The sequence below is a fragment of the Mesoplodon mirus genome (genome assembly GCF_964341445.2).
Source record: "Mesoplodon mirus genome assembly, chromosome: 8".
Lineage (NCBI taxonomy): Eukaryota > Metazoa > Chordata > Mammalia > Artiodactyla > Ziphiidae > Mesoplodon > Mesoplodon mirus.
Genome location: NC_138984.1, coordinates 70,951,445 through 71,239,802, shown reverse-complemented (window position 1 = coordinate 71,239,802; position 288,358 = coordinate 70,951,445). Strand labels below are relative to the sequence as shown.

Here is a 288,358-nt window from a genome sequence, read left to right as displayed (position 1 = left end):
TAAGATCTTTTCTATATGTTGACAAATTCAATTTGTAAAATAACCTACAAAGTAGATACTCTTTTCTCCCCATTTTAGAGATGAGCACAGAGCAGATGAGTAATTGGTCCCAGGTCACATAGCTATTAAGTAGTGTAGTCAGGATTGGATTAGAACCCATGAAGCCTGGTTCAAAGGTCCAATTCCATTTATATTGATCTGTACTCATTGATTTTGACTTTATAATAGTTTTCCCTTCAAATAATTAATGAGTTGTCCTTTTTTTAAAAAATTCTTAATTTAAATAAAATTTTATTTATGTCTGACTCTTACCAATTTTTTCTTAGAGACTCAGTAGCAGAACCAAAACATGATCGCTAAGACTTGTATTCCTTAAGTGTTAACTTGATATCACAAATGAAATCACCAGAATGTAGGCAGCCACCTCTGTTCAAAAGACAGATCTACTGAACTTAATAAAATATGTTTCTGTATTATCATCATCTTCTTGTTAAATATCAAATTATCTTTAATTTTATAAAACCAATTGTAGGCAAATAATAGCTTAACTTCAAATTATAATGTTAAGAAAAGGAAAAAAAAGAAAGCAGAATATTATGATACAGATATTTCAGCAAAACAAATTATTTATATAACACTGTCTCTTCTATGTCTCAATTAAGTGCCCCACTTATGATGTGTGTGATTAGATATTTAAGCAATGAAAACTGATTATGGAAATGCAGTGCTTCCCCATACCTGTCAGAATGTAACCATTCAAGATTCATAGGCAATATCTGAGTTTATATCTTTATTCTATATTTAAATTTTTTGGAGTTTTGCTTAATTCATCCCATATTTGCTTTTTCCCCACCTTAGCACAGAGTTATAGTGAGAGCTAAGAGCACCTTGAGCAGCTGATGATAGAATAGCTCAAGCTGCTTTTTGATCTCTGATTAGTATAGGATCCCTGGATGAGAAATTAAATTAGATTTAGACTAAAAGAAATTGTATTCTAGGTAAATAAAAGCTTACACTATACCACAATATTGCAACCTGTCTATACCTTGGAAAACAGAAGAACTAGAAACAATTCCAAATGACCAATAAGTTGAGAATTTACCATTTGTTAGTTAAAATTACCAAAGAATTGTACTTTGTACTCAAGAGTCTTTGTGCTAAATATAGTAGCTGTGAATATCAAATATCAAATCAAGTAAAGATGCATTGCTTATTTATATTTGGACCCATCAACTGGCACAGGATTACATGTGATCCATCATCATTTAAAACCATTGTTTTATTATATAAGTTTCAGGTTTACAGCATTAAAATTCAACATCTGTATGCACTACAAAATGATCACCACCACAAGTCCAGTTACCAAACCATTTTAAGTGTTAGATAATCAATAGTATTTTTATCATATTGAAATGCAACATCCGTCTAATTCTAAAAAGGGGCAGTCATACACCTGTAAGTGTTTAAACTGATAGTGTTTACTGGTCTATAATGAGGCTGTGCAAATAGAAAAAGTGTCACCTGTGATAAATAATAAATTCATATTAGTTGAAATATAAGAAAAAATTCTATGCTGGTGAGAATGATTAAATTTGAAATACTGGGGTGACTATGAAATGTGAATTCTCTATCCACTTTTGCAACCCATATTATCCCTAATTTTGACTCTTTGTCTAACTGGGAAAATTAGAGCTTCTATCATTTTTTAAATTTCTGGCAGTTTTCAATAGGACAAATATGAGAATTTCACAGCAATTTAAGTACATACCACCAATGTTTATAAAAACAAAAAATTAAAACTCAATTCAGAAAAATCTGTTTTTTAGATACTCTTTGACAGAATCCAGGTTTTTGTTTTTGTCCACAAGCCAACCAATTAGAAATAATTACATGATGATCTTAGAGATAATTGGATTCCTCCTTGGAACATTGTTATTCTTTTTTCATATTTCTTAGTTATAAGCTCCATGCCTCCAGGATTTTTAAAACTCGGTATTTTAATGATCATGGATTAAAACCACAGCTATTTGGCACACAGAGAAGGTTTAATGCATTGCAGGAGGTACCATCAGCAAGAACAACATGGGTGAGCTTCATTAAAGTACTTTTGCCACCCTTTGCCTGTAAAACTCAAGCTATTCTTAAACATTAGGCCTAATGTAGGTTGCTTTCTAGAAGTGGAATTCTTTACAAAATTTCACAATGCAAGTTTCTGCCCTGGGCATGTCAATGGATTTAAAACAAACAAGCAAAAGAAATAGGAACAACAACAACGAAAAAAAACCTCTTATTGGTTTAAACATTCTAATATTCTTCCTGTCTATATTTTCCATTTTTCATAAACATATGTTGCTGCATTTAAATGGAGACAAATTATATTTTTAAAAAACGTGTTACTAAATTATGTGCTTTTGTCCTGCAGCATGTGTTCGATCCAAGCTTCATACAATTTTTCAGTTTTAGCTTACATCTGGTATTTTACATTTGATAATCCCATTTTGCCATAATTAAGTCTGGTTTTAGAGATGCTTAAAAAGTTGAGTGATAGCACTAGATAATAAATAGATTGGACCCAAGTGATTTTTTTTTTTTTTTTTTTTGCGGTATGCGGGCCTCTCACTGTTGTGGCCTCCCCCGTTGCGGAGCACAGGCTCCGGACGCGCAGGCCCAGCGGCCATGGCTCACGGGCCCAGCCGCTCCGCGGCATATGGGATCCTCCCAGACCGGGGCACGAACCCGTATCCCCTGCATCGGCAGGCGGACTCTCAACCACTGCGCCACCAGGGAGGCCCGACCCAAGTGATTTTTGATAAACTTTTAGATTGATCTGGTTCTTGAAGTCAGATTGAGTCTTGCATGTTCATCAGACTGAAATTATCCTGAATTTACCACATAAGCTTTCTATATGGTATAGATTCTCACAGCATTAAAGAAGCAGGTTGTTCTTTAATGTACATTTTCTGATAAAGTTTTGGATGGGTGCTTAATGTAGTATATGGGAAAAAAAAGTAAGGAAATAGAAAATCAGAGAAAGAAGATTAATTGTGTCAATTCACCTTTATATCTACCTTTATATAGAGTTCACGGAGCATGAAATGAGGGGGTTTCTGATTTGTCCTTGTGGATACCTGCTGGAAAGCATTGTGTGTTCAAGGATTGATTTTTGAATTTGCAGTAAAGAGGTTAAAAAGGAAGAATTGAAATAAAATGGTAGCATGAGACACTTAGATAAAATTTAAAGAAGAATTTTGCAATCATATTTAAGTAAGTTTTTAACTTTGTAAAGCTGAAAGGTAAATTACTAATCCACATCTCTCCCAGCCTAACCAAAAGAAGATGGGACTGCAGAGTATTAGAAAATCTATTGCCAAGAACAAGTGGGGTTTGGAAGCAGTCTGTCGTCCTATGCTCTAGAACAAAGATCCTACAGCGTAACAGAACCGAGATGCAATGGGAAGCATAGGCCTCAGGTTAGTAGATTCTGTATAAAGTTCCTTGGTTCAAATATCATAATCTGTATGCTGGTCAAAGAACAAGAGTGCTTCCACATTTTTTCTCTTGTCATTTACCTTATTTCTTAGTGTGGGACCGTATTCTGATATTTTTCATCTTTATTGGGACATCCTGTAATCAACACAAACTTAAATTTGGTTCTAAATAATGCTGTCCAAATGCTGAAATGATACAACATTTTCCCTTTGCCCAACCCTGAACTCTTACCTATAAAAGTCCTTCCTCTAAATGCCTGAAGCCAACCTGTTTGGAATTTTTGGTTTCTTTTTTGTTTTTAGATTCTCTTATCCTTTTGGATCTTAGTTTCCTTCCAGAACAGAAAAGATCACCTGCCGCACTCTGGTGTTTCTCCTTTTCCTTTTGCTTACTTTTCCCTCAAGCCACCATTCCCCTGTGGATTTTCAGTACTCTGTGTCTGACACCAGCCTACCTACAGTGAGAAACAGTAATTATGAAATCTTATTGTGATTATTTTCTTTTCCTGGGAGGTTATTAAAGGATAGTGATCTTACATTTGTGCCTTCTCATCAATAAAAAAGTAACAAGCCTCTACTGGTCAGTTCTTTATGAAGAATAAAATAGTATGCTTTTTTTTATTCTTAGTCTCCCTAAGCAAGATAAAGTAGTAAGCTAACAATAACTGGATACCCAACACTACTCTTAAGTGTAAGATAATAGTGAGAATTAAGTCCCCTCTCTGGGGTAAGCTGGTAAGAAGGAATAGGGGAAAAGAATACTGTATAATTACTGATTTGCCATCCCAGGAACACTAACTATAGTACATATATTACCTGTTTACACGATACCTTGAGGCCTGACCCAACCTTTTTGACTTTTCCTAGAAGAGTGGTATTGGAAAATTTCCAGTGCCATCTAGACATAATTGAAAGAGTCCAGATGTTGAATCCAACACTACCATATTCATTTTTTTTAATTTTTATTGGAGTATATTAGTTGCTTTACAATGTTGTGACAGTTTCTGCTGTACAGCAAAGTGAATCAGCTATACATATACATATATCCCCTATTTTTTAAATTTCCTTTCCATTTAGGTCACCACAGATCATGGAGTAGAGTTCCTTGTGCTATACAGTAGGTTCTCATTTAGTCATCTATTTTATACATGGTAGTGTGTATATGTCAATCCCAATCTCCCAATTCCTCCCACCCTCCCAAAGGTATGGTAGCCATACCTTTGTCCTCTACATCTGTGTCCCTATTTCTACTTTGCAAATAAGTTCATCTGTATCATTTTTCTAGATTCCACATATAAGTGATATTATACAATATTTGTTTTTCTCTTTCTGGCTTACTTCACTCTGTATGACAGTGTCTAGGTCCATCCACACCTCTGCAAATGGCACAATTTCATTCCTTTTTATGGCTGAGTAATATTCCATTATATATATATATATATATATATATATATATATATATATACCACATCTTCTTTATCCATTCCTCTGTTGATGGACATTTATGTTCCTTCCATGTCTTGGCTATTGTAAATAGTACTGCAGTGAGCATTGGGGTGCATGTATCTTTTTGAATTATGGTTTCCTAAAGGTTTCCTATGGTTTCCCAAGAGTGGGATTGCTGGGTCATATGCCAGTTCTGTTTTTAGTTTTTTAAGGAACTTCCGTATTGTTCTCCATAGTGACTGTACCAATTTACATTCTCACCAACAACGTAGGGGGTTCCCTTTTCTCCACACCATTGCCAGCATATATTGTTTATAGATTTTTTGATGATGGCCATTCTGACCAGTGTGAGGTGATACCTCATTGTAGTTTTGATTTGCATTTCTCTAATAATTAGTGATGTTGATCATCTTTTCATGTGTTTGTTGACCACTGTATGTCTTCTTTGGAGAATTGTCTATTTAGGTCTTCCATCCATTTTTGGATTGCATTGTTTGCTTTTTTTGATATTGAGATGCATGAGCTGTTTGTATATTTTGGAGATTAATCCCTTGTCAGTTGCTTCGTTTGCAAATATTTTCTCCCATTCTGAGGGTTGTCTTTTTGTTTTGTTTATGGCTTCTTTTGCTGTGCAAAAGTTTTTAAGAGTAATTAGGTCCTATTGTTTTATTTTTGTTTTTATTTTCATTACTCTAGGAGGTGGGTCAAAAAAGATCTTGCTGCGATTTATGTCAGAGTGTTTTGCCTATGTTTTCCTCTAAGAGTTTTATAGTGTCTAGCCTTACATTTAGGTCTTTAATCCATTTTGAGTTTATTTTTGTGTATGGTATTAAGGAGTGTTCTAATACATGTAGCTGTCCAATTTTCCCAGCACTACTTATTGAAGAGACTGTCTTTTCTCCATTGTATATTCTTGCCTACTTTGTCATAGATTAGGTGACCACAGGTGTGTGGGTTTATCTCTGGGCTGTCTGTTGTGTTCCATTGATCTATATTTCTGTTTTTGTGCCAGTACCATACTGACTCGATTACTCTAGCTTTATAGTATAGTCTGAAATCAGGGAGCCTTGTTCCTCCAGCTCCATTTTTCTTTCTCAAGATTGTTTTGGCTATTTTGGGTCTTTGTGTTTCCATACAAATTGTAAAATTTTTTTTCTAATTCTGTGAAAAATGTCCTTGGTTATTTGCTAGAGATTGCTTTGAATCTGTAGATTGCTTTGGGTAGTGTAGTCATTTGCACAATATTGATTCTTCCAATCCAAGAACATGGTATATCTTTCTATCTCTTTGTGTCATCTTTGATTTCTTTCATCAGTATCTTATAATTTTCTCAATAGAGCCCTTTCTCCTCCTTAGTTAGGTTTATTCCTAGGTATTTTTTTTCTTTTTGTTGCCATGGTGAATGGGATTGTTTTCTTAGTTTCTCTTTCTGATCTTTCATTGTTAGTGTATAGGAATGCAAGAGATTTCTGTGCATTAATTTTGTATCCTGCAACTTTACCAAATTCGTTGATTAGCCCTAGTAGTTTTCTGGTGGCCTCTTTAGGATTTTCTGTGTATAGTACCTATATTCATTTAGAAGAATATGGGACCATAGAGACAGCTGAGCAAAGTTACAATTTTCATGAATTTCTTTTGTAGGTGGCAGACTGTGCAAATGCTCTGCCCTCTTTTCAGCCACAAAAACCTTCTTAAAAGTACACAGAGGAATAAGTTCATAACAGCAAAGAGAGTGAATAGGAGTGACTATTATAGAATAGGATTTTTTTAAACTTCTAGAAAATATAAACCAGAAGCTACTGCATGGATGCTAAAGAGGTGGGGCCATGTGACTGTTGGTGAGAACACAGCAGAGGATCGAGGTTCTAAAATTAGCATGTATATGCAGTGAAATGAAGGTCTGTCTGTGAATTAACTGGATTACTCAGGGACAGTGACATTAGAATGAAATTGAACTTGAGCATGCTAGTGATGAACAATATTTGCCTAACCAAAATATTAAAGTTATCCTCACATTTCAGAGCCAAAGTATAGACATAGATTTAACTGTGATCAAGGCTATAATGTAACATTAATTACCTTGACAATGTAAGCTTAAAAAGAATAAAGACAGTATATGGAAAGGGGGAAGAAAAGAGAAAGAATTTTAGAGACACTATCTTTCTCCTATTCAAAACAAAGATGTCAATAAATACTTTAAAGTGACTAAAAGAATACATAAAAATGCAATTATAATATTTAAAGTTAAGTAAGCAATAAGTAGGAATAAAATAATAATATAACTATCAAACACTGAGAAGATGAGAGGGCAAAGAAAAAGGAGGTAAAATGAGATAAATCATTAGCTTTATAAGATGCAGTCAAGAAGTATTGCCTGAAGTGATGAAATAAAAAATTAACATAAAAATGGTTCTGAAGAACCTAGGGGCAGGACAGGAATAAAGACGCAGACATGGAGAATGGACTTGAGGACACCGGGAGGGAGAAGGGTAAGCTGGGACGAAGTGAGAGAGTGGCATGGACATATATATACTACCAAATGTAAAATAGATAGCTAGTGGGAAGCAGCCACATAGCACAGAGAGATCAGCTCAGTGCTTTGTGACCACCTAGAGAAGTGGGATAGGGAGGGTGAGAGGGAGACACAAGAGGGAGGAGATATGGGGATATATGTATATGTATAGCTGATTCACTTTGTTATACAGCAGAAACTAACACACCATTGTAAAGCAATTATACTCCAATAAAGATATTAAAAAATTAACATAAAACAACATTATCTATAAATATGGAAGAAATCACTGAAAGAAACTAAAACACAAAGACTATTAGAATGTTGCCTCAGGATAGGTGCACTGCAGTTGGAAAAGGTGGCCTTAAAGACATGATCTTAACCACAAACTCTTCTAGAATATTTGGTTGATATTCATTACATTTATTATGACACACTAACAAAATAAGATTTATTTAACTCCTAGTTTAGGCTTAACTCTAACTTTTATTCTTCCTAAGCCACAGTTTTCTCAGGTCAAAATGAGATAATGAAGGTAAACTACTTAGCATGATGTCTCTTATCTAAAAAGTAAAACATTTTTCATTAATATGGTTCTTCCCTTTATTAACATCATTTTCATTTTCTTGGGTGGCAGGGTGGTTGGTAGAGAGGAAGAAAATAAGTAATAAACAATGTGGTTATATATTCACATTATCATAACTAGTAAACCAGAACTCACTACTAGAAATAAATCCCAGATATTGGAAACCTGAGAACAGGAAAGTTCCTGCTATCTTGTGTAAGACTTGTGTAAGAATCTACACGACTCTACTCTATAAGCAGGCTGTTCTTGGATTTCTCTCTCTATCATTGACACCATCACAGAGTTTTGAGTTGTCCTAGGCAGATATATGAGCTGGAAGTAAGCATTAACAGAGTGGTTGTGAGGGGTTACCACACCTCCATTACTGTCTAACTTGTTAAGCATGGAGAGGACTCAAGCCATTCTGATTCATTTAATATAATTTTTATGCAACCTACTAACATGAAATGTTATTTTCAATACTGCTTCAAATTTTTATTTGAAGTGCTTTCCATTTATTAGAAAAAAGAACTTCCGGTTTTTTAATGCATTGTTGTATTTAAGTGTAGGAGGTTTTGATTGGAGATGACATTAATTATAAGTAAGGCTAATTTAACAGATGGATAATAATGAGATACACTGAATCACCAACTGAGAGAAAAATACACACTTGAAGAATAATGATAACTATTCACTGGTAATTTGTAGGTTATGTATCTAATATTTTAAATAATCAGATTTAGAATACTAGTATCTTTATTAGGTAGTGTATCTTTATTTGGTAGTTATATATATATATATGTGTGTATAAAATGTGAGTTATGTTTATAGAGTAGCCCCCCCTTATCTGTGGTTTTGCTTTCGTGGTTTCAGTTATCTGTGGTCAATTATGGTCTGAAAATATCAATTGGAAAATTCCAGAAATAAACAATTTGTAAGTTTTAAATTGAAGGCCAGGCCTTTCTGGATAGCATGATAAGATCTCATGCTGTCCTGCTCCTTCTGCCTGGGACCTGAATCATCCCTTTGCCCAGTGCATCCTGCCCATTAGTCACTTAGTAGTCATCTCGGTTATCAGGTCAACTATTCTGATATCTCAGTGCTTGTGTTCAAGGAACCCTTATTTTCCTTAATAATGACCCCAAAGCACAAAAGTAGTAGTGCTGGCAATTCAGATATGCTAAAGAAAGCAATATAGTGCTTCCTTTAAGTGAAAAGATGAAAGTTCTCTACTTGAAAAGGAAAGGAAAATAATCATATGCTGAGGTGGCTAAGATCTATGAAAAGAACAAATCTATCTGTGAAATTGTGAAGAAGAAAAAAGAAATTCATGCTAGAAGATGGTGGAGTAAGAAAATCCTAGGCTTGCCTCCTCCCACAGACACACCAAATTTACAACTACATGTAAAGCAATTATCTGTGAGAATAAGCTGAAGACTAGCAGAAAAGATTTTTTGAAACTGAGAGTAAAAAGAAAAAGCCACATTGAGATGTTTAGGAGCAGTGGAAACATGGTCTCACTGGGACCCACACCCCTGGTGCTATGAACCACAGGCAGGAGGGGTGCATAGCCTCAAAGGTCCTCCCTGGACAGTGAGGGCTCTGAATCTGACATCAGGCTCCCCAGCTTGGGGACCTGCACTGCGGAAGTGAACCCCCATATGTCTGACTTTGAAAACCAGCAGGGCTTACATCTGGGAGACCTGGAGGGCTGTAGGAAATGATGAATTTGCCCTTGAAGTTCGCATGCAAAAACTCACTTGCTCCAACCCCCAGTACAGAAGCAGCAGATAACAAAGTGCCTGGGTCATATGTGAAGGTGCACACATATAATGGAAAATTTTCAGCCTGAAAAGGGAAGGAAATTCTGATACATGCTACAACATGAATGAATCCTGTTGACATTAAATAGTAAGACACTATACTAAGTGATATAAGTCATTCAGAAAAGGACAAATATCATATGATTCCACTTTATAAGGTGCTTAGAATAGCCAAATTCACAGAGATGATTCAAGTAGAACAATGATGGTTAGGGGCTGGGGAAAGGAGAGTGACACTTTATTGTTTAATGATTATGAAGTTTCAGTTTGGGAAGATGAAACGTACTGAAGATGGATGGTGGTGATAGTTGCACAACAATGTGAATGTGCTTAATGTCACTGAATTATACTCTTAAATTTTTAAAATGGTATATTGTACGTTATATATGGTTATGCATAATTAATTTACCATAATTTGAAAAATTAAATGAAAAATTGAAAAACCTGTTTAGAGGGTATCTAAACATGTATCAAATCAAAGGAATTTTTCTGAGATGATTATTTCTTAAAATATGACATTTTAATTATGGAGAGGGATTTGCTATTGGTCAAAACAATCATCAATATTGTAGTTCGCACAAAATGGAAAATATGTTGCACATACAAAAAGGAGTTGAGAATGACTTTCTCAGAAGCTATTCTTATTTTTAAATGTTTTGCATTTATTGGCATATAAGTCATTAAAACTGTGGAAGAAACACTCCAAATGCGGAGTCCAAAAAATAAATTTTAGATAGAAAGGCATAGCAAATGCATAATCTAGTATAGACAATTATAACTCTCAGAAGTCCAAATTTCTAGAATGAATGTTTGTATCTTTTCTCTCTGCTGGGATTCAGCCTGAGGCCCTGAAGGACATTAAAACTTTTTTTCCTTTCTGAACACTCCTCTGTTTTATAATCAAAAAATATTTATTCTGCTATATAGCATTTATTTTAAAACTTTTCTAACATATATCTGGATAAAACAAAGCTACCTTTCTTTTCTAGTACATTATGACATCTCTCAAAACAAATGATCAAACTTATAAACTTGCTCATCTAAACAACAGTGAACCATGTTTTTGTGAAATTGACTTTATTGAGGTATAAATTACATTATACAAATTGAATCCATTTTGAGTTGACAGTTCAAGAGTTTTGTCAAATGCATACCCTTTTAACCACTAACATAAGCAAGATATAGGAGATTTCTATCCCCCCAAATCTTTCCCCAACCCTGCCCAATTAATTCTAACCCCCTTCTGTGGCCCTGGCAACCACTGATCTCCTTTTTATAACCATAAATGAAATTGTATAACATGTTCTGTTTGGTTTTGAGCTCCTAAAAGTAGAGAACTTTCTGGAAGAAGAAGAGATGTGGCAGAAGGGGAAGTCAGGGATATTTGAAGTACCAGAAGGACTTGACTTGCTGTTCTGAGGATGGAGGGGCTCAACATTACATCAATGCAGATGACTTTAAAGAGCTGAGAGAGGCCCCTAGCTGTCAGAGGGCAAGGGAACGAGTATGTCAGCCCTACAGCCACAAGAAACTGAACTGTGCCAATGACATGAATGAGCTTAGAAGATTCTCCCTCAGACAAGAAGAGCCCAGGGAGCCAACACTTTGATTTTCTCCTTGTGTGGCCAAGAGCAGAGGAATCAGTAACGCTCACCTAGGCTTCTAACCTACACATCTATAAGCTAACATGAGTGTTTAAGCCACAAAGTTTGTGGTAATTTGTCACAGCAACAGTAGAAAACAAGTTCAACATGTAAAGCAAAAAGAAGAGAAATAATGATAATTGTAGGAATAATTAAAATAGGAAAGGGCAAAAAAAAGAAATAACAAAAAATGGAAAAACAAGCTTCTTTGAAAACACTCATGAAAGAGAAAAAATTAAAGTGAGACTGACTTAGAAAACAAGAAACCTACATAATTTTAGAAACATGAAAATAAAATGCTAAAAACTTAGACTAATAGATATCTAGATTTATTCAAAATTATTATATTTAAGAAGGTGGTTTGGGCATAAGTTTAGAAAAACAAATAATTAGCACACAATAGAGTCAAAAATAGACACAAACTTATACAGTGACATGTTTTATGACCAAAGAAGTACCACAATTTAGTGGAGAAACAATACTCTTTATGAAAAAATGGTGCTCAATTATATATCTATTCAAAAAAGAAAACAGAGCAAAACTTTGACCATTATCTCAAACCATGAATAAAATTTAATTAGAGATGTATCTTAGGCCTAAATGTTGATAATAAAACAGTAGCTTGCTAGAAGAAACCCTAGGGCAATAACCTTGGGATAGTAATGATTTTTTAAACAAGACACAGGAAGTAGTAACCATAAAAGAAAAAATTTTAAATAGCCTCTGTTCATCAAATGATAATAATAAGAGAATAAGAAGGAAAATCAGACTTGCAATAATATATTTGAATAAAATATATCCATAAAATTATCCAGCATGCATGGAAAAATATGTGCAACATCATTAGTCATCAAGGAAGTTCAAAGTAAAACCAGGAGATCATTATACCCCATCACAAAAGCTATAATTAAAAGGGCTAATGATACCAGGTGTATGCCAAGAAAGAACATCTAGAACTCTTGTACATTTCTGGCAGGAGTTTAAATTGATATAAACACTAGAAAATTGAGTGTATATATAGATTAAAATTTATTATCATACACTTATGACTAGTGTATATGTCATTCTTCAATAAAAAGTTAAAAAGTAATGCTTGAGACAGACATAGTTATACGTAGTTATAAGAAAGTATTATAAACTACATTACAAAAATAAATTTGAAAAATAAAGAATTACTTCCTTAATCTAAATTGTGCATTTTTAAATCTGAATCAAGAGGATATTTTTGTCAATGCAATTAATTAACAAAAGAAATTTAAGAGGTTTAAGGATTGAAAGAAAAAAAACCTGTCATTATTCATAGATGCTAGATTTTTAAACAGAAAAATTCAAAAACAAAAAAAATCATGAAAATTCATGGGAAATTCAGCAATATCATCAGTTATAAAATTTATATAAAATTAATACATTTCATATACCAGGAACAAGTTAACATAATTTTTAAAATCCTACTCTAAATACCTAAATTACTATAACATATCTATAAATAAGGAAATCAAATGTCCAACATCTAAATGTATAAATTAATAAAGCTTTATTAAAAGGCATGAAAGAAAGTAAAGAATGAGAAATACAACATTTTATGGAAAAATTCAACACTTTGGAGATAATAATTCTCCCCAAATTACTCATAAATTTAACGTAGCTCCAAAAAAATACCAGTAGGGTTTTTCATAAAACTTACCAAGCTATCTAAAAGGTATATAAAGAAATGCAAGAGTAGCCAAGACAATTTTAAAAAGTAATAAGTAACAGGAACTTGTTCATTATATTTCAAAATTTATCAACTAATTAAAACAATGTGGTTTCAGAGTAGTGTTAGCCAAGTATATAGTTGTGCTACAAAATAGAGAGACTAGTAAAAGACACACAAAAAATTCATGGCAATGCGGCATAAACACACCTCTGAATATTTTGGAAGGTGATTTTGGCAGAATGCTATGCATCAGCAAGGAAAGGACACACTCTTCCTATAAATGATGCTAGGGCAACTGGTTCTCCATATGGAGAATGATAAATTAGATACCTACCTCATACCATACTCAAAAATAAGTTCCAGATGGGTTAAATACTTATACATAAAAAGCAAAACATTGCAACATTTACAAGAAAATAAGTAAAAGCATCTTTGTGACATCAATGCAGAAAGATTTTTTTTAAAAAGAGGACAAAATTATCCCTATAAAGTTAAAGGAAATCTACAGTCTGAGAAAAATATTTGCAATGCATATAACTAATGTAATTTTGGTAGTCATTCTCCTTGTGGAAACACAACATGTACACAAGGAGAGCTGTAAAGAACGTTAGGTGCAGCATTGTTTGAAACAGTGAAAAGAAGTGAAACTTGGAAATAATATAAACACATATATATTGATACATATATGTGTATATACACGTATGTACACATATGTATACATTTTCATGGTGTCAACTTTACAGTTTTTTTTAAGACATTGCATTTTCCACTTAGAATAGACTGCTTAAGATGCAATGTTATTTGTTACAAATTTGGGTCCTTCAGTGTTTTATTGTGTTAAATCTATGCTAAGGTTGACTTAACTCTTCAGTGATGGGCCCAGTGGAGGCCACACCGGATGGAAGAACTCCACCACTGGGGAAGTCCCCTGGCCTGCCTCCTGTCCTCTGGAGTTTGGTAATGATGGAATTGCAGACTTTCCAGCTCTTTCTGCAACTGTTCAGATTCTTCCTTCTCTGGAGTCTGATTCTTTTCAAGCCAGTTGATGATTTCATTACACTTATCAAGAATTTTTGTTTGTCCTCGTTGTTGATCTTGTCTTGAAGTTTTTCATCTTCAACAGCTGCTTTCATGCATAAGATTCAAGCAAATTCTTGGAAAACAATTTTTCCTGCTGCTTTTAATCTTTAGCTTTGTACTTCTCAGCTTCCTGGACCATATCCTTGGTATCTTTCTTTCTTTTATATGTATACATGTATATATATATATATATATATATATATATATATATATATATATACATGTATATATATATATATATATATACATGTATATGTATTCTACTTGTTGAAGTACATATAGGATAAACACACACACATACATATGCATATATATATTAATTGATATATATATATATTTATGATATAGCCATAAACTGTAAGACTATTTGAATTAACTTATCTGATTTTTATAATACTCATGATCTAAAGGAATACTTACTAAATACATAGCAAAAGGGCAACAGAACTGTGGAGAAAAAAATAGATTTAAAATTTATGCATAATGTTCTACTTTCATGAAAAAATTGAAGCAAAATTATATATTAACATTTGACAAATATTAGTGGGGCATACATGGATTCAGTTATATTTTATTCTGTATTTTATTACTATTGTGTTATTAATTTTCAAAGTATCAAAATAAGAATACTTTTTGTCAGGCTGCATCTCATAATTGATGTCCCTTTACCTATTTAATTTGATAGATTCTATTTGAATCAACAACTACATATAAAGGGTCTATTCTGTGCAACTTTATTTGCAAAGAGTAAGCATTACATATAAAATATTATCTTCATTCTCAAGCAATACTACATCATTATAAGTGATAAATGTCATGAACTATGAAATATAAATGTATGACATGAAATGCAATGATATATGAATATGAAACATAAATGTAATAGGGCAGAAGAAACTGACACAAATGAAGGCAATATAAATGTGCACAAATTTGTAATCTCAAATAAGCCTCAAAAATCAAAGAATTTGAAAAGACCAAGCAAGTGCATTACAAGAAAAGGAAACTAGATAAGTCAGCAAAGTGAACATTACTAGAGTCTATTTAACGACCAGCTTCATTTAAAAGGAACAGATTTTGTATTCTGGAGCAAAGTGAGAGATAACCAGGGATTTAAAAGATGGTATTAGACGTTCATGGGCCTTGAAACTTGTCAGAGACATTAGTAGTTGATGTGTATATATTTCCTAGTTTCAAGAAATTTAATCTCTCTTTATAATTAGACTTTATTTGATTGGTCCCACAACGGGGGTGGTTCCAGAGAGGCTGAATTCTGGTATCAACTTACTGTTGTCCAGCAGCTTCATCGTCAGATACAGGCTAGTTCACAATGAGAACGAGGATGATGCTTCTACCTTTTAATAATATAAATCCTGCCTAACTTTCTATTCCCCCAATCTGTTTCCCATTAGAAATACAGATCTGTATCTCAGTGGAAGTTTAATAATTTCCTGATTAAAGGAGCCAGAGATTATTCCAAAACAGTACAACGTGGTTGAGTTGGTCAGAGTGTTTCACCTCCTGATCTTTCCTTTTCCCTGGACTTTTATGAGTTTATATCTGATTTGGACATTCCCTAGGCCTTCAGAAGTTCTCCCACATAGTCTTCCCTAATTCCCTCACTCGCCACCCTCTTGCTGGTTTATACTAAGAATGAATTTTTTTCTTTTCATATAACTATGACTCTATATCTTCCAAGGACAGTTATAGATGCTTTTACTCTGAAACCAGACTGCCTGGGTTGGAATATGAGTTCTGTTAGTATCCATACAACCTCTGGCAATTTACTACATTCTTAGATTCTCAGTTTCCTCGTTATAATAAAAGATCTATCTCATAGGGTTTTTTTCTGAATATTAAGTAAATTAATACCTGTTAAGCACTTATAATAGAGCCTGGCACATGGTAAGTGCTCAGAATAATTAACTGTTTGCTGTTTTTCCATCTGATATTTCTTTTACATTTCTAACCTCCTCTTATTTGTTTGCTCAACCTGATCTGAATATTTATGTATAGTATGCCTGCAGATTAACGCAAAGGTAATTTTTTATTAAATTTGGTTTCAGAATATCCATTTCTTAAATAAGCATTTTGTTCCTTAAATTTTAGAGTAAAAGTTGTTAGAAAGCTCTCTACTCTTTGTGTTGCACTAATTGAAAAGGGATTCTAAAATTAGAAAGCACTGCATAATGAACTGTAAGAATTCTAATAATGAAATAATGCAAATATTGACTTACAAATTTAAATAGTAAAAATATAGAGCATTGGGCTTCCCTGGTGGCGCAGTGGTTGAGAGTCTGCCTAACGATGTAGGGGACACGGGTCCGAGCCCTGGTCTGGGAGGATCCCACATGCCACGGAGCAACTGAGCCCGTGAGCCACAACTACTGGGCCTGCGCGTCTGGAGCCTGTGCTCCACAGCGAGAGGCCGCGACAGTGAGAGGCCCGCGCACCGCGATGAAGAGTGGCCCCTGCTGGCCGCAACTGGAGAAAGCCCTCGCACAGAAACGAAGACCCAACACAGTCAAAAATAAATAAATAAATAAATAAATAAATAAATAAATAAATAAATAAATAAATTTTAAATATATATATAGAGAGAGCATTACCACCTCCAAAGCATTTATTATACCACTGATTTTTCATCATATTATTTTAAGCCTTGACAATAATCAAATGTCTTCAGTTATAATGATATATGTCATATTGTGAGTTCCCAAAGGATGGAAAATACACTATCTCATTTTAGAATTCTCTGCCCTCTGAAATGCTATTGGGGATTGGCCATAATCATAAGAAACAAAGAAGGCTATACAAAATCTATTAATCAGAAACACCTATCCAAATTTTATAAGCACTATGGTTATTTTAATTTAATGCATTTTAAGTCGTGTTTCTTGGAGTATAATTTACATAAAGTAAATATCACCTTTTTTTAAGCATGTCGTTCAATGAGTTTTGCCAAATGAATATACTACTGAAACCACATCATAGTCAAGATACATTTTCATCACCTCAAACTTCCATCATGAATTTTGTACTCATTCCCTCCACCTATCCCAAATCCCTGGAAATCACTGATCTAATTTCTGTCTGTATAGTTCTGTCTTTTCCAAAATGTCTTATAAATGCCATCATAAAGTATGTAGCATTATAAATGATTTATTTCACTTAGCCTAATGCTTTAGTGATTCATCCATATTGTTGCATATATCAGTAATTCATTCCTTTTGATTACTGAGAAGTATTCCATTGTATAGAAAAACAACATTTGTTTATCCATTGCATGTTGGTAGTCATTTGGATTGTTGCCAGTTTTGGCAATTATGAGTGAAACTGCTATAACTACTTGTGTACAGGTCTTAATGTAGATATATGTTTCCATTTCTCTTGGGTAAATACCTAGAAGTGGCATTGTTGGTTCATATGTTGTGTATAGTTAAATTTATAAGAAACTGCCAAACTGTTTTTCAACGTGCTGTACCATACTGTTTTCCCAAAACAATGTAGGAGAGTTCCAGTTGCTCTGAATCTTCACCGGGATTTGGAATTATTAGTTTTTCTAAATTTAAACATTACAGCAGATGTGTAGAAGTATCTAATCATGAGTTTAATTTGCATTTCCTTCATGACTAATTATGCTGATCATCCTTTCATGAGTTTATTTCCTATTCATATATGCTCTTTTTTTCACATCTTTAGTTCTGTAATTTGTTGGGGGTGTTTTCATTTTTATTATTGAGTTGTAAGAGCGCTTCATATAGTTTGGATAAAAGTCCTTTAACAGATATGTGTTTTGCAAGTATTTTCTGCCATTCCACTGGCAGAAAATATTTTTTACGGTGTTTTCTGAAGAGCAGACATTTTAAATTTTGATAAAGTTTAATTTATTAGCTTTTTCTTTATGGTTCATGTTCTTTTTGTTCTAAGAAATATTTGCCTAACCTAAGGTACAAAAACTGTTACAGTTTTATATTTTACCTTTAGATCTATGTCTTCAAGTTAATTTTGTATATAATGTGATGTAAAAGTAAAAATTTACTTTTTGCATATGGAAGTTCATTTATTACAGCACCCTTTGTTCAAAAGACTATTCTTTATCCCTTTGAATTAATTTGACCCCATTGTCAAAAATCAATAAACATATATGTGAGTATATTTCTGGACTCTGTTATATGTTTCACTGATACATATGTCTTTCCTTTTCTAAAACAACACTGCCTTGAATTCTCTTAGCTTTTGTTTTTCTGAAATGTTTTCACTTACAGCAAGTCTTGGGATTTAATATTCTGTGTTCTCCAATTTATTTGTTAGTTTTTAAATTTGGTTTGGCCGTTCTGGTGTTTTCCATATAAATTTTATAATTGAGTGGTCAGTTTCTACAAAAAAAAATTCCGGAAATTGGTTGAGATTGCACTGATTCTATAGATCATTTTGGAATGATGACATAAATCACAGCAAGATCCTCTTTGACCCACCTCCTAGAGAAATGGAAATAAAAACAAAAATAAACAAATGGGACCTAATGAAACTTAAAAGTTTTTGCACAGCAAAGGAAACCATAAATAAGACGAAAAGACAACCCTCAGAATGGGAGAAAGTATTTGCAAATGAAGCAACTGACAAAGGATTAACCTCCAAAATTAACAAGCAGCTCATGCAGCTCAATATCAAAAAAACAAACAACCCAATCCAAAAATAGGCAGAAGACCTAAATAGACATTTCTCCAAAGAAGATATACAGATTGCCAGCAAACACATGAAAGAATGCTCAACATCACTAATCATTAGAGAATTGCAAATCAAAACTACAATGAGATATCACCTCACACCAGTCAGAATGACTATCACCAAAAAATCCACAAACCATAAATGCCGGAGAGGGTGTGGAGAAAAGGGAACCCTCTTGCAGTGTTGGTGGGAATGTAAATTGATACAACCATTATGGAGAACAGTATGGAGGTTCCTTAAAAAACTAAATTAGAACTACCATATGACCCAGCAATCCCACTACTGGGCATATATCCTGAGAAAACCATAATTTCAAAAGAGTCATGTACCACAATGTTCATTGCAGCTATATTTACAATAGTCAGGACATGGAAGCAACCTAAGTACCCATCAACAGATGAATGGATAAAGAAGATGTGGCACATATATACAATGGAATATTACTCAGCCATAAAAAGAAATGAAATTGAGTTATTTGTAGTGAGGTGGATCGACCTAGAGTCTGTCATACAGGGTGAAGTAAGTCAGAAAGAGAATAACAACTACCACATGCTAACACATATATATGGAATCTAAAAAAAAAAAAGTTCTGAAGAACCTAGGAGCAGGACAGGAATAAAGACGTTGAGGTAGAGAATGGACTTGAGGACATGGGGAGTGGGAAGTTTTAACTGAGACAAAGTGAGAGCGTGGCATGGACATATATATACTACCAAATGTAAAATAGATAGTGGGAAGCAGCCACATAGCACAGGTAGATCAGCTCGGTGCTTTGTGACCACCTAGAGGGGTGGGATAGGGAGGGTGGGAGGGAGGGAGATGCAAGAGGGAAGAGATATGGGGATATATGTATATGTATAGCTGATTGATTTTGTTATAAAGCAGAAACTAACACACCATTGTATAGCAACTATACTCCAATAAAGATGTTACCAAAAAAAGAGATAAAAATAATGCCTCATAAAATAAAGATTGAGTTCAGTAGAAATATCCTACTATATATTAGTGTCAATAATTACATATTTGGTCCTTCACAATATACATTTTTTGTCCATCTAAATATAAACATTTGGCTAATCTATATTTCTGAGGTCTGGGGGTATTATAATTTTATTTTCTGGCCCATATGACTCCACACTATTTTCAACTAAATGAGAAAATTACCTAAACTGTTCTGAAAACTTAGATATGATTATGATTATGTTTTTATTAATACTTTTGTTTTGATTGAGGATGCTAGAGTTTTAAATCTAAATGTCATAAAGAAAATAGAAGGACAAAATTATGAAAAAAATATGAACAGATATTTCACTGAAGAGACTATAAGTTGGCAAAAAGAACATGAAAAAAGTTTGACATCATTAGCCATTAGGGAATGAAACCCTCAATAAGATATCACTACACTCCTATCAGGATGACTAAAATTTTAAAAATAATGAGAAAAACAAATGCTGGCAAGGATAAATAGTGACAAAAACAAATGCTGGTGGGAAATTCTAGATAACTTATACACTACCGATAGACATGTAAAAGAATACAGATAGTCTGGAACACTGTTTAGCAGTTTCTTAAGAACTAAACATGCAACTACTGTAACTGTGTTACATTTACACATGGAATATCATTTAACAATAAAAAAATAACAAACTTTTGATACATGCAGAGAGTTGAATAAATTTCCAAACAACTCTGGATGAGAAACCCAACCCCCAAAGTTTACATATTCTATATTTCTATTGCTATAACATTTTTGTGATAACAAAATTATGGAACTGGAGAACAGATTAGTAGTCACCAAGAGTCAGGGACAGAGTGGACATATAAGGATGTGGTGTAGCTCTGAAAGGTCAGCATGAGGAATCCTTGTGGTGATGGAAATGTTCTGCATCTCAACTATGTCAATGAAATCTATCTTATGCACTTGAAAATACAGTAGTAACATCCATTTATTGAAACAATATATGTATATTTCAAGTATAAATTGAACAAGTGTAAATCTTATTGATCTGCAAAGACATTTGCCACGTGGATTTTTTACAATGTTTTTGTAAAGAGAGATGTTACTGTGTTATATTATATTCCTAATAACCATTCAGTTTTTGCATTTATTTTTCCCAACTACTATTACTAATATCAATGTTTCTTTGATGAATATTCCTATCCATATTTATTCATGCTTTCTTCCATATTTTTTGTGAGATATATTCCCACAGGAAAATTGCTTAGGGGCTAAGTATGTTCCAATTTTTGAAATATATTGCAAAATTGCCATCCAGTAAAGTTTGTCATAGAACCTTCCCATCAAAACTATGTGAATGTTTCCATGTATCCAGTATTAGTAGACCTTGAGGAATGGCCACTAGCCAGGAAACTCACTTTGACAAACCCAGTGTAAAATTGCTAGCCATTATTGTGATAGAGACTAAGGGTATTCAAGTGGTGAGAACTTTTTCAAGTTTGAATAACACAGAGTGAAGCAGAAAGATGGAAAGAGGGAAGTTGCACTGCTTAAACACCTAAGAAGGAATTCAAGCCAAAATGGTGTAAAGTTAATGTAGTTTATGGATGGGTTGCTTTCTGCAAACAACAAATAATTACATTGCTTCAGATAAGTTAATATAATAAAAAAATCATCTGTGTGTTATTGTCTCAAATTAGCAATGTGTTACATATTTTCAGCCTATAGTTTTGGGGAACATAGTTCTGATGAGTTTAATTTTAGTGCCAAGTGATTCAGCCACCAGTTTACGTTGGCCATGTCTCAATTCATTCCTCCTAGAGCTATCTACATGTAGCCGTGGGGCTTATGTCCTGCTTTGCTCCACATTAGATCCGAGGTATTTTCTGAAAACAAAGAGATTTTGAAAGGGACAGACTTACTGTAGCTCAGCAAATCCCAGTGAAGACAGAAAGACACCAACAGAAGCTCACTAGCTTCAAAAAATATCATCAAGAAAAAGGCTTTAATTCTTCAAATGTAGTAGACAACTTATTGATAAACAATCTAGAGTTTGTTATTCTTTATTTTGGACGGATATAGCAGGTTTAGTGGCTCAATCACATACAAATTATTTAGATAATCCTAGAAAATAAATTTTAAACATAGAAGTTGCCTTTATATCATTACGCTTCGAAAAATAGTTTCATGGAATAGAGGGTGACATGTAGCTCACAAAGTTGTAAACACAGTCAGGTAGCCCTGGAATGTAATCCTGACTGAAACTATCCTTTTGCAGCTATGACATTAACAATCTATCACCTCTTTAATCTTTCTTTTCCTTATCTATAAAAGTCAAAAGAAAACCTTCCTTGCAGGGTTTCTGTGGTAATTATAGATAATGTTATATATAGTGCCTGACACAAAAAAGCTAATCAATAACTATTATTTACAGTGTCTATCATAAAGTTGGTCCTTACAGGTGATATCATTTAACAAGCTGAATTATTATTATGTACTGCATTATCTGTGTCTGCCCACTAAACTGTAAGTTCCCTGAGTACAGAAACCATGTCTTATCTCTGTGCCCTATTATCTAACACATGGTTGTTACTCTGTAAATGTTTCCTGGGATCAAGGGGAAAATGCCTCAAATTCCTAAAACCACCTAATGTCAGGTGCAGGGATTACCATAATCAATTTAAGGACATGAATAAAATGTTTCTATGAGTAAGGTAGCCCATATAGATTTTATGTAATTCGATTTACCATTAGTATAATATTTTTATAAAGCCAATCGATGTTTCCAAAAAAAAACAAAGTTCAATTTTTATCACCCATTCTTATATGTAATTATTAATATCTTGGAGCCTTACAGCCAGGGTTTGATAAATGTTTCCGAATTTAGTTGCATATGTGTAGCCAACTCTACCCCAACACTTTAATAATTTCCTGAACTACTATTAATGTATCATGAAGAAGCTAAACTGTATATTAAAAATCGTAAAAGGAACATATTTTAAAACTCTCTATATTACAAGATAATGGAGAAAAATGATTGAGTATTGAGAATCACAGGTGAGAAATCAACCTTGACCTCCTTGTATTTCTCTCTGATGATGACCTAATGTAGATGCAATACTGTTGACTAGCGAACTGATGCCAGTTGTAGTTACTTCATATGAACATGCCTAAATGCTATGAGTCTCTTTGCTTACTATTTTTTATTATATATTTATTATATTATATATGGTACATGTTATAACATAATACATTATTTGTTGCATTAATATTATATAATATTAAACTATTTTATATAATGCCAATTAAGTATACATTTTTCTCATTTCTATTGTATACTGTCTACTATTCATTTGCCTAAATAATCAGCACAGATCCACAAAGTATGAAAGTTTTGAGAACTTTCTGACCCTCGTTTACTTTTTTATGAGTTTTAATTTACTCATCGCTTCTTCTATCACTTTATTCCTAACTTTTCACAGTATATGTGTGTACCTATTTGTATAATCTCTAGCCTATCTGACCCCGCTCTCCACCTCCAGTAAAGTCTCTGCTCTTCATGAAGCAGGGCTCTCACAGTGCTGTCTTACAGACCTAAATCCTAAATGTGCCATATGGTTTATACTTCCAAGGTTCTGCTATAAAGATATATTTCAATGTGATGATTAGTGTCATAACCTGTATTAATATGTTCTTAGGTAGAAATGGCAGGTGACAGTCCTCCTTGTGTACGTCATTCCTATGCAGTTTTGAAGTGACCTTGTAGAGTAAAGGTCATCCACATTGCCGAGCGTTTCAGGCTACAAGGCAAGTGAAGTTAGAACCTCATGTCAGTTTCACCATCTATTCAACAGCATTTAACCAGAAACACAGAAGCGGTTCTTTCCTCATATTTCCACATTCACAGCACCCAGGCAATCATGAAGTTGAGACCATTCTCCCACTTACGTATTTCTTAAATCCCTTGTCTTCTATCCCACTAGCTTCCCTCTAACCAAGGAACTCATCATCATATTTTGCCTGAACACCCAATAGCTGCCTCACTGGTTCCTGGTACCTGAGTCCTTCTGTAATCACGTTGGTCAGGGAGACATCATGTAAATCACATCATTTTCACGCCCTTGTTCAAAATTCTTCAATGGTTCTCTTCACCTGAAAGAGAAATTTTCATGTTTACTACATGGCATGCAGGGCCTTTGTCATTTGGCCCCCTTGCCCACCACTACCACCCCCAAGCTTTATGCTACAGGAATTTATAATTCTTTGCAGTCTCCAAAGCACAATTCCCATTTGCAGCATCACCTTTGCATTTGCTGTTCTTTTCTCAGAAAGACTCAACCTGACTTACTTATGGAAAAAATCTTACTCTTCTTTCAAGTCTTAGGTTACTGTTGCCTGTTCTGTGACACTCTATGTTGCTCTTACAAATCAACCTAATATCTTCTTCGATTATTTTCCCACCTCTTCTCATACATTATTCTCATTATTATTAGTGTTTTTATAATTTTTAATTTGCATACCTATCTAATAAACTGCATACTTTTTTGAGGACGGGGATTAATTATTGTCATCACTGTGTTCCTAGACACTAGTATAGTCATAGTACATATTAGGAGCTCAATAAATATTTGTTGAGTATATGAGTGCATGAAGGCCCTGGACTACCACTCACATCCTAACTGCATGTACTAATGGCTAGCTCATTGCCTAATCAACCCATATGATATTTTTCAATACCCAGGGATCCAAGGGAAAAGTTAAAGTAGAAAAAGAGAAACATGGTCACTGTTAGTGACTAAATCATATTGCTGTACTATAGAAACAATATTATCTAATATTTATCATTCAACATTTTCTAATATATAATATTTATAATATTTAATATTGTCTAATGCTTTCTATTCTGGGAAAGTTTCTAAAATATTTACATTCACATAGGTTAACTCAATTAATCTATAAGTGCTATAATTAGCTCCATTATATAGATGGGGACTTGAGGGAATATTTTGTAGTTTGCCCGAGATCTTACAGAAGGTAAATGAAGAAGCAAGGATTCAAATCCAGGCAATGTAGCTTTAGAGATCTATCCCAACCACGTCACTATATCACTTTATAATTGGATGTAGTGTCACAAGATTTGGAGTCAGCTTGTTTCTAGGCCTGTCTGATGAACATTTGGTGAGTCCACTAGGAGTTATTTGCAAGACAGATTTTTTTTTAACCTAAAAAAAGAATTAGAGAAAAGATTTCTGTGCTGAAGATAGCATAGTGCTGTCTTGGATAATAATTCCCTGGCAGGGGCAAAGAACCTGTGCCTGAGGGCTTAAGGAGAGACAAACTCTAGGCTGAAAATTTAAAAAAAAAACTGTTTTTACACCAGGCACAAGGCATAAAGAGCTCTCAGATCTCCAGATGAGAAATCATGTGGGATTAACATTTATCTCACTTCTGCATAGAGCACAGCATGGATCTGGCCTGTAGTGCTATAGGACTGGGCTTCTAAAACTTTAATGCACTTGGATACACCTGTGGCATTGTTAACATACAGGGAAAGTTAGTCACAAAATAACATGCAAAACAATATACAAACCCCAAATTATCTGCTTGAGTCTTTGAGTTGATTTTGATTTCCAGTGTTATTCATAAACAACTGTGGGAAGTGGAAAGTTTTCCTTAAATCGTAAGTAAAATTTTGACAGTTTATATTTTCATGGCAATTTTGAACTACAAGTTGTGACCTCTGATAAACTAATCCTGACTTGAACCCCTCTCTCCATGAGCACTTGCTTTCTGCTTTACAACACTAACCTAGACAGGCAACTAAATCACTTTTGCTCATTTTTTCCGCAACTGTTGCATCCAAAGATTTTAATGCATGGGAAATTTTAGTGAAGATTTTGAGTGGTGAAAAACTTTTATATGTCAGAAAAGCTTGCATGTCCTGTTATCCTTAAAAGTTCTTTGGCCTCATCATAAGTGGGCATTTTTCTCTGGCCACCCTTCCCCAGAAACCCAGCCTTATGTGTCTTGTTGCCGGACTATTTCCCTTCCCACACTCCAATTTCTCCCTGCTTACAGCAAATTCCAAATTCCTTATTAGTGTTTTATGAATAACAGTATGGTTATTACTTTTTTTTTGTACAGAACAAGGCATCAAAGGCCTAGACTTCCCCTCCCAGGGCAGAAAATCAAAGTACCCTTCCCAAATTAGAAACAATAAACAAATTTTTAAAAATTCCTCCTTCATGGATTCTCTTGTGGCAATAGTTAAAATAAATTTTTTACCCAAATAATAAAGAATATGCATTCTTTATTAATTGTCAAATGTATGCATAGTACAAGTCCATGTGTGTCACTAAGGTTTGCAAAGAAGAATTCCGCTGGCTCTCATTATTTACAAAGAAATTGTCTCTCACCAAGGCTTTAAAATCAGTTTATTTTGTTTTTTAATTGATTGATCTTAGCATTTTAAATAAAAATATAATTATTATATTTTATATATACTATCACGTATATTTAATTTACTTGAATAAAATAATGTAACCACATACCAAATTGCTTTTATTTTCAGACAGTATTTTTCTTTTTTTCTTCAGTTTTGTTTTATTCCTCCTTATTCTTCTTCTTCACCCTATATTTGAGCCCTTATTTTCACCCTACTTCTTAATGAATGTCTTCCGGTATTATTCATTGGAATGGAATGGAAACATAAATATAATAGAACCATATACTCATATACATATGCAGAAGAAGGGAGAACAGTCATCTTCTCATTCAGATATATCCAGGGAATACCTCTGTATAATCTCATATAGCTATAATTAAATCATTTTAGTGACTTTTATATTCGACATTAAAATTTATAAATGAGCAGAAAAGTGAAAATCTATTGAATGACCCTTTTCCAAAAGCAATGAATTCATTCCCAAGTAATCAGCAAGAGCAATCAGTAAAACCAGACCTTTTAAAAACTTAAAACTAGTTCATAAAAGCCAACATGTAAATCATTAAGATAACTACAGAATTGTGTCTTAAAGGATCTCACCATACTTTGTGGTCTAACAACCAAAAATTAAAACTGTTGGTAACTGCTAAATTTAGTAGTTGAAGGCAATTATGTTTTCTCTTGGACAGAAGCATTGATTTACAGACCAAAGTGTTTACAACTATGTTGTGAATTATATATTTGGAAGACTCATCATGCTTTTCTCTTCTTCTTCTTCTTTTTTTTTTTTTTTGCGGTACACGGACCTCTCACTGTTGTGGCCTCTCCCGTTGCGGAGCACAGGCTCCGGACATGCAGGCTCAGCAGCCATGGCTCACGGGCCCAGCCGCTCCGCAGCATGTGGGATCTTCCCGGACCGGGGCACGAACCCGTGTCCCCTGCATCGGCAGGCGGACCCCCAACCACTGTGCCACCAGGGAAGCCCTTCTCTTCTTTTTTATTGACATTACAAGGTGAAGCTAATCTTTCTTTTGCTAATCAAAAATCATAAATACTCTTCTTACAGTTACAGCATTATTACAACGTCATAATGAGTCACAGGCATCATAAATTGAATGCAGAATGGTTTAATAAAAAAAGTCCTCTGCATGCTAGCCATTATTAATAAGTCAGTAGGCACAGTGCCAATTAACCTCCATGACCTAAATGGAAAAGGAATACAGGTTACTTTTGGCTGTTAGAACAATGGAAAAGACTATGCTAACATGTCAGTCCATAGGATGATTATAGGAGGGGAAAAGGAAGATTTTTTTAAAAAACATATCAAATTTGCCAGAGTCAAATCACAATTAACACATGTGTTTGTATGAAACTGTTTAAATAATGGCCATCTCATGAGCAGGAAAAAAATGTTTCTGTTCCCTCTTTCACAGCAGTAATTCAATATTAGGAGAATAATACAGAAATTCACCATGGTTAGGAAAAAACTGTCTGATTTTATATCTCAGTGCCTATTTCTGAAATCTCCTGATATCAAATTTTTGCACAGAGCATGTCAGTGTTCTGTGTGTTGGGATGCTGGAAAGTAAACTGCACTGCAACAGAGGTCTTTACCAGAATCTCTTGTTCTAAATCTCAGCTTGTCTTTAGCTTTCTTTTCACAGTAGGAAAAAACACTAATAGTGCTATCTTTGCCTCAGAGGACAGATGAGACACACTAATCATTTGCTATTTATCCCTTGGGTTTCTTGCTAATAGATGCTCTGTATTGCTGATACCCTAACCTATGGTAACATCTTTCATTTCAAAGATGGAGTCAACAATAATAGTCTGGAGATAATAAGAGATATGAGGACAGGAAGTAATGTAGAATAGGTGTAGTGAACAATATGTGTTTGTATGTAATAATTATGACCCTGGGCAATTATACAGAAGATGTACATCCAATGAAAGTTAGGTAAATTTGCAAGGCAAACAAACATGAGGTTAATAAAGCTATTTAATCACACCAAATTTACATCTGACCTTTGTCATTTATCCAAAGCAATATAGTAAAATGCTCTAATCACTATTTCTGTTTTATATTCAGTTCTGGTTATGCAACTTAATATATTTCTTATACTGTATTTTCATGTCTGACAGAGTACACATTTTTCTCAGTTTATTGACATTGTGGTATTCCATATGGTTTCTCCTCATTTTTTTGGTTGCTTGGGACAGTCTTTTTGCTTGTTTGTTTTTTTACTTTCATGCAGTACACTGTATTGTGTTCCTTGCTAAAAGATTTTTAAAAAAGCTTTTTTCCTTCGTATATATTTCCAGGGTGTAGACTCAAACATAAAAATGCACAGTCTAAGTTGATTTTTGGTTTTATAACTCATTAATTCATTGTTATAGTTTAATAAGAATTTATTTCAATTTTAAAATTATTTTAATTTGCATTTCTTCCAATAGTAGAAAGATTATCTGTGTTCATGTGATGATTTAGTTAGTAAATTCATCACATGAACACAGATACATAACCCTGTATGCCTGTGTTAAATTATTCATCCACTTTGAAAACTTGCTAATTTTAAAGTTACAATAATCTAGACAGTCTGGTCATATCATAAGAATAGAGAAGTAGATCAATAGAATGGGTTTGATAATACAAAAGTAAACCCTTACATTTGTGGTACATTGATTTTTCACGAAGGTGTCAAAGCATTTGGAAGGGAAAAGATGAACTTTTCAACAAAACGTCCTGGGACAATAAGATATACACATGCAGATATTTATATGTATCTCACACCATACACAAGCATTAGCTTAAAATGCGTGACAGATTTAAATGCAAGAGCTAAAACTATAAATATTTCATAAGAAAACAGAAGAAAATGTTCTTGACTTTGATTAGTCAAAGATTTCTAAGATGTGATGCTAAAAGCATGATCCATAAAAAAAATACGATAAATTGGACTTCATAAAAATTAAAAACTTTATTTCTAAGGACACCATTAAGAAAATGAAAAACAAGAGGGAAAATAATTATAATTCAGATATGGTAAAACTATTTGTATCTTATATATACAATTACAATTTTGACCCAATAAAAATTAACAAAATCTTGAAATTGATATTTCATCAAAGAAAATATATACTTAGCCACTAAGCACTATGAGAAAATGCTCAATGTCATTAGTTATTAGGGAAATGTAAGTTAAACCACAGTAAAATATCACTTTATGACCTCTAGGATAATATATACTCAAACAGACAGTAGTAAGTGTGGTAAGGATATGAAGAAATGGGAACCCTCATACCTTGCTAGTGGAACTGTCAAATGGTGGACCCAATTTGAAAAACTGGTAATTCTCAAAATATTGAGCATAAATTTACACACAAGCCAGCAAATTCACTTCTGGGATTCTTCCCAAAAGAAATGAAAACACAGGACCACAAAAAGATTTGTATGAGAATGTTTATTGCAGTATTATTCATAATACAGTAGCCAAAAACTGGAAGCAGCCTAAATGTTCATCAACAGAGTGATGGATAAACACAAGGTGATATAGCTGTACAATGGAATATTATTAAACAGCAATAGAAAAGAAGAAACTACTGATGTACCATGCAACAACATGGATGACCTTCTAAAATATTATGCTAAGTGGGTGAATTCAGACACAAAAGACTATATTTTTTATGATTCTATATATATGAAATGTTCAGAAAGAGACAAATCTGTAAGAGACAGAAAGGAGATTAGTGATCGCCTGCAGGCGGGGTTTGGAAAAAATAGTGACTGTAAAGGGGAGATCTTTGAGGAAAATGGAAAGATTCTAAAATTGGATTAAGTGACTCTTGCACAACTTTGTGGATTTACTAAAAGTCATTGCTTGAATGTTTAGAATGAGTGAATTTCATGTAAAATGCACTTAAACCAAAAGGGTTAAAAACCAAATTTCATGTGAACCCCAAACCATTATCATTGAATTCAGTGCAGAAACACAAAGTGTTTTGTGTGATATCATGAGTTAGTGATTGTAGCATAATAATGACTATGCATGACTTAAATGAATCATGCCTGTCTTAAATGAATCATGCATGTCTTAAATGAATCACGCATGTCTCTGTACTTTTTAGAGGTTAATACCTGTATATGACTTTGCTCTCCAAAAATTCTGTACCTATTAAAACTTTGTTTTCTGTCTATGTTTACTAATACTCGCTTGAGGCTTATTTCAAGAAATATATTTTGGTGGCCTGGCAAGTTGGATTCGGAAGTGGAAGGAGAAACTGAAAATTTGGAGATAGGCCACAGTCAGTTCACTGAGGACTGTGTTACCATGGAAAGGAATTTGAATTAATATGTCTATAAAGAATTTTAACTGCTAGAGCTACTCTTTCATTGAACATCAGTTTTATGTATCCTTTTCTTCCTATCATATATCTCCAAGGTAATAATTTAAAAGGACATAGAAAAAGAAATTACAATTATTGGAAGTTACCAAGAAAGATCTGCTTATAATATGTATATCTGGGAAATACCACATAAAATACATTTGTATTTCTGTATGACATTGGACTGACTTCTTTAGAATACCCATTAGTACATTCAGAGTGATGCATCTTCTCAAGAGATGTATTGTTATCTATTTGGTGGTTTAGACTTTGGCTTTGAAAAATCAGATAAAGGTCCAATGAAATATACTGGAAAAAAATTGATGCATACTAATCTGAGTTATCAAAATATAGAGAGAATTGTCCATTATGGGTAGTATTATTTATAGCCCCCTTTCTTTTATCTTCTGTGCATATTTTTTAAGGGGGCAGTTCTTAGATGTCTTATCTTCCAGGTATCACCTTTCCAACTTGGTATATTACATATAAATGGTAGTTATCTATAAACCCTATCTACCTACCTATCTATCTATCTATATACTGTGCTTTTAGAACAACAAGAGGCCTACCCACATATACTTGTGTGTGTTTTTTTAATTATTGTGATTGCTTTGCCTTAAGATCTTGGTGTTGACAGAAAATGTCCTACTAAAAATGAAATGTGTTACATAAAGTATTTGGTCTTTGGCAAGCAATAACTCTTTACCATTGAATAGTGTATTTGTTTATCAGAAGGCCATAGTTAAAGATACAGAGAGACAGTAAACTTAAAGGACAGCATCAGCTCGAAGGGACCACAATTTGATAACCCCCATCTTCCTTTTATGGTGTCCAAAGTTGAAATACACTTATAAACCCAATCTGTTTCTAAGTTGCAATAAACACCGTAAAGATTGTAGCTTGGATCAATGGAAGGGTCTATTAAAACAAAATGCAAGATTTTTGCCTGTCCCCTCCTAATCACAAGGATATCACTTCTGGGGAAAGATAGGGGAAATTTCTTTTATTAAAATAGTGGCAAAGTTAAAAATGTTGTTTGAGATGTAGTATTAAGATTATGCTGATCACTAAAGCAATCTGGAGTGTCTCATTCTGTATTCTCTGAAATTGCTTAACATTTAAATAAATTATTTCAAGACAGTTTGATAGAGTTTATTAGAGAAACCATCCATCCATGGAGTTTTCTTTGTCTTAAGACTTTAATTTACTGGGACTTCCCTGGTGGTCCAGTTGGTAAGACTCTGCACTCCCAATACAGGGGGCCTGGGAACTAGATCTCACATGCATGCTGCAACTATGAGTTCACATGCCACAACTAAGAGTCTGCATGCCACAACTAAGAGTCCACATGCCAAAACTAAGAAGTCTGCATGCCGCAACTAAAGATCCCATGTGCTGCAACGAAGATCCCTTGTGCCACAACTAACACCCAGCACAGCCCACTCAAATAAATATTAAAAAGACTTTAATTTACTGATTCATTTTCTATAATGATTATAGATTTATAATTTCTGTATATTTCTATGTCAATTTTGGCAACTGAAATATTTTCTAGAAAAAATTTCCATTTCCTCTAAATCTTCAAAGGCATCAGAATAATGGTTCATAATTTCCTTTTTTTATCTTTTTATTAACTGCAGCATCTGTAGTGATACTCACCTCTTTATTCCTGATATTGTTTTGGTACCTACTTTTCCTTCTTGATCAATTTTGTGAGAGGTTGTCAAATTTTTAAATTTGCTAATAATCACTAATTTTTATTTGCTTTATGATTCATTAATTTTTGCTATTGTCTTGATTATTTTATTCACCTTATTTTCTTTGCTTTTATTTTGTTCTTTTTAAATAGCTAACATCTTGAGAGATATTCTTAGCTCATTAATTTTAATTACTTTCCTCTTCTAATATTTTCATGTACTTAAGGTATTAAAATCTCTTTTGCTTTAACTGCATTCTTAAATATAATCTAATCCTCATTACAATTTCTTCTTTGAACCATGGACAATTTGAAGTGTTTTCTTAATTTTTAAACATATAAAAACTTCTGGTTTATATATGATAATCTCAATAGATGCAGAAAAGGCCTTTGACAAAATTCAACACCAATTTATAATAAAAACTCTCCAGAAAGTGGCACAGAGGGAACTAACCTCAACATAATAAAGGCCATATATGACAAACCCACAGCCAACATCGTTCTCAATGGTGAAAAATTGAAAGCATTTCCATTAAGATCAGGAACAAGACAAGTTTGCCCAATCTCACCACTAGTATTCAATATAGTTTTGGAACTTTTAGCCACAGCAATCAGAGATGAAAAGAAATAAAAGCATTCCAAATAGGAAAAGAAGAAGTAAAACTGTCATTGTTTGCAGATGACATGATGCTACTATACATAGAGAATCCTAAAATGTCATGAGAAAACTACTAGAGCTAATCAATGAATTTGGTAAGTAGCAGGATACAAAATTAATGCACAGAAATCTCTTGCATTCCCATACAATAATGATGAAAAATCTGAAACATAAATTAAGGAAACACTCCTATTTACCATTGTAACATAAAGAATAAAATACCTAGGAATAAATCTACCTAAGGAGACAAAAAACCATATGCAGAAAACTATAAGAGACTGATGAAAGAAATTAAAGATGATACAAACAGATGGAGAAATATACCATGTTCTTGGATTGAAAGAATCAACAGTGTGAAAATGACTATAGTACCCAAAGCAATCTACAGATTCAATGCACTCCCTATCAAACTACCAATGATATTTTTCACAGAACTAGAACAAAAAATTTCACAATTTGTATGGAAACAAAAAAGACCCCGAATAGCAAAAGCAATCTTGAGAAAGAAAAACAGAGCTAGCAGAATCAGGCTCCCTGACTTCAGACTATATTACAAAGCTACTGTAATCAAGACAGTATCATACTGGCACAAAAATAGAAATGTAGATCAATGGAACAGGATAGAAAGCCCAGAGATAAACCCACACACATATGGTGACCTTATCTTTGATAAAGGAGGCAAGAATATACATGGAGAAAAGATAGCCTCTTCAATAAATGGTGCTGGGAAAACTGGACACTTCCCAGTAAAAGAATGAAATTTGGACACTTCCAAACACCATACAGAAAAATAAACTCAAAATGGATTAAAGACCTAAATGTAAGGTCAGACACCATAAAACTCTTAGAGGGGGCCTCCCTGGTGGCGCGGTGGTTGAGAGTCCGCCTGCCGATGCAGGGGATACGGGTTCGTGCCCCGGTCTGGGAGGATCCCATATGCCGCGGAGCGGCTGGGCCCGTGAGCCATGGCCGCTGGGCCTGCGCATCCGGAGCCTGTGCTCCGCAACGGGAGAGGCCACAACAGTGAGAGGCCCGCATACTGCAAAAAGAAAAAAAAAAAAAAAACTCTTAGAGGAAAACATAGGCAGAACACTCTATTACATAAATCACAACAAGATCCTTTTTGACCAACCTCCTAGTGAAATGGAAATAAAAACAAAAATCAACAAATGGGACCTAATGAACCTTAAATGTTTTGCACAGCAAAGGAAGCCATAAACAAAACGAAAAGAGAACCCTCAGAATGGGAGAAAATATTTGCAAACGAAGCAGCTGACAAAGGATTGATCTCCATATTATACAAGCAGCTCAAGCAGTTCAATATCAAAAAAAACAAACAACCCAATGCAAAAATGGGCAGAATATCTAAATAAACATGTCCCCAAGAAAGATATACAGATTGAAAACAAACCCATCAAAGGATGCTCAATGTCACTAATCATTAGAGAAATGCAAATCAAAACTACAATGAGGTATCACCTTACACCGGTCAGAATGACTATCATCAAAAAATCTACAAACCATAAACGCTGGAGAGGGTGTGGAGAAAAGGGAACCCTCTTGCACTGTTGGTGGGAATGTTAATTGATATAACCACTCTGGAGAACAGTATGGAGGTTCCTTAAAAAACTACAAATAGAATTACCATATGACCCAACAATCCCACTACTGGGCATATACCCTGAGAAAACCATAACTCAAAAAGAGTCATGTACCACAGTGTTTATTGCAGTACTATTTACAATAGCCAGGACATGGAAGCAACCTAAGTGTCCATTGACAGATGAGTGGATAAAGAAGATGTGGCACATATATACAATGGAACATTACTCAGCCATTAAAAAATAACAAAATTAAGTTATTTGTAGTGAGGTGGATGGACATAGAATCTGTCATACAGAGTGAAGTAAGTCAGAAAGAGAAAAAGAAATACTGTATGCTAACACATATATATGGAATCTAAAAAAAAAAGAAATGGTTCTGAAGAACCTAGGGGCAGGACAGGAATAAAGACGTAGAGGTAGAGAATGGACTTGAACATATGAGGAGGGGGAAGGGTAAGCTAGGACGAAGTGAGAGAGTGGCATGGACATATACACTACCAAATATAAAATAGATAGCTAGTAGGAAGTAGCTGCATAGCATAGGGAGATCAGCTCGGTGTTTTGTGACTACCTGGAAGGAGGGTGGGAGGGAGACACAAGAGGGAGAAGATATGGGGATATAAGTATGCATATAGCTGATTCACTTTGTTATACAGCAGAAACTAACACAACAATGTAAAACAATTATATTCCAATAAAGATGTTAAAAAAAAATAAGTTCAGTGGGCATGTATCTAAAACTTTCTGAGTATGGTTGGAACAGTAATTGCACACCCAGTACCATAGTTCTGGAAGAGAATGTGATGTAATTCAATACCAATATGTCCTCACTGGAATAGGAGTAACTTCTATCTGGAAGATGAATATGGAAAAAAAAATGGTTCTACACTTTGGCAAATAAGGGGTCACCTGTTTCCTGAAAAGAATTAATGACAATCAAGTCACAGTATAGGGCAATCTATTCAAACCATTCAGTTTGTTTACTTGGAGGCCTGCGGCAGACTAGAGTCACTGAATTTTCTGCATTAGAACTAGTTTCCTCTTCTAGACTCAACTAAAATTATTCTATGACCCGAGTGTCTCATTCACAGATAAATACAAAAATAGTCCTCCTCTTGTCTTAAAAAATTATGAGTATTTTATAATTCTCCTACAACTTGCGTATTTATTTTGAAATCATTTATATATGTGAATGCAAATAGCTAAAATAAGTATTGTAGTCTCTTTCCTCCCTCTGAAACAAAGAGTATTATTTCTACATTTCAAACTTTCTGGGAATGTGTATAAATATATGTACACCAAAATATATCAGGTCATTTATTATTTTGAAACTATGATCTAGTTATTTTTAATGCACTGAATAGGTATGAATTCTAACACTAATTAAAGCAAGTACTTGGAATAGTAATCAGAGATTCAGATTTTTTAAACTACTTTGAGATGGAGTTTGGCTGAATTGCTTTCTTATCTTCAGGCTTCTCACTATTGTTTCCCTTTCGGTTTTTGCCAAGTCAGCTGCCAGTAAACATACTGAATACTCAGATAGCTCAGGAATGAATTTCTTCCAATAAAGCACACTAAGTTGAGGAATTATTCTGAAAGAAAATTAAAGTTAAACCTTTAATTAAAATTAAAGCTATCTTAGTATGGCAAAAAAAAATGTCTGCCATGCTTATTTCACTTTTCACTAGATATAAATTAAACCAGGGTTATACGGTGAAACCAAGTGGAAGTTGGCATTTGTCTAACCCAACCAAGATACTCAGAGAATACACTGTATCTGTGCCCATTATTCCAGATATTGATTAGGGTGGTCAATTCAATTCAATTTTATTGAAATTTCAAATGATCTATATGATTTGGGGGACCCCAAGATATATACCATTGATTGGCTTTGTTTTTATTTCTCTTTCCCTAGATGTGGTAAAAGCTATAAATTAAAATTGTAAAGCAGCAACTCTGTTTTGTATCTTATCAAAGCTCACATTGTTCCAGGGATGTGATCTACACTGGTGAGTCACTATGCTGAATCCCGAGGTTGAATGAAAGGGTCAATGCACGAGCATTTATTTCTTTGAGTGATGTCTAATAACAATCAAGATTTTATTTCTCTGCAAATAATTATCAGAAAAAGACATTTTGTTGCATAAATTTTAAATTCTAGCGATTTAACCAGTGAATCTTTAATTATTAAGTTTTAAATAATTGAAAGTCTATATTATTCCAGATGACTCAAACTTATGTGCCAACACTAGATATTGCTTTTTTTGAAATTCCATCTTGGATAAGAGATGAAAGGAGTTCTTCCTCTAAAACACATAGCTGATACAAAAATGACTTCTTGATTAGCAAGCTGCCAATATTAAAACTGTTATATTGTTTTAATATTTGCTTCTTCAGAGTTTGCATTTTACCATCTTTCTTTAAATCAAGTTAATGCTCTTAAATGTATCTAGTGAATGAAAGAGAGAAAATACACTTTCAAATAACACTTTCCTTTGGGGACCAGTTCAGGTAATTTGGAGGGCTTGATTGCAATGGTTGAGGAAAGAGACAATGCTGTGAAAGTATAATGAGAGTTAAAATGATCTGAAATTGTTGGTTGTTCTTTGGGGAATTTTTAGCGTTTTCCTTTTCAGATAAGGGGAATCACATAAAATGATTTTCTTTTTTCCCCCTACTTGCCAGGAGTGAAATATTACATTCAGTTACAGTATTTAAATTAACTTTACAGTAAGAATATGTTTTTTTGTTTTTTTTCTCATCTTTCTGTGTATTCAGTCTTACTTATATTATCCTATAACATTTTGTAAGCCTCATAAATTCTGAGGAATGTAAGCTGTAAATAAGGTATAATGAAAAATATATTGGTTCCAATGAAATAAAAATTGTGGAGTTTATTTATCCCTTGTGTATATTGGAAGAATGAACTTTTAAAAATACATATCTGTGATACTATACATAGAGAATCCTAAAGATGCTACCAGAAAACTACTAGAGCTAATCAATGAATTTGGTAAAGTAGCAGGATACAAAATTAATGCACAGAAATCTCTGGCATTCCTGTACACTAATGATGAAAAATCTGAAAATGAAATCAAGAAAACACTCCCATTTACCATTGCAACTAAAAGAATAAAATATCTAGGAATCAACCCACCTAAGGAGACAAAAGACCTGTATGCTGAAAAGTATAAGACACTGATGAAAGAAATTAAAGATGATACAAATAGATGGAGAGATATACCATGCTCCTGGATTGGAAGAATCAATATTGTGAAAATGACTCTACTACCCAAAGCAATCTACAGATTCAATGCAATCCCTATCAAACTACCACTGGCATTTTTCACAGAACTAGAACAAAAAATTTCAAAATTTGTTTGGAAAAACAAAAGACCCCGAATAGCCAAAGCAATCTTGAGAATGAAAAACGGAGCTGGAGGAATCAGGCTCCCTGACTTCAGACTATACTACAAAGCTACAGTAATCAAGACAGTGTGGTACTGGCACAAAAACAGAAAGATACATCAATGGAACAGGATAGAAAGCCCAGAGATAAACCCACGTACATATGGTCAACTTATCTTTGATAAAGGAGGCAGGAATGTACAGTGGAGAAAGGACAGCCTCTTCAATAAGTGGTGCTGGGAAAACTGGACAGGGACATGTAAAAGTATGAGATTAGATCATTCCCTAACACCATACACAAAAATAAGCTCAAAATGGATTAAAGACCTAAATGTAAGGCCAGAAACTATCAAACTCTTAGAGGAAAACATAGGCAGAACACTCTATGACATAAATCACAGCAAGATCCTTTTGGACCCACCTCCTAGAGAAATGGAAATAAAAACAAAGATAAACAAATGGGACCTAATGAAACTTCAAAGCTTTTGCACAGCAAAGGAAACCATAAAGAAGACCAAAAGACAACCCTCAGAATGGGAGAAAATATTTGCAAATGAAGCAACTGACAAAGGATTAATCTCCAAAATTTATAAACAGCTCATGCAGCTCAATAGCAAAAAAACAAACAACCCAGTCCAAAAATGGGCAGAAGACTTAAATAGGCATTTCTCCAAAGAAGATATACAGACTGCCAACAAGCACATGAAAGAATGCTCAACATCATTAATCATTAGAGAAATGCAAATCAAAACTACAATGAGATATCATCTCACACCAGTCAGAATGGCCATCATCAAGAAATCTAGAAACAATAAATGCTGGAGAGGGTGTGGAGAAAAGGGAACACTCTTGCACTGCTGGTGGGAATGTGAATTTGTACAGCCACTATGGAGAACAGTATGGAGGTTCCTTAGAAAACTAAAAATAGAACTACCATATGATCCAGCAATCCCACTACTAGGCATATACCCTGAGAAAACCATAATTCAAAAAGAGACATGTACCAAAATGTTCATCGCAGCTCTATTCACAATAGCCCGGAGCTGGAAACAACCTAAGTGTCCATCATCGGATGAATGGATAAAGAAGATGTGGCACATATATACAATGGAATATTACTCAGCCATAAAAAGAAACGAAACTGAGCTATTTGTAATGAGGTGGATAGACCTAGAGTCTGTCATACAGAGTGAAGTAAGTCAGAAAGAGAAAGACAAATACCGTATGCTAACACATATATATGGAATTAAAAAAAAATGTCATGAAGAACCTAGGGGTAAAACGGGAATAAAGACACAGACCTACTTGAGAATGGACTTGAGGATATGGGGAGGGGGAAGAGTAAGCTGTGACAAAACGAAAGAGAGGCATGGACATATATACACTACCAAACGTAAGGTAGATAGATAGTGGGAAGCAGCCGCAGAGCACAGGGAGATCAGCTCGGTGCTTTGTGACCACCTGGAGGGGTGGGATGGGGAGGGTGGGAGGGAGGGAGATGCATGAAGGAAGGGATGTGGAAACAGATGTATATGTATGACTGATTCACTTTGTTATAAAGTAGAAACTAATAAAAAAAATAAAAAAAATAAAAAATAAAAATACATATCTGATTCCATTGTCCTTTCAAATCCTTTAAGTTGTCTTCCACATAAAACCCAACTATTTTTTGAGGGCTATAATATCCTTTATGAATGGGTCCCTACTTACCTTTCTGATTATCTCCTATATTAATGTACCCCATGACTTAATGTACCCCATCATCATACCCCATGATCTAGTCTTTCTGAGCTACTTATATTTGCAACATATGTTTTCCAAACTCTATGAATCTATAATACTGCTTCCTTTACTTCTCCTTTTCATTATCTATGTAATTTCTCCAAATCTCTGAAAATACAATCCCAGTAACCCTTACTGCGACATGCTTTTCAAGATCCTTCCACCCTCTTTAACCCCACCCCAATCCCACACCTGATATGAGTTGGATCACTTTCTTCCTCAGTGTGCCCATAGTATCCTTTGCAGTTATGCTTCAAAACATTCAGAACACTGTATTTTCATTAACAGTCATTTCTAACAAGTTTGAAAAACTTTTATTACCTTCTATAACTCTAGTGTATATCATAACACCTACAACATAGTAGGCACACAAAATTGACCAAGCAAGTGTTTATTGATTTGAATCTTTTAAGATGATGGGTCTCTGTGGACGTGACAACCCTGCAGTTAATTTCAAGCTGGACGAGTGCCCAGAAAGTTCATGTCAATGGACAACAGGTGGTACAGATTCTGCATATGGTAAAATTGATTCCATCATCCTCAAGGAAGAGCTCCCTTATATAAAAGGCATGCTTGACAATTTGGAAAATATTAATATAGGGTATTGGGAAAAGAAACAAGATAAAATATATAACCAGGGACTAAAAAATAACTTATGGATTCAGAATACATTATTGGTATAAATACTGGTCATTCGCAGTTAGTGCTCCATTCCAACTGTACCAACAATTTGATTCTCATCCAAGAGGGAAACTACCCACTTCAAGACTAATTGTAATGTATACTTCTCCATGCAAACTTTTTTTTGTCCTCCAACTAGGTCATCAATAATTATTTTATCCACTAACTAGCCTAAGATTTATCATTAATCTTACTTTCTTTAAGAAACTGTATATTTTATCACAGAATAGATCTCAATTTACCAAATATCTGCCACTTAATGTTTTCTTTACTGTTAAATATCAACTCTGTAAGTCATCAAGAATGGAAAGTGTCTGACATTAAACATGAGTCAACTTAGTCAAAAAAACACAGGTGGATCAGAGAGTTCATTCACATGTCCAAATCTAGATATTTTAAGTAAAATTCTGAATAATGTGAAATACAAATCTCAGAATGTAATGTAATATAGTTTCATACTATAAATTCTATATACAGGGAAAGTGAGAGCCAGTGAAGTCAAACCTATACAAAAATACAAGTCTATAATATAATTAATTGTCTTATTCTGTTAGAGGAAACACTGACTGAAACTGCCTGCCCTGGCCAGGCAAAGACTGTAACAATTTGCATGAGTTATGTTATGACAGAGATCGAACTAACAAGGACTAACAAGCCACCACCAACCAGAAGAATACAGGAAAGGTCAAAAGGAGAAAGGAGACGCTAGTCCACATGTCCTACCAACATCCCAGAATCCTCCTCGCTGGAATCCATCTTGGCTGAGTGATTGCATAAGCCACCAGAAGGTACCCTGAGTCAGAATGATTAGCCAGAGACAACCTGGAAACTAATCCCATCACCATTAAACCCGAGACTGCAAGCCACACAGCAAAGCAGTTCTCCTGAGTTCCCTTACCCTGCTGCTCTCTGCCTGGGTGCTCCTTCCCAATAATGTTTCTTGCTTTGTCAACACGTGTGTCTCCTCAGATAATTCATTTCCGAGTGTTAGACAAGAGCCCACTCTGGAGCCCTGGAAGGGGTCCCCCTTCCTGCAACAATTCTGTGCACAATTTTCCTTTTAATACAAATAGCTTATGAAACCAAGAAGTCTCTTCATCAGTGTAAGAGGTAGAAGAGATAAAAGTTGATTATAAAAACCAATCATTTATTTAGGAAGCTTTAATAAAAAAGGAAACTATATATCTCATAGACTTTACAAGTCTTTATCACTGTAAGTCCATATCATTATAATAATGGAATACTGGGTAGAAGACACGTTATCAACTTTGATTTACAAAAATAAAACTTCATCTAAGTGACATTTTCTGATTTCCCCTTGTCATTCAGTCAGCCACTGAAACATAAACCTTGATCAAAATACCAACTCCCATGGGCCCATCCAATGTCTCTGCATACAGTTCATTGTTCTTTTGGTTTAAACACAATGGAATCTATTTTCTAAAATTAATTTCTAAAAAAAAATAAAATAAAATTAATTTCTAGGTCACAAGCTTTCATACATTTTAAGTGTCTATGTGGCACATATTTTTCTGCCAACAAATACTGACACTAGCTTTTAGGTTATGTACTGAAATTTAAATCCACCTTTGATATTTTTTAAGACCAAAGCATAGGACGCTAACCAAGAAAAGTAGACTTGATGTACAAGCTTAGATTCAGGACATTGAAGTTATGGACGTTATTTTCAATCTATTTAATGAAACATTGCTTTGTTTTGTTTTATTTTGTTTGTTTTTTCCACTTCTGTGAAGAACTGGAAAATAAAGCCTGGTCAGACATTTGCTCACAACTAGGACAAAAATAAATTCCTAAGAGAATAATTAAATAATGTCTTGTTAAATATGTTTCTTCACAAGGAAGGACGTCATTAATGAAAATAAATGCTGCCCCTATTTTTAAATATACTTAGATATGGGGAAAAATATTTTGTTGAAACTACATTCTTTTTATATAAAAGGGGATAAGTAAGAAAGATAAGTGAGATAGAATAACAGTCCCCAATGAAATCCACATCATAATCTCTGGAACCTGTGAATATGTTACATTGCTTGGCAAAAGAGACTGGCATATGTGATTACGTTAAGGACAGATATGGGAAGATTATTTTAGATTATTTATGTGAGCCCAGTGTAATCACAATGGTCCTTAAAAGTGGAGGCAGAAGGTAGAAGAGTCAGAAGATATGACTATGAAAGAAAGGCACAAAGAGATGGAACATTCTCGGCTTTGATGATGCAAGGAGAGGGCAATGAGCCAAAGAATATGGATGACCTCTAGAAACTGAAAATATCAAGGAAATGAATTCTCTTCTAGAGCTTCCAGATAGAATTGCAGCCCTGGTAAGGTGTTGATTTTTAGCCCAGTGAGACTCATGTCAAACTTCTATCTACAGGCTGTGGGATTATACATTCATGTTATGTATGCTGCAAATTTATGGTAATTGATTATAACAGTGATAGAAAACTAATACACTTAAGCTGGCCTGTCTTCTCAAAATGGTAGATTAAATATAAGCATTTACTACTGCTACTTCCTGAAACTATTGAAACAATAGTAGAGGAATTTTAAAGACATAGCAGGGCAAAAAGGTCAGGAAAGGAGATAGTAGCAAGAAGAACTCTTGAAAGTCTGTTTAAAAAGCAGACTTTCCTTTGTTTTAATCAACTCAACTGGTCCTCAGAACAATGGTGGCCAGGTACCTCCTCTGTAGGAAGGTGATTAAAAGAGTCTTATCTGGGCAATGTCATTGACCTTAAAGAAGAAGCCTAAAGATACTATCAATAACTTCCATAAATAGTCCAACCATGTCACTGAAAAGTGAAGACTACGTATGCTTGGACATACTGCATACAATTGCACAGAGCCTCAATAATCTTTTTAGTTGCCTCCATAGAAAATAAATTCAAAATCATATGTATTAAAAGATATTAGAAACAGAATAAAGGTAGAAGAAACATTTAAAACACACTATCAAAACTTTGAGAGAGCTAAAATCCTTCACTTATGACACAAGAAAAAACCCGTTAAAAAAGGAAACCATTAGAGAACAACAACAACAAAAAGTTCTTGAAAATTAAGACTACTCTATAAGAAATGAACATCTTGGAAGATAAATGAAATCAAATAGATGGATATAAATGAAAGTCATAGGCGATAAAATTAAGAAAATCTCCAAGAAAATAGAGAAAAGCTACAAAGGGATAAATAAAAGAGGAAATATGAGAATATTAGAAAATCATTCCAAGAGTTCTGACATCCAAATAATGAAAATTCCAGAAAGAAGGACAGAGGAACATGGAAGGGAGTAAATAAAGGAAAAAAACAAACTTAAGAAAATTTTCCTGATTGACATGAGTTTCCAGATTGAAAGCACATGGCAAAAGATTAAAATGGGGTGGAACAACTCCTACAGAACACCCACTGAACGCTGGCAGAAGACCTCAGACCTCCCAAAAGGCAAGAAACTCCCAACATACCTGGGTAGGGCAAAGTGGAGAGATTCCTGCACAGAGGATCAGTGCCAACCAGCACTCACCAGCCCGTGAGGCTTGTCTGCTCTCCTGCCGGGTCAAGCGGGGCTGGGAGCTGAGGCTCGGGCTTCGGTTGGAGCACAGGCAGAGGATTGGGGCTGGCAGCGTGAACACAGCCTGAAGGGCCTAATGAGCCAGAGCTAGCCAGGAGGGAGTCCGGGAAAAAGTTTGGACCTACTGAACAGGCAAGAGACTTTTTCTTCCCTCTTTGTTTCCTGGTGTGCGAGGAGAGGGGATCAAGAGCACTGCTTAAGGGAGCTCCAGAGACGGGCGCGAGCCGCAGCTGATAGCGCAGACCCCAGAGACGGTTGTGGGACACTGGGGCTGCTACTGCCGCCGCCAAGAGGCCTGTGTGTGAACGCAGGTCGCTGTCCATGCCCCCCTTCTGGGGAGCCTGTGCAGCCCACCACTGCCGGGGTCCCAGGATCCAGGGACGGCTTCCCCGTGAGAGAACAGGGCATGCGTCGGGCTGATGCAACGTCACGCCAGCCTCTGCAGCCACAGGCTCACCCTGCCTCCATGCCCCTCCCTCCTCCCTGGCCTGAGTGAGCCAGAGTCCCCGAAGCGGCTGCTCCTTTAACCCTGTCCTGTCTGAGCAAGCCTACATGCGGAGTGGGGCCAAATATAAGCTGAGACCCAGGAGCTGTGAGAACAAAGAAGAGAAAGGGAAATCTCTCCCAGCAGCCTCAGAAGCAGCGGATTAAAGCTCCGCAATCAACTTGATGTACGCTGCATCTGTGGAATACATGAATAGACAACGAATCATCCCAAATTGAGGAGCTGTGTGGATGAAAGGTTCTTGGTGCTGCAGCCAGGAGTCAGTGCTGTGCCTCTGAGGTGGGAGAGCCAATTTCAGGACACTGGTCCACAAGAGACCTCCCAGCTCCACATAATATCAAACAGCGAAAATCTTCCAGAGATCTCCTTCTCAACACCAGCACCCAGCTTCACCCAACGATCAGCAAGCTACAGTGCTGGACACCCTATGCCAAACAACTAGCAAGACAGGAACACAATGCCACCCATTAGCAGAGAGGCTGCCTAAAATCATAATAAGTCCACAGAAACCCCAAAACACACCACAAGACATGGAACTGCCCACCAGAAACACAAGATCCAGCCTCATCCACCAGAACACAGGCACCAGTCCCCTCCACCAGGAAGCCTACACAACCCACTGAAACTACCTTAGCCACTGGGGACAGACACCGAAAACAACAGGAACTGTGAACCTGCAGCCTGCGAAAAGGAGACCCCAAACACACTAAGATAAGCAAAATGAGAAGACAGAAAAACACAGCAGGTGAAGGAGCAAGATAAAAACCCACCAGACCTAACAAATGAAGAGGAAATAGGCAGTCTACCTGAAAAAGAATTCAGAATAATGATAGTAAAGATGATCCAAAATCTTGGAAATAGAATAGACAAAATGCAAGAAACAGTTAACAAGGACCTAGAGAACTAAAGATGAAACAAGCAATGATGAACAACAGAATAAATGAAATGAAAAATACTCTAGATGGGATCAATAGCAGAATAACTGAGGCAGAAGAACAGATAAGTGATGTGGAAGATAAAATAGTGGAAATAACTACTGCAGAGCAGAAGAAAGAAAAAAGAATGAAAAGAACTGAGGACAGTCTCAGAGACCTCTAGGACAACATTAAACACACCAACATTCGAATTATAGGTGTTCCAGAAGAAGAGAAAAAGAGGGGAATGAAAAAATATTTGAAGAAATTATAGTTGAAAACTTCCCTAATATGGGAAAGGAAATAGTTAATCAAGTCCAGGAGGCACAGAGAGTCCCATACAGGATAAATCCAAGGAGAAATACGCCAAGACACATATTAATCAAACTATCAAAAATTAAATACAAAGAAAACATATTAAAAGCAGCAAGGGAAAAACAACAAATAAGACACAAGGGAATCTCCATAAGGTTAACAGCTGATCTTTAGGCAGAAACTCTGCAAGCCAGAAGGGACTGGTAGGACATATTTAAAGTGATGAAGGAGCAAAACCTGCAACCAAGATTACTCTACCCAGCAAGGATCTCATCAGATTTGATGGAGAAATTAAAACGTTGACAGACAAGCAAAAGCTGAGAGAGTTCAGCACCACCAAACCAGCTTTACAACACATGTTAAAGGAACTTCTCTAGGCAAGAAACACAACAGAAGGAAAAGACCTACAATAATGAGCCCAAAACAATTAAGAAAATGGGAATAGGAACATACATATCGATAATTACCTTAAATGTAAATGGACTAAATGCTCCCACCAAAAGACACAGATTGGCTGAATGGATACAAAAACAAGACCCATGTATATGCTGTCTACAAGAGACCCACTTCAGACCTAGAGACACATATGGACTGAAAGTAAAGGGATGGAAAAAGATATTCCATGCAAATAGGAAACAAAAGAAAGCTGGAGTAGCAATTCTCATGTCAGACAAAATAGTCTTTAAAATAGAGACTACTAGAAGAGCCAAAGAAGGACACTACATAATGATCAAGGGATCAATCCAAGAAGAAGATATAACAATTCTAAATATTTATGCAGCCAACATAGGAGCACCTCAATACATAAGGCAAATACTAACAGCCATAAAAGGGGAAATCGACAGTAACACATTCATAGTAAGGGACTTTAACACCCCACTTTCACCAATGGACAGATCATCCAAAATGAAAATAAATAAGGAAACACAAGCTTTAAATGATACATTAAACAAAGTGGACTTAATTGATATTTATAGGACATTCCATCCAAAAACAACAGAATACACATTTTTCTCAAGTGCTCATGGAACATTCTCCAGGATAGATCGTATATTGGGTCACAAATCAAGCCTTGGTAAATTTAAGAAAATTGAAATTGTATCAAATATCTTTTCAAACCACAATGCTATGAGACTAGATAACAATTACAGGAAAAGACCTGTAAAAACTACAAACACATGGAGGCTAAACAATACACTACTTAATAACGAAGTGATCACTGAAGGAATCAAAGACAAAATCAAAAAAAACCTAGAAACAAATGACAATGGAGACACGATGACCCAAAACCTATGGGATGCAGCAAAAGCAGTTCTAAGAGGGAAGTTTATAGCAATACAATCCCACCTTAAGAAACAGGAAACATCTGGAATACACAACCTAACCTTGCACCTAAAGCAATTAGAGAAAGAAGAACAAAAACACCCCCAAAGTTAGCAGAAGGAAAGGAATCATAAAAATCACATCAGAAATAAATGAAAAAGAAATGAAGGAAATGATAGCAAAGATCAATAAAACTAAAAGCTGGTTCTTTGAGAAAATAAACAAAATTGATAAACCATTAACCAGACTCATCAAGAAAAAAAGGGAGAAGACTCAAATCAATAGAATTAGAAATGAAAAAGGAGAAGTAGCAACTGACACTGCAGAAATACAAAACATCATGAGACATTACTACAAGCAACTTTATGTCAATAAAATGGACAACCTGGAAGAAATGGACAAATTCTTAGAAATGCACAACCCACCAAGACTGAAACAGGAAGAAACAGAAAATATGAACAGACCAATCACAAGCACTGAAATTGAAACTGTGATAAAAAAATCTTCCAACAAACAAAAGCCCAGGACCAGATGGCTTCACAGGCAAATTCTATCAAACATTTAGAGAAGAGCTAACACCTATCCTTCTCAAACTCTTCCAAAATATAGCAGGGGGAGGAACACTCCCAAACTCATTCTACAAGGCCACCATCACCTTGATACCAAAACCAGACAAGGATGTCACAAAGAAAGAAAATTACAGGCCAATATCACTGATGAACATAGATGCAAAAATCCTCAACAAAATACTAGCAAACAGAATCCAACAGCACATTAAAAGGATCATACACCATGATCAAGTGGGGTTTATTCCAGGAATGCAAGGATTCTTCAATATATGCAAATCAATCAACGTGATACACCATATTAACAAACTGAAGGAGAAAAACCATATGATCATCTCAATAGATGCAGAGAAAGCTTTTGACAAAATTCAACACCCATTTATGATAAAAACCCTGCAGAAAGTAGACATAGAGGGAACTTTCCTCAACATAATAAAAGTCATATATGACAAAACCTCAGCCAACATCATCCTCAATGGTGAAAAACTGAAACCATTTCCACTAAGATCAGGAACAAGACAAGGTTGCCCACTCTCACCACTCTTATTCAACATAGTTTTGGAAGTTTTAGCCACAGCAATCAAAGAAGAAAAGGAAATAAAAGGCATCCAAATTGGAAAAGAAGAAGTAAAACTGTGACTGTTTGCAGATGACATGGTACTATACATAGAGAATCCTAAAATGCTACCAGAAAACTACTAGAGCTCATCAATGAATTTGATAAAGTAGCAGGACACAAAATTAATGCACAGAAATCTCTGGCATTCCTATATACCAATGATGTAAAATCTGAAAGTGAAATCAAGAAAACACTACCATTTACCACTGCAACAAAAAGAATAAAATATCTAGGAATAAACCTACCTAAGGAGACAAAAGACATGTATGCAGAAAAGTATAAGACACTGATGAAAGAAATTAAAGATGATACAAATAGATGGAGAGATATACCATGTTCTTGGATTGGAAGAATCAACACTGTGAAAATGATTATACTATCCAAAGCAATCTACAGATACAATGCAATCCCTATCAAACTACCACTGGCATTTTTCACAGAACTAGAACAAAAAATTTCACAATTTGTATGGAAACACAAAAGACCCTGAATAGCCAAGCAATCTTGAGAACGAAAAATGGAGCAGGAGGAACCAGGCCCCCTGGCTTCAGACTATACTACAAAGCTACAGTAATCAAGACAGTATGGTACTGGCACAAAAACAGAAAGATAGATCAATCGAACAGCATAGAAAGTCCAGAGACAAAGCTACGCACATATGGTCACCTTATCTTTGATAAAGGAGGCAGGAATGTACAGTGGAGAAAGGACAGCCTCTTCAATAAGTGGTGCTGGGAAAACTGGACAGGGACATGTAAAAGTATGAGATTAGATCACTCCCTAACACCATACACAAAAATAAGCTCAAAATGGATTAAAGACCTAAATGTAAGGCCAGAAACTATCAAACTCTTAGAGGAAAACATAAGCAGAACACTCTATGACATAAATCACAGCAAGATCCTTTTTGACCCACCTCCTAGAGAAATAGAAATAAAGACAAAAATAAACACATGGGACCTAATGAAACTTAAAAGCTTTTGCACAGCAAAGGAAACCATAAACAGCACTAAAAGACAACCTTCAGAATGGGAGAAAATATTGGCAAATGAAGCAACTGACAAAGGACTAATCTCCAAGATTTATAAGCAGCTCATGCAGCTCAATATCAAAAAAACAAACAATCCAATCCAAAAATGGGCAGAAGACCTAAATAGACATTTCTCCACAGAAGATATACACACTGCCAATATACACATGAAAGAATGCTCAACATCTTTAATCATTAGAGAAATGCAAATCAAAACTACAATGAAATATCATCTCACACCAGTCAGAATGGCCATCATCAAGAAATTTAGAAACAATAAATGCTGGAGAGGGTGTGGAGAAAAGGGAACACTCTTGCACTGCTGGTGGGAATGTGAATTGGTACAGCCACTATGGAGAACAGTATGGAGGTTCCTTAAAAAACTAAAAATAGAACTACCATATGATCCAGCAATCCCACTACTAGGCATATACCCTGAGAAAACCATAATTCAAAAAGAGTCATGTACCAAAATGTTCATTGCAGCCTTATTTACAATAGCCCAGAGATGGAAACAACCTAAGTGTACATCATCAGATGAATGAGTAAAGAAGATGTGGCACATATATACAATGGAATATTACTCAGCCATAAAAAGAAGCGAAATTGAGCTATTTGTAATGAGGTGGATAGACCTAGAGTCTGTCATACAGAGTGAAGTAAGTCAGAAAGAGAAAGACAAATACCATATGCTAACACATATATATGGAATTTAAGAAGAAAAAAAATGTCATGAAGAACCTAGGGGTAAGACATGAATAAAGACACAGACCTACTTGAGAATGGACTTGAGGATATGGGGAGGGGGAAGACAAAGCGAAAGAGAGGCACGGACATATATACACTCCCAAACTTAAGGTAAATAGCTAGTGGGAAGCAGCCGCATAGCACAGGGAGATCAGCTTGGTGCTTTGTGACCACCTGGAGGGGTGGGACAGGGAGGGTGGGAGGGAGACACAAGAGGGAGGGGATATGGGAGCATATGTATATATATAACTGATTCACTTTGTTATAAAGCAGAAACTAATACACCATTGTTAAGCAATTATACTCCAATAAAGATGTAAATACTGAAAAAAAAAAAAAAAAACACCAAATCTCCACAGGGCTTAGATTTGAAAAAAATGACTTTACAGATCTAGAATAAACTGTTTTGAATCAAAAAAAAAAAACAATTAAAATGGATGCACACTTAGGCAGAAATTTTGAAATTTTAGACCACGGAAGATTAGCATATCCTATAAGCTTTAAGGGGAGAAATCAGTTTTATATAAGGGATTAAAACTTAATGGCATCAGACATCTCAATAGCAACACTGGAAAATAGGAGAAAAAGGAACAATGTTGCTGAAATTCATAAGGAATGCCATTTCTACAGTAGACCAGACTCTTAATATTAATTATTAGGGAAGAATTAATTTATTTAAAGAAATTAAGGTTTCAAAAAGTTTACTACCAGGTTTTTTTTCCCCCCCTGAGAAACTCCTGGAAAATGTGCTTTATCAAAACCAAGGATTAGGGACTTCCCTGGTGGTCCAGTGGTTAAGACTCCATGCTACCACTGCAGAGGGCACGGGTTCGATACCTGGTAGTGAACTAAGACCCCACAAGACGTGCAGCATGGCCAAAAAAAAAAGAAAAGAAAAGAAAAAGAAAAACCAAGGAGTAAACCAAGAAAACTGCATATTTTCCATGAAACAGGGTTTCTATACCTAGAAAGAGGTGAATGGAAACCCCATGATGATGATAAAGGGAGATCCCAAGACAACAGCTATAAATTGAGAGAAATTTACAAAATTGAGCAGATCAGGATACTCTGGAAGGGATTTCGTCAAGAAGAGAAAACTGTTCCAATATTTTATGTGTTTGAAGAATTAACAGGAAAGTATTTATAATTGGAAAGGACACTGTGGCTAAATTAGTGATAAGTACATGTATAAATAAGCAAAGAAAAAATGACTATCAACTCTAGGGAGGAAAAGGCTGTGAGGGTGAGTAAAATGATCAAAACATATGGGCTAAAATGCAGTAGAACTTAAAACACTGATAATTAATCTAATTAAAAATATGAAAACAATATAACAATATTGGGAATTTAGGGTAGGGTGTATGTAGTAGAGGTGTGGTGGACAGCAAGTTTTAGAAATAGAACTAGATCTTCATCTACCACAGTGTAAACAGAAAATGCCCCCAAATGGAAAATCCAAAAGAAGCAATTGCATATCAGTAGAACCACCAAAGAGGGCAGAGACTACTCAGGTTTGTGGATTCTCTAAACAACCTGTCTGAGAATCAGTTTCTTCAAGTGTAAAATGGGGATAATCTCTACCATGTAGAGCTGTTGTGAAGATCCAAATACTATGTGCAAATCAGCACGCAAGTGATTGACTCGTGGAGCTGGGAAAGGATAAGCAAGAGTTAAATTGGATGCTGATTTTATGGAGCTTCCCTGGTGGCGCAGTGGTTGAGAGTCTGCCTGCTGATGCAGGGGACACGGGTTCGGGCCCTGGTATGGGGGGATCCCACGTGCCGCGGAGCGGCTGAGCCCGTGGGCCACGGCTGCTGAGCCTGTGCGTCTGGAGCCTGTGCTCCGCAACAAGAGAGGCCGCGATAGTGAGAGGCCCACACACCGCGATGAAGAGTGGCCCCCGCTTGCCACAACTAGAGAAAGCCCTCGCACAGAAACGAAGACCCAACACAGCAAAAATAAATTAATATACTCCTACCCCTAATATCTTTTTAAAAAAAAATTGAATGCTGATCTTAGTAAGCAATGAGAAGAGATAATGGGCCCTACCATATATTTTGTTCATTGATCCTACACAGCCTGAATATTCAGAAACAGCCATGATTTCAAGAAAACTTTTCAGGTAAAAAAAAATCATGATTTGGAAAAAAATTCTACTGGATGAGGAGGATCATCCTTTTTGAACTCCTCTAGGTCAGAAGCTACAGGAACTTGGCTTTGCAGATTAATTCTGTGAGGTGTCAGAGAGTTGGACATGTGACTTATTGAACTCATCTGATCTAAAATTAGGAAAACACTTTTTCTTTGAAACACTGTCAGAAAAAGTAACTGAGCACTTTTCTAAAAAGGTGATTTGATATTTAAACAAAATCAGGAAAACTGTGTATTTGTCTGCTTTACTTACTGTGGCTTTTGAGACTCAGGTTCAGCAAAGGATAAGATGGTCAAGAAGCTTCCTCCAAGAAATGCAGATCTCAAATAATCTGTATTATTAAATTCAGGTTCCATATTGCTGAAGCATCTCACCAGTAAGGAGCCAAAATAAAAGTAATCCTCAAGGAATGACTTATAATGATTGAATTATAAGTTTTCAATCATTTAATCATTGATTTTTAGGAGTTAAAATCTTATGATAAACCAAATCAAGTAATGTGAGTAATTAACTCTTGGGAAGTAGAAAAATGATGAACACGCTATAGAAATTTAACCCAATCATATTTTGAAAGTTTAATACAGTTTTTATAAAACTGAACTTGCAGTATTGATTACATAAGTTTCTGTTTTTGTAACCTAAATGACCTTGTACATTTAAATAATAATAAACTGCATGCTAGACAATGCAATTAGTTTGATGCTAATCTGAATATGTACAACAGAACTCAAGCACATACTCGGAATAGAGCTCACAGATGTGCTGTGCAGTCACGCTGAACTCTCTTCATGGTATGAAATGGTAGAAACTTTCATTCAAATAGAACGTTAAGCCACCTTCCCCAGAATCTCACTTTTCCTCCCAGAGAAATCATCCGTTATGGTTCCATTCTATTTCCACAAAGTGGCTCTTGAATACTGAGACAACTAAATACTTTTCAGAATATTTAATGCCATATATGGGTGAATTTAAAACAGCATAAAAATTTTTTCAGAAATAATCAATGATAAAATATCCTTATTTTTAGTTTAATATATATTTACAAAAGCATATTCACATATTTCTGAGAAGGATATTTAAATTAAAAATAGGCATTATCAAAATAATTGTTTTTTTAATTTACATCATTTTGATAAATAGAATGAAATATTTTACCATGACAGGAGCTATACCATGAAAATCCCATTAAAAGGGACTAGTTTCTAGTTAAGTCGAATTATTCAGTTCAATGAACACATTAGATTTTGCTTTTTTTTTTTATCACCACACTGGTGGGCTGAAAATTATCTTGACTTAAGTTGACTTTTACTCCCTTTGATTTGAGCTCTTACAAATTCCTGAAATGGAAATACCAGAGGTTTATTTCTTATTCAGTCAATAAAATGCATAACATTTCACTGCTAGAAAAACATGTCATGTACAGATTGAACAAATGTTACAGGAAATCACTTTGATGAGAAGTCCTACAGGCTAACATATATGAAACTGAGATGACTTTGCTTGGAATGACCAGTGTCAAAAAAATCAGCAAAATGAGAAGAAAAAGCAATTCTTTATTTTTATCCAAATATATCAGACTTCATAATTTAGTTTCAACAAAAACGTAGAGTCACCATATATCATCCAAACCAGGACATTATAAGAGTGAAAGGGAGTATTAGTAATAATTACACAGGTACAACACGTATAAACTGGAACTCTCCTGGGTAAACCGGGACCTATGATCAATTTAGCAATATGGGTTAAACTGCAATTACATGCAGAAATCATACCTTTCCCATACATATGTGGGAAAGTTAAAGGAATCACATTCACTAAGAAAAATTTGACAACAGTGGTTCTTTCTCATCATTCAGGTCTTTGTTCAAATATCACCCCCTCCCTAAGCCAGTCACCTCTTCTAAAATAATCAATTCTTATTTCAACCAGTCATTTTCCATCATGTTACCTTGCTTTCCTTCCCTTAACTGATATTTTGACTCTGAAATTGTGTCATTTGTTTCTTGTCTCTCCTCCCCCACTCCTACTGCTATGCAGTGTTTGAATGGGCAGTGACCTCCTCTGACTTAGTCATATCCAAATCTACAGGAGCTAAAAATGCCTAGAACATTAAAGACATGCAAAAATTTTGTTGAATGAATGAATGAATATATTTGGAGAGTTTATTTTGGGTCTCATATTCCTCTTGGTGCCAAAAACAAATTAAAATGACTCTCTAAACTAAATTATGGCTCTGTTTAGTTTTAAGTGGTTGGACTAAATGATCTGTGCAGTTTCTTCCACTGATAATAAATATACTGTGGCCCCTGGGTCCCCTTCTCTCTCTGCTACTATTTCATTTCCTATATCCAGCAAATAAGAAAGTTTGGGGGTAAGGGTTAGGGCAACCAGCTCTATTCACAGTGGTTGGATGCTCAAGGCTGATCATTTTGCCAGTAACAATTCCCTGGTATATGTTTGCAACTGCAGAATTTGATTGATACAGAGGTAGCCAGAAGGTATTATTGTAGTCAATGATAGAATTGTTGATGTAATAATTTTCCAATATGAAAATCATCACAGGATTGCTAAAAACAATGGGAAATGGTGGGAGCTCAAACCAGCTATTAAGGATTTACAATTTATAAGGAGAAATAGATTAATTCTGGACAGACTTAGCTTGCCATGCCCCAAAAAGTTTTATAGGAAAATCCATGATATTCTGATAAGGAGCTCTTGTAAATTTTCATTAAAATCTCTGCATTCCAAATCTTTATTTTTCATGTGTTTTTCTGAGGAGTAGTTTTGATTCCTACTAATGAGTCATAAATATCAAACCTTTGGGTTCAAAAAATAGTACTGCTAAAATTATTTTGGTGGGCCAGAGATCCAAGACACCAATAAATTGAGTGTTTACCGAAACAAAACAAAACAAAAAACTCACATGGGTAAAATATCTTCAAGTTATCTGATTTTAAATTCTCTCAGCTATATACAAAACATTCATTCTGAATTGAGTGACAGGCAAGGAATGAAATAGGTTCCCCAGGTGAGGAAAAGAGTCTGTCCTGCTATAACAAGTGCCACAAACAGGAAAATGGCATAAAAAGAGACTCAATGAGACATACATATTTTACACATAAATACCTATCATCTGTTTCATTGTATTGTTTTATCTCCTCAAAGATAAATTACTGGTTTTTAAAATGACAAGAGTTTGAGAAAAAGAGTGAAAATGTTACCAATTGATGCAGTTTGAAACAGGGACCATTAATTATGTAACTTCACACAGATTCCAATATACTCAATATAACTTTGCTACTGATTATTACAGTGATTCAACATTTGTTCAGAGCTCATATTTGTATTAGAGCATATGTAAAAGAGATTTCCAGACTTTAATCAGTCCAGGAAAGGACCAACTCCCAAAATGGCAATATTTATTTTTCCCCAGTACTAGCAACTTTTAAAAATCATAAGAAATTGTCAGCGTATTAGTATGCTTCAAAATTTACAAGTTAAACATATAACGGTTATATTTTTGCAGGGCCATAAGTAGCACAGACTTGTGTGACTCCCTCGTATAAAGAACAATTGAAAACCTTCCAGGACCTTAAACAGCAGAAAACATTAAATCAGATTTTAAAATGACAAATAATTTAAGGCTAAAATATTTGGTATTAATAATTAATGCCAGAAGCCTTCCTAGCCTAATAAAGTAAACATGCACAAGAACTACAACTTTGAACAAAACATCACAATTTTATCAGATATATGTATGTACGTGTGTGTGTATGTGTATATATGTACATATATGTGTGTGTATATATAAAACTATGTGTACACACACACACACATATATATATATAGTTTTATCACCCTGAAAGCTATCAATTCATGTTTGGCTTAATACGTATGTTAGAAATGTTGTGCAGGGTACTACCCCTTTAAATATATATATATACATTTTCCATAATATACAATATAAATATACCATATATAAATCATGCCATAAAACTAAATGTAAAATTTGCACATTATTGCATGCTTGATGTGATAATACATGCCCGTTAATAAGAACTTCCTTCTGATGTCCTCCCTTTACAAATTTTTCTTTTGCACATTAGCAATACTTGAAAAGGAAGGGTTCTCAAATATGTATATATGACTGGGGGAAAAATGTAACTTTCAGATTCCTTAGAGAGGATTGCCTCATCAGCCAAATATTGGACTATTACCAAATCAAACAGTAAATAATGCCTGAAGGGGTGTTTTGTTATGTGAATCTATCAGAGTTCATTTTTCTTAGTTTTGCTGGAAGATTCCTTTCCATCCTGGCTGCTCCTCCGGCCATCTTTTGAAGCTTTGGTGGCAAATCAGCCACCGACTGGCTCATGGGATCAGACAACATTTTGGTGGTTTTAGATACCAGTTTTTCTTCTGAGTTGCCAGGTACTGAACTTATTCGTTGAAGTTTCATGGGCAAATCGCCCAAGCTGTAGGCTTTTTCCGAAGTTGTAGAACTCATTCTCAAGAGTTTTCTGGGAAAGTCTTCTCTTCCAGTAATTTTCTGCAGCTTAGATGGAAGTTTGGTACTAATGTCATCTAGTCCATCTAAGCATTCAACAGAATTATGTCTTTCTTTGCTGTTAGTTATGGCTGGTGCTATTAAAGGGGATGATATAAGAAGCATTTCCTCCTGTTCTTTCACACTGTAAGGTGGCGTGGGGACTTCAAATGTTGCATGGAACTGGGAGTAATCAACTTTAAAGAATCCTTCTTCTAAGGAAATTACAGGGAAAAAACGGTGGCCCCAAAGAACTTCATCTTCAGTGTATGATGTTCGAGCTTGACAAGTCATCCCTGAAAGCAAAAAGGAAGTCCTTGATAAATTATGCATAGTAGAAGCACATGTTAAGGCATTTTGAACTAAGGAATTCATTTTGCTTGTTAACTTAAGAAGGATACTTAACTGCGTATCACTTTCCTCTTCTGTAGAGTAAAATATAAAAAGCAACACCTGTCTTACAGGACTGCTGTGAGCATGAAATAAAATTATACGTACAGAAATGTAAAACGAGCCATGTAATGTCTAAAAAATAGTTGGCTTTTATAAATGAAAGCAAAGATAACCATCCCAAGTATTTGTTAAATGAATAAAAGTTGAAAATATTTCTATGTTGTATAATGTAAAGTCATTGTAGAGATTCCCTTCTTCTGGACCTTTAGGGCCAGAATGAACTTTTGTTCAAGTTTCAGAAATCCTTATGCTAAAATCAGTAATATGGGTCACTGTGATGTTGCAAGTTCTATTCCTGCTATACAAATTCCTGAAACTGGATGCTGGATATAAGATGTGAAATGCTACTATTTATATATTATGTTGCTTGGATATCATTTACCTTATGCTACTCTGATTAACTCAATTCTGTTCTCATTAATCATATGTTAAGACTAAGTTACTCTTAAATCAGTCAACCTCTGAATATTCCTTTGTAAAGACTGGAAATATATGAATAAATTAAAGCCATATATTACATTTCAGTTTTATATTAGTCAAAAGGTACAATTTTCTATAAGTTGCAAAAGTCATTACTGTCCTCTACCTTTATTATCAGACCTCTATTAAAGGCTATTAAAGTGTAAAATAATAGATGAATTTTAAAAATGCATCTTTCCAATAGTTAAGTATAATTTAAACAAGTAATGACAGTCTTTCTACTTTCATTTCTATTCTCCCTTTGTCACTTTATAAATAATTTCTACTGTGTTTAAGCCTGGTATAGTTTTGATAAAGAGATATTCTGTATTTTTTCCTCTGACTAGCAACCACACATGCAATACTTAGAATTAGAAATAAACTGCATAATTCAAAAACCATATTGAAGATAAATTAAATCCTTCACTGACTCCTTCCAAAATCTTACCTTATAATTATTATCATTTCTATATTACCAGGGAATCAGTTGTTATGACATATATATTGTCTTTTTCCAGACAGCTTTTAAAGAATTTTATGTAGAAAATAAATGCCCATCTCAGGCACTATGTTAGGTGCTCTCTCTCCATATTATTTCTAATCATCAATATCATCTTGATAAGAAAATATTTTATGTCTATTTTAAAGATAAAGAATATAATGCTCAGAGAGTTTAAATCTCTTGCCCTTCCTGGCACACAGATCTAGGAAGTTGTAGAGAAAAGTTGGTATTATTCTAACTTCTGTTTTTGTTGTTGTTTTTACTTTGCCATGATGTCTCTATTATTTTAGTTGGGAACCTGATTCTAAACAACTTATCAATCTCACGGTCATGGTGGAAATCTGACAGCGGCCCAATACTAGTCTTCATAATCATTATCATATCAGGAGTAGCACCCAGAAATATTTATATGTGAAGATAACAAAATTAGACTAAAAAGTGATTTGTACATTTTATAGACATGCACACAGTAAGTATCATTGTGTATTTTCAAACAGATTTCTAGTTTCTGACACTATTTCATGAGAAAAAAATTCTAGAACATCACATTTAGAGAAGATAAAAAGTATATTTCCCAATATATTTACTTGGTTTTATTTTGAGATGCTTAAATATTAAGCAAACTACCTGGAATAAAGAACAAATATTGATGTTTTTATCCATTAGTATATGAAACAATAAAATGAGTAAGTACCCTTTATTGTTTAATTGAAGAAGTGCCCTTTAATTTCTCTCCAAGAGCAATCACTCTCATGAACTCTTTATGTATACTTGCCAGTTCAGGGTATTAATTTATATAAATTTATGAAAAACGATCACTATAAATGCATGTATATATTAAGAGCTGAAGTAAATTAAGATTATGAACTTTGTTGAATTATTTCTAACAACAATAGATTACATATTGAAACAAAATTTGATTCCTACCACATTCTTAGCCCATATTTAGTGACTTTTTTCTTTACATTAAGAAAGGACTATGAAATTAAAAATAAAAATTCTGTCCCCATTATTTATCATTATAATGTACTGTGTTGCTGATCTCCAATGCCTACCCTGAGTTGTTTCATATGTAGTTATCAGAAGTCATAGAGAAGATCTAGAGAACCTTAAATGGAGAGAAAAAAATGGGGGAAATAAAATCTTGTAAAATTTTTACTTTGAGGAAACAGTATATTGATAATTAAGGTACTATGACATCTACAATGGAAACAGGTATTTCAAATGTTTGTTCATGTAAAAATACCTGTAAGCATTATTACTAAAATGCCAGTGGATAATTCTGACTGAAAAGGAAGGTAGGGCTTTTATTCTACTATATGAAATTGACTTTAATTCCTTTCATAGCAAACTAATACTGGTGAGGCAACATTTTTATATAATTGAAAAATATATAAAATAGGCTTCCTATTACACTACTAAACAGCTTGTAAAAATTACTTAAAGCTCTCTGAGTCTCAGTTTACTCTTCTACATAGTAAGGATAACAATATCCTCTTATAAAGCTGTTGAGAGTTTGAGATAAGTGAAGTGTACAGAACAGTGTTTGGTATCAGGCAATGCTCCATCATAACTGTTTTTCTTTCTATCATTCTGTGGGTGATCATTTGCATTTCCTGTTTTTCCTGGAAATTAGTGATAATGCATTCATATAAGCAGAGAATTTTGACATATTAGTAATTTGTCCCATATTAGTAATATAGAATATTAAACTTAAATATTGCTAGGTATCACATAGCAATTTTCTTTTGAAATGGTCAACTAAACATTCAAAATATTTCAAAACTACAGAAGAAGATACATTACTTATCCTCTCAATTTTTAGGGTTTCTCAACATTTTCCACCTAATTATCTAGAATAGCTGGGAAGACTAAGTATGGAAACTTGGGGTGTATTAAAAAGGCCTCGGCAAGGTGAGTGACTACAGTCCACTATAATACTTTGGTAATGAAGAACATTCGCCAGCACTTTAACCTTTGTTTGTTCTTCTACTGTTCCTTTTACACTTTCATTAAAAGTAGGCACACAAATATCAGACATTTCCAATTCAACAACATCATCGTTTTAAAATCTGATTTCACCTCAGAATGTTAATGTGCAATCAACATATGGATAATGATATGGAAGCATTATTAATTGGATAACAGGAAAATCTCTATGATGGTCAATCTGCAGTTTAGACAATGTGCTAAAATAAGATGTAATTGAGAAACTACTTCTTTTTACAAGTTATCCCAAAAAAGTAACACCCAAAATGGTGTTGAAAATATAGAATACAGATTTCAATTGAGAAGATTTAAAGTAAATATAATAGTTTTCTAAGAACATGAATATGTCACAGTATTCTTCCTTCTAGAATGCTTTATCTTATGATACTACTTACTCTAAGCCAAATTATTAAAAAATAATCCATGCTTAGATTCATAATTACAAATGCCATTTGAATCAAAATAAATGCAGGTAAAAAGATACTATATGATTGCACCTCTTAACTGGCAATGTGACTGTTTGCATGTTTTAACCAAATTCCAGGCTTGAACAAATGTGATGAAAATCAACACGAGCTCATCTCTGTGGAAACTGGCAAAGCAACAGATGCTGCTTTAACTGGAAATAGCTGGGACTTTTGAATCCTTAGATGAAAAACATTTTGTGAAAAAATGACTTATCCTGTGCCTTGATTCATGGACAAAGAAACTATATGTTGTTGTTTAATTTATTCCAAAGTAGTGTTTCAATTTAAAATGATAGAGGCAATGTAGTCTAATCTCTTTATTTTTGACTTTTCTCTTTCCTGATTCTGCCTTTACATCGTTAAGTTCATCTCCCTAACTAAATTGAACGTTCATTCAAATAAGAAGTCGGAAAGCTTTTTGAGTGAAAATGGCAAACTGAGTTGTTATTTTGACAAGTCCTTAATTAAACTTTCAGAATACCTCTAACTCAGTTGTTTTCTATTGTTTCTTCTGAACAGAGATGGTGCATATGTCACCTACATGAGATGAGTACAAGATGGTTAAATGCAGTATAACCACAGGCCAGGGGGAATGTCTGGATGCTGTGACACAGAAAATACCAAGCAATCAATAACTTCTGCACGGCAGAGGCTTTATCTAAATCTTACTCAGTATGGAAGTTGCTGAGGGGGTGGGGGGGTTGGAAGTTCTCCAGTAACATGGTGGCTGTAGCTGCGCTTTATCATGTGTGCACTAAACAAAAAGGAAAATAAAAGCAAATCTCCTTCAAACGAGCCATGCCATAATAATAATAATGGGTAACATTGCTATAGGGCTTACTATGTACCAACTATCTTTCTAAGCACTTTTTGGAATCTTCACAACCGTTTGAGGAAGGCATGTGAACCCCAGCTCCACCACTAATTAATACATGATCTTTAAAAAAACTACCAAATCTCTTAATCTTCAATTTCAACATCTGTAAAATTAAGGCCCCCCTACTGATTTCACCTGAATATTCTGAGAATTAAGTGAAATTATTTAATATATATATATATATAATTAAGTTATATATGTAACTTACATATGTAATTTATATATATATACATATATATACACATTGCTTGTACAATAAAAATTGGTCATTTTCATCCATAATCCCTAAATACAGGCTACATAACTCTACAAATTTCATTTATACACATACGTATGCACAACTGAAATATTTAGCCAAGTAATAATATCTTAAATCTGTCCCCTTTGTCTATTTTTTTCTTTAGATTGGCAGTGGTTTTTATAACTGAATTGACTAATAGCTTAACATGCATAACATGTGCTATATTACAAAGTAGTTTCCTAGTCCACCCTATGCACTGCTCTGAGGATTACTGAATAAGATCTGTAGCTGTGTCTTCCCTAAAGCACTTCCAAAGTTTCACCCATCCCGCTAGATGTAATAACTATAAGGCCCACTTGGCATTCTCTGCATGCTCTCTATTGTGTTGCACTGAGCTGAGCCCAAATTTAAACTATAAACTTTCTGAGGAAGCACATGATGTTTGGGACTTTTTTATCTTGTTTACAAAATACAAAGACCCCATGTACACTGCTGTTCAATAATACTAACGTCATGGCATCAGGCTCTTCTGGGATATTGGTTGAAAAGCTAACTAAGAATACATAAGTGGCTACCAGAAACTGCAGTTTTCAAAGAAATGGAATCTCTTTACTTTTAAAGTTCAACGTATTTTGCTCAGACAGACTTTTAGTGAGGAGTAGAAGTTTCTGGCATACATTCAACCCAATATTATCCTCTATTATTTACAAGCATTTGGTCTTACAATGTGTTCTCAGACATTAGTTTGCCATTATTCCCTAAGCTAGGTCAAAGAAATTAAAAAAATAAAAATAAAAACAAGAAGAAAAGCCAATTATATTTGTTAGAAAATAAAGTGTCAATAAGAAATTTAGCAATAAATGTTTCAAATGTACTACTTTAAATTTCTAAGTTCCCAGAAGAACAAAAGAAAAGAAAATAGACTTTTAACCATGACCAACAGAACAAAATGTTAGATTCCCAGAAAGGAATATAAGTGCAGGTGCTAAGGGTCAATGGGAGATGGGCAATATGACAGGGAATTCATTATCATACTGCTGAAAATATATTTAAGAGAATCAAGGTAATATTAAGCAAAAGAACATGGGTTTTGAATATAAATGAGATTGTTGCTGTTTTAACCATACATTATTAATAAGACCTTAGGCATATTATTTCAATGATCTGAACTTTGTTTACTAAAAAATATCAATAGTAATAAGGGATAATAACATAGTTATAAGGCTATCATGATTATAAATAATACCTACTTAATGGGACTACCATATATCTAAAATAATGAAGGTTCAATAAGTGGTAGCTATTATCAATTATTATTATTATTGGGGTTCCAGCTAGTTAAAAGGTCATTTTAGATATATTTCAATTCTTTAGTGATCATTTTCTTTCTTAGAATCAACTCAAGGCAAATGAAATAATTTTCATCTTGTTAGTTTCTATTAACTTGATATAGACCATGTTGTCTATATTTATCTGGAGTATGAGGAAAGGCCTATATTACACACATAATGAACTGAGTCAAGTCTCGCACTGTCAACCTGGCCTGCCCTGCACAAGTGTGACTAACTTTACAGTAGCAACTATTTCCCTCAAAATACAATTAACTTCTCTACTTTGTTGACAAGGCACGATCTTCAGCTCTCCACTCTCACTTCATACAGAAGCATTGCAGAATTTACCCAGTACACTTTCAAATGATTATAACTCCCTTACCCTAACTGTAGAAGTGTTCCATTCTTGCTCATCTTTTCCTCTCTTCCTTCATGGTACCTATTAAAAAATACTTTCTTGAATTGACAATTACAGAAACAAAACAAAGCTACCGAAATCCATTGATGCTATTGTTTTCTCCTGTTAAGATATGATTTTTAGCTTCCAAAGCATCTTAATGGTATAGGTATAATGTAACCTAATTACTGTTGGGAAATATCTTATATTATGAGACTGACATCATAAAAGGTATTTTTCAAAGGGAAAATGTAATAAATTTCTAGCTTAAAAGAAAACAGAACATCTTTCAGATAACGCTGGAATTTAATCATTTTGGTGAACATTATCCCTAGTCATTGGGAAGAAAAACTTTTGATATATTATCTGAAGCAATATCACTTGTCAGCTTTTAAAAAATATTGCACACAAATTACAGCAATTAAATGCTTAGATTAATCCATTTTAAAAGATACTCTTGGGCTTCCCTGGTGGCACAGTGGTTGAGAGTCCGCCTGCCGATGCAGGGGACACGGGTCCGTGCCCCGGTCCGGGAAGATCCCACATGCCGCGGAGCGGCTGGGCCCGTGAGACATGGCCGCTGAGCCTGTGCGTCCGGAGCCTGTGCTCTGCAATGGGAGAGGCCACAGCAGTGAGAGGCCCGCGTACAGCAAAAAAAAAAAAAAAAAAAAAAAGATATTCTTAAAACTTTGCTTTAAAATGTCACTCAGAACCATTTTCTATAATGTATGGGACTGAATTGTTTGTGTTCCCTTAAAATGCATAGGTTGAATTTTTACCCTAATCCCTAATGTGATGATATTAGGCGGTGGGGCTTAGTAACTTTTGAATATGTGATATTTAAACTAAATAAATAAAATTTAATCAAGCAATAAAAAACAAACCCCACAGTTACTAGCATGTCTTCCTAGTTCCTTCAAAACCTAGCTCTAAGTTACCACTATAGTTTTAGCTCTTTAGAAACCTTAACAACAATAACTACAACACATAGTAAAATATATATGCCAGATCCTAAGTGTTTTCTATATGTATTATCGTATAATTCTCCCCACCACTCTATGAAGTGTGTACTATTCTTTTTTCATATGACAGACAATGATACTGAGGTATCAGGAGGGGGAAGTAGCTTCTCCAATGTCACATGACAAAGGATGGTAAATCCAGAGCCAGTTTTTTTAACCTCTATGCTATTCTGCTCCAATTTTCTTAAATGGATGACTTTCCTATTAGTAAGTACTGTTTTCCATATATATTACTTGGTTTATGCTATTTCAACTGCTTAAAATGTCCTCTTCCATCTCTCTACCTGTTGACATAATTCCTCGTATTCAAAGCTCAGATCAAGTGTCTTAATTCTATGAAGTTTTTCCCGATTTTTCTATTTTAATTTATTGTCTTTTAAATGTGTCTTATTGTCATGCACGTAAGCTCAGGCACACACATCAATATTCCCTGACCACTAGGTGGTGTAAATATCTCAATGACATACATAATTGACTTCAATCAGTGATAATTCTTAACATTTATTAACATGTTAAACATCTCCTTTCTGCCAGGCACTTTTCTAGGTGCTGAATTACCAGGTACTATGGCAATGGACTGAAGGATCAACCAAACCTCTCGACCTCCATGTTTAAACCTAGTCTTGAAAAATGAGTAGTAGTTTACCACATAGTCCACATCCACCATGTGAGAAAAACACATTCTGTGGTGGGGAAAGACTTGTGCACACATCCGGTTGTGTAAGGGCACAACCAGTTGTACTTGAATTTAGGATACAGTTCCTGTTTGTTCATTCATTATGGTTACAGACAAATATCACATTAGAATAAGCTTCTTAGGAGAAATCTTATCCACCTTGGCATCGCTAGTATCCAACATTGTGCCAGGTACTAGATGCTCAATGCTTTCTTGGGGAGAGACAGTAGAAGGAATGGAGGAAGAGGAAAAATGGGAAGGTTAAAATGGCAGTGCAGGAAAAGTCAACTTTTTGAATGAATCAGAGCTCCCATACCCATTAGTAATTTATTCACCACCAGTAGAGATTGTCACCAACAAAAAAAGAAGGGATATAATTATTAATGAAATAGATATATGTAATATGTCAATCTTGTTTATTTTCTTTGTTTTTAAGGTGATGATCTATTAATTAGTTCAACACATGAACTCAAGAATTGACTTTGAAACATCTACACTAAGAACTTCTTATTTTGATTAGTAAAGTAGGGAGGGAAGAATATTAAAATATATATAATCACTATATAGAATATGAATGATTCTTGCACAAAGAAGCAGGACACGCTTGTTAATAATAAATCACACTCAGTGATAACCAGTTTGTTATCCACTGAAACCACTGTTTTCTCCTTACACTTTTTTGTGAAATTATACACTGACAGATGTACAACCAGATATATTTACTAGAAGTTAGATTTATCTGCATTTAACCATTAAACCATACGATAATTAAATTACTTGAATATTTTGATAAACTTGAATACCTGACCTCTAGTTAAATCTAAAGTTTTGAGGAAACTATCCCTTATGCAACTATAACTGATCACCTTAGAAAATGGAGCAAATCCATTTTTACCTGACAATTGAAAACTTATTTTCCCCTTAATTCATGGGACTGACTTTTTATATAGGTTGCTATATCTTTTTCAATCACAAATTATATCTATTTTTTTAACATCTTCTTTGGCAGAAATTCAAATACATTTTGTCTGCTTGCAGGCTTAGAACAGAGCCTGAATAAATATTTGCAATTTAGCAGTTGTTCTGGTTCTATGCTTTGCAGTAAAAGGTCAGAGAATTTTGCTTGTAATTTTGCTGTTACATTATTTCCAAAGACTAAATGAAAAATAAAGTCCCTATAATTTTATGGGAACTATTACTAAGTGGCTTTTATTTTAGGTATGAAAAATGCCACATCACAGTAATATTCACAAAATATATGATATTTTAGCAGATGTATTTTAAAGGAAAATGATTGGTTTGAACACGTATGTACAAGTCTTCTGAAAGAATTAATTTTTCTGCCATGACATAAACAGGTATTTCAAAGTCAAAATATTAAAAGTTTCAAAACAATGAGATATCACCTCACACAGGTCAGAATGGTCACCATCACAAAATCTACAAACAATAAATGCTGGAGAGGGTGTGGAGAAAAGGAAACCCCCTTGCACTGTTGTTGGGAATGTAAATTGGTACAGCCACTACGGAGAAGAGTATGGAGGTTCCTTAAAAACTAAAAATAGAACTATCATATGACCCAGCAATCCCACTCCTAGGCATATATTTGGAGAAAACCATAATTCAAAAAGATTCATGGACCCCAATGTTCACTGCAGCACTGTTTACAACAGCTAGGACATGGAAGCAACCTAAATGTCCATCGACAGAGGAATGGATAAAGAAGATGTGGTACATATATACAATGACATATTACTCAGCCATAGAAAGGAACAAAATAGTTTCTCATTTGCGAGACATGGATGGACCTAGAGACTGTCATACGGCATGAAGTAAGTCAGAAAGAGAAAAACAAATATCGTATAATATCACTTATAAGTGGAATCTAGAAAAATGATACAGATGAACTTACTGGCAAAGCAGAAATAGAGTCACAGTTGTAGAGAACAAACATATGGATACCAGTGGGGGAAGTAGCAGGGGAGGATGAATTGGGAGATTAGGATTGACATATATATACTACTATGTATAAAACAGATAACTAATGAGAACCTACTGTTTAGCACAGGGAACTCTACTCAGTGATCTGTTGTGACCTAAATGGGAAGGAAATCTAAAAAAGAGTGGATATATGTATACATATAACTGATTCACTTTACTGTATGATACAAACTAACACAACATTGTAAAGCAACTATACTCCAACAAAAAAGAAAACAAACAAAAAATGTTTCCCTAAACTACATAGTTTCTGTTCTCCTTGGATAGTACTTTAAATTATTTGAATTAAACAAAATAAAATCACTTAAGGTAAAAGTCAAAGATATAAAAACGTTGAGGAAAATAGCATATGAGATGCAAATAGTAACTTCCTTAAAATTGACATTTCAGAAAGGAAGTGATAACAAAACTCTGTAAGTTTATGCTAACATATAGTTCAACTCCTAAGACAGCCTAGATTTTTTTCCCCAGGTTTTAAGTAAAAAATGATCTGTCTACAGCATTCTGTTAAGGTATCCAAGATGTGGAGGCAAAATTCTCAACTGGCCTGGTGACCTTGTGGGGAAATTTTATCGTATATATGTTTGCAGAAAGTTTTGACATTTATGAATGGAATTATTTATATCATATAAAAGGTGCTAAGATATATACTACATAAAACTGTCTTATATTCAAAGGCTTATTAATATTACAAGGGTCTAAATTAGGATGTAATAACCAAGGTCTAAATAAGGAAGGGAAAGAGAAAGGAGAGAAGGCAAGTGAATTAATCCACTTGGAATATTAAGACTCAAGTTCTCTGGCCAGAGGCCCACTTAGGAATCATAAGATAGAATTAATAATTGGCAAAGAAGAGGTTCATCTTGTGACCGTACATACCCACAGGTATCAATTTTTGTATCAGTCATAATTAGAAACTACTTTCTTATATATTCTACCTATTTTAATAGACTTGCAGCTACTGATGTTCATCCTTAGATACATCACTTTTTGAACAACAAAAACAAGGATTAGAAAATAACGTCATGCAGGGCTTCCCTGGTGGCGCAGTGGTTGAGAGTCCGCCTGCCGATGCAGGGGACGCGGGTTCGTGCCCCGGTCTGGGAAGATCCCACATGTCGCGGAGCGGCTGGGCCCGTGAGCCATGGCCGCTGAGCCTGCGTGTCCGGAGCCTGTGCTCCGCAAGGGGAGAGGCCACAACAGTGAGAGGCCCGTGAACCACAAAAAGAAAAAAAAAAAAAGAAAGAAAAGAACGTCATGCAGTTATTTTATTTCAAGTAATATTTTATTCTTCCTGATAAACATTCTCGAAGTTAAACAAGGTTATATTTCATTCGATTGACCTGAAAAATACATGAAATGTGTATGATATTGACATAAAGGTATCCAAAATTATTCTAAGACTTTTATTCACTAATTTATGTCTTTATCTAATAAAACTTCCATAGGAAAAATGATATAAATTTGTCTGCATTTAGGGGATGAGTCAAGAATAATAGAAATCTTTTAAACAAAATCAAAAGGAAGAATATTGGAGCTATTGATTTTAAAAAATGGGAAAGGAAGCTGATTGGTGGGATGAGGTGTGGGCAGTAAATTTTGTTTCAGACATGTTATTATGATGTAATGTAGTCTATAACAATATCCTCTAAAATTTATGTACATATATTCTAGAGTCTAGGCTAAAATATTTAAATGAAATATTTTATTTTCAAAATCCCTGTGAAGTAGTTACTATCTCATTTTCAGCTAATAAACCTATACCTAAAAAAAGGGGGAGTGGCAAAAGATCTGAATAAACACTTCATCAAAGAAGATATACAGATGGCAATTAATCATATGAAAAGATACTCCACATTGTATGCTGTTAGGGAACTGAAAAGTAAAATAACAAAGAGATACCACTACACACCTATTAGAATGGCCAAAATCTGGAACACTGACAACAGCAAATGCTGGTGAGGATGTGGAGCAACCAGAAGTCTCAGTCACTGCTGATGGCAATGCAAATGGTACAGCCACTTTGGAAGTCAGTTTGGTAGCTTCTTACAAAACTAAACACACTCTTACCATATGATCCAGCAATTGGGTTCTTTAGTATTTACCCAAATTAGTTGAAAATTTATGTCCACAAAAAATCTGCACACAAATGCTTATAGCAACCTTATTCATAATTGCCAAGGCTTGGAAGCAACCTAAATGTCCTTCAGTACGTAAATGGATAAACAAACTGGTGTGTATCTACACAAAGGAATACTATTCAGTGATAAAATAAATGAACTATCAAGCCACAAAAAGACATGGAATAACCTTAAATGCATATTACTAAGTGAAAATAAGCAAATCTGAAAAGGCTACATACTGTATGATTCCAACTATATGACATTATGGAAAAGGTAATGATGGAGAGAGTGAAAAGATTAATCAATACAGCGTTTTGGGATGAACAGCTGATACACCAGGGATTTTTAGGGCAGTAAAACTATTCTGTATGATGTCTTTATATACTTGTCAAAACTTAGAATGCACAACACAAAAGGTGAACCCTAATGTAAACTATGGACATAGACTGACAAGGATGTGTCAATGTCAGTACATTGATTGTAAGTGATGAAGCCAGATTACTTCTGTTTTGGGAATTAACTTTTTCACACCTCAGGAGCCCTTATCTATGCTTATATGTTACATTTCAACCATTTCAGTATGCCTTAAAGATGAACCTAGGTACCAGGCTGCATATGGTGGGAAAAAAAAAACTATTGACAGAGATGTACTACCAAGTCTGTTTTCTTTAACAATTTCTAAATTTTGATTATTAGAAACCATAAAGTGGTCTTAAACACTTAAAAAATGTTTAAAACATTACTTTTAAGGGACACTTAAAATGTTTAAAACATTACTTTTAAGGGTGGAATGAAAAATCACATAATTAAACACCCTATTTTGTTGTCCTTAAATTTGTATATTCTAAACACCCTGCTCACCACATTAGGCAATACCTAGCCTATTCACATAAGTGTAACGGGGCACATCTCTCTTACTGTGCCTGTATTTTATCTCCACAAAATGAATGGATGCAAGAAATAGGTATGTCTTCTATGTAGCCTAAGCTAATTTTCAAAACCTAAGTTTAATGTCAAAGTTTCCTCAAAGATATAGTTATGTAATCATTCTTTAAAAAATATAAACAAAATTTCCCCTCTGTAATTTTAAACCATCATTATTGCTTATACCATCTACAGGGGCTCCATTCCCTCTGATACTGACAGCTCCTAGTTATTTTAGGCTGTTCTCATGCTCTTTTTAATCTACTTCTTCCCTTAATCAATACATACTCTTTTCTTAATCTTCCTTCAGACATGAATTCTTTAAGTGCATATAATATCTAATAAACAGTGGAAGAAGTAGAGTTTATTATAAAGTATTTATCATATACATTCTAAGTCTAGGACTGTTATGAAAATATTCTAGGATCTTAATGAAGAAATGTTCCTATCACCATAAGAGAGAGAAAAATGTACATAGACTATTTTTCAAGAGAAACAGAAAGTAAACATTCAAAACCTCAATCTGCCGGAGGTGGATTTAAGATGATACTTATGAAGCTTAAGCATCAAGGACTTTCACTAGCACATGTCCTTTTCACTTTCATATACTTGGTTTCATAATTTTGTATTCTTTTTTCTTTAAAAAGACCCCCCAAATTATGCAAGTATCCATCCCTGCCTAGATTTGCACCCACAAAGTGCTATAACATGCAATCAAAGCAAGGCTCAGTGACGTAGACTGCAGGCATAATTAAAAAGATTTGCCATTACTTTGGTGCAATTGTTTTATAATTTATCTGTTCTTAATATTTATTAACTTTGGAAGGAAATTACACATGCATACCTTTTATAGGCATTCCCTACTTCACCTCGAGTACACATCTTATCTGTAAAAATTGCCCACTGAACACTGTTCTTCATCTGACATCATGTTTCCCCAACCCAAAGCTAGTGCAGAAAACAGCCTTCCACAGCACCTGGCAATTAGCCTGAGGTCTCTTCCTCACAATTTCCATTCTTTGATTTCATGGAGAACTCAATAGATGTTTGTTATTAGTACTACTATTATTATCAAGATTTTAATATTAATTTTCAAGAACCAAGATCTTATTATACAAAACTATTTTTAAGGTGAAAGGCTAAACTCTTTCATTTCCTTGGAATGCTGAAAAACCTCTATCTGATAAGAAGTATCTGGTGTTTTATATTGAGGGAAATTTGTACATATCACCTAAAAAAATGCGTTGCTCCACTCAGTGGGGGGTAATTGATGTGTATTATCAGAGGCTGTGACACTGTCTGACAGCGTTTTGTAGAAATCATCTTGACTGCTCCATGGAGAAAATATCTGATCAGGGCAAGACTAAAACAAGTAGACCAGTTGGGAAGCTGTGTTAAAAGACAATGGCTGTGGAGATAGATTGAAAAGGTATTTACGAGGCAAATTTAACAAGACTTGAAAACTGATTGGATTTAGAAGGTGAGAAAGACTGGAGACCAAGAATTTCATATTGTTAGAATGACAAAGATGGAAGAACATACCATGAAATTTTACTTGTACTTCTCATAGGAAATCGAAGATAAAAATAGTAAATTAAATCATACCCTTTTATTTTCTGAACTTTCTGATTAAATTTGTCTGACAGTTTTGTGCCATCATGCCTGCCAACTTAGAGTCCTAGCAGCCAGTAGCATGAGAAAAATAATCATCCTCATCTAACCATGTGCCATTAAACTAAGAACAATTACTTCCAACTAAACTGTCTCTCCATTCTGCTAAGCTCAAAGGAAATGTTATGACTGAAATGTCTCCTCAAATCTCAAGTTTCTATATCTAGCATTAATTTCATTAATTATAGCCTCTTTGTTTTACTCCTGATCTGCTGACAAAGCACCAGCTGGGTCTCAGCCAACTAATCAGATTAAATACATTGAGTTTGAAATACACGAAGTGCATCTCAATGTAATTGTTTTTCCAAGGCTCCTTTCTGAACAAACAGGTAGCAATAATCTTACAGTGATTTGGTGATGTTAAAATATAGTTTTGATGGAAGCCATTAGCTTTCCTGTAATCAATAGAAATTTGTTGGAATACAGCCATGATTCACTGCTTCTTTTCCAGGAATATGAGAAAAAAATAGGCAAAGAAAAAATGTACTTTATTAAGAACTCTGACAAAGAATTATGTCTACAGTAAGCTGAACAATCTTATTAGCCTGAATAGCACAATTAAAGAAACTCAGAATAATTTGAGTAAGACAGGCCATAGGAAACATAATCTAAAACACTACCTTATGTCAAAGATGAAAATTGAGGTACAGGAGCAACTCCCTATACAGGTGCCAGCCTCACCTATTTTCATTTATAACATAATTCAATTTATAGATGATTTCAACACTAGAAAAGTGAAATGGGAATGTGAGTTCAATGACCAACTAACTTGAACACAATCTAAAGCCTTGCTTTAAAATGAAGAGAGCTGTGATCTTGTCTGCGTCATCCAGATTAATTTCATTCTCAGTATAGGTTTAATTACATTCTGAGTTACCTCTTATTTTAATTAACAGTTCTGGTTGTTAATAGAATATGTGAAGGGAACAGCCATCTGTCTCTCTCTTTACTGCCATCTTAAAATAATGTTTGTGTTTTAAACCTTGGTATACCTCTTCCGAGGTCCCATCAGCTACTTTCAACTAGGGCAAGGAGGCAAATAACAGAACCAGGATGGTATGGTGGGTGGTATAAAGGGTTTTTAAAAGTTTATTACTTTAGACCTAGATATTACATAAAATCTGTTATATCTAAGACAGCATAGTTGGCATGACACATTTTTTAATACCGTGAATTGGTTAAATAAATTCTACTTTCCACTGTCTTTTGTTTGAAAAATTCATACTAAATATTTTATCCCTAAATCTATCTATCTAGCAATATAGAGCCAAAGTTCCTGATCTTGAAAGGATATAAGATTTTACATATCCAAAGACATGGACAAAAAGAGAGAGCAATAAGAGATTTCCCACTTCTGCTAGAGGCAGCACCATTCAAGGGAGCAGCTTGGGAGTGAAGCCTATGTCCTAAACTTGTGCTTCAAGCTAGAATAGAATAGCTCTGTTTTAACTGAACCAAGAGTCCATCTGAATTGCTGTTCTCATTGTCATTCCATGTTGACATTACTCAACCCTGATGGTACTAAAGCTACCGATTACTTCAAATTCTTCGAACAGTCTTCCCAAATCAAAACCTAGAAATGCCAGCACTCCTCCCTCATCCAGCAAACTGATGATCTTAAACATACTGGAAACTTTTAACTCAAACTTCCTTTCTTTCAGCATTTGAGAATCTACCCTACTCTACCTTGGTTGTTCTTTCATGTGGGAAGTGGGCAGGGCTGAAGTCACTGGGAGTTCTACTAGGCTACCTAAAGATTTTGATATCTATTAAAACATTTGGGTAGGTTTTCCAAGGTTCAGGTGCATGAGGTTTTCAGAGGGTGGCTCTTGTCAGTGAAACCTACATACCCAGTGATCATGTGAAAAGCATGCTTTAAAATTTTGAAATGCATATGCTAACAGATAAGTAGTAGAAATTTTGAAAATGCAGTCATTCTGTTCTGGCCATTTATTTAATCTTCTAGGGCTTAATTTTAACACAACTAGAATGCAAATGTCAAAGTCATGTCATCTATTTCATATGAAGGTTAACAGAGTATAGAAATGCACTCAAAAATGTGTTCTTGAATCTAACATATTGTTAGACTGTACTAACATATTACATGTTAGTGTGCATATATATATATATATATACATATGTTTTGTTATATATATAACAGAATATTATATATATAATATGGATATGGTATACATAACATACTAATATACTATTAGTCTTCCGACAGTCTGCTTATATTTTCTAAAATATGAATTACAGAAAAAAATATTGTCCTCTCCAGAATCTGATTATTAGAATCATTAATAGTGACATCAGAGAACAAGACTGCTTATTATGTTTATCATGAACTGTATGCCTTATAAAATGCATTTATATTTATAAATGTCTATTAAAATCTACTAGATTGGAATATATTACACTGGATAGAGCATCTATATTAAAAACCTAATTATGCATGAAATCTTTCAAATGTACCTGTTTAAATAAAATTGATAATTTTCTGAACATATGAAAGCAGCTATACATTTCCATCTTCAATTTGTTTACTCCTCCCCATTGATCCTCTGTCCTCAAAATATCATTATCCTGTGAGACACCTAGAGGTTTAGTGCCTGCTATAAATTGTATTTCAAGTAGGGGTCATCACTGGAAAGAGGCAATGGTCTCTTCATACTTGACAAGCAGAGAGAGTCATCAACATGAGCAGCCTATTTAGTAGAAATATCTGTTAAGCTGACTTAGGAAAAATATCACCTTTCAAAAGTCTTAAGGGAAATTCCTCAGTTAGAGCACTGAGCCACACAAAATTGATAGATTTTATCAACACACAAGTCAACAGGAATGAGGGGCTCTTTTGAGAACTTCTTTAATTGAAGTATAAAAGAAATGTATATCGCTTGCCAAAAATCTAAGCCAAAAAGCAGCTCATGTCTAGAACACTTTGCTTGGAGGAGTTAGGTTTTCTCAGTAAATCAAGGAGGATATAAATTAATTAAAAGATATGCTTACATTACACGATCAGAATGTGGAATAAAGGCAGATTTATTAAGTTGGAAGGAGTGAAGGATTTGATTTGGCAAAAGGTTATCATCTTAGAGAACAGAACGTACCAGTAATAAAGGGAAATGGGGATCTTGGAGGCTCAGATACACACACATAAAAGGAATGGAGATTTACACATTCTAGCCTGTTCTTGAAAACGAAACTGTACAAGATGACCAGGGGCCCCTAAACCACGTATGCTGTTTTTGAGCAGTAATTACAAATGTATGCAAATTTAGTAAGTTATTCTGTTTCATGAAGTGTATCTGCTTTACATTAAAATGAAATTGCAGAAATATCCCCCTAAACAAACACACATTTACACATATACAAATACATGTACAGTTAGGATTATCTGCAAAATAAAATGTCCAGTCAAAATATGCATAACAGAATTGGTACTCTCAGGACTCAGTGTGCAACATTTTCAGAGCAAGTCATGTCGCCGGAACCCATAATACCTAATCTAAATACCCTGATTATTGAAGTGCTCTTGTCAAAGAGAAAAAACTGTTCAAAAGTATCTACATGGGGCTTCCCTGGTGGCGCAGTGGTTGAGAGTCCGCCTGCCGATGCAGGGGACACGGGTTCATGCCCCAGTCCAGGAAGATCCCACATGCTGCGGAGCAGCTGGGCCCATGAGCCATAGCCACCGAGCCTGCGCGTCCGCAGCCTGTGCTCCACAACGGGAGAGGCCACAACAGTGAGAGGCCCGCGTAACGCAAAAAAAAAAAAAAAAAAGTATCTACATGTATCTATTTCTAGTTCAATACAAAATTAGCTTTAACATCTCTTATCTCTGAAAAGCAAAGGTTAGTGACAATCCTTAAATTATATGCGTGGAAACAGTTTTTTATCTGTGTGGGAAAGTTGTATCCACATTAAGTTAAATTAGCAAAACTCTATGAACTGACATTGTAAATGAATATCTTCATCAAATTCCCTTTTATATAAATAAAAAGAAAATAACATAGGGTTAAAAACTCTATAAATATTTTATAAGTATCAGAAACTTTTCAGATGCTACTAACATTTTAGGAAAAAAATCTGTTGGTCAAATGCTATGTCCTCTGAACTACTCTTTACATACCTCATTGGACAAAGACTTTTCCTTATTTGTCTGTGCCCTTTCTAATGATCAGGTGAGTCTAGTTGCATTTTTGGCCCTCAAAACACAATTCATGGATCTTGAGTACCCAAGTGACCAAGGATGATATGGGGAAGTGAGTCAGAACCTCAGTCAGTCTCTCTTTCTCTCTTACTCTCCCCTCTAATTTAAATATGTACCATGCCTTCCCTATAAGGCCAAAAAATAAGAGAGAAGTATTACTGAGAATGTTTTCAACAAAACAAATGGTGAGTGAGTTAATGTTAGGTCATTTTACCACTGATCTTTAACTATTAAAATTTCTGTCCCAGCCCTGTATTCTTGGTTGAGTGTGAATGTACAATTAAGCTCGTTTGTGATAGATGATGGCTAATGAAAAATCTTGCAGGGTCCTTGGGGCCCTGAGTCTTCATTCCCATGACTAACTCCTCAAAATTGCAACTTGCTACTTAACATTTCTCTAGATATTTTAGTTATGTTATTAATACACTTATTCAAACATTTAGGTATTGACCATTGTACTAGGCACTGAATACAAATAGATCAATAAAAGAGGTTTGATTCCCCACTCTAGTTGACATAAGAGTATAGCAAAGAATATATTTCTAAATACAACATTTCAATAAAATGTGATAATTTCCCTCTAGGAAATTCTAGAACACAAAGCTGAGGCACCCACCCAGGTTAGGGAAAGTAAGAAAGTCTCCAATGGTAGATAGTACACAGAGGGATGATAATGAAAAGGTAAATTGGGAGGAAGATTATTCCAAGCCAAGTGATAGAAAAACTAGAATGCCCAAAGGGGAAGCCAGAAAACACATCGAATATATTGAAGAAAAACAATTACGGACAAACACAGACTATTAAAAATAAGGAAGTAATGATGACATACCAAATAAGTAGGTAGTAACCAGGTCATAGCCATGAAGCCATACTAAGCAGATTGAACTTTAAGGGAAACACATAAGCACTGAAGAATATTAAATGTGTCACATACCTAGCAGGTGATCACTTCCCTTTCAGAATTGTTTGATTTCCCTTTCAAAAGTCTCCCTTAGGGCTTCCCTGGTGGCGCAGTGGTTGAGAGTCTGCCTGCTGACGCAGGGGACACAGGTTCGTGCCCCGGTCCAGGAAGATCCCACATGCCGTGGAGCAGCTAGGCCCGTGAGCCATGGCCACTGAGCCTGTGCGTCCGGAGCCTGTGCTCCGCAATGGGAGAGGCCACAATAGCAAGAGACCCGCATACCGCAAAAAAAAAAAAGTCTCCCTTAAGTAGATTGCACAGGACTGCTAAATAAATAATCCACGTGACTATTTTCCCTTAAAGGGGTTTCACATGTGGTTTACTACAGCCCTTTCAAGAAGATTCTATTACAGTCATTAGTTTACAGTAGTTGCTTTGGCCTGCATCCCCTGGAAGGTTAACTATAAACATGTTTTTGATATAAGCCATTTTCTAGTTCACAATTCCTCATCCGGTTTTCTTGTGGCTGGATTCTGCTTTCTGATTTCTATACATGAAAATGCATATTTATGATCTGTGTCATAAAATTTAAAAATATAGAGTTTCCCGGACTTTCTTGTGGCACAGTCGTTGAGAGACTGCCTGCCAATGCAGGGGACACGGGTTCGAGCCCTGATCTGAGAGGATCCAACACGCCACTGAGCAACTTGGCCCATAAGCCACAACTACTGAGTCTGTGCGTCTGGAGCCTGTGCTCCGCAATAAGAGAGGCCACGACAGTGAGAGACCCGCGCACCGCAATGATGAGTGGCCCCCACTTGCCACAACTAGAGAAAGCCCTCTCACAGAAATTAAGACCCAACACAGCCAAAAATAAATAAGTTAATTAATTAATTAAATATATATATATATATATATATATATACAGTTTCCCTATATTTTAAAATGCATTTAAATATTTCTAAATAGAAGGAATACCACTGTAAGCAAGAGGTATATCTTAAGTTCCTTATATATTGTTCACTGGTTTTATTTCAGTGATAGACCCACAATGAACCTTGACTTTTAAATAGTTTTGAAAGGACTAAAATCTGGTGCAGTGTGACTTTGATATCTATTACATTAGGCATTCAAATCTTTGTTAAAAATGAAGGCTGATATTTAAGGAGACTGGCATGAGTATTTCAAGAAATAAATATTAATTTTATTAATTAATATATTCAGCCTTTATATTTAATTAATTAATATATTAATAATTAATATAAGGTAACTTAAGTCCAAATAAACTTTTCTCAAATTCACATTCCTTTAAAACCAAAGCAAAGAGGCCAAATGCTGCACACCAAAAATCCACTCATTCATTCAATAATTATGTGAGTGCTTCCTTTGTGACAAATACTAAAGGTCATCAGACCAGAGATAAATAAATAACACAAAACCCCTAATTCAATGGAAATCATATAGAATTCTTATATAGAAGCAAAATTATAAACAAATAGCTCACAAAAAAGCAATATGAATAAAGTAAGAAATATATGTACACATATTGAGATAACAGAAAAGAAAGTAATTAATATTGGTCTTTGTGGGTGAGACCAGAAACACCATTCAAGAAGCGAGACATATAGGAATTCCCTGGTGGTCCAGTGGTTAGGACTCCATGCTTTCACTGATGAGGGGGTGGGTTTGATCCCTGGTCAAGGAACTAAGATCCCTCATGCCATGCAACGTGGCCAAAAAAAAAGGAGAGAGAGAGACATATGAACTGAGCTTAAAATATATGGAAAACTTATACGATTGAGAGGGACAATATAAGACAAGGAATGGATAGGATATATTCAAAGTTAAATGAAAGCAGTAAAATTAGAGACAGGTGATTACATGCAAGAGACAGAGGCATTAGGATCTATGAGATTACCATATGTTAGGTCCTTGAAAAATATTTGTTGATTGAGGGAAAAAAGAAAAGGTTGAATAAATAAAATCATGAATTATCACTGGACTTCATTCACTGACTAGATATGGGAAGTCTCTATGGTATCTCAATCCTCTTTACTTCACCCTGGCCTTTGTTTTTTATTCCCCTTCAATGTTCTAATTCTATATCAACATTAACTGTTCCTTGTTGTATCACTGTCTTTTTATCTTTCAATTATCATTCATAAAATTACATTAGCATACAGTAGTAAATGGATAAAAGAAAACTCAATGTTGCATATGTATGATTTATATGGCATACTTTCTATTAGTGCTGTATTAATATTATTTTGCAATATAAATTGTGAAGAATCATCTGTTAAAGTTCCAAGCTATCAAAAAAATGGATATAATAGTATCATGTACTTCATTAAAATAATATCCTTCATGTTAGAAAAAATCCCAAACTTCAATATTTTCACAAAATATTCAATGCTAAATTTAACTTATAGACTCAGCTACTGCTTAGTCAAGCTAAAAGCATTTATAATAAAATACTATGAACTGTTTTTCTACTACACCAGATTTTTTTATCCTACTCTTTATTGGTATGCTATACACTCAAATGCTGATGTTTTTAGAAAAGATATTTTTGCTATACTACTTTGAGCAATTAAAATATAGTTTTAACAATACCTTATTAGCATATTAATTAAAATAATGATTCATTTACTTGTGGCAATTAGAACCTTACTTTTGTAATCTAATAGGTATATTCTGTTCCCATGGAAACATAGTATCCATCATTACAATACAATGTTCAGAAACTGTGCTACATGGAGTTTCAACTACAGTGGCTAACTGGTTACAGTTCATCTTGTCAATGAAGCAAAGATAAATGGAAAGAGACTGGTTTTCTGGATAACAAAAAATGGACAGATTGTCTTAGGTCCACTTCTTCTAGTATATGTCACACTCACTATTTCATTTTGTCAATGACAGAAATTGAATAAAACATATTTAAATGTTGTCCTAGATCATTTAGAGCTGCTGAATTGTCCCAGTGGTTCAAGATAATTATAAGATATAGAGATTGGAGATGAAAGTAGTATGGATACCCTCTTTAGTATTGTAGTGTTAATTTCACATAGTAAAAAAAAGTAAGACTTACTCCACCTCAGATACTTAAAAACCTGCTCAATTTCATTTGTAAACATCCATGGAGATCATGCTCCAAACTTAAATACTGGAGTCAGAAAAATATTACACTGCACTTGGTTTTTAATGTTTTTGTGGAGAACAACATCATTAACTTTGACAAGTGGACTGTAGGTAGTGAGCAGTAACAGTGGCATGCTGAGGTGTTCTAGGTCCATAAACTAAAAAGTAGCATGACGGCAGTCTTTGGTGTAGTTCTGCCAGAGAGACACACATTTATTTCAAAAAAATTAGTGCTTTCTTATTTTCTTTCTTGGAAAGGTTTTGGTGCAAGTGTTTCCATCCAATGACTGTAACATTCTGAGGCTGGTTTTCCTTTCTTGAAATCAGAAAGCCATCCCTAGAAAGGAGGAATATAAAACTAATGGAACTTTGTTTAAAGTACTCTGCAGACAATGATTTGTAGATAACTTGATTTTGAAAGGATACAGGAAAATATTTCTTCTAAATATGTTCAACATTTAAACCATTACAGTAGATTACTTCCTTTTTTTTTTTCAGTACGTGGGCCTCTCACTGTTGTGGCCTCTCCTGTTGAGAAGCACAGGCTCCGGATGTGCAGGCTCAACGGCCACGGCTCACTGGCCCAGCCGCTCCACAGCATGTGGGATCTTCCCAGACCGGGGCACGAACCCGTGTCCCCTGCATCAGCAGGCAGACTCTCAACCACTGCACCACCAGGGAAGTCCTAGATTACTTTCTAATAGTCAACTGCCCAGTAACTGTACAATAGTCAATGGCCCATGAAAATAGTGCACTTCAAGGGGATAGTGTCCATGTTTTTGACTCATGTGTCCAGGCTATGATTCTCAATATCATTTTAACCCACAAAGAACTTGGGTATTTTGAAGAATTTTCACATTCCAGGTCTTGGAAAAGAAATGCACAAGATGAGACTCTGACTTCTTGCATTGAAAAACAAGAAAACTGTCAAACTCTAATGGAAGGAGGACCATCAAGATGGCAGAGGAGTAAGACGTTGAGATCACCTTCCTACCAACAAATACATCAAAAATACATCTACATGTAGAACAACTCCTACAGAATACCTGCTGAATGCTGGAAGAAGACCTCAGACTTCCCAAAAGGCAAGAAACTCCCCATGTACTTGGGGTCCTGGTGCTCTGGTGCGTGTCAGGCCTAAGACTCCGAGATGGGAGAGCAGAGTTCAGGACACTGGACCACCAGAGACCTTCTGGCCCCACATAATATCAATCAATGAGAGCTCTCCCAGAGATCTCCGTCTCAACACTAAAACCTAGCTCCACTCAACGACCAGCAAGCTACAGTGCTGGACACCCCATGCCAAGCAACTAGCAAGACAGGAACACAACCCCACCCATCAGCAGAGAGGCAGCCTAAAATCATAATAAGTTCACAGACACCCCAAAACACAACACTGGACGTGGTCCTGCCCACCAGAAAGAAAAGATCCAGCTTCATCTCCAGAACACAGGCACCAGTCCCCTCCACCAGGTAGCCTACACAGCCCACTGAACCAACTGGGAGCAGACACCAAAAACAATGGGAACTACAAACTTGCAGCCTGCAAAACGGAGACACCAAACACAGTAAGTTAAGCAAAATGAAAAGACAGAGTAATAGCCAGTAGATGAAGGATCAAAGAAAAACCCACCAAACCAAACAAATAAAGAGGAAATAGTCAGTCTACTTGAAAAAGAATTCAGAGTAATGATAGTAAAGATGATCCAATATCTTTGAAATAAAATGGAGAAAATACAAGAAATAATTAATAAGGACCTAGAAGAATTAAAGAGCAAACAAACAATGATGAACAACACAATAAATGAAATTAAAAATTCCCTAGAAGCAATCAAAAGCAGAATAATTGAGTCAGAAGAACAGATAAGTGACCTGGAAAATAAAATAGTGGAAATAGCTACCACACAGCATAAAGAAAAAAGAATGAAAAGAATTGAGGACAGTCTCCAAGACCACTAGGAGAGTATTAAACACACCAACATTCAAATTACAGGGGTCCCAGAAGAAGATGAGAAAAAGAAAGGGTCTGGGGAAATATTTGAATTGATTATAGTTGAAAACTTCCCTATTATGGGAAAGGAAATAGTCAATCAAGTCCAGGAAGTGCAGAGAGTCACATACAGAATAAATCCAAGGAGAAACATGCCAAGACATATATTAATCGAAGTGACAAAAATTAAATACAAAGAAAAAATACTGAAAGAAGAAAGGGAAAAGCAAAAATAACATACAAGGGAATCCCCATAAGGTTAACAGCTGATCTTTCAGCAGAAACTCTGCAAGCCAGAAGGGAGTGGCAGGACATAATTAACATGATAAAAGGGAAAAACCTGCAACCAAGATTACTCTACCCAACAAGAATCTCATTCAGATTCGACTGACAAATTAAAAATTTTACAGACAAGCAAAAGCTAAGAGAACTCAACACCACCAAAACAGCTTTACAACAAATGCTAAAGGAACTTCTCTAGGCAGGAAACCCAAGAGAAGGAAAACACCTACAATAACAAACCCAAAACAATTAAGAAAATGGTAATAGGAACATACATATCAATAATTATCTTAAATGTAAATGGATTAAATGCTCCAACCAAAAGACATAGATTGGCTGAATGGATAGAAAAACAAGACCCATATATATGCTGTCTACAAGAGACCACTTCACACCTAGGGAAACATACAGACTGAAAGTGAGGGGATGGAAAAAGATATTCCATGCAAATGGAAATCAAAAGAAAACTGGAATAGCAATTCTCATATCAGACAAAATAGACTTTAAAACAAAAACTACTACTACAGACAAATAAGGACACTACATAATGATCAACCCAAGAAGGTATAACAATTGTAAATATTTCTACACCCAACATAGGAGCACCTCAATACATAAGGCAAATGCTAACAGCAAAAAAGGGGAAATCGAAAGTAGCACAATAATAGTAGGGGATTTTAACACCCTCCTTTCACCAATGGACAGATCAGCCAAAATAAAAATAAATAAGGAAACAAAAGCTCTAAATGATACATTAAACAAGATGGATTTAATTGATATTTATAGGACATTACATCCAAAAACAACAGAATACACTTTCTTCTCAAGTGCTCATGGAACATTCTCCAGGATAGATATCTTGGGTCAAAATCCAGCCTTGGTAAATTTAGGAAAATTGAAATTGCATTAAATATCTTTTCCAACCACAACGTTATGAGACTAGATACCAATTACAGGAAAAAAATCTGTAAAAAATACAAACATATGGAGGCTAAACAATACACTACTAAATAACCAAGAGATCAATGAAGAAATCAAAGAGGAAATCAAAAAATACCTAGAAACAAATGACAATGAAAACATGACAACCCAGAATCTATGGGATGCAGAAAAAGCAGTTCTAAGAGGGAAGTTTATAGCAATAGAATGCTACCTCAAGAAACAAGAAACATCTCAAGTAAACAACATAACCTTACACCTAAAGCAATTAGAGAAAGACGAACAAAAAACCCCCAAAGTTAGCAGAAGGAAAGAAATCATAAAGATCAGAATAGAAATAATGAAAAAGAAATGAAGGAAACAACAGCAAAGATCAATAAAACTAAAAGCTGGTCCTTTGAGAAGCTAAACAAAATTGATAAACCATTAGCAAGACTCATCATGAAAAAAAGGAAGAAGACTCAAATCAACAGTAACAAATGACACTGCAGAAACACAAAGGATCATGAGAGATTACTACAAGCAACTATATGCCAATAAAATGGACAACCTGGAAGAAATGGACAGATTCTTAGAAAAGTACAACCTTACAAGACTGTACCAGGAAGAAATAGAAAATATAAATAGACCAATTTCAGACAAGCACTGAAATTGAAACTGTGATTAAAAATCTTCCAACAAACAAAAGCGAAGGACCAGATGGCTTCACAGGTGAATTCTATCCAACATTTAGAGAAGAGCTAACACCTATCCTTCTCAAACTCTTGCAAGATATAGCACAGGGAGAAACACTCCCAAAGTCAGTCTACGAGGTCACCATCACCATGATACCAAAACCAGAAAAAGATGTCAAAAAGAAACAAAACTATAGGCCAATATCACTGATGAACATAGATGCAAAAATCCTCAACAAAACACTAGCACACAGAATCCAACAGCACATTAAAGGGATCATGCACCATGATCAAGTGGGGTTTATCCCAGGAGTGCAAGGATTCTTCAATCTATGCAAATCAAACAATGTGATACACCATATTAACAAATTGAAGGAGAAAAATCAAACAATCATCTCAATAGATGCAGAAAAACCTTTTGACAAAATTCAACACCCATTTATGATTAAAAAATTTTCCAGAAAGTAGGCACAGAGGGAACCTACCTCAACATAATAAAGGCCATATATGACAAACCCACAGCCAACATCATTCTTAATGGTGAAAAACTGAAAACATTTCCACTAAGATCAGAAACAAGACCACTAATATTCAACATAGTTTTGGAAGTTGTAGCCATAGCAATCAGAGAAGAAAAAGAAATTAAAAGAATCCAAATGGGAAAAGAAGAAGTAAAACTGTCACTGTTTGTAGATGTCATGATACTATACATACAGAATCCTAAATATGCTACCAGAAAACTACTAGAGCTAATCAATGAATTTGGTAAAGTAGCAGGATACAAAATTAATGCCCAGAAATCTCTTGCATTCCTATACACTAATGATGAAAAATCTGAAAGAGAAATTAAGAAAGCACTCCAATTTACCTCTGCAGCAAAAAGAACAAAATACCTAGGAATAAGCCTACCTAAGGAGACAAAAGACCTGTAGGCAGAAAACTATAAGACACTGATGAAAGAAATTAAAGATGATACAAACAGATGGAGAGATATACCATGTTCTTGGATTGTAAGAATCAACACTGTGAAAATGACTATACTACCCAAAGCAATCTACAAATTCAATGTGCAATGCCTAAAAACTACCAAGGACATTTTTCACGAACTAGAACAAAAAATTTTCACAATTTGTATGGAAACACAAAAGACCCCGAATAACCAAAGCAATCTTGAAAAAGGAGCTGGAGGAATCATGCTCCCTGACTTCAGACTATACTACAAAGCTACAGTAATCAGGACAGTATGGTACGGGCACAAAAACAGAAATATAGATCAATCGAACAGCATAGAAAGCCCAGAGACAAAGCTACGCACATATGGTCACCTTATCTTTGATAAAGGAAGCAAGAATATACAATGGAGAAAAGACAGCCTCTTCAATAAGCGGTGCTGGGAAAACTGGACAGCTACATTTAAAAGAATGAAATTAGAACACTCCCTAATACCATACACAAAAATAAACTCAAGATGGATTAAAGACCTAAATGTAAGGCCAGACACTATAAAATTCTTAGAGGAAAACATAGGCAGAACACTCTATGACATAAATCACACAAGATCCTTTTTGACCCACCTCCTAGAGAAATGGAAATAAAAACAAAAATAAACAAATGGGACCTAATGAAACCTAAAACTTTTGCACAGCAAGGGAAACCATAAACAAGATGAAAGACAACCCTCAGAATGGGAGAAAATATTTGCAAATGAAGCAACTGACAAAGGATTAATCTTCAAATTATACAAGCAGCACATGCAGCTCAATATCAAAACAACAAACAACCCAATCCAAAAATGGGCTGAATTCTAAATAGACATTTCTCCAAAGAAGATATACAGATTGCCAACAAACACATGAAAGGATGCTCAACATCACTAATCATTAGAGAATTGCAAATCAAAACTACAATTAGGTATCACCTCACACCAGTCAGAATGGCCATCATCAGAAAATCTACAAACAGTAAATGCTGGAGAGGGTATGGTGAAAAGGGAACCCTCCTACACTGTTGGTAGGAATGTAAATTGATACAGCCACTATGGAGAACAGTATGGACGTTCCTTTAAAAGCTAAAAATAGAACTACCATATGATCTAGCAATCTCACTACTGGGCCTATACCCTAAGAAAACCATAACTCAAAATAGTCATGTTCCACAATGTTCATTGCAGCACTATTTACAATAGCCAGGACATGGAAGCAACCTAAGTGTCCATCGACAGATGAATGTATAAAGAAGATGTGGCACATATATACAATGGGATATTACTCAGCCATAAAAAGAAATGAAATTGAGTTATTTGTAGTGAGGTGGGTGGACCTACAATGTGTCATACACAGTGAAGTAGTCAGAGTGAGAAAAACAAATACTGTATGCTAACACATATATATGGAATCTAAAAAAAAAAAAACTGTCTCTGAAGAGCCCTGGGGCAGGACAGGAATAAAGACGCAGATGTAGAGAATGGACTTGAGGACACGGGGAGGAGGAAGAGTAAGCTGGGATGAAGTGAGAGAGTGGCATTGACATATACACACTACCACATGTAAAATAGATAGCTAATGGGAAGCAGCCGCATAGCACAGGGAGATCAGCTCAGTGATTTGTGACCACCAAGAGGGAGGGTGGAAGGGAGACGCAAGAGGGAGGGGATATGGGGATATAAGTATACATATAGCTGATTCACTTTGTTCTACAGCAGAAACTAACAGAACAATGTAAAGCAATTATACTCCAATAAAGATATTTTTTTAAAAAAATCTAATGGAAGTGTGTAAAAAGACCACTGGAACCAGGTTGACAGGGTTAGTACTGATAAGAGATGGGTAATTTCAGCATGAAAAAGAATAATTAGTACAATTAATAGAAACACTGAATGTACAAAAATCCATGAACTCATAATAATACTTAAAAACATATCTATCTATATAAATAGATATAGACAGACACAGATATAAAGAGAGACAAAGTGTTCAAACAAACAAAATAAACGAGAAAAAATAAAATTTCTCATTTTTATTGGAGGTAGCTGAAGCACCAACACTTTACTATAAAAAATTGGCAATTAAATGGAAAAATTAAAATTCAGGGTGTTTTGGAATGAATTGTGTTCCCTCAAAATTCATAAATTGAAGCCCTAGGCCCCCATACATTAGAATGTGACTGTATTACAAGACAGGGCTTTTAAAGAGGTAAAGAAGGTTAAATGAAGTCATCAGTGTGGGGCTCTAAGCCAATAGGACTAGTGTTCTTATAAGAAGAGAAAGAGAAACCAGATGTGCAAGAGCACAAAGAAAAGGCCATGTGAGGACATGGTGAGAAGACTGCCATTTGCAAGCCAGGGAGAGAGTGCTCAGGAGAAACCAAACCTGCTGACATCTAGATCTTGGACTTGCAACCTCCAGAACTGTGACCAAAAAAAAAAAAATTTAAGAGAGTTTTTAAGCCACTGAGTGCATGGTAATAATTTGTTATGGCAGCTCTAGCCAACTAATACACGAGGTAACTAAAAAACTCTAGTCCTTAAGGGCAAATTCATCTTTACAGTATCATTCCAGATATCAAATTATAAAAGAAACTTCAAAATTAGAAAATTACCATGATTTTGCAACCCCGGTGAAATAATGATTTAGGAAATGATCGTCAGTGGATACTAAAGTCATGAGAAAAGTTGATGGGGAAATTTACAATAGAATAAGCTGGCTGGGACCACCTGCATCCCTCAACCTATCTCCATCACTAAAGTGGAACAAGCAGACATTATGTGTGCCCTGATGTGATATGACATTAAGTACACAGCAGTAGCTTTGAAATATTTTTGTCAAAAAGTAAACCTAAGTTGAATTATGTTTTTGGCTTTCATTTCCAGTTCTCAGAAAATACACTAGATGCAGGTTTATATTCAGTAAGACCATGAGGGAGCATTCAGACAAGCTCAGAATGTAGGACATTCTGCCCATCAGTTGTTTTGGTTGTTTTACTTAGTTGACTGGGGGTAAGGGAGTGGGAGATTGGGCTGTATATATAAGGGACCCTTTGGATTCTGGGGTTGAGGGGAAAGACATCAGTGAAAAACTGGTAAAATTCAAATGAAGTATATAGTTTGTACCAATACTAACTTCTTCCCTTGGATCATTAAACTATGGTTAGTAAGATGGTAACATTAGAGGAAGGTGAGTGAAGGCTATTCTGCAACTTTCTGTAATATTTTGCAATGTTTCAATAACTAAAATTATTTCAAATTTGAAAGTGAAAAAAAAAAAAGAGAGACACGATAAACGCAAAGTGCACAGTGTATTCAGCTCCTGATTTGAACATATCACCTGCAAAGCGACATTTTTAGAGACAATCTGGGAAATTCAAATATGAATTCAGTATTAGATATACTTAATTTTTTAGGTATGATAATGGTATTATGAATGTAGAAGAACAAATTATTTTGGGGGAAAAAAAACAAATATAAGGGACTTCCCTGGTGGTCCAGTGGTTAAGACTCCATGCTTCCACTGCAGGGTGCATGTGTTTGATCCCTAGTCAGGGAAGTTCCACATGCCACATGGTGTGCCCCAAAAACAAATAATTTAATTAAATAATAATAATATAAAGGGGAATTCCATGGTGGCTCAGTGGTTAAGAATCCGCCTGCCAATGCAAGGGACATGGGTTCGATCCCTGGTCCAGGAAGATGCCACAGAGCAACTAAGCCCATGTGCCACAACTACTTAAACCTGAGCTCTCTAGGGCCTGCGTGCTGCAATTACTGAAGCCTGTGCACCTAGAGCCTGTGCTCTGCAACAAGAGAAGCCACCGCAATGAGAAGCCCTCGCACCACAACGAAGAGTAGCCCCTGCTCGCCACAACTAGAGAAAGCCTGCACTCAGTAAAGAAGACCCAACGCAGCTAAAAATAAATAAAAAACAAACAAACAAAAAATACAGAAGTATTTAGAGATAAATGATATTATGTCAAGGATTTGACTTTAAAATTCTACAGGAAGGAAAATTAGCACCGATTATGTTTCACTGATATTGGTTGAATCTGGGGATGGGTATATGGGAGTTCATTATAACATCCTTTCCACATCTGTGTTTGTTTTTTAAAAGTTTATGTTCTTTAACTTTTGCTTGGTCATAAAACCAGAACAGATTTCTGGGCTCATTCTCAGCCCCGTTCCCCGTTCTCAGCATCATTCCCTGGCTGTATGTTGTTGAGTGCCCCAACTGCTTCATGACCAGTGAGGGCTGCCTGGCAGTCTCTGTGCCCACTATGAGGACTGCAGGAGGATCTCACAAGGTAATAAAAAAAAAAAGCTTTTGCAACTAAAATGCAAGTGCTATGGGATTTTTATTATATCAGCACACTACTGACAAACAAAATGTCAGATGCATCCATCATGTCGGTTGGGCTGACACAACAAAATACCTCATACTGGGTGACTTAAACAACAGAAATTTATTTTCTCAAAATTCTGGAGACTGGATGTCCTAGATCAAGGCACCAGACAATTCAGTTCCTGAGGAGAGATCTCTTCCTGGCTTGCAAACAGATACCTTCTCAATAAGGGCTCTTGTGTCCTTTCCTCTGAGTGTACGTGGTGGGGGTGGTGGAGAGAGAGAGAGAGAGAGAGATGGGGGGAAGGAGGGAGAAAGGTGTCTCTCTTCCTCTTCTTATGAAGCCAACAGTCCTACTGGATTAGGGTCCATCCCTCATGACTTCATTTAAGCTTAATCACCTCTTAAAGGTCCTATCTCCAAATATAGTCATCTTGGGGTTTAGGGCTTCAACAAATGAATTTAGGGGCCGCAATTCAGTCCACAGCACATGTCAATGGAATATTTGTTCTAACTCTCCCTCCACCACCAAGGGTGAGGGGACGAACATCTCTGAATGACCAAGCATGGCTCAGTATTTTAATATAAGAACATGGAGGAAGAGACAATTACATAAAAATGACTATTTCAGTACCTAACAGACATATTAAATAATAGAACTACTTAGTTGATGAATAAATATGACTTTGGTTGACCGAGTTTTACCTTTCATAAGTTGTCTTGTTGCCCTTGTTCTGAATTCCAATTGGATAAATGTAACACTTATTTGAGTTGTGGTCTGTATATAAAGTATAGAAACAACCAGACAATAAAACAAAGGTTAAAATAAGACAATAGCATGAAATTAAAGGGGAAAGATTTAGCAATTAAGAAGCACTTCTAACAATGAAATCTATTAGAGCAGGGAAAGTTCTCCTGGGGGAAGTATAGAAGTCTTATGGTCCAAGTCATTTCAAATAGACTAGACAAAATAATCAAAAATGGCATTAAGAGAACAGTCCCTCAAGAGAAAGATAGGTGTGGGAGGTTGATTAGATAATGTAATAGAGCTGTCACATCTTTAAATGTCCATGATTCTAAAATTCTATATGATTTTTAGACAGTTTGATCACCCAGTAGAGACTTTAATTTCATTTTTTATGGCATATTTAATAGGTGAACTGCAGTGATCATGAAAGCTTGGCTCGGCTTGCTCTCTGGGGCTTGGACTTCTGGCACTGCAATAACTACAGCTCTAACATAAACCTCAATGAAACCAATAATTACTAAGTAATCCCTGTGCAGAATTTCCATCAGACATCTAAGGCTCATATCAGCACTGTTAATGTAGAATTATTGGAATTTAAATCAGAAGTGTTTATCCAACACTGTGATGAGATAAAGTGACTTGAGACTGCTTATCATGATTAAGGCTGCAGATGGCAGGTTATTATTAGGATGAAAAAGGAATATGAAATAAATGGGAAGGAAAACAAACATGGGTTCTTATTATCTGCGGGAAGAAAAAGATTGTATCTTGAATGCAATTAATGCACTAAAATGATTGTGGCAACCTCTTGTTTCCTCACATTAGTCACTTTTATAACTGAGGACCTGCATGGATATGACATAATGCCTCAGGGCCAAATGACTTGCCAGGGGAACAAAAACAAAGTCCTGAGCTGTTTAAAACCTCTCACAAGGCTTTGTCTTTTAGATATGAAACTATTATTAGTGATGAAAGTAAAAGTCAATGAGAAATTGCAATAAGGATAAAGGACTAACTCTGAACTGCACTTTAAGTCCACATTTCAGAATATATCTATAGAATAATTATCCACACATATGAAAACGTCATCCCATGGAAATTTGTTTTTCCAAGACTTCCATAAACTGAAAGTTTAATGGTAAGTTATTTACTATAAATTTGCTGATGTATTCGTAATTTTCTATTACTTTATAACCCAAAGTTATAAAGAATACTGCTGATGGTCAATCACTATGTACCTATTTACATTTATTAAATAGCCACATATAACTTATTACAGTCAATTTTTAGTTCTTTTATATTCTCAACAGTTCACATATCTTTAATAATATTTGTGGATGTGCTTTTTTTCCCCAACTCGAATATGACTTCCTTTGGCTTAGGAATCTCATTTATCCAAACACCACCTTGTGTGATTAGATAGATAGATAGGTAGACAGACAGACTGATATAGAGATATAGAGGCATAGATATATGTGATTGTAAGTATGTATCTATAGTTGTATCTATATCTACATATATATAGCAGGCTTCAAAATGTAACACACATGAAAGGTTAAAAACAATTCAAAACTAAAAACAACTACAATTTTTTTCTTTTGAGTCAGTGATAATCATACTGTAGTGTGAAAAATTTTTTTAATGTACAACTTTTTAAAACCTTTGATTAAAACCTTTGATTTAAAACCTTTGATTAAGTCCCACAATCGAGTCCCTTTTGCATAGCATTATGTACAGCAATTTTTTCTCATGTACTGTAGCTTTTATATATTTTTGTTTGATTATGTTAACTAATTTACTCCCTTACATTAAAAATATTCTGAATTTCTCCTAAAAGATTCCTTAATTATTTCAATTATAAACAACTTCGAGAATCTACTATGTGCCAGGCAAAGGAGCACCCTCATGAAATACATATTCTAATGGGAAGAGAGACAAAAGATAAATAATTGAATAACATCATGCTAGGCAATGATAAGCTCTTTGAGGAATAATAAAGCAGTGTGGTAGAGTATGCATCCATATGTCGGGTGTCAAGAAACACCTTCCCTGATGGGCAGATGTATAAATAAAGTGAGCAAAGGGAACCAGGAAAATATCTGGCAGAACAGGGGTTCAACAAAAGGACAGCAAATGCAAAGGCCCTGGGTGGGTGTAAAGTTAGCAAGTATAAACAACAGTAAGGGGTCCTGTATGACTGAAGGGCAGAGTGTGAGGCTATGAATGTTAAGAGTGAAGTCAGGGAGTCTGCTCATGTGGACCTTGTAGAATGAAGAGAGGAGACCAGGATATGAGGAAGACAGGAAAGGGATCTGTCCCCAGTCAAATCACATGAGTGCTTAAAATATGCCTACGCATAAGTACACATAAGGTCAAAACTGGGTTGACTTATACATTTTCCACCTATTCAGCATTGACTCTTTCTGGTGAACAAGGGCATGTGTAATAAACCAATAAATCAATTACAAAGAAGGACACTGTTGAAAGCTGACTCTACAATCAATATTAATGTCTAATGCAGTTTTAGAAAGCAAAAAGAGGAGGTAAAGAACTGAATAAAATGCAGGAGAACCTATTTGCTATTACCAATTATTAATACAGATCTTTGGAACAGAATTAGCTGTTGATATTTTTTAAATTCCTGAGTACTCTCTATAGCAAAATTAATAACCATATATGTTTACCTTTTTAGGACTGAGTTTAAGTCAAAATATATATTGAAGAAGCTAAGAAGAATTTCTTCCTTAAGGAGAAAAAAAATACAGAAAACTAATTATATTGAAATATAGCTTTAAAGGAAATGTTTATATTGAATACAAGTCAAACGAATTAGGCAACTCTACTCTCCTATCTGCCTAACTCCTGGGGGCCACAGCAGCTATTCCTGCACTTTCAACATGCCGTAAATACACCAGCCTTGCTTCTGTGGAAGTCATGGTGCCTACTTCAACTGTCTTACCTATTTATGGCTGTGATCTTTTCCAGAATTGCTGGCTCTAAAAGTATTTTGTTAAATTGCCAGCTTACAATAAATCCTTTTGTTACCACTGTATTCCTAGGATTTACAAAGATCTTAAAATGGTCCTGGGTGGTCACCTTTCACAATAATGCACCTAACATCACTGATTGTATATTTTCACCCGAAGGCCCTGGAAGGCATTTCTACTGAGATAATTATAAAAGAAAAAGTCCAAAAAGTGAGCAAAACAATTTTATCAGCTTATTATATTGATTTCCTCCTTTAACATACTTTATTTTTATATTCTACAAATCACCATGACTTATACTATTATTACCACTGTACATTATATTAAGCATGATATATTCGAAAGCTTTGTAATTCATAAAATGACATTTGTCCCCTAGGAATGGAACTATGTCATCTATGTCAAAAGTCACACAATTAAGTAAAAACCAAGAGAAATCACTCAATTTAGTTTAAAAGAAAAGCTACCTCTTTAAAAAACGTGTACATCAGGTAATAATCTTGGCAGATGTTTTGAGCAAGTAATAACAGGATAGAAGAGAATGTGTGAAGACTGGAATCAGTGACACCATTTAGTTAAAGATAAATGTAGTAACTGCACAGTGAGTGGCAACTGTGTAGACAGCACAACCAGTTGATCAGTATATACATTTTTAAAGCTACAAGTTGTGACTGTTTATCTGGAGCATATAAACCCAATTTTGAAACACACTATTATAAGGATAATGCATTTATCTCTGACACAGTTGGGGTATAATGCATAGTTCTTTATATGTGAGGAAGATGCCAGTTGACACCATCAGAGTTTGTAACTCAAAATCTCCTCCACTCTTAACATTTTGTCCATAGGGCAAAAAGGTTGCATTTATAAGATCAATCACAAGAGTTACGTATTTCAGTTTCTATAGTGAAATTTGTTTCAACTTACTGGATGATGTCAACATCTAATACATGTTATTTCATATTTTGCTGAGAAAATTATAAAACTGACCCCAAATAATAACAAATGTATCTTGAACACTGGCATATTACCATATCTATCTAAAGTTATGCTTTATCAGAATTCACCAAAGTAAGCAAAAACATGTAAGAAAAAGGGAAAAAAATGACTTAAATTCAGATCCTAATAGAAGTAAATTCTGCCAAATAGAATGTGGAAAGAATCAGACAATGGAAAGGTGACTCTGATTCATGATTCCAGAAACAAGTGGAGCCGCTCTTAGAGGACCATGAATATCATGCTCTCCAAGAAGAAACTTCATGGACAGTGGGTTCCTGTCAGCTACTCTTCAAGTAAGACTTGTGGTTTGCACTTGGAAAAGACCGCTGTGCCAGGCAGAGAGAAACTGGGGCATGGCTGAAAGCTGGTTACTAATGAGGGCACATAGGCTAGTGAAAAAACAGAACAAAAAACGTGGGACAGCAGCCCCAGCTGATGACTAAGTATACGAAGGAAACTCTAGCCATCTGGAACAATGCTTAGGGGTGTGAAATCCAGCTACTTACTCTCTGTGTAACCTGGGTTAATAAGTTAACTTCAATTCCTTACTAATGTCAATTCCTGCATCTGAAAAACAGGAATGTCAGTAATAATACTTAGCTTGTGGATACTGCCTGGATTAATGGAGATATTGAGTGAAAAGCAGTAACATATATGAGATACACAGGAAGTGCTCAATAAATGTTAGTTTTGATCATTATTATTGATAATGTCCATAATATGTGTAATGAAGCTTTTATTGCCCCTTTTCCAGCTTCATTCACTGACTATGTCATATGTTAGGCAATCTGACATATGACATAGTAAAAGAAAGTGTAGACAAGCTAAGTCTCTTCACCTGGGTTTGGGAGAACCAAATTAATCAAAACAAACTTTTGTAGAGCCCACATCAACTTCCAGAATTGTACTGTGCCTATAAGAATGAGAAAAGAGAAAGATCTGTCAATGTTTAAAAAGATTCTTTAGTCTGAAAAAAGGAGGTTACCCTGGAGACTCAGAATCACTGTCTTACCATGGAACCAATATCCTACAAGAAATATGAAACAACTTTAGAAAGTTTCTAATTTGCCTTAACAGAACTCAAAATATTCTGCAGTTTTTACAATAGAGTGGTCATAATACACTAGGAAAGCTTGGATCAAGATTTTTTTTAAGATTTCTTTAAAATTAAAAAAAATACATATGCATATATATAAATACATATATATGTATATATATATATATTAATTTTTGTCCTTATGCTTCTTTTTCAGCCAAGAAATAGGATACTTTCATTATCCTCCACACTGTGACAAGGCAGTCTGTCAAAATTTCCTTGATTATATAAGTGCCTGTTGGGTTCTACTGAGCTTTTGATTACAACTGCATTCATTTTAGAGATCAATTTAAGTAAAGTTTTACTTAAATTCTAATATTGATTCTTCTCATCGAGGGTGATGACATTCAAATTTTCTTTTGTATAATAGTCTAAGGAATAAATAAATTCCACTTAATTATTTTTGTGATGCTCTTAGAATAGGTCCTAAAATTTCTTTTCAAGTTGATTCAAGGTATTTTGTATTTTTCATAGAATAAATCGTTTTCCTCTTACAGAATGTTCTATCTAGTTGTCACCAGCAGGAAATGCTGCTAAGAGAGACATTTTCCTTTGCCCATCAATTGACACCTAGGGAACAATCTAAAACCCAAGGAGGTTTTTAGTATTTTTTTAATTTTTATTTTAAAAAGAACTTCAAGCAACAGGGACCAAACCCTTCCTCCAGGTTTATTAAGTGGGGCAGAATTGGATGAAATACCACCAGTTTCTGTTGCACACCTGCAATTCTCCTTCTCCTATCCTTTTTCACTGACAGCTCAAAGCACACTGAAAATTGTTTCTTTCCTGGACATTTCTGAAACCTGAAGTCTTGCTGGAGCAACTCATGGTGATGGGACAAGAAGGGACAAAATGTGTGTGTGGGGGGGTGTGATGGTTAGCTGATAGGGGCCAAAGTGAGACCAAGCTGCTGCTCTCCAAGGAAATGAGGCTGAGGCTTGAAACAATGTTGAAAACTATTCCCAAACACTCCTATCTTTCCTGAGGAACTACTTCATTAGCAGAGGCTCCCAAAGCATAAAAGCATAAGGAACCACTTTAGAGGCATCACTCTCTCATCCCTATCACATTTCATACAACCAGTCTTTTTTTTTCAGATTCATTTGATATTTTCTTGTTTTAATTTAATATATTTTTAATAGAAGTATAGTTGATTTACAATGTTGTATTAGGGACCTAATAAATTTAAAAGCTTTTGCACAGTAAAAGAAACTGTAAACAAAACAAAAAGACAACCTACAGAATGGGAGAAAATATTTGCAAACAATGTGACTGACAAGGGATTAATCTCCAAAATATATGTACAAATATATACAAATAGCTCATACAGCTCAATATCAAACAAAAAAAAAAAAGAAAGAAAGAAAAAAGCCAGCCCAATCAAAAAACTGGGCAGAAGATCTAAGTAGACATTTCTCCAAAGAAGACATACAGTTGGCCAAAAGGCACATGAAAAGATGCTCAACATCGCTAATTATAAGAGAAATTCAAATCAAAACTACAATGAGGTATCACCTCACACCGGTCAGAATGTCCATCATCAAAAAGTCCACAACCTATCATTTAACACCTGCCATGTCTCCTATCTTTCTTTTGACAATGCGTTTCAGATTTAGGTGTCCCCAAAAGACTCTTAACGGCCTTTCCCCACTCGGGTCCCTCACCTGAAACCAGGTGTCAATCAGAGTATACCTGGGTTTAAGTGAGTCTTTTACACTGTGCTTAGAGTACTGCTTGGAACATAGTAAATATACAGTTAAATTAATAAATACATAAAGGTTGAAAGAAAGTTATCCAGGCTTTATTCCACAAAGGAAAAAAACCTAGTCATCCTATTTCTGCTCTGGATAAGAGAATGCAAGAGACATCATAATAATAAGCTCTAAAATAAGCTTTAACTTGGAATAGCAGAAGGACCACACATGACAACTGGCAAATAAAATGCCTTTATTCTGATAAAATTTTATGAGAGTGAGGACCAGAGCATTTGCCAGGAAAGTAAGTTTTATGTATTTATCTATTATAGTTTCTTTTTACAGATCTAATTAATAGCTTACTCACAACTGAGCTCAAATTAATATTTAAATTACATTTCCACCTAGTTAATTTTGGTTTGATTTTTATTTTTTTCTTCATGTGAACTTTATATTTTTGAACATTTTTCAAATAGTAAACCAACTGTTACAGTACCATTTAATGTTTTTTTAAAAATGAATATTGATTTGAAATGCCAAGTTTAAGATATGCTGAATCTATTTCTGGGTCTTCTGCTCTGATTAACTTTTCTTTCTGTTCCTATGATAGTATTATTTTAAGAATATAATCTCTTAATTTCATAAATTGCTTTAATAATTAGCCCTTAATTTAGCCTATTCAGTAGGACATGTTTTTAAATGTGCCCTTGTCTTGCCAGTTTTTCTACTCTTTAACCTTAATGTAGAGAACAAGTCTTAATCACTTTAACCATATTTAGTGCCCTGCACATATATATGTGGTACAGAACTAAATTTTGGAAAAATATCAGTAAATAACATAAAAATGTAAGTTAAATAAATATGCATATATATAATACATATTTTTTCAATGATGTGAAATTTCATATTCATTATGTGAAATAGGTAATGTTATTTCTTTATGAAGATTCATACAAAGGTATAAAAACTTGTATAAACTAGGTATATAATACTAGTTCTTTGAATATCAGGTAAAGATAAAATATTTTATTCTAGGAAGTATGTTTATTATTGATCTATATTAGCACACAGTCAAGAAGGCTATGGGTTTCAGTTTAAAGTTAATTTTAAAAAAAAGACAGTGGGGGACGTTCAAGATGGCGGAGGAGTAAGAGGTGGAGATCACCTTCCTCCCCACAAATACATCAAAACTACATCTACATGTGGAACAACTCCTACAGAACACCTACTGAATGCTGGCAGAAGACCTCAGACTTCCCAAAAGGCAAGAAACTCCCCTGGGTAGGGCAAAAGAAAAAAGAAAAAACAGAGACAAAAGAATAGGGACGGGACCTGCACCTCTGGGAGGGAGCTGTGAAGGAGGAAAAGTTTCCACACACTAGAAACCCCTTCACTGGTGGAGATGGGGGCGGGGGGAAGCTTCAGAGCCATGGAGGAGAGCACAGCAACAGGGGTGCGGATGGCAAAGCGGAGAGATTCCCACACAGAGGATCGGTGCCGACCAGCACTCACCAGCCCAAGATGCTTCTCTGCTCACCTGGGGCTGGGAGCTGAGGCTCGGGCTTTGTAGGTCAGACCCCAGGGAGAGGACTGGGGTTGGCTGCGTGAACAGAGCCTGAAGGGGCTAGTGCACCAGAGCTAGCTGGGAGGGAGTCCGGGAAAAATTCTGGACCTGCCAAAGAGGCAAGAGACCATTTTTTTCACGAGGAGAGGGGATTCAGAGCACCACCTAAATGAGTTCCAGAGACGTGCACGAGCTGCAGCTATCAGAGAGGGAGATGAGGGAGACCAGAGAGGGGCATGAAACACTAAGACTGCTGCTGCAGCCACCAAGAGGCCTGTGTGCAAGTACAGGTCACTATCCACACCTCCTCACCCAGGAATCTGTGCAGCCCGCCACTGCCAGTGTCCCGTGATTCAGGGACAACTTCCCTGGGAGAACACACAGCACACCTCAGGCTGTTGAAACGTCACGCCGGCCTCTGCCTCTGCAGGCTCGCCCCACATTCCTTACCCATCCCTCCCCCCAACCTGAGTGAGCCAGAGACCCCTAATCAGCCACTTCTTTAAACCCCTCCTGTCTGAGCGAACAACAGATGCCAGAAGGCGACCTACATGTAGCGGCAGGGCTAACAATAAAGCAGAAACCCAGGAGCTGTGCAGACAAAGAAAGAAAGGAATATTTCTCCCAGCAGCCTCAGGAGCAGCAGATTAAATCTCCACAATCAACTTGATGTACCCTGCATCTGTGGAATACCTGAATATACAACAAATCATCCCAAAAATGAGGCGGTGGACTTTGGGAGCAACTGTAGAATTGGGGTTTGCTTTCTGTATCTAATTTGTTTCTGGTATTATGTTTATCATAGTTTAGTATTTAGAGCTTATTGTCATTGGTTGATTTGTTTGGTTTGGTTGCTCTCTTCCTTTATTTTTAATATATATATATATATTATATATATATATATATATATAATTTTTTTTATTTTTCTCATTTTGTGAGTGTGTATGTGTATGCTTCTTTGTGTGATTTTGTCTGTATAGGTTTGCTTTTATCACTTGTCCTAGGTTTCTGTCTGTCTGTTTTTATTTTATTTTATTTTATTTTATTTATTTTCTTAGTATAGTTTTTAGCACTTGATATTATTGCTGGATTTGTTTATTGGTTTCCTTGCTCTCTTATTTCCTTTCTTTTTTATTACTTTTTTAAATTTTAATAGTTTTTTAAATTTTTCATTTAAAAACTTTATTTTATTTTATTTTTTCTTTCTTTCTTTTTCTCCCTTTTCTTCTGAGCCATGTGGCTTACAGGGTCTTGGTGCTCCAGCCAGGTGTGAGGCCTGAGTCTCTGAGGTGGGAGAGCTGAGTTCAGGACATTGGACCACCAGAGACCTCCTGGCCCCACATAATATCAATCGGTGAGAGTTATCCCAGAGATCTCTGTCTCAACGTTAAGACCCAGCTACATTCGATGACCAGTGGGCTCCAGTGCTGGACAACGCATGCCAAACAACTAGCAAGACAGGAACACAACCACACCAATTAGCAGAGGGGCTGCCTAAAATCATAATAAGTTTACAGACACCGCAAAACACACCACCAGATATGGTCCTGCAATCAGAAAGACAAAATCCAGCCTCATCCACCAGAACACAGGTACTAGTCCCCTCCATCAGGAAGCCTACACAACCCACTGAACCAACCTTACCCACTGGGGACAGACACCAAAAACAATGGGAATATGAACCTGAAGCCTGCGAAAAGGAAATTCCAAACACAGTAAGTTAAGCAAAATGAGAAGACAGAGAAATACACTGCAAATGAAGGAGCAAGGTAAAAACCCACCAGACAAAACAAATGAAGAGGAAATAGGCAGTCTACCTGAAAAAGAATTCAGAGTAATGATAGGAAACATGATCCAAAATCTTGGAAATAGAATGGGGAAAATACAAGAAATGTTTAACAAGGACCTGAAAGAACTAGAGAGCAAACAAACAATGATGAACAACAAAATAAATGAAATGTAAATTTCTCTAGAAGGAATCAATAGCAGAATAACTGAGGCAGAAGAACAGATAAGTGACCTGGAAGATAAAATAGTAGAAATAACTACCACAGAGCAGAATAAAGAAAAAAGAATGAAAAGACTTGAGGACATTCTCAGAGAGCTCTGGGAAAACATTAAATGCATGAACATTCGAATTATAGGGGTCCCAGAAGAAGAGAAAAAGAAAGGGTCTGAGAAAATATTTGAAGAGATTATAGTTGAAAACTTCCCTATTATGGGAAAGGAAATAGTCAAGTCCAGGAAGCGAGAGAGTCCAATACAGGATAAATCCAAGGAGGAACATGCCAAGACATATATTAAACAAACTATCAAAAATTAAATACAAAGAAAAAATATTAAAAGCAAAAAGGGAAAAACAACAAATAACACACAGGGGAATCCCCATAAGGTTAACAGCTGATCTTTCAGCAGAAACTCTGCAAGCCACAAGGGACTGGCAGGACATACTTAAAGTGATGAAGGAGAAAAACCTGCAACCAAGATTACTCTACCCAACAAGGTTCTCATTCAGATTTGACAGAGAAATTAAAATCTTTACAGACAAGCAAAAGCTAAGAGAATTCAGAACCACCAAACCAGCTTTACAACCAATGCTAAAGGAAATTCTCTAGGTAGGAAATATAAGAGAAGGAAAAGACCTACAATAACAAACCCAAAACAATTAAGAAAATGATAATAGGAACATACATATCAATAATTACCTTAAATGTAAATGGATTAAATGCTTCAAACAAAAGACACAGATTGGCTGAATGGATACAAAAACAAGATCCATATATGTGATGTCTACAAGAAACCCACTTCAGACTTAGGGACACATACAGACTGAAAGTGAGGGGATGGAAAAAGATATTCCATGCAAATGGAAATCAAAAGAAACCTGGAGTAGCAATTCTCATATCAGATAAAATAGACTTTAAAATACACTATTAAAGAGACAAAGAAGGACACTACATAATGATCAAGGGATCAATTCAAGAAGAAGATATAACAACTGTAAATACTTATGCACCCAACATAGGAGCACCTCGATACATAAGGCAAATGCTAACAGCCATAAAAGGGGAAATCGACAGTAACACAATAATAGTAGGAGACTTTAACACCCCACTTTCACCAATGGATATATCATCCAAAATGAAAATAAATAAGGAAACACGAGCTTTAAATGACACATTAAACACGATGAACTTAATTGATTTTTATAGGACATTCCATCCAAAAACAACAGAATACACTTTCTTCTCAAGTGCTCATGGAACATTCTCCAGGATAGAACATATTTTCAGTCATGAAACAAACCTTGGTAAATTTAAGAAAATTGGAATCATAACAAGTGTCTTTTCCAACTACAACATTATGAGATATCAATTTCAGGAAGAAAAAAATCTGGAAAAAACACAAATACATGGAGGCTAAACAATATGTTACTAAATAACCAAGAGATGACTGTAGAAATCAAAAGGAAAATCAAAAAACACCTAGAGCAAATGGCAATGAAAACATGACAACCAAAACAAATGGCAATGAAAACATGACAACCCAAAACCTATGGGATGCAGCAAAAGCCGGTCTAAGAGGGAAGTTATAGCAATACAATCCTACCTCAAGAAACAAGAAACACCTCAAAAAAGCAACCTAATCTTACACCTAAAGCAATTAGAGAAAGAAGAAAAAAAAAACACACAAGTTAACAGAAGTAAAGAAATCATAAAGATCAGATCAGGAATAAATGACAAAGACATGAAGAAAATGATAGCAAAGATCAATAAAATTAAAAGTTAGCTCTGTGAGAAGGTAAACAAATGTGATAAACCATAATCCAGACTCATCATGAAAAAAGGGGGAAAACTCAAATCAATAGATTTAGAAATGAAAAAGGAGAAGTAACAACTGACACTGCAGAAATACAAAGGATCATGAGAGATTACTACAAGCAACTATATGCCAATAACATGGACAACCTGGAAGAAATGGAGAAATTCTTAGAAAAGCATAACCTTCCAAGACTGAACCAGGAAGAAATAGAAAATTTGAACAGACCAATCACAAGCACTGAAATTGAAACTGTATTTAAAAATCTTCCAAAAAACAAAAGCCTAGGCAGATGGTTTCACAGGCAAATTCTCTCAAACATTTAGAGAAGAGCTAACACCTATCCTTCTCAAACTCTTCCAAAATATAGCAGAGGGAGGAACACTCCCAAACTCATTCTATGAGACCACCATCACCCTGATACCAAAACCAGACAGACATGTCAAAAAAAAAAGAAAACTACAGTCCAATGTCACTGATGAACATAGATGCAAAAATCCTCAACAAAATACTAGCAAAGAGAATCCAACAGCACATTAAAAGGAGCATACAACATGATCAAGTGGTTTATTCCAGGAATGCAAGGATTCTTCAAGCTATCCAAATTCATCAATGTGATACACCATATTAACAAATTGAAGGAGAAAAACCATATGATCATCTCAATAGATTCAGAAAAAGCTTTCGACAAAACTCAACACTGATTTATGATAAAAACTCTCCAGAAAGTAGGCATAGAGGGAACCTACCTCAACATAATAAAGGCCATATATGACAAGCCCACAGCCAACATCATCCTCAATGGTGAAAAACTGAAACCATTTCCACTAATACCCAAAACAAGACAAGGTTGCCAACTCTCACCACTATTATTCAACATAGTTTTGGAAGTTTTAGCCACAGCAATCAGAGAAGAAAAAGAAATAAAAGGAATCCAAATTGGAAAAGAAGAAGTAAAACTGTCAGTGTTTGTAGATGACACGATACTATACATAGAGAATCCTAAAGATGTTACCAGAAAACTACTAGGACTAATCAATGAATTTGATAAAGTAGCAGAATACAAAGTAAATGCACATAAATCTTGCATTCCTATACACTAATTATGAAAAATCTGTAATAGAAATTAAGGAAGCACTCCCATTTACCATTGCAACAAAAATAATAAAATACTTAGAAATAAACCTACCTAAGGAGACAAAAGACCTGTATGCAGAAAACTATGACACTGATGAAAGAAATTAAAGATGACACAAACAGATGGAGAGATATACCATGTTCTTGGACTGGAAGAATCAACATTGTGAAAATGACTATACTACCCAATGCAATCTACAGGTTCAATTCAATCCCTATCAAACTACCAATGACATTTTTCACAGAACTACAACAAAAAATTTCACAATTTGTATGGAAACACAAAAGACTCCAAAGAGCCAAAGCCATCATGAGAAAGAAAAACAGAGCTGGCGGAATCAGGCTCCCTGATTTCAGACTATACTAAAGCTACAGTAATCAAGACAGTATGGTACTGGCACAAAAACAGAAATGTAGATCAATGGAACAGGATAGGAAGCCCACAGATAAACCCACATACATCTGGTCACCTTAACTTTGATAAAGGAGGCAAGAATATACAATGGAGAAAAGACAGCCTCTTCAATAAGTGGTGCTGGGAAAACTGGACAGCTACTGTAGAAGAATGAAATTTGAACACTCCCTAACACCATGCAAATAAAAAAACTCGAAACGGATTAAAGACCTAAATGTAAGGCCAGGCACTATATAGGCAGAACACTCTATGACATAAATTACAGCAAGATCCTTTTTGACCCACCTCCTAGAGAAATGGAAATAAAAACAAAAATAAACAAATGGGACCTAAAGAAACTTAAAAGTTTTGCACAGCAAAAGAAACCATAAACAAGATGAAAAGCCAACCCTCAGAATGAGAGAAAATATTTGCAAACAAAGCAACTGATAAAAGATTATCTCCGAAATATACAAGCAGCTCATGCAGTTCAATATCAAAAGAACAAACAACTCAATCCAAAAATGGGCAGAAGACCTAAATAGACATTTCCCCAAAGAAGATACACAGATTGCCAAGAAACACATGAAAGGATGCTCAACATCACTAATATTAGGGAAATGCAAATCAAAACTGCAATGAGGTATCACCTCACACAGGTCAGAATGGCCATCATCAAAAAATCTACAAACAATAAATGCTGCAAAGGGTGTGGAGAAAAGGGAACCTTCTTGCACTGTTGGTGGGAATATAAATTGATACAGCCACTATGGAGAACGGTATGGAGGTTCCTTAAAAACTAAAAATAGAACTATCATATGACCCAGCAATTCCACTACTGAACATATACCCTGAGAAAACCATAATTCAAAAAGAGTCATGTACCACAATATTCATTGCAGCTCTATTTACAGTAGCCAGGACATGGAAGCAACCTAAGTGTCCATCGACAGATGAATGGATAAAGAAGTTGTGGCACATATATACAATGGAATATTACTCAGCCATAAAAAGAAATGAAATTGAGTTATTTGTAGTGAGGTGGATGGACCTAGAATCTGTCATACAGAGTGAAGTAAGTCAGAAAGAGAAAAACAAATATTTTATGCTAACACATATATATGGAATCTAAAAAAAAAAAAAAGGTTCTGAATAACCTGGGGGCAGGACTGGAATAAACACACAGAGGTAGTGAGTGAACTTGAGGACACGGGGAGGGGGAAGGGTAAGCTGGGACAAAGTGAGAGAGTGGCTTGACATATATACGCTACCAAATGTAAAATAGACAACTAGTGGGAAGCACCTGCATAGCACAGGAAGATCAGCTCTGTGCTCTGTGTCCACCTAGAGGCATGGGATAGGGAGGGTGGGAGGGAGGGAGATGCAAGAGGGAGGAGATATGGGGATGTATGTATACATATAGCTGATTCACTTTGTTATACAGCAGAAATTAACACAGTATTGTAAAGCAATTATACTCCAATAAAGATTTAAAAAAATAAAGACACCATTGACCTGTCTGCTTCTGATAGAAAAGGGTGAATAAAAGAAAAACCCCAAGCCAAAGCTTTCTATGGTAGATGTTGCTAAAACAAAAACCTGACTACTCTGTCAATCCAATGTTACTTATTCTCAGCCTTGTATGCATGTTTCTGATAATTGCTTTTGTAGACAATTCACTTTGCCTCTCAGTTTGGCAATTTACCTGATTTGATTATCTTATGTAATTAGCTTACTGTGTAGTCTAGCGCTGTTTAGGTGATATCATTCCCTCCTTTTCCCAGTTTCCTGCCTATTGAAATGAAGTTCTCATCGATCTGAGATATTGGGGAAATCCCTCTCATCCGGTCTGACATATCTGACCAGGAAGATCAGTAGAAGAAACAGGGTGACTTATCAGGAGTTGAAGGTGTTCATCCTGCTGCCCTTCCTCTGCTATGTGGTAAGATGCCCACTCTGGGCAGGGTTGCCTGCACTGCCTGAGCTGGTGAAATAAGCTGATGGGGGAGCATGAAGCAACTGCTATTCCAATCTGCTTAGCCAACCCCAGCTACATCACTGCGACCTATGAAACTAAATTGTGTCGTGTGTTTAGCTTTCCAGACAACTTATCTACCTACTTCTGACAATGATACAACATTTTCCACAGAAACTGCCCAGCATTAAGCCAGCAGTCCAGGTATTTGGTGGACATTTCATGCTTCTCCTCATCCTTAAATGCTAGTGTCATTAAGAAGTGGCATGGATTTTGAAAAACTACTCTGAAAAAGATTTTTTTTTTTTTTTTTTTTGTGGTACACGGGCCTCTCACTGTTGTGGCCTCTCCCGTTGCAGAGCACAGGCTCCAGATGCACAGGCTCAGCGGCCATGGCTCACGGGCCTACCCGTTCCACGGCATGTGGGATCTTCCCGGACCAGGGCACAAACCCGTGTCCCCTGCATCGGCAGGTGGACTCTCAACCACTGCACCACCAGGGAAACCCTGAAAAAGATTTTTGATTGCACCTCCCTCACCTTCGTCTGATCCACACACCTTAGTAAGGGCAGTTTACTAAATATGGCAGTTTTCCCAAATAGTTCATCTTTTCTTGATCATCTCTTGGGTAATGATCAGGACCACAGGTTGAGGAGTTATATAGACCTCTTTTTGAAACTTTCAGATCCCGTCATACCATTCCTACCCACAGTGCTTCTTTTTCTCCTCTAAGAACAGCCTCAGGCCAGCTTGGCAGGTAATTTCTGAGTGGCAGCTTGGCCAAAATGTGGCCTATGGAATTCAAACTTAATTCTGGTTCAGCCACCTGAATTCTATTGTTGGGTTGCTATGGTCCTCAGGTCATAAAGATAATGATCACTAGGTTGAATACACTGATGCCTGAGTCCATGACAGAGACCGTGTGAGGCAAGTGGGGGGAGTGGTTATTAATGCATCTGAAAAAATTTTGTCAAAGTGCCCTCATCCCTCTTCCATCTGACACTCTGGATGAAAGGTCTGGATGCATGGAGAGGATGGTTAGGGGAAAGGTGAATTTATAGTAACTGGAACAGGATATGCTGATTTTATAGGAGTACAGGGAGAGTAACAATGCCAACATCTGAGGAGGGACCACGTTAGAACTCAGGAGGTTCAGAGCAGGGAGGGACATTAATGATCTTTCGCCTTTACAAGCCATTCTGGAGCCTTCTTTACAAAAAAAGAAAAACAGCCAGGTACACTCTCCCAAAGGGTAGTAAACTGCTTACATTTAAATGACTCCTAGATCTGCCATTCCCCATGAAATAGTGATGACCCTGACTTGATCTCCAGGTTCTATAACTTTAGAGAGAAGTCAATCAGAAGCATGAGAAGGTGGTCCCAGCTCCTGCAGCTCCCATACAAAATGCCTTTCAGCACCTCTAAGTGTCTCCCCACCTCCATTCCCATCTGTCTCACTAGGTTATTCCACGGGATGGTCGAGTGCCACCTGGTAGGTGGTTTAGAAAAATACTATAGGTCAGACTGACTGACCTCAGACAATCCTTCTGAAGACATAGGCTGAACTAGAATTGGGGAACTTAAGATTTACCAGCTGGCCAGGAGGCCACGTTGGAAATACTGTTACCCTGTGTCCCCTGACTGACGTAGATCATACTTGGGGTGAACAAGCATTGCAATTAACGCCTTCCTTCCAGGGGCACCATGTTTGCCTCTGGGACTGTACTAGTTCTGTGGAAGCCAGACATTAACTTGTCTGTAATTTGCTTTGACTTGTACCTTAGGAGTGGTCGTAAGAGCCCTTCAAGTGTTTAAAGAAACACTACCAGTGGATCATGTAGTTGTCAGATGACTGTGGAGACTTCTTGGGAATGGGACACCCTTAGTTACATGGGAAGCTCCCAGGAGGGATGAATGACTGACTTCTGGTATATTTTTCATTGGGTAGTTATCTCTACAATAGGAGCCATCCAATTAGGAAAAGTGATAAGAAATGTGGCCCTAACTTTAGATGAAGTCATCAATGATACTACTTTGAACACAGAAGGTATTTAGGTCAGTTTCAACTCACTGGCCAAGACTGTTATGGAAGATTTTCCTACAAATCCTTCTTTCGGACCAAGGTGGAATGGGTGAAATCCTTAATACATCTCTGTACCTGGGGTAATTCCTCTGAAAAAAAGAAAGGTTAATGCAGAGACTTAAAGAAAAAGTCGTGTGCCTTTCTAAAGTATATACCCTGGTTTTTATGGAATTTGTTCAGCTGGCTGAGTCTGGGACCCTGGGGGTCATGTTTGAGGTCGATACTGCAGGTTGGCTCCATGCCGCTGCTTGGAGTCCTGGCTTTAATTAAATGTTCTATGAGACAAATTGAACTAATATAGGTCTAGTCTCTTGATCAGATTAATCAGAGTGGTCCACAGGGTGGAATATTCATGTAAAAATTTGAATACAGATAAGAAAGTGTAGGGTTAAAGGGTATTTTGAGGGGAGAGGCAGTCTGTCTGGACTCTGAGCATCCCTGCATGTTCTTGCTGATGTGCCAAATGCAGAGTTTATCCATCTCCTGATACTGAGCAGTTTTTCTAGTTAGTCACAGAAGCAACTAAGTAGGCCAAGTCCACCAGAGTGTGACAATCACGTAGCTGCTTGCTCTCCAGTGGAAGAGGGATCTGCTTTTCTTCCATGTGCTGTGATATTTTCTGCTTGCTCAAAAAGTACTTGTCCCTGTGTTCCTCAGCTGTGAAACAAATCCACTGCATGTGCAGCATCTCTCTGGGCCCACTGAATGGCCCTATGGGACATGGGCGGCATGGGGGACAGACAAATATACTGATGCTCATGCTGCTTTCTGTGCCATGTGTAATAAGGTCCATTGTCTCCAATTGAGGAGTCTTGTGCCTTCTGCCAGCATGCATGTAATGGTGGTCAGCTGGCTTGTTAGCTTGCAAATAGGGTAAAATCAATCTTCAGAAACTTCACAGTTCTTGAGAGAAACAACATTATTTTGAATGGGATATAACTGTATTCTATTTAAACATCTCTTCATTGTCTTCCAAAAAAAATAACCTTAATATGTCCTTATAATTCATAAAAGGCACACTAGCTATAAGGTAGCTGGACTAGAATTTGACCCACAGATATGGACACAGAACATATTTTTAACTACTTTCCTGTATTTCCTTGTATGTTAATGTAGTTTAAAAACATTGGAATATTTTGCATTTTATTTAGTAAATTTCCCATGTCTGTATTATGTAATCCTATTTATAACTCATTAAGTATCAACTTTTTCAAAGTCCTATTTTCTAAACTGGTAATCACTTTATTTAAATTTGACAAATATTATCATCATTCTCTTTAATTTGTATATGATATATAAACTTTTTTAAAACAAACTATGTAACTGCAACATGCCCATGTTTCATATCACATTCTGTCATTTGAATAAAGAAAACAGCTAAAAGGAGTTTGATTCACTATTAAAAATATCTATATTACAGTCCTTTCATTGCAAAGCTCCAGAAATCTAGATACCAAGAGTTTACAAAGTAAAAATACACTCTTTTAGTTACTTTTTACAATTTGTAATTCATAGGATGAGGCCACTTTGAAATTAGCCCTGTACTACCATTGACTAATTAATCAAGAAGAGAAAAAGACAAATTTAAAATCATTTCAAAGTATTATTGATAGGTTTTCTGAAGCAGAAAAAGAAAAAAATACAGATACTTACAGATACCCTATTTTGAGTACAAAATGTCATCTTCATAAGACTTCTACTTCATCTTAGCCCAAGGTTCTTCTAATCCTTACAGGTTTTTGCTCCTATCCAACCACTTATACCATTTCAACAACAGAGCCACCACAGACTGATGGCACCACCTCATGAACACAGGAGGAAATTATTTTGCCCCAAATGTCCATCACTTCCTTTCAATCCTCACTTTAGTCTGTTATGTCAGGGTTTGTACAAAATACTGCACATTCAGCCCTATTTTTAAAAGTCTTTTCCCAGTTATTAAATCCACCTCTTTTGTACACATACCTATAGATTATGACTTTTCACATGCATGCATATTCCAATTGCTGAAGGGACTACCTAGGAAAATTGTTCATTCTTCTCAGGATTCCTTTCATTAGTACTTCAAAAAAGGTCCCTCTTTGGGGCTTCCCTGGTGGCGCAGTGGTTGAGAGTCCGCCTGCTGATGCAGGGGACGTGGGTTCGTGCCCTGGTCTGGGAAGATCCCACATGTTGCAGAGCAGCTGGGCCCATGAGCCATGGCCGCTGAGCCTGCGCGTCCAGAGCCTGTGCTCTGCAACGGGAGAGGCCACAACAGTGAGAGGCCCACGTACCGCAAAAAAAAAAAAAAAAAAAAAGTTCCTCTTTGGAGTTTTATATAGCTCCATCTACCTCTTTATTTCCTCTGTCAATAGTTGCTTTTTGTCAAATTTAAATAAAAGTTCTTTCTTATCCACATGTTTTGAAGTCTGATTTGGAAATGAACTTTTGGAAGAGAATCCATTTGCAACTTGGGAACTGCCTAAAATTTTATATTAAAATATAGAAAAACTCAAATGATGTAATAATGGAAAACTGATAATGTGCAATTATTTTTTATTATAGTCTATTTATGCTTAATGTTAAAACAGGTTAGGCCAGGACCAGATGGCTTCACAGGCAAATTAGATCAAACATTTAAAGAAGAGCTAACACCTATCCTTCTCAAACTCTTCCAAAAAAATTGTAGAGGAAGGAACACTACCAATTTCATTCTACAAGGCCACCATCACCCTGATAACAAAAACAGACAAAGATATCACAAAAAATTACAGGCCAATATCACTGATGAATATAGATGCAAAAATCCTAAACAAAATACTAGCAAATAGGATCCAACAACACATTAAAAGGATCATACACCATGATCAAGTGGGGTTTATCCCAGGAATGCAAGGATTCTTCAATATATGCATATAAATCAATGTGATACACCACATTAACACACTGAAGAATAAAACTCATATGATCATCTCAATAGATAGAGAAAAAGTGTTTTGATGAAATTCAACACCCACTTATGATAAAAACTCTCCAGAAAGTGGGCATAGAGGGAACCTACCTCAACATGATAAAGACCATATATGACAAACCCACAGCAAACATCATTCTCAATGGTGAAAAACTGAAATCATTTCCTCTAAGATCAGGAACAAGACAAGGATGTCCCCTCTTGCCACAATTATCCAACATAGTTTTGGAAGTCCTAGCCAAGGCAATTGGAGAAGAAAAAGAAATAAAAGGAATCCAAATTGGAAAAGAAGTAAAATGTCACTGTTTGCATGTGACATGATACTATACATAGAAAATCCTAAAGATGTTACCAGAAAACTCTAGAGCTCATCAAAGAATTTGGTAAAATTGCAGGATGCAAAGTTAATGCACAGAAATCTCTTGTATTCTTATACACTAGCAATGAAAGATCCATAAGAGAAATTAAGGAAACAATCCCATTTACCATCACAACAAAAAGAATAAAATACCTAGAAATAAACCTACCTAAGGAGGCAAAAGACCTGTACTCAGAAAACTATGATACTGATAAAAGAACTGAAAGATGACACAAACATATGGAGAGATATAGCATGCTCTTGGATTGGAAGAATCAATATTGTGAAAATGACTATACTGCCCAAAGCAATCTACATATTCAATGCAATCCCTATCAAATTACCAATGGCATTTTTCACAGAACTAGAATAAAAAAATTTACAATTTTTATGGAAACACAAAAGACCCTGAATAGCCAAAGCAATCTTAAGAAAGAAAAACAGAGCTGGAGGAATCAGGCTCCCTGACTTCAGACTATACTACAAAGGTACAGTCATCAAACAGTATGGTACTGGCACAAAAACAGAACTATAGATCAATGGAACAGGATAGAAAGTTCAGAGATAAACCCTTGCACCTGTGCTCACCTAATCTATGACAAAGGAGGCAAGAATATACAATGGAGAAAAGACAGTCTCTTCAATATATGGTGCTAGGGAAACTGGACAGCTACATGTAAAAGAATGAAATTAGAACACTCTCTAACACCATACACAAAAACAAACTCAAAATGGATTAAAGACCTAAATGTAAGGCTAGATACTATAAAATTGTTAGAGGAAAACATAGGCAGAACACTCTATAACATAAATCACAGCAGGATCTTTTTTGATCCACCTCCTAGAGTAATGAAAATAAAAACAAAAATAAACAAATGGGATTAACTAAACTTAAAAGCTTTCACATGGCAAAGGAAACCATAAACAAAACAAAAAGACAACCCTCAGAATGGGAGAAAATATTTGCAACTGAAGCAACTGACAAGGGATTAATCTCCAAAATATACAAGCAGCTCATGCAGCTCAATATCAAAAAAACAAACAACCTAATCAAAAAATGGGCAGAAGACCTAAATAGACATTTCTCCAAAGAAGACATACAGATGGCCAACAAACACATGAAAAGATGCTCAACATCACTAATTATTAGAGAAATGCAATCAAAACTACAGTAAGGTATCACCTCACACCAGTCAAAATGGCCATCATCAAAAAATCTAGAAACCATAAATGCTGGAGAGGGAGTGGAGAAAAGGGAACCTCAAACATGTAAATTGGTACCGCCAGTATGGAGAACAGTATGGAGCATTCTTTAAAAAGTTAAAAATAGAGCTACCATATGACCTAGCAATCCCACTCCTTGGCATATACCTGGACAAAACCAAAATTTGAAAAGATACATGCACCCCAATATTCATTTCAGCACTATTTAAAATACCCAGGACATGGAAGCAACCTAAATATCCATCAACAGAGGAATGGGTAAAGAAGATGTGGTACATATATACAATGGAATATTATTCAGCCATAAGAAAGAACAAAATAATGCCATTTATAGCAACATGGATGGACTTAGAGATTGTCATACTGAGTGAAGTAAGTCAGACACAGAAAGGCAAATATCATGATATTGCTTATATGTGGAATCTACAAAAAGGGTACAAATGAACTTGTTTATAAAACAGAAATAGAGTCACAGATGTAGAAAACAAACTTATGGTTACCAGGGAATAAGGAGGGGGGGAGGGATAAATTGGGAGATTGAGATTGATATATATACACTACTATATATAAAGTATATAACTAATAAGAACCTACTGTAGGGCTTCCCCGGTGGTGCAAGTGGTTGGGAGTCCGCCTGCCGATGCAGGGGACACGGGTTCGTGCCCCGGTCCAGGAGGATCCCACATGCTGCGGAGCGGCTCAGCCCGTGGGCCTTGGCCGCTGGGCCTGTGTGTCTGGAGCCTGTGCTCCGCAACGGGAGGGGCCACAATGGTGAGAGGCCCGCATACAGCAAAAAAAAAGAACCTACTGTATAGCACAGGGAACTCTACTCAATACTCTGTAATGGCCTATATGGGAAAATAATCTACAAAAAGAGTGGATATATGTGTACGTATAACTGATTCACCTTGCTGTACACCTGAAACTAACACACCATTATAAATCAACTATACTCCAATAAAAAAAAAAAAAAACCGTTAAGTACATGTCAAACGTTGGCAAGTATTCCTCCAATTGGGAACATGGTTTTGAGTGTAACTAATCCAGATTTCAACCTCAACACCATTGTTGTTTAGTATGTGCACGTGGATAAACTCTTCCATTCCCTCCCTCTGGAATTATTCATCAGTAAAATGTGGATAACAGCTACTTTACAGGGTTGGATGCTACATAAATAGCACCTTTCATGGTACCTGGCACTTACTCTTCACAGCGGAGTATATTTGAGCTATTATTATCTCATGAGAAATTCAGCAGAAAATTTATCATGAGAATATGGTGGGATATGATTTCTCCTTCATCCTCAGTTACTTGACCACTTCTCTACGTTACAATAATGTGAAATATCTGCTAGAAAATCTGGAAATACAGAATTTTTGCAAATAAGGACAATGGAGGAAATAAAGAAAAGCCTGTGTGACTGATGAGCAAAGCACATGACATGATATCAGAAATAGCTCTGCAGTAAATTTACTGATTAGATTTTTAGCTAAAACTTGCACTTGTCTGTTAAGTTGAAACCCTTATAACTATTTTCTTAAAGGTATCCCACAAGCCTGTATATAGTCAGAATCAAATTTAATGTTCACTAACTATCTTTAGTGCCACATGATGTGTTGTGCTATTTTTCATGTATCATCGTTCACTGCGTCTGAAAAACTACTCTTTGGAGTAGGTATTATTTTCATTATTTTATAAATAAAACCAATGTTCAAAAAATTAAATGTTTTGAGAAAAATCCTAGCTAATAAAATTCTAGCCCTCTAAATTTTTAAATAGCCCTAATAACCCTGAAATAAACCTTTCTTAGAAATATAAAAGCTTTAAAAAATACTTTAATATGGAATGCATTGAAGTACTAAGATACTATCACAACTCTTAGATTTTGTAATCTTTCTTGTGTTCTTTTTAATTTTTCCTGCAATTCAAAAATAATATTTAAAATAGAATAATTTTCGTAGTAAGAACAATATTATTATTCATCTACAATGTAATCAGCATTATTTACTCATTTTGTATTATACTTCAGCTCAAATGTCACTATTAATTTGACTACATTTCCTTTTCATGCCACAATACTTCTATTTCTATAGGCATCTTGTTAATGAGATGCTCTAATTAACTATTTTCACTCTGATTTCAAATACATGACAGAGGGTAAAAAAAGTCAGCACACCCCCATGTGAAAGTACACATTTTAGTAGCCAGAATTTAAATCCTAGGTTTTTGAAGTTATGATTAAGGAGATACAAAAATTTAGTTCAAGAATGAAGGATAAATCATGATTAAGAACCTGTGATCCAGATTTTCTAAGTTTTTCTCTGAAGCTCTCTGCTCAAAAACACTTTGGAGATACACAGCTGCAAAACTGGCAATAGTAACTGAAAGTATGTATGAGATGACAGAACCAAGTCACAGCAGGGACCAGAACACCAGGCAGCACAGCTCTGCTCCCTCCTCCCAGCCATACTGAATCATGCCTCCCCACATGGCCACTCTTCTTCTGTCCCCACCAGCACTTTCTATAGACAAAAAGACTACAGGCACAATACAACTGAAGAGTTGTTGTCAAAAACAAAAAACAAAACCCCTTTTAAAACCCTGATAACATCACATAATGGGTAGCAGGTTCTTTCATCAAAGACACATATAAACATTTATACATTGGCCCTGACTGAACTACAGTCACAACCAAATAGCCAGAGCAGGATAAAATTCCAAAGCAGCAGCATACAGATCCAAACTACATTCATACATACTAAGAAGATGGGGCTAAGTTTAATTTCCGAGGTTCTGCTTTGTTTTAATTCTAGGTATAATATGAAAGGGGGATATTGCAGGAGCCTGGGAAAACTGAGATAGGTAAACACAAAAGCTAACAACTGATATATGTGTTGTTCTCTTTTAAAGTTGAGTAAACAGAAACAATAAATAAAAACTCTGTTATCTATATATAATCATTAAAATTAAGAATAAATTTGCTAACACTTAGAGTTAGTGTTCCTCTTACAAAATTCTCACTGTTTGCTAATTATTCTTTAAAATATTTAACATATATCCACCATTTAATCCTAACGACAACCCTCTATAGTCAGTGGCATTTTATTTCTATCTTATAGATCAGGATAATGAAGCCAAGTAAGTTACCAAGTTAAGGTAAGTGACTTGTCCTTGGTCATGCAGTGAACACAAGTGGGCAAAAGTGGGATTTAAACTCAGGCATGTGGCTCCAGAGTACACAGGCCTAACATTCACTTTATCTTCTACATCTGAGGTTTTAAAGAATGTGAGAATGTCTACAACAGATTCTAAAAACACTACTGGCTGCCTCCTCCAAGTCATGTGGAATACAGATAGGCAGGAGGCTCTTGGGGACAGGAAGGTCATGGGAGCTTGCTCTTCTGACGGGGATGATACCAAGTGTCCTACTTTGCACAGCCATCTTTCAATTAGGCTTTTATATATTTTTTTTAAACTTAAAACTTAGTCTATAAAACAAGCCAAAACTTCCTCTAAAGGCACTATGGAAAAGCACTACAGTAAAAAAAATATATATTTTTGGGCTTCCCCGGTGGTGCAGTGGTTGAGAGTCCGCCTGCCAATGCAGGGGACACGGGTTCGTGCCCTGGTCCGGGAGGGTCCCACATGCCGCGGAGCGGCTGGGCCTGTGGGCCATGGCCGCTGAGCCTGCGTGTCCAGAGCCTGTGCTCCGCAGCGGGAGAGGCCACAACGGTGAGAGGCCTGCGTACCGCAAAAAAAAAAAAAAAAAAAAAAAAAAATATATATATATATATATATATATTTTAAATAGGATTCAAATATACTTTTGAAAATAATTGTTTGGTATTATCAAAGAGCATCAAGCTCTATGAAACAAGAAAATAGGCCACAAGGAGAAGAAAAGCTAAGTTGAGCAAGATATTATTAAAGAAGCTGGCAGAAATAAGGGGAAAATGCAAAATATCCTAAATACTAAAACTCAATTAAAATCCATATCAAAGGCAATAAAAAGGAATTAGGAGAACCTACTGTATAGCACAGGGAACTCTACTCAGTGCTCTGTGGTGACCTAAATGGGAAGGAAATCCAAAAAAGAGGGGATATATGTATATATATAGTTGATTCATTTTCATATACAGCAGAAAATAACACAACATTGTAAAGCAATTATACTCCAATAAAGATGTTAAAAAAATTAATTTAAAAAATAAAAACAAATTAAAAAAATAAAACTAAATTTTAAAAAAGAGCAGAAATAAAAACTGAAAATTAGTGATGTAGAGGAAAAACATAAGTACGCTGAACATAAAGAAGAAAGTCACTGAAAGAAAAGCTACAGTAAATATAATAGATATGAGGGAAATAGAAGGGTGGGGGGGATGGGCAAACCTATACATCCATTCCCATTCCTTCATTCAACAAATATTTATTTTTTTCCTAGGACTGCACAAAACCTAAAACCTCTTGCCTCTAAAATTGTGTCCATATTTTTATAGAATTCATAAGTTGAAAGGAGTTGACCTCTTGCCCTCATTTTGTTTGAATTTTAGTGGAATTCCAAGGATTCCTGTAGAAAAACCTAGAACAAACTAAGTTGTATTCAAAGTTATGGACAGTAACCTTTCCAGAGCTTGGGATGGGGAGCACCTGAACCTATAGATCAAAATAAGTCACTGAAGACTAGACAAACATAACACAAATGAAGGAATATGTACATATTTTCTTGACCTGTTTTTGAGTTTCATTGAAAGCAAGCTTTTTACTGTAGAGCCCAGATATTTGCACTGCTAATCTCCCTGCCACTTTCAAGACTTGTTACAAATGTCACCTTTTTGTTGACTCTGTCTTGACTATCCTATTGAAAATTACAACCTACTTCCTAAGCAGTCCCACTCTGCTCTGTTTTTATTTATGCTTAGTGCTTAGCACATACTAATGTATGATATAATTTCTTATATATTATGACTAGAATATAGGCTTCATGAGGGATTGGAATTTTTTGTGCTATTCAGTGATAAGTCCCAAGAACAGAGAACAGTGACTGACACATATTATGTATCAATTAAGTGTTAGCTTTATTAAGGAGTAAAATGCCCAGGAAGGGGTCAGAGGGCAGGATACCTACACAGAAATATCAGGTCCCAAGAACCTACACTTGGAGAAGAACCAGAAAAGTGGTTGGCATGGTAGATGGGAGTCAAATAATGAGGAAGAGAATTTTATTCTAAGAATTCTGGAGACAGTTCTAGAGACAATAGGATTTACATGTTGAGTTGTCCAAGGTAGAAGAAGAGTGGGTGTTTGAATCCAACAAGCAGAGCCTGGGAAACATCTAGGACCTGACCACATTGTTGGCTTCTCTATCCATCCCCTTCTTCTATGCCACCCTCCCACAAATTTGTAAAATCATACATAGAATTCTCAAAGACGCCAATCTTATGTATTCAGCCCTCTTTTTTTCCCAGCCCAGCGTACACTTATGCATGCACACACGCATCCACCACACACACAGTCTGTTTCTCAGCCACAGCAATCCTGCCCACCACACAACAAATGTAAGACACATGGTTAAACTTTGAAGGTTCCTAGACAAAAGTTCCAACACTTTAATTATGTGAACTCTTCCCAAATACATCTAAAATTCAAGGCAATCTCAATCAAAATCTCAACAAGGATTTTTTTGTTTTTGTGGGGTTTTTTGGGGTTTTTTTTGTAGAACTTTTCAAGTTGATTCTAAAGTCCATCTGGAAGAAAAAACTGTGTAAGAACAGCCAAGATATTTCTGGAAAAAGTAGAGTAATAAGGAAGGCTAGCCTTTCTTGATATCAAAACATAAAAAAGGTTGCAGTGACTAATATAGTGTGGTTTCAGTGCAGAAATAAGTCAATGAAAAAGAATAAAGTCCATGAATATTGGAAGCTGAGCATTAAGATAAATGAACTATGACACTTGTTGCAAATTCATTTAATGTTAAAAAATAGTAGAGACAACCTAAATGTTCAACCTAAGGGAGATGGTTAAATAAACCATCATACATACCATAAAATATGGTATATAGGGAAGAATGTCCACAATATATCTTCAGGAAAAAAAGCAAGTTATAGTATGATATTAATGGACATGTATATATGTATGCACATGCATGTATATATACATAGATACATACATATAAAATATGCTCCCATTTTTATAAAATAGTAACACTAAAACAGGAACAATAACAAAAATAAATATATTTGCATCGTATGCATGGACATGGCTAAAAACATCAGAGAACACACTAAACTGTGAACAGTGAGGTTTGGGAAAGAGGGACTTCACTTTTTATTTTACAGAGTTCTGTGTTATTGGAAATTTTAAACAAAAGACATATTTCATGTTTTACTTTTGTAATTAAATGTATATCTGTACATGTAACATGGTATCAAATTTCAGGTTTTTTGAAGAATATCCATTATCTAATTTAAGACTCACATCAACTTTGTGAAACACAATCACACATGTTAATATTCAATTTTACAAAATGAATGAAGAAGTCAAAAGATGCTCCATAGGATGTAATGGGACTGCTTAGGCACTGGAAAGGTGACAGCTGCCTTTATATGCCAAGCAGCTAGAACATTAGGTGATGCATAGTATGTCTCAGTAGGTGCTCAATGACACAAATAAGAGACAGATTATATCTATAGGCCAGTAGTCTAAACATCTAATTTGACGCTTTTCCTTCTCCTACACCCTGAGCAGGTGAGCCCTTTCTAGACACTCCAGAACAGGCTATGTGCCTTTTGGTCATCAGTGTAAATCTGGTTTGAGAATGGGTCTAGAATAGAGTAGACTCAGCCAGCTATAGCCACAGATCCTGAAGCAAGTATTCTGAAAAGACTTTTCTATCTTTAAAGGAATAGTTTACATAATTGAATTTATTGCTTCTCCTAATAAATATATTTGATGACTCTTAAGTACCCTTCCAAATTTTAAGTAGTAACAGCAAAAAAACTAACAAAGTATTCAGTTGATAACCCAGGTAACCTACTTTAAATGGTGTCTGCACAGAGCCATTCAACTCTGCTATATAGTATCTTTTTTCATAATTACTATCACAAATTATTATTTCATAATTATTATTATAATATTTTAACACATGATTTGAATTCAGTGACTCGAAAATAAGTGAGCAACACAGACTTCCATATTAGCTTTTCAAATATTAAATACTTTGCCAGCATTTGATGGAAAAACACGACACAGGAACAGCAACTGAGTAAGGACCAAAAGGTGTCACTTCACTGAACAAGGTGGCTACTGTTTAAAAGACACAAAACAGGGCCTCCCTGGTGGCGCAGTGGTTGAGAGTCCGCCTGCCGATGCAGGGGATACGGGTTCGTGCCCCGGTCTGGGAGGATCCCATATGCCGCGGAGCGGCTGGGCCCGTGAGCCATGGCCGCTGGGCCTGCGCATCTGGAGCCTGTGCTCCGCAACGGGGGAGGCCACAACAGTGAGAGGCCCGCATACCGCAAAAAGGAAAAAAATAAAAAATAAATAAAAGACACAAAACAACGTATCAGTTGTTGTTGTCAATGTATCAGTGAATCAATGGGAGAAAATAATAAAGACAGCTAACTGGGATACTTAAACATTGTCTAGACAACATAATTGGAAAAATTGCATTTTTTCCCTTTTGCATGAAGATACTCTACAGGATATTTTATATCCACAGAAATCCACAGAAGTTCTATTGAGTAGCTATCTGGTTTGGCATCTTTTCTTTTCTTACTGTATATCCTAAGTGCCATTCCTAAAATGAGTCTCTTTTTTGTAAATCTTCTACCTTGAAGATAGACTTCAATTACTTCAGATAACCTCACACGATTATGTAATTCAGCACTACGTCACAATCTTTGTTCAGACACTCAGCATAGTTTGTTGTTTAATCCATAATCCATGTTATGCAAGTGATAATAGGAGAAATGCCAATGAAAAATTCTGCAGTTTAGTAGAAAATAAAAATGGTCCAGGGTTTTGTGAATTAGTCTGCAAGGGTATTCCAAAGGATGCCTTTCCCCTAGAATTTGAGTTACTGACATTCACACTCCAATGGGGAAATCCAATTCCTCAAAATCCAATTTCCCAGGTAGAAATCCAATTATTTAAGTCTTTCCTTACTCTGTAATGATGCTTTGGGCTCCACACTGATTTAACAGGGAGGATAAAAAGAAAATCACCTCACAAAGAAATGTAAAAGTAAAACACCAGTGTTTCTTTTATTACTCCAAAAAAGGTCTGCTTTTCAAGAGTCTAAAGAACAAAAATACCAATCATAATCTATTTCATCTAGACAGGTAGCAAATCAATATTATAAAACACTTAAAAGAAAGACTTTTAGCCTACTAGATTGGCTCTGGAATACTAAATAAAAATGCCCTTAAGAATCTAAAAGACTTGAAAATTTTTAAATAGGAAAAAAGTTATACATGAAGATAATAAAAAAAAGAAACAAATTGAGTTTTGGCATTTAAAGTTTCTGAAACATTTATAAAAAGAAGTATAATAAAGAATATTATTATATTAGAATAGTGAAATAGCCATAGGGAATTAATTTTAAGTGTTGATTGCCCACTAAATGAGAAGATATATATATATATATATATATATATATATATATATATATATATATACACACACACACACATACACACACTCACTATATGCACACTCACTATACACATACATGTATATATGAACACATAGTATATAATATTCATACATGCAATAGGCAGTAAAATATAATTTCAGCTTCAAAGACACAGTTTGACTTGATTTTTATTTTCCTAGTTTGAGATTATAGATTTATGATCTCCAATTTTATAAAACACTCATTTTCCTCTAAAACTGTAGAAAATATATAATTGTACACCAAGCCAATTAAAGGAGGAATGAGAAAGTCAACATAATAGGCTTTCTTAGGCATAGAACATATGAAGAAAAAATTTAACGAAATTGAAACAGGTTCTGCATAGATGAAATCAGCATATATTTTTCAATATTATAAATCTGATATAATCTAGTAAAGTTACACGATGTCAACCAAAGTTACTTACTGTAGAGCATTGATTTGTGACAACGGACATGCATGTTTCTGTTCAACTATGCATACTCATTTGCTAAAGTTAAAATATAGGCTTCATAGAGAAAAGAAAATTATGGTTGTTCAAAAAGTAGATTCTTCAAAATGGTAGTTGCAATCAGATTATTCCCAAGTACTTGCACATGTTACTAAAATGATAGCCTTCCTTGATGAAGTGTCCTGTGTAACATTTCTCCCTTAGTATTACAGACCTGTATCCCTGGCTTACTGTGAGTTTCCTGATGGTTGCAACATTGTTTTATACTCATTTTTATATCCCATTACACAGTGGCTGGCATACAGTTTGGGAATTAGGAAAGAGAACAATACATTGCAATTTTTCTTTGATAGGGAAAGTACTAGACTTTTTTTAATGGATATCAACACTTCATCATTCATTTATATTTACTGAACACCTACTACATGCTGAGTATTTTGTACATATTTATGTCAACAGAACTAGGCACAAAATTACCTTTGATTGAAAAGAATGAGAATTCAGAAGATTTATTTATTATTCAACAATATTTAGTGCTTCACATAAGTGGAAATATTCATCAAAAGTAATGATTACACTTGTTCATAAATGAGATCCAGTATGACTTTGAGGGCAAACTGCCACTTGGCAGGTTAATCCCCTTTGCTGGGGAAATGAAAAAAGAGAATGTAGCTGTGAGTGCTCTTCTAGATATATTTATTCCTGGATCACTTTTTTTCCTCCACTCAGTTGTACTGCAACATATTGCACACTGCTTTAACTTGGAACAAGCACCAACTTCAAAATTCAATTTGGAGAACCTTAAAAATAGACTGAACATATCATGACAAATCAAACGTTTTGAAATAACACTGTTGGCAAGGTGGCTTTTCCTTAAAATTGAAAATGTTAACATTTTGCAAGAAGGTGAATTATTTTTCTTGGCAGATATGTTTTAAAGAACATTGAAAGGAAATACTGAGTAAGAACAAAAGTTTCTAAAGTAAAATCAGTTCTCCTAAAGGAAATAAAAACATCAAAGAGAAATGACAACAAAATATATATTCTCTCCTATCTGACAAAAACAACTCAATCTGAACAATAGCTTCCTATCAATAAAGCAACAGAAATTCTTACTTAGTGGCCCAAGATATAAATTTATATATAATCTGATTCTCCCAATTAGATTTGAACTGTCAGCTCCCAATTCAGCAAAACCAAACTTTTCTCATAGATAAGCTTGGAGGCATTTCCAGACACCTCCACCTTACACTGCTGGAAGAGAACACACAACAGTCCCTGAAAATAGCAAGACATTTGCTTCATGAAAAAAAAAAAAAGAATTACCATAATGTCTAGGCTCAGAATCTGCAGTATGAATGCTTAGAGGCATGAAATCCAATTACCTATGTTCAAATCATGGCCATTTCTTGTGGTACTATTCACTCATTTATTCATTCAACCAACAAATATTTGTTAAATGCCAGGCTCCTTGTACTAGCTGCTGAGCTTACAGACATATGTACTAAAGGTTAGTCGCCAGTTTCTGGAAACTTAAATCCCAGCCCAGCTTCTGTGTGTGTGTGTGTGTGTGTATTTAAAAGAACTAGCCAATAGCCAATACTTGGCAAACCTAAAATTTGAGAAGCTTAAGATGATAAATATTGTATGATGCAATGCTCTCATTCAGAAGATTTCTGTTTATAGGTTTTAAATGACAGATATTGCTTTTTGAAATAACTTTAGAAAACTTTATGCATGTAAGGAATATAATAAAGATTGAGGATCATGTAGTCATGGTAAAGTCACGCAATCACATTTTTCTGAATTTTTGTGGTATAGTATAGTCCTAGAAATCATGATTTTAAAAAGATGTGAAAAAGCAGAGCATTCGAGCACCGCAGTGTTCCTCTTTTTCATCTGCTCAGATTATGCGTACAGTTTCCAGCTTTCACCATAAATTGATGAGTGTGTGCCTGGAAGGCACAATCCTGATGGATTTTATGCAGTTGCCTTTGATTACTCAAAATGATTCAATGTCATCAGTTGATGTTTTCCACGGAGCAAAAAGAAGTGTTGAAAAGCAGACTGCAGGTATTGAACTGCCTCAAAGAGAGGGGAAAACACAATGCAAACTCACCAATATAATTCTTATGATGTGACTTGCATTTTTCATTAGCTCACTTATTTCCCCAAGAACTTGCAGTCTTTTACTTTCAACAGCCATGATATGAATCCTTAGAAACTATACTATATTCTGAGGAAAGAAAAAACTGAGTCAGCCTGGTGCCTAAGTTTAAACTGACCATTTTAAGAAGCACTTTCCAATGCTCTATTTAGTACAACTCTGGGTTTTCATTTCCAATAAAATTTCATTTTATTTTAAATTCCCTTCTGAAAATTTATGCTAGGAGTTTATGATAAAGAGTTCCTTTATCTTTTTCCTATTCCATGATTTTGTTTAAAATCATAAATGGCAACTTTGTTCAGAAGACCTTTCTCTATTCAAGTGGGTTGAAGTATGGTTGACAGCACAATAAACTAAGTTAATATTTTAAGATAGAACCGTCATGTCTAAAAACACACAAGTAACTAAAGAAGAAATAAATAAACAAGGTCAATCATTCTGTGAGGCCACAAGACCTCTATATTTGCCCTCGTCTATGATCAAAATACAGAATGGTTCTCCAGGCCAATACAATCACTTATCTGTGATAGACTGATTTAAACAAAATCTGCATTGCTCCAAATAGAATTTTCTTAGAATTTTACACTACTTAAATAAGTGTGATTAAGTGCTAGAAGCAGGAGAATTCACACTGAAATAACTATATGAGCTCATAAGTTAGCCTGTCACAGCTCCATGGATTCTCACAGAAGACACAGGACTCCTGGATCAAGGACAATTAACTTTATTACTCACAGCAAAATCAGCAGCAAAAGTTTGAGCATCGGTGCTCTAGTTCCCTGAGCCCTAAATTCCACAAGGTAACTGAAAGGTCTACGTGGAGCTGTAAGTGCAGTGGGACATGCCATCAGAGAGGAACCCTGAGCTCAGGGAATCCTCTGCTCTTACAGGCAAGCAGGAGGTGATCTTCTGTTCTGCCCAGAGGGAGACCAAGTCTAGTTCAGGACTAAGTGATGCACTCCTAGGATGCATTTCCCTACTTTTCAGAATCAGCAGCTGCATAAACAATCCTGAGAAGGGGCATAGGTAAAGATGGTTTGGTACATTCTGCAAGACATATAAGACGTCAAGTGGACCATGGTGGACTGCTGTGCAACAGATCTGAAAATTGATTTGTATGCACCTACAGTTGGGAAGCCCTATAAACTAAAAATGAAAAACAAACAAACAAACTCATAGAAAAAAAGGTTATGAAAGGTGGGGGTTGAAGGGAGGGGAAGTGGATAAAGGTAATCAAAAGGTACAAACTTCTAGCTATAAGGTAAATAAGTACTAGGGATGTAATGTGTAACATGGTAAATATTATTAACACCGTTGTATGTTATATATGAAAGTTGTGAAGAGAGGAAATCCTAAGAGTTCTCATCACAAGGAAAAAAGGGGTTTCTATTTTTTTATTTTGTATCTATACAAGATGATATTCTCTGAACTCACTGTAAAACATCATTTCATGAAGTTTTGTAAATCAAATCATTATGCTGCACACCTCAAACTTATAGAGTGCCGAATGTCAATTACATCTCAATAAAATAGAGGAAAAAGAAAGAAAATATTTTAGATTGAGAAATCTAAAATACATAACAAGCCAATACCAAAAAAAAAGTTCAAGAAAAAGCTGTCCACTTCTACTCCCACTTTGCCCTCTGAAGAACCTGCATGAGGACTGGAGCTTTTATTTGCTTTTTAGATTAATTTAATCTCAGGGAGTAACACAGAACCTGGCCCCTAATTGCAGGTTTAGATATTTTTAATGTATTTTTCTCGAATGAATAAATAAATTCTGTTTGCCAGTGCATTTGTCCCATTCTATTAGGCATCTTGCTGATTAACCATTTGGATCTGGTGTACTTTCTGCTTGAATCACCATCCTTGGCTGTGAAAAAATGTGACTTGTTCTTGTCAAATAATACTAAAGGCTTTCTGGTCTCTGCTTGGATGCCCTGGTTCCCAGACCCCTGCTTTAACTCTCCTGCCTTTATCTCCCTCAGAGCTTTTGGATCAATAGTTTATTTCTGTTCTCTACAGTTGTACTTCCTTACTTCCTATTCTACCAGCTCTGACGCCTGTCCATATTGGTTAAAAGAGCAGATTTCTTGGTCAGAGTCTAGTTTCAAAGTCTGATTTAGTTAACCACTAGCTGTATGAACTCAGACAGGCCTTGTAATCTCTCTTGACTCACATTATTTAAAATGATAATAATAATATAATCCACCTCATGAAAATTAAATGAGGTAAAGCATGTGTAAACAGTTCACTGAACAGGATGGACTCAGAAAGTTCAACGAGCAATAAGAAACTTTATTTTTTTAACATTATAGCTTTCCAAAATTAACTTTGTGTGCCCCCTCCCTCCTCTTCCCTGGACAGAATTTGGGGCACATACTTTTGATTTTTAACCACTGTCAGATGTTAATTAACAAGCAGTTCTTATATTATGTATTTTAAGCTACTAAAACTTTAATCTTAACCAATTAAAACTGCAATACTGCCCTAGATCAGGCACAACTAATAATTTCCAAAGGCCGACAGTGGAGGCGGGACTTCCCTTTTTTCTGGTATTCTTCCCTGTGTTTTCCCCTCCTCCTTTAAGTTCCACCTCCTCCTCCTAGCCTCTTATCACTAGACATCTTCTGACTCCCCAGACTGAAGAAGGTGAGGAGAAACATGAGGATAAGTTCAAAGTCTTATTTAACTAAGGCTGTCAAAATCCAAATACTAGTCATCTCTATTGGGGTACTTTTCTGATTTATTCAAAGATCACCCTGTTACCTTGCTGGGGTCCTCCCACTATCCCATTCTGAGGCAAAAGGAGCAAAAACTCCCTAGCAGAACCCTCCGGACTCTTACTCAACTCCTGCTGTACATTCCAGAGAGCTTTTCTCTGCTAGGATCGCCACCTTTGGAGGGATACAGATTTGAAAACATATGCCTTCTAATTGGAAACTCAAACCCCAGAATCTTAGTAATCAAAAATAAGGAAACACTCTTAAATGTTATGACTACCCTTATAAAGCTGTTTGAGTTTTTTGAAGGGGGGGGCAACTTTCTGCAAAGCACATAACCTCACAACAAAATTACAGTGAGAAAGGAAAGACAAATGAAATAGCTAAATGTTAGTGTATCTATCATCCTGCCTCGCTAATCATTCATTTGGGAAGCCTCGGAGTAATTTAAGAGTGTCCATTTCAGGACAAGTATTAAGAGGAATAATGAAAGCAAGTGGAGGAGATAATTGAAGTTCATGCAACAATATAATCAGGAAAGCATCAAAAGTGTCAGAAGAAGGTACAAGTTATATTTGTTGTCTGTTGCTCTATTTCCCTAGTAATTTGGTTGTCAAAGTAAGAGTCACTAAAGTTCAGGTTTGTTCCATACATGACTGTACTACCTGTGAAGGCAAAATAGGATATCTTTTTAGTTCTTTGTATTACTTTGTGTAATTTGGTCAACCTGTCTTGAAAGTTGTGCTATTTTTTGGACTTTTGTCAGAATACTATCTGGTATCTATCTGTTCATGAAAGGGAGCCAAGATCATGCCCCATGATTACAGTGGTATTTATGAAACAGATCAGTTGCCTTCCCCTTTTCCTACATGTAGTAAAACAGCTGCTTGTTATGGAACAGACTGGATGGAACTTGATTTCTGTGAATTTCTAAAATATTAGGATGTATTATTAATAATCTTCTTACTAGAGAACTCTGATCACATTAGTATTCATTTTATTTACTTAAATTTTGCTTCAAATGCTCTCTGTCACAAATCTTTATTCTCTCCATCACACTGCCTTTAAATTTTTTTCTTCTATCTACCTATTTATTTTTGAATATCCAAAGCCTTTCCTGTTTGGGCCCTTCAGTGTCAAAATTACACATTTCTCCACAGAATGTCAACAAAGATTTTAGATTCTAGAAGACAATGTGGAATACCTGGGTAAATATACATATCCATAATGCTGAGAACAGAGGATAAAGAAAATTATTTTCTCTATGTATCTTTTATGGCTAATTCTTCATTTTGTCAAGAAGAGTTTATGTTTTAATAAAATAATGATATCTAACATTTGAATGGTGTTTTGTATATTTCAAGGCAGTTTTGAATGCATTTTCTCAACAATCAGAGCAGACCTCTATCCCTATTCTTTAAGTCTATTAAGATCATAACACGTAGAGTTAGTATTTTCCAAAGAAAGTAATTCTAGTTTCCAAGATCCCTTTGCTCCTCTTTTCCAATAAAGTCTTTCATAAAGCAAACTCACACAATTCAGATTCCTAGATAAAGTAAATATGTATCCTTAGTGTTTTCCTCATATAAAAGCCCCATGATATTCCAACAAAGTAAATTCAAAGAAATATTGGGTTTAATTTCCCCTGGGGCCAATGACTTCTTCACTTTAGCCTGATTACTGTTAGGCCCTAGGTACACGGTAACTTCTGGGCTTGCTGGTTAGAAAGAAATCTAATACTCAGAAATCCTTGTGCTTTTTCTTATTGCAATATTATACAACTAAGAAAAAGTCTCAAGCTCTTTATGTCAAAGCTAAAGCTAGAAGTCCCAGCAGTGAGATTTTAACAATTTTGTTTTCATTTTTTATATTATTCTATTTTAGTTTTTAAGTAAATTTTAAAAATCATGCTTGAAAATGGAATTGGTGTTTGAGGAGGTAAGCAACAGTTGTCCGGAAAATTTATGTATGAACAAATCCTTATTCTCTAACAATGTTGAAATGAATGATGTGCTTAAAGTATAAAGATTTCAAGAATATAGCAGGTTACCTTCTCCAAAATTATTTATCACTTTCACACTTGAGAGAATCACTTCAACTGAAGAATGCTCCTCGCATGTCTTAACTTGCTGTTTTTACTCATATAGAGTGCACTTCTCAGTCTGATTTTATCAGAGTTAATGGTATTTGAATGTATCTACTCCAGGAGATAGTCTGAAATTGTATCTTTGCATTTCCTAGAGCTGCAAACACAGTACTTTTCACATAATGGGTACTTAATAAACATTTTAAAAATTGAATTGAAACCAAAGGCAAAAATGTACTATTTTCCACATAAGTAATATATTTTACAAAATGTAAAATAATCTCTGAGCCTTCAGCTAATTAAGGGTTATGAAAACAATATAACACAGGACAGCCAATAATAGCAAAAGTTAACATTCACCTCAACAAACATTTGACCACGTGGCAAAGGTTTTTCAAGCCCTAAAACTGAATTTCAGAGTGAGAATCACGAATCACTCTAAATCAAGAGAAGATAACATAGTTTTGTTTAAAATCCTCTTATTCTCACCAAGGCAAATTTTGGATAACACTTTTTCTCCAGGATTTCCCCATTTTTCATGGAGCATGCCATCTCACTTTTTGAAAATTATCCTTTCAAATATGTTTAACTAGTTGCTCTCCTACTTGAGTTAAAAAATATCTCAAACTCACCTAGAGATATCTTTTCCTCAATCTTAAAAACTATAGCAATATTAATATCAGAAAACATAAATATATTTTAAATTAATATTTTAAAAATAAGAACATGTAGCCATGCAAAACACTTGTCTATTATAAATGTCACCAGCCTTCTCAAATTTTCCCATCAATATTTATATAAAAGACTATGTTTGCTAGCAGACAAGCTGTGGTATCAAAGGAATAAGAGAAACTGGCAAAACATCCATTTAGATGCAAGAAAAATTTATACAGTACATTGCTTCTTCTGTAAAATGAGAAAAGACTGCCATTTTTCTCAATTGTAGCAGTACAGCACCACAATTCAAATTCTAGAATACCAGCAGTCTCTGGTGTACACCAGGACCACTCATGAGTTCATATTGTATTGAATACAATAATTTGCAACAATTTGTAGTTTCTTTATTATATCTTCTAAATATTTCTGTTCTGCCTGGTACACATTTTGTATGAACTATATTCATGTAGATTGTACTTACATTATTTATCAGTAAAGAATATAGATATGTGATATGTGTGCATTTCTTTTTACTCTCTCTGATTGGCCTCCTTTACTGTATCTTAAATGTTGATTATCTTCAAGGCTCTTCTCATCTCACTTTTCATGCATTTCAAGGCAATATCAGCCACTCTCTTTTTAAAATTTCTTAACTTTCCAAACTGAAGAAATGGTGTGGACAAATGCCTAAGTCTTCTCCCTCCACTCAAGGAGTTTTTTGACCAATTGACACAAGTATATTTTGGATTATATTACAAGGAAGGGTAAGATTACAGTCATGAACATCTTTGAATCTCATTTAGTTGGAAAGCACCATGGAATGATAGTTGGAATACTTGAGATGACCACCAAAGGATATATGGCTTCTCAAAAGGCAGATAGAAGAAGTTGTTTTCCACTTAGAGGGAAAATTATGGGGAAAAAAATACATGAATGCAGAAGCACACAGCGTAAGTTCAAGGAACCTGAGAAATACAGGTTGAATAGTGGGGAAAGTATGCCACACATATCTACACCTAAATCCACCCGGATATGGCTTTTGTATTTATTAAATTGCTCATCATGAGAATTGGACTTGGGGAAGTTTGGGAAAACTGAAAGAATAAGAGGAGGTAAATAGGGGCTTGCCTGGTGGCACAATGGTTAAGAATCAGCCTGCCAATGCAGGGAACACGGGTTCGATCCCTGGTCCGGGAAGATCCCACGTGCCGCGGAGCAACTAAGCTCATGTGCTGCAACTACTGAGCTGGGCTGGTGTTCTAGAGCCCCTGAGCCACAACTACTGAGCCCGCATGCCACAACTACTGAAGCCTGAGTGCCTAGACCCCGTGCTATGCAACAAGAGAAGCCACTGCAATGAGAAGCCCATGCACCTCAAGGGAGAGTAGTCCCTGCTCACAACTAGAGAAAGCCTGTGCACAGAAACGAAGACCCAACACAGCCAAAAATAAATAAAATAAAACAAATAAATTTATATATTAAAAAAAGAAGAGGTAAATAAACACCTCTGTAATGCTTGGAGCAGTCACATTCATACCTTGCTCCTAGTTCCCTAGGGTTTCTAAGCAGCATCCAATGGTTGCTGTGGTGGGGAAAAGGGAAAGGCAAAAGGAGGGAAGAACAAACAAGGTTGACTCAATCCCTGGTGTGGAGCAGTTCCATAAAGATATGTTGAAATTCTACTGAAGATTTATTCAAAAAGACAGTGAAAAGGGCAACTAAGAGAAAAAAATATTCTGAAAATCTTTTTTTTTTTCAGAAAGAATGCTAGGAGAAAGAGCCATTAGTGAATGGAGGAGCTGGAAAAACAACAAGAGGAAGACAATGCAATGTCCATAATATTTCATGTTACAGAAAATGCAAGGAGAATGAAATGGAACCTTAATTCCAAAAAAGAATATAAAAAAATGTTTCCTTCGTGTTCCAAGTATGGAAATCTTTTTCATCTCAATATATTTTTTAACTGTTTTTAAATTGACACATATTCTCTAGAGTGGCAGAAAAGACATTTATTTGAAGACTCAAAAAAAAAAAAAAAGCCAAGCAATATCACCAGTTGTTCCCACTTGATATCTCAAGTCTTCTAAGTTGTATAGTAAACTAAATTTGAAAATAACAAATGAATATTCTCTGGTTTATATTTGCAAACATAACTATTAAATCTTCTGCTTCCCTTGTAACATGTGCATTATACTGATATACCATGGCTAATTCATCCTTGGTTTGCTCTTCATTAAAAATAATACATTTTATAATTCAGCTTTTAGAAAATACTGTGCTAAACAAAGGAGTATATATATTTTCCTGTTTTATTCACTTGATTAAAATGAAACTCTTTTTATGATAATACCTTTATTAATGATGCACAGCAATCTTGATGCCATCAGAAAAGGTTTTGATTTGTTTTGTTTGGGCCGGTGTAATAAATAACAGAGGAATCTTGAAAATATATCTGCACCTCAATGGTACAAAATACAATAACATTGAGCACTAAGAAACAATTTGACTGACTGGAAGTAACATGGGGAATGACATTTCATTCCTCATATAAATGGTGTCCAATAACCAATTGTTAGTTTTGTAGCTTTGGTGGATAATACCATTGATCCAAAAAACACTCCTCATGTCTATTGTCTAATACCCCATAAATGAGTAAAATATTTATAACTTTGAGTAATTTTTTTTTCAGAAAGGGCCTTTAGTGTCCCTAAGTTCCCAAGGGTCTATAGAAGGAAAATTTTATAACTTTCTCACATCAGTTCTTAAAATGAGGGGATAAAAAGTAAACACAATTTTCTAAAAAGTGGTCATTTCAGTTCTAAATATATGGGGTCAACACGCTATTTCAAAAGTTTCCATCAGATTTTTAAAATAGGTTCATTCTGAGTGAGCACAGCGATTATATTATAGTCAATCCATTTCCTTAGATGACATTCATATCACAACAAGTAATCCTAAAAGACAGACACCCATCAATTTCAAGATTGAAACTTTGAAAGGAGATGGTGACATTTCAAAGTTGGTCTAGACATTTAGTCATTAGTCTTAAATTCATTTGCCCTAAATATGACTCTTACAGGCTGAATTGCATTCTTTTATATAAATAGTTCACGTGCTGAAGTCCTAACTCCCAGTACCTCAGAATGTGACTACATATGGAGATAGGCACTTTAAATACGTAATTAAGTAAAATGAGGTCATTAGGGTGGGCCCTACTCCAATCGACTGAAGAGGAAATTCAGACACAGAGACCAAGGATGAGCACAGACAGATGAAATACTATGTGAGGACACAGTGAGAAAGTGGCCATCTGAAAACCAAGGAGAAAGACCTCAGAAGAAACTAAACCTGCCAACAGCTGGATCTTGGACGTCTAGTCTACAGAACGGTTAGAAAATAAATTCCTTTTGTTTAAGCTACCCAGTCTGTGGTATTTTGTTATGGCAGCCATAGTAAACTAATACAATGATTTTACCACACATCTTTACCATTTACATGAAATTGCACATTTTATTTAATCTTCAAATATTCTCTATGAGAGAACAGTTGATAGCAACACTTGGAGTAGGTTTCACTTACATAACGTTGACTTGTATTATCTGCTATTAGCACACTTGGATCACAGTCCAGGAAAGCTCTCCCACACCTAGTCCTCCTCCCCACCACCATCAATTATTCCAACCACAACAAAATCTCACTAGTATGTTGTAGGCACTATTCTAAATGCTTTACATACTGAATCACTTCATTCTTGTGGTTCCACAGTTACTGTGATCATTTTATTAACTGGGAAATAGACACAGGAGGTAGGTAACTTGGCCAAAGGCACAAATCCAGGCAGCCCAACTGGGACTATTTTTGACACCATAGGGTTTAAAAATAGCCCTCTGCCTTTTAGAAAGTGAAGTTGTCTTCCATTTTGGCTTTATTATAAAAGCCAAATCCTTTATAAAAGTCATATCTGTTTTCCACTCAAAAGTTCTTTCTTCTTCTTTTATATAATGTCAATAACTTTTTGGTTCAGCTAGATAAGCTAAATATAAATTTTGTCCAGTTTAGAAATGGTCATAAATAATATTTCTGTGATAAGTGAGAACTTGTAAATATTAAACATTGTTTTAAAATCCTTGGTAAGGTTACCAATTGGAAAACCAAATTACCCTTGCCACAGTTATTGCTATATCATTAAAGTAATATGTTAAAATTTAATGAGGTATATTATGAACTTCCAACTATATCTCCCATCAAGAAAAAATTTTTAAAAATGGATTTTAATTTAAAGTTTATAAAATGGAAAGAGTACCAAACTCTTCCATCATTTGTTCATAAATCCAAGTTGAATTTCATTATGATATGTGTTTAAGAAATAGTTTACTGCACCAAATCCAATAAAAGAGTAGTAATCCAAATACATTCAAAGGCTGTAGCATACATAGAATTTAAACTAGGCATTTAAAAAATTGAATAATGAGGGCTTCCCTGGTGGTGCGGTGGTTGAGAGTCCGCCTGCCGTGCAGGGGACACGGGTTTGTGCCCCGGTCCGGGAAGATCCCACATGTCACGGAGCAGCTGGGTCCGTGAGGCATGGCTGCTGAGCCTGAGCGTCCAGAGCCTGTGCTCCACAAAGGGAGAGGCCACAACAGTGAGAGGCCCACGTACCGCAAAAAAAAAAAAAAGAAAGAAAGAAAAGAAAAGAAAAAATAGAATAATGGAAATAGTTACTAATGAGTTTCTTGTATGGAAAAGAAACACTGTGTCTTATAGTTCAGAAACCTAGAGTATAAGCTTACCTGAGTTCAAATATGACTCCACAACTTTGTAGCTGTGAGATCTTGGGCAAGTTATTTAACCTCTTTGTGCCTCATTTTCCTCCACTCTATAGGGATAATCTAGTGTCTACAGAGTTTTTATGAGGATTTAACAAGTTAACATTTATAAGTCACTTAAAACTGTGATTTAGTCATGGTATCTTCTATATGTTTTTTAAAGACATAGAAATATTATAATTTTGTGGTTAATCCAGGAAGTTATGGTGGCAGAAACACATGTTCTGAGGAGCTGTTCTCTTACTGTGTCATGAAAAACAATATTCCCATGTTTCCTTGTCTCTGTCTGATTCCAAGTGAAACAAAAAATCCAAAAAAACAAGGAATAGATCTGTGAACATTACTTAAGCTCATTTGAAAAAAAATCCTGGAATCATGCAAAATGCACTGGGGGATGCAGATAAAAATCTTTTAACGTCTGTGCCTATTCCAACGCTCTTGAAATCCAAGCCATTTTTGTTGCTCCAAAGTCGCCTCCGAGTGTTTCTTCACCAAAACATGCTAAAAGTACTCTTTCATGATTTAAGTGTGGAGCTCTTCATTCAAAAGGCATATGAAATTTTGGCTGAAGTAATGTAAGTTTAACCCTTATTCTCATTTTGTATCTTCACACACCCTGGTCAACTGAGAAAGTAAACAAAATAAACGGGAATACCTTGTAGATGACTGATCTGAGTAGAAGACTGTAAGAAACGATCTCTCTTCCAAATCTTTCACTGAGGCAGATTGCAAGGGAACATTTTATTGGTCCCCATGCATGGCACCAGACAGGCAGTTGGGAACATAGTTTTATTAGCAAATAGTTTATCATGTCATTTTGCCTCCATTTTCAGATCTGTAAAATGCATGCTAGAGGTGAAAGTGTGTGTGTGTGTGTGTGTGTGTGTGCACGGGCTTTGTAGACATATGAATATATATGCTATGTTTCACAACAGTTTAAAATGGATGTTTCACCCATTTTTGATTGCATGTAGAGTAAATAATTATGGCTAACATTTGTCTAGCACTTACCATGAGCCAATCACTGTCCTGAGTATCTTAAATATATTAATTCATTTAATCCTTTCAACATCCTTCTCAGATAGGCACTGTTATTATCGCTATTTTACACATAAGGAAACTGAGGCATAGAAAGGATAAGGAACTTTCCCAGAATTACATGGTAAGCAGGTAGCAGAACCACATTTAACCAGGTATTCTGGCCCCATAGTTCTTCTTCTCAAGCACTATGGTGCTTCTTTAAACTGCCTCATCAAATAACACTAACCAATAATCACTATGCACATGAGCAAGAAGAAGCTCCTAATATATCACAAATTAAACAATAATTTGCTTAATTCAATTTCACTGACAGGCCAAATAATCACAAGAACAGCTTAAAAGGCACAAAGGGGCTTCCCTGGTGGCGCAGTGGTTGAGAGTCCACCTGCCGATGCAGGGGACACGTTCGTGCCCCGGTCTGGGAAGATCCCACATGCTGTGGAGCGGCTGGGCCCGTGAGCCACAGCCGCTGGACCTGCATGTCTGGAGCCTGTGCTCCACAACGGGAGAGGCCACAAGAGTGAGAGGCCTGCATACCACAAAAAAAAAAAAATTAAATTAAAAAAAAAATTTTTTTAAAGGCACAAAGAATTATGTATCCATTTGAGAACATTTTGCAGAACTCAAAACCACTGAACGTTCTGCCCAGCAGTACACACCAGTTCACCATTGTGAGCCAGACCCAATAAAACACTGAATAAAAGCAATTGAATTCATTAAGTCTCTACTGTGCTCCCACTAAGTATAAGGTAGGCAAAGTGGGAGAAATAAAAAGTCACAGATGAGTTGCACACTTAGATCATTAATCTCTATATGTAGATATAGCTACAGTAAATAAATTATGATACAGTTCAGACAAGTAAGAAGTATCCAAATATTTATATTTTCCCTTTAAGATCTATTTTTATCTTACTATATCATCAGTAGCCAAGAAGCAAGCCAATCAGAAGCCAAGACCTTGAATGCTATGGAATTCTATCATTTCAGTAATTAAAATGCATATTACTTAAGTACAAATTTCTAAACAGAGTCCTCATGGCTAATTCTTGCATCTATATCTTTGTTTTATTATTGTGTTGTTTCTGTTTTTCTCTCTACACTGTTTTTACTGTCAACAAAAGACTAAAATTCAAAGGTTTTTGATGTTTTACTACTAATGTAACACTTGTAATCTTCATGTAAATAATTGAGCACAGATTGTAGGGAAAAAGTTACAGTCATAAGGCTCATTGATTTTCCAGGGTGAATTAATTTCTTAGCGCTGCTATAACAATTTACCACAAATTTAGTAGTCTAAAACAAATTTATTACCTTACAATTATATAAACCAGAAATCTGAAATGGGTCTCTCTGGGATAAAATCAAGGTATCGTCTGGGCTGCATTCCTTTCTGGAAGCCGTAGAGGAAATTTATTTCCTTGATTTTTTCCATCTTCTAAAAACTACCTTAATTCCTGGGCTCATGGCCCCCTTCCATCTTCAAAGCCAGCAATGGTTATTTGAGTCTTTCTCACATTTCATCAACCTTACACTCACTCTTCTGATTTTCTTCTCCACATTTAAGGACCTCTGTGAATACACTGGACCACGCCAGATAACTCAAGATACTCTCCCTAATTTATTTATTTATTTGGGGGGAGGATAAAAGGAAGGATAACTTTACTGAGGAAGCTGGCAATCCCGGGGACTCCTCCTAATTTAAGTCAGCTTATTAACAGCCTTAATTCCATCTTCCACTTTAATTCCCCTTTGCCTTGTAGTGTAACATAATTAGAGGTCCTGGGTGTCATGTGAAAATCTTTGCAGGGGGGCTATGATTCTGCCTACCAAAAGGGACCATTCTTTCTTGGATATTTATAAATTATTCATACTAATCTTTCTGTTCAAGGAAAGAGGAAATCCTGAGGGATAGCTTCTAAATAGATGTGCATAACATATATGAATAATACATATGGATAAAACAAGAACATCACAACTACAAACCTCCTGTAGCCCACACCTGAGAGACTGTGCAAGCTGGAACTCAGGTGTCTCTCACTGGATGCATCCCCTCTCCCTCCAGCTAACCCACTTCAGCAATAATCAGTTTCTTCTACTCCGTCCCCACTTCTGTTGCCTTGATCTGAAGCCCGTCTTCTTTTTGCTCTCCCTGTTCACTATTACCAGTCTTTTCCTCTTCTAACATCCTTCCCACTGATGACAGTCAGTTTCTATGATGTTAATCCTATTACGTCCCCTCTGACTAAAATAGTTCTCCATCACCTACGGGATAAAACTAAGTCATTTGAGAAAGTAATCTGTCTCAGTGTCCAACAGTCAAATCACTTGACACACAACCCTCTCTCTCACAACATATACACATATACATGTGCACATGCACACACACACACACGCGTGCATGCACACACTTCCCCTTATTGAAATACTTATTGTGCACATTTGCCAGACTGTCTCCTACCTTTGTACCTTTTTTCCCTTTCATAAAAATCCTTTCTTTGTGTGCCTCAAAAACTCCTTTTAGTAATTCGGTTCAAATATTTCCTCGTGAGTAAATTCCTCCCTGGCCTTTCCAAGGTAGGATTTTCCTTTTCTGTATCCCCTTATATAACAGCATATATTATTCTATTAGTGAGATTATCACATTACTCTGGAATATGTGTTCCCACATTTCTCTCTCTCTCTCTCTCTCTCTCTCACACACACACACACACACACACACACACATGCACACACATGCACTCCTCTTGCCTCTTCTCTCTTCCCCTCTCTCTCATTTCTCTTCCTCTCTGGAATTTGATCCCTTCAAGAGCAAGAATGGTACAACTATCATTTTTTAATTTATTCAACATGGAACTGGAGATTTTGGTGGCACTTAATAAATATTGGTGAAATAAAAGTAACATTATAATAATAACTATCATTTCCAACATCCTTCACCATGCAGAGCTATAAAAAGTATCAGGTCACTGACAGTGAATGGGAAAGGGGGTCATAGTGAAATAGAAACAAAAGATAAAGAGAATTTGTCAAAGTGACAGAAAACAGGAAGATAAATTATAACTTTCACAGGATTGTTGATAGTTGTCTGGCTTGCACTGGGTCAGTAATTTTTGACGGCAGACAAAGTCAACTCATGCCCCAACTGCATCTTTCCAATTTGATGATGATGATGGTGCTTGTGTGTGTGTGTGTGTGTGTGTGTGTGTGTGTGCAAACTGGTTGAAAAGACTTCTGAAAAAATTTCTTTGGAACATTTAGAAACTGAGCGATTGGTATGTGTGATGTCATTTTAAAATAAAACATCAGAATATAATTCCACTCTTCTGAAAATCTAATTTTTTTAATGTGGAAGGATTTTTTCCTATTTATTGCCAATGGATTACTACAAAACAAAAATATACAAGACAAAAAATAATAGAAGTTTAATAATCTTGTGGAACGTTGCTAAACATTTAGTACTGTCATCTCTTTCCAGTATTATCAGCATTGAACTATATCTTCAGTGAGACTAGGATATTAATTCAATATAATCAAGAATAATTTTGTAAAGTACTTATCTGTCCTTACTGAATCATATTGTAGAGATATGATCATGTAATTGAAAGAATGTTTCCTGTATTAGGTATGGAAAAAACATGTTTTACTAAATATTATGGTTGTAAATTACCATGAAATGTCTGAAATCTTCAGTTTCAAATACACTAAATTTAATTAAATAGTTTATAAATTAATTCATTAATTATATGTATGTCAATATATTCTGTGCACTTTTTTATCATGACCAATAGTGAGCAACTGCTTTTATTCAAGTTCCTTCCCCATCTATTCTCTAAACTTCCAGGCAGAGAGGGAGGATGAGAAAGAAAAACATGAAAGAGTTGCAGGGCAGAAGGCCTAAGAATTCCTTTCTCCTGAATTCCTTTTAAAAATGCTCATAAAAAATTTTTTTCAGTTTGCAGTTTGCTATGAACTGCAAAACAAAATAAGAAAAAAAGGAAGCTCAGCATTTTGAAGGGAATTTTCATCTGTCTCATAGACAAGTCAAGTGTACCTAAACTCCATTGTCTCCCTCCCTCCTGGTACTTTTCCCACCTCCCCAAGTTGCCTTGGTTTAAAGTCTTGTCCTTTCAATGTTCTATGCAATTACTTATGCCCAGTCATTTAGCAGAAAAGTTCTATACAATTCCAAAGGGACACATACTGAATTCCCTTGATTCTAAAATAAATGTTGTGTTACATAATGACATTAATAAAATGTATTTTAATTCAATTAGTATATTTAATAAAATCTTATTATTTGATTATTTTTAATGTTTACTTATAAAATATGCTATAAATTCAATTTTGTATTTTTTAGCAGTAGTGACTTTTAGGAAAGAAAAAAAATGAAGAATTTATGTATTTAGGAAACATCCAACATAGAAAAAGATAGACACCCAATTCTGTGAAGCAAACAGCCCTGTAATACAGGAATATGACACAAATAACATAGATGAGTGGTTTAGCAAAAACTCTTCTACAAAATACTGGTTCCTGAATAACAAAATAAACTGACCAAGCTTTTTTGAAATTATTTTTTAAAATTTTACCCAACAGGAAAGACACTGTTCTGTGATATTCAATAAGTATTATAAAGAAGGTAATTCTTTTATCTTAGAAGAAATTAAATTTAGCAAAAATAAAATTCAATGAGAGAGGTTAAAAAAGAGTAATAGCTGCATGGGATGTTCATTTGAATTTAATAACAAAAAAGTGCCCAATTATTATATTGTCATTATAAATGCTAAAAATAAGTGACATCCTTAAAAGCTAATCATGGTTTAGAAAAATTACTTTGCATTTGCTTTTGCTAACATGTTTAGAATTCTAAGTTCTTTCCATGTGTTACAGAATTGCTTCAACACATTACTTATAAAATTGGTAATTTTAAGCAGGGTACTTGGTTTCCATCAACTGTTAATTATAATGTTCCCACCTGATTTCACCATTTCATCAAAATATTTGCCCCTTTATTACTACAGTTAGTTTTTTATAATAATGGAAGCACATAATGCTTTAAAAAATAAATATTTCTCCATGAATGATTAATTTAAATAATTAAATTCTAAAATAAGTCAAAGATGTTGCAGGGAGTTATAATATTAGTCATTTGTGAATATAAAACTCTAAACTAATCAATTCTCTTACTTTGAATGTTTGTATTATTGGGGTATAATAAAGATTGTACTGTATATAAATATTTAATACAAAATATTAAATTTACTCATCTGACCATAAACTACTTCAAGTTAAAACACTGAAGAAATGCAAGTGGATAAGTATAGCCTTCTTTATCCAAGTGCTGTTAAGTCAGTGTTGGAGATGAAATGAAGCAAAGTTTACAGACATGGATATTAGTTTCCATCTGAGGGAACTAGTTCTACTCTAAAACATTTCCTTTAAAGCGTTTGTCCTGGACCAGTGAGTTGTTTTTTTTTTTTTTTTGAAGATATGTGTCATTCCAGAAATTATGTGCTTGAAAGCAAATTATGATTGGCAAATGATAGAAGGTATACTTGGAAATAATTAAAATATTAAAGTTTACTGTCCAAAAGTTTTTAATTTAATAAAATCGGAGACCAATATCCATCCTTGGCCAACTTAATGTGACAAAACTACATTTGATGACGTTTTTTGCAGCTCACTGGGATGCCATAATTGGAAATATGAACTCTTAGGAAAGGACAGAGTTAAAGAAAACCCTCTAGCAATTATGGTATTAACAGTTGTATAGTAAGTATAAAAATAGCTGAAGGGCTTCCCTGGTGGCTCAGTGGTTGCGAGTCCGCCTGCCGATGCAGGGGACACGGGTTCGTGCCCCTGTCTGGGAAGATCCCACATACCGCGGAGCGGCTGGGCCCGTGAGCCATGGCCACTGAGCCTGCGCGTCCGGAGCCTGTGCTCCGCAGCAGGAGAGGCCACAACAGTGGCAGGCCCGCGTACAGCAAAAAAAAAAAATATATATATATATATAGCTGAACACTAATGAATTTGTATCTAAAAAATTATTCTCTGACAAAGTATTAAAGAAATAATGTAACATCTCATAATGACTACACAAACGTTTTTAGCAGGTATAATTTACATATTAAGATATGCTCTCAAGTATGAATATTAGACATTCAGTCACTTTAATAACCCTTTAAAACTTTTAAAAGTGCATAAAAGAAAAATATGCAACCCCAAAAGGGCAAGGTCTGAATTATTAAAATAACATGAAAATACTAGTGATACCACATCAGAAACAAAAGGTGTTAATTGAAACACAACTTCACATAACTCTTAGCTCAACGGTTCTTGACATGTGGGAGGGAAATGAATTTGGCAGCACCACGGATCTGCTCAAAACCAAAAAGTATTCCAAAGAAACTCTGGATCACAAAATCTCTCCCCAAACTCTAGGTACCTAATATTCTAATGTTTCCATTAGACTACTCCCGAATTCCTATTTTAAGAATCATACTTAAGCTAACTACCTAGTACAATGGCCCATGGTCCAAAAATATGCCAGATTTAACAACCATTGCCCAGACACACTCTTAAAATTCATCTTTTGGTGCTAATCTCAGCAGTTATCAAAACAGAAAGAAATCCCATGTTGTCATGCTTAGAAGAAATTCAGTAAATTATTCAAGGAGGTGTTTATGTATTGAAAGCAAAGACTACATTAAAATAAGTATAAATCAATTAGTATACATTAAAAGTTAATTTCAATTGTTAAAATATGTCATTTACCCCATATTGAATATGATAACTTTGAACCCAGAACCTCTTAGTTCCCATGTTTACTTCACTTTACTGCTTTGTCCCAATCTGTTCACTGGAATTTGCCACCGGACTTCCTAAAGGCCGATGATCTGTACATCAAAAAGCACTAACTATCCAATGATTTTCACAGAAATGATAATAAAGTAAATTTAAACTTGGAAATATTATTTTAACACAATACTGAGTTAGTATAAGTGCTTTCGAAAAAGAAATTTCAACACATTTGGTTAACTGCACAGTCGAATAATTATAACTTTCTGAGCTTTTTTAGACACCGAGATTGGTAAAGGAAAGAAGGCTTGAAAAGACTGCCACTGCCATTTCTGATCCGAACTACAAGAAATGGCCTCTGAAAACAGAAATTTAAGGATAATAATTCAGAATGATTCTCAGCTTTCGCACTGCTCTGATTTTCTGAGGTAAAGTTTAAAATCAATCAAATAGTTTAGACATATTTTTACTTGCCAAAGTACATTTTCTTTTCCACCAATTAAGGGAAAGTAACAAGGAAAGTAAACGGTTAAGATTACCATTCATCATCATACCTTCAAAAACCATATTTCAAGAACAAAAGCAACCATTAACGTAGATTTTATATTACCGTGTTTCAACCATTCCAAATTCCATGATGCGTTTTTAATACCCATGAATTGTACATTAGAGTTTTCTTTATTCCAGGAGTATGCAACAAATTAAAAAACAACTGAGATAAGAAAGAAATTGTCACCATAGTCATTCTCAGCTTTTATCTCTGTTCTCTCTCTTTTTTCAATGTACTATCCCAGGGAGAAAATAAATGTAAGGAGATGGGGATAGAGAAATGAGACTGATCCACTGAGTATATTATTTGGTATATAAAATACAAAAACATTCCTGCATCTTTGCAAACAATTTTAAAATCCTTTATCTCTGTTTAGATTTCTCCCAAATTCAAATTTTCATTACAGATGATTGGTTAATGTCAATGTTGGCTTATGACCTCACTCAAAACCAGTCATCTTTCTCAGTGTCAGTTTATGTATTTCCAGCATCCTGACACAGATTTTCTTTCATTTCTATGTTGGCATCTGTTTCCCAGCACACATGGGCTAAATGTCCATGACCCTATGTGGTTTCTCTTATTAATCCCAAACATAAACAAGAGTCATTCAAACTAGTATATTATTCCTGATACTTTGTAACAAGTCACACTTTGTGTGAAGCCACCACTAATTTTGTGCTCCAAGTTCTTTATTTTGTAACTTGTATAACCCACCTTGCTAGTATCAATTTATCCCGTAATGATTAGAGGAATCCACCACCTGACCTCAGTGTAAGGCTATGGTCTTGCCATCAATCAACGACATTGTCTAGTACCTAGAATCTACTTTCCTTTTGAAAAGTGTTTCTTTTCCACTGGACTCTCAGAACACTGTGACCATGTTGGATACAGCCGACACCAACTGTAATGGAGAACAACGGCTTGATAAATGGCCCAAGGTATAACGGGTTCTACCTTTTGGAATACACTACCTCTCAATTCCCAGAGTTGGGTCTGTCCTATTCTGCCTCCTTGACTTTATCTTTTCAGCTATCTGACCCCAGTAACTTTAAACTTTCATATAGATTCCTTCTTATTGCTATCAAGTTAGCTTTCCACAGCATCACTCCATGTTCATCAAGCAATCTCCCAATATTTTTATCTAGTACTTTCATAACTTCATTTCTTATATTTGATATGTTTGCAATTTACCTCATGTATGTGAGCTATAGATTCAAATTTATTTTTTTCCAGATGACCGTTTACTTGTCCCAGCATCATTTGTCAAAAGCCCTGTATCATTTATTAAAAAGCCCTGTTTGTGTGTGTGTGTGTGCGTGTGTGTGTGTAATAGACTAAACGTTTCTTTTTTCTTTTTTCATCTTCTGAACAAATTACTTTTAATGAATAACCTTTAAAATTTATCTTCATGAGGCTTATTGTTTATGAAAGGAAATTTAACATTTATTTTATCACAAAGTTATCACATCAATCAAATTCTGCCGACACCTTCAAAAGTATGGTTTCAGTATTTTGCTCTAAGGGAGCTGTCATCCAGAGACTAGAGTAGGGAAAAGCAAAACTCCTTCTAATAAACTACTTAATGAAAATTACAGGATCTTTATGGATCCTTATGATTCCTAACCTAACCCTAATTAACCACCTCCCCAATATTTCAAAACAATAACAAGAACAATATTTTAAAATTAATCAGTTGTGAAATGAATAAAGTAACAAAACACAACCCCCTTAAATCAGAAAATCGTCTAATTAGAAATGGTACAAAATAATCACTATACAATAATTCATCCTTAAAACACTGCAGGCAAGAAAGAGATAAAGAAAAAAAAAAAGAGGCAAAAAAATCCTATTTCTCAGTTCCTTCAATCTGCCAAATATGCTGCTTCCAGTTTCCAAGAGCTGTGCTGGAGCAGAATATAGGACTAGGAAGATTTCACCAACATGAATTCTACTCATCTTTCCAAGAAGTCTCAGTGACACAAATTCTTAATTAATTTGTTTGGTGCACAATATCTAGAATTTCAAAGAAGACTGTTGAGACAGCTGTGAAATGCAAAGATATGAACTAATGGAGAGGGCATGAGAAAGCATAAATATATATATATATATATATATATATATATTTTAAAATATTATATTTTTGTAAATATGTTTAATACTGAGAATTTTAAATTATTTAATTTCCTCAAAGTATGGAACTCAATTCAAAATTTCATCTCTCATTGTAGTACTTTTCCAGAGCTAGTGATAATACAAGTCTGTAGACATAATCACAATTAAAAATTTCTTTTAAAAGACTTCAATTTACTACTGAAAATTTATATATTATTATTTCATATTATTCCTCTATTGGCATTAAAACTACCAATAGAGGAATAATATGACTAAGCAAAGTTTATTAATAGTTTCAGGATTCATAAATCTTCCCTTCCACCTATATCTACAGTAATTCATATAACCACAGAATGTAGGGATTGGTATATAGAATCCATTACAAATGGAAAGAATGTCCAAGCAATTAAACAGGATTTGGATTTTCAGCTAAAATAAATTTGCTTTAATTATAATGGCATTTATGCAATCTATGGCACAATTTAGTAAAAGTTATTGAAAAAGCAAAAGCAAGGAGATTTGGAGTTTAATTAAAAGTGACAGTTAAGGCCTATTCCAAATAACTTCCTACAAGAACCTTACCTAGTACAGCCAAGATATTAATAACCTATGAGTAGCTTAGTAACCCTCTGGTAGATATAGTGATAAGGTCTAACATATACTTAAGATAATAGCTCAGTTTCAGCATTAACAGACAGTCCCTATGAAGATGAAAACTATAAATAAGAATGGATTACTTTCACTAAAATTTCGTCTTTCTACTTTGAGTAACTTAGAAAATCCTCTAAAACCAATCTCATTTTCTTTGAGGATTGAGCTTTGGCATAATGGCAGAAGAAAATTTGCAGCTCATATCCATCTTAAGTTTCTTACCACATATTCTTTTACAAGTCATAATGATGTATCATGTCAGAAATATATTATAGTCTGACCCTTTAAAATACGTTACTGTTTATATAAGGAATTAGAAACTGGTGTCAATTTTTTTTTAAAAAGTGTTTAGAATGAAAATGGTTAAATTGGCAAATGCAGAGATTTCCACACTTTCTTTCTTCATTGCTCCCTTCCTGCTTCAGTAATTTTTTCACTACCCTTTTATCCAAAAGAAATATCTACTTATTCTGTTCATTAAATATTTAAATACAAACAACTTACTCATTATTTATGTCTTTAATAACTTGGTAGGCATTTTAAAAAGTAGTAACATAAATCAAAAGAAAAATAGCATTTTATTTCATTCCTAAATAACCACAAGTACTTACTCTTGGCACGTGCACACCTGTTTGGCGCCATATCTCAAATCCTGTAATCACTTTGAACATCACTACCTCCATTTTCTGTTCCACACTAATCTCCCTTCTGGTAATAGCTTTATATCACAGCACTGTCGAAAACCTACCCTTCACAAAGATATGACATCACCAAAAGTAATGTAATGCAGTCTAACGTTGAAACTGAACTAAGCTGAGCTAGTGGTTTGCAGGGTGTATGGCAAATGTTACTGTATTTTCCTTGAAAGTGTAAAATATTCCACAGCCCCTGGGAGTTCAGTGGAGTACCTTGGCACACGGTTTGGGAACCACAGGGCTAAGGATGAATATAATCACAGTAACAAAACTCAGTGTTGACACTCTAAGGATCACAAAGAATCATTCATTTCAGGGGATTCCCTGGCAGTCCAGTGGTTAAGATTTGGCACTTTCACTGCCATGGGCCTGGGGTTCGATCCCCGGTTGGGGAACTAAGATCCTACAAGCCATGCGGCCAAAAAAAAAAAAAAACCGAAAACAACAAAAAAAGAATCACTCATTTAAAAACTATTAATTTTATGCAGTAAGAAATGAACAGAACCCAAATCAAAGATCATTAAGGTGACAAATGCATATTGAGTGCCTGCCATATGTGGGCAGCAGCAGGAGGCACTAGGAATATGGTGCAGAACCAGGCAGAAAAAGTCACTTCCTTCCTGGAGTTCACATTCTAGCAAAAACAACTAATGCAAAATATCTAAATAAATATACATGATGTCATTTTATTTGTGGTAAGTGCTACAAAAGAAACTGACAAATAGCATAGGCTGATTTGAGAATAGATAAGCGTGGAGGGAGTCATGTTACTTTAAGGGATCCAAGAAGTCCTCCATAAAAGAAGTAACAGTTGCAGTAAGCACTAAAGCAGTGAGTCTCAACAGAAGGCGAGTTTGCTCCCCATGGGACATCTGGCAAAGCTTGAAAACATTTTGGTTGTCATGACTGGGAGGGACGCTGCAGGCGCTCTAGTGGGTAGATGCCAGGGATGCCGCAAACATCCTACAATGCATAGCACAGCCTGCATGCACCACCACCCTGACAAAGAATTATCTGACCCAAAATGTTCATGATGTTGAAAAGCTTTTAAATAGGTATGTATGTGGGTGTGTGTTTGGGGTCGGTGGGGATCAGTGGGCATCTCAGGAAAAGGGAACAGCACGTGCAGACGCCTAAATAGTAAGAATATAATGCATCCACTGAACCAAGAGAGGGCTCGTATAGATGGAAGCTAGTGTGGACAATTGTAAATTCTCAAAATTCACTCAAGAAATGTAGGGGAAAATGTAATCAAAAAGGCTATTGTGTCTGAATAATCCTTAGGGTAAAAGGATGAAGAGATTAGTGGCTGTAATTTTAATTATTAAAGGAAATGCCAGGCTGTATGTAGTATTCAACTTTTCCTTCTGCTGTAAAATGTGACACAGTGAGGAAAATAAGTTATCTACACAAAGGCCTACACAGTGATTAAATGGGTGTATCACGGCTTGTGTTGGTCTCTGAGCAGCTGTGAGATTCTACAGTTGATCAAGTATAACTTGGTCAAACCAAAAAACCTAAAGGGACAAAGAAAGGAGGGCATTTTATGATCAGAAATACTTTCACCCTTTAGCTTCCATTTTTAATGATTACTTTCATTACTTTTAACATTGGTATTTCTTTTATCCCAGAATATAACTGATATAGTTACAGTATTTTCATACTTAATTTGGTGATGTGGTACGCTGACAACAGAAACTGATGCCACAACTGAGTACAGAGAGACTCGTTTAAACGACAGCTTTGGATAATCCAGGTGGGATTCCCATACACCAGGTATAAACCGTCAGACAGAGGCTATAATAAGCAGAATACACTCTTTAAAAAGTCCTCCTAATATGAGCAGCTGCACACAGTGAAGAGAAAGAGAAAGGATGTGGTTTTCTATTAAACATCTAGTTTGTATGTGATAGGTTTAGAGCTAAATCTTCTCACTTGTTTATATTCAACCTCTCAAATATCCTCATGTTAAGGCAGAGAAAACTTAGGCCATACAAGAAGTCACCTGGGGCTTCCCTGGTGGTGCAGTGGTTGAGAGTCCGCCTGCCGATGCAGGGGACACGGGTTCGTGCCCCGGTCCGGGAAGGTCCCACATGCCGCGGAGCGGCTAGGCTCGTGAGCCATGGCCGCTGGGCCTGTGCGTCTGGAGCCTGTGCTCCGCAGTGGGAGAGGCCCCAACAGTGAGAGACCCGCGTACCACAAAAAAAAAAAAAAAAAAGAAGTCACCTGTCCAAATCAGACTAGATTCATTCTGGTCATGGCATAAAAAAGAAATTAGAAAGGCACTGTATAACATATTTAACCTTTTAATAACCAGGTGAAAATCTCACAAAATTGATTGCCAGAAGTGTAAATCCCAAAGTTACTAATATAAATGTACTGGACTAGGTATTTTCATTACTTTATTTTATCAACAAAACAGTTCTGGAAATCTTTGGAATTGTCCTCGTGTTACAGATGAAGAAACTGAGGCTTGGAGAATTAAATAACCTGCCTGATAATTCAAGGCAGATAATTCAAGGTAGAATGCGGAATTCTCTGCACTATCAGCAGACCACCTGCAGGGAACCCTTTCCCACCCCTCCCCAACCCATTTCCTCCAAAGCTTCCCAGCCATCTCAATAACCAGTGGAGGTTACTTACAATATTTTTCAAGTCAATATGCAGTTTAATATGACAGCCACAGTTAGAAAGGATCTCAACCATTTTGATTTTCAATTTGTTTTCTCTTTTTGATACTATTTCCCAATGTGCAGGCCTCCAGGATTAGAGACCCTCTTACCATATCCCTCTGTGTTATGTCTTGACTGTTTATATACAAAATCCTATTCGTTTCTGCCAACAACCCTTGGAAATAGGAAATATTATCAATCCTGCTGCACAAAAAATGGAAACCAAGTTCCCAGGAGGTGAACTGGTTTTGCTGGGGACACTTTTGTAAGTAAGTAACTGTCAGGTCTTCAAACATCTAGTCTGGATGTCACTTACAACAAGTAACTGCTTCCCTCATCTTCAACCAGCCTTAAAATTCTGGCCCACTCTCTGGGAGGCATGTGGATACATCACCTATATACACTTGGTAAGACTGAATGAACCTCTAGATCAATCTCACCAAAATAAAAATCTTTTAAAAGTAGATACAGCATTTCTTATTTGATACATAATATTAAAGGTATTTTCTTCCTCACACTGAATCAGATCAGAGCCTTACAAAGCAATTTCTTCAGAAGGCATGTTTGTTTCCTACTTCTGCTATAACAAATTACCACTAACTTAGTGGTTTAAACACAAATTTATTATGTTACATGTCTGGAGGTCAGAAATATAAAACCAAGGAATTGGTAGGACTGAGTTCCTTCTAGAGGCTCTAGGAGAGAATCCATTCTTTGCCTTTTCCAGCCTCCAGAAGCTGCCCACATGCCTTGGTTTGTGACCACATCAACCTAGTCTCCTTCCATCAGTACAACTCTTTCTCTACCTCCTACCTTCCTCTTTAAACTGTAAGAACCCTTGAAGTGACATTGGGTCCATCTGGCTAATCCACTATCATCTCCCCATCTCAAAATCCTTAATTTACACATCTGCAAAGCCCCTTTTGATGTGTAAGGTAATATATTCACATGTTTGGGGGATTATGACACGGACATATTTGAGGGGCCACTTTTCTGCCTACCACAAAAGGTAAATTTTAAAAAGCAAGTATAATAAGTAACCACATTTTACATAATTCTCACAAGCTCTGAGGCAGTGATCTTAAGAAGTTTAAAAAAACCTAATCTGATTCATATTTAATGGTAAAATCTAGAAGCACTCCTTTCAAAGTACAGAATAGTAATAAAGTCAAAGAATATCATCTATTTTATTCAGTATACATGAGTGTCCTAAAAAGCATCTTAAAACAAGAAAAAATATTGAAAACATATAAGGATAGGAATATTATGAAGATTATGAGCCTCTCCAAATAAATATGATGAAAATTTCAAATCTCCCCAAATAAATCTAAAAGTTCAATGAAATTCCAATCAGCATTCCAGAGAGTATTTTTCCAGAAACTGATAAGCTGTTGTAAGTTTTCAACACATACAGTGAAGTTAAAAAAAAAAAAAGCAAGTAGCAAATTATGTAATTTACTTGCATTTTAAATATCAACAGAATCATCAAAATTTGTTTTTATGGATGCATATAGATATGATGAAAATAAAAAACTGTGCATGGTATTGATATATGTCATTTCAGAATAGTAATTTCCTTGGGGAAAGGAGAATGTAGAAAGAAAAATGTAGTTAGGTCTTAGTGATTTGTGTTTTTAAAACACAAAATTTCAAACCAACATTTCAAAATGTAAACAATTATTAAGATTGGATAGTGGACACACAAATGTTTCTTCTTACCCATATGTTTGAAATATTTTATAAATAAAATTAAATTGAAATAGAATCAATATGAAGAAGGCCCTTAAAATATATTGCAAAAGGAACCAGCTCAAATGGCAAATCAATGGACTTCTAGAACCACATTGATATCAAAAGTGCAACATCCGGGGCTTCCCTGGTGGCGCAGTGGTTGAGAGTCCGCCTGCCGATGCAGGGGACACGGGTTCGTGCCCCGATCCCGGAAGATCCCACATGCCGCGGAGCGGCTGGGCCCGCGAGTCATGGCCGCGGAGCCTGTGTGTCCGGAGCCTGTGCTCCGCAACGGGAGAGGCCACAGCAGTGAGAGGCCCGCGTACAGCAAAAAAAAAAAAAAAAAAAAAAAAAAAGTGCAACATCCTCTGGTACATCTGAAAGTCAGTCATCTTAGTCCAAACACTAGACTGGGGTGCAGTTCAACTGTACAAAGGACTAAGAATTGACATTAGTGTCCCAGCACTGTGAATTTGTTCCAAAATTCAGCCCAATTCCACATAAACCTGGGCTTTACAGCCATGAGACTCACTCTGGGTTGGGTACAGACAAGAATGTTATAAAAGAGCATTTAATGGAAGGATGAGGAGCACCATCTGTTCGTGAGTCAGCAAAACCAGGGAATTTCCATCATCTATTTTAATTCTTTGCTTATGAGCCTTGTTTTACTGCTGTCAGAGGCCTCTAGACAAACTCGAGTCCAATCAACAGTGTAAGCTGCAAATTTAAAATCACTTAGCATAATGCCCTGAAGAAAAGGCTAAAAAAAGAGCTGTCAAGACAATCTAGAAGTACCCTTTTCTTCAAAACTGGATTTTTGAGTAGTTAAACTGTCCTCTTATATATTCAGCTTATTAGTTAATCCAATTAAGAGAATCAGCATTTGTTTCATGGCAAAAAAGAAGCTTTTCCCTTTGTCACATTTCACCTGTTGTCCAAGATTGCAATCCCTCCAGGGACACCCAACAGTACTAAGCAAATGTACTTGGTTAGAAATAGCTCGGACATCACTACCTTGTGTGCTTTATGTCTTTAATTTGTATTCAATTGCATTTCAAATACTACAACTTCTCTGGAAGTCAAACTCGGTATAAATTCTGAACAATGTTGCTGACCAAGTGCCATCCTCCCCACACTAAAATAATCCTTTTTCTGAAATTCTGAAGGATTCCCCACCAACATCCCTGCAAAAGCACTCAACTTAGATGTAGGGAATAATTGTCAAAAGATTCTCTATTGTCAAGAGATTTACAAAAATGCTTCAAATTAAGGAAACTTACTTAGTCAAGATTATATTCAATAAGCTTGAAATGTTGAGCATTTCTCCAAATTTAAGGGGAGAATTTTTAAGGATACCATCAAAATTGGAGATTAAAACTAAGCTTGCAAAATAGAGTGAAGTATCCAAATCTTTCTTCTATTTCATACTACTTTATAAGATCTCATGTGAAGGGGGAAAAAAAGCCAAAATGTGCACATTTGTTAGTTGGGAGATACAGAGATGAATATAAGAAGAGAAAAAGGGCAGAGTTTACTTGGTTGAGTGAAAATTGTATTTTAAGTTCCTATTCCTACTTTTGATAGTTTAGAGGCACTATTTCTGATAAAGGAACAGCCTGAGCCAGATGTCGCAATACTAAACTTTCTTCCCTCAAAATATTCACTTCACTTATTATACCGCTCTGCTGCTCACAAATACAAAATCAGCAGCTTTCCTTAGTTGCTCATCCAGAAAGAAAGAGCCAAAAAGAAAAAAAAAAAAAAATGAGGAATGGAAAGAACATTCTGTTGCATTCAAATATGTTGACTTATATTCTTCATTTGTAATATTTTATCTATTAATATGTTGTATTTCACTCTAAAAAACTCATACTTGCTGTGAAAATATTTATATAATACCTTGTCATTTAAAAGTACCATTAAAATTCATTATTAATGTGTTTCTAATGGCCAATGAAGTCATCATCATTTTTCTTTTTACTTATTTAATTTTCAAGGATAGAGAAGCCTAGAATTGTTAAGTTTTATAACTTTTCCAAGATCATATAGTTCCCCAGTAAATCTCAGAGAAAATCCTCTCACGTATATTTTGGGCTCTTTCTACTATAAATTTCTTAGAATTTACAAATTTTAACAAATTCTTTTGTCCTAAATATTAAATTAAACTGAAAATAAAGGTATTTGTTCTCTTATACCACATAGCATATTTAATAAAAAATGGCACTATGAACATAGAACCTTCTATAGAAGCAGTTTTATAGAAATCTAATGTATGGATTTCTAATACATAAAAATATGAATTTATTTAATATTCACTGAATTATCAAACATGAGTCACAACTACACTAGAGTATATCAGCTCTTGAGTACACAGTACAGTGTTGTTTTGACAAATAAAATAACATGAATATAAGATGCTTAAGATAGAACTTTAAATATAGGAGGTGATTAATATATATGATCATTGCTACAATCACCATCATTATTATTTATATTCATAGATAATAGCTAACTCCCTTTGGTACTGGTATCAAGTCCCACTGTATGTACAAAATGAAGAATATAAGAAACCTGTAGAACAGAGGCACCATCTGTATCTAAACATGAAATTCTTATTGACCTGAAGTGAGGAAGACAGAGATTAGATTCTAGGATTGATCAAATACTAATAATAAGGAGGCATGTATCATGTATGCTATTTATATAAAGATATAAACTGTCTGGAAATCCAGGAACCATAATGTAAAAATGCTGAAGACCATCAGAATAAAAGTAAAAAGTGAAGATCCTCAAAGTGACATCTTTAGAGGCAGATGGTATAGAACAATAGCACACTTAAAACATAACAGAATTGGTGACAGAATCTTCCAGATATCTATAGCTATATTAATTATCCCCAATTCACAGATGAAGAAACTCTAGGAAAGTTTAATTAACTTATCTGATATCAAAAAGCTAGTAGAAGCCAGAGGCAAACTCCAAACCCAAACTGTCCAATCTATCTCACTAACCTTTAGATGAAATTATGTTATATGTTTTACATTTCTTTCACGTAATTTCATTTCTATGTAAACTTAAATGCAATAAAGAACATGTTAGTCTGGATTCAATACCAAACTATAAGGAAAAGCAGTTTTCTGTCGAAAAAAAGCACGAGTGAGAACATTAGGATGAAATGTCTCCCTCTGCCCTCAGGTTTTATGAGCATAAAATGTTGACTATGGAGAGAAACAATCTAATATACTCCACCAAAAATCAAAATTATTTGAATTTGAGTAATTTTTGTGGCCAAAAATATTCACAGGGAGTCTTAATCTTTATTGGTATGAATTGCTTAGGCAGAATAATGTTTGTAAATGCATAAAATATTAGATTAAATAAAATATTCAAATAATATTTAGCATCAAAACTCTAAAAAGAAAACGTATGTGACAAAATTTGTCATATGAAAACTAGGTAACATTTTGAATTAAATGAAAAATCCAGAATCAATAATCTAAGCTTTCATCTCAAAAAGCTAGGAAAATATGGTAACCCAACTCAACAAGAAATAGAAAAAAGGAAAAAAGAATGTTAATAAGAAGTCAATGACAAAAGTGGCAGACATACAACAGGGAACCTCAATAAAGTCAAAAGTTTATCTTTTGAATATCTTTTAAAGTGTTGATAAATCTCATGCAAGACTGATGAATTAAAAATGTAGAAAATACATATTACCAGTTATAGGAATGAAAAGAGAGGCATCATTATAGATCATGCAGATATTACAAAGATAATGCTTGTAATACTTGCATCAATAAATTTGACAACTTAGAATAAATAAACAAATAATTGACAAAACTGATACAAGAAAAAGTAGAAAGTCTGAATAGTGCTATACCTGATAAAGAAATTACACTTGCAACCTAAGTTTCCTTCAATGGATAAAGGGATTAAGAAAATGTGGGAGAGAGAGAGAGAGAGAGAGAGGAAGAAAGAAATGATGCAACCAACAAGGGCTTAATTTCCAAAATATACAAACAGCTCATACAACTCAACAACAAAAAAAACAAGCAACCTGATTGAAAAATGGGCAGAAGATCTAAATAGAACTTCTTCCAAAGAAGACATACAGATGGCCAAAAAGCACATGAAAAGATGCTCAATATCGCTAACTATTAGAGAAATGCAAATCAAAACTACAATGAGGTACCACCTCTCACCAGTCAGAATGGCCATCATTAAAAAATCTACAAATAACAAATGCTGGAGAGGGTGTGGAGAAAAGGGAACACTCCTACACTGTTGGTGGAAACGTAAGTTGGTGCAGCCGCTATGGAAAACAGTAGCGAGGTTCCTCAGAAAACTAAAAATAGAATTACCATATGATCCAGCAATCCCACTCCTAGACATATATCCAGACAAAACTATAATTCAAGAAGATACATGCATCACTATATTCATAGCAGCACTATTCACAATAGCCAAGACATGGAAACAACCTAAATGTCCACTGACAGATGAATGGATAAAGAAGATGTGGCACATATATACAATGGAATACTACTCAGTCATAAAAAAATGAAATAATGCCATTTGCAGCAACATAGATACAACTAGAGATTATCATACTAAGTGAAGTTAGTCAGAAAGAGAAAGACAAATACCGTATGATATCACTTATATGTGGAATCTAAAATATGGCACAAATGAACCTATCTACAAAGCAGAAACAGACTCACAGACATAGAGGACAAGACTTATGGTTGCCAAGAGGGAGGAGAGGTGGGGAAGGACGGACTGGGAGTTTGGGGTTGGTAGATGCAAACTATTACATATAGAATGGATAAACAACAAAGTCCTACTGTATAGCACAGGGAACTATTGAATATATTCAATATCCTGGGATAAACCATAATGGAAAAGAATATTTTTAAAATGTATATATGTGTAAAACTGAGTCAGTTTACTGTACAGAAAAAATTAACACAATATTTTAAATCAATAATACTTCAATAAAAAATAAATTAAAAAGAAAAGGAAAAAAAGATATAATGGAATACTAGTCAGCTTTAAAAAAGAAGAAAACCCTGCCATTTGCAACAACATGAATGAACCTGGAGGGCATTATGCTGAATGAAATAAGCTGATTTCACAGAAACAGAGAATAGAACAGTGGTTGCCAGGGGTTGGAGAAGGAGGAAATAGGGTGATATAGGTCAAAGGATATACATTTTTAATTACAAGAGGAATAAATCCTGAGGATCTAATGTATAGCATGGTGACCATAGCTAATAATATGGTATTGTACACCTGAGAGCTTCTGAGAGTAGATCTTAAGCATTCCAACCATGAAAAAAAGGTTAATAACTATGTTAACTGTGAGGTGATGGGTGTGTTAATTATCTTGGTCCTGGTAAACATTCTACAATGTATACATATAACAAATCAACACAGTGTACAATTTAAATACATCCAATTATATTTGTGAATTATTCCTCAAAAGATTAAGATAGCAACACTGCTTCAGTAAAAACTCCAGACCCAGATAACTTCACTAGTGAATTATATTGAACATTTAAGGCAGAAATAATATCAATGTTAAACAAATTCTTTCAGATAGAGAAAAGGCCCTCCTAACTGGTTTCATAAAGCTAGTATAACCTCATAACCAACTTGCCAAGGGATGGATGGATATTAAATACATATATATATATATATATATATATATATATATATATATATATACACACTATATATATATATATATATATATATATATATACTATATATATACTATATATATACATGAAAAGTCCTAAGTAAATTCTAAATCAAATTCGTCATTATATAAAAAGGATAGTATATCACATATTGAAGTATTTATTGAAGGAAAGTTTTATTCAAAGTTTACTGAAGAAATGCTAGGTTGATTAAACACCCAATAATCAATGTGACTTAGACATCAATGGAGTAAATGAAAACAATGACTATTCAGTAGATGCAGAAATAGTATTTGATAGAAGTCAACACTTATTCTTGACACAAACTAGAAATAGAAGGAAACTTTGTGATTTTCTATTAATCTAACATTATTCTAAAATAAAAAGTTTGTTTTAAAAATATATTAGTGGAAAGACTAGTAAAATTCAAATTAGGTATGCAGTAAAGAATTACTGAGTTAATGTTTTTTTCTGGTTCTCACAATTATACTACAGTTATAAAAGATATTAACATAAAGAGAAGCTAGATGATGTGTAAGTGGGAATTCCCTATATTATTTACATAACTTTTCTGTAAATATAAAATTATCTCAAAATAATGTTTCTTAAAAGAAAGGATAAAACAAATTTCATGGATAAATGAGCATCTATGTATCATAGTATTGACATAAATATATTAAAATTTTTTTGAAATATCATCTGAACGATGTTTAAAATCTGTCAATATATTAATGCCAAAAATTGTCCTCTCCCCCCCACACCCTTTCAGTAGCCTCTGGAAGCCTTTTCCACCTCCATTTTTTCAAAGTTTTCAGATACACTATGTTTTCAAAATGCCATTTTAAAATTGTGAGTAAAGGCATTCACATGGTTAAAACAAAACAAAGAGAAAAAAAATGTCTCCCTGGAAATTAAAATTTGGGTGGAGGACAAGGTATTTATGCTCCAGTGCTCAGATCCAGAACTAATACTACAATGAAGATGATATCTTACCATCCTAAATCCAAGTAAAGCAACAATAAATAAAGAAATAACAAATGAAATAAAGGAGACATTTTCACTAATGTTAGTGTCAACAAAATTTTAATAAGCCAGCATGTTATTTCTAAGTGGCTTCAAGTCAATCAGAAATTCTGCTATTAATAAACATTACATAAATAAACATTTATGAGGCAGTATAACTAGTATAACCTGTATTGAAAGCATGGGGAGCTGTCATATTATTGGCCTTTGACCTCATAATTATAGTTTTAGCAGACCATTACAAAGAATATTTCAATAGCTCAAAAAAGCTTGCTACAAAAACAATGGTCATTATATTATAATTCACTAGACAAAATTTGTGTGCAATAAGAGAGGATTAAGGACTTCATCTGAGGTCAATAATAATACTAATCAAATAGGATTGCTGTTTTAGGACAATAACTGGTACATAAGAACTGTTCAATATTACTTCTATTAAACTGTCTCATATACTGATTGGTTACATCTATTAAATGTTTTAGACATTATAATTTGTCATATTTCATGTATGTTTTCTTTATGACTGCCATTCATCTTTTAACTCTATTCATGATGTTTTTTGTTTCAAAAGTTTTAATATGCATCTAGTCACATTTACAACAGCTTCCTTTACTGATTACAGTTCTATATCCTTACATCCAATAGTTTCAATAGAATCCCAAACTTCCTAACACTTCATGTCTTACTAGAACACTTATTATCCCAATTTTACAGTTGAGGAGACCAAGGTATTTAGAGGTACAAAGGTTTATACAGGATCTTACAAAGAGTAACTATTTCAGAAATGTTTGGACCTAACAAGCAATACATGTTTGAAGAACTTTAGGAACTTACAAATAGTAAGTATTCAGGAAAGGCTACTGGTTAGCCATTACCATGATTACCATTATTATCATCAACTGAAGTTTCATAATATTTCCTATTCCTGCAGTTAAGGATGCACCAAATAGATAATTTTTAGTAAACCAATATTTTACATCATAGAGTTTAGTTTTAACTAGAAACATCTCTCTCCATTTCTTTAAGTTTTTTATATCTTTCTATAAAGCTTCATACTTTTTGTGTATCTTCCACGTTTCTTAAATTTATTCATATGTATTTTGTAGTGTGTGTGGTAGTTAATGTTGTTATTATGAATGGATTTGATTCTCCATCACATTTCTTAATTGGTCATTGGTGTTGTAAAGGAAAACTACATTTTTTGTTGTATTAATTTTTTAATGATAATAGTATATTTTAAAAGAAAAGTAATCTCAATTTGAGTACACCAATATGTTGTTTCTGTATTCAAGATTATATTTTATTCTGCATTCAAGATAACACCAGGCAACAATTTCGTTTGCATGGATAGTGATAAGAAGGAATTAATTGAAATGAAACTATATTTCTTTAAATGTATTAAAAGCAATTTTAATAGATGTTACAGTCTGAACTGTGTCCCCCCAAAATTCATATGCTGAAGCCCTAATTAACTCCCAACACTTCAGAATGTGACTATATTTGCAGATAGCTTTTAAATGAGTAATTACATTGAAAAGAGATCACATATGGACCCTGCTCCAATATGACTTATGTCATAGAAAGAAGAGATACTAGAGGCAGACATGGAAGGAAAACATGTAAAGACACAGGGAGAAGATGCCCATCTACAAGCCAAGGTCTAACCCAGCTGAGACCTTGATCTTGGTCTTCTAGCCACTAGAACTATGAGAAAATAAATTTCTGTTGTTTCAGCCACCCAGTCTGTGGTACTTTCTGAGGCAGCTCTAGCAAACTAACAAAATAGAAGCAAACAATTAAGTCTTTTATTTTTTTCTGGAAAATATAATTCTATGATTTTATTACATATTATGAGAACTCATTTTAGTCTTTCAACATTTTACAGTGAAATGTAACAAATACATAGAAAGGAGTGCACAATAAAGATGTACAGTAAGTTCCCTACATACGAACGAGTCCCAATCTGAGGGCACACTCGTAAGTCCAATTTGTTCGTAAGTCCAACAAAGTTAGCCTAGGTACCCAACTAACACAATCGATTATGTAGTACTCTACTGTAATAGGTTTATAATACTTTTCACACAAATAATACATAAAAAACAAACAAAAAAATAAAGAAAACATTTTTAATCTTACTGTACAGTACCTTGAAAAGTACAGTAGGACAGTACAACAGCTGGCATACAGGGGCTGGCATCGAGTGAACAGGCAAGAAGAATTACTGACTGGAGGAGGGAAAGGAGGTGGGAGACAGTAGAGCTGAAGTATCGTCAGCAATAAGAGACCGGAGGGCAAGCTGCACGTAACAATGTATGCCAGACACCTGAACTAACTTACGTGATTGGACATGTGAACGCATGTTCATATCTTTGAAAGTTAGCAACTTGAAGGTTCGTATGTAGGGGACTTACTGTACACTGTAGCTCAGTGGATGCAAATCACATAAGGTATGTTTTTTGTATGGAAAGCAATTAAGATAGATATTAATAACAAAGTTTAAATTGAAATGCCACATGTTTGGGAAAATTATGAAATAAATTCTTAATACCCTAGCTTAAAAATGGTTAGAAAATAGAAAATATTTTTATATTTAATGAAAAATTACATTTCCAAATTTGTGAAATAAAGCTAAAGCTTTCCTTAGAGAGTTATTTGTATCTTAGAGGGAAATGTGTAACATATATCTGAAAAGAAAATTGACTGGAAGTCAGCAGGTTAAACTTCTATCTCAAAAAAATAGAAAAATAAAAATTCATCAGAGCCTTATAATTTTAAAGCAATATGGATAGTAAAGAGTTTGTGCCATTATAATGATTGTATATGAAGCTCAATTTGCCAAGTTCCAAATACAAATTTTCAAAGTTTATTTGAAGAAAAATAATTCCTTATCACTGAAGGCAAAAGTGAAAAATACTCATTTCTCGCTAGAAAATATAGGCAATTATGAAGATTTTTTGTCATTCTAGCTACACAGCTTATATATCTTAGCATTCTACTCATGATCTATGAAGAGTTGCAATGAAGAGGAAACTAGCAAAGGCCTATGACTAATAATAAATCCACAAAGGTAAATCAAAGCCATGTCTTTAATTAGTTTTATCTTGCAATAAAGTTGTATAAGAGGAAGAAGCATCCATGGGATTGAGGACAAATTGATAATGTAGTGTTTTCACCATTGTTGCTTACGTGTTTGTTTGTCTATTTATTTATGCCAGGCTGACATGAAACAATGGAATTAGACCACAGTTCAGAACCTATTCCAATAAATGGTATAATTTCAAGGTAAGAATTCCCAGAAAGTCACATATAAGGAATTCTAATCAGTTTTGGAATATGTCACCATTGTATTAAGTGAAGACAAAAGGTTAAGTTTTTTAAAGTTCCATAATTTACACATTTGTTTTTTCTGAAAGTTTGTTCAGTATAGATATTTTAATTATATTAGCAATAATTAGTATTACAATACTATTATGAATTAGCAAAGCTTATAACCAAACCCTATAGATATTGAAGCTAAGAGGCTTTGTTAATTAAACACCTGATTAATTATAGCAGCATAATATAATTTTGCTCAAATAAAATATAAAGAAGGTCTTTACTTGACTATTTTCCATTTATATGCTGCACATAATATTTATATGCTGCACATAATATTTATATAGGTCTACTGTTAAACATTGTTCAAAGGGAGAAATATGAGAAAAAGATAACTTCTGAAAATGTAGCATCTTAATTGGATGTTAAGAGTTTAGGGCTTCCCTGGTGGCGCAGTGGTTGAGAGTCTGCCTGCCGATGCAGGGGACATGGGTTCGTGCCCCGGTCCGGGAAGATACCACATGCCGCGGAGCGGCTGGGCCCGTGAGCCATGGCCGCTGAGCCTGCGCGTCCGGAGCCTGTGCTCTGCAACGGGAGAGGCCACAACAGTCAGAGGCCCGCGTACAGCAAAAAAAAAAAAGAGTTTTGAGTCTATAAAAAGATAGTTGAGTGAATATTTATTTAGTGGCTAACATATACTCATCACCGTACTCTCAGAAATAATCTGTTCCTATTTTAGATGAGAGAAATAAGTATTAGAGAAGTCGTTTCTTTACCACGATCATAACACTAAGCAAAAAAAAAAACAAGAACAAAAACAAACAAACAAAAACAGTATTCAACATCAGTTTAAAATACAGAAAAGCAAATGATAAAATATCTTGTGTTACAACCCTCTGAGATGAGTTACATTCTTGTAGAGTTCAACAGTTTGGGGTTATGTCTATGCAACATTATGACAATCAGATGCAACCAAAGATTATTTTACTTATTTGTCCGCAGCATACTCGCAGAACATTGAGATTGACAGAAAACTGGGGTACCATCCTGAGGGTTGACAAGCTAACTACCTTCATGAACCATGATAAAGCAGATCTCCTGAAACTTTTGAGCAAATCCAACTTTTCCATGGATGTACAGATGAGCCTGCTACAAATGTAGATATCTGAGAAAACTTTAATTTTGGGGGGTCATTTGGTATCAACTAAATGCATTTAAAAGGTCTTTTACTTGTCGGTGAATCTGTTATTTAGTGGTGAGTGGCTAAATTCCTAAACGATAATTTACACAAAATTAATAGCTTCTATAAGAACAGATTGACTTGTATGTTGAAACGAATTCATCCCACCATTGCCCATTCCAACCCAAAATAAAAACAGTGATTCCCTTTATGTAGTGTATCTGGTAACTTTTAAAAATGAAATGGAAATGATTCCTGCTAATGTTGAATAATGAAAATATTAATAGTTCTCTTTGCAATGAGTCCGGTCAGCTGAAACCTGTACAGTGCTTTGCAAGCTACTTCATTTTTCAACACTGAGCTAGGGAAAAGCCAAGCAGCTAACAGAGAATTGTTAATAAGAAAAAAAAAAAAATGTCATGAAGAACCCAGGGGTAAGACAGGAATAAAGACACAGACCTACTAGAGAATGGACTTGAGGATATGGGGAGGGGGAAGGGTAAGCTGTGACAAAGTGAGAGAGTGGCATGGACATATATACACTACCAAGCGTAAAACAGATAACTAGTGGGAAGCAGCCGCATAGCACAGGGAGATCAACTCGGTGCTTTGTGACCACCTAGAGGGGTGGGATAGGGAGGGTGGGAGGGAGGAAGATGCAAGAGGGAAGAGATATGGGAACATATGTATATGTATAACTGATTCTCTTTGTTATAAAGCAGAAACTAACACACCATTGTAAAGCAATTATACTCCAATAAAGAAGTTATATATATATATATATATATATATATATATATATATATATATGTCCATATCTGTAGTATGCTTACCAAATGTCTAATCTCCTAAAATCATATGAAACAATTTGTGTTTCCCAGTATATCAGTCTTCTCACTGAAAGTTATAGTTAAAAGAAAAATTTGAATTTTATCACTGATTCCTGAGCACGTAAATCATTACTTATTCTATTTTCATCTGAATAAAGAAAAGTATAGGTTTCTAAGAAATTTGTTAATCAATGTAGTTTTCAATTTACTCATATTTCTTCTAAACTAGATCTTACAACTGAATGAGTTTTTTTCCAAGATATAAGACAAAGGGCACCAGTCATCCTAGAAATGTCACATAGAATTGCTTCCTCACTTGCTCTCACTGGATAATATCATACACCTCAACAAGTGGAAAGGAAAAGCCAGCCTTTACCATAGAACCCACGTATAACTTTCAACTTTTCAGTTCTTAAAGGGGACAATCAAGGTAAGCTATCGCACCTCTAAGATGCCAACACATTTTTATTTTTTACAGAAGTTTTATTTGAAAGGCTACTGTATCTCTAGCACATGAAAGAGAAAAAAGAAAACAAGCAACCCATCAATTTTAATTTGATTTTAAAATAGGAGTCACTTTTTTAAAAATATTGTTTAAATAGGCATATGTGCAATCGGTGTGAATTTGCTTCATGAACTCAAGTGGAAGAAAAGTCAAGATATTATTTTTTTAATCAAAACAATCTTATATGATTTATTTCTTCTTGTCACAAAAGGGTGACAGAAAATTCTAACTTACTTATGTATTATATTTTGGGGTGGGACGTGGTAGAGACAAGGACCCTTAATGATCTCTAGGGATTTACTAGAGTCCCAGGGAGGCATATTTTATCCAGAAAACTTGAAGAAGAACTTTAAGTTTAGTGAGAACTCGTCACTGTGGGGATGTTCCCTGACTAAGCCTGTGTGTTCATTGAAGATGAGCTGCTTTCCTGCCTTGGGCACTGGCAGGGAAGTGCCTGTCACCTTATTTCCCAAAGTCACAGTCCTTGGCATTTGGCTCCCAGTAGCCAAATATCACTCCATCAAACATCTGGCCTTCCTCTGGGGTTCCATAGGGTTCTGGGCTCAAGCAAAGTTTTACCATTTCTAAGACCTATAGCTCTAAGCCCATTTCTCTTGAGAAATTACCTTCATGTTGGATTATTTTTCCTTTTCAAATTCAAGCAACAGTCTCTTCTATCTTTTATCTGGAACAGGCATGAGATTGCAAGACTGTTTACTTGTAGTGAGGGTAGATGGGGGGTAGTGTAAGGAGAGCTCAGACTTTTAAGAACATTAATGTGGTGACTTACCACCCCACTTTACCCCCCTACTTCACCCCCCACTGTTCCACAATAGGGATAGAAAACAGATTAGATTCATTCTTCCCTAATGGGACCACAACAACAACAATAAAAAAATCCTTGACACTAGTTTTCTTCTTAGGAATATACCTTGTTGCATAAATTTTATTTTTAAAAAAATCAAAAAGATAAAAAGTGAAGTAGAACACTAATTGAATTTTCTCAATTTCCCCCTCAATAATTCTTTAGCCTTATGTCTTACAACTCTTCTATTTTGCAAATAATTCTAAAAGAACTAGAGAATATAGCCTTAATCACACTGATGAGTAAAAGGAATAATTGTTAACAGCTCAAAAGGTATACATTTTATGACAAGTGTAATACTGACTTCTCAAGAGAGGCATTATTATTTTTATTTATTTATTTAATTTATTTATTTTTGGCTGCATTGGGTCTCGTTGCTGTGTGCAGGCTTTCTCTAGTTGCAGCGAGTGGGGGCTACTCTTCGTTGCAGTGTGTGGGCTTCTCACTGCGGTGGCTTCTCCTGTTGCAGAGCACGGACTCTAGGCACGTGAACTCAGTAGCTGTGACTTGCGGGCTCTAGAGTGCAGGCTCAGTAGTTGTGGTGCACGGGCTTAGTTGCTCTACAGAATGTGGGATCTTCCCAGATCAGGGCTCAAACCCGTGTCCCCTGCGTTGGCAGGCAGAGTCTTAACCACTGTGCCACCAGGGAAGCCCAAGAGAGGCGTTATTTTCAATTCACTTCTTACTTAATAGACTATAAAGTACAACTCTAAAGTGGTTTATGCAATGAAAAAGTACTGCAAGTTTGGTATGTACCGCCTGCTGCACAAGAGTAATGTTCTGGGGCTTCCCTGATCTTTCAATAGCAACAGCCGGAAGTAGTTTGCTTGCTAGAAGCTCTTACTGTCATTTTACAACAGGCAGACTAGATTTTATTTCTATGATCTGAGAAGTGTGCTGTTATTGCTCATTTAGATAAAAACACTGTCCATATAATTATGATGTAATAAGTTAGGAAATACATTTCACAAATGATTTTCCAGGGAGTTATAACAAGAAATATCTGAGAGAAGAGTTAATTATTAATTTCCTATGTCACTTCAACCATCTTTATGAACTTTTTGTGCTTGCTGTCATTCCTTTTCAAAATAAATAAATTTCAAATAAATATATATTATATGTGTGTATGTATATCCTTACCACCAGTAGTGATAATGAGGATAATATCATTACATGTCTTTATAATTTTAGTATATGTTTGTCTAAGAATCAAAATTTTCATAAATTTCTCTAGGAGGGAACCAGCTAATAGATTATATGATATACATTTTATAAAAAAAGTAATTAAAGTTCAGAGGGACTTCCACTTCTGGGAAGATATAGTGAATATACTTATCCCTGTTTCTCCAATTAAGTACAAGTAAACTCCATGGACATTATATCTAAAGCAAACACAAGACAACTGAAAGAGAAAAAGGCAAAATGACAGTGGATCTCAGGGCCCAAGGAAAGACAAGGTAATTAATTCACTGGGTTTCCTTTTTACTTCATATATATCCCAGACTTGGAACAAAAGAACTCACAACCAAGAAACACCAATGGACACAGATATGAAAAGCCCCAACCAAAGCTTGCTCCCTGTAGCCAAAGGAAAAGAAAAAGGACAGCCCAGCAAGATGGAAAGCTGTTAGGCGATAATCTTACTCCAGTCAAACACCACAGAAAAACTTTACCACTACCCCACCCACACCAGCAAGTGTCAAGTGGGAAACCTAGACTTCTACCCTCACTTGACTGTAACAAGGTAGCCCATTTCTCCTACTGGAGGAGTCTCAGAGAAGACTGTGTACGGGCCTCCTACCTTCACCCCTGTTCTGTCAGTGGAGACCACATGGGAGCCTGGACTTCTAAACACAGCTGGCAGTAACAAAGTATCCCTCTCACCCCCATGCTGTTATGGTAGTGTAAGAGGAGGCCTACTAGACAGACAGAACTTTCACCAGTAACCATGTCACACCCCTCCACCTATACAGTCAGTGGAGGCCACCTGGGGAGAAGTAAGGTGGCTTTGCTGCACCTCCCAGTCTGCGAGGTATCAGTGGAGGCCTAGTAGGGGGCCAGAATCCCCACCCCTGCCCATCAGTAAGGAGGAGACTCCAATGTCAATGGAGGCTTAGTGAGAACCTAGATTTCTACTCATACTTTACCTTCCCCCATCCAAGCAGTGTCAGAGGAAGCCACCTAGACTGGAAGGGTTAAATAAGGTTCAGAGACCCATAAAATGTCTATTAGTCACTGCAAGAAACAGAAAGGTCTCAAACTGAATGACAAAAGGCAACCAATAGATATCAAACCAAGATGACACAGATGTTGGAATTATCTGAGAAAACATTGAGAGCAAACATCCTAAAAATGCTTTAGTGAGCCAGTGTAAAGACATTTGAAACAAATTGAAAAGACAGTCTCAGCAAACAAGTAGAAGACATAAAGATGAACAAAATGGAAATTTTAGAAGTATAAAACATAATAACTGAAATGAAAATAACCAGGGACAGAGAAGGACATTAAATAATGATAAAAGAACCAATCCACCAAGAAGTTATAACAACCCTAAATGTGTATGTACCCAAACAGCATAGATGAAAAATATGTGAAACAAAATTTGATAGAAATGAAAGGAGAAGTACACAAATTGACAACTATAGTTGAAAACTCAGAAGTCCCTTTTTGTACCATTGATAGAACAGTTACACAGAAAATTAGAAAGGATATAGAACAAGTTGAGACATCAGCCACCAACAGGAGCTAATCAACATTTATAAAATATTCCACTAATGAACAACAGAATATTCATTCATTTCCAGTACTCACTGAACCTGTAACAAGATATATCCAAACACTTGACAACCAAAAAACACACTTCTAAATAATTCATGGGTCAAGAAGAAATCTCAGGGGAAATCAAAAAAGCACACTGAACTGCATGAAAACGAAAATACAACATATCTAAATTAGCTCAATACAGACAAAGCAACACTAGAGGGAAATGTATAGCACTAAATGCATACATTAGCATAGAGGAAAGGCCTCAAATAAATACTCTAAAACCTTACCTCAAGAACCTAGGAAAAGAAAAGCAAAATAAGCCCAAAGAAGCCAAAAGGAAGGAAATAATAAAGATAAGAGCATAAACAATGAAATTAAAAACAGAAAAACAGCTAAAAAAAAATCAGTGTTGCAAACAGCTGGTTTTTTGAAACAATCAACAAACCTTTATCAAAGGTCTAACAAAAAAAGAAGGAAGAAAAGAAACATAAAAGAAACATTAAACATTAAACATAAAAGAAACATTAAAAAGAAACATAACAAACATCAGTAATGAAACAAGCGCTATCACTACAGACCCTGTAGACATTAGAAGTTTAATAAGAAAATATTATGAACAATTCTACACACAGAAGTTTGACAACTTGGATAAAATGAACTAATTCCTTAAAAAAACACAAACTAGCAAAATACAGTATGAAATGGAAAATATGAATAACTTTGTAACTATGAAGAATTTAATTCCTAATTAAAAATTCTCAAAATAGAAATCTTCAGGCTGGTTTCACTGGAGAATTCAACCAAACATTTAAGAGGAATTACCAATTCTACATAATCCCTTCCAAAAAAGTAGAAGAGGAAGGAAGGGCTCTCAAATTCATTTTATGAAGCAAGTATTACTCTATACCAAAACAAAAACAGTACAAAAAATAAAAGCCACAGGTCAATATCCCTCATGAACATAGATGCCAAAATCTCTAACAAATATAAGCAAATAGAGTTCAGCAACATATAAAAATAATTATAAACCATGACCAAGTGAGGTTTATTCCAGCGATGCATAGCTGGTTCAATATTTAAAAATCAGTTAATATAATCTACCACGTTAGCCCATTAAAAGAGAAAAATCACTGCATCATATCAATTGATGCTGAAAAATAGATGACAAAATTTAACACTCATTCATAATAAAAACACTCAGAAAATAGGAATAAAGGGGGAAATTCTTCAACTTTATAAAGAATATCTGCAAAAATTATAGGTAATACTATATTTAATGTTAAATAACTGAATGCTGCTCTTTAAAATAGAGAATATGGCAAGAATGTCCATATCAATAACTCATAATCAACATAGCACTGTCAGTTCAAGCCTGTGCAATTATACAAGAAAATAAAATAAATGGCATTCACATGAGAAAGAAATTTATAAATAAAACTGTGCTTTTTCATAGATGACATGATTTTCTATGTAGAAAATTTCAGCAACTCTACAAAAAACTTATCAATAAAAATCCTCCTAGAATTAATAAGTGAGTTCAGCAAGGTTATAGGTATGTCTTAGTCCATTCAGGCTGCTATAACAGAATTATCTTAGAATGGGTGGCTTATAAACAAACAGTTCTAGAAGCTGGGAAGTCCAAGATTAAGGCACCAGCAAATTTGTTGTCTGGTGAGTGTCTTCTTCCTGGCTCAAAGATGGCCATTTTACCTGTGTCCTCACAAGGTAAAAGGAGCAAGGGAGCTCTCTAGGGTCCCTTTTATATGAACATGATTTCTGTTCATGAAGGTTCCACCTTCATGACTGAATCAAATCAAAGGCTCTCCCTCCAAATACCATCACACTGGGGATTAGATTTTGATATATGAGTTGAGGGGGAGGGGGAGGACATCAAATATTCAGTCTATATCAAGGTAGAATATAAATATTTTAAAAATCTATTTTATTTCTATATACTAGAAATGAGCACATAGACACAATTTAAAAAGTATAATGCCATTCACAATCAATAAAAAAGGAAATACTTAGGAGTAAATCTAACAACACACATACAGGATTTGTGTCCTGAAAAGCTATAAAATGCTGAGTGTATAAATCAAAGAATATCTACATAAATGGGAAGACATACATTGTTCCTAAGTTGGCAGATAATAAAGAGGCCAATTCTCCCCAAATTGATCTATAGGTTTAAAGCAATTTGTATCAAAATCTCAGCAAGATGTTTTATAGACATAAGGTTACTCTAAAATTTATATGAAAAGGCAAAGGAACTAGAATAGCTAAGCAACTTTGAAAAACAATAGGGTGGGAAGACTCTATCTACCTGATTTTGTGACTTATTATAAAGCTATAGAAATAAGACTATTTGGTTTTTTGTTTTTTTTTTTTTTTTTTTTTCTTTTTGCGGTATGCGGGCCTCTCACTGTTGTGGCCTCTCCCGTTGCGGAGCACAGGCTCCGGATGCGCAGGCCCAGCGGCCATGGCTCACGGGCCCAGCCGCTCCGCGGCATATGGGATCCTCCCAGACCGGGGCACGAACCCGTATCCCCTGCATCGGCAGGCGGACTCTCAACCACTGCGCCACCAGGGAGGCCCGACTATTTGGTTTTATCAAAGGAATAGACACATATATCAATGGAACTGATTAGAGAATCCAAAAACAGATCCACACAAGTATGCCTAACTGATTTTTTTTAACATCTTTATTGGACTATAATTGCTTTACAATGTTGTGTTAGTTTCTGCTTTAAAACAAAGTGAATCAGGTATATGTATACATATATCCCCATATCTCCTCCCTCTTGTGTCTCCCTCCCAACCTCCCTATCCTACCCCTCTAGATTTTTGATAAAGATACAAAAGCAATTAAATGGAGGAAAGATGGCACTTTCAACAAATAGTGCTAGAGCAATTCAACATTCATTGGCATACATGGAAAAATGAACCTTGATCTTACACCTTATATAAAAATTAACTCAAAATTGATCACAGACGTACATGTAAAATGTAAAATTAAAAAACTATTAGAGGGCCTCCCTGGTGGCGCAGTGGTTGAGAGCCCGCCTGCCGATGCAGGGGATACGGGTTCGTGCCCCGGTCCGGGAGGATTCCATATGCCGCGGAGCAGCTGGGCCTGTGAGCCATGGCCGCTGAGCCTGCGCATCCGGAGCCTGTGCTCCGCAACGGGAGAGGCCACAACAGTGAGAGGCCCGCGTACCGCAAAAAAAAAAAAAAAAAAAAAAAAAACCTATTAGAAAACAATAGGAGACATTCTTTGGGGCCTAGGGCCGGGGAAAGAGTTCTTATACTTCACTCCAAAAGCACAGTTCATAAAGGGGAAAGTTGATAAATTGGACGTCATTCAATTTAAAATTTTTGCCCTCTGAAAGATCCTGTGAAGATGATAAAAAGAAAGCCTACAGACTGGGTGAGAATTTTTGCAAACCACATAATCAACAAAAGACTAGAGTCTAGAATACATAAAGAACTTTCAAAATTCAACATGAGCAATCCATGTAGTAGTGATGGAAATATTCTGTATCTTGACTGTTCCAATGTCACTATCTTGGTTGTGATACTGTACTGTAGTTTTACAAGAGGTTACCATTAGGGGAAATGAGGTAAAAGGGTACATGTGATCTGTGTTACTTCTTAACAAGTACATGTGAATCTACAATTATCTCAAAATAAAAAGTTTAATTAAAAAAATTAAGGCTCAAAAATGTTAACTGGTTCTGAAATTGGCAAGAAAGATTCCCTAGCTGTTTCTTCTGAGTCACTCTGCCTGAGTTAATCAGACTTAGAATATAGTCGTTCCTCGGTATCCACAGGGAATTGGTTCCAGGACCTCTGTAGATACCAAAATCTGAGAGGTTTCTCAATTCCCTTTTATAAAATGGGTAGTATTTGCATATAACTTACCTACATCCTCCCATATACTTTAAATCATTTCTAGAGTACCTATAATACCTGAATCAGTGTAAATGTTATGTAAATAGTTATAAATACAATGTAAATGCTATGAAAATAGTTGACAGTGAGTGGCAACATTTTGCTTTTTGGAACTTTCTGGAATTTTTTTTTAATATTTTCAATCCCTGGTTGGTTGAATCTGTAGTGGAACCTGTGGATATGGTGGGTCAACTGTATAGCACAGAACCTAAACAAAAGCTTGAAATGAGAGAAGTAATCAGGAAGAAGTGCTGATGGTTCTAAAACCGACAGATCAATCAAGAGAAAAAGTCAAGTCAGAAGCAAGATCAAGAATAGGAGATCTCAGTCAAAAAGTAAAAGCAAAATGTTGTTTTCTGCCTAGACTATGGGAAAGGCAGAAAGCAGAACATTTGGAAACAGAAAATTGCCTGGGAGTTTCAAATACTTGGCTATCTTGCTCTTGATGGTGCATAACTTACTTCACTTTTCACTGGTTCAAATGTTAATTCCTATATAACAACTACCTCTCTCCCTCCAGAGGCCAGTCTGGTTCAGAAATCAATTAATGAGGGACTTCTCTGGTGATGCAGTGGTTAAGAATCCGCCTGCCAATTCAGGGGACATGGGTTTGAACCCTGATCCAGGAAGATCCCACATGCCACAGAGCAACTAAGCCCATGTGCCACAACCACTGAGCCTGTGCTCTAGAGTCTGCAAGCCACAACTACAAAAGCCTACGCGACCAAAGCCCATGCTCCATAAAAAAGAGAAGCCACCATAATGAGAAGCCCACACACTGCAACAAAGAGTAACCCCCCACTCACCACAACTAGAGAAAGGCTGCAGGCAGCAACGAAGACCCAGCATAGCCAAAAATAAATTTAAAAAAAAAATAAAATGATAATTCTAGAAAAAATCAATTAATGAACATTTATGCAGAGCCTACCAGAAATATTTAGTACTTGGGAAAGTCATTGCATAAAATCTGTCCTGAAGGATTTAAAAATGTAATAACAATACAAGTGCAAAATAGTTTACTATAAGTAATACCATTAATGAACATTAAGTTCAACAGTAAATAAGTTTGCAGGATAGCACATTGAGTTGTTCCACCACTTATGAGCTATGTACCTTTGCACAAACTTTTGAACTTCTTTGAGGTTCTCAGCTTCTCCATTAATAAAATTAGAATATTTTAAATATACAGTGGTTTTATAAGGATCAAATGAGGTGACAGACATTGACTACTTGTACAAAAGTAAATAAAAATCAAGTCTACATGTAAATCTCATGTCCCAAGTCTACATTATAGAAGGAAATGATCATCAGCTTAGAAGATATTTGACTAAAGCTTATCTTCTTGTATTCTGCAATTTAAATTGCCTTACAATCTTAAAAAATAAACAACTACATTCATCATATTTCCATCTAAAAATATAATGGTGTGCTTTTTGAAAACAGTAAATATGCTTTCTTTTTTTTCTGTACCTATGAAAGCCTGGAGTTTGCCCAGATCCACATCTTTTAGACTCAGCCTGATTGAACCTGAAATATATATTGGACTTCCTAATGGAAATATCAAATAGAGCTCCATTACAAATTTGAACAAGAAATTTATGGAGAAAATGATCCTTATGAGGCATAGTCATAATTGTAGGGCAATTGACTGAGTCCTTGATTTTTCCTAACTCTAACTGCAATACTATAAAGAACCAAAGAGGTAGTCATGTTAATTTCTAAGCCCTTTTATTGGCATACTTACTCTATTATATATTTATTTATGGTATTTAGATTCATTGTTAAAAAGTCAAGATACTTTTATTGTCATATACAAAAGCCTATATTTGTAGATATATACATTTTATAGATCACTTTAGCAAAAGTGAAACTATTCTAAAAAATATATATATAAATAACTGTTAAGTGGCAACCTGGATGGGAGGGGAGTCTGGGGCAGAATGGATACATGCATATATATGGCTGAATCTCTTTGCTGTGCACCTGAAACTATAACAACATCGTTAATTGGCTATACTCCAATATAAAATAAAAAGTTTAAAAAAAACTGTAAGGTATAATTATAAATATTTAGTGCTCACAGAAAGTTTGTTTCATGACAAAACAATACAAATAAAATATTCCAATCTGTAATGTGAATATAATCAGATACTTTTCATCAAAGCAAGGTTATTTTAGAAAACATAAGGCATCTAAATACACTATCTTGCAATATATACGTAGATGTCTTTATTTTTTCCTTAGAAACCTACATAATCTGAAATCAGTAATTCAAAACCAGCCTTTTGTGATTTTAATTTTAAAAAACATTAAAGTAAGTTAAATAGAACCCACAGGTGACATAGATGCAGCATGTCTTATGAGTAGCAAATCTCAATTCCACAATTGTATTACGTATTCATCTTTATTTTATTTGTTGTTGATATCAAGATTGCTATTCACCTTTATTCTCAAAGAGTCATTTGCATAGCATGTTCTCTCCCTCCCATCCCTCACTCTGTCTCTCTCTGTCTCTCTACTGTGCCAATTATTTGTCAATTTTCTTGCCCATTTAAACAATCAGGTTGGAGGTTCAGTGTTCTCTTCTACTTTGGGACTGGAGAGGTTTAATTAACAAATTTCTATTTTACTCTCTAACCATTTGATTTACTTCTGTAGCTTTATTTAATTGTTCTTTTCTATTTTAAGTTGAGTTCATTATGCCTTTTTTATTTGCTAATAGGTACGATTTGCACACCACACAGGATTTAATTTGTGGAATTCTTGGTCATTTTGAATCAAATAGTCTGTAAATTTAGCTTGAATTATTTGAACTCAAATTTCATAAAGTAAATTGTTGCTTGTTTGATTTTTACATTTTCTAAACTTTTTAAATTTCCTGAGCTATAGATTGGGGTTAGTCAGGTAAAGAATATATCTTTTGCTATGAATTTCTATTTTTATTTCATGGTAGTAAGAAATGTGGCCAAATGAGCATCAATTTTGGAAATATTTTGCAACTTTCTCCATAGCTTAATGTATATTTAATGTTTTTAAATATTCTATAAATCTATAAAAGTTATTCTCAGTAGGGTACCGCGGTCACTTTACAATACATATAATAAACTGAATTTGCTAATCTTCTTGAATAATATCCTCTATATCTTTACTTAGTTTTGCTGTTGTTTGATATATTACTTTTGACAGAAATATGGTATTATTGTAGATTTGTCAAATTGCCCTTGTATTTTATAATTCATTTTTAATATTTTGTATTTGTTTTTGAGTCTTATATTTATTACCCAAAAGGTTTAAGCCCTATCTTCTGATAGACTGCAACGTTTAACAATTGTTTTTCTATTTGGTGCATTAGTCTCTAAATAATATATTACTTGATTTTTAAAAAATCATTGAGTTCATTTTGCCTGGTAAATCTTGTCTATTCATTTGCTATAATAGCTTCATCTCCCTAACTGACTTCTCTTTGTCATTTTAAGCATCACAGAGCTGTGTCATCTAAATTAAAGAGCCCCTTTCAAACAGGAAAAGCACCTCTGGTTTAGCAGTGTGGAGTCCTGAGGCTTCGATGGGCTTTGTCTGGCTCTTCTCTCAGTCCATACCCATATCATCTTTCCCTCAGCCCCACAGGGGAAAATTCTCACTTAACCTAAACAACTGTTCTCCCAGATTTATTGAGGTTACACTGAAGCCAACCAGAGGGGCAGAGGGCCCCACATGGACCACCTCTTCAGCACATTGTCTTCAAGTATCACTGTCTATCAGGCTCCCTAAGGGGAAGATTTTTGTGAGGTCCATAGGCAGTGATGTCTCTTTGCTCTGAAACAAATTTCAGTTTCAATATTTCTGTTTTGAATTTCTCTCCTCTGATTTCTCCCTTACTCCATTTCATTTGTTTTACGCACTTTAGAAATACATCAGAATGGCTTATTTACTGATTGTATTCTTTCCTGCTTCCCAGGATTCTTATATGGACTCACTTTTTTGCACATACATTTTTCTGTCATTTCCATGAAATTTGGGCTAAACTCATGTTAAACCTGCCATCTGAAACCTCAAGTCAATACTCTAAGTTCTGTTTCCAGCTATGATTTTCTACATAGATATTGGGAATATTTTTTGCTCAAATTTTCATCCAGTTCTACCTGCTTCCACAGATTTGACTGAAGAAATGAGCATGTCCCAATATCAATAAAACAATTCTTATAATTTTTAACACAATCAATTCCTTGTCACCCATTTAAAGAAGACCAAAAAAAAAAAAAAAAAAAAAAAGCCTAAGGTTGGAGGTGAGCAAAACTTTCTGTTAAAATACAATACTGAAAAATGTTATAGCAAAGCTAAACAGAATATATTTTTATTTCTATACAGGATAGTTTGAATTAAACTTATCAAACAAATGTGGCACAAAATGGGTTTATAGAGTAATCTGGAGATAAATTAAGCAGTGCAGCATACTGGTCACCAGCACATGGTCTAGAGGCAGACCGCAAGGGCTCCTATCTCAAAGGCACCATTGGTTAGCTGTGTGGCTTTAGGGTTAACCTCTCTGACAATTAGTTTCATCATCTGTAAAATGTGATAACAGTGTCTACCTAATAAGATAAGAGGTTTAAATAATATATGAAAACACTTAAAATAAGAACTAGGCTATAATAAGTGCTCAATAAATATTTCTTAAGATTATTAAAATATGTTTCTCAGAAAGTATAGAGGTAGCACTGACCAGAAATACAGACCATATATCCTCTCAACTTTAATTATTCCAGTTATAAGATTCTCTGGAAAGCTATGTCATAGTGAGTAAAATATTCAGTTATTAGGTACTCAGTATAAAAGCCCAAGAAAAATGACTGGACTCTTTGTCTTGGTCTTATTTGCAATTGGTCTTACTTTCTGTCTGGTAGAAAGCAGAGCCAGAACTGGTAGATTTTGTCAGTTCAAAATTTGTTGTTGATTTCATATCCTATGCCACAGTAAAATGATTTTATACGGATTTTATATGAGAAACTTCTCAGTTTTTGATTACATAAAACTTTCACCCCCCCCCAAAAAAAAAAACTATGAAGGAGATTAAAGAGTCAGTGCTAAAGCAGACTCAAGCAAAAACTCACCATCTGTAGCAGGAGGACTTCTTAAAACCCAGGGGTGTCTTCTTACCCAACTGTCAACACCAGGAATTACGCCAAGGGGACAGATGCTAAAATTGGAAAGTCTCATCTAGGGCATGACATCAGAGCTCTACAATTTCTCTCTAAAAAAGCATCAGTAACCACAACGGCAACAAAGTATTAAGGAGAAAACAAAAGCACCCTCCCTAATGAAGAATGGCTTCCATTAAATAGTTATACTACTAAAACTCTATTAACAAAAATGAACATATTGGTTTGTGGGATGGGAAGTAAAATCTGTATTGAACTAGTTTCCAAGAGACCAGGAGGTATTTTTTTAATCAATGGTAACAACAGGGAACATATGATCAATAAGGAATATAATAATAGCAGAAGCCATTGCTAAAAATAGTTTCCAGTGACAGTGCAGTTGAAGAAAAACAATAAAGAAATCTCTCCTGCTGCTTTAACAATACAGAGACAGAGACCTGATAATGAGAACTGATAACTCAAAGATAGCAGTCAGCATTAAAAATGAAAAACAATCTATAATTAGTACCATTACATGGGGAATTTATGATCCAGAAACACAGAAAGCCTTCAGTAAAACCTATTTCATGCTTACTCAAGTATTGTTGAACTTGGATTTTTACTCCCTTTAGATCTTCACTTCTATCAGAGGAGGAATTTGGCTTTTAAGATTTCATAATCCTCAGCTGTTTGACAACCAGGCTGAATCTGAAACTGTACTTGCTGACTGGGGCTTTAGTTTCTAAAGCAGACCTCGCAAACTCAAAGAGTGTCAAGCAGGTAACATGAATGAGTGAGGCCAACAGTCGGAGGACTGTGGGAAACGGGAGAGAGAGTGGCCCAGGGACAGAGAATGGCTGCTATTCAGCTTGGCACAATAAAGCAAGCCTGGTATTGTTGAATCTCATTTTTCAAGAAAAATTTTGAAAATCCATACTTCTATTTGAATCTCCAAGTTACATAAGTGTTGGTTTAAAAAAAGAAAGAAAGAAATATAAAGCGTTATTTTAAAACTATGGGCATCATATACATCAATAAACTAAATCCAGCACACAGGTTGCCAGATGGTAATCTCTAGAAAGGTCTCCATTTTAAGTAAACCTCATAAATGTAAAGAAAGCTGTTTTGTTTGTTTTGCTTTGTTTGGAAAGTATGACAATATAGCCATGCAAGCTGAAAATCATATGACTTTTTACATGAAGATAAAGCCCTGTGATTTGCAAATTCTATTCAGTTTTTGTAAGTAAAAGATCTAAACTGGGTAAGAAAAACTGGATTATAAAGCTTTATTCAGCACCCCAATATCAGAAGTAATTCTAGATTCTCAAGAAATGAAAGGAAAAATTAGAAAAATCTAGCTCTTATTTTCTTTATTTCTAAAAGGTAAAAGAACAATATAAATTTCTACTTGTGTTTTAGGTGACAAGAAGCACTAAAGTAACCCAGACTGGTTATTAGCTTATTCAGTGTTTCAGAGGAAAATAAAATAATAAGGACTGTGTTTTAAAGAGATAAGAGCTACTAAAGACAGCTCCATAAAAGACTCAAATAAATAAATCCTCTTTTCTCTTTAAATATATGAGTAAAAACAAACACCACCAATAAAAATAATCCAAAGAAAAGAGTTAATGAAAGAAGTACCATAGGTGAACATTTTGTCAACTTCAAATTTTACTTCACTCCAGGAAACCCTTATTATCCACTTTTGTTTCATTTCATTCTAAGGCAAATTGATAAGGAGATTTTCTTCCCATCAGCCAGTCTTTCCATTTCTACACTTCACTGCTTCTCATTTCTATTTACAGAGAAGAAAACTCACATACATGCCTATAAGACACAATACCATATTAGTCAGCTGCCAAACGCAAATGAAAATACTGAATTATTTCCCCAATGTCAAAATAAAGGCAGAAGTAAAATATTTGTCAAAGGATACCTTGAAAATTATATCTTGAAGTATTAGCCTGAGTACTCTTCAGTATATTTTTATGCACATTCTTCCCTAAGACTGAAATACCAGGTCCCGTGAATTAAGAGGTTTTCCACTCTGGCCGGTGAGAACAAGAACTCTCCCTGGCGGTGTGTGATTTCTGGTTACTGGTCCCCCTAATCTTTTTCAGTGGTTCTTTCCCTAGCCTGGGGTAGTTTCCCCAGGCACATGAGCCTGAAGACTGTAGACCTCAGCAGATCTCCAAAGGTCTGTCACTGTGCAGCTCTCTCCTCTGGAATATTCTACCACTTTCATCTGTCTGGGCTCCCAGCTCTTTCCCTTCCCTCAGGGAAACCCCCAGGCCCCACCTGGTGCCCTCTCCCTGCACTGCAGTCTGGAAGCTATGCAGGCAGTAAGCAGGGGCAGTCGTGGGCTCACCTCATTTGTTTTTTGTCTCTCGGGGATCACTGCCTTTCCTTGTCTGATATCCAATGTCCTGAAAACTGTTGTCTAATATAGTGCATTCCTTTTTTAGATGTTTCAGGCAGGATAGTATACTTTGTCTCTGTCACTCTGTTTGCATAGAAATTTGGGGGTTTTTTTCTTTAGTATATATAATTTTAAGAGTAACAGTCTGATCTTTCCTCCCCACATTCATTACTCTTTACAGTTTCTATTGCCTTGTTAAATACACACATTGTAAACCCTCAGAATTAGTAAGTGGTACTAGAATAAGTTAAACAAGCATGACTACAAGCAGAATCCAATGTTAGGTCTTTCTGTTTTGTTTTGTTGCTTTTTACTTAAGACCAGTGACTCCCTGCCACTTTCTCCCACACTAAAAAGGCAAGATACGCTGGCAGGAAGGTAAGATGCTTCTATGGCTTTGAGTGTCTCTTAGTTTTGAAACAGGCTCTGGTTCTAGACATTAAAATGACCTGCATCAAGAGCTGCAGTAATTAACTTTATGAGTTATTATACCAACCAATGAATGACAAGTTCAGGAAAACTCTATATAGTTTACAGCAACAAGAGAGAAAGAGAAAGGCACATAGGAAAGAGAAACTGCAAGAATGATTCAGAAGACACTGCAAATTTCCAAAAAGTAATGCCACGTACATTGTACACACTGCCCTAGGACATTTATGGGGACACAGTAGCCTTCTCCTAACAGTCAAGAATTATAACTTAAAATTCAAAATTGAGCTTATTATATATTTTATTGTATCAAATTAAAAGGACAGAGCTAAAATTCTAACCAGAATACCTTTCTATGAAACAGTCCAGGAACTGTCACTCAAAATCAAAATTTCTCAGTTTTCTTTTGCTTCTCTTAAAAGATATTATGGAGGAAAATGTGAAAGATACACAAACAGTGACTTTCTTCAGAAAGTTTGACTATTCTGAAGGAAATAAATATTAGAATGATAAATAAATGAAGCCATCTATGATAATATATAAAGAAAAACTAAATTCTCGGAGCAATTGGCAATGTGTCTATATATGCCGAGTTCCATTTTTAAAATGGATTTCTTAATATTCAAAGATATTTTGTATTTACATCAATAATTCAAGCAAATTTAATTAACTACATCCCCGATGGAAACAAAATAATGTAGGATTTTACTAAGCATATTTCCAGGGTTTCCCTTCATGCTTGGAGAAAAGCTGCCACATAATTATGTTTCCTCTTACCCTGGAAGGCTGATTGCCTTACAGTCTCTGGTGGTTTGTGTTGTGTCAATAGGAACACAGATTAAGATATTCATTCCCGTGACCTGGAGACAGGCCCACAATGGGGTGCAAAGTCTGGCGAGCTAAAGCCAATGCTAGTACTTGACTGAACATAAACGGAACCTGCTTATTGAACAACCTGAATTTGATGTGAACATGAGAAAAAAGCTTCCTTTTTCTCTATTTTCTGCCTTTGAGTTCACTCTGTTGGATCTTGATTCTTCAAAGAATGACAACCTCTCAACTTTCAGGGATAGAACAGTCCCTTTACTGATCATTACAATTCACTTTTACTACGAAATGGCTCAGTCTTGTCTAAAATCAAACTTCAATGTCAAATTTAATTTTTGTTACTCCAAATCAGCAGGGGCATGTGGTCTGGTCCTTCACTCTCTCCATCGCCTCCCTCACCCTCTTTCCATCCGCTGGTTCTGCAAAATTGGAAAGGCCAGTGGAAGTAGTGATTAGAAGCAGAGGACTGAAACACTGACACCTCTCTAGCTCCATCTCGTTTAACACAAGCTGGTTGTCCTGTTCTCCATTCTAGCAATCATTAGTTGCTGGTTCTTTCATAGGAGGGGTGTGTGTGTGTGTGTATGTGTGTGTAGGCACTTCACAATTTCTTATAATTGGTGTTTCACTAATTCACTGCCTTTGTGTGGGGTGGGGGGCGGTGAAGGGGACTGTAATTCCAGACCATGGGGAATCAATCATCCCAGATTTTCTTAACTCCCTCTAGCAAAAAGCCCTCTTGGGCAGGATTCCCTCAGGGGAGATGAAGCCCAGCCACTTCCTTTGGTATGCAGTGAGCTTTTGGCAAACTAAGGCATGCTTGCCAGGCAAAATTCAAGATACATTAGCTTTTTTCAGTCATGCAGAACTCTGTCATCTCAAGCATCGCCAGTAAATTTTCATGAATTTCCATGAACTTAGAAAATGGGAAGCAAATATTAGTTTATATAAGTTTATTTATCATAAACATAACGTAGTTTAAGCTCAGGGCCCTTTGGATGGGATCCTTCCAAATCTCTGAAAAGGGCTTTAGCAATATAGTCATGTAGTCAAATAGTTTGTAAAATTTTCAAAAGTAAATTTGCACAAAGTTTTGATCTTCTCCAAGCACTCTCTGTGTTCACTTATGCTCACCAAACTTGAAGACAAACTCATGTCAGCTTCTAATAGGAACTCTCACTAGGATCTCTCCTCTAATCTTCTATGCCGTAGGGATGAAGATGCACCCTAGGACAAAAAACTCCCCAGTAGACTGACATACTCTACATTAATACATTTCAACAATAGCCTACCAAATGAAAGTTGGCAATAAGGGTTAATAGTCACCAATTTTGCTATCTTTTTAAAAGTCCTAAATAAGCATATCTAGCACTACCTTATGATGTAAGGCACTTATCACTTAGGAATTTCAGCTTTGGAACTTTGGCCTTAAAATGCAAGGCAATAAGGAAATTTTCATGTAATTCTCTATTATTGTAAGCATGTACCTGAGACAATGCAGGCTTGCATTGCCACCCTTACTCAGGCTGTTTCTGTCATCCAAAAGACAGCCTCAACTTAAAACTGATGAAAATATTCAGGAAGACACATTTAGTTTCTATTTTATTTTATTTTCCTGGGGGTGATGACAATTTTTCTCTGTAAGGGAAAATGGAAAGAAAGCTGACCCTTCACTGAAATGTTTATCATATCTCAATGAAAAGCAGAATACTGAAGATTAATTTTATAGAAGGTAAGAATCTATGCTTTTTAAATTTAAATGTATAATTAATATAGAGTAAGAAAGAATCATGTGAAAATTAGGTTTAAGCATACATAGCCAATTCAGTGACAGTTATACTACAGTAACTTTAAAAAAGGTTAAAAAAATGGAATCTGCTAGGGTCAGAATCTGTTTCAATACTCAGTGGGTTCTTACCATAGGTTAACTGGCTGGTTTAGTCTCTAAGTCTGTATAAGGAAAGTAGATTTTGAGAAATAAAATGTCTACATATCAATAGGTTAAACCAAAAATCAATACTAAAGCTTTTATTTGTTTGTTTTTTCTAATGCTGTGGCAGGCAGACTTAGCCTCTGTTTCCTAGAAATGCATTAAACATCTGAATTATTTTCCACTTTTAAAATAAATCACTGATAAAAGCTAAATGTGATTTTGTACTTTCCATCCTTGATTAATCCCTGGTACTTTCAAGTGATCTGTAAATAATACATGTTTTTGAATGATATCTGGCCAGATTGTTCTTAGCAGGCTCCGAGCTACACACTGAATTTTGATGGGAGTTAGTGAAATAATGCAAAGGAGGCAGAAATGAACAGCTAATGAGCTACTTGAGTTGCCAGACTGGCACTGCGTCCAAGAAAAACTTCAAACCAAGTGGTGATACAAAAGGGGAAAAAAATTATTAAAACCACAAATCTTTTAGAATCCTGTTCCAAAATATGACCCTGTAAGATGTTTTTATGTCTCTAAAGAGTCCACTGAAGTCTGCAATTGTCTTTCATTTATCTAAACACCAGTGGCTAAGAAAAGTATGGCCTACCATGAAGAAAAGGAAGTAAGGGTTGAGAAAGAGAAAGTTCATAAATACTGTTAATTAGGAAACAATGACAAATTCCATAGCAACAAAATTGTCCTGGGATATCTAGGACATTTCTAATTTTCAAATACAAGCAAATGCCGAATAAGACATGGCAGAAAAATTCACTTTCTGCCAAGCTTTTTCTCTACAAGCAGTCTCATAATGATAGGAAAAAAAATAAAGACAAAGTGAGTACTAGCACCTTTTAACCTATTAAGTAGGTATCTTGGCTTACCTCACAGGGTTTAAGTGGAGACTTTGACATATAAAGGGCAAGATTTTCATTCTAATTTTTAAAAATTTATTTCATCTAAGAAATTATGCACTGCTCAAAATATTCAATTTCTAAAACTCTTCCAGTTGGGACAAGAGAGCTAAAGGAGGTTTTGACCAATGCAATGGAGAGAGAATCTCCTAGGAAAAGTATTTTCCTACAAAAAATGTAAAAGTCTCTCTAGGAGAAAGCTCTGTTATCCTTTCCTCTTCCCTCCTCTTTCTGCTTTTAACTCTGAAATAATGTCTAAAAAATGAGGCAGCCAGGAGATTGGTTCAAGATGGCAGAGTAGAAGGACGTGGGCTCACTCCCTCTTGCGAGAGCAACAGAATCACAACTAACTGCCAAACAATCATTGACAGGAAGACACTGGAACACACCAGAAAATATACCCCACATGCAAAGACAAAGGAGAAGCCTCAGTGAGATGGTAGGAGGGGCGCAATCACAATAAAATCAAATCCCATAAGCTCTGGGTGGGTGGCTCACAAACTGGAGAATACTTATACAACAGAAGTCCACCCACTGGAGTGAAGGTTCTGAACCCCACATCAGGCTTCCCAACCTGGCGATCTGGCAATGGGAGGAGGAATTCCCAGAGAATCAGACTTTGAAGCCTAGTGGGATTTGACTGCAGGACTTCGACAGGACTGGGGGAAATAGAGACTCCACTCTTAGAGGGCACACACAAAGTAGTGTGTGCATCAGCACCCGGGGGAAGGAGCAGTGACCCCATAGGAGACTGAACCAGACCTACCTGCTAGTGATGGGGGGCCTCCTGCAGAGGCAGGGGGTGGCTGTGGCTCACTGCAGGGACAGGAACACTGGCAGCGGGGGTTCTGGAGAGTAGTCTTTTTTCTTATTTTATTTTATTTTATTTTTTTTGATTCTCTGGTTGATCCCTTCCAGAGTCTGCCATTGGCCCCACCAGGGAGCCTGTGGCCTCCAGTGCTGAGTTGCCTCAGGCCAAACAACCAACAGGGAGGGAATTCAGCCCCACCCATCAGCAGACAAGCGGATAAAAGTGTTACTGAGCTCTGCCCACCAGAGCAACACCCAGCTCTAACTACTCCCAGTCTCTCCCATCAGAAAACTTGCACAAGCCTCTTAGAAAGCCTCATTCACCAGAGGGCAGACATCAGAAGCAAAAAGAACTACAATCCTGCAGCGCATGGAACAAAAACCACATTCACAGAAAGACAAACAAAATGAAAAGGCAGAGGACTATGTACCAGCTGAAGGAAAAAGATAAAACCCCAGAAAAACAACTAAATGAAGTGGAGATAGGCAACCTTCCAGAAAAAGAATTCAGAATAATGTTAGTGAAGATGATCCAGGACCTCAGAAAAAGAATGGAGGCAAAAATTAAGAAGATGCAAGAAATGTTTAACAAAGACCTAGAAGAATTAAAGAACAAAACCTAGAAGAATTACAGGACAAACAAACAGAGATGAACAATACAATAACTGAAATGAAAAATACACTAGAAAGAATCAATAGCAGAATAACTTAGGCAGAAGAACGGATAAGTGACCTGGAACAAAGAATGGTGAAATTCACTGCCACAAAACAGAATAAAGAAAAAAGAATGAAAAGAAATGAAGATAGCCTAAGAGACCTCTATGACAACATTAAATGCACCAACACTCACATTATAGGGGTCCCAGAAGGAGAAGAGAGAGAAAAAGGACCTGAGAAAATATCTGAAGAGATTATACTCAAGAACTTCCCTAACATGGGAAAGGAAATAGCTACCCAAGTCCAGGAAATCAGAGAGTCCCAGGCAGGATAAACCCAAGGAGAAACACGCCAAGACACATAGTAATCAAACTGACAAATATTAAAGACAAAGAAAAATTATTGAAAGCAGCAAGGGAAAAATGACAAATAACATACAAGAGAACTCCCATAAGGTTAACAAATGATTTATCAGCAGAAACTCTGCAACCCAGAAGGGAGTGACATGATATACTTAAAGTGATGAAAAGGAAGAACTTACAACCAAGATTACTCTACCCGGCAGGGATCTCATTCAGATTTGACGGACAAATCAAAATCTTTACAGACAAGCAAAAGCTAAGAGAATTCAACACCACCAAACCAACTCTACAACAAATACTAAAGAAACTTCTCTAAGTAGGAAACACAAGAGAAGAAAAGGACCTACAAAAACAAACCCAAAACAATTAAGAAAATGGTCACAGGAACATACATACCGATAATTACCTTAAACGTGAATGGATTATCTGCTCCAACCAAAAGACACAGGCTCACTGAATGGATACAAAAACAAGACCCATATATATGCTGTCTACAAGAAACCCACTTCAGACCTAGGGACACATACAGACAGAAAGTGAGGGGGTGGAAAAAGATATTCCATGCAAATGGAAATCAAAAGAAAGCTAGAGGAGCAATACTCATATCAGATAAAATAGACTTTAAAATAAAGAATGTTACAAGAGACAAGGAAGGACATTACAGAATGATCAAGGGATCAATCCACGAAGAAGTTATACCAGTTATAAGTATATATGCACCCAACATAGGAGCACCACAATGCATAAGGCAACTGCTAACAGCTATAAAAGAGGAAATCGACAGTAACACAGTAATAGTGAGGGATGTTAACACCTCACTTACACCAATGGACAGATAATCCAAAATGAAAATAAATAAGGAAACACAATCTTTAAATGACACAATAGACCAGATAGATTTAATTGATATTTATAGGACATTCCATCCAAAAACAGCAGATTACACTTTCTTCTCAAATGCACATGGAACATTCTTCAGGATAGATCATATCTTGGGTCACAAGTCAAGCCTCAGTAAATTTAAGAAAATTAAAATCATATCAAGCATCTTTTTTGACCACAACACTAGGAGATTAGAAATCAATTACAGGGGGGAAAAAACATAAAAAACACGAACACATGGAGGCTAAACAATACATTACTAAAAAATGAAAGGATCACTGAGGAAGTCAAAGAGGAAATCAAAACATACCTAGAGACAAATGACAATGAAAACACGATGATCCAAAAGCTATGGGATGCAGCCAAAGCAGTTCTAAGAGGGAAGTTTATAGGTATACAAGCCTACCTCAAGAAACAAGAAAAATCTCAAATAAACAATCTAACCTTATACATAAAGGAACTAGAGGAAGAAGAACAAACAAAACCCAAAGTTAACAGAAGGAAAGAAATCATAAAGATCAGAGCAGAGATAAATGAAATAGAAACAAAGAAAGCAATAGCAAAGATCAATAAAACTAAAAGCTGGTTCTTTGAGAAGATAAATGAAATTGATAAACCATTAGCCAGTCTCATCAAGAAAAAGAGGGAGAGGACTCAAATCAATAAAATTAGAAATGAAAAAGGACAATGGACATTTCAGAAATACAAAGCATCCTAAGAGACTATTACAAGCAATTCTATGCCAAGAAAATGGACAACCTGGAAGAAATGGACAAATTCTTAGAAAAATATTATCTTCCAAGACTGAACCAGGAGGAAATAGAAAATATGAACAGACCATTCACAAGTAATAAAATTGAAACTATGATTAAAAATCCTCCAACAAACAAAAGTCCAGGACCAGATGGCTTCACATGTTTGAATGTTTGAAATCTATCAAACATTTAGAGAAGAGCTAACACCCATCCTTCTCAAACTCTTCCAAAATATTGAGGATGAAGGAACACTCCTAAACTCAATCTATGAGGCCACCATCACCCTGATACCAAAGCCAGACAAAGATACTACAAAAAAAGACAATTACAGACCAATATCACTGATGAATACAGATGCAAAAATCCTCAACAAAACACTAGCAAACAGAATCCAACAACACATTAAAAGGATCATACACCATGATCAAGTGGGATTTATCCCAGGAATGCAAGGATTCTTCAATATATGCAAATCAATCAATGTGATACACCATATTAACAAATTGAAGAAGAAAAACCATATGATCATCTCAATAGATGCAGAAAAAGCTTTTGACAAAATTCAACACCCATTTATGATAAAAACTCTCTGGAGAGTGGGCATAGAGGGAACCTACCTCAACGTAATAAAGCCCATATATGACAAACCCTCAGCAAACATCATTCTCAATGGTGAAAAACTGAAAGCATTTCCTCTAAGATCAGGAACAAGACAAGGATGTCCACTCTCACTCTATTATTCAACAGAGTTTTAAAAGTCCTAGCCGTGGCAATCAGAGAAGAAAAAGAAATAAAAGGAATACAAATTGGAAAAGAAGAAGTAAAACTGTCACTGTTTGCAGATGACGTGATACTATACATAGAGAATCCTAAAGATGTCACCAGACAACTACTAGCACTAATCAATGAATTTGGTAAAGTTGCAGGATACAAAATTAACGCACAGAAATCTCTTGCATTCCTATACACTAATGATGAAAAATCTGGAAGAGAAATTAAGGAAACACTCCCATTTATCATTGCAACAAATAGAATAAATTACCTAGGAATAAACCTACCTAGGGAGAAAAAAGACCTGTGTGCAGAAAACTATAAGACACTAGTGAAAGAAATTAAAGATGATACTAACAGAAGGAGAGATATACGATGTTCTTGGATTGGAAGAATCAATATTGTGAAAATGACTTTACTACCCAAAGCAATCTACAGCTTCAGTGCAATCCCTATCAAATTACCAATGACAGTTTTTACAGTACTAGAACAAAAAGTCTTAAAATTTTTATGGAGACACAAAGGATCCTGAATAGCCAAAGCAGTCTTGAAGGAATAAAGCAGAGCTGGAGGAATCAGGCTCCCTGACTTCAGACTATACTACAAAGCTACAGTAATCAAGACAATATGGTACTGGCACAAGAACAGAAATGTAGATTAATGGAACAAGATAGAAAGCCCAGAGATAAACCCACTCACCTATGGTCAGGTAATCTATGACAAAGGAGGCAAGGATATACAATGGAGAAAAGACAGTCTCTTCAATAAGTGGTGCTGGGAAAACTAGACAGCTACATGTAAAAGAATGAAATTAGAACACTCCTTAACACCATACACAAAAGTAAACTCAAGATGAATTAGAGACCTAAATGTAAGACTGGACACTATAAAGCTCTTAGAGGAAAACATAGGGAGAACATTCTTTGACATAAATCACAGCAAGGTATTTTTTGATCCATCTCCTAGAGTAATGGAAATAAAAACAAAAATAAACAAATAGGACCTAATGAAACTTCAAAGCTTTTGCACAGCAAAGGAAACCATAAACAAGATGAAAACACAACCCTCAGAATGGGAGAAAATATTTGCAAACTAATCAGTGGACAAAGAATTAATCTCCAAAATATATAAACAGCCCATGTAGCTCAATATTAAAAAAACAAACAACCCAATCCAAAAATGGGCAGAAGACCTAAATAGACATTTCTCCAAGGAAAACATACAGATGGCCAAGAAGCACATAAAAAGCTGCTCAACATCACTAATTATTAGAGAAATGCAAATCAAAACTACCATAAGGTATCACCTCACACCAGTTAGAATGGGCATCATCAGAAAATCTACAAACAACAAATGCTGGAGAGGGTGTGGAGAAAAGGGAACCCTCTTGTACTTTTGGTGAGAATGTAAATTGATATAGCCACTATGAAGAACAGTATGGAGGTTCTTTAAAAAGCTAAAAATAGAATTATCATATGATCCAGCAATCCCACTACTGGGCATATATCCAGAAAAAAAACATAATTCAAAAAGACACATGTACCCCAATGTTCATTGCAGCACTATTTACAATAGCCATGTCATGGAAGCAACCTAAATGTCCATCGACAGATGAATGGATAAAGAAGATATGGTACATACATACAATGGAATATTACTCAGCCATAAAAAGGAACGAAATTGGGTCATTTGTTGAGACATGCATGGACCTAGAGTCTGTCATACAGAGTGAAGTAAGTCATAAAGAGAAAAACAAAATTGTATATTAACGCATATACGTGGAACCTAGAAAAATAGTACAGACGAACCGGTTTGCAGGGCAGAAATTGAGACACAGATGAAGAGAACAAACGTATGGACACCAAGGGGGAACAGCGGCGTGGGGTGGGGGTGGCAGTGTGATGAATTGGGAGATTGGGATTGACATGTATACACTGATGTGTATAAAATTGATGACTAATAAGAACCTGTTGTATAAAAAATTAATTAAATAAAATTCAAAAAAAAACAGTAAAAATCTTAAAGATTTCATTTTTAAAAAATCAAAAGGCTCTAGTTGATATTATCAGTGAAGTTTTATTTCTTGAAGGAGATTTTTTGAATGTCTAAAAAAATTATTTTTGAAATATGAACCATTAAGTTGCAGGAGAATCTCCCAAGGGAAACACTAAAAATCCAGATGAGTCATAAAAACTCTTTCAGAGTTAAGTAATACTTCTTCACATCTCAGCTCTGCATTAAAGGTAGATATGTAGGATAAAAATAAAATGTAACATTTTACTTTATAAATAATGTAAAGTGAAACATTACATTTATAACACTAGAATAGAATTTACTTTCACCCATTACATCAGACTTTATTTGCCCAGCCAGTTAAGATCATTTTCCAATTTGAAACCACTGTATTGAGGCATGGCAAAATTACCACGTACAGGCAAAAACCCATTCCTAGGGCACATGACTGCTGGTACAATTCCAAGAAATGAAAGGTGTCAGGGAAAGCATTTTTCAACAGGTTATTTTCTACTCTCACTTTTGCTTGCAGAGTAAAAACCACTGCATGAGCAGGAAATGTATAACAACTTGAAGTTCAATGTGGCAACACAATGAAAGAAAATCCTTGACCCCAAGGAAAAATGGACTTATCTATACTTATTTTCCCTTAGATCAATTTAAAATGTATTTTACTCAAAAAATAGGGCAGAATTTATCTATATTTAGCACTCACTGAACTAAGTTATCCTTATAATAGCAAAGCTCAAAATATAATAATAATAATAGCAGCTTTTGGTTAATCTTAAGTGTTCTCATAAGAAAGCACATTTATACGAACACACACATCAACAATTTGTAAGTTCAGATACTCATAGTTATCTCCTTAGTTAGATATTGTCACTAATAGACTAATCTCCATGACTATAAAAATTGTCATTTTTATCTTCACACAAAGCATTCATCTAATTTTAACATATATCAAATTTCTGAGATTTTGTTTTTCTTCACAGAGTCATAATTTTATTTCTTAAAGAATTCTGAAAGACAGTTGGGGTGTTATTCAAAAGTGCTCTCTAGAACTTAATTTTAAATTATAGAGTACAAATATATAACTGAATGAATTCAATATCTTCACAGATTTCTTCTAAAAAAGGTTTTTAAATTCCAATTCTAATTTGACACTTTATTTTTTATACCACACTGTAGTGGATCTTTAAAAGATCAAGTTGAAGACAAACTCATTCTATGTATCTAAATTTTTTTAAAGAATAAATTTTTGCAACAAATTTTGATTGAAAATAATAATTTAGGACCATTTATTTTAACTAAAGTATTGAGCATATCTCATCTGATTTACAAAATTTACATATCATATTGATGTAAAGCATTTTTCAAAAGCTAAAGAAATCCAAACCATATCCATTTTACATATCTTTCTTCTCCCAGGAGGTACAAAATGAACATAGAAAACAATGAAATGAGAAAGACAATGTTATATACACTACTGTTACTTATTTTACACGCTATTATCCAGATACCTTAGGTACAAATCTGATCATCGCACTCTCCTGCTCTAAAACCTGTTATACCTTCTTTTTTGCCCAATAAATTGAAGCTCTGGCCCTCAGGCCTATCCATGATCTCCCAATACATATCCAGCCTTACCTTTTGGGCTTATTCCACTTGGTACATCTCATTCTTTAGTCAAAATCTGAATTTAGAAACTCTTCTGCTATATAGTCCCTGCATTCCGCACCCCCAGGTATGCAGCTGCTTCATCTTGTGTCTTCTCCTTCATCTTCAGACATCAAATTTCATCAAGGGCAACATGAAATTTTACATACTTCAAGTTTTCAACAAATCTTTTCCAACATCCTAGCCAAAAGTGGATGCTTCTTCAAACTTCCCCTAGCAACAACTTTTCATCTAAATTACTGCTCTAACACCCTAATTGATCAACCCGTCTCTAGTTTTTCCTGTTTAATATTTTTTATAAGGTCAGCCAGAGTGATTTTTTTTCCTTAAAATGCAGTTATGATCATGTCATCCTTCTGCTTAAAAGTCATCTGTGGCTCCTCATTACTCTAAACAATTAAGTGCAAAAGCATAAATGACTAAAAGTGCTACATTTTCCAGCCTTGATTCTTGCACCACTATCTCCTGAAACGCCTTTATTTCTCCATTACCCTATATATATTCTATCTCTAACCATGTAAATATCATTCAGTACCTTAAACAAAGCAAGTTTTCTGTTTCTGTTACACTTGGGGTCTCTTCCAACTTTGTTCACTCTTCCAATAATACTCTTTCCACCCCTCTTGGCCTAGCTAACTCCCTTATCCTTTCTAAGCATAGGTTGTGGCCTTTACACATCTCCCACTAACATGGTTTATTTCCCAATTTACATTACTCTCACTGCCTGAGTAAGTGTTATCTCTCACTGGATCATGAGTTTTGCTGGCTGCGGCCCTCAGACTTTCTTATTCATCACTGTGTACCCAGTGCCTGGAACAGTGCTTGAAATACAGAGGTTGCTTAATACATAGTTATCAAAAAATATGATGATCTCAATAACTACCAGTTGTATTGTATTTACCCAAAAAAAGGACTTTGCAATGTTGTTCAAGACCAGGCCTATTTATAAGGCATATATCTCTTGCCTGGCCTTCCTCTCTACTCAGCTAGGCAACTAGCTGATCTGATCTAAAATTTAAACTCTAGTAATAGGGAGAAAATCCTTGACATGTCTCAAAAAAAATGTAATCTCCATCATTATAAATTATTTTGAAGAAGGTAAGCAAGAATTGCATTTAGATAAGTGAATCATTGTTGGTGATGAGAAGAATGCCACAGTAAGAGTCAAAGTGCAAAAATATATTCCAGACTCTTCCACCAACTGGTTCTGAAAAGATGGGCAAGTTGTTTTACCTCACTGAATCAGAGTTTCCATTTCCGATTTAACTAGATTATCACTAAGGTGCACTTTATCTTTATAATACTATCATTCCAATTCTACTATTCAATTAGGTGACAGCTAAGTTTTAAAAATCATAAATGTGCCTTTTTTTTCTTCCTCTCAACTTTCTCTGGTTCCAATAATATTATGGCTTCTTGTGTAAAGAAAAGGAAGAAATATGTTTATTTGAAGCTGAAAATAGCATATTAGATTTAACCAAGCATATCCAAGCCAGGGAAGACATCATATTGGGCAGATATGATTAAATGATCAGTTCAAATAAGGTACAATATTTTAACTGATATCTGTAGTACTGGTCTAGTAGAACCTGGAGTATAGGAGGGCACTCTGTAAAGGTTAGGTCCCTTCTTTAGTAAGGTTTTAGACACATTTAAAAGATAAGCAAAATTCAGCTTGTTAGACTGAATTTAAACAATAGTAAATAACTGAATAAAAAACAATAGACCATCAGTGTATTGCATAAGAGAGACATTGAAAGTTCAAGACCAAAGTCTGTCCTCGATTTTAACAAATTGGCCTTAAAAACTTAAGGCTCTGAAACGCTTTGATAAGGGATTATGGTGAGTTGCTACCATTTTGTAATTTACAGGCTATAAAATGTTAAAACCTTAACTAAATGAAGAGAATAATCCAAATAAGCTTAACAAACCTTTGCATTTAATGTATACAAATTAAAATGGAGGGTAATGAAGCATATTTGAAAAAAGCCACTGGAAGAAATGTAGTGCAAAGCAAAACCAGAAAGAAACAGATAACACATGTTAAAACATTTTTGGAACCGATAATGCTAATCTGAATAAATACACACATACAAAGAGGCTACATCATTTTCTCTCTGTATTCTCTAAGTAGTGCTGCCAAATACGGAAGGATTGGAGCCATTTCTGGGGAACTGCTGAATCAGGAGCATGAGTCAGAAAGTAAACCCTTAGCACCGAAAAAGTACTAAAAAAAAGTGCTGGGAGCTTATACACAGACATACACTCAGTTCCTAAGGTCGAAACGTTCTATAATCATCAATGCACCCTGTGCTCTTCACTTCCCAGAGTTATCCCCTCATATTATGTGTATTTGGAAGAAAGTTTTCCTCTCATGGACTCGGATTTTACCTGTATCTAAATGTTGGGATATGTTACAGAGTTGGTACTACATGTGCCTAAATAGGGCTTTGAAAACTAACGTCAGGACATTTTCCAACTTAAATGACAAGAAATCTAAAATAAAATTAAACGAAATAAAATAAAAGGCCTAAATTAAATTAAAAATTATTTACAGGTGTACGAAAAGTTTGCTTGACAGTAATTTAGGAAGACTAAGATGCTCTTTCGTCAAAAGCCTTTAAGATCTAAGCATCCCTCTGAAATAGTCTAGACATCACTCTTCTTTGAACTAGGCAGCAGGAATGATCATAACTAGAGCTACTTTCAGGCTCATGAATCTATTTTTGGCACAAGACATTCAGCAAATACACCCCACCTATAACGAACACAATGTAGGTTACAAAGGTAAGTCATCCTTGGACAACAAAGAATTAATCGTCTTCCTTCCTCCCCTGCCCCATGCTGAGAGCTTCTCAATGTTGTAATGGCACTTTGTTACCATCATTAATAAATATTAAAATGCCACAGCTTATAAAATAACTTCATATATTTTTATTTTATTCAACATTCATTTTCAACTGCAACAATAACAATGGCAGCCATGACTTCCCACTTGAATTGCAGTTCTGAGCTCTCCTCTATGAGCTGAATGGGTCATTGATCCTAGCTCTTTTTCAAATAAAGCCTAGAACAAAGTAGTAACTAATCAAAGTGAAGCAATGCAAAGTGGGTCTAGAATCCTTATTTGCAAGATAAACTCACTCTATCTGGATCTCAAATCTTACTCACTCATTATCCATTTCCTATTAAAAGCATATTTCTCTTTAATCTCTGCAATCTCCACAATATTTACCCCAGAAAACAAAGCCCTCAAATAGTTTAGCTTTAATGGCTAGTAGTCAGCATTAGTCTTAGTGTAAAGTTATGAAAAAATTGTCCTTTTGAACTTTGCAGTAAGCATAATGATAATCCCTCTATGAAACGGTAAATACTTGCATGCAGTGTTCTGGTCAAATCCATGTGTAGTGATTTCAATGATCAGAATTCTCTCCAGGAGTGAGTGGCACTAACATCCTTGTTTGGTATTTATATTACATCTTCACACAATGTTCCACAATAGCTATCACATCTTGTTCTTCCTTATGATGATGAATAGCAAGGCATTTTAATTCATACTCCTGATTTTCACCGTTTTCCACCCACATTAATTTGCATTTGGCTACATTGATCAGCACAGTCTGAATCGACACAAAGCTTCATCTCTTTAACAGTTAAATCAGTGAATTTGGGGTAAAGCAGATTGCTCTCCATAATGTGGGTGGGCTTCATCCACTCATTTGAAGCCTGAATAGAACAAAAGAGTGTCCTTGCTGAACAACAGAGAATTCTCCATGAGAATGCTTTCGGACTTCATCTGCACCATCAGTTCTCCTGCATATCAAGCCTGCTGGCCCACACTACAGATTTTGGACTCACCAGCCTCCATAATTGTATAAGCCAATTATTTATAATACATATATACACATTCTAAAAAAAAAAAGCTTCATCTCTGAAGACTTCAGAAATTTAAAGAGCTATGTTCTCTTTCATTTTTACCACATGCCAATATGCTAAATTAGTCCAAAATATTTCAGCTGAGTAGTTAATTCAATAAATATTAGTGGCTTTACTAGCTGAAATTGAGTAGTTCTCAAACTTTAATGTTCTTAATAAGAATCACCTGGGTGCCTATCACAAATGCAAATTTCCTGATTCACAAACATCAGATATTTGAACACTAAGTCTAGGCAAAGGCTCTAAAGTCAGCATTTTAATAAGCTTCCCATGGGATTCCAATGCAGGTAGTACCAGAACTTTATCTTGAAAATCTCTGAAAATTACTTAATGTCTAAACTATGAAGTTCCTTGTCACTGGACTACGCCACATCTTAACCAAAACTGCTTTCCCCAATTACAATCCCCCTTGCTTACATTTAACAATTAGCTTGATTATCTACAAGGTTTGCTGAATTCTTTTATCATATGTGCTATAGGCAAGATTGTGACAAATACAGTGTCAACCCTCCCCAACTCACCTCATCCCCAGTAATTTACCCATACCACCCTCCGGCACAACAAATGAGAAACTTCATTCTAAAATGCTAAGAATTGTATTAATTAAATATTCTATACCAGATAGCAGTGAAAATAATAGAGAAAACGACATGTGAAAATATTCTTTTTATGTATTTTTGAGGCTTCAGTGTTGAATATGGAATGTGGAAAACAGTGGAGTAACTCCAATCATAAGTTTGAAAAGACCTATTCCATTACCAATGAAGCAAACTTCTCCATTAAAGTGAAGCAGACATCTAGGAAGGCTTAACTAACATTCCTGACTGCTAAATTGGGTGACTAACCAACATTTCTGACTGCTAAGTTGGGTGACTAACCATCCCAGTTTGCTCAGAATTCCTGGTTTAACACTGAAAGACTCATGCCCCAGAAAACCTTTCAGTTTCAGGCCAATGGAGATAGTTCATCATCCTACTTCATGCCTCAATATTTAGGCATTAATTTTTTAAAGTCCCTGGAAAAAGTCTATAACAGCCTATCAAAAGAAAATGATAAACTAGGATTTTATTTAGGAATTGTTCATAAAAAAAATGCCTTATATTAAAAAAGACTCTATGTTTCTCAAAAATTTGAGTTTTATTTTGACTCAAATTATTGAAAAGGTATCTCTAAAAGAGAAAAAAACACAATTAAGGAATAATAAATATTAAAATATATATATAATCATAGAAGTTACTTAGAGGAGGGTAGTTTGATTTCCAATATATAGCGATCCACGGGTCATGGACTTTTACTTGATAAGGTAAGTCTTCTGAAACACCAGCAATTACTTTAAAAGGTAATAGCAATCTGGGCAGGAATAGGGAAACCAGAGAGGTAAACAAGACATCCCTGATGTAGGTCCTGACTACAACAGATACAAGGAGCTCACAGGCTAATGATTCAGAACCTGCAATAAGGAAGGATGAATAAAATTTCCAATGGTCAGGAGAGAGCTAGCTCATTTGCAGTAACACTAGGGGTTTGCTATCACTATCTTCTGAAGGATCATTAAAGTGTAACGATTAATTACAGCTCATAAAGCTAAATATTGTAGAATCATTCATAGAGGAAAATTGTAGGCACATCTCAATTATTCACAAGCTGAGCTTCTGCTCTGTGATTTACTCATTAGGAAATTTCCAACTGTTTTTTCACTAGTCAGGAGAAGAGTCAGTGGCTTGTTCGTGCTGTTTTATTTCTTTATCTCAATTTATCTTTTTGTTTCTCTGGGTGTCTCAGCTTCTTCTAAGTAGCCATGGGGAAATTCAATGGGAAGGATCCTGGAGCACTTTTTCCCATTCTTGTTTAATTATAAGTAACTACTTTGGAACCAGAGGCCTTTTTCATTACTTTCAACAGTCACATAGTTGCCTGAGTCAGACAATTTCATGCAGGACCCAATTATCTCTGGTCTGGCCTACTGTAACAGCTAACACCTGGTCTGTCTCCACTCTCAGCCCCACTCAATCCATCCTCCACCTGCAGCCAGAGGGATCTTTGAATCTTACAAATATGATCATGGCATTCTCCTGCTTCAAGTCCTTCAAGGGCTTTATCGCTTATAGGATTAGGTTCAAACCATGCCTCAAGGATAGGCTCATCTCCAGCCAACTCCCCTCCCCCTGTCCTCTACTCAGACCATACTAAATTTGACTCCTCTAACAAAATGAATTCTCATTTGCTGTTCCTTGGGCCAGAATGCCCAGCTCTCCTTACCCTCTGTAAGACCTTCTACTTCACCTTCTTGTCTCACCTCATGCTGTGTCCTCTGCCGGGGGGCAGGGGGCTTTCTCAGACTCCTTAAGAACAAATCCTGGGCTTCCCTGGTGGCGCAGTGGTTGAGAGTCCGCCTGCCGACGCAGGAGACACGGGGTCATGCCCCGGTCCGGGAAGATCCCACATGCCGTGGAGCAGCTGGGCCCGTGCGCCACGGCCGCTGAGCCTGCGCGTCCGGAGCCTGTGCTCCGCAACGGGAGAGGCCACAGCAGTGAGAGGCCCGCGTACCGCAAAAAAAAAAAAAAAAAAAAAAAGAACAAATCCATCCGGGACCACTACTCTAGACCTATACTGTAGCGTGACATAACATCTGTTTGAGCACATATTGCTAACACTCAATTTAGCTCAACTTCTTTCTCCCTTTGGACTGTGGGCTTCCTCCTTAATCATCTTTGTACTATCTTACACCTACTATAATATGGATAATCAACAAGCATTTGTTGATCAATTTCCTATAAGAAAACAATTTATGACTCAGAAAGCAAGCTTATAAAAAGAGAGCAACTCTATTAAAATCAGTTAAAAATAACAACAAACAGATCAGAAGTGTTTACTGGTATCTACTACTTTCTGCAACCTATGATATACATTTAAAAAAAAATACAGCCTCAAAACAAAGTCCTTAGTCAATCTTGGCAGTTTACAGTTTATCTGGAGATGTAATAAAGTACATAAGAGATGAATGTGAAAAAATTATACATGTATATATAAAGAAAATATTTTAATAATAGTAGACAGACTACTAGGGACAGGGTTTTGCAAAATAATGTGCTAATTATACAAGCAATTTATTCAAGCAATAAATTGGAAGCAAAATGAGAAATAGTGACTGAGAACTCATGAAATAAAATTCATAGCCAATAGATACCATAATTTCAACCTTGCTAGTAATCAAAAAGAATAAAATAATGTCAAATAGACAAAAATGAAACCAATTATAACATCCATTGTTGGCAAGGGTATGAGGAAATAAGCACCTTCATAGCCAGTTGTAAATTGGTACCAACTTTCTGTATAGCAACCCTGAAATAGATATTAAAAACCAGCAGATGTATATGTCCCTTTACCTAGGAATTCCATCTTTAGGAATTTATATAAAATAGTAAAGTTGGTGGTAAATAAATTAAAACTATGGACTATAGAGTATTTATCTCATTAAAAAGGAAATGCCTAAAAATTCCAGACAAGAGATAGGTAATAAAAATTAAGATAGATACATAATTGGCATACAATAAAGCCATTAAGATGAATGGTGTAGAACTGTAATTTGACATGAAAGACGTTAAAATCATATTATACAATAAAGCAAGTTATAAAACAGTACATAGAGCATAATATAACAATATATCTGAATACAGACACCTGAAAGGTTAATGACCAATACATTAACTGTATAGTAACTGAAAATAAGAGTAAGGTTTTTATTTTGCATATTTGTATTTTTAAAATTTTTTCTATAATGAACATGTATTTAATAGCCCCTTCACAGTAAAAAAAAAAAAAAAATGTATTTTAAATAAGTGTTTAAAGGAAAGCACATGGACTAAAGTGCCCAGGGAAGACTGAACAAATATGGCAGTTCTTATGCCATGTAAGAGAAGACAGAAATGCTATCCTAGGTAGTGAAAATGGTATTATCACAGACATGGGAATCAACAGTGAGCACCAGTGTATGGACGTTATAGTAAGCAGGGCAGCCTAATTGTCTCAGGAAGGAACACATGCTTTTTTTTTTTTTTTTTTTTTTGTGGTACGCAGGCCTCTCACTGCTGTGGCTTCTCCGGTTGTGGAGCACAGGCTCTGGACGCGTAGACTCAGTGGCCATGGCTCACGGGCCCAGCCACTCCACGACATGTGGGATCTTCCCGGACCGGGGCACGAACCCGTAACCCCTGCATTGGCAGGTGGACTCCCAACCACTGCGCCACAAGGGAAGCCCAACACATGCATTTTGACTGGCAGTCATTAGGGATTTTTGAGCACAGGTATATCATGATAGTAGTGTTGTAAGCACATTCATCAGGCAAACATTCAATAGTGCACAATCTGCATGTAAGCAGATACTAAATCCATTCCTGAGACAACTACTGTGATTTAGAAGTACCATTATGTGAACTTTCAGAAGAAGAGTTGAATTACAGAGACACCACTAACAGAGAGCAGAAGCCAGGTAACTGCTCCCTTGGAGCATTTACAACTGCTCAACATCTACCTGAAATCCCCTTCAAAGCAAAGGGATTTGTTTTACTCAAGATACTGTGCTTGGGCTTAAATGTCACCTTCTCATTGCAGCCTACTCTGACTTCCCTACACTCCCAAACCCTTTTGCCTTGCTTTACTTTTTTTCCATAGCACTTATTTTCTAACATTCTAAATGAGGCACTTCATCATTTTGCTGTCTGATTTCCATATATGATTATAAATACCCACAAGAGCAAGAATTGTGTCTTGTTAACTAATGTGTCCCCAGGGTCTAGAATACTGTTTAGCCTGTAATAGGTGCTCAACAAATATTGTGGAATGAACAACTTAATTGGGTATAAAAAAGAAAGAAAAAGGGAGGAGGTCTTCGACAAAAGAGCCATGATTAATAAGGACAAACATTCCAGATGAGGATGTAATTTGAGGGTAAGATGACTACTTGGTATTTACACAAGTTGACTCTGAATTAAAATGGTGACATCCGAGTGGACAAATGTCCTGGAAATCAATGGCATATATAAAGCCACAGCAGGTGAGAGATTTCATAGCTGGAGATAACAGAAATAATGGACTTGTGCTTATTTGTGGGTTCATTTTTAAAAATCGAGTATCTAGATTCAAGAAGAAAGAAGTCAAGGGCAGAGATCCAGGAAAAATTTATAAGAAGAGGGAGCCATGCAGGGTATAAGGAACACCTGGAAAATAAAAATTAGAAGAAACAGAAAAAGAGGGAGAGGGAAAATGTGGTGTCTCTGAATCCCAGAAAGAGCCTTGAGTATAAAGGAATAAATAACCGGATTACGTTTTTCATGAAGAAAGACCTGGACATGTTTGAGAACAAAGAGAGTCAAAGGGATTTTAGGTATTAGGTATAGTAAGTATTGGCACTTGAGTCACAGGTAATAAACATGATGATAAAGCAGGTGCTTTTGGACAAGAATAAAGACATTTTCTTCACAGACACCAGCAAAGAAAAAGGGGAGATAACCATGAGAAAAGGATAAGGAGAGTTAAAAAAAGTATACAGATTGAAGTGTCACATTCTTTTCGATAAACTAGGTGGAGAGTAGTAGGCCTAGGAAGGGACAGGACAGCTGGGACTGGGGGCATGGAAGGAGAGAAAAGGTCTAAAATAGATCCCATGGGGAGAGAGCCTGGGAGTGCAGAAAAGATAATTAAGAAGACTGCCAAATAGCAGCAGAGAGCAGATTGAAGTTTGAAAGCATGGAGTTCTAATGAGCCAAATCTGCAATGCTGTTTGCCTCTAGCAGTGCTCTCCCTCCTGGGAGAATCAGCAAAGAGAGCAACAGTTAGAGGTAACCTATGTTTAGAAATTTGCTACGTGAGCCAAGAAGCAAAGGTTATACATGAAGAGGCAAATGTTGTGTTCCTTGTTGGAAGTGAAAGTCCAACTCATTGGAAGCAAAGAAGGCAACAATTCCTGAACCTGATCACTGAGGAGTATTTCCAAGGAAGTGGGGAAAGTAATTATTGTGAGTCCTGAGCTGGAAGCTGAAACTTTCAAGGAAATGAGAAAGCTTCTAATTTTTCATCCCCCTCCTCACCACCACTACCACTCCCGCTGAGACTACAGGAAGGGAAGAAGCAAAAACTAAATGACATCAGAAGATTCTCATCAGAGGATCGCGGCAAAGTGAGCAATTATGTGCCTGTCTTGGGGGCTGGGGACTGTGTAGGTAGTACTGTTAATACGGTAAAGTGGTAACGGTCTAAAGTTTTACGCATTCCCTAGGCATTGGGGTCACTGGGTTTTAAATAAACTACATGCAATCCACTAAGGGAAAAAATGTGTGTTTTATTTTGTTATATAGAGCTTGAGATTACTAAATTATTACTCTAGCATTTAAATGCAGGCTTTGCTTTTGAATCGAATCCCAGCACTCGCTGTTGATGCGATGCAATCATCTGTAGTGCAGAGGTGCACCCACACCCCCCACCCCCGACCTCTCAGACTTCTCCTCACCCCACTCTCCACATTGTTCACTCTGCTCTAACCACCACCACTTTCTTTTAGTTCCTGGAATCAATCAGGCTGGTTCCCGACTCGGGACCCTTGTACCAGCTGTTTCTCAGCCTCTGCTGTGTTCTCCCTCCAGACAGGCCCAGGAGGTCCTTCTTGACAGGCAGGTCTCCGCTTAGGTGTCACCTTCTCAGGGAGACCTTTCCTAACCGTCACCCTAAGCCTGGGATGCACTCTTTGTTCCATAACCTTGTTTTGTTTTGATTTTTATTCCTGACACATTATTATGTGATAATACCTTGCTTATTTATGTTTTTGTTTTGTTTTGCAGTCTTCCTCCTCCAGTTAGAATATAACTTTCATAAGGAAAGGGATTCTGACTGTCTTAGTCACCACTATATTGTCAGTATTTCAAATATTTCCAAGCACACAGCATACATTCAGTTATTTGTCTAGTGAATGAATTAATGATTTAAAAAACTTGGTGTTTTAATGTTAAATATGATGGAAAGTTACATTGTTGAGTAAACATTTAGGCACAAGCCTGTATAACAAAAAACACTGGAGCTAAAATGGTATTATTGATGTCTCAAAACATCACAAAAGATCATATTTGTCTTATTCCAAGCAATAAATATTATGAGAAAGTATTGTGAATGGGAGGATAAAGGAGGAAACATCCTGAAAAATGAATCTAAATAAATCTCAGTATAACTTTAAATGATCATATGGACATAAGAATGTTTATGTTATTTTTACCAGACTCAGGGAGGTCTGAAAATATAGACAGATTTTTCAGAGTTTGAAAAATGTGTGATTTAATCAGTTAGGGCATATACACAAACAAAATGTCAGATAAATTTTCCACAAAATGAATTCTAAAAATTATTCATAATGTTTTTTCTGTTATTCTTGCTATATTAAATCTAGAGAACAGGCTTAATTAAGAGGTTAAGAGGAGGCAGGCTTTAATCTTTTCTCCATAAAAGGCAATCTCTAAATAAGAAATTCAGTCTCCAGTCAAGTTTTCACATTTGCTGTGGAAAGTAGTCTCTACCAGTTCATAATTTAAAAAAAAGAAAAAAAGGGGGAGAGGGCAGAAAATGGTAAAATGAAATCTACAGTCCTAATGGATAATTTAATGTCATGAAACTCCAAATGACTTTATGTAGAATATCATTTACTAACCATGATCCTCTGAAATCTGATGAAGACACATCAGTTAAGTCAAGAATACATAGGTGTATTTTAAAAACAACCTGATTCAATATTCCCTTAAGATGCCTATGTAGAAGTCAAAAATCAAAAAAATATATAATGAATAAGGAAGCCTAAGACAAATCCAAATTGAGAGACATTCTACAAAATACCTGGCCTGTACTCTTCAAGTACATCAAGGTCAAGAACACAAAGTAAGGTTGAGGAACTATTTCATCATGAGACTGAGAAGACAAGTAAACAAATGAGGGCATAATCCTAAAATTGATGCTGAACCAGGAAAAAAAGGGCTATGATGGAAATTACTGAGAAGACAAGTAAACAAATGAGGACATAATCCTTAAATTGATGAACCAGGAAAAAGGGGCTATGATGGAAACTACTAGGACAACTGATAAAATGTGAAGGTAGACTATGAGCTAAATAATAGCACTGTATCATTGTTTAATATCCTGTTTTTTTCTTAATTGCACTGTGATTTTGTAGAAAAATTTTCTCATTCTTAAGAAATACACACTAACCAGAGATAAGTAGGAAAAATGGTTGGATGGATGGATGGATAGATAGATAGATAGATAAATAGGTAGATAGATAGATAGAACTAGTGAAAGATTTCTAAGACTGTCAAGTGAAACAGAAACTTCACTCGTGGCAGTGATTAGAATAATAATAAGCAATTAATAAACTATAACCAGCTGTGTCAAAGATAGAACCATATGCTTTAAAAATAAGTCAGTAAAAACATCTGCTGTTTAAGCTCTAACAATGTATTATTACTTCAATAAACGAGACAAATAAAAACTAAAATTTAAATGTAAATATTTCTTGAACTAGAAGCATTTATAAATTGGTTTCACTATTTATCAATATATGATATTTTAGAAATATACTATGACATCAATTCAATTTTAAGTTAAAAAACTGGAGAATTTAAACCATGAAATTGGCCACAGAAATCAAATCCCAGATATAGATTGATGAATTAAGTCTTTACTCACTGTTCTCAAAAACCTTAAATTTTAAAGTGAAGCACTAATGATAATAAAATAATAGTAATACAACAGGTAGCTTCAAGGTGGTTATTATATCATTCTCCTTTTAGAGAGATGGGAAAAAAAGTTTACGGAGATTAAGTATCTTGCCCAAATTTCAAATCGGTGTTATGTAACAGATGTATAAGATTACAGTGACTTTCCTCCCCCTGCCCCTTAGACAAAGCTTTATATCAAGATGGGAGATTCTTTCATTATGTAACGTCTCCCACCGTGATATAAGGCTCGAATGTATCTATGCTATTGCCGATGTTACTTTCAATGCTATAGTTTATACATAATAACTAGCACTTTAAGATTATTAGAATGATATTGGTAGAAAAAAAGTTAAAAGCTAAAGTATTTCTTGCTTTCTCACTACTTGTAGCAAGGGTAAAACTCAAGATAGATAGATATAATTATGTAAATATTCCATTATTAGTCTCAAGCATCCAGCAGGTTCCAAACCAACTGGCAATGCTTAGGCCCCAAATAATATACTCTGATTTATTGTTTCTTTCCTTTGCCAACCTTATTCTCCTCAGAGAGTAGCAAGCTGTGGGTATTGCAGTATAGCAACGCTATATCACATCTTAAGAAGTAACATACAGCACATAGCTATACCAAAGCCGAAAAGGAAGAAAATTTCTTTTCAAAAAATTTTTGGTCAAGGTTCAGCTGGGGAAATCTACTGACCCACTTTGAAATTAAAATGCTACTTTAGTGTGGTTCGCGCCCGCGCGCACGCACACACACACACACACACACACACATACACACACACAGGGAATTTTCCACTGAGGTTGCATATAGTAGCATATCAAAGCTCTATCAATGACAACCGAATCACCATCCCTAAGGCAAGAATACACATGCTGAGTTCAGGTTGCTCACTAATTACCCTGAATTTATTTTAACCTTAAATCTTTTAAAAAATATATGATTATAGGAAATCCAAGTCTGCAGTTAAACTAGAACATCATAATCATTTCTAGGAGTCATCTCAGTTTCCCTTTCTTTTTTTTTTCAGTTAATATTTCTGAGTTAACATTACAAATGCAATCATCACAACAGTAGATCTTCATTTTCAAAGCAGTATCAACTTAATCTTACAAAGAAATAACAGACAAGTCATTACTTTCATTATTGCGAGCTGAGACATTTAGCCCAACCATGATAGGTATTGTGCATATAATATAATGTTATTATGGAATAAAGAAACTTCATGACATATCTATGTTTTTACTCACCAGTTGTTTCCACAATGCCTTCTAGGATGACGACAATCTCGAACTGTTCACTTTGCATGCTTCGCTGGGATAGGTCATAAAAGGGGCTTTTGGCATCAATCACGTGGCAAATCGTGAGGGGGGAAACAAGAAAAAGTTGATCTGCCCCTGTACTAAAACCTACATCCAGTTCAAGTTGATCAAGGGGAAGGAACTCACCCTCAGGTGTCTGCCGAGACTAGACAAGCACACAGAAAAAGAGAAGAAATCACCACTTGTACTGAAATTTGCAAGGCAGCCCAACAGTAATTTACATCATTGCCAACATTCTGCACTATCAATCATCTGCAACAAAATCCAAACAAATCATTATGCAGCTATGTTCTAGCAAATGGGCCAAAATCCCACATAGCTCATGTGGAACATACATGCATTATTTATAATACACGACTTACTATAATTACCAGTCCCTAACTCATGAGCTTTGGAAAAATGCCTGGTCCAACAATGGTTGTTAACACAAACTGTGGAACTAAGTGTATATGTGATACTGCTTGACATAAATCACTAAATGATAATGCACTACACGCCAGATGTTTTTTCCTCCCAAAGCAAATAAGTAGGCAATTCTTATGGAGTTTGTTAAAGCTAAAAAAGGTTGATCATAATTTAAAAACAGATTTATTGCATTATTACAAAGCAAACATAATAACTTATTTTTCCAGGACCTTTGAAAAGTAACAAGTAGATAGAAACTAGAATAGAATAGTGAAGATGTTATCATATTGAATAATGTGTTGTACACAACAGCTCACATAATAAAAATAAAGGCAGATGCTGTTAACTAGTGGCTTTTGAACTACTAGTAATAAACTGCATTAGTTATTTCTCTATTTATTTTATAAATTGTAAAATTAGTCAAAATTTGTGCTCAACTGAATTTCTTTAAATCAAAATGCAGTTTAAAAAATCTGTATTAGACAAACTTGTAGTTTACTAAAACTTTCATATGGCAGTGGCACTCACTATCAGTATAAATCACTGTAAAGCTTAATTCAACAAACTGCTTGCATGCTAAAAAAAATTAAATACGATTAATAACAATTAGCAAACCATGAAAATAAACTTATCTTTCTTTTCTATTCATTTTTCTTATATATTACTTATAAGGATCACGATAAGCAAATATTTATATGATGATGCTGGTAAAATATAAGCTGGGTTAAAAAAATCAGGGTGGAAGGAGGCTTGTTGCTGGTTGAATGGGGTTTGGAAGAATCCAATATACTTTAAGAGGCTCTTTCCAAAGCAAATTTAATAAACAAAACAGACTCTGCAACACTGATCTGTCCAATGAACTGGTAGTCTGAAGACAAAATCCTTACTTTCAGAGTTCCCGGAAAGACACTGGCTTTGTAAACGAGCCTGAAAACACTGAAAAATATGGTTTAGTAAGCTGTCTCCACAGCAAAACAAAACCAAGAGTTCCAAGCTGGTGGCAAATTGTTACCGCAGAAATTGCAGAGTCTCAAAAGCAGAACTAGTCAATTAGATAGGCTACTTTGTAATTAGTGACACTCAGGAGTTTTATTTGTGTAGGAAAAAAAGTCCAATGAAAATATTGAGACTATTTTTCTTCTCTGCCTTATGACTAGTTGATTAAAAATTTAAAAAGAAGAAGAAAATGATTACTGACAAGAAAAAAAAAACATGGAAAAACCTGATGGTTCAAAAATAAAAATAGCAGCTCTAACAACCAATGTTGGAGAAAACTAGTCATTTCTAAGCCAGTAGAATTCATTTATCTTTCTATATATATTCTCAAATTGGTAGAATACAGATGAGACCAGCATCTTTGCAAATACACAGTTGTATAACATGTATTGATTAATGTAACAAAATAAAAGTCAAACACAAAACAAAAATAAAAACAAAAATCCTGGGTCATTGTTTTCTCACCTACTAAGAAACAGGTGCTATATAAACACAAGGTGGTATTCTGACATTTATAATTAATGATCAGAATTTGGGTCATTTTACCAACTATTCTAAGCTCTGCTTTTTCTGCATGAAATAAAAATATTCACAAACATAATTTTTAAACTCAGTTTCCCATTTATTTTAAAATAATTTCCCCCAAAGAAGATATATTTTTCTAATTTTTATATACGTATACCAAGGCTAAAATTCATCTCCCTTACTTATATATTTGTTATTTATACTTGCACCTCATTCTTAGAGTAGCCGTTAGCTTCTATATTCTCTGCTCATTCAATAACCCATGAAAAAGAAGTGGCCTAGAAACAGATAGGCTATCAGGAGAATGCCAACCTAGAATAAGAAATATTTTATTTTTAGCAAAGCAGTTAATTCATATGTAGGTAATTTAGACTTAATATGCATGAATCTGTTCCATTAACGTCCATAACGTTCCAGATTCCACGTTATCTTCCGATTTTAAAAATGTGTCCCATACACTCAAAATTATGCCTATACCCCTTCCCAAATGCTTTATATCCTATCCAAGTCTTGGCAGAAACAAAGTTGACAACTGCACCTATTTTGTGATACTATGGGGAAAACAATACTTCATTTCTTTGAAAGATGTTTTCCACACTTACATCTTTTTCCGATAAGTGAAATTCTCTACATATTCACTAAAAATTATTTTCCAGTGGATAAATTTAATCTTACTTTAAATGACACTGAGGTACTACATATATCCACAATTTTATCTTTCACGTCTTCTTCCTTTTTGTTAGGCCAACAGATATTTCAACTATCAATATGCTTACCTCCCTGATTTTTGTTTGCTTCTCTGACTCTGTAATAGACTGGGAAGCCTATTACTCACTGTGAATTAAAGAGAAAGCTTTTCTGTTTAGAGGAGGGAAGGGTGTTTGGCGGGTGCCTGGAGCACTGGAATTGTTTGAAGTCTGAGCTCCTAGACAGAGCAAGGTTATCTCATCAATACTCAGCCAAATAACGATGTTCCAGAGCCTAACATATATCTACCAAATACATTTGCAGAAGCATGCACATTCTACTGTAGGTTTACAAGGAATTCTAATCTAGGCTTTTCTAATTCTGGGGCAATTCCAGAGATTTTTCTGGAGCAAGGGAGGAAAAGAAGACTATGTTAGTTATAGTCTCTCAACTTGTGTAAGTGGAGTTAGAGAACTTTTGTTCAAGGAACTGTAACACATACATAAAAGATACAAAAGAAAAAGAGGAGTTATGGATGTGCCTTTATAAAATTAAACTGTGATCTGTACCTTGAGTATGTAATAAATCAGTAGCAATGATATTTCTTCCATTTCTAGTTCTCTTATTTAGATACCAATTACCATATTTCACCCAGAAATTTTGATAATAGGCATAAAGAAATGTAGGTAAAAACCAATTTAACCTTTATTTATTATGTCATCTTAAGAATTATGATAAAAGAAGAAATCTTTCATTAGTAGAGCAGTTTGCCCCTGGTCTACATTATCTCCTCTGGTTCTATAAGCCTCCTAATTCCAAAAGGAAACACAGAACCATGATCTTTTCCTGGATAATATGTAAATAGATACAGTCGAGATCAACAACAATTCTAAACAATTGCTTAAGGTGAAGAGTGATACAATAAATTATTAAAATTTCTAAGGTTGACTTTACTTGATGAAATAATCATTTAAAATCTTGAAACTATTGAATAAATAAGTGGGGAAAAGGTGGAAGGGAAAACAGTTCATGGAAAATTGGTAATTCTTAAAAATTTAGAACATAATTTGAAAACGCTAGCACTTGAGAATAACTTAACATACAACTTTTATTATCAATTGCATGAAATATTTTGGGGAAGGAAATAAAGATTTTTCTGCCATTTTAAAGACTTTCTGGTTGGTTGCATTATAGTAAATTCTGAGAGTTAAGACAAAAATCAAGGAACTCTAAGGCATAAAGTTTGTTTAAATTTATTGTCCAAAAACATTATAAGTAGAACCTCCTGGATTTTTTGAAATGATTGTGTGCAATTTAGATTTTGGCAATAATTTCTAAGTTATTCTTTGTAATAAAAATATTGCTATTGAAATGTAGTATTTCTATTACACACACTTTAATTATATGCCACATGGATATATGTCTAGAACTTAAGGTTTGTGCCTCATTTTATAGCCACATGTACTAATTTCAAAGAAGCAGCTAATGTCAAATGACTTTGAACTCCCTTAGAGTCCAGAAAGGCCTGCAAGATAATAAATTACAACTTCTGACTACAGGTGGAAAAGGAATCAAAAGTCACAGATGCCTGGAAGGGATTATTATCATCATGTACTTTACAGACAAATAGCTTTCTTATTACAGATAAAGGACTGTAGCATATGTATCCAAAGACAAAGACACACACACACACACACACACACACACACACACACACACGCACCCCGCTCTGGGATACACATTTAGAACTGCCCTTGGCATAACTAGATCCACGGGTCGCCATCCTCCTTCTGGGAGATTTGTGATCAGTTGTCCACATTCATTCAGCAGGGACACACTTCACCAATACAATCAATCTCTTTGCTGCCTTTCTCCCATCTCTCCAACCCATTATTGTGTTCTAATTATAGCTATTGTGCTCTTTCCTAGCTCAGAGGGAAGCTAGGGGAATTTTGAAAGAAAAAAAATTTAATCTCTAACATCTGACTCTTGAGATGTACTTCTATAATATTCTAAGGCTCGATCCACCCCCCCACCACCACCACTTTCACACGTACCTACTGGAAAAGGTAATGAGGGCCAGTGGTCCAGAAAGGAAAAGAAGGAAAACGTAGTTGAAGACAGAGAGGGCAGCCCTTCTTGCCTACCACCTCCCCACCATTTTATCTGTAATGTCACTTCTCCTCTTTAAATGTGCAATGTGTGTGTGTGTGTTGAATATATGCTGAAGTCAGAAATAAAATTACATGCAATGAGATCAGAGTACTATGTGGAATCTAAAATTTGGAAATGAGCCAAAAGCAGGTACCAGGATAAAGAACAACAATGCCTTGTGACTCAAAGCATTTCTGGCAATGATTTTGGGACTCAGACCAAAATTAAACTCAGGTAGAAGAAAGTGTGGACCTAGAATTTCATCTGGACTATCTACAGTTGTACATTTCTTTTGACTTCTTATAAATTTATTTATTTTATTTATTTATTTTTGGCTGCTTTGGGTCTTCGCTGCTGTGCGCAGGCTTTCTCTAGTTGCGGCAAGAGGGGGCTACTCCTCGGTGCGGTGCACGGGCTTCTCATTGTGGTGGCTTCTCTTGTTGCAGAGCACAGGCTCTAGACACGCAGGCTTCAGTAGTTGTGGCGCGCGGGCTCAGTAATTGTGGCTCATGGGCTCTAGAGCGCAGGCTCAGTAGTTGTGGTGCATGGGCTTAGTTGCTCCTCAGCACGTGGGATCTTCCTGGACCAGGGCTCGAACATGTGTCCCCTGCATTGGCAGGAGGATTCTTAACCACTGCACCACCAAGGAACTCCCCTCTTTTGACTCCTTAAGTTTGAAATTCCATCAATACACAGGTGGAAAAAAATATGACCAACATCAAGCCTAAAATAAAGATTTTTAATGCTAAGCCAATTATCCCATAAAAATATGTTCACTTTTATGAAAAGAAAGTGACTTATAGATGGAATGTAATTTATCTTGTAATAAATTTTGTGAGGCTTCTATACTATTTAAATGAAAGAACAGCTTTATAATTCCTTGAGGACTTTTTATGGAATTTATAATAATAACTGTGGACAAGATTTGTAACCCTACTTGCACATTCCCCTCCTACTCAGCAAACAAACACCCTCAAATCCATCAAGTGCTTTTTCCTGCTTCTCTTCATCATTTGTTCTTACCTACTACTGTTTATTTTGGGGTCTTTATGTCCCTATTTCTGTTCACACTGTATTCCCCTGAGCACAAGCCACCCTGTCCTTTTCAGGAACCATATTAAAAATAAAAAACAAAACAAACAAAACAACATATTACTACTATTTAAAAGAAGAATAGTAATTATAGTCTTTAAAAAGAACCCAAGTTCTATACCTATTACAAATTACTGTACTTGTGTCAGAGAAAGCAAAGCTAGACTACATAGAAACTGTACTTTTTTTTTTAAAGACATAATAAACCCACCTAAAAAAACTCACCGATCATTATAAGATCTAGCCCCAAGAGTTCTGGGGTACTCAGTCTTAGACATCTTGAATCTTTTTACTAACCACTTGTATGATGTTCAGAAGAAGAGTTTTTTAATAGATATTCACTTGTGAATTTATTTTTTAAAGGAGATAACTAATGATCTCAAGATTAAAACTAAAGTGCAAATTGACGAAGACCAATTGGAGAAAAGAGTCAGTCATACAAAATAGGGTCATATAGAGTCATAACAATAATTGCATTAAAGTGCAAGGTATGGAATGAAGACAAAATAATAAATATATGAAAAAAATCAGGAATCAAGTGGTCCAGGAATCACTGTGGTTAAAAGAGTAACAAAATATTAAGATATATGAAGAGAATGATGAGCTTGTTAGTTTTGCAGATGCAATTTTGTTTTTTATTGCATCTGCATGGGATCACATTCATATGAGGAAACCAGATAGCATCCAATTCTGAGTATCCATATAAATGGAGAATAGAAAAGATGAGTATAAAAATAATGTATGTGATATATTAGAAGATAACTGGGCATCATTACCTTTCATTAGGTGAAAGTTAAGGGTTGCATAGCTGACATCCTAGGAAAGGAAGATGATGACTATACGCCATGAATAAAAATATGAAGATATAAAATTATACTTCCATGAGAAAAATTTATCCTTACCTCTTAATTTCAAAATATGGATCTAACAATTGATTTTATGTTTACTTTATGTAAATAAGGTTTGACTGAGTGTCTACATATATATATACACACACATATGTATACATGTAACTGTGATGGTTTTTGGATAATAAGTGTGCAAATTCTTGAACAATGTATCAAAAAGTTTAAATCTTTCCCTAATAAGATGGAAGTCTAGGCCAGTCAACCATTAGTATTAGATTTGTAGGAAGGAGTGAGATTTCCAAATCCTCTAAACCCAATACTGAATTACAGGGTCCAATGTATCATCCATTAGTCTCAACTCCTTAATCCAGGCATTTTTATTAAAATTTTAAACTGGATGTCATATTAACTTAACATGACCGTGCTATTCATTAGTTCCTATATTTTAGGTTAAAAAAAAGACAACTAAAATAAATTGAAAATTCAAATAAAACATCAACATGGGGATGAAAGAGGAAAAGAGAAAGAACATTCATCTTAAAAGAGCTTTCTATAGCTGTATTCATAATAACATTATAAATTTTAAAGAATAACTTCCAATTATATTCTTAAATTTTTATTTAATCTGTTTTCTTTTTTTCTAAGTCAAAAAAGGACTGATCGCTTCAGGCATAATGTTGGAAGATCTATAATTAAATATTGAAATAAATTTTAGTATTTGCAAGCTTGGAAGATGGGAATAGAGTTGAAATAAAATTTGCTTTCATATAAGTTAACAACAATTAAAAATTAGAGAAGTTATAAGAGAAAAACTTCCATCAAGACATTGAATTCAAAACAAAAAAAAGGCACAGAAAACTTCACAGTAGCAAGGATTAGAAAGCCATATGCATGTTCTTACTTTTCTATTCTTTACAAGAATAGAAGTACTTGAAATCATCAAATATAATTCTTATGGTAATACTGATAAATAAGCTTTTATTCAGCAAATAAGAAAACAGCAATCGAAAAATATAAATGAAATTAAATTAAGTAATAGGAAGAACTCATATAGACTGTAATTACTATTATTAAATATTACGGTTTTGTTGCCTCAAAATTCTATGCATTTCTCTGTATTAAAGATACATAAATTTTACATGTAAAATGTCAAACATGGGTTAGAGGAGAAACTGAATATGTGTAATAATATTTAGTAAGGATGTATAAGACCAATACCAAAATATTACTGCTTTAAGATCTTGGTATAGCTTCTCTTTAAAAATATAGTTGGCTGTTTTGGATCACTTCATCTCAGTCCCTAAAAGAAATGAGAGTCACTTATTAAAGGCAAATCTTCCCTCTGATTTTGCCGAATGTTATTAGTTTCCTAATAAAACATGGCTCCTTTTATGAAGTCTAAGGAAATGACAAGAGCTATGAGAATTCATTTTAATCACCATGGCTACAGGACAAATCAACTTCAAGCAAACTACAGTAACTGGTTGGATGAAGAGCTGCCACTGATCAACCCTCTCCCCTCACAAAAAAAGCAGGACAGAATTTCACCATAATTTTGTTTAAATACAAATTGACTCCACATGCCAATTATTTTTACTTTTAGCACTGACATCTTCCCAACAAGTCAAAAGTAAAGAATTTTATAAGAACATTATACATATTGTTTTAATTAGATGTTTTTATCACCTTGTGTTAATATAGCACCTTGCTCCAAGTTTGCCAACAGTAGGAATCTTTTTTTTTTGTTTGATCAGGACACTCCTTGTGGTATATGTGGTACTTGCATAAAAATCACTATCAGTGTCCTGAGCCACTGTAGACACTGGGTGCTTCAGATTCACTACAACTTTGTAAAAAAACAAAAACAAAAAACAAAATCTACTATGTAGATTAATTCTAATTATTTCTGATTTTGTTAAAATAAAATTTGATAGTCTAAAAACAACTAAATATGTTTCCTCAAAAAGATATTTGTTTTAATAAATGTATTTATATGTTTGAAAAACCAGAGAACAGCAATAACTGACCTTTAAAGTCTAATTTTAAGTTTCCAATACACCAATCAAGATGATAAACTACTCTTCAGTAAAAATCTCAAAGTGACACATGAACATGGATTCTATGACAGAGACTTTTGCACTACATTTATAAAGTGTTGCTGGTAGGCCTAACCTAAAAAGAGAGGTTATATATCTTGTTCTATTCAAAGAAATAGGCACATACAACAAACACCCCTGCAACAAACATGTCTACAACATGTTTAGTCTGATCCAAACAACTCAGTTCAAATGTGGTCCATAGCATGATATACTAAGTTAAATTTAAAAAAAAATTACATGCAGCCCATTGGAGTTAATTATAAAGAATATGATCTACTCAAATTATTTATTCACCATTATCTTAACATATACAGCAGAACCAGGTTGAAAATTTTCCAGTAAGCTATACACAATTAGTTTGTTTACTGTCTGTAGCATAGTAAATATGCATATGATGTGGAGTGACAGGACAACTGAGCTGCTTTAAGTCCAACACTATACTGAGCAAGATGGTCAAGAATATTTAGGGTAAGACCTTGTAAATGAGTAATGAAAATGACACAAGAGCCAAATTTTTTTTAAAGCACACTGGACCACTTTTAACTACCATATAAACTGAGGCTGTGTAAAACGATAGAGACCTGTAGAGTAAAATTGAAATCTCAAAGGCAAAAATCTCAACTTAAATATTTCAGATTTTCATTTTATTAATGCTAAGTTCTAGATGGGGCTATGGTTTTTCCATGCAATCTCAGATAAATTTTTAAGACTGTATTGAGGTCATCTTTTCAGTTTATGAACATTTGAAAACTATCTAAGGCAAATCCCTCAAAAAGATGGATTGTAAATAACACATAGAGAACTGGGCTTGTATCCCTCATTCCCAGACTCTAATTGGGTGAAAGATTAGAGTGGGCTTCTCTTCTTGTTTGTAGTGGTGCCCTCTAACGATTAGATGGGCCTTGCTTTAATAATCACTCCATGAGCAATTTCTTTTAGCATTTACACCGCTGATGGTAGGAAGCAATCTTCTTTAATGGATGCTGAAAAGCTTCAAGTGAAATCTGTAATTGACAAAGGCTTCATAGAAACAGGCAATTAAGAATAAAATTAATAAGAGACTCTACAGGAAAAGCACTCACGCTTTCACAGAATATTTCTCTAGGAAAATATTTGGTAAAAATAAAACTTGAAAACAACCAGGTGTTGTTTTTCCACTTTATAAACTGCTTCTCTGGTTTGTGTACTTGTTAAAAAAGATGACCACAGATAGAGTTAGAATAAATGTTCTTGGGTCTGAAGGAATAATCCACCTGCTAAATACTACTAGGGGGGAAAAGAAGAAATTTGAAAAAAGAAAGACAGAAAAGCCCTAAGTGAAAATTAAAGCAATTTCAGCACTTTTTTCTTCAAACTAAAAGCTGTTCAGTTTTAATACTTCAAGTTTACTGGACTAGCCTATTGACAACAACTCAAAAGCTCTCTAAAGAGCAAAGCAGCAAGGGTGTAGGAAGGAGAATGGGGCACTCGTGTACCTCAGAGGTCCAGGAGCCAACACCATTCCGTTGGCGTTACTAGTCCAGAAAGTGACACAAATACATCCGATGAATATAAATAAAAATAAAATAAAATAAATAAGAGCACGAGAGTGGGTGGGAAAGAACAGAACTGTCCGTTGTACTCTCTTTGCCCAGTCCTCCACGCCCTCCCCAGCTCCCAAACAAGGAAGTTTACCTGTGGTGTTAGGCAAGACTAGGAGCCTGAGGGTGGCTCTCAGGTGAGTTAATTCCCAGGTTTGAGGGCTGGCGGTCGCCAGGTGGAGAGGGGGCGGGTAGCACTTACTTTGAGCAGCTTACAGCGGATCTGCGCGGAGACCATATGGCTGTTGCGCAGGTTGCCCACTCGGAACATGAGCGTGAGTTTTCCGTCCCTCATAGAGATCACCGCGTGCTCGCTAAACATCAGGGTCTCCGCGCGCTTCTTGGGCTGGGACATCTTGATGAACATGCAGCCTATGAGGAAGGCGTCCACGATGGAGCCGAGAATGGACTGGAAGAGGAAGAGGATGATGCCCTCGGGGCACTTGTCGGTGATGTAGCGGTAGCCATAGCCGATGGTGGCCTCGGTCTCGATGAAGAAGAGGAAGGCCGAAGGGAAGTTATAGACGTTGGCCACGCAGGGCGTGTAGTTGCCGACGTGGGCTTTGTTCAGGTCGCCCCGAGTGTAGGCAATCACCCACCACATGGACGCCATGAAGAGCCAGGCCACGGTGTAGGTGAGAATGAAGATGAAGAGGTTCCAGCGCCACTTGAGGTCCACCAGGGTGGTGAAGAGGTCCGAGAGGTAGCGGCTTGTCTCACTGCCCAGGTTGCCGTGCTGGACATTGCACCGGCCGTTCTTGTCCACGAACCGCTGTCGCTTCTTCTTGGGCACAAGCTGCTGCTGCGGGCCCTGGCCCGGCCCCTGGGGCTGCAAGCCCGAGCCGCTGGACGAGGTGGTCACTACCTGGTAATCGTCCCCAAATTTCCTTCGGAGTGCAGACATAATACGGAGGGGCGAGCCAGATTCAAACGCGAAGCGAAGGCGCAGGAGCCAAGCGCTGCAAACCAGCACCAATGAGGAGGTGGGAGCGGGAGAGAGGGGGGACGAACGCCGGCGTGCCCGGGGTGGGGGGCGCACCCGGCAGGTAGCTGCGGTCTCTGCCCCCCGCAGACGCCTCTCCTCCCCTGGGACGGAGGCTTTCTCTCCACGCTGAGTCTTAAAACAAAAAAAAAGTGTTCTCCCACACTCAAGGCAGGAGGGCTGCAAGGACCAGGAACCCGAGCGCAAATGTGCCCCCAAGCTTTTCGAGGCCTCTCTTTTCTTCCCTCACCACCGGCATCCCGGGGGCCCCCTCTTGCCTTCCCACAGCCCTCCTGACTATCCTGCAGCGCTCCCAAACTGACTGTTTTAAGATTGATGGCCAACTCGCCGGGCTGCCGAAGCGGCGCTACCTGCTCGGACCAGACCCTCCCCCCCTCCCCGCCGCTCCCCGATCGCCCGCCCCGCGGGACGGCTCCCGGCTCCCTCCGGCGCTCCCGCCTCCTATCTTTTGGCCCAAATCCCGCCCAAAGGCATGTCTGCCGGGCACGAGTACAGCAGACCCTACCCACGCCCTCTGGGCTCAGAGTCCCCGCTCCGGACTCCGGAGACGCGCCCGCCTGCCGTCCGCGGGCCGCTGAGTTTCCGCGGGCGCCACCGGGGCCCTCAGGCCGCCCCCGAGCGCTGCAGAGACGCGGCGGTGCGCTAAAGCCGAGCACTCACCCAAAGCGAGAGCGCAGGAGGCGGCGCGGCCGGAGGCAGCGGCAGCCTGGCCTCGCACTCTGCCCTGAAGGCGGTTTTCCTCGCCCCTACTTTTCCTGGGGCACCACGACGGGCGCCAACGCCGGTCCCCCAAGCTCCGCACCTTCCTGAGGGCACCGCGCTGCCCCCCACCAGAAGGATCCTGGCGCGCCGGGCACAGAACGACTTGGGAGCGGGACTCGAGGGTTCCTTGGCGCCGTGCTCTCCCAGCAGGCGACAACGGTGCAGCTGTAGGGGGTTTGAGCCTCGGGATGCGGGTCAGACTCTCAGGTGAAATACCAGCTCCGCTCCAGCTTTTCCTCTGCTTCACGGTTCCTGCCTTGTCCTCTCCCCTCCTCGGTCCCCCACTCCCTGTCCGCGTCTCTGTGGCCCCGGTTAGATGAAGCGAGGCTCGAGCAGGGGGCGGCGGGAGAGCGGTGTGTGTGTTGGTGCTTGTGATCCGCTGCAGAGCCGCGCTAGCCCCGCCTGTCCCTGCCTTCCTCCACTGTTTCACCAGCCTGAATTGCACCTCCGCGCCTCAGTTGAGCCTGCAGTGTCTGGCAGCTCAGGAAAAAGCGAGCCCCTCCAATGAGAAGCGACTCTAAATCTGCTCCCAAAGGAACTCTCCTTCATCGCCCCCCTGCATCAGGCAGAAAGCCCCCAGCAAGCAGCAAATATGCTCTTTGAAAGGAGAGAAGTACAATATGCCTAACTAGGGCTCTCGTGTAAACGGATGCCTGGGTTTGAGGATGCATCATAAACAGGGATCCCGACTGGCTTCGAGATAAGCCTGTTCAGAACTCAGAGTTGCAAGTAGCAGAGGGGGCTCAAGATGGGAACAGAAAGGAGGGGAGGCACTCCTAGGAAAACTCACGGTCCTCCCTGAAAATGGCTATTAGAAAGACTTGGAATGTCCGGAGTTAATGTGTGGCTGTAATTGAGGGAACACGGCTGGACTGTAATGGCCCAGGCCTGGCAGTTAACTTAATGGAGGGGCAAAGTGCAGAAACAGCTAATATAGTGCCCATGCGTAAACATCAGTTTTTTTTTTTTTTAACCACATTTCATGTTTGTTCTAAGATGCTATGGTCTCTTATGGCATACTCCATTCCGTCCAAACACATAAAATTGAATTTGCTGGAAAATTATCAAATCATGGTGTTATGAAAGCAAGGGGCTGCTGTAAGACTCCCAGGCAAAGGAAAATAAGTACATAATCATTCTGCCAATTCTCTGCCAATAGGTGCTCCCTTCTAATTCTCTATCTCTAAACCTTAGTGCAGGTAAGCCCTGCACCTTGTCAGCCATAAATAGAGGACTCTTTCACTGTCCTTTGGTTAAAACGCCTATCCAGGGTTACAGACATCTCCTGCGGGCTCTCTGATAAGAGGTCAGTGACTGTGATTCTTTAGGATTACATAAGAAGGGAAAGTGACACTGTGGGAAGCAGAAACTGCTCTGGGCCTGGATCATAAGACCTGGTTGAGTTCTGGCCCTGCCATTTACAAACTGTGTGACCCTGAGCAAGTTGCTAAACATCTTTGACCCCCAGCTTTCTCCTCTGAAAAATTGGGAGTTTGAACATTTTCCCAAAGTTGGTGCCTGAAAAAGAGAATGAATGTGGTTTTATTAACTCCTTTTGCTGCGAAGGATGTCATAGACTGGGCTGTAAAATTGCAACGAGGCCAAGAGATGAGGAATGAGTGTTTGGAGTTGGCCCCAAGTTGGGAACTAACACATATTCTCCTCTTATCTCTGACTACTCTCCCCCTAATCATGATGACTTTGTCAGGCTGGCTTCTTTTAATTCCTGAAACCCACTGAGGCATAATCGCCATCCTTGGACCTTTGCCTATCTGTGTTCTCTTTCTGGAACGTTCTTGCCCTGGCACTCCACGTTGCTGGCTTCTTCAGTCATTTAGCTCAGCCTGAATGCGTCCTCCTAAAAGAGCCCCTTCACTAGCTTTCCAGGTACCCCCTACCATATCATCTTAGTTCATCTTCATGACACTTCTTTTTCTAGCCACTATTTTCTTCATTTGTTTGTTGTTTCTCTCCCCCTCCAACAGAGTCCTGGAATATAAGAGCAAGGACCTTGTCTCCAACACCTAGAACACTATCTGTCACATACCAGGTCCACAATAAGTATTTGCTGGATCAATAACATATACCCATATACATACGTCACTAGAAACTCCACATGCATTGAGTAACACAGAATTAAAAGTCATCACTAAATCAGGTCACTTAAATAATTTAATATAAAAGAGCATGTAAATTAAAACAAAGTAATCCTTCCTGTGCTTGTTAGCTTTAGAACTGATATTCTATCAGTTGCCAAATCCTTTTGATTGCCCCACTGCAATATCCCTCTTTTAAAAATGGTACTAACTTTCTTCAAATCCCCATTTCATTTTAGACCCAAAGTCAGATGATGTTCTTGCGTTTAGTCTTTTACTCCTTCAAACTGTCCTAGGTAGTATTACTAGATCTGTCTCCTTAGAATCGTATGTTTAGCAGTGGCATGGAAACTAAAGAGCTCTCTGATAGTTTCATTTAATTATTTCATTTCCAAGATTTTAAACATTCCCACTTTTTAAAAAACACTTTTCTATGCAAAACCTTTGCCATTTTCCAACAACTAAATTTATAAACAAATAAGTTTATACTTCAAGAGACATGGTCTGGTCTAGAGGCTAGAAGGGGGAAATAACTTGCTGACTGTCACAGACTTAATAAGTGGAAACTTTGAGGTTTGAACCCAAAATAATGAATCTCCAGAACCTAGTTGTTCTGCTATCTCTTCCCAGATGCCTAGAAAGGAGTCTAGGATTCTTGCTCTGTAGCCAGGGTCTCCCTCCACTCCACCACTTTTCTCATACAGGTTGAGATCTAAGGTCCACCAGAATATAGCCTAACCTATCTTTCCAAACTTATCCCCTATCTTCCCTTTAATGTGGGCCCTGATCCAGCCAACTTTGATTGTTAGCAATTCCCCAAACATTAACTGCATTTGCTCAACTGCAGTCCTGTCACTTAAGTATTCTTTCTCTATCCCTACAAAGTCCAAATTACCATCTCTAATGTACACACAAGAGAAGGGAAAAATTCCTTCAGCTTTTACTTCAAGTGCTATCTCCCCCACATTTACCTTATCCTCCCACTAGCCGTAATCCATCCCTTCTCTGAATTCTCATTCCCCTAGATTTGCAATGTGGTTTTTACTTTCTAGCCTGTATTTGAGCTCAGAATTTACCAAGATTTCCCCTATAAAGTAGTAAGCACCCTGAGCATCCACCTATTACTATTTTGATACCATCTAGCACTCCAGCTACCCAACCTTGCCTTGAACATGATAAATATTTAATACGTTTTTAGAGAGAACTAAAATTTACTGAGCCTACTTTAACGTGCCAGGCAACTTACTTGGAGCTTTACAGTTAGTATTTCCATGACATAGCTAGCAAGATGGTAGAGCAGGGATTCCAAAACATGTCTGCCCATTTTCAAGGTCTCTCTTCTTTGAGAGAAAGAGTATTGCCTGATAAGTTAAAGATTTTTCAGGATGCCATCATGTCACACTTTAAACGTGACTGAACCTTTGGCCTATTTGTGACCTTGAGTCCAACTGCTTGAAAATGTTTAAAGATGAACCAAACGCATCTTCCTCTGTCAGGACAGCTGCTTCCATGATGAGGTTCTGGATGGCAGCCAGCCCCACGGTGCTGAGGCCAGGCAGGATGTGTAGGGAATGGATGACAGAAGGCCACCTAATCAGGTGCTGTCTGATGAACTGAAGTGAAACACTGTGAAGAGAATGGGTCAAAGGAAGGAGAGGCACACAATTTCAGCCAAAGCCACAAAGCCAGAACAACCTGGAAAATAGAACTACAGAATACACAATACACATTTGGAGTCCAACATTTAAAGATAGGGTGGTAGATTGTAAACAAACTACCGTGCAGTTCTTGGCCGGGGCTGTGGCAGGGTGGAGGGGAGATCAAAGCTATATTTAACAACAAACTCTGTTCTAAACAAGCTGCATATTTATTCTTCCCAGAAATGTTTCTGGCAATGGCTTATTTGCTGTGTCCAAAATTAGTAATAACACAAATAACTGTAACTTTAAAAATGAAGGATATGATTCTGTGTTTTAATACTGAAAAAGCATGACTTTGCACATACACTCACCCTATTATATAACAGAACAGTGTGGAGAAAAGAGTAGATTTAATGTAAAAGAAAAAAACCTCTGCCCCTGAGAAGTCCAAATTCTAAAAATGACTTAATCTTCCAACAGCGAAAAAAGCAAAGCTTTGAACATCTCAGCATACCTGGAGTCCATCTCCTCGTCATTCACTTATTGCCACAGTGACTCCCACCATGAAATAGTCCACATGGCCAGAAATATTAATTACTCCCGGGTGAAACTGGTATTATATTCAATACTCCTTTACTCCTAATCCTACCATTCTCCAAAGTCCGGTGAAGAGATGGGCAGGCTTGGGATCTGAAGGTCTTACGCTTCAAAAGGTGACACATTCCCATTACCACCATAAGCTCTGCTATATCTGGGAAGAGGTCACTCTTTGAAATTCTGTATGCAATTTTGGGCAATAGAATGGTGTTCCTTTTTTTTTTTCAACCCTCCTAAAAAAAGATACCGAAGTTATTTTCTCTCTTGCCAAAAAAAGAAGGAAAAGAAATGAAAGGGAGAAATCAGTTTGAGATTTGATTGCGCAGATTTGAGAACAGAGGCATTGCCATACCATAGCAGATGACTCATCCAGCCCTTCATCTTGGCTCCAAACTCTGGCCTCCGCCCGACGATTGAGAGAAAGGCAAAATGCCATTGTCACTTGGAGACCATTTATTTAGCAAGGTTTCCCTGACTTAAGCCCTCTCTTTACTCCAAAGCTATACATGGGAATACTCTGTTTTATGAAAGAATAAGGACTTTAAAAAAGTCTTCCAGAACTCGAGGTCTGTTAGAAAAGAAATAATTGTTTTATCAGACTCAAAGGTTTGTTGGAAGGGTGTGAAGGAAAAAATAATTTGCTTTCTTTATTGTGTCAGTTGAAGTTATATCAATACTTCTGAGGATTTCTCCCCTGAGAATACGGATGAAGTCCCAGATGTCAAAATACGTACAAGAATCCTACTTAGTTCAATACAATACACATTTAATGTGCATAAGCCATGTGCCTAGTGCCATGCCAGGGGTTGTGCAGGTCAGAAATGATGGCAACATAATGCCAACAAAATATGTTAACAACAACAGTAATAATAAGTAATACAATGTGTTAAGCATCTAAAGGAAGAAGATTGTTTTATTAACGTTCAGAAGAACAAGTCTCTTTAAGAAATACTGTTCCAGGGCTTCCCTGGTGGCGCAGTGGTTGGGAGTCCGCCTGCAGAGGCAGGGGGCGCAGGTTCGTGCCCCGGTCCGAGGGGATCCCACATGCCGCGGAGCGGCTGGGCCCGTGAGCCGTGGCCGCTGGGCCTGTGCGTCCGGAGCCTGTGTTCCGCAACGGGAGAGGCTGCAACAGAGGCCCGCGTACCGCAAAAAAAAAAAGAAAAGAAAAAAAAGAAATACTGTTCCAGCAAAAGTGAATTTTCCAAACCTATCAAACTGGAATCACTTACATTTTTTAAGCATTAAATTCCCTCTGTCCAAATGACTTTATTTTAGAAATCTGAAGATAGAATTTTAATAACAAGATTTCTAGGAGGTAACATTTCTACATAATTGGAATAAGATAAGAAATAAATTATATTCATAGAAAGTTACAAACATTAAAATATTGTAAGAAAAAATACAAACAGTAGCATTCTGAAGGTGATAGAGTAAATTTTTCACACGAACCTTCTGCACTAGTGTATACAAAAAAAATTGCAATTATTTTTCACTACTGGAAAATAAAAATGCAACTTTTGTAATTTTCATTAAAATGTTAGAATGACAGATTGTGCCAGTACAGTTTATCTGGGATGCAGATACCAAGACAAAGCAAGAAGGCAGAAGGTTTCTTAGGGGTAACACCTAAGATAAAAGAGGAAGGGATAGGATGAAGCAGAAGGAGACTTTAGGCTGTGATGCTGATCTGACACTAATGAAAAGAAAAGAGAGAAAACAGAATTGAATAGAGAGACACTCAGACTATTATGTAAATTTGCCAACCGGGAGCAATAGTTGGCCATTGGAAGAGTACAATGTTGAGCATAGGTGGCTGTGTCCTCCTGGGCTTGCTGAGCTGTCATTGGCTGGGGGCTGCCCTCAGGAAAACATGACTTTGGCTGAAACCTGTATCAGACTGGGAAAGGTGCTGTAGCTGGAGGCCAACCCATGCCATACACTCCTTCCAGCTGAAGGCAGGTTTTTCTTGAAGGCAGATCAAATGACAAACATCCAAGGCTGCCAGTCAGAGAAGTGGAGTTTATCAGGGTCTTTTCAGAAGTTTTGTTACAAATATCCAGAAATACTAGTATAATCTAACCAACTGTTTATGACTGTGTGTGTAAATCTTCAGTTTTGTCCTGGTACAATGACACGAATCTCTTTTTTTTGTGGGGGCAGGGGGTGGGTAGTAATAGCCCATGGCCATGTTGATCTTGGCTTCATTTATAGTCTTCTAGAGGGTAGAATATATATATATATATATATATATATATATATATATATATATATATATAACTTATATATATATAAGTTAAGTTATATATATATAACTTCTTTTAGCATCTTCCAAGACTGAGGCGGCTTGACAGAGAGAGAGAGACAGGAGTCATGGAACAGTTGGGCATAGGACAGGAGAAGAGAGTAAAAGAGAAGTTATGAAAGATCCTAGATGATAAAGAGATTGAGAACAGAAATCAAGCAACTTTTCACAGCAGGAATAGGTTAGAAAGAAGAGTAGAACAACATACAGAATTTTCTGAACTCTGATTGTCCTGTTTATAGTTTTTAGTTGTGCATTAGAATCACCTTGGGACTCCACCCCAATAATTTTATCAGATTCTCTGGGCATAGAGCCCAGCCATCAGTATTTTTCAAAACCTCCCTTGGTGGTTCTGACAACACAGCTAGGATTGGGAAACACTAATTTGGGAACTGCATACCTATTAGTGCAGGAGCGTCCCTGCGAAATTTCACACATGTAAGTATCATCAATCTTTCTCCCCCATTCAGAGGCCCCATTCTTTGGCACCAAAGAGAGACAGTTGGGATTAGGACCCCCTTGTCCCCTGTACTCTCACAAATCACCAGAGCCCAACACATGTGGATCTGAATGCAAGCAGACAGGAGGATCTTGCCCTCCTTGGAAAAGCACCTGGGCAAAGCAGGAGGCAGTGTGGGTTGACTGCGGTTTCATTCAATCCTACCACCCACACTCATAAATAATGAACATGAATGGAAGGATCTGGGGCCACTGAATTCTTAAGCCCATTAATGTTTTAAGTTTTTTCATTAATAATGTTTCTACAGCTTTCTGCGAATGTGGGTGTGAATGTAAAAATTCTGTCTTTAAAATCTTCCTTCGCCACTATTTATCATACTTTCATGAATTAAAAATGAAACTAGGAAAGGGAGGGAGGGAGGAAGAAAGAAAAGGAGGGAAGAAGTAAGGAAAGAAGAAAGAGCACAAAAATTAAAACTCTCACAAAGATTACTGATTAACCAGTGGCAGAGCACATCACCCATGAACCTGTGTGGCCACGTCGGCTGACAGAAGCTGGGATCAGCAGAGCTGGACATCTGCTTTATATTCCGTGATTATTTGGAGAGGAGCGAGTGAAGAAGAATTACAGAAATAAAGACAATAACCGCTAGAAACTAGGATGTCCTTTTTATACACACTTATTTCTAGAATCCCTCCCAGTTTTGACGCAGGGAAAACTCAATACTTTTCATTTAGCTTTGCGTTCACTCAATAAAATGACAGCGTAAACTCACCCATGTTAGTGATGACCCAGTCTTGCAGAGATCATCTTCATATTCTCCATAAGATAACAGAAGAGGCCCTGGGGATTAGTAAAGTCCAGGGGTAGATTAGGGTTGCATTAAAACCCTCCATTTCCCTGTTATGTGGTTCCTCCTTCAACTTACAAAGTGGGTGCTTCAGCAATTCAAATTTCTGGTTAAGTTAACAATTATTGTTCAAAACTGATCTGAAAGTAAAAATTGTATCTAATTTACTCATAGAAAGCTACTACGTATTTATTGTGAACTCACAGATTATACTGTGGCTCTAGAAACATCTTGGCATTGAAGTAATAATTAAATGTAATGATTCACCAAAGCTACTCTTTTTCCCCTCTCTCATCCCTAGTTGCTAATTGGAAAGTCTCTTCTCCAAAAAAGAGCTTAGGTGATTGATAAAATTTTTTAATTTGTAGATTTCTCTATAGGGAGAGTGGATGGGTATTAACAATCTATTGTGAATATAATATAAAGAAAATGCCTGCTGTTCAACAGTTACATCTCTGTATTGTTTTTGGTTTGCATCAAGGTGAAAAATCAAAGAAAGAAATTAAACATGCTGTGAAATGACCAAATAATGAATTAACTTTCCATGTACATAGAAATAAAGTTCTTTCAGCAGTAGTTTTTAGCAAAATCAAATAATAAGGATTAACAATTAGAGAAGGGGAGAAAGAGAAGATGGAAGAGGGAGGTCACAGCCCAGTTCTAGCCATCAGTAAAGTGCATATTATTTTTTGCATTCTGTGAGGCTAAAGTTGTTGCTGATGAAATGTCCTCACATATTCTGTCAATGTCAGTATGCAAACATCACTAAACAAACCCTTGTGTCAAAATGTCACATAGTGATTATTTATGCTTCTTGACAATACCAATGAATGACAAGGCTGCCTCTATAGCTGTTTGCATACCAATTGTTAGAGGTAACATAGATGAAGGACAATGTAGTCAGCAGAATTCATTTAAACTGTGCCATTAAATTAGCTATGTTACCAGTGGCCAACACAGCACACACTACTGTGATTCTCCTGAAAGAAAAATATCGACCAAACATCTTAATGCAAAGCATTTAATAATTAAAATTCCTTTCTGAATCCCTGCTATCAAGTAGATAGTCATACTGAAAGAGAAGTGTCATTTATTTTTCTCCTTTATTTGCACATTGTTTCAAAATGTTTCTTCTTCTGAAATTGAATATGAAGTCCACATATTTAGAGGAGACTGCAATCACTAATGAAGTTTGGATAACACAAAACAAACCCAAATGACACAGTGATAAAGTCTTTGCAATACATACACAAAGTGACTAAGGTACCCAGCCCCTTTGTTCCTGAGTCCCCATATTGTCTCCTGTTCCAACTCTACTCAGTGAGATAAAAGGTAGATCAGTGGGACAAAAACATATACTGTGAAAATATTTTATTAAGTCAATCAGTAGGTGATTATAAATCTGTCATCATACGTTTAAATATTTAAAAATAATTAAAAGGCATTGTTTTATTAGAGATAACAAACTACTAACATTTCCCTCTATTAATCATCCTGATACTTACTGATACATTGGATGATCAAAAGACAATTCAAAGTTACCTAAATCACTAGGCTTTTCAGGGTCTTGACTAAGACTTCTGCCCTTGCCCCTAACTGTTGGAATATGAATCCTCACTTTGAAATTTCTGGCTTTGTGACCTTGGCAAGTTACTAACCTCCCTGTTCTTGGCTTTTCTCATTGTTAAAATGAAATAGACATAGCTTCTACCTCACTGAGGTACTGTGATGTGAGAATTAAATGACAATCTGCATAAAGCAAAGAGTCTAATTTCTGGCACAAAATATTTTCAAATTCAGTGAAAAACAAATTCAAAGATTGTCTTTAAATGAAAAAAAATCGACATAGAGAACTTCTAATTTGCTATTAGCTTACAGATGATTTTACAGCCCTTCCCTGGTGGCTCAGTGGTTAAGAATCTGCTTGCCAATGTAGGGGACATGGGTCCGAGCCCTGGTCCGGGAAGATACCACATGCTGCGGAGCAACTAAGCCCGTGTACCACAACTACTGAACCTGTGCTCTAGAGCCCGCCAGCCACCACTGAGGCCACGTGCCACAACAGAAATATTATGAAATTAAAGCAATAATTAAACTCAAAAGATTTCTAATATATTGACCCTCCTTTATAATAACATTGTGGGTCACAAGTTACAAACTCTGTTTTCTCAACTCAACAAAAATGAGTGTGCCTACTTTCATTCCCTACTTGCTCCCATTTTCTTGCTTCTCTGTCAGTGTTGGCTGTATCTGAAGTTACCCTACACTGGCTCTGCTATTTGTGTTCTAATAGGCGCTTTCATTCACTCTTATTCAGGATACCTTTGCCTATTGATGGGAGGAAAAATCCACCAACCATCTCATTCCACCACCACCACCACCACCTTTTCTTATATAAGAAAAGAATTGGCTTCTTAACAATCCAACAAAAATATAGCCCCCACTCACTCTCCACAACAACAAAACTCCTGCTGGAAGCAAAGCAAATGAAAACCTTCCTTAAATTTTTCATGTAATGAAATGGTGAAAGAATTATTCACCAGAACACTTTTTGTGAAGTGAAAGTGTTTGAGCGGCCTCTGAGACATGTGAAAGTAGATGGAACTGTTTCAAGGTCAGGCCTCAAGAGGTGGTTGTTAGTCCTGAGAGGCAGGAAGGAAGACAAGAGGAAGAAAGAAAGAGTTGAGAGAGGCCTCAGCACTGGGATGGGGGACCTGTCACTCTAGGAGGTATCATTCCTCCCCATGACAGTCTTCAAAACTCACAAAGTTCACCGGTATGATGATAGTTTTTAAAGCCGATGAAGTGCCTGGAATTCATACTCCCCTTGATATAAGGCAAAACCAAGGGGGTCCTTGCAGTTGCAAGAGCTGAAAGGTAAAAAATGCAGGAAGAAATAACCCCTAAAATTAGAGAAATCTCTCTGAGGGATTTGGATTGGGTAAAACCATAAGGTTCAAATAAAGTTGGAACAGTTCTGTGAAGGGTAACGAGGTTCCAAAATGACCCTCGGTTTATAATCCTGATTTTGTTTTTCAGGTTTATTGAAAACATTTTCCTCACTAAGTCAAAGAGATCGGCGGCTGCACCAAATCAGCTTTATCACCATTAACCTTTCATTGTGTTCTGTGTGGGTTACAAAATGACACAAGTGAGAAGAGAGCATCTTGAAATTCAGAGATCGGGGTGGGGATGGGGGGGCTAGGCTATTAAAATAATTGTGCAGGGGCTTCCCTGGTGGTGCAGTGGTTAAGAAGCCTCCTGCCAATGAAGGGGACACAGATTCGAGCCCTGGTCCGGGAAGATCCCACATGCCATGGAGCAGCTAAGCCCGCGAGCCACAACTACTGAGCTCGCGTGCCACAACTACTGAAGCCCATGCACCTAGAGCCCATGCTCTGCAACAAGAGAAGCCACCGCAATGAGAAGCCCACGCACCTCAAGGAAGAGTAGCCTCCCCTTGCCGCAATTAGAGAAAACCCACGCACAGCAACGAAGGCCCAACGCAGCCAAAAATAAATAAATAAATAAATCCTTAAAAACTAAATAAGTAAATAAAATAACTGCAAATATCTAGAAACGCTAGCAGAGTGTTTCAAATAATGACTTTTAGAAAGTAAACCCACCCAACATAAGAATGAACAAATTGGTGCTATTTAAAGGCAAAATAGCTGTACTATAAAAAGTGACACTGATACTTCAATTCTACATGTCTTTCAAATAGTATGAAAAGCTGTAACTTCAGGGTTTACCTCAAATAAAAGCAAAAACTTGTAGCATTGATTAAAAATATATATACAATTTCCTAAGAAACATCTTAATACAGACATTATAATGCAAGGGAATTTTATTTTCAAAAACCAGGACACCTATAAGTAATAAATTAGTTTCATGAAACTGTCACAATGAGTTTGTGGAAAGAAGAAAAATTTATATTGTTTTCTAGAATTGCATAGTATTCATCATCTGTTTGCAATAAAGTATGATTGGCTGCACTAACACCAGGGTTACTTTGAATAGTTTCTAATGCTAAATAACTCATGACCCTATGTACCGTCTAGAACTGTAATTGAAGGTGGGGAAGAATAAAAGTCTTAGAACTCCTTCTTAAAAGAAAACTTATGAGGAAGGAAAAATAAAAGAGGTAAAAGCAGAGCTACTCCTGTTGAAGCTGGGTCGGGGCACAGAACCTCATCAACACAGACCTTTCCTCCTTTCTCATGGTGGTCCACAGGAAAGCTGAGAAACTACAGCACTCTGAGAGGTGTAGTCCATCTTCCTTGACTCTGGAATTTAATAGACGAAATGGAAGGGAGGCAAGGTGAAGGAGAGATGCCAGCTTCACCCCAAACTGTGTGCACTTCTGGGATTCTCTGACATTTTTGGAATGAGGAGGCTGAGCTGATGAAAGTGAATTCCTTGAAGGACTTAAAAGCCTCATGAAAGGAAGTTCTTTCCTTCCAAGGGAAGAAGGAATGAGACTGAGAAGCTAGTACTGTAACAAAGCCTTAGTCATAGTGGGATGAGCAATTCCGCTGTAGGTTATCTGTCACACAAAATATCTCCTATCCAGGCACTAATGGTCTAATATAATGCATGAGTCTTACAAATATGCAGGTGTGGGGAAGGATTGATGGGATTCTAAATTGAAAAGAATAAGCTGTTTCATTAAGAACTCTGTGGGAAAAAAAAAATGTTGAGTATAAACAGCATGCTTTGGTGCCCTTGTGGAACAATATTAACACTGCAGGAGAGAGCTAATATGAAAAAGCTTGGTTTCTGAACATTAGGGTATCCAAAAAATGCCTAGCCTGGCTGCTGTGAGATGGAGTAATCTTGATCCCAGTTTCAGAATAGAGGTTGTCACAGCTGGTGAGTAAAATGCCCAATAGAGGCAGCTCCATGTGCCATTCCTCAGGCAGGACCCAAGAAGTGACAAGTTGATAGCACACACAGTTTCCTCCTCTGTATGGAACCTTATGTTTCCTGAGAGGAGACAGAGCAGGAAAAATAAAACAAAAATAAGCCTATGTTACTTGAGCAGACCTAGACTTATACCTCCACAACAGCAAGTGACCCCCAGAAGATTCCCATCAAAAATGTGATGGATGGTGGAAGTTGCATTAGTTGGAAAAGAAAATGCTAGGGTCAAGTAGCAACAAAAAAGAGGTTATCTACAGACAAGGAGATTGCATAACCTTTACTCTTTCAAGTTTTAAGAAAATAATTGGTCAAATTCTTTCTCTACTCATTTATACACTCTGTCTTTGCCCCTCCTGGAATACTCCAATCATTCTGATTGGAATATTCCAGTCATTGTGCTAAGTAGAGCTCAGCGGCCCTCTGGAGCTCACATGTAATAGGTACATTTCAGTCTGATTGCATTACAAGAGAGTAGATGTGTGGATTTACCTTCTTTCTTCTTTAGTGTGAAAAGCCAGTGCTACATTACAAGACAGGAAGTTACTGTGGAATCTCTGAGGATAACGTTGCTGGGAAAGGTAACCCATCTTGGAATCACTGGGAATTGCTTTCCTTATGCACAGAGGGGGCCATAGTCTTAGCTTGGTAAAGATTGTGGTCCCATGCGGTTGAGAGATAATGCAACAGAAGCCACGTGTTCTGTGTCCACGAGGTGGCAGGAAGCTGATTTCTACCCTGATCCAGTGCTCATGGGACTAGATTTGTCTTCCTCAGAGGTAGCCAGATATAGGATTGGAAAATCTTAGTCACCAGAACTGGAACCTTGGGTAGCGAAAACAGTCTCCTAGGTGTGCTCCAGAGACAACTCTTAGGTGCTGGTTCAGGCAGGCAGTGCCTCACCTTGAGCTACCTTGGTCCCCCTCAGCAGCTCTAATATGCCCTACTACTGGCATCCACCATAGTCCGAGACTCACTGTCTTGTTCATGAAGTGACAGAGAACTAAAAGGACTTGAACCCCAGGCCATTAGCCTCTTTGATTGAAGAGTTCCTCTTTTACAGATGTTCTGAGTGTTCTTTTTGAGAATCCTCAGAATTTCCCTACTGCTGCCCCCCTGATTGCAGATGGACTGTGCTGGCTGCCTTGAGTTCCTTCCTCAGCTTCCTGCCTCGGGAGTACATCTCTTTTCTCTTTTGCTTTCCAAGCAGGAGCACCTTTGGGAGACTTTTCAAAATGGTCCACAGCCAGTTCCACTCCCCACAGATACTTTGCAGCTTGCTCCCAGGGAGAGACCTCTTACCTCATTGCCTCAGCTGCCTTATCCAAGCAAAGCTGTTCGTTCCACTTTCCAGATGTGACTCAGGTTCTTGTTCCAGGGTCCCTCAAGCTCCAGGGAATCTATGTCAAGCTTTACAAAATATTCTCTTGAAAATCCTACCATCTGGCTTTATCTTTTATTTTTTCCCTCATGGGAAATTGTGAGGAGGACACACAATAATCTGTCAACTCTTTAAAAAGCTGTCTCACTACAGCCTTTTAAACGGCAGGTGAAATAATATTGACTGAACCAGTTTCATAATCTCTGAGCATGTCTCAAAGAGGTCTGGCACTTTATTTCAGAAATGTAGGGACTTGGTAACTAGTGCGTTGTTCATGACTTTCCAGGCTCCTGACAAATGAGGCACAGCTGTAACTTTGATAACATTACACACGGATCACATGGCACAGTGATCACATTATACATTGATAACATTATGCATCAATGGAAAGAAATAAGAACATTTGGAAAATAAAGGATACTGTGAAGATAATTGGTAAATCTCATACCAAAATATGCTACATAACTATAAAAAATAAGCTAAAGAGATACCAACTGGACACATTATATACCCAGAAGCCACCTAAAAATCTATTATATCATAAAAGAATTCCAAACCAGTGAAGCAGCAACAGGTTCTTAATAAATGTTGTTGTTGTTGTTGTTATTGTGGAGGAACGACTTAGCTCAGGGTCAGTGGAAAGTAGATTCAGAGGCAAAGGCTTATGCGATACCCCTACATAAGGGAATCTAATCCCAGATAGCAAGGGTGAAAGAAAGGAGAATGAGACCAGGAAGGGGGAAGCCAACGGAGGATGCAAGGATTGAGTTGACTGACTGCTCCACCTTTAAAGCCCATTTTCTAAGAGGCAGTATGGACAACGGCTTCTCATGAGGCAGAAAAATTGATCTCTAGCTGCCCCCTCCTCCCATCCATTATTGGTTAGTCAAGGATGTGCCCCAAAGAGATTAATTACTCCTGTTCCCCCAACATGCCCACATGTGTGCGCGTGCATGCGCGCACACACACAGCCTGTTTACACATATTTTGACATCAAATAGAAAATGCCTCTACATCACTACTCTTCAATAAGGAAGTCTTAGGGCAGGAGGCACGACGCCTGTGTTGTGAAGTTGGTCATAGTCTACCCCCAGTTAGTCCTGGCTATAGATACTGGGGTTGGAACAAGTGAAACAGGTGAGACAGAAAGGTTGAGGCACAACTATTTTGATGTAGTGCATACCTGAAACCAAAAAAAAATTACTTTTTGTGGAAGGCAGGTATCAACTTACACCTATATGCCACATTTTACCCCAAAATAAATGCCAGTAGATTGAAGAATATAGAAAATGAAAATATCAAATAGAAGGTGATGTTGATGCATATTCATCTCTAAAGAAGAGCTTCTTAAAAAAAAAAAAAGAAGAGCTTCTTAGCACACTGGGAATGGAGGAGGCTGCAGAAAAAACAAAAATGTTAAGGGAAGTCCAAATTCTGTGCAGCACTGAGGGATGCATTGATGTATTTTTCGAAGCTCTTTCCTTCCCTGTAATTCAAAACACTACCCTTTCCTTGTTCTCCTTCAGTGTCATTGAATTGCATTCTCTTGGTCTTCTCCGAGAGCTTTCACCCATTAGTTTGTACTATACATGTTAGGTTTGCCAGATCCCTGTCTTGTTTCTGTTCCCCCTTACTGTGCTCTCTGAATATTCTTGTCGACATTCACAAATGCAATTATCTGTATGTCGATGACTTCCAGATCTGCTTTGTCAACCCTGATATCTTTTGAGTTCCATATAAATATTTATGCCACATTGTTGCTTTACAAGCACATCAAACTTTGTGAAATCAGTACCCCTTTCCCAGGATGCATCAGTGCTCCTTCTTCTGTTTTGAGTACCATCCCTGCCATGCCCTAAGATGGAAATCTTAGAGTCATCATTGACTCCTTTCTCCCCACATCAGCTTCTCTTGTCAGTTCTTTCTCAGAATGTCTCTTGGGTCTGGCTTGTCTTGTCTAATTCCACTGCAACTGCCTTAATTCAGAAATTTAGAATCACTCATCTGAAATATTGCATAGCTTCCCATCTGTTCTTTCTCTCACTAGGCTCTCTTACTATAGTCCCTCCACCAAATTCTTGCCAAGTGATCTTCCTGAAAGCATTTTTAATTGATCATGTCCCTATCCTGTTTTAAAACCTCCCTTGTTCCCACTTCTCACAGAAGGATTATTGTTTTTTTAAACAATATTTTTAACCTCGTTTACCTAGAAGACAAATATATAATCCTCAACTCCTTGTACCTCACTGTTTAGGCATCTATTAAACATCTACATCATAGTTTTGCAATTTATCCATTTATGTTTCTGGAAATTCTAAAATGTGCCTTCCCTCAGAATAAGAACTCTATATCATTCATATTTGTATGCCCCAGAGCATAAGCTATTGCCTAGAACAGAGGAGGATCTCAAAAATGGTTATTATTGAATGAATACTTAAAGACAGGAACTGCCTAATTAGCATCCTCCAAAATATGTTTCAGAAGTATGTTAAATACTGTTATATAAAAATATGCTTTTGTAGATAAACCAGTTTGGGACATTTTAGAAAAACAAATGAAATAATTTTTTAACTGGACTGGTTCTCGCAATCACTAATATTCTTTAATGTACATAATAAATCTTAAAAAGCAATGTAGTATAAAAATATTCACTGAACTTTTTGCTACCAAACCAATTTTTGATATGAGTTGCATTCTAAAGAAATTATTTTGAAAATGCTTTCATATGCAGGTTCACTAATTCATTGTAAGAATATAATAAAGACAGGTTCATCTCATGTACATCTTTATTCATCAGAAGAATATATAGTATGACCCAAAGGTTATACAGTTTTCTTTAAATTTAAACTATTCTGCAAGGCAGGTAAAAGCAACTTAGGGCAAGGTTACTTTTCCAATGCCATTCCAAGCAAATATTATGTATGATTTCCTATTCCTGACAACAACAACGGTAATAAAGTCATTTTTTTTTTCTTGGATTGTATCCATATCCTTCACAAAATTGTTGGCTCAGGCCCTTGAGAACTCAGGGTAATGCTGACAATGGAAAGCAAGCACATTGATCATTACTGTGTACATAGCAAAGCAAACAATCCAAGGAAATAATAATAAATACTTTTTGATTAGGGTATTACAGAAGAAACACAAATTATTCTCAAATTTTACTAGGAAGAAAATGATTTGCTGAGTTAATAAAAGAGGCAAGTTCTGACTCCATCAACCCATACTAGCACTCAGGAATCTGTCCTTTAACAAGTTTTCCTCGTAATTCTCATGCAAATAGTCCAGAATTTACAGATAACATTTTAAATACCCTGCCTTCACTTATAACAATCTATTAAAAGGCTACACAAAAGAAAGTGAACAAGCAGGGTGTGATGGTTAGTTTTATGTGTCAAATTGGCTGGGCCATGGTGCCCAGATAGTTGGTCCAACGTTATTCTGAATTTCTGTGAGGATGTTTCTGACTGAGATTTACATTTAAATCAGTGGACTCTAAGTAAAGCAGATTGCCTGTTATAATGTGGGTGACCTTATCCAGTCAGTTGATGACTTGCCTAGAACAAAAGTCTGACCTCCCTACTCCCAACTGAGCAGGAGGAAATTCTCCAGCACACTGCCTTCAGACTTCATCTGCAACAACAGCTCTTCCTGGGTCACCGGAAGGCTGCCTTTGGACTTGAACTACAGGTCTCCTTAGTCTCTAACCTGCTAGCCTCTCCCATCAAATTTTGGACTTAAGCCTCCACAATTACAGGAGATAGCTCCGATAGATAGATAGATACATAGATAGATAGATAGATAGATAAATAGATAGATAGATAGATCCAATCCTATTGGTTCTGTTTTTCAGAAGAACTCTGACTAATACACATGGGAAACCATGTCAGCATTTGTCCAATAACTCAACTCCCAACATTTCCCAAGCTGGGTGATAGAATCCCTGTTGATTGGTTTGCCAGAACTCTGTAATCTTCTGGGAACTTCCATTCCATTTATTCCTCTACCTGTTTACTCCAGCCTGCATGTCTGGTTAAACCAACCGAACTCTGTCCCTAGAACATCAGAAATAAAATTGAGAGAGTGAAATCAATCTCCCTAGGGGTACCTGAAATATTCTAAAAGAATCCATCCCAGATATTTATAATATGAAGCCAGGACTGAGAACCACTGATATAAGTCTTATGTGCAATGTCAAGGCCAGTGGTTTTGTTTGTTTTTCATTCTAGGAGTCATGGAAGCCACTCAATGCTTTTAAATAAGAGGGTGTCCTTATCAGGTTTGAGCGTGTTTTTTTAATACACTCATGCTGACAGCTGGGACAGAATGAATTAGGTAGGGAGGGAAAAGTGTGAATATAAGAAGTGACTTGGGTGAGGAAAATACCAGTGAAGAATAAAAAATTGATGGATTCAAGGTACATTAAGAGATAAAACTGACAGGAAATTATCAATTGATTGTCTGGGTGTGGATGAAGAGTGAGGGAGTGAGGGGTGACTCCTGGGTTTCTACAAGCAATAGATGGCAACAAGATTCTGCCATTTACTAAATAGGAAACAACGTAAGAGGATCAATTTTTAATTCCATCTTGGGCATTTGAGTTTTAAATGCAAAAAGTTGAGTATGTATATCTAGAATACAGAAATAAATTTGGGAATAATTGTCATACTGACAAGCTCAGTACTCTCTCTTCTTTGACAACACATTGGTTCTAGGGACTATGAATTATTACAGAATGAGAAAGGGGCTGAATTAAAAAGAAAGTATAAAATACTGCAGTAAGAATTTTTTTAACTTATTTAAAGTATGGTCAATATGTGCTTCTTTTAACTGTGCTTAAGATACTGCATTGCCTGTTCTGAGAAGGAGGAAAAAAAAAAGAGATCAATAGTTTCCAAATGATCCTTTAAAGCAGTTTTACTTTTCTGTTCTTTGGCTTAGAACTTAAGGGAAGACTCAAGAAGCAGTTTCTAGTAGCAGTTAAAGTCAATGGAAATCCAGTTCTAATCATTTCAATAAAAGTTACTTTGATTTTTATTTTAGCTATTAACAGATCTACACATGCCAATATTATTTATTCTTGATGTTAGAGAAATATGTCTAAATGTTGTCTGACCTATGAAGGGGATTGATTTTCTTGGCTCCAGGGTTTTACTTCCATGGTGAATCTGAAAACAGTGACTATGGCCTCAGGAAACTATAGGTGACTAGAGAAAAGTACTTACTAAAATTTTTCCAGAAGTTACCAGCAGTGCCTCTCTGAGAAAAATTTAGTTTTCTAACAAAATGATCCTTCTCTTAAGGCTTGGCAGATCTCAAGTGTGGGCCCTGTAATTACTCATCTCTAAAACTGGCAGAGCTGTGAATGCAGACAAACAATTGGTGGATGGCAGTCAAAGACATGATGGCTTTTTTTCAGCAAACATACTCACAAAAGATAAAATAAAAGATAATTGACAGATCATTGAAATTGAAGCAACAGATGAAAAATAAAACAATAAGTTGGTTATATAGGTATAGGAGAAATAATTTATAATTAGTAGGTGGATTTATTTGTTCTTCGTGATGATAAAGCTTAAGTGTGTTTGATAAACCATCTATTTAAAAAACAGCAACTTATACTTACTGATTGTAGTAGAAAAGTTCAGACCAATAGTGAAAGACCAGCAGTGAAAGAGATGGAAGAGACCTCACACTCACAAATATCAAGCCATTTGACATCCGTTTTTACCACTAGAGTTGCATGGTTTAAATAATAAATCTTTCTTAAATCTTAAAAATCCACTGCAACTACTCAAGGTTTCCCCGCGGAAGAAGCTAATCAGGCTGTCATTTAACCAGGACTCACAGGTTAGGGACAGTAGGTGGCAGCCCATCTTCTCGGCTGGGGGTGCCGTGATTGGCAGAGGCCCATGACATAGCATTTGTTAAATATTTTGACTATCTCTCCTGGGCCTACCTGAAGCCACTATTTGCTAAAACCTGGAGGAGTAGTTACACCTAATCAAAGAGACGTGGTTAATCCAAAATGATATGTGGTGTGAAAAGCATTCCTATTTGGCTTTGAAATGTATTTTTGTACTAACATTTGAATGTGTGTCTGATGTTCTGAGAAATGACTTCAAAGAGATTAATGAAGCCATACTGTGAAGACCTGACTCAGGAGAGCTGGGAAATGGTCCAGCTTTCTCTTCATTCTGCTTCCCTGCCGAATTCCTCTTTGACTCCCACTCTCTGACACCACAAGGAATAGCTCAAATGTCGGTTAGAATCATGTCAGTCCATATAGAAAGGAGAGATGAGTGTGTGAGTATCACAGACTTTTTTTGCAGCAGCAGGTAATGCAGATTTTTTTAAAAATAACTATATTTGTGGATTATGTCTTCAGTATGCATTTTCTTTTTATCCTAATTCTTTCCAACAGTCTCTGGTTTTTATTTAGAGATCCCAGTGTTTCCAGGAAAATTGGCTCCCCTCCCAGCTTCAGGTATGGGTAATGGGACCTGGGCATCCTACAAGCTTCAGGTGCAGGAATGTGACCTTGACACAGTACATCCCATTCTCTTCGCCACAGTCATGGGGTTCAGACATGAATATTCATTCTAAACTGACACAATAATGGCAAACCTCAGGATTGTTGAAGTGTTGAAACCGGGCTCTCTTCCTTAGATGATTTCCTGTATAGATGTGAGGCCTAAATCTCCTGCAGTCATTTTAATAAAGTCATCATGAGGAAAAACCAATATATAAAGATGGACAGAGCTGAAAGACACAGAGCTGGATCCCTCATGATATTACAAACCTCAGGATAAAGCCAATCCTGAGCCTGCCCTTCCCCTTCCAGAAATAAATCTACTCAACTAAAATGTTCCTCTATTTCTTAAGCCAATTAAAGTGGAGTTTTCTGTTATTTGCAATTCCAGGCCTTCTAATTAAAACAGTAAGTCAACAAACAGGTAATTAAGCTGATTAGAAACTGTCAGTTATGTTAAAATATAAATGTTGCCAATGAATATAAAGCAGAATTCCACCACAGATAATCACAAGTTGATACACACGCTCACTTCTCTCTCCACACAAGCACAAACACACACACACATGCCACCAATCTATGTTATCTGCTATATTTTAACTCAGTTGAGCTGTATATTTTCACAGAATACATGACAAGAAGACAAAAGTAACGTCTATGTTATGAGTTAAGATTCACTTGATCCTGGAAGAACAGCCTGTATGAAAGTGGAAATATCTCAAATATTGGGATATTCCAGCCTCAAAAGTTCTAGTAACTTAAGCTTTTGTGCTTTAGTCAGAGGTAAATTAAACCTTTTTGTACAAAGAAGTATACAAATTTAGATTAGAAGAAAGATAGCCACAAACAGTATTATCAATGAATGAAAATAAATCAAATGCCATAAATTAGACTTATCTTTATATAATCATATTACTCAAAATGGCATGCCATCATTGTCAATATTTTGAAATATTCAGAAGAGTCTTATGTCCTTTATAGGTATTTCTTTTGTTATATTATTTAAGTAATAACCATTTTCTTGTATATGTTAGAACCAAGGGCAAAAAGAATTCAGCAGTCAGCAAAGTTAATGAAGTGAAAAAAAATGCTGTCGTTTTTTTGGAATATGATGGTAAGTATAAATATATAATGAATCTTTCCTCCCGAATTTTGCTACAACAGTTTCTTTGACCTATGATCCAGGGGTTGCAGAAAGACAAATTCACCAGATAAAATGTTGCCAATATTACTGGGTATCTGCATAGAAGTAATTAAAATATTAATAAAGAGAGTGTCATGATGGAAGGTCATGTTGCTGTTGTTCAGAGCCCACATCGAGGTAATTGCTTTCACTACAAAAAAATTCTTGGAGCTGCTTCATTAGCCTTGCCTTGTAGTCAGAACAACTGCAGCGAGGCTGTTCCTAAAAGTGCTCACACATGCTGCCAGAGTAATGGCTTATGCCGAGCACTGTGCATTCTGCTGAGATGTGTGGGTCCGATTGACAGGCTCATCCTTGACAGCAACCGGGAAACAGGAATTATGACACAATAGAAAGATAAATCCATCGCAGCCACAGCAGCCAAAGAGAAAGACAGAAAGACAAAGTTCAGTGATGTTTCAGGCGATTTGGGTGACTTCAGTGGCAGACATATAAGACTGAGTTATCAAATGAATTCTGAAATTCAGCAGAATCTGAGAGATTTCAAGGACAGTCATGAACAAATCCGAAATTGGTGCTGGGTATGAAAGAGTTCTAAAGAAAGAAGTTGTGCTTACTCTATAACTAAGCAAGAGAATAAATGGTCTTACCTACGCTGTCCTGACTTCCTATAATTTAAAAAAAAATAGGAACTTATTACACCATATTATATACTATCATGTCAATTGTATATTGACAATCAAAGAAATTGTATAATATTCACGGGGGTTTTTTTAGTACGTGGGAATGAGGTATCTCCCTCTTCATCCTAGCCATGAATTTATAAATTAAAAAAAACACAAAAGATTGTGATTATTGACTTAAACTATAGACACAATTTATAGAGGACTAAAGCAGAAAAACACAAAGCAGTTTTACGTCATCATTTTAGTTTCTACATCATCATCATTATCATGATCATCACTGTCATCATCAAAAGACAAAATGAGGGCTTCCCTGGTGGCGCAGTGGTTGAGAGTCCGCCTGCCGATGCAGGGGATACGGGTTCGTGCCCCGGTCTGGGAGGATCCCATATGCCGCGGAGCGGCTGGGCCCGTGAGCCATGGCCGCTGAGCCTGCGCGTCCGGAGCCTGTGCTCCGCAACAGGAGAGGCCACAACAGTGAGAGGCCCGCGTACCGCAAAAAAAAAAAAAAAAAAAAAAAAAAAAGACAAAATGACTATCAGACAGCTGAACTAGATTCTGTAACTTGTAAATATTAACATACCTAATGTGAGACAATGTTATTAAGAAGTAGATTTCTCTGCTGTGAAGGTAGAGGAAAAATAAGCCAAATGGGCAACTGTTGACATGCCAATAATGCTCCATAATAGGATCACAGGTTCTATATAACAGATACATCCAAGAGGAGGGAAGGCTGTATTCTATTCCTGGCTTGATAACACTGGCCATAGATATTGCAACTAACTCTCTGTTTTCTAACTTCATGGTCACCCAGTAATTTTTTATAATAATTTGGCTTCTCATGTAAAATTTCTTGAGCAGTAAATAAAATTATTATCATTGATTATTAGTCATTTTACATTCAGGTTTTTATGCGTCAGTTCCTTTTAGCGTATTTAACAGGAAACTGTCCCCCACAATCCTGTTATCTCTAAATTTAATTTAATTTCTAATCCTGAGAGAAGGAGGAACAGACCTTGCAATGAGGAGACCCATCTAGCATCAAGACATCCTTCCCAAGTAGCATCCCATTCTCTTCCTCTGTGCCTTTGGTTTTCTGACTTTCTTTACTCTTCCCTCCCATCTACCAAAGGAAAAATGATCATTAAGGATGATTTTGTCATATTTGCAAATTCACAATAACTATAAGAAAATTATTATTTTCTAGCAAGATGTGAGTAAACAGAAAAGGAGACTAGGAAAGTGCAGATAATAATTCAAAGGAAGATATTTATTTGATAAGTAAAAATTTCCACAGTTATAACAGTAACTTGAAATACTAGAAAAATTCACAAAACATGTTAATATAAATCTTTTGAAAACCAATCTATGAGTAGATTTCAAGTATCTTAAGGGTGCCTGCAGACTTTATACTGGAAGTTCAGTTACTCAGATAACATTCCAAGGAGTAATTCTATGGCAGAAACAAGGTTCATATACAAACATGTTCGTTGCTTACATTGCTTACAACCTAACAAAACTGGTCAAACCCAGTGACCTACAATAAGAAATATCTAAGTAAAAAATGGTGTATCTATTGGATGGACTATGTTCACTAAAATATTGGAATGACATAGAAAATATTTACATTAGTTTTATTGTTGAGTAAAAGGACAAAAAATATACTAAAATATTAATAACACTGGTCTTTGGATAATATAATTATGAGTGTTTTTAATGTTTATTTTTCCTTTTTCATATTTTCAAAATTTTTATTAATAAATTAATGGCTTCATAATGAAAAATTGCTTCTGATTGATTCAGTATTTAAAAACACTTGTTGGTAGAAGAAATGGAAATTGTCACTATAGACAAATCGATTTATGTATAAGAACAACATCACTCTCAGATATTTATTTGAAGCATTTTTAATCTTTGAGTCAAACACAGCTCTTTCATTTTTTTATTCACTTATCCACTGAATATTTATAGAGCACTTACTGTATATCTGGTGCAAAGATGTGCTCCGGGAATGCAATGAAAACTAGACCTTATTCTTATCCTCAAGATGTTTCTAGTTTGTATCACAGATGCTACTGTAATAGTCAATTAAAATAGAGTGTAGTATGGACTTGATAACATGGAAAAACATGGAGGGCAGCTACCCCAGTCAGGGACAGTTCCCCAGAGGAGGAGACCCTATGCTAACTCTTGATAACTAAAACTTATTGAATGCTTACTATGAGTCAAATAATGTTCTCTTTTCATATATTAACTTATTAAGTATAACAATCCTAGGATGTTAATTTTGATATGAATTTTATCATGCAGATACATACAGATGAGAAAACTAAAGCAGAGACAGGTCATACAGGTAATTAGTGACAGAACTGGGATTTGAACGTACAAAGTCTAACATCAGAGTCCCTCATCTTAGCCACTACACTCATTTGTCAAACATGGTGTGGTTAAGAAAGAATAAACAAAGAGAGAAGCAGGTGAAATGAAGCAGGAACACAGCAGGTTGGGGAGCTGGACTGCAGAGCATTAGTTGAGGGCGATGGGAGGGAGGTTGAAAAGGCAGCAGTCATCAAGTTACTATAGACCCTTGTGCCATGCTCAAGAGATTGAAATTTATCTTGAATGGATGGGAGAACAGTTCAAAAGTGTTTTCCCAAAAGTGCCACGATCAAATGCGTTTTGGAAAGGTCACTCTTTTGAGTGAGAATAATGTATTCGAGGAAATATAAGAGCAGAGAGGGGGTGAGATAGAAGGTTTTATGATCCAAACTATTTAGATTGACTTATTATCAGGTAATTGTTTTCTAATGTTTGATGATTTGTCATGATTAGAGTTTGGAATCTAACTAATGTCATATCATTTAGATAATAAGTAATTGAGTATAGTGATTATGATGATTACCCTCTCTAAAATTGGACAGAAAAAAATAATAAAATATTCATTTCATATATTCAGAGCACTTTTTTAATTGGCTATCTTTCCATAGTGCTTAAACAGTTGTAAGTGACTGAGTGAGGAAAAGAAGAGGTAAGCTGTCAATTTGCTCTGTCCAAATGAATTCTGTTCTTCTCCCATGCCCAGACATATTTATACAATAAAGAATCTTAATAAACCCTATATTAGTTTTCTAGGGCCACAATAACAAATTACCACAGACTGGGTGGCTTAAACAACATTTTTTTCTCACAGTTCTAGACGCTGGAAATCCAAGATCAAGATGTCAACGAGTTTGGTTTCTCTTGAGAACTCTCTCCTTGGCTCGCAGGTGGCTGCCTTCCTCCTGTGTCTTATATAAACTTTCCTCTGTACAGCAGAAACTAACACAACATTGTAAAGCAATTATACTCAAATAAAGATATTAAAAATAAATAAAATAAACTTTCCTCTGTGCCAACATGCATCCCTGGAATCTCCAAATACAGTCACATCATAAGATACTAATGGTTAGGGCTTCAACATATGAATTTTGGGGGTTTAGAATTCAGACTTTAACAATAACCATTCTAATAAATTGTATGAATTATGAATTGTAAGAGGTGTTCATTATTTATTTCAGTTTCCTGAAATCAAGGCAAATAACTTACAAAGAAGTATCACATGGCCAGGAGAACATACGTAATTACAGAAACCAAACATACTATTTCTATTTTTTTTAATTTTTATTTTTTCTCAGCTTTACTGAAATATAATTGACATACAACATTATGTAAGTTTAAGGTGTACAACATGGTCATTTGATACACATGTATATTGCAACCTGATTACCACTTAAGGTTAGCTAATTCATCCATCACATAATTGTAATTTGTTCTGTAAGGAGAATATTTAAGACCTGCTGTCTTTTTCTTCATCTGATTTATTTCATTCAGCATAATACCCTCAAGGTCTGTCCGTGTTCTTACAAATGTCAAGATTTCATCTTTTGTGTGGCTGAGTAGTATTCCACAACATGTAAATACCACATCTTCTTTATCTATTCATTTGTTGATGGACACTTACATTGTTTCCATATCTTGACTATTGTAAATAATGCTACGATGAACACAGGAGTGCATGTATCTTTTCAAATTAGTGTTTCTGTATTCTATGTTTAAATATCTAGAAGTGGAATAGCTGGATCATACACTAGGTTTATTTTTAATTTTTTGAGGAATCTCCATACTGTTCTCCACAGCAGCTGTACCAACTTACATTCCCTCCAACAACGTACAAGGATTCCCTTTTCTCCACATCCTTGTTACCATATGATTTCACTAATATGTGAAATATAAAAAATAAACTAAATAAATAAATAAATAAATAAATAAACACACTAAACAAAAATAAACACATAGATAATAAGGAGAGAGTAGTGGTTACTAGAAAGGAAAGGGTTGGGGGCGGGAGGGCAAAATGCTAAAGGGGATCAACTGTACGGTGACAGAGGGAAATGAAATTTTTGGTAGTGAGCATGTTGTAGTGTAAACAGAAGTAGAAATAGAATGTTGTACACATGAAATTTATATAATGTTATAAGCCAATGTTGTCTCAAAATTTAATTCATTAAAAAAATGTCTACTGTCATAGCAACTCATATGATTTTTTGACTACCAAGTACAAAATATCAGATGAAAGATATTAAAATCTTTTTTGTCAGGTAGAAAAGTCACTTTAAAATAACAACCAAAATAAATTTATCAGATTTAGGACTAAAGTCTGTTGTAAAGTACCAAATGATGACACCTTGTGAAGGCAAAAAAAAAAAAAAAATTCTTTCTGAAGACATAGAGCCAATCATTTTTATTTCTTAGAAACTAGTTGAGAGATTAGAAAATAAGTTAATAGCAATGCATACATTCAAATTCATAATAACCTAATTTACACTGTTTGAAGGAAAAGGGCTTTGGCATCATCTGTTACACCAAAATAAATGATGCAGCATCTACTTGGGGGAAAAATAATCGTTGACCACTAAGTTGAAAAAATTCTGCTTAATCATACATGTATATCTAAATAATAGGTACTTCTGTTTTGAGTTTACTGAAATACACAGCATTTATTTTTGCTGCTATTCACATTCCCAAGAAAAATATGAACAGAAGAGAGAGTAGGGCTAGTTTAGTTACACAATGCCACACCCTTAGTTGTCTCAAAGTATCATTTCCTTGTAGAGATGAAGAAAGAAAAGGAAGTGACTTTGGAACAAGAATGGTGTTGAGCACAGATTTTTAAGGAATTAGTTGTCCAGGCCTAGTTGCTCTATAAAATTGGAATAAAAATAGTACCTACTTTAGACAAATTGTTTTAAAGATTAAATAAGATAATGCTTAAGTGCTTAGCTTAATGCTTACAACTGAATAAAAGAAAGGACGCTGGCTCCTTCTTTTATTCACATTCTCTTTTTTTAATCCAAAAACTAAGGAAAGGGTAGTATTGGAACTTTGGAAACCAGGAATGATGAAGTCATACCAAAATCCAAAATTATTATTTTTATTCTTTTGGTTCGTGTGCCTTTCCTTTATGTAAGAACAGTCCCAATGTTTCCTATAGGTTAAAAAGATTGTCCTCATTGCAACATTTATAGATAAGTAGCAGAAAAGTCCTCTTTCAAAAAATATCTATTCTTCAATCCTGTTTTGTTATTTTCCTGAAATTTTCACATTAAAAGATTCACCTGTTGATGTCAAGTATTGATCTAGCTTTTTTTTTCTAACATCATTATTGGAGTATAATTGCTTTATATTGTTCTGTTAGTTTCTGCTGTACAAAAAAGTGAATCACCTGTATGTATACTTATATCCCTATATCTCCTCTCTCTTGCGTCTCCCTTCCACCCTCCCTCTTGGTGGTCACAAAGCACCGAGCTGATCTCCCTGTGCTATGCGGCTGCTTCACACTAGCTATCTATTTTACATTTGGTAGTGTGTATATGCCCATGCCACTCTCTCATTTCGTCCCAGTTTACCCTTCCTCCTCCCCATGTCCTCAAGTCTATTCTCTACGTCTGTGTCTTTATTCCTGTCCTGCCCCTAGGTTTTTAGAACCAGTTTTTTTTTTAAGATTCCATATATATGTGTTAGCATACAGTATTTGTTTTTCACTTTCTGACATACTTCATTCTGTATGACAGACTCTAGGTCCATCCACCTCACTACAAATAACTCAGTTTTGTTTCTTTTTATGGCTGAGTAATATTCCATTGTATATATGTGCCACATCTTCTTTATCCATTCATCTGTTGATGGACACTTAGGTTGCTTCCATGTCCTGGCTATTGTAAATAGTACAGCAATGAACATTGTGGTACATGACTCTTTTTGAATTATGGTTTTCTCAGAGTATATGTCCAGTAGTGGGAATGCTGAGTCGTATGGTAGCTCTATTTTTAGTTTTTTAAGGAACTTCCATACTGTTCTCCTTAGTGGCTCTATCAATTTACATTCCCACCGACAGTGCAAGAGGGTTCCATTTTCTCCACACCCTCTCCAGCATTTATTGTTTGTAGATTTTTTGATGATGGCCATTCTGACTGGTGTCTGCAAGACACATATTAATCCCCGGTGTATGGGATCTTCCTGGACCGGGACATGAACCCGCGTCCCCTGCATCAGCAGGCAGACTCTCAACCACTGCACCACCAGGGAATAAATTCTTCTGCCTCATTTATTCTGTTATTGATTCCTTCTAGAGAATTTTTAATTTCATTTATTATGTTGTTCATCATTATTTGTTTGCTCTTTAGGTCTTCTAGGTCCTTGTTAAACATTTCTTATATTTTCTTCATTCTATTTCCAAGATTTTGGATCATCTTTACTATCATACTCTGAATTCTTTTTCAGGTAGACTGCCTATTTCCTCTTCATTTGTTTGTTCTGGTGGGTTTTTACCTTGCTCCTTCATCTGCTGTGTGTTTCTCTGTCTTCTTATTTTGCTTAACTTACTGTGTTTGGGGTCTCCTTTTTGCAGGCTGCAGGTTTGTAGTTCCCATGGTTTTTGGTGTCTGCCCCCAGTGGCTAAGGTTGATTCAGTGGCTTTTGTGGGCTTCCTGTTGGAGGGGACTGGTGCCTGTGTTCTGGTGGATGAGGCTGGATCTTGTCTTTCTGGTGGGCAGGACTGCATCTAGTGGTGTGTTTTGGGGTGTCTGTGACCTTATTATGATTTTAGGCAGCGTCTCTGCTAATGGGTGGGGTTATGTTCCTCTCTTGTTAGTTGTTTGGTATAGGGTGTCCAGCACTGTAGTGTGCTGGTCATTGAGTGGAGCTGGGTCTTAGTGTTGAGATGGAGACCTATGGGAGCCCTTTCACCATTTAATATTACATTTGATATTACTGATTTTTTAGTAATATCACTAAATTTTTTAGTAATATCATTATTACTAATTTTTAAGTAATAAATATTTAGTTTTATATTACTAATTTGATATTACTGGTCCACCGGGAGGCCTCTGGTGGACTAGTGTCCTGGATCTGCTCTTCCACCTCTGAAGCACAGGGCTGACACCCGGCTGGAGCACCAAGACCCTGTCAGCCACATGGCTCAGAAGTAAAGGGAGAAAGAAAGGAAGAGAGAAAGAATAAAATAAAATAAATGTATTAAAAATAAAAAATAAAATTATTAAAAATTTAAAAGTAATAAAAAAAAAGAAAGAGAGCAACCAAACCAAAAACAAATCCACCAATGATAACAAGCACTAAAAACTATACCAAAAAAAAAAACAAAAAAAAAACAACAAAAAAAAGGACAGACAGAGCCCTAGGACAAATGGTAAAATAAACGCTATACAGACAAAATCATAAAAATCCACTGCCTCAATTTTGGGATGATTCCTTATCTATTCAGGTATCCCAGAGATGCAGGGTACGTCACGTTGATTGTGGAGATTTAATCCACTGCTCCTGAGGCTGCTGGGAGAGATTTCCCTTTCTCTTCTTTGTTCGCACAGCTCCTGGTTTTCAGCTTTGGATTTGGCCCCGCCTCTGAGTGTAGGTCAACTGAGGGCATCTGTTCTTCGCTCCCATAGGACAGGGTTAAAGGAGAAGCTGCTTACAGGGCTATGGCTCACTCAGGCCAGGGGGAGGGAGGGGTACGGAGTGCGGGGCGGCAGAGGCTAGCATGACATTGCAACAGCCTGAGGCGCGCCGTGTGTTCTCCTGGGGAAGATGTCCCTGGATCACGGGACCCTGGCAGTGGCAGGCTGCACAGGCTCCCAGGAAGTAAATGTGGATAGTGACCGGTGCTTGCACACAGGCTTCTTGGTGGCGGCAGCAGCAGCCTTAGCGTCTCATGCCCGTCTCTAGGGTCCGCGCTCATAGCCACGGCTCGCACCCATCTCTGGAGCTCGTTTAGTCAGTGCTCTGAATCCCCTCTCCTCGCGCACCCTGAAACAATGGTCTCTTGACTCTTAGGCAGTTCCACACTTTTCCCCGGACTCCTTCCCGGGTAGCTGTGGTGCACTAGCCCCTTCAGGCTGTGTTCACGCCGCCAACCCCAGTCCTCTCCCTGGGATCTGACCTCCGAAGCCCGAGCCTTAGCTCCCAGCTCCCACCCGTCCCAGCGGGTGAGCAAACAAGCCTCTTGGGCTGGTGAGTGCTGGTCAGCACCGACCCTCTGTGCAGGAATCTCTTCACTTTGCCCTCTGCACCCCTTTTGCTGCGCTCTCCTCCGTGGCTCTGAAGCTTCCCCCTTCTGCCACCTGCAGTCTCCACCCGCAAAGAGACTTCTAGTGTGTGGAAACTTTTCCTCCTTCACAGCTCCCTTCCCAATGTGCAGGTCCCATCCCTATTCTTTTGTCTCTGTTTTTTCTTTTTTCTTTTGCCCTACCCAGGTACATGGGGAGTTTCTTGCCTTTTGGGAAGTCTGAGGTCTTCTGCCAGCGTTCAGTAGGTGTTCTGTAGGAGTTGTTCCACATATAGATGTATTTCTGATGTATCTGTGGGGAGGAAGGTGATCTCCACGTCCTACTCCTCCACCATCTTGAAGGTCTTCTCTGATCTAGCTTTTTTACAATAAAATATTCTTACAAAAGTAGGTTTCAAACCTTTCTCTTTGGTAGCCCAGTGCATTATTAAAACAAGCATTAATGGCATTTAGAATACAAAAGTAAAAACAGAGCTACGCTTGTTGAAGCAGCCTCAGGGAATGAGGAGCCCAGAACACTAAGCTAAAATAGCAAATTTAGAATACTATTGTCTTAAAGAATGTAATGTTTTCCAGTGAATAAGTTCACAGCAATTCATTTTCTGCAAAGGTTACAAAAATGCTAAGTGTAGCTGAATTAGAAAGGCAACAGAAAATGAGATGTCTTTGGAACTGAGGCTAGTACTAATTGGCCCTTTCTGAATCTTTTTTCCTGAGAATGCTTTTTTTTTTTTTCATATGGCTCAGCTATGGTTATAGTAAGTATATTAACAGAGCTTATTTATTTTCCCACTTTTCTGCTTTTTCTAGAATCATTTTATCAATGTTCCCAGTTTTTCACCCAACCGTGTGATGGTTTATCTCCAAGAAGTATATTTTCGCACACATACTTATTTAAAATTATATAATATTATAACTTGCACAAATAAATGTTTCAAATGGGTCTAGTGCTTGTTAAATGCCTAGGTGGCACTGGAGTATGTACTTACACTAAGAAATTAACAGCCACCACTTCATTGACTGATTTGGAAATTATCTACTCAATTATGTCATGCAGCCATTCCCAGATGTTCGTTAGTTATTGCTTATTCAGAGGATTGGCTATATTGGTATTCATATATTTTTAGGTTTATTAGAGTGTGAACATATACTGTAATTACACGATGCAGATGAACCACCATCTGCAGATATTTCTCCTCCTCTCAAGGACTTTCAGATCAAACTGAGTCATATTCCACTGATGAGTTTCCCCTGGATTAAAGCTTTACAGCACTGTAAATGACAATAATTATGGAGCTGAAAATATAATGTTTCTTTGGACTAGAAACTTCCTTTTCTGTCCTTTCATGCTTTTAAAATAACTTCTAAAATAAACCACGTCTTGTGTGATATGTTAATAAGCCCTTTGGGGCAACTTTATTAAATATGTTTTAAATAGACTATTATTGATAAATAAGCAATTTACTTTTAGGTCACAATTTAGAGACCAAAATAGCAACTTAAATATTCAATGATGATTCTTAAACATGTATCTTTATCTAATTAGTCACCTTGTCTTCCTCATCCTATCTCAGTTGTGGTGTGCATATTTATGGATACTTTGAGAAAATAGTTATTGGAAAAGTCTACAGTAGAGGGGTTCTCTGGAAGCTGTCCAGGTATTCCTACCATAGGCTAACATCACAAATTGGACATTCAAATCCTAGCAGCAAATTTTGCTTGTAAAAAATGAATTTACAGGATTATTTGAAACAGAGGTATTTTTTTAAATTGTGTTTTCCTTTTTCTGTGGATTATCCACTCAGAAATGTATTATTTTAATACTATGGAGCAAAAGATTATGACTTAGTACAGTCTCTTGGAGAATACTAACTTTGTTTTTGAATTATAACAAATGAATAGGCTTTGGGAAGTTCATTCACAGACCTGTAAAACCAGTATATCCTGTTTGAAAGATTTCTCCTCAATCTCAATGTTACATTATTCAACACATATTTATTACATGTCTAAAATGGGCAGAACTCTATTGTATATTTGATAGATCCAGATAAAAACAACAACATGGTTTCGATGTCCTTCTTACTAACTAATGGGAGCAGATAGATGTAAAACTGTCCAACTCTAGTAACAAGAATGAAGTTGATGCCAGATTATAGGCTCAAGCAATGTTATTGAAGAAAAACGATGAATAGAAAGGATTAATTCTGGTTGGGATTTCTCATCTATCTGTCTGCTATTTCCTTTCTTGTCTTCTAGATCAGCTCTCTAAATATTTATATTCTTTTCTATCATTTTTTTATTGGGGTAGAGTTGTTTTACAATGCTGTGTTAGTTTCTACTGTACAGCGAGGCGAAGTAGGGTTCCCTGTGCTACACAGCAGGTTCTTATAAGATGTAACTTGTAGAAGACCCCAGTCTTGAAATCAGAAGGCCAACAAACAAATGACAAGCTATTCAGCATGTGCACAGAGATGCAAATTAAAGCAAAAATAATATAGCATAAAGAAATAGAAAAAAATGTTGATAAGTTTTGATGAAGGTGTGGAGAGTGAGTATATGTTCTCATGTGAATATCCAATGATTTAACACATCAAGAACACTGCATTTTCATAAATCAGGTAATTGCACATGAGGGTGTCTTTTTAGATTCTATTTTGATCCATTGACCATTTGCCCCCATCCCCCTACACACACACACACTTGCACCAAAACCACATTTACTTAATTACTATAACTTTATAGTATGTCTTTCATCCTAGTTGTATAAGTCTTCCAGTTTTGTTGTTTTTTTCAGAATTGCATTAGCTATTCTTGACTTTTGGATTTCCATATTAATTTTAGAATTTCCACCCAACTCTAGAAGAAGCTAGCATTGAACTTCTAAAAGTCCCCTGAGTGGGATTTTGTACAAAGGTCTTGCAAGGAATGTGGAAGGAGGGAAATGCTTTGATTAGGGGAGATGGACAAGGTAGATCATGGAGAGAATGAGCACTTCCCCAAGACTGGGCGGAAAAGCAAATGGAATGGCTGCAGTCCCACAGTCCTTATTGGCAAGGAGGGCTGCTGTCAGGGGTGTTTCTAACCCTTCTATAGGAAAGTGTCCAAGAAGCAAGGGTAGATTGCAGGACTGAACCTCAGCATGAAGTGGCAAAGAAGTGACATTATAGGTAAAAAGAAAATGGAGCAGGGACCCAGCAAATATCTTTGATTTCTGCCTCACAGAGGCCCAGAAGTCCTGGGTGATCATAGAGGGATGGAAACAAGCACAGGAGGTGAAGAAGTTGAATTTCCAGCCTCCCGACAGGGGAGCAGAGTAAATCTGTCCCACAGGGAAAGAAAAAAAAAAAAGACATGTGATGTGGTAAAATTAATTAATTATTTATTTAACTTAATTGCAATAAAAATAAAATCCTTATGTTCCAAGTGTGGAATTCGGTTGACTATCAAAGTCTGCCTAGGATGTACTTTGCTAAAGCAGTTTAGGATTAGATGTAAATGATTCTATTCTCTCAGAAAGGGAGAAAAGAAATCGGTAGCTAGAAAAAAACATGAAAACTGTTTCAGAGTTCAAGTTATTTAGATAAGTTTCTTGAATTCTTCAGTCACATATTTAGTCTAATTCCTAATCACTTAAAACATCATCTACTGTAATAGCCTGGCCTCGCATGTGAATGTAGTTCCTGCTAAATGTCCCTAAATATATGCACACGTATATACCTGGAAATCTTTACTCTGCAGAACTTTCCCAATCACCTCTCAAATGAAATCAATCCTACCTGCTGCCTTCAAGACTCATCATTTTTTGGTTACCTTCCCAAAAATATTTATCTCCCACCACAATCCTTTTCATCCTTTTTTGGGAATGCTGGAATATTCAGAGATATCACTGAGTTGTATATATGATCACTTTTAGGAGGAGAGAATGAAAGTGGAAGAGGGAGGTGGTAGGCTGCTGAGGTTGGGAAGAGCAGTGGGTTGCTGAGAATGACAAACAAGTAGGACTTGACACAAGAGTGGTTTTTTATCCTCCAATTTTGGTTACATGGGGTTATCAGAAAAAAAAATGCAATGGGACCAGAAACATTATCACAGATACAGTGTTTAATAGATCAAAAGAGGAAAAATGTTCTTAGGGTGAACATGGGCAAAGAATAAAGGACAGGAGTCAAAGTCTCAGGTTCAGTATTCAGTTACACATAAGAATAGGGCAAAGGCAGAAGTAAAGCAAAGGGACTTCAGCGATAAACAGATCTGTGATCCTCAGAGCTTGTTTTTAGTGGGAGTGGTACCATGTTGCATAATTGTGTTTTTCATTTATAAGCATTAGAATGCATCGTCAGTACCCTGATCTTGGATTTGCCTTCCACTAGTTCTTCCTCACTGTAGAAATCTTCAGAGAAGATGGGGCCAAATTCAGAGGGGTATCTGGTTAGCAAGCCCAAAATTCCTACTCCACTCACACAATTGATATCCTTATTGTCTGCTTAAGATATTGCTGTTCTTTTTCTCCCAATTAGCCTATTAGATCTTTGAGACTAAAGTTCCCCCCAAAATTCTAAAGTTTCATTTCACTGTAAAAAAATTTTTAGATAATTTTCTTTGTCTTCTTCCATTTATTGTTGAGCTTGAAACCTTAAAATCCTATAGCACAAATCAGAGTCTGACTTCTGCTCCTTGATTTGATTCACTCTGTTAGTAAATCTAAGGTTTATTCAAGCCAGTAATTTTTTTCCTTTTTTCCTACTCTCGCCCATCTTGGTAATTTCTTATCATTATTTATATTAATATTCATGAGAAGGTGCATGGAATTTGAAATTCAGATCAAATATATGTGTCTCATTGTCGCAGAGCTAGTAAAGTTTATGCATAAAAGAAGGTTTTTACATGACTGAAATAAAGGCATTGGATTTCCAGAGTGTATTTTGTCATTTGTTATAATTTTGTCCCATTTTACCAAAGATATTCAAATGTAAAGCTCATGACATTAATATTTGCTAAGTTTTTCTCTTAAACTCATTAGTCTTCATATTTGCATTCTCACTACGATGAATTCAATGTACTGAATGTAGTAGGAGCCCACTAAATATTTGTTAATCTAATGAGTGACAAATGAATGTGTATTCAAATTGAATCTGCCTCAGAACAAGACTACAAGTCTACCAACATTCTAAAATACTAACTGGTTAATTCACTTAGGATGACTCTAATTGAAAATAATTGCCTCTGATTTAATATCTGTTTTATCCTCTCTGACAAACTTTATAGCCACTGTTTTATCCAAGACCACCGTCTCAGTGCATTTGGGCTGCAATAACAAAATACCATAAACTGGATAGATTATACACAATAGAACTTTATTCTTGCAGTTCTGGGGGCTAGGAAGTCCAATATCAAGGTACCTGCTGATTCAGTGTCTGGTGACAGCCTGCTTCCTAGAAGTCTTCTCACCATGTACTGACATGGTAGAAGGGGTGAAGAAGCTCTCTAGGGCCTCTTTTGTAATGAAACTAATTCCAATCATGAGGACTCTGCTCTCATGACTTGATTACCTCCCAAAGTTCTACCTCCTAATACTATCACCTTGGGAGTTAAGGTTTCAACATAATAATTTTGGTGGGGGGATATAAACATGCAGTCAATAACAACCACCATGTTATACTCATTTAAATTTAATATGTAGCATTTAAAATGGGGAATACTATACATTCCTAGCAACAAAGAGTTTGTATCTGGAAGATTAGTGGTCTGGTAAAACCTTAATTCCATGGCAGCCAGGAGGCAAAGCCTTAGAACCCTCAAAAATCTCTGAAGTAAATACAAAAGTAGCAAATGCTTAAGGATCTTCTAGGAATGACCCAGAAATAAGGTAGATTATTGAACAGATTCCCTGATTCATCCCATCCACTCTTTTTTTATCTTGGGAACTGGAACAAAGCCATGTTAGCCAGAGTGGTAGGAAGATAAAACATTATTTATCCAAGTTTATATTTTAATGGTTAAGTGCATATGCTCTGGAATATGGCAGAGAGGAATTTGGAGTCCTAGATCTGCTACTTATTGGCATGTAAACTTGTTTGGTCTATAACAAAATACCACAGAAGGGGTGGCTTAAATAACAGAGTTATAGTTCTCACAGCTCTGGAGACTAGAACTCCAAGGTCAAGGTGTCAGAAGATTTGGAGTCAGGTAGGGCTCTTTCCCTGGATTGCAGGTGGCTGCCTTCTCACAGTGTCCTCACATGATTTCTCCCCAGTGTGTGCTCCTGGAGAGAGAGATCTTGTGTCTCTTCCTCTTCTTATAAGGACACTAATCTCATCATGAGCTTCCCACCCTCAAATTTTATTTAAACCTAACTACCCCCCAAAGGTCCCACCTCTAGTGCCATCACTTTGGGGATTAGAGTTTTAACATATTATTTTGGGGGTACACAATCATTCAGTTCATAATAAAACTTGAGCAGTGTAGTTAATCTTTCTATGTTTTAGTTGTCTTATCTGAAAATCAGGACAATGGTAGTAAATATCATATGACTTTTATATTAAATAAGATAATGTATATAAACTATGTATCATCTCCATACATTTTGGCATAATCTACATATTAACTATTAAAACTATTATTTATTAATCATTTACTAGCTTGTCTTTTACCTTCTGTGAGACCACTGTTCAGCTGGTATCCTTTTAATGTTATCTGCAGCTGTAGTAAATGGTGTTATTTTACCTATTTGTAAAATAAAAAGTGTCTCTCTGTACCTATTCCTGTTCATTTCTCTAGATAGGTAGATGATACATGGATAGATAAATAGACAGACAGAATTTCCCTATTGAAAAATCCATATTTATAATGCCATTTAACATCCACATGTAAGATGTCATTCTTTTATTTTTATTCCAACATTAAAAAAGTACCAAGTACCAAGAAAAATTTCTGTGCATAGTTGTAGTTTGAACACTGTCTTCGGACAGTCTTTTTACTTGCACTTCTTGACACCAAAAGATAGCTTTTGCCTCACTTTTTAATCTCAAAAGAATATTCTGCTCCCAGAATATTAAGAATAGGTAAGGGAACAACAGTGAGTTGCAAGTGATTGCTTGTATATAATTTTAAAAGTCAATAAGGCAATCTGAATTTTTTATGTCTGCTATAATTACATGATGGGCTCAGTGTATCAGAATAACCTAAGTTCTATACCTTCCTGGATGAAAACCTGAGGTTCACTAGCACAGAGGTAAGCCACACTAAAACTTACATTTGGAATACAGAGGCATTTTAGGGAAGGACTGAATCAAGTAAAAGGTTGGATTGCTCAATCATGTCTACAAGGAGAGGCTATTTGATGAGAAATCATATTCAGAAAAATAGTCCTTAGAGGAAGAAAGAGAAATTTCAAAAATTATGCCTAAGGCACAGTTATCATTTTGCATTCCAGTTTTCTTGTGAAGGTGAAAGAAAACTTTTTAAGTGCTATCAGTTTTTTTTCATGGCCCTTGGACCTGTTGGCCTAAACACCCTTCACTGTCAAATATTATGTCAGCATCACATTGTGGCAAAAGTGGCCAAATGCAGAACAATATTGAAAAAAAAAACAATCAAACAATGTTATAACTACTCAAGCTACAATAGCTCTCAGCAATTTTTTTTGTATTTTTAGTTAAAAAATTAATCAATGGTGAATTACTTCCTCTTTAATTGCTTTAGAAAAATCATAATGAATTTTTCAAAGTTATACAAATTGAAGATTGAAATATCAACTAAAAAAATAAGCACGTTAAATTGGCTTCTATTCCTTCCTAGTTTAAACTATAACTTCTGAGGAAGAAATTCTACAAATCTCCTATAGAGGCTTACCACAAAATTTATTGAGTACCAAGTCTGGTACCACGTCCTAATTCAAGTTACAAAGTCAAAAAAACAAAAAAACAGAAAACTGTGTGTGTGTGAGAGAAATTCTCAGTCTGCATTTGTGAGGGCGAATGGTGGTTATGAAGAATGGTCTAGGGCCTTTAAACAGGGAAAGGGACAGGGGAGGGAAGATTTGAGAGTTTCTTACACTTTTCTTTCTATACCTATAACTCTAAGCCTTCTTTGAATCCACTTCCTTATCTATTAATTATGTGGTCAGTACATAATCATCCCACTTAATTCACTGAATTATTGCGGTAACCAATTTATGTGCAAAAGTATTTTGTGTCAGTATAATACATTCAATATTACGTCATACTATAACTGTTTAAAAGAGTGTTAGGTTGAGTATATAAAGTTTCCAAAGGTTTTACATCAGGAATGTCTCATATGAATTCTGGTTTCGTACATAAGTTGATCATCTGATATCTTGTTACTATAGCAGCAGCACAGTAACGTGGGAAATTCCACAACTATAGAAGAATTAAGACTTACTTATTTTAAAATTGTAACTTCAATGCATTATATGACTCCAGGCAAATTATATAATTCTTTAGCCTTAGTTTCTTTACCCAAATAATAGAAATAACAGCATTCACCCATGGGGTTAAATATACTTAAGGAAATGCCTAGTTTACCGCAAAGCTGTTGCTAATAAATACTGGTTGTATCCAATTATCTATTGAATAAAGCCTTAGTTACTTGGTGAAAACACATAAAATTCTCTTTCTTGGTTAATTTGCTCATTCTGCTTCCAAATTCTAAATAGGGAAGCAAATTGGAAAAAGAAAAACTTAGAGAATATAAACACTTCACACCTGATAATTCTAACATGAAGTTGAAAATAATGGCCTTTTATTCTGTCACCTCAACTGTGAAATAAAAGCTTATACCTTAAAATACTAACTGTTAGGGAATATAGTTTTAGAACTCTACCTTTTCTCCACTCTGTTTTATCTTCACATGTTTGAGGAAGGAAAAATAATCTTAAGTCTCTAAATATGACTTAAGGATCATAGAATCTTGGCAAGAAGTAAAATCACCATGTTGAGTACCATTTTGTATATACTCCAGTGAATTAACTCTAAATTTTAAAAACTATAAAAATGAGTAACTAAATAAAGGGCTCTCTTTTTTAAATGATCAACACACTAAAAAACTCTAAATTTTAAAAGCTATAAAACACTGTATTTATAGAATAAGTATTTTAAGTTCAAATAGTGTTGTATTTTATGATACTCCAAAATAAAAATCAGGTTAAAGATAAACTACCAAAAATTAGAAGAGAATTACTTCAGATCCACATTTATGACCACTTTTTTGTAATTTAGTAATCTTTGGAACTCTGTATAACAGTGTTTGGGAAAGAAAACCCTACCAGAAAGATAACTGTGATTACTAAGCTGTGTTTTCTATTATTCAGAGCTCTCCAAAAATTCTCCTGCTGGAATGACATTTGCACGGTTACTGTACTCAAAAGCATTTCTCCTTTCAAAAGCTCAAAAAATATATATATATATATATATATTTTACAAATCCAAAAAATAAAGATAATAAAAAACCTCATTGCCTATAAATCATAAGCTTGTAATATATATCCTAATATGAACATCATACATAGTTAATAATAGGAAATGCTTTTAAAATATTTCACCTGTATATCTAAGTTCAGTTTTGAATTTAAATTCAGTTTTAAAACAGAGCAATGTACTTTACAAATAGCAATCGTTGAAATAACTTATTTATGTAATTAATATTATAAATCACATTAAAGTTAGAATACTAAAATAAAAAGTAGCCACAAAATTTATGTAAATGCTCTATTATTTACTCAAGATTAAGCTCAGAATAAATCAGATGTGTACATTCATAAACGTGTTGTTTGATTAGGCTTGTTTTAAATCCCCTCTCACAAGAATAAAGGGATATTTTCCTGAAAATATGTTAGAATTACAGGTTGAGCTTCAGAAGGCAGAACGGGAATCAACTGGTATTCATAACTGGGAGACAGCTTTAAGCTCAGTAGGAGACAGTTTCTAACAATTAGAACTCTCTGCCCTAGGATGTAGTGACTTGGGAGAATTCACCAGGAGACTGAACTATCTTTTAAGGATGATCAATTGAGATCAGTGTAGGTAATAGTGCCAGTCCTCTAAGAGGATTTTTCTGTGTACATTTTCACTGAACAAACTGAAAACAAATTTGGGCTAGACTAATTGTCAGGAGAGGAAGATTAGTTTAAAAGCAATAAGAGACTCTTTTTTTAATTAAAACAATAATCTATCAAAAATAATATTATTAGGAAAAAATTCATGAAAATGCAACTATTTTGGATATTGCAAATAGCTGTATAATCCTTTCCTACCTGCTAACATTTTATAGAGTTGTATTAAGTATACTTTATTTTGATTTTCTCAGTTAATGTATTACAAATATATTTGTAAGATTTTATCTACTCTTTACAAAAGTTGATATGCAATGAAAATAAAAAAGTATCATGAAGATGGGGAGGATGAGTGAATCTATCAGTTGAGTTCTTCTTATATGTCAGGCACTATTGGAAGTCTTATAGGGTAGTTATCTTATTTAATCCTCATAACCCATTTACAGGGTTATTTAGGCAAAGAGAGTTTAAATATTTTCTCAAGCATAGAGCTATTATGTGATGTAACCAGGTCTTACCGGCTGTTATACAGTAATTTTCTAAATAATGATAACTTAACTATAGAGACCTAATAGAGGGAATTATCCATTTGAATCTGAATGTAGACATTTTTGTGTAAGAATAGGAATGTAGACATTTCTATATACCCCTATACTCTTTCAAATAGAAGTAAAAGACAGTAATCTTCATTCTCTTTTGATCTTCAACTTGACATGTAGGAATTAGTAGTTTGGTATTCCTAGGAAAACCTCTAGAGCCAAGTTCTAAGAGTGCCTAAATGGACCTAGAACTTTCCCAGAGTGGAAGGAATAGTATTACGTGTCATAAAATTTCAAAATTTCACAAGAATATGGCAAGATTCTGTACTGAAAACTACAAGGGTAAATATCCCTGAAGGGGCAAAATGAGGTGCAATGGAGAGCTTAGTTCTTATTTGTCTCCAGATGATACAAATTACAAGTTACAGGCTGGTTTTGTTTTATTATTATGATAGCGAAAAGGAACTAAACTAGAACAACAGTTTCCAGATGTTGCAATGGAAAAAATTTTCAGAACGTACAGAAGTCTCAGCACTTTCTCCAATGTAGCTGTCAAGCTTCTTGGAGATAATATCTGCAATGTTTTTCTTTATCTTCAATGGGATATACTTGGAATTCCATGTACCAAAAGTACAGAAGAGGATTCTTCCTAATTAGTTGGCTTGTTAAAAGAGTAAGAAAGAAAAAGGAAATTTGTTTGCAAACAATTAAGACCACTATAATTTTACTTAAGTCTGTTCATTATCTTCCTAATGCATTTAAACTATTCATATCCTGGAATAATGCCTGGAAGATTTCCGTAATTTGCTTCCACTGAAAAAGAAAGTGTCTGGAAAGCTTTCTTTCTGAGGCCAGAATTCCTCCAGTTTCAAGGTTTCTTTTCTTTACTATCTCCTTTCATAGCATTTGACCTCACAACTGGCCGTGAATTAAATCCACAACTCCAAAATTTATTCTCAGCTTCTGGGTTGTGGACAATTCCTTTGACTTGTTCTGACCCACACTCCTGTGGATTCCTGCCTTGCCTTGAGAAGAAAGCACAAGACTGGAAGAAGTCATGAAGAGAGTGAGTGTAGATAGAAGAGAGGCTGCTGAACTCTTATACAGTAGAGTCTTGGTCTGGGAGATGAGGAAGGAGCAAAGCAGACTGTTAAAAGTCAAGAAGGGGTTCTAGAGAAATAAAGGAGATATTTGTCTCAGGTTAAAACATTTATTAATAATGACAAGATCTAGATGAGATATAGCCATGAGAGTAAGCAGTGGATTCATAATGGACATGATCACTAGTGGGAAAAAGATCAGGTGTCTAGGAGGGCAGTGTAAATGAAGAACCATGTATATGAATTTTGAAGTACAAGAATTAATGACAATAAGCTAGGAAATTATCAAAGAATGAGAGAAACTGACCACAGACAACTACAAGTAAAGTATAGGAGTAACAGTTTCAGTAACAGAAGAGTAGATAATATGGACAAACTCTCCCACTGAGAAGATCTAGAAGAGCTGTTCAATATATTTTGTAAAAAGTATTTAGAAATACTAGAGAACTACCAAAGGAGTGGAGATTTTTGAGCCATGACCAGAGATAGGCAGGAAAACCAAAGAGGAGCTGGGATTGCATGTTTCTATAGACCAGAGGTCAGGAAACTATAGCCTATGGGTCAGATCTGGCCTGCTACCTGTTTTTGTAAATTGATTAAAGTTACTTTCATTAGAAAACAGCACATTCATTTGTTTTTATATTGTCAGTGGCTGTTTTCTTGCTCCAGTGACAGAGTGGAGTAGTTGTAACAGAGGCCACATGGCCCTCAAAGCTTAAAATATTTACTATTTGTATCTGTACAGAAAAAAATTTGCCAATCCCTGCTCTAGATACAGGTTTCATGCCAGGAAATAACTGAAATCCTCTTTAGAGGAATATAACATCATTCTCACTTTTAACTTTTTCCTATAATTTTTAAAACACAACTAACTCTCAATCAAAATGAAGAAAATACAGAGGGAGAAAAAAAGCTATGTGAAATGAGTTCTTCCTAGAAGTGGACTCTGAGAAAAAAAGTTGAGTAAAAATATTTTTGAAGGGATATGACTCCAGATAACTTTTTCAGAGGAGTGGAGATATAAGAAAGGGAAAAGAAGAAAACTAATAAAGGATGCATTATTGAGCTAATTACCTCTGAGGATAACTGAAGTTCAATCCCCCTAGAGAAGTTAAGGAGATATTATAAAACATGTCTGAGAGTTATCCCAAGCAAAGGATGAGGAAGCTGAAGTTTTTATCCATCAACTTCTAAACAATCATTACATGAATGCTACTTCTGCAGATGTTATCTCTTCAACTTTTCCAGCTTGCACTTTGCTTAGGCCAAGCATGCTCCCATAAGCAAAATAAAACTGAAAAGGCAGGGAGGAAGAGATATTGGCAAAAGAGTGCTTGGACCTGAAGAGATAAATGCTTAGGACATATGGGCAGGGCACTAACAGCATTTGTTACCTAAGAAGCACATATATTGGTGTTAACAGACCAGTGGATTTAAATATAACTATTTAATATTCTTAAGGAAACAAAAGACAAGACTTAGAGGCCTGGCAGAAAATTGACCATAAAACATAACCAAATGCAAAGTCCATAACTACCTGAAAAACACATAGCTGAACAATCTCAGAGTATTGGTTTAATACAAAATTAGATACAGCTGAAAAGAGATTTAGTGGACTCAAATGTAGGTCAGAAGGATATATCCATATTGATAACTGATGTAACGAAAGAATGGAGAATGCAGAAAAAATATATAAGCTATGAGACTCAATGAAAATGTCTAAATGTAACTAGAGTTTTAGACAGAGAGGAGACATAACACAAGGCTGGAGAAATTTTTAAAAAATGATAAAGCTTATAATTTCTTCAAACTGTTGAAAGGCATGAAGCCAATAGACTTAAAAAGCAATGAAAACCAGAAGTACAATAAATACAAAGAAAATCAAATAGTAAGATAATAGTAAAATCACTGAAAACAAATCCAAAGGAGAATCTTAAAAACAACTGAATAAAAAAGAGACATTGTCTTCAAAGGAGCAACCACAAAAGTGACAGCTGAATTGTCAGCAGATAAAATGGAATCTAGGATATATGGATTTTCTTAAAACACTGATAGGAAAGAACTTTCAACCTGAAATTCTGCATTCAGAATATGTATCCTTCAAAAATGAAGATAAATTCTCCATAAGGGAGTAACGGAACTAGAATTTACAACCCTGCTGTAAACCAAAAACAAACAAACAAAAAAAAAGGGCAAATACATAAACAACTATGTTCAAACATTGGACAACAAGCAGTGTGGAAATGTTATCCCTGCTGTAAGGAAAACAAACATAGTGAGCCCTATATTTGCTTCAGCTATCTATACGGAGGCAAATTCTAGAATGCAGAATAGGCAAGGAGAGCCAAAATATAGCTAAGCAATCTTAGCTTGATGCCTTGCAAGGACATATATTGGAGTTTGGAGTACCTGAGGTAGCTAGAATTTGCAGGGCAGAATACTGGAAAGGAGGTAGCTATGCAAAGAGCTCCAGAAATTTACATTAGGGTATTTGGTTTCTATGCTACATAATACATTACCACAAAACTACTGGGTTAAAACTATATGCAATAATTTTCTCACAGCTTCTGTACATAGGACGCTCAAACAAAACTTAGCCAGGTTCTCTGCTTCATTCAGTCACCAGCTGCAATCCAGATGTCTACTGGCAAAATCCAGAGTCTCAACTGGCGAAAGATCTGCTTTAAATCTTCCTCAGCTTGTCGAATTTCTCTCCTTTTGGCTATAGAACTGAGGGACCTAGCTTCTTAATGGACATTGATTAGAGGTTGCCCTTTGTCCTAGAAGCCACCTTCAACTTCCTGCCACATGGCATTTTTTTTTTTTTTTTTTTTTTTTTTTTTTTTTTTTTTGCGGTATGCGGGCCTCTCACTGTTGTGGCCTCCCCCGTTGCGGAGCACAGGCTCCGGACGCGCAGGCCCAGCGGCCATGGCTCACGGGCCCAGCCGCTCCACGGCATATGGGATCCTCCCAGACCGGGGCACGAACCCGTATCCCCTGCATCGGCAGGCGGACTCTCAACCACTGCGCCACCAGGGAGGCCCCACATGGCATTTTTTAAAAGCAATTCACAGTGTGGCTTTTCCCACTTTAAGACCAGTAAAAGAGTGAGTTTCTCCTGTAGTCTGCTCAGAGGTATATTGTATAATGTAAAATTTATAGAAGTGAAACCCCAGCATCTTTACCATATTCTACTAGGGCTAAAAGCAGGTCACATATCCTGCCCACACTCAAGGAGAGGGAATTATATATGGCATACCACCAAGTGGTAGAGATCAAGGGGGCCACAGCATGTTCTAGAGTATATGAATAAACATTAATTTGCACATGTATAGAGTGAAAGCTCACAAAGCAGAGTAAACTTTAAAAGAATGGAAAATTATCATGCTACATTTTGTCAAATAATTTCAAGAGATCATATAGTCAGGAGTCATTGAGTCCCCAGAAGTCAGAATAGAGACACATGTTGAACATAAGGGACATTCAGTAGAGATCCAATGCAGGTCACACCTCAATTGTGGATTGAAACAAGCCTTAGAGTAAGGGCTATTCCAGACTCCATTTTAAAAGCTTAAAAGCAAGCCTTAAAACAATAAGAAGAAATCCAATCAGGAAGGCCATATATGTGACTGGACTCAGGTCCTTCCAGGGCTTGCTCCAGCATTTTAAAGTTTACTTGGGTAATAATAATGACATGTTGATTTTTCTCTCAGCATGTTTGCTTCATTTTAAATAATTAACTAGCATTAATTACCATGATCTGCTGGAAATTAGTACTTAGTTGAAGAGTACACCATTGGGATGAGAGTACCAAAATAGGAGTGATACAAGCAAGGCTCAAGAAATCACTTAATAAATGTAAATGATTCTGTTAAGCATGAGGAAAAGGAATTGCTTCTGTGTTTCAACTGAATTAAAAAGGCAGTGAACATTATCATCAAATCATCTTCCCTCTACTAACACCAATTTGCCATGTTCTTTTACCTTTCTTTCCTATTCCTTATTCTCCTCTGCAAACACAAAATTCTATTAGATGCTTCTTTAAAATAAAAATTTAAAAGGGAAGTATAGGAAGTGACAAAAATTTAGGAGAAAAATGTAATGGGACACTATCATTTACCAATGAAATGTTAAAGCCACAGAGAAATTCTCTGGATGTAAGTAATTAAATAATCATTATAAGAGGGAAATTTCAGAAATTTGTATATGGGTGACATTGCTCTTTATATTGATTATCTCTGATATTATTAAATGTATACCTTCATGTGTTCTAAAACAAACTTTTCAGAGTTCAGAAACACATTGAATGCATATACCCTTTGACCCAGCAATACCAAACCTGCGAATTTACAGAAGTATACATATATTCTCACATATATGTGAAATGACTTGATGCATTATCTTTAATAGTAAAATATTAGAAATAACCTAATTTCTTAAATAATTTGTGTGCAGTTATTAATGGAATACTATGCAGCAATATTAGAAACCTATATAGTAATTTTAGAAGACTTCCATACAACAACCCTAAATACTAATATTATTCCTGTTATACTGGGAAGGAAACAGGCATACAGAAACTAAGCAACATATTCAGAGAGATTTTAGCACTGATATGAGTTGGAGTAGAATTTTGGTCGAGGCATTCTTTGAAAATACCTTTGCCACCTAGGGTAAACGTATGTCCCAGTTTACCTGTAGTACTGATCATTACTACTAGCACTCCTACTCATACTCAAATGTGTCCTGATTTACATGACAATTTTATGATAACCCTGTATGACATGGCATCTCTCCCTATGAGACAAGAAATGACAAAAATGTACATTCTACAGATATGTTGTACTGGTTTCCATTTCAATAACTCTAATTTTTCTCATTATTACACTTCTGCCATACTAAAATTATATTTTCACTTTCCACCATTATACTTCAATAACCATCCATTTATTCTCATCTTCTAGAGACCATTTTAGATTTTCCACATTTGCCAACTTGGGTAGATTTCGCTCATCACAATTACCTCCCATGTGTTTAAAATCCATTTCTAGGTGTTAGTGTGCCCCTTCCCTTCTGTTAATAGCTGAACTAAATTTAATACTCTAGAAAAGAACTTTTAGAAATGTGCATCTTCATAAAGATGCTACCAGAAAACTACTAGAGCTAATCAATGAATTTGGTAAAGTAGCAGGATACAAAATTAATGCACAGAAATCTCTTGCGTTCTTATACAATAATGATGAAAAATCTGAAAGAGAAATTAAGGAAACACTCCCATTTACCATTGCAACAAAAAGAATAAAATACTTAGGAGTAAACCTACCTAAGGAGACAAAAGACCTATATGCAGAAAACTATAAGACGCTGATGAAAGAAATTAAAGATGATACAAATAAATGGAGAGATATACCATGTTCTTGGATCAAAAGAATCAATATTATGAAAATGACTCTACTACCCAAAGCAATCTACAGATTCAATGCAATCCCTATCAAACTATCAATGGCATTTTTCACAGAACTAGAACAAAAATTTCACATTTGTATGGAAACACAAAAGACCCTGAATAGCTAAAGCAATCTTGAGAAAGAAAAACAGAGCTAGAGGAATCAGGCTTCCAGACTTCAGACTATACTACAAAACTACAGTAATCAAGACAGTATGGTACTGGCACAAAAACAGAAATGTAGATAAATGAACAAGATAGAAAGCCCAGAGATAAACCCACGCACATATGGTTACCTTATTTTTGATAAAGGAGGCAAGACTATACAATGGAGAAAAGACAGCCTCTTCAATAAGTGGTGCTGGGAAAACTGGACAGCTACATGGAAAAGAATGAAATTAGAACACTCCTTAACACCATACACAAAAATACACTGAAAATGGATTAAAACCTAAATGTAAGGCCAGACACTATAAAACTCTTAGAGGAAAACATAGCAGAACACTCTATGACATAAATCACAGCAAGATCCTTTTTGACGCACCTCCTAGAGAAATGGAAATAAAAACAAAAATAAACAAATGGGAACTAATGAAACTTAAAAGCTTTTGCACAGCAAAGGAAACCATAAACAAGATGAAAAAACAGCCCTCAGAATGGGAGAAAATATTTGCAAATGAAGCAACTGACAAAGGATTATTCTGCAAAATTTACAAGCAGCTCAGGCAGCTCAATATCAAAAAACAAACAACTCAATCCAAAAATGGGCAGAAGACCTAAAAAGACATTTCTCCAAAGAAGATATACAGATTGCCAACAAACACATGAAAGGATGCTCAACATCACTAATCATTAGAGAAATGCAAATCAAAACTACAATGAGATATCACCTCACACCAGTCAGAATGGCCATCATCAAAAAATCTACAAACAGGGCTTCCCTGGTGGTGCATCGGTTGAGAGTCCACCTGCCGATGCAGGGGACATGGGTTCGTGTTCCGGACTGGGAAGATCCCACATGCTGCAGAGCGGCTGGGCCAGTGGGCCATGGCCACTGAGCCTGCATGTCCAGAGCCTGGGCTCCGCAACAGGAGAGGCCACAGTGGTGAGACGCCCATGTACCACAAAAAAAAAAAAAAAAAAAAAAAAAAAATTTACAAACAATAAATGCTGGAGAGGGTGTGGAGAAAAGGGAACCCTCTTGCACTGTTGGTGGGAATGTAAATTGATAGAGCCACTATGGAGAATAGTATGGAGGTTCCTTAAAAAACTAAAAATAGAACTACCATATGACTCAGCAAGCCCACTACTGGGCATATACCCTGAGAAAACCATAATTTAAAGAGTCATGTACCACAATGTTCATTGCAGCACTATTTACAATAGCCAGGACATGGAAGCAACCTCAGTGTTCAGTGACAGATGAATGGGTAAAGAAGATGTGGCACATATATACAATGGAATATTACTCAGCCATAAAAAAACACAATTGAGTTACTTGTACTGAGGTGGATGGGCCTAGAGTCTGTCATACAGAATGAAGTATGTCAGAAAGAGGCAAACAAATACCGTATGCTAACACATATATATGGAATCTAAAGGGAAAAAAAGGTTCTGAAGAACCTAGGGGCAGGACAGGAATAAAGACACAGACTTAGAGAATAGACTTGAGGACACAGGGAGGGGGACGGGTAAGCTGGGAGGAAGTGAGAGAGTGGCATGGACATATATACTACCAAATGTAAAATAGATAGCTAGTGGGAAGCAGCCGCATAGCACAGGGAGCTCAGCTCAGTGCTTTGTATCTACCTAGAGGGGTGAGACAGGAAGGTTGGGAAGGAGACACAAGAGGGAGGAGATATAGGAATATGTATATATGTATAGCTGATTCACTTTGTTATAAAGCAGAAACTAACACACCATTGTAAAGCAATTATCCTCCAATAAATGTTAAAAAAAAAGAAAAAGAAATGTGCATCTTTCATGAAACATGATGAAAAGCTAAATTCATTAATTTGGCCTTTAGATATTATTCTAACATCTAGAGTTAGTCTCTTCTGATGTATACATTGTGACTTTTAAAAATGTTCTTCTTAGGGATACTGTATCCTGATATAGAACAGATATCAACCATATTTTGTAACTACATGTATGTTATTACATGAATGTAAACATTAGGTAAAATAATTTTAAGATATTCAATGCTGAGACATTGGGTCATTCAAAGACTAAATCTAGATATTAGTTTTCTTTTAAGGAACTCATCAAAGAATAAAGCATATGGGCTTCCCTGGTGGCGCAGTGGTTGAGAGTCCGCCTGCCGATGCAGGGGACACGGGTTTATGCCCCGGTCCGGGAAGATCCCACATGCCGTGGAGCAGCTGGGCCCGTGAGCCATGGCCACTGAGCCTGTGCATCCGGAGCCTGTGCTCCACAACGGGAGAGGCCACAACAGTGAGAGGCCCGCGTACCGCAAAAAAAAAAAAAAAAAAAGAAAGAAAAAAAAGAATAAAGCATACATGATAACTGGAGTTATATTGTAATGTTGAAGTCGATTCAAAAACATCTTCTCTCTTGCCTCTCATACTATTATCCGTGTGTTTTAACTACTATACCAAAACACTGATTTCTGAAATCCGGTGCATCACTTAGTTATATGAAATAACTTGTATGAAAATTAGTAATTTTGAGACATGCTTATTAATCAAGACTTCTTTATAAATCATGGTACATTGTATATACTTCTCTTCCGCATTTTAATAACAAATTTGATTTTCCTCAGTTATCTTTGCATTGCTAACTTTTAACATTTTTCATCTACATTATGTCTGCGGTGGACAAACTAATGATCTATGTGATACGAAATAATGCAATTTTCCTGTTTTCTGTTATTTAAATCCATGTTAAAATACACCTTTTGCATCAGAACTTTTATTGAGAAATGTCTTATTTAAGACCTCCTAGATCTATCTACATAGGGTGAAAACATGCTAATTTCTGAGAACATCTCAAAAAGTATGTATTACTTTTTATAGCTTCCCTATTTTCTTTATTCTTGCCATTTGTAACATGTTCAAAATTAGAATAAAATAATGCTGTAATTAACCTACCTTGTCTGCCAAATCAGAAAGATAAACATTTGTTTAATATCTTCTAACAGTGGTCAAGAAATGTAACAACTTTCACTTTTATTTTATTTTAACATGATATAATCATTATTAATTATAATAAATATCTGAAAAGTAAAAATATACATATATATATATATATATATATATATATATATATACACACTCCATATATATAATGAATAATTGAAGTCGATGCCCAGATCCCCAGGTAGCAAATTATAAGACTCTGAGAGGGATAAATTAATAACCTTGATGTTGTAAGACTTCTTTCTCACAGCTTTAAGGAAAAGAAGGAACACATGGTAAAAACCCATGTCAATCATGGAAGACAACATGCAAAAGAAGGATCTTGGAAGAATTAGACCACAAAATTGATGTGTGCCTTGTGAAATGAAGGAGTCCTATTGAACATGTTTAATGATATTCACGTTTCCTCTTTTCAGATTGTTTTGACAACATATTCTTATATCTAACTTACTGAGTAATATATTTTTTAAAGTGTTTGATATCTTTTTCAACCACCTTATATATAATGGGGAGCTGGGAGAGGAAAAGCATTAGAAGTATTCAGTTTCAGACTTTTACCTGGTTTAAAAGAGAGGAACATAAACCAAGTACAATCAATTGCATGAACAATGTCCCCATTTTATATAAGTACTATTTCTCTAAAATGTTTCACAAAATTGGCCTCCTGATAGTATCAGAATCCCAGAAGAGCTGGTTATTGCAACCTGAGCTCTTATCAAGCCAGAAGTAATACAGATGAATTTGTTACCAAATTAGTGACATCAATTCAGATTGACAGATTGAAAATATAAAAGTAATTTGGGGAAACGTATCTTTTTCTTTATAACCCATAGAGGGATTCTAGAGTTTGTAGCTTGCCTTGGTTTTAAGATTTCTTAACTGATAGTTGTCAATAGTAACGATTTTTCAATAGTACAAGCTAGGCTGAATTTGTATTAACTGCAAATTGCATAAGTAGTTCATTTTCAATCACATAAATTATAGGCTGAGTGCAAGGTCGGAATTCCTTTCCAGAATTATCACAGTATATTTTCTGGATTTGATTGAAAAGTCAATTACATTTTATGCTAATAAATAAATAAGATATGAAGCCATTAATACATATCAAATAATATGTTTTTTTAATTGGTGATATATAAACTTTTTGGATTATATTTTTTTAGCTTCCACTGAAAACTACAGAGGAAGTGGAGTTGAGAGTGGTACATGTTCTCACCCAGTGTCCATCTGTGAGGCAGGGCAGTTTATTTATTGTCAGATATCTCTGGGTCAATTGCCCACTGGGGTAGGATGGCTACCTGAAATATTCAACACAGAGGTGAGCTGTTTGGTAACTCCATTCACTATTCAGACCCAGGGCACTAGTAGCAGTCAGGGTTCAAGTTCCTGAGGAGAATAATTAGTGAGACCAGGAAGAATTCTGCTCTGAAAGGCAGATTGAGGAACACTGCAAGTTTTGGGAACAGAATCTCAAAATGGGGTCTGAACCCTACATGCAGGAAAATTCAGGCTCAGGAACATGAGGGGCTGTCAACAAAATATCAGAAGAGGCTCTCTCTGAAGGTAGTGGAGCTCAGGAAATGATGTGAGACTTCACAGAGGGCATTAGAATATGAAACTCCAAGTCAGAACTTCATCAAAATGAAACCTGTCTTACATACACTATGCCATAGAGATAATGCTGGGAGATGAAATATTAAAGTCTTACCAAAAGCAAGAGAGTTAAGAGGCTAAGAAATCATAAACAGTTAGTGCTTTAAAAGATTTGGTTTGGGAACTGGTAAGAGTTCAAGCCTGTTTGGTGAGGTTTTAGCAAACTTCCTCTATAGGAGAGGGTGAATGCTGATGACTGTCAATTAGCCAGTGTTGGAGATGCTTAGCAGCTAGCAAATGAGCAGTATTACCAAAACCCACCTTTCCTACACCTTCTCAACCACAGGCATTTATGTTCTTTACACAAAAATTCTGTACAAGTCTTTAAGCCAATCCAACTCCAACAGGAACTTTTATCCCTCGACAGAAGATTTAGCATTAGCCTCGGCAGCCACTGGTCTCAAATAAGGGGCTAAGACATGGGACCTTTGTGCCTAATAAGCAATATCCTTCTCCTAACCTCAGCCTTCTCGGCTTCTTCCTGTTTCGTCAGCTAGAGTTCAGTCCAAACTATCTGAACTCCAACTCAGTCGTTAGAGCACCTGACAACTCCCATAGCTTTCAAACCCCTGTCTCATTTGCCCTTGACGGATGGGGGTGGTGTGTGATGACAGGAGTGTCAGAGGTGGAAATAGACCCTGATGTTTTGATCTGTGGAATTTTAAGGACTGAGTTTGAGCACTGATTCCACCGTATACTACTGATGTGATCTTGTGCAGGGTTGACTATTTCATTGAAGTATTGATAGGGTTAATTGAGACAACCCATACAAAGAATCCAGCAAGGGGCTTCCCTGGTGGCGCAGTGGTTGAGAGTCCGCCTGCCGATGCAGGGAACACGGGTTCGTGCCCCGGTCTGGGAACATCCCACATGCCGCGGAGCGGCTGGGCCCGTGAGCCATGGCCGCTGAGCCTGCGCGTCCAGAGCCTGTGCTCCACAACGGGAGAGGCCACAACAGTGAGAGGCCCACGTACCACAAAAAAAAAAAAAAAAAAAAAAGAATCCAGCAAACTACCTAGGATTAACAAGTAACTGAATCGTTTTGATGTACAGCAGAAATTAACACAACATTGTGAATCAACCATACTTCAATAAAAAAATTTTTTTAAGTATTTAGCAAATGTTAGACATCAAGTGCTGCCTGAGATTCTACTCTCAGAAAACTAACCCAGTGCTATGATGCTGTTGCCCCACACATTGTCCTATTTCCTTTCTGTCCTAAAACAGCAACAAAAATAATCATTCCTTAGGAAACATATCTGATCACATATATAAAGTGCACACCCACATGCCTGAATTTTAGTAATTGTCAGTAAGTGTAAATTGCCACATTTTGTCTTTTTGAATACCAGTGTGGTAGAGACTGTTGTTTGTTTACCTAGAAACCATTCTCTTTATTTCTCCTTCCTCATATAACCACCATTTTGTTCAGACCCCTCCCAACTCACTCAAGGGAAGCTGACAGCATGTTCAGCTCCAGAGGGGGTCATATTCAGTAGGTCTTAATTATTCCCAGCCAATTATAGGATCCTATACCTCATGTGGGTGAGCCAAAATGGCCTTTCCTGAGTGATTGTTATTTGACCAGAGACGGGCACAGGCTTTACTTGGTTCTATCAATCTGAAGGGAACAGGTTTTAGTTCCGTGGTTCAGAGAGTATTTTTATTCTCTCTCTCTTCCCAAGCATATAACCTAAACTGCTTCTAACAGCCATTTGGTGCTGATGAGTGAAGCCAGCCTGAGGAAGAGTTTAAAGTTGAAAAATCATCTGACCATATTTGTAAAGTCCAGGAAATGGAATTCTCCCATTTGAGATAATTCTTCTCCTTATTAAGCCAGCCCAAATAAAGTTTATTCATTCACTGCATCCAAAAGCATCTCAACTGACAAAAACCATTCTCTGTATTTCTTTTCTTTTTCTTTTCTAATCATTTGAGCAGATCTGATCAGATCAGATCATTCTGATCACAGTCATTTTTCTTTTGTGATCTCCATGCTTCCTTGGTTGATTTCATTCATTGCCAATGGTTCTAATGACCCTCTATGTATTGATATATTCAAGTCAGAACTCACCACTGAGCACCAAAATCATATTTCCAAATGTCATTATTTATGTCTTCCTGAGTCACCCACAAGTTTCTCCAAATTACCATCCTAATCTTATAATTCTCATCTATGTTAGTATGACCTCTTCCTCTACCCATATTCTCATCATTTGTTGAATTGTCATCCACTTAACTTGAAACTTCAAGACTTCATTCTCATCTTCTCTTTCTAGCACCTATCCCATCAGCAGTGAATATTTGTCTTTTCTACTTCTGAAAGTAGCCCTGAATTTATTTCCTCTTTGCCTTCATCGTGTAACTCTGTAGGCAAAGTTCTCCCTCATCTCTCATATGGGGTGTTGCAATCTCCTCTTGTTTGAACTCCCAGCCATGAATTTCTCCTCCTTCCATCTATCCTCGAGATACAAAGTATCATGTTTCTAAATCAAAAAGTGATTTCCTCCTTTTTTCCTACAGGAAAATCAAACTGTTCAGCATATCTTCCACAGCTCTTCATGACCAGACACCACTCCACCTCTCTGGGCTGACTTTCTTCTAGTCTTTCTTTCACACATTTCCAGGCTCTAACCTAGAAATGTCTGATGAGGATGTCTCACTTTTCTCCAAGCATGCCATGTTTCCTCTTGATACTGCATAGCTATAAGTGTTTCTTCCTCTGCTTCAAATGTCCTGACCTCATTTCTCTGCATGGAAAACTATTATTTATTCTCTAACATTCAGCTCAGTAATCTCCTAAATATTTATCCTTAGCAGCAACCTAAGCTCTCAGCCTGAATTAATCTCTCCTTGCCCTGTATTCAAAGCATGGTATACAGAACTACTCATATAGTATTCTCCACATCATGGTATTATTTGTAGCTTGTGAGTCTAGATCTGCTCTTAAACCATTAGCACTTTAATAAAGGGAGAGTGCATGATTCACCTGGGAACCTCTCAGACTAGTTAACACAGTGTCTGGCATATAATAATGTTTTAATAAAAGTCTATGAAAGGAAAAACAGCAGGATCTCTCAGGACACCACTCGATGGAAAATGCATGTTTTCTCAGGAAAGGTTAGATTTTGTATCAGTTGTGTTTGTGCTAACTACACTCATACTCTGTCATCTATCACCTGGCAATTCTGCTTCACTTTCCAGGTTATCCTCAAGGACAAATAGCTTGGAAACTCCTCTTTCAGCCAAAAGCTGAAAAAATACATAGCTCATGTCCTAGATCTAAATGGAAGAATAAAGATAATCATGAATTCATTTCTAATAAACAACCCATCACGTCCTAAAGCTCTTAGAAGTGAAAAATTCATGATATCCACATCTACAAAATGCAATGAGGTTTGAATAAAATCAATAGAGAGGCATAAATTGATATAATGATTTTTATGTCATCTGTTACAGCTGTATTGGGGTTTTTTTTGCCCAGAGTAAAGCGGTTGTTTTAAGGTAAAGGGAGTGTTTTGTCAGAGCAGGGCAGAGAATGCAGAGCCAAACTTATTTCGACCCAACCACGGATCACCACTCAGGAGCCTTCATAAAGAGCAGTTCACCATATGTGCTGTAACACCTTGTGGGACACAGTGGTACTCTGTTTCCAAGCTTCCTAACACAGATGATGGCCTGCAGCCAAGTATTATGTGCTGTATTTCCAAGTAGCTTTGCAATGGTGCTACATTCTTTTAAAGTGTTGCTTTGCCCTTTCTTGTATGAAGGTCTTGGCACATGAATCAGGAGGCTTTGCAGGGTTTATGAGAATGTAATTTCTGAGTTTCATGGAGGTCTGGCACATTCATGAATATGATGAAATTAATTAGATTGAAATGGAATCCAAATTGTCATCATGAGACAATTCTGAATAAAACACATGTTCCCTGATGAATCTATGCTGGAATAAAGCTGTAAAACAACAGTTTATGTGTGGCATATTTCTGTATTGTAATCACATTTTAAACTTGTTTAGTGAAAAAATCAATTAAGAAAATCTAGAATAAATAGTTCTGGGCTCATCATCATCATCATCATCATCATTTCTTGAGTGCTTCCTATGTGTTTGAAGGTATTAGTGCATTTAAATATCCCAAGAATCTTATGAAGCAAGGCACTGCTATTACACTCATTTTAGAGAAATTGAATTATGGAGTCTTGGTGTACACAGAGGGCCAGGAGACACCAAAGAAAGAGGCAGACCACTCCAGATTGGTAGGTGGCAGGTTTAATTAGCAAAGGAACTTACATACAAGTCTTGTTTTGGACAGCCATAAAACAAGTAGATCTCTGCACCTGCCCACCAGAATCTTAAAAGTTTATATAGAGATCTTAACTGGGCTGTCATGTGTATCATCCAGATGGTCTCACCAACATCTTATTCTCTCAAGGCTGCGTCCTTGAAAATGGCTCCTACTGTGGAAATGGTGGGCAAAGCATACATCCCAAAGACAGGGACAGGGATAAGCAGCCTCCAACTGCCCTGCCCAGATCCAGCTCGAGGGTCAACTGGTGGTCACATCCTCCAGATTTCTTCCTCAAACAGGTATAAAAGTAACTTTTCCAGGGGTGCACTGGCAGGAAGTAGCAGAATTAGAAATGGAATCCAGATTGTCTTCACAGCCTACATATTTTATCACTATGCAAATTGCCTCTCTGTTTTAGTATTATCCAAAGAGAACAATTGACCTTCTGAAAAAGGTGAAAATCGGACTTACACATCTCTGAGGTCAAGATATAGTGCCAATTATAAAATTTACTTTATTTTACCCTTTGATCAAGCCATTAACACTTGTGCATGACCTAGTCTTGAATACTCGAGTCAATTACGTGTAAATTACCTTTACCTAACTTTTGTTAATTTAACATGATTTAATCTCTGAATTGTGTTTTTGAAAGTAATCCAGAAAATACACAAGAGCAAACATAGCCTGGAAGTTTCAAATAGCTAATTTGAATACTTCCATAAAATAATAAACAAGTTGTTTAAGGTTATTTTGAATCCAACAAAAAGCCAACTTAATCAATGTCATGGTCAGGTGGACAATATTTCAAGGTACAAATGAAACTGCAAGGAGTAACTTTCAGAACAGAGAGGAGTGGGCTATACAGTCACCCCAAAATCGAGTCTGCAACCTCTTAGGTGCAATAAAGTCATCCAATTAAAATTACATTTAATGGATTGCAATGACCAACTTGACCCTATTATTACAAGCTGTGAAAAAAGAACTCTGAAAAATAGATTTTCAGCTTAGAAGATATGAATTAAAACACTGCTAGAATGTATTCATATCAAGTTGAGAGACCCTTGCCGACTCACTATGAAAGGAAATGCTATCCAATTTTCAACGTCCTACACGAGCTGAGAAGTAAAATATGTTCAGAAAGTAGAATGAAATAGATATCGTAGCAACCAAATTAATCTTTCATTAGCAAATAAAAACCATGTATCCTCATCAAATCTCAAAAGCTAAATGGTAAAAATCCCAGGAGCTTAAGATAGAAAACATACCATTAAAGCTTGAAAATCCCATTTATCAGTAAAAACAAGCTTAGCTTTAATGCTATCCTTTCATAATTTATCAAGTACAATTTCCACCTTCGGTTAATACATTGGGTAGGCAAAAGCTCTTTATATGAGTCACACTGAGGAGGAAAATGAAATGTTTATAGAGTAGAAGGCTCAATGCAAGGAGGAGAGGTTAGAAATGGAATTTCCATGTCAACACTGCGTGGAAGGGGAGAAGGAACTTTGGCACGGAAACTCAGCTAGTTCCAGAGAAGACTGAAGGAAATAGAGACAAATTTCAGACCCTAATTCTCTCCCTTTGCTTTAGCTAAACCACCAAAGGAAGCAATCTGGGCTTCTTCCAAAGGAGAGAAAAGGGAAAGAAAAAAATATATATAGGTAGATATAGATATTGATAGTATACAGGTACACAGTATATATACATAATATAAATAATGTGTACAAGATAAACATAAATACACATGTATAGAGTCTTAACTGGCATTTTGGATTTCATGTAAAGACTGCCAAATTCTTCAGCCATCATTTTCAAATTTTATAGCTCCATTATCATAAATGCAAAATTCAATGTTAAATACATTTACACAATAAGAGAAGGCAGTAGAACGCTTTCCGTTGTGATAGTTTTCAGAGGGTAGGAGTCAACGGTGACGTACTAAACAGAAGTTCTGTGCCCTGATGTCTTAGAGGTTTGATTATGTTGTTAATCAATTTTTCAATGGTATTGTTCATCAATTTCTTTTTTTTTAACCTCTTTATTGGAGTAAAATTGCTTTACAATGGTATGTTAGTTTCTGCTGTATAACAAGGTGAATCAGCTATACATACACATATATCACCGTATATCCTCCCTCTTGCATCTCCCTCCCACTCTCCCTATCCAACCTCTCTGCGTGGACACAAAGCGCCAAGCTGATCTCCCTGTGCTATGAGGCTGCTTCCAACTAGCTATCTATTTTATATTTGGTAGTGTATATATGTCCATGGCACTCTCTCACTTTCTTCCAGCTTATGCTTCCCTTTCCCCATGTCCTCAAGTCCATTCTCTACTTCTACATCTTTATTCTTGTCCTGCCCCTAGGTTCTTCAGAACCTTTTTTTTTTTTTGATTCTTATATATGTGTTAGCATATGGTATTTGTTTTTCTCTTTCTGACTTACTTCACTGACAGACTCAAGGTCCATCCACCTCACTACAAATAATTCAATTTCATTTCTTTTCATGGCTGAGTAATATTCCATTGTATATATGTGCCACATCTTCTTTATCCATTCACCTGTCGATGGACACTTAGGTTTCTTCCATGTCCTGGCTATTGTAAATAGTGCTACAATGAACACTGTGGTGCATGGCTCTTTTTTGAATTATGGTTTTCTCAGGGTACATGCCTAGTAGTGGGATTGCTGGGTCATATGGTAGTCCTATTTTTAGTACTTTAAGGATCCTCCATATTATTCTCCATAGTGGCTGTATCAGTTTACATTCCCACCAACAGTGAGAGAAGATTCCTTTCTCCAAACCCTCTCCAGCATTTATTGTTTGTAGATTTTTTGATGATGGCCATTCTGACCAGTGTGAGGTGATATCTCATTGAAGTTTTGATTTGCATTTCTCTAATGACTAGTGATGTTGAGCATCCTTTCATGTGTTTGTTGGCAATCTGTATATCTTCTTTAGAGAAATGTCTATTTAGGTCTTCTGCCCTTTTTTGGATTGGGTTGTTTTTTTGATATTGAGCTGAATGAGCTGCTTGTATATTTTGGAGATTAATCCTTTGTCAGTAGCTTCATTAGCAAATATTTTCTCCCATTCTGAAGGTTTTCTTTCCATCTTGTTTATGGTTTCCTTTGCTATGCAAAAGCTTTTAAGTTTCATTAGTTCCCATTTGTTTATTTTTGTTTTTATTTCCATTTCTCTAGGAGGTGAGTCAAAAAGGATCTTGCTGTGATTTATGTCATAGAGTGTGCTGCCTATGTTTTCCTCTAAGAGCTTTATGGTGCCTGGCCTTACATTAGGTCTTTAATCCATTTAGAGTTTATTTTCATGTTTGGTGTTAGGGGGTATTCTAATTTCATTCTTTTACATGTAGCTGTCCAGTTCGTCCAGCACCACTTATTGAAGAGGCTGTCTTTTCTCCATTGTATATTCTTGCCTCCTTTATCAAAGATAAGGTGACCATATGTGTGCACTTATATCTCTGGGCTTTCTCTCCTGTTCCATTGATCTATATTTCTGTGTTTGTGCCGGTATCATACTGTCCTGATTACTGTAGCTTTGTAGTATAGTCTGAAGTCCGGGAGCCTGATTCCTCCAGCTGTTTTCCTTTCTCAAGATCACTTTGGCTCTTCGGGGTCTTTTGTGTTTCCATACAAATTGTGAAATTTTTTGTTCTAGTTCTGTGAAAAATGCCAGTGGTAGTTTGATAGGGATTGCATTGAAACTGTAGATTGCTTTGGGTAGTATAGTCATTTTCACAATGTTGATTCTTCCAATGCAAGAATATGGTATATCTCTCCATCTGTTTGTATCATCTTTAACTTTTTTCATCAGTGTCTTATAGTTTTCTGCATACAGGTCTTTTGTCTCCTTAGGTAGGTTTATTTCTAGGTATTTTATTCTTTTTGCTGCAATGGAAAATGGGAGTGTTTCTTTAATTTCTCTTTGAGATTTTTCATCGTTCGTGTATAGGAATGCAAGAGATTGCTGTAAATTAATTTTGTATCCTGCTACTTTACCAAATTCACTGATTACTCCTAGTAGTTTTCTGGTGGCATCTTTAGGATTCTCTATGTATAATATCATGTCATCTGCAAACAGTGACAGTTTTACTTATTCTTTTTTGATTTGGACTCCTTTTATTTCTTTTTCTTCTCTGATTGCTATGGCTAAAACTTCCAAAGCTCTGTTAAATAACAGTGGTGAGAGTGGGCAACCTTGTCTTGCTCCTGATCTTAGTGGAACTGGTTTCAGTTTTTCACCATTGAGAACGATGTTGGCTGTGGGTTTCTCATATGTGGCCCTCATAATGGTGAGGTAAGTTCCCTCTATACCTACTTCTGGGTGGGTTTTTTATCATAAATCAGTGTTGAATTGTGTTGAAAGCTTTTTCTGCATCTATTGAGATGATCATATGGTTTTTCTCCTTCAATTTGTTAATATGGTTTATCAAATTGATTGATTTGCATATATTGAAGAACGCTTGCATTCCTGGGATAAACCCCACTTGATCATGGTGCATGATCCTTTTAATATGCTGTTGGATTCTGTTTGCTAGTACTTTGTTGAGGATTTTTGCACCTACATTCATCAGTGATATTGGTCTGTTGTTTTCCTTTTTTGTGACATCCTTGCCTGGTTTTGGTATCAGGGTGATGGTGGCCTCGTAGAATGAGTTTGGGAGTGCTCCTCCCCCTGCTATATTTTGGAAGAGTTTGAGAAGGACAGGTGTTAGCTCTTCTCTAAATGTTTGATAGAATTCGCCTGGGAAGCCATCTGGTCCTGGGCTTTTGTTTGTTGGAAGATTTTTAATCACAGTTTCATTTCAGTGCTTGTGATTGGTCTGTTTATATTTTCTGTTTCTTTCTGGTTCAGTCTAGGTAGGTTGAGCTTTTCTAAGAATTTGTCCATTTCTTCCAGGTTGTCCATTTTATTGGCATATGGTTGCTTGTAGTAATCTCTCATGATCCTTTGTATTTCTGCAGTGTCAGTTGTTACTTCCCCTTTTTCATTTCTAATTCTATTGATTTGAGTGTTCTCCCTTTTTTTCTTCATGAGTCTGGCTAATGGTTTATCAATTTTGTTTATCTGCTCAAAGAAGCAGCTTTTAGTTTTATTGATCTTTGATATCATTTCCTTCATTTCTTTTTCATTTATTTGTCATCTCATCTTTATGATTTCTTTCCTCCTGCTAACTTTGGGGGTTTTTTGTTCTTCTTTCTCTTATTGCTTTAGGTGTAAGATTATGCTGTTTATTTGAGTTGTTTCTTATTTCTTGAGGTAAGATTGTATTGCTATCAACTGCCATCTTAGAACTGCTTGTGCTGCATCCCATAGGTTTTGAGTCATTGTGTTTTCATTGTCATTTGTTTCTAGGTATTTTTTGATTTCCTCTCTGATTTCTTCAATGATCTCTTGGTTATTTAGTGGCATATTGTTTAGCCCCCATGTGTTTGTATTTTTTACAAATTTTTTTTCTGTAATGATACCTAGTCTCATAGCATTGTGGTTGGAAAATATACTTGATATAATTTCAATTTTCTTAAATTTACCAAGGCTTGATTTGTGACCCAAGACATGATCTATCCTGGAGAATGTTCTATGAGTACTTGAGAAGAAAGTGTGTTCTGTTGTTTTTGGATGGAATGTACTATGAATATCAGTTAAGTCCATCTTGTTTAATGTATCATTTAAAGCCTGTGTTTCCTTATTTATTTTCATTTTGGATGATCTGTCCATTAGTAAAGTGCAGTGTTAAAGTCCCTACTATTATTGTGTTACTGTCAATTTCCCCTTTTATGGCTGTTAGCATTTGCCTTATGTATTGGGGTGCTCTTATGTTAGGTGCATAAATATTTACAATTATTCTTTCTTCTTCTTGGATTGATCCCTTGATAATTATGTAGTGTCCTTCTTTGTCTCTGGTAACATTCTTTTTTTTAAAGTCTATTTTGTCTGATATGAGAATTGCTACTCTAGCTTTCTTTTGATTTCCTTTTGCATGGAATACCTTTTCCATCCACACTTTCAATCTGTATGTGTCCCTAGGTCTGAAGTGGGTCTCTTGTAAACAGCATACATATGCGTCTTGTTTTTGTATCCCTTAAGCCAGTCTATGTCTTTTGGTTGGAGCATTTAATACATTTACATTTAAGGTAGTTATCGATATTTATGTTGCTACTACCATTTTCTAAATTGTTTTTGGTTTGTTATTGTAGGTCTTTTCTTCTCTTGTGTTTCCTGTCTAGAGAAGTTCCTTTAGCATTCGTTGTAAAGCTGGTTTGGTGTTGCTGAATTCTCCCAGCTTTTGCTTGTCTGAAAAGCTTTTGGTTTCTCCGTTGAATCTGAATGAGATCCTTGCTGGGTAGAGTAATCTTGGGTGCAGCTTTTTCCCTTTCATCACTTTAAATATGTCCTGCCACTCCCTTCTGGCTTGCAGAGTTTCTGCTGAAAGATCAGCTGCTAACCTTATGGGGATTCCCTTTTATGTTATTTGTTGCTTCTCCCTTCCTGCTTTTAATATTTTTTCTTTGTATTTAACTTTTGATAGTTTGGTTAATATGTGTCTTGTCATGTTTCTGCTTGGATTTATCCTGTACGGGACTCTCTGTGCTTCCTGGACTTGATTATTTCCTTTTCCATATTACGGAAGTTTTCAACTATAATCTCTTCAAATATTTTCTCAGTCCCCCCCTTTTTTTCTCTTCTTCTTCTGGGACCCCTATAATTTGAATGTTGCTGGGTTTAATGTTGTCCCAGAGGTCTCTGAGACTGTCCTCAATTCTTTTCATTCTTTTTTCTTTATTCTGCTCTGTGGTAGTTATTTCCACTATTTTATCTTCCAGATCACTTATCCATCCTTCTGCCTCAGTTATTCTGCTATTGATTCTTTCTAGAGAATTTTTAATTTCATTTATTGTGTTGTTCAGCATTGTTTGTTTGCTCTTTAGTTCTTCTGGGTCCTTGTTAAAACTTTCTTGTATTTTCTCCATTCTATTTCCAAGATTTTAAATCATCTTTACTATCATTACTCTGAATTCTTTTTCAGGTAGACTGCCTATTTCCTCTTCATTTGTTTGGGCTGGTGGGTTTTTACCTTGCTCCTTCATCTGCTGTGTGTTTCTCTGTCTTCTCATTTTGCTTAACTTACTGTGTTTGGGGTCTCCTTTTTTGCAGGCTGCAGGTTTGTAGTTCCCATTGTTTTTGGTGTCTGCCCCCAGTGGCTAAGTTTGGTTCAGTGGCTTGTGTAGGCTTCCTGGTGGAGGGGATTGGTGCCTGTGTTCTGGTAGATGACATTGGATCTTGTCTTTCTGGTTGTCAGGCCAGCAACTGGTGGTGTGTTTTGGGGTGTCTGTGGAGTTATTATGATTTTAGGCAGCCTCTCTGCTAATGGGTGTTGTTTTGTTCCTGTCTTGCTAGTTGTTTGGCATAGCGTGTCCAGCACTATAGCTGCTGATCATTGAGCAGAGGTGGGTTTTAATGTTGAGATGGAGATCTCTGGGAGAGCTTTCGCCATTTGATATTACATGGAGCTGTGAGGTCTCTGATGGACCAATGTCCTGAACTCGACTCTCCCACCTCAGAGGCACAGGCCTGACACCTGGGTGGAGTGCCAAGACCATGTCAGCCACTCGGCTCAGAAGAAAAGTGAGAAAGAAAGAAAGAAAGAAAGAAAGAAAGAAAGAAAGAAAAAGAAAGAAGGAAGGAAGGAAGGAAGGAGGAAAGGAATGAAGAAAGGAAGGAAGGAAGGAAGGAAGAAAGAAAGAAAGAAAGAATAAAATAAAGTTATTAAAATAAAAAATACAAAAAATATTAAAAATAAAAAAGAATTAAAACATAATTTAAAGAAAATAGAAAGAATGAAAGAAAGAAGAGAGCAACCAAACCAAAAAACAAATCCACCAATTATAGCAAGCCCTAAAAACTATACTAAAAAATAAAAAAAATTAAAACATGGACAGACAGAACACTAGAACAAATGGTAAAAGCAAAGCTATACATATAAAATCACATAAAGAAGCATACACATACACACTCACAAAAAGAGAAAAAGGAAAAAAATGTATATATATTTTAAAAAGGGAAGTGAGCAACCAAATCAATAAACAAATCTACCATTGATAATAAGCTCTAAATACTAAACTAATATAAACATAAAACCAGAAACAAATTCGATGCAGAAAGCACACCCCAAGTCTATAGCTGCTCCCAAAGTCCATTGCCTTAATTTTGGGATGAGTCATTGTCTATTCAGGTATTCCACAGGTACAGGGTACATCAAGTTGATTGTGGAGATTTAATCCACTGCTCCTGAGGCTACTGAGAGAGATTTCCCTTTCTCTCCTTTGTTCGCACAGCTCCTGGGGTTCAGCTTTGGATTTGGCCCTGCCTCTGCATGTAGGTGGCCTGAGGATGTATCTTCCTCGCCCAGCTTGGACAGGGTTAAAGGAGTGGCTGATTAGGGGGCTCTGGCTCACTCAGGCTGGGGGGAGGGAGGGTTACAGAATGTGGGGCGAGCCTGCAGCGGCAGAGGCCAGCATGACATTGCAACAGCCTGAGGCACACCCCATGTTCTCCTGGGGAAGTTGTCCCTGGATCACAGGACCCTGGCAGTGGCAGGCTGCACAGGTTCCCAGAAGGGGAGGTGTGGATAGTGACCTGTGCTTGCACATGGGCTTCTTGGTGGCTGCAGCAGCAGCCTTAGTATTTCATGCCGGCCTCTTGTGTTCGGAATGATAGCTGTGGCTCACGCCCGTCTGGAGCTTGTTTAGGCCATGCTCTGAATCCCCTCTCCTCGTGCATCCTGAAACAATGGCCTCTTGCCTCTTAGGAAGTTCCAGACTTTTTCCTGGACTCCTGGCTAGCTGTGGCACACTAGCCCCCTTCAGGCTGTGTTCACACAGCCAACCCCAGTCCTCTCCCTGGGATCTGAACTCTGAAGCCAGAGCCTCAGCTCCCAGCCCCCACCCACCCTGCCAGGTGACCAGACAAGCCTCTCAGATTGGTGAGTGCTGGTCGACACCGACCCTCTGTGCAGGAATCTCTCTGCTTTGCCCTCTGCACCCCTGTTGCTGCGCTCTCCTCCATGGCTCCAAAACTTCCCCTCCCACCCATCCCCAGTCTCTACCAATGAAGTGGCTTCCTAATGTGTGGAAACTTTTCCTCCTTCACAGCTCCCTCCCACTGGTGCAGGTCCCATCCCTATTCTTTTATCTCTGTTTTTTATTTTTTCTTTTGTCCTACCCAGGTATGTGAGGAGTTTCTTGCCTTTTGGGAACTCTGAGGTCTTCTGCCAGCATTCAGTAGGTGTTCTGTAGGAGTTGTTCCACATTTAGATGTATTTGTGGGGAGGAGGGTGATCTCCACATCTTACTCTTCCACCATCTTGAAGGTCCCGTCTGTTCATCCATTCTTCTCACACACTACCTGTCCTGTATTTGAGAGAGCACTGGAATTAGAATCAGAAAACATGGGTCGAAGCTTGGCCTTGCCATGTGCTATCACTTAGCAATAGTAATTTCACTTCTAAAATGGGGAAAATAAAACCAAATAGCCTGTTTGTGAAGATTAAGTGAGATTGCATGTGTGAAACTAACTTGTAACCATACTTGTTACTATATTGTAAACAATAAAGTGCTAGGCAAATAGTACTAACAATAGTAAAAATTATTCTTGGTTATCATTTGTCAGGATTAAGTTATAATTCATTATCTTCTGAATCTAAAGCATGGATTTTGTAACATTGAACTTACAATCAGAAGAGAAAAATTAACTGGCTACATATGGTGAAATTGTATATAGAAATATAGGACTCCTGGATTAATTTGGTTACAAGATTTTCTAGCTTTAATACTTGTCCTCTACACTTTCTGTTAAAATGTCTATGAATACATCCAAGAAACCATAAACAAACAGTAGCACTGGAGCCAAAAATAAGATTAAAACCATAGGCAGAGAAAAGTTCATGGACTTTATTATTGATGGTAATTCATTGAGAAGCAGAGGCTTGAGTTATACACCATGTGTTTTACCTTTGGGAAACAAACAAAAACAAAATACAGGAAAAAAAAAAAAAAGCATACTCCAGAGGTTCTCAGAGTGTGGTCCTGGGACCATGGACCAGCATCAGCATCACCTGGGAATTTTTTAGAAACACAAATACAGCATATTCACAGGCCCCAACCTGTGAAAACTCTGTGGGTGGGCCCAAGAATCTGTGGTCTACCAAGCTCTCCAGGTGATTTTCATACCTACTGAAATTTAAGAACCACTATGAACTAACTCCAAAAGAAGAATTTGCAATGGCTCAAAACAAGTAAATATTATTATTCCCACTCTCAGGTGAGAAAATTAAGAAACAGGAGTTAAGAGATCTGACTAACTCAGCACAATCAGGAAGAATCAAAGTTAATGTGCTAATTGAAGACTATCTCTTTCATACTCATTGATATATATACTCTTTCCCCAGTGTTAAGATTAGTAGTTTGAAAACTATTTTCATAAGTAAATAGAAAAAAATTGGAAGAATTCTGGCTGAAGTCTATAGAAACATTGCAAAGTACATGGTGCAGATTTTGTAAGATGTAAACAAAGTTAAATAGGAATAGAGACACAGAAAGGATAGGTGAAGAAATAAAAGAATGTGACAAATCCCAAAAGACAGTGGTAGAATCAAACCTACATTAATAAGGGTAGACTAAAAGCAAAGGGGGAAAAAACAGAACAGAATAAGAAAATAAAAGATATATTGTGGGAACCATGACAGAGAAGATAAAAGATATGGAATTCTGAGAACTGAGACCTAAATAAGAATGACATCTACTTCTAAGTGAGAAATACAAAAACAGAAAGAGAAGTAACAATATGTGATACAATATGGAAAAAATATCTGGCAATGTAAAAATGACTGAATGTACTTAGTAATAGTAACCACAGAATTCTACACAAAACTAACAAGAAAGACCAATCTACAACTGGACTATTATAATAATTTTATATTATTTTAATTTCAAAGGTAGAAACAAAAATGCACAATGTATCCAGGCTCAAAAACATGTCACTTTGGAAATAAATAGCTACCAAAGTGAGAACAAAGACCCTATTTATTCAGAGCTTACTATAGCAAGGGAGTCAGCCACCACCACTAGTATTAGCCAGAGACCTAAAGGCAGGCAAGAAAGTGGGAAAATTTTATAGTGAAAAAAAATTAAAAATAAAAGAATAAGAAGAATGCTTCAGGCATGCATTGATTGGAAGTTGTTGGCATGAGAAGGTGGGCTAACTACAAGTGGGGTATCTTATGTGCTTGATCAGGGGAATATATTTGGCTTCCTCTGAAGGCAAAAATTAGAGAAGCTGGAAGTCATTGACCAAGACTTGACCATTCTAAGCTGAGGTCTTCAGAGGTTGTGCTTTGGCTTCCCAGGCCTGTTGCTGATGAAGTTGTAGTTTAGAGTTCTATTGTCATATATAGACTTACCTTTCATATGATGAATTAAATAATTCAATTCTCTTACTTCTAAGTGTAACAGCTTGCAGGCAATAAAAATCCATTTCCTCATAACCACTTCTGTATTAGACTTGTATGGATCAAATGCATTAAAAGATATCTGCAGGGAGTAATGTCAGTATCATGGTAGAATGAGACACTCCCTTTGTCTCTCCCCTTCAATCTGCAACCAGTGAAACATCCACAACTCAACAAACGTGCCTCTACTCAATACACCAGGACACTGGAGAATTCCACACATCTGTCCATCTAAAGGTGGGTAGACTGAAACACATAGAGAGAGTAGAACCAGGGGACAGGGGAACCAGTGATGTTGCAATCCCAGATCCTTAGCTGTGGTGGCTGAACCTACTGCTCCAAAGAACACAGTGGCATCAGGGTAGGCAGCACACAATTCCAGCCTCTCGGCCATAGTGATGTCTGTGGCCACAAGGCACGAAGCAGCAGTGGCAGTGGGGCCGGTGACCCTGTCCCTCCAGTGATGGAGGTGCTCATGACTCTTACCACTCTTCTTGTCCACAGCAGTGGCACCCACAAATCCAACAATCCCAGACATGACAGAGGCACCCACTACCATGGCTCCTCCCTCACCTTCACCCTTCTCCCATGGCAACAGAGCTTGCAACACAAGAGACCCCAGATGTGGCAGAAGGGCTTGCCATCCTTGGGCCCCAGGCAGGGATGCCACTGACACTAGCAGCAGAAAGGTACCAATGACCCCAGAGGCACAAGCAGGGACAACAAGGGCACCAGGCAACACCTCTGAGAGAGATGGTAGAGGGTGGAAAGTGCCAACTCTCGAATATAAACAGGGGTAGCTCAGGTAAGAGAAACCAAAAACTTGTACTGTAGCGCCACCTACTGGAAACCAATAGAAAGCCCTTTAATTCTAACCCGCTGAATAGAATGAAGTGGGAAAAAAGAAAAAAGAAAGATAAAGGTCTTTACCTGAGAAGATGTTTGCTACTTCAAATGCACTGGCAGAAGAGCAACTCATCAAACACTATGAAGAATCACTATAACACAGTAACACAAAAATAAAATGGCAATTCTCTAGAAACTAAACTTAAAGTCAGTCTAACGAGAATTCAAAATCACTATCATGAAGAACCTCAATGAGCTACAAGAAAACTCAAAAAGGCAGTTCAATGAGATTTGGAATAAAATTCATGAACAGGAGGAATACTTGACCAGAGATTTAAACTCTAGAAAAGAACCAAACAGAAATTATGGAGCTAAAGAATTCAATAAATGAGATAAAGAATGTGCCAAAAAGCATTTTAAAAAGAGCAGACCATATGGAAGAGAGAATTAGCAAACTTGAAGATAGAAATCTAGAAGTGATACAGGTAGGAGAGGAGAGAAAATTAAGATCTCAAAAAATGACAAAATTCTGGACTTTCCTGGTGGTGCAGTGGTTGAGAGTCCGCCTGCCGGTGCAGGGGACACGGGTTCGTGCCCTGGTCCGGGAAGATCCCACAAGCCGCAGAGCAGCTGGGCCCGTGAACCATGGCCACTGAGCCTGCACGTCCAGAGCCTGTGGTCCGCAACAGGAGAGGCCACAACAGTGAGAGGCCCACGTACCCCCAAAAAACAAAAAAAAAACACACAAAAAAAAACAAAACTCAGGGGCGTGATGGTCCCACAAAGCTGAGAAATAATAAGGGATTCCAATGAAGCTTGTCCCTAGCACAGCTGTGCCTTCTGTGACTAGGTTTTATTTTTTATTTAGGAGGCACAGCAAAGATGTTTTTCACACCAACAGGAGAAGCTTACAATTGTCATCGTGATTTGTTTTAAAGATAGAGCTGGCATTGTTATCCTAAATTTCTATTTGAGAACTATAGTGTGTAGACTACACATGCTTTATCCTTCTGGAAATATTTTACAATCTAGAAAAATATCAATATGGAAAAATATGCACAGAGAAGGTGAAGCAATTTTAACAAAGACAATCTAAGTTTACTACATTCTACACATGATTCTGAATTCCATGTAGTGCAAAAATATGGGCAGAGCAGTCATTGAGTCATTCCAAACCTTAAAAATAAATCCAATAACATGGCAAGATTCATGGTTCATTAACCTTACTTATTTATTCATCCATTCATTCAAGAGTCACTTATAAAGTTCTTACTATGTGATGGACTCAGAGTTAGATGCAAGGAAAATTTTTTTATTCTCCCCCAAAAAGCAAGTTCTGAGACTAAGGTTAGGCTTTAAGTTGTTTCTTTGGGAAGCGATCTCAGGAAGCACCTGGGTCAGGTAGGAACGAAGTAAGACAGAAGGGACAGCAGCCGATGAAGGGTGTATAATTAAGTGAGTTACTACTCTGGGTCACTAGAATTTAATCCTGCTGGCAAACTCTGGAAGGCAGTGTAGAGCATGTGCCTAATATCTTTCCCACCTGTGGGGCAAGAGGGCTGGACTATTTATATACTAGCTTTCTTAAGTCATCAGTTGAGGGCTGAAGCCAGGTCAGGGAAAGGGGTGATTAATTCTCCAGGACCTCCATATGAGGTGCGTGTGAGCAGAGCAGCACTGCCAATGGAGAAAACCCAGGCAAAGAGATGTAGGGGTCAGTGCATTAAAATAGTAAGGCCCAGGGGACATGGGCAGGCCACCTATAAGTCTGCTACAGAACACCAAAGTTGTATGAAGTGCTGTGAAGAGCTCATAGTAAGACATGGAGGTCAGGCATACATGGGGTTGATCTGGGTTAACCTTTGGACTGACCTGAGAAAAAAGCAACATCTTGTATCATTTGTGATTAGAGGCAAGGAGATAAAGTTGAGAAATAGATAAATTTGTCATTAGAAGTGGAAGCTGTTGATGAATTAAAGAATCAAGGCCTCATCTTCTGATTAAGTAGGGTGTAGATAATCCCCAAGAGTTGAAGGAGAGAGAGTTCAGTGAGAGATGTTTAGGGAATTGGAAAAGGAGACAATCAAGGACATTATGCTTTAATTATACATAAGGTCAAAAGATAGAAGAGAACAGAAAAGCAATTTATAAATATTTTCATCGCCAAACATAAGTTTTGGAGTCTCTCGGACTCCAAAATTAGGGAGATAATTAATGAAGAGAAAATCATGGATGCACTTTGTGCCTTTCCTAATGTCCTATCA

General features: G+C 36.1%; 1 protein-coding gene across 1 annotated transcript; it reads right to left on the bottom strand.

The window, feature by feature from the left end:
- Positions 1-56,614: 56,614 nt before the first annotated feature.
- KCNJ3 (potassium inwardly rectifying channel subfamily J member 3) lies at positions 56,615-215,385 on the bottom strand (the record flags this gene model as incomplete). The annotated part of the gene is made up of 3 exons (XM_082630143.1): positions 56,615-57,201; positions 204,024-204,240; positions 214,684-215,385. 3 exons carry the CDS (start codon positions 215,383-215,385, stop codon positions 56,615-56,617), a joined length of 1,506 nt encoding a protein of 501 aa, XP_082486269.1.
- Between the last annotated feature and the right edge of the window lie 72,973 nt (positions 215,386-288,358).